The sequence below is a fragment of the Petromyzon marinus genome, unplaced genomic scaffold (genome assembly GCF_048934315.1).
Source record: "Petromyzon marinus isolate PM22_M1 ecotype Great Lakes invasive population unplaced genomic scaffold, UKy_Petmar_22M1.pri1.0 PM_G_Scaffold_14, whole genome shotgun sequence".
In the NCBI taxonomy this organism is placed as follows: Eukaryota; Metazoa; Chordata; class Hyperoartia; order Petromyzontiformes; family Petromyzontidae; genus Petromyzon; species Petromyzon marinus.
In genome coordinates, this window is record NW_027422695.1 from 3,565,055 (window position 1) to 3,853,412 (window position 288,358).

At 50.2% G+C, this 288,358-nt stretch overlaps 10 protein-coding genes, 2 long non-coding RNA genes and 1 pseudogene across 14 annotated transcripts; 9 read left to right on the forward strand and 4 right to left on the reverse strand.

Moving 5' to 3' along the window:
- Positions 1-238: 238 nt before the first annotated feature.
- LOC142910262 (uncharacterized) lies at positions 239-14,337 on the reverse strand. The gene is made up of 4 exons (XM_076059965.1): positions 14,327-14,337; positions 1,551-2,414; positions 722-866; positions 239-459 (listed from the first exon to the last, which is right to left on the reverse strand). Exons 1-2 carry the CDS (start codon positions 14,335-14,337, stop codon positions 1,613-1,615), a joined length of 813 nt encoding a protein of 270 aa, XP_075916080.1. The 3' UTR covers positions 239-459; positions 722-866; positions 1,551-1,612.
- Positions 14,338-15,309: 972 nt separating this feature from the next.
- LOC142910218 (protein LSM14 homolog A-like) lies at positions 15,310-31,527 on the forward strand. 2 transcript variants are annotated; one of them, XM_076059918.1, is made up of 8 exons: positions 15,310-15,549; positions 18,449-18,606; positions 20,165-20,375; positions 23,257-23,409; positions 24,126-24,278; positions 25,734-25,836; positions 27,032-27,272; positions 30,870-31,527. In XM_076059918.1, exons 1-7 carry the CDS (start codon positions 15,414-15,416, stop codon positions 27,237-27,239), a joined length of 1,122 nt encoding a protein of 373 aa, XP_075916033.1. In that variant the 5' UTR covers positions 15,310-15,413; the 3' UTR covers positions 27,240-27,272; positions 30,870-31,527. The 2 variants fall into 2 exon arrangements, with proteins under 2 accessions (XP_075916033.1, XP_075916034.1); XM_076059919.1 differs by having other exon boundaries at positions 15,310-15,534.
- A 25,922-nt stretch (positions 31,528-57,449) lies between these two features.
- On the reverse strand, positions 57,450-63,611 carry LOC142910263 (uncharacterized; annotated as a pseudogene).
- A 17,508-nt stretch (positions 63,612-81,119) lies between these two features.
- LOC142910217 (uncharacterized) lies at positions 81,120-85,111 on the forward strand. Its single transcript, XM_076059917.1, has one exon. It carries the CDS (start codon positions 81,121-81,123, stop codon positions 83,218-83,220), a length of 2,100 nt encoding a protein of 699 aa, XP_075916032.1. The 5' UTR covers position 81,120; the 3' UTR covers positions 83,221-85,111.
- Positions 85,112-86,119: 1,008 nt separating this feature from the next.
- Positions 86,120-93,118, forward strand: LOC142910219 (uncharacterized). The gene is made up of 3 exons (XM_076059920.1): positions 86,120-86,173; positions 88,198-88,274; positions 91,802-93,118. The coding sequence occupies exon 3, from the start codon at positions 91,812-91,814 to the stop codon at positions 92,583-92,585; it is 774 nt and encodes a 257-aa protein (XP_075916035.1). The 5' UTR covers positions 86,120-86,173; positions 88,198-88,274; positions 91,802-91,811; the 3' UTR covers positions 92,586-93,118.
- A 3,621-nt stretch (positions 93,119-96,739) lies between these two features.
- On the forward strand, positions 96,740-146,128 carry LOC142910264 (uncharacterized). Its single transcript, XM_076059966.1, has 2 exons — positions 96,740-97,682; positions 146,026-146,128. The coding sequence occupies exons 1-2, from the start codon at positions 96,850-96,852 to the stop codon at positions 146,126-146,128; spliced, it is 936 nt and encodes a 311-aa protein (XP_075916081.1). The 5' UTR covers positions 96,740-96,849.
- LOC142910216 (protocadherin Fat 1-like) lies at positions 141,265-173,051 on the forward strand. Of its 2 annotated transcripts, XM_076059915.1 has the most exons (19): positions 141,265-141,455; positions 142,050-142,102; positions 144,213-144,346; positions 146,024-149,380; positions 149,523-149,647; positions 153,423-153,636; positions 153,939-154,000; positions 154,915-155,220; positions 155,337-155,553; positions 156,836-156,975; positions 157,647-157,943; positions 162,998-163,208; positions 163,482-167,207; positions 168,059-168,445; positions 168,675-168,877; positions 169,573-169,726; positions 169,854-170,096; positions 170,906-171,298; positions 171,420-173,051. In XM_076059915.1, the coding sequence occupies exons 4-19, from the start codon at positions 146,140-146,142 to the stop codon at positions 171,623-171,625; spliced, it is 10,125 nt and encodes a 3,374-aa protein (XP_075916030.1). In that variant the 5' UTR covers positions 141,265-141,455; positions 142,050-142,102; positions 144,213-144,346; positions 146,024-146,139; the 3' UTR covers positions 171,626-173,051. The 2 variants fall into 2 exon arrangements, with proteins under 2 accessions (XP_075916030.1, XP_075916031.1); XM_076059916.1 differs by lacking the exon at positions 144,213-144,346.
- Positions 173,052-187,022: 13,971 nt separating this feature from the next.
- LOC142910220 (uncharacterized) lies at positions 187,023-194,653 on the reverse strand. The gene is made up of 2 exons (XM_076059921.1): positions 194,499-194,653; positions 187,023-189,352 (listed from the first exon to the last, which is right to left on the reverse strand). Exon 2 carries the CDS (start codon positions 189,322-189,324, stop codon positions 188,110-188,112), a length of 1,215 nt encoding a protein of 404 aa, XP_075916036.1. The 5' UTR covers positions 189,325-189,352; positions 194,499-194,653; the 3' UTR covers positions 187,023-188,109.
- Positions 194,654-201,058: 6,405 nt separating this feature from the next.
- On the forward strand, positions 201,059-204,915 carry LOC142910277 (uncharacterized). The gene is made up of 3 exons (XR_012932813.1): positions 201,059-201,359; positions 202,599-202,666; positions 204,568-204,915. It is a non-coding gene; the product is annotated as an uncharacterized LOC142910277 (long non-coding RNA).
- Positions 204,916-207,537: 2,622 nt separating this feature from the next.
- On the forward strand, positions 207,538-226,160 carry LOC142910221 (gap junction gamma-1 protein-like). Its single transcript, XM_076059922.1, has 4 exons — positions 207,538-207,646; positions 219,397-219,728; positions 220,694-221,152; positions 225,504-226,160. The coding sequence occupies exons 2-4, from the start codon at positions 219,427-219,429 to the stop codon at positions 225,706-225,708; spliced, it is 966 nt and encodes a 321-aa protein (XP_075916037.1). The 5' UTR covers positions 207,538-207,646; positions 219,397-219,426; the 3' UTR covers positions 225,709-226,160.
- A 2,206-nt stretch (positions 226,161-228,366) lies between these two features.
- Positions 228,367-241,138, forward strand: LOC142910222 (gap junction gamma-1 protein-like). Its single transcript, XM_076059923.1, has 4 exons — positions 228,367-229,881; positions 232,832-233,163; positions 234,605-235,069; positions 239,284-241,138. Exons 2-4 carry the CDS (start codon positions 232,862-232,864, stop codon positions 239,462-239,464), a joined length of 948 nt encoding a protein of 315 aa, XP_075916038.1. The 5' UTR covers positions 228,367-229,881; positions 232,832-232,861; the 3' UTR covers positions 239,465-241,138.
- Positions 241,139-243,733: 2,595 nt separating this feature from the next.
- On the reverse strand, positions 243,734-249,895 carry LOC142910223 (uncharacterized). The gene is made up of 3 exons (XM_076059924.1): positions 249,817-249,895; positions 247,901-247,974; positions 243,734-245,791 (listed from the first exon to the last, which is right to left on the reverse strand). The coding sequence occupies exon 3, from the start codon at positions 245,779-245,781 to the stop codon at positions 244,888-244,890; it is 894 nt and encodes a 297-aa protein (XP_075916039.1). The 5' UTR covers positions 245,782-245,791; positions 247,901-247,974; positions 249,817-249,895; the 3' UTR covers positions 243,734-244,887.
- Positions 249,896-266,425: 16,530 nt separating this feature from the next.
- LOC142910278 (uncharacterized) lies at positions 266,426-269,700 on the forward strand. Its single transcript, XR_012932814.1, has 3 exons — positions 266,426-266,623; positions 269,338-269,474; positions 269,617-269,700. It is a non-coding gene; the product is annotated as an uncharacterized LOC142910278 (long non-coding RNA).
- Positions 269,701-288,358: the final 18,658 nt, after the last annotated feature.

Genomic DNA, 288,358 nt, shown 5'->3' on the forward strand with positions numbered 1-288,358 from the left:
TCACCTGAGTCTCGATGTTGTGCCCTTTGAGTGCCGAGCGGATGAAGTGCAGCACGCAGTCCACCAGCCCCTCGCACTGCCGCATGCTCAGCCGCCTGTCCGGGTCTGCCAAGCTCAACTCCCTGCAACGTCACCGCCGTGACGTGAACCCTGACGTCCCCGTCACGTCAACCACGACATTCCCGTCGCGTCCACCGCAACGTCCCCGTCACGTCTGTCTCGGCGCGCCTTACCGCAGGCACGCCAAGGCGTTGCAGAACGCCGCGGAAGGCGAGGCGGGCGAGCTGAGTGAGGAGGGTGAGACGGGCGAGCTGGGTGAGGACGGTGAGGAGGGTTTGTCTCCAACGTTGCTCCTCCAGCCGCTCTCTGGCACCAGCACGAGCTCCACCAGCGCCGGGAGGCAGAGCTCCACCAGCGCAGCCCTCAGAGGCTCGTGGCACGACAGGTTCCACAGCGTGCCTGGGGTAGGGGTGGCGAGGGTGGGTGGGTGGTGAGTGTGAGTGGTGAGTGTGGGTGGTGAGCATGGCGAGAGTGGTGAGCCTGGTGAGAGTAGTGAGCGTGGTGAGAGTGGTGAGCGTGACGAGCGTGGCGAGCATGGGTGGTGAGTGTGGGTGGTGAGTGTGGGTGGTGAGCGTGGGTGGTGAGTGTGGGTGGCGAGAGTGGGTGGTGAGTGGTGAGTGTGGGTGGCGAGAGTGGGTGGTGAGTGTGGGTGGGTTGCTACCGGTGATCTTCTCCAGGGTGTGAGGGTTGTGAGTGCGTCCCAGCAGGCTGGCGAAGGCCGCGATGCCTCCATTGTTGCAGAGGGCCAATGCGCCAATATGGTTGGAGCTGAGGACTTGCAACACCTCACATGCATATGCACGCACCTGTGGGGGCACGGGGAGATGAGGAGATGCACAAACAACAACCGCCATACGCCACCAAGTGGCGGTGATGTCACCACGACGCTTGTGCCAGGCTATGTGCACCTTGAGGCCACGTGAAGTGTCGAACGCCCGCTGGCAGAAGGTCAAGGGACAGACCCAGGTGCCACGGGTCGACTGACTGAGATGACTGGCTGATGCACCGCCTGTGCCCCCTCCTGTGCCAACCTGCTGTGCTTTAGCCACCCGGCGCTCCGCTCGTTGTTCTGAGCGTCGCTCCTCCGCCCTCCGTTGTTGTTGGAGGGCGACTGCCTCCAACTGCCCAGTAGCGTCCTTCACGAGCCTCCTCCACAGAGGCCGATTTTTACACCGCTGGTACCAGTCATCGGGAAGTCGACTCAGCTCCACATCCTCTTGTACCACGTCACTCCATCTCTTCTCTAGCCCGTCCCGCGCACAGACAAAGATACCCCGTATAGCCTTAACAGACTGTAGGGGCAAGTGCTGTTAGCGAGCGCCTTTAAAGGCCGGCACAGCACACGAGGGGGTGGGTGGCCAGCACCATGCCCGGCCGCCTTTGTCTCCCTAGCGGCGATGTTTACACATCCCTCCAGGTACTCATTTGAGGCTGAGTCGACCTACACACACACAGACACATATCCTTGTGCGCCCCACCCGTGGTCTCACCTGGTCGTCGTCCTCACGGTCAGTGAGCAGCGTGAGGAGTGAGCGCGGCGTCCCAGCCGCCCTCACCACTGCCACCGCCCACTCCTCGGGTTGCTCGCAACCACCACTGCCACCACGGCCACCACCCCCACCAACACCACCACCACCGCCACCACCACCAACACCACCACCCCCACCACCACCAACACCACCACCGCCACCAACACCACCACCGACAACACCACCACCACCAACACCACCGCCACCAACACCACCACCAATAACACCACCACCAACACCACCACCAACACCACAGCCAGCGGCGGTGGTGTTGGTGGTGGTGCAGCAGCAGCAGCGTCTGAGAGCGCCCAGGAAGCCGAGCCACCAGCGGCACAGCGGGGAGCCAAGCGGCAGTGCGGCAGTAGCAGCAGGGACAGCAGCAGGAGCAGCAGCAGGGACAGCAGGGGCAGCGGCGGCAGGGGCAGCAGGGGCAGCGGCGGCAGGGGCAGCAGCAGCAGGGACAGCAGCAGCAGGGGCAGCAACAGCAGGGGCAGCAGCAGCAGGGACAGCAGCAGGGACAGCAGGGACAGCAGCAGCAGGGACAGCAACAGCAGGGACAGCGGGGGCAGCAGGGGCAGCAGCAGCAGCAGGGACAGCAGCAGGGGCAGCAGGGACAGCAGGGACAGCAGCAGCAGGGGCAGCAGAAGCAGGGACAGCAGGGGCAGCAACAGGGGCAGCAGGGACAGCGGGGGCAGCAGGGACAGCAGGGGCAGCAGCAGCAGGGACAGCAGGGGCAGCAACAGCAGCAGGGACAGCAGAAGGGTCAGGGCGCAGAGCGTGAGACAGGAAGGCCGCGTTGGCCATGGTGGTGACAAAGTCCTTGTCCTGGGGGGGAGGGAGGGGGAGTGGGGGAGTGGTGAGTGTACTAGTGGTGAGTGTACTAGTGGTGAGTGGTGAGTGTACTAGTGGTGAGTAGTGGTGAGTGTACTAGTGGTGAGTGTACTAGTGGTGAGTGGTGAGTGTACTAGTGGTGAGTAGTGGTGAGTGGTGAGTGTACTAGTGGTCAGTGTACTAGTGGTGAGTGGTGGGTGTACTAGTGGTGAGTAGTGGTGAGTGGTGAGTGTACTAGTGGTGAGTGTACTAGTGGTGAGTGGTGAGTGTACTAGTGGTGAGTGTACTAGTGGTGAGTGGTGAGTGTACTAGTGGTAAGTGTACTAGTGGTGAGTAGTGGTGAGTGGTGAGAGTACTAGTGGTGAGTGTACTAGTGGTGAGTAGTGGTGAGTGGTGAGTGTACTAGTGGTGAGTGTACTAGTGGTGAGTGGTGAGTAGTGGTGAGTGGTGGGTGTACTAGTGGTGAGTATACTAGTGGTGAGTGTACTAGTGGTGAGTAGTGGTGAGTGGTGAGTGTACTAGTGGTGAGTAGTGGTGAGTGTACTAGTGGTGAGTGGTGAGTAGTGGTGAGTGTTGAGTAGTGGTGAGTGTACTAGTGGTGAGTGTACTAGTGGTGAGTGGTGAGTGTACTAGTGGTGAGTGTACTAGTGGTGAGTAGTGGTGAGTGGTGAGTAGTGGTGAGTAGTGGTGAGTGTACTAGTGGTGAGTGTACTAGTGGTGAGTGTACTAGTGGTGAGTAGTGGTGAATGTATTAGTGGTGAGTGTACTAGTGGTGAGTGGTGAGTAGTGGTGAGTAGTGGTGAGTGTACTAGTGGTGAGTGGTGAGTAGTGGTGAGTGTTGAGTGTACTAGTGGTGAGTGTACTAGTGGTGGGTAGTGGTGAGTGGAGAGTAGTGGTGAGTGTACTAGTGGTGAGTGTACTAGTGGTGAGTGGTGAGTAGTGGTGAACTAGTGGTGAGTAGTGGTGAGTGTACTAGTGGTGAGTGGTGAGTGTACTAGTGGTGAGTAGTGGTGAGTGTACTAGTGGTGAGTGTACTAGTGGTGAGTGTACTAGTGGTGAGTGTACTAGTGGTGAGTAGTGGTGAGTGGTGAGTAGTGGTGAGTGGTGAGTGTACTAGTGGTGAGTGGTGAGTGTACTAGTGGTGAGTGTACTAGTGGTGAGTAGTGGTGAGTGGTGAGTGTACTAGTGGTGAGTAGTGGTGAGTGTACTAGTGGTGAGTGGTGAGTAGTGGTGAGTGTACTAGTGGTGAGTGTACTAGTGGTGAGTGTACTAGTGGTGAGTAGTGGTGAGTGTTGAGTGTAAACTCACCAGGCGATGCTGAACCCCCCCAAACCCGGATCCAACTCCACACGACGAACCGGTTCCAAACACAAGTCGACAAGGTATTGATTCAGACTCTAAGTCGATTCCTCATGCAATTCAATGAGCAATCGAATTCTAATACAACTCTTCAATCCGATTCCCCGTGCAAGTCAATAGGAGTCGATTCTTAATGCGTTTAAAAAGGAGTCGACTCCTAACGAAACAATGTTGAGAATCAATTTATACGGTGGCGTCACGGAGGTAAAATAAAACAAAATAAAAGAAAACAATTAAATCACGACGTTTTGGAGGCAACACAAGTCTCCTTCTTCAGGTGGAACAGACACAGCGGTGTACTAGTGGTGAGTGGTGAGTAGTGGTGAGTGGTGAGTGTACTAGTGGTGAGTGTACTAGTGGTGAGTGTTGAGTGTACTAGTGGTGAGTAGTGGTGAGTGGTGAGTAGTGGTGAGTGGTGAGTGTACTAGTGGTGAGTGTACTAGTGGTGAGTAGTGGTGAGTGGTGAGTAGTGGTGAGTGGTGAGTGTACTAGTGGTGAGTAGTGGTGAGTGGTGAGTAGTGGTGAGTGGTGAGTGTACTAATGGTGAGTGGTGAGTGTACTAGTGGTGAGTGTACTAGTGGTGAGTGGTGAGTGTACTAGTGGTGAGTGTACTAGTGGTGAGTAGTGGTGAGTGGTGGGTGTACTAGTGGTGAGTGTACTAGTGGTGTACTAGTGGTGAGTAGTGGTGAGTGTACTAGTGGTGAGTGTACTAGTGGTGAGTAGTGGTGAGTGGTGAGTAGTGGTGAGTGTACTAGTGGTGAGTGTACTAGTGGTGAGTAGTGGTGAGTGGTGAGTAGTGGTGAGTGTACTAGTGGTGAGTGTACTAGTGGTGAGTAGTGGTGAGTGGTGAGTAGTGGTGAGTGGTGAGTGTACTAGTGGTGAGTGGTGAGTGTACTAGTGGTGAGTGTACTAGTGGTGAGTAGTGGTGAGTAGTGAGTGTACTAGTGGTGAGTGGTGAGTGTACTAGTGGTGAGTGTACTAGTGGTGAGTAGTGGTGAGTGGTAGGTGTACTAGTGGTGAGTGTACTAGTGGTGAGTGTACTAGTGGTGAGTAGTGGTGAGTGTACTAGTGGTGGGTGTACTAGTGGTGAGTGTACTAGTGGTGAGTGTACTAGTGGTGAGTGTTGAGTAGTGGTGAGTAGTGGTGAGTGTACTAGTGGTGAGTGTACTAGTGGTGAGTGGTGAGTGTACTAGTGGTGAGTGGTGAGTAGTGGTGAGTGGTGAGTAGTGGTGAGTGTACTAGTGGCGAGTGGTGAGTAGTGGTGAGTTGTGGTGAGTGTACTAGTGGTGAGTATACTAGTGGTGAGTGGTGAGTGTACTAGTGGTGAGTAGTGGTAAGTGTACTAGTGGTGAGTGGTGAGTAGTGGTGAGTGGTGAGTGTACTAGTGGTGAGTGTACTAGTGGTGAGTAGTGGTGAGTGGTGAGTAGTGGTGAGTGGTGAGTGTACTAGTGGTGAGTAGTGGTGAGTGGTGAGTAGTGGTGAGTGGTGAGTGTACTAATGGTGAGTGGTGAGTGTACTAGTGGTGAGTGTACTAGTGGTGAGTGGTGAGTGTACTAGTGGTGAGTGTACTAGTGGTGAGTAGTGGTGAGTGGTGGGTGTACTAGTGGTGAGTGTACTAGTGGTGTACTAGTGGTGAGTAGTGGTGAGTGTACTAGTGGTGAGTGTACTAGTGGTGAGTAGTGGTGAGTGGTGAGTAGTGGTGAGTGTACTAGTGGTGAGTGTACTAGTGGTGAGTAGTGGTGAGTGGTGAGTAGTGGTGAGTGTACTAGTGGTGAGTGTACTAGTGGTGAGTAGTGGTGAGTGGTGAGTAGTGGTGAGTGGTGAGTGTACTAGTGGTGAGTGGTGAGTGTACTAGTGGTGAGTGTACTAGTGGTGAGTAGTGGTGAGTAGTGAGTGTACTAGTGGTGAGTGGTGAGTGTACTAGTGGTGAGTGTACTAGTGGTGAGTAGTGGTGAGTGGTAGGTGTACTAGTGGTGAGTGTACTAGTGGTGAGTGTACTAGTGGTGAGTAGTGGTGAGTGTACTAGTGGTGGGTGTACTAGTGGTGAGTGTACTAGTGGTGAGTGTACTAGTGGTGAGTGTTGAGTAGTGGTGAGTAGTGGTGAGTGTACTAGTGGTGAGTGTACTAGTGGTGAGTGGTGAGTGTACTAGTGGTGAGTGGTGAGTAGTGGTGAGTGGTGAGTAGTGGTGAGTGTACTAGTGGCGAGTGGTGAGTAGTGGTGAGTTGTGGTGAGTGTACTAGTGGTGAGTATACTAGTGGTGAGTGGTGAGTGTACTAGTGGTGAGTAGTGGTAAGTGTACTAGTGGTGAGTGGTGAGTAGTGGTGAGTGGTGAGTAGTGGTGAGTGTACTAGTGGTGAGTGTACTAGTGGTGAGTGGTGAGTGTACTAGTGGTGAGTAGTGGTAAGTGTACTAGTGGTGAGTGGTGAGTGTACTAGTGGTGAGTGTACTAGTGGTGAGTGTACTAGTGGTGAGTGGTGAGTGTACTAGTGGTGCGTGTACTAGTGGTGAGTAGTGGTAAGTGTACTAGTGGTGAGTGGTGAGTGTACTAGTGGTGAGTGTACTAGTGGTGACTGTACTAGTGGTGAGTGTACTAGTGGTGAGTAGTGGTAAGTGTACTAGTGGTGAGTGGTGAGTGTACTAGTGGTGCGTGTACTAGTGGTGAGTGTACTAGTGGTGAGTGTTGAGTGTAAACTCACCAGGCGATGCTGAACCCCCGAGACCCGGATCCAACTCCGCACGACGAACCGGTTCCAAACACAAGTCGACAAGGAATTGATTCAGACGCTAAGTCGATTCCTCATGCAATTCAATGAGCAATCGATTTCTAATACAACTCTACAATCCGATTCCCCGTGCAAGTCAATAGGAGTCGATTCTTAATGCGATTTAAAAAGAGTCGACTCCTCACGAAACAATGAGAATCAATTTGTACGGTGGAGTCACGGAGGTAAAATAAAATAAAACAAAAGAAAACAATTAAATCACGACGTTTCGGAGGCAACACAAGTCTCCTTCTTCAGGTGGAACAGACACAGCGGTGTACTAGTGGTGAGTGGTGAGTAGTGGTGAGTGGTGAGTAGTGGTGAGTGGTGAGTGTACTAGTGGTGAGTGTACTAGTGGTGAGTAGTGGTGAGTAGTGGTGAGTGGTGAGTAGTGGTGAGTGGTGAGTGTACTAATGGTGAGTGGTGAGTGTACTAGTGGTGAGTGTACTAGTGGTGAGTGGTGAGTGTACTAGTGGTGAGTGTACTAGTGGTGAGTAGTGGTGAGTGGTGGGTGTACTAGTGGTGAGTGTACTAGTGGTGTACTAGTGGTGAGTAGTGGTGAGTGTACTAGTGGTGAGTGTACTAGTGGTGAGTAGTGGTGAGTGGTGAGTAGTGGTGAGTGTACTAGTGGTGAGTGTACTAGTGGTGAGTAGTGGTGAGTAGTGGTGAGTGTACTAGTGGTGAGTGTACTAGTGGTGAGTAGTGGTGAGTGGTGAGTAGTGGTGAGTGGTGAGTGTACTAGTGGTGAGTGGTGAGTGTACTAGTGGTGAGTGTACTAGTGGTGAGTGTACTAGTGGTGAGTGTACTAGTGGTGAGTGTACTAGTGGTGAGTGTACTAGTGGTGAGTGTTGAGTGCAAACTCACCAGGCGATGCTGAACCCCCGAGACCCGGATCCAACTCCACACGACGAACCGGTTCCAAACACAAGTCGACAAGGAATTGATTCAGACGCTAAGTCGATTCCTCATGCAATTCAATGAGCAATCGATTTCTAATACAACTCTACAATCCGATTCCCCGTGCAAGTCAATAGGAGTCGATTCTTAATGCGATTTAAAAGGAGTCGACTCCTCACGAAACAATGAGAATCAATTTGTACGGTGGAGTCACGGAGGTAAAATAAAATAAAACAAAAGAAAACAATTAAATCACGACGTTTCGGAGGCAACACAAGTCTCCTTCTTCAGGTGGAACAGACACAGCGGTGTACTAGTGGTGAGTGGTGAGTAGTGGTGAGTGGTGAGTAGTGGTGAGTGGTGAGTGTACTAGTGGTGAGTGTACTAGTGGTGAGTGTACTAGTGGTGAGTAGTGGTGAGTGGTGAGTAGTGGTGAGTGGTGAGTGTACTAATGGTGAGTGGTGAGTGTACTAGTGGTGAGTGTACTAGTGGTGAGTGGTGAGTGTACTAGTGGTGAGTGTACTAGTGGTGAGTAGTGGTGAGTGGTGGGTGTACTAGTGGTGAGTGTACTAGTGGTGTACTAGTGGTGAGTAGTGGTGAGTGTACTAGTGGTGAGTGTACTAGTGGTGAGTAGTGGTGAGTGGTGAGTAGTGGTGAGTGTACTAGTGGTGAGTGTACTAGTGGTGAGTAGTGGTGAGTGGTGAGTAGCGGTGAGTGTACTAGTGGTGAGTGTACTAGTGGTGAGTAGTGGTGAGTGGTGAGTAGTGGTGAGTGGTGAGTGTACTAGTGGTGAGTGGTGAGTGTACTAGTGGTGAGTGTACTAGTGGTGAGTAGTGGTGAGTAGTGAGTGTACTAGTGGTGAGTAGTGGTGAGTGTACTAGTGGTGAGTGTACTAGTGGTGAGTAGTGGTGAGTGGTAGGTGTACTAGTGGTGAGTGTACTAGTGGTGAGTGTACTAGTGGTGAGTAGTGGTGAGTGTACTAGTGGTGGGTGTACTAGTGGTGAGTGTACTAGTGGTGAGTGTACTAGTGGTGAGTGTTGAGTAGTGGTGAGTAGTGGTGAGTGTACTAGTGGTGAGTGTACTAGTGGTGAGTGGTGAGTGTACTAGTGGTGAGTGGTGAGTAGTGGTGAGTGGTGAGTAGTGGTGAGTGTACTAGTGGCGAGTGGTGAGTAGTGGTGAGTAGTGGTGAGTGTACTAGTGGTGAGTATACTAGTGGTGAGTGGTGAGTGTACTAGTGGTGAGTAGTGGTGAGTGTACTAGTGGTGAGTGGTGAGTAGTGGTGAGTGGTGAGTAGTGGTGAGTGTACTAGTGGTGAGTGTACTAGTGGTGAGTGGTGAGTGTACTAGTGGTGAGTAGTGGTAAGTTTACTAGTGGTGAGTGGTGAGTGTACTAGTGGTGAGTGTACTAGTGGTGAGTGTACTAGTGGTGAGTGGTGAGTGTACTAGTGGTGCGTGTACTAGTGGTGAGTAGTGGTAAGTGTACTAGTGGTGAGTGGTGAGTGTACTAGTGGTGAGTGTACTAGTGGTGAGTGTACTAGTGGTGAGTGTACTAGTGGTGAGTGTACTAGTGGTGAGTGTTGAGTGCAAACTCACCAGGCGATGCTGAACCCCCGAGACCCGGATCCAACTCCACACGACGAACCGGTTCCAAACACAAGTCGACAAGGAATTGATTCAGACGCTAAGTCGATTCCTCATGCAATTCAATGAGCAATCGATTTCTAATACAACTCTACAATCCGATTCCCCGTGCAAGTCAATAGGAGTCGATTCTTAATGCGATTTAAAAGGAGTCGACTCCTCACGAAACAATGAGAATCAATTTGTACGGTGGAGTCACGGAGGTAAAATAAAATAAAACAAAAGAAAACAATTAAATCACGACGTTTCGGAGGCAACACAAGTCTCCTTCTTCAGGTGGAACAGACACAGCGGAACATCAGTGTCAAGTGGACAGCTCAGTGACACAGAATTAGTAAAGTTGGACTACATGTTTATTTCTCGAAAGCATTTTGGCTGTAGACCAGTGTAACAAGTCAAAAATTTAACTGGAGGCTTTATTTATTCCAGCACAAGACGCATGATATGGTAGCTGCAGTAAGCCACCCACCGCCGACACACACACACCCACGTGTATTTGTGGATGCACTAAGTCCAACACACACACACCTGTACTTGTGGATGCACTAAGTCCGACACACACACACACCTGTACTTGTGAATGCACTAAGTCCGACACACACACACACCTGTACTTGTGGATGCACTAAGTCCGACACACACACACCTGTACTTGTGGATGCACTAAGCCGACACACACACACCTGTACTTGTGGATGCCCCAAGCCGACACACACACACCTGTACTTGTGGATGCACTAAGCCAACACACACACACCTGTACTTGTGGATGCACTAAGTCCGACACACACACACACCTGTACTTGTGGATGTGTTAAGTCCGACACACACACACCGACCCATCTGTACTGGTGGATGCACTAAGTCCGACACACACACACCTGTAATTGTGGATGCACTAAGTCCGACACACACACACACCCACCTGTACTTGTGGATGCACTAAGTCCGACACACACACACACCGACCCACCTGTACTTGTGGATGCACTAAGTCCGACACACACACACACACCTGTACGTGTGGATGCACTAAGTCCGACACACACACACCTGTACGTGTGGATGCACTAAGTCCGACACACACACACCTGTACTTGTGGATGCACTAAGTCCGACACACACACACACCGACCCACCTGTACTTGTGAATGCACTAAGTCTGACACACACACACACACACCTGTACTTGTGGATGCACTAAGTCCGACACACACACACACCGACCCACCTGTACTTGTGGATGCACTAAGTCTGACACACACACACACACACCTGTACTTGTGGATGCACTAAGTCTGACACACACACACACACACCTGTACTTGTGGATGCACTAAGTCCGACACACACACACCTGTACTTGTGGATGCACTAAGTCCAACACACACACCTGTACTTGTGGATGCACTAAGTCCGACACACACACACCTGTACTGGTGGATTCACTAAGTCCGACACACTCACATACCGACCCACCTGTACTGGTGGATGCGCTAAGTCCGACACACATCCACCTGTACTTGTGGATGCGTTAAGTCCGACACACACACACACCGACCCACCTGTACTGGTGGATGTCCTCGAAGGACTTGGAGTTGTTGATGGCGAAGGCGCAGAGGAAGCGCTGGCGGTCGGAGACTGAAATGGTGGCGGCTGAGGAGCTTGTTCACTAGCTCACTCCTTGTTTAAAAAATGTTGCTTTGAAGGTCTCGCTCTCAAAATAACGCTCCCAAATAATCAACAGATATTGGTAGTGTGCTGCTATCGACCGCCTAGTGGGAAGGATGTTGAAGCTGCGTCTGCACTGAGAGAGCTTTTTGGGCGCCTCCCTAAAGGTGAAATAGTTTTAGTGGGTGATCTAAATTGGAATTGGCTAAACCCGCCGGCCGTGGCCACACATTTTGCAGATGAATTTAATCTGTTTCAATTAATAAATGTCCCCACAAGACCCAACCTAAAATATTCGGGACAGTCAACTCTGCTTGACGTCCTATTGACATATGCCCCTCACAATTTCACACTGACTGGTGTTCTGGGTAATAACCTTAGTGATCACTCCTTCATTTTTGGAGTGAGATCATCAGCCAGACCCAAAGCCCCCCTAAATTGGTTGAGAAGCACTCTATGAGACACTTCAGCACTCAGGCATTTGCTAATGATGTGCTTCACTCGGATATTGACAAGGTCTGTGATATCCCCAACCTGATTACGGCTTGGGAGACTTTCAGGTACACGTTTCTCCAAATTCTTAACAAACATGCTCCGTTGGTTAGATTTAAAACTAAATGCAACCGCCCACCATGGTTTGATCATTTGATTACAAAGCTAATGAAAACTAGGGACAAGGCTTGGGCATGTGCTGAGAAAAGTAATTTGCTCAATGACTGGCTAGAATACAGGATTTTAAGGAATAGATGCGTCAAAAAAATACAGCATGCAAAAAATGCCTACTTTTCCTCCACTCTCCTGGAATCACATGGAAATGCCAGGATTTTCTGAAAACAAATATATCGAAAAGGCATCCAAAACAGACAATCTGCCCGTTGAGCTTAACCGAAATGGGGAATATTTTTCAGATCCCAAAAAAATAGTTGACAATTTTAACCTTCATTTTTCTGAAGCTGGTAATCTTTTTTTATAATGTATTGGGAGTCACCTCTGCTCATGCAAATTCCTACACCCCTGTCCAAACATTAAACGAATTTAGTTTCCAGACAATCCACGAAAGTAATGTTCTGAAACAACTGTCTTACCTCAAAGGGTCTTCCTCTACCGGAGCAGATAGTATTCCTGTCTTTGCTCTACTAACTGTTGGTCACCTAATATACAAACCTATAGCCCATATTTTCAACCTGTCCATCAAAGAAGCATCAGTTCCTCTAGAATGGAAACATTCCTATGTCCGTCCACTTCACAAAGGAGGCCCTAAAGATGATCCAAATAACTACTGACCTATCTCAATTTTGTCCCCGTTGATGAAAATTTTTGAAAAATTATTGACCTACCAAATTAGCAGTTTCCTGTCCACCAACAATCTACTACATCTAAAACAATCTGGGTTCGGAAAAAAATACAGCACCACATCTGCTGCATTCGACTCTCTGAATCACATTTACAGTAGCCTTGATAATAAGCAGTACTGTACCTGTTTTTTTCTAGACCTGTCCAAAGCTTTTGATACAGTAGACCACAACACCCTGCTTAGTAAATTAAGTTGCCTCGGTTTTTCCGAAAACACAGTAAAATGGTTACAAAATTACCTCTTTTCTCGCACCCAAACTGTATTCACAGATGCTTGGAGGTCAAACAGTGTTAAGATAACAAAAGGGGTTCCACAGGGTTCCATCCTCGGCCCCCTTTTCTTCTCTCTTTATGTCAATGACTTGGGCACTGACCTGGATCATTCCAGGGTAAATCTTTTTGCAGATGACACAATACTGATTACTGCTGGCCGCTCTCCGGATGACGTGATTGCTAAGCTACAGGGTGATTTCAACAAACTACAACATCAGCTAGTTGCTCTTAAACTAGTCCTGAATACCTACAAAACCAAGGTACTATGCTTCTCACCAGGACTAAAGCAGGAAGTCATGTTTCACCAATTACATTCCTTAAATAATTATAAAATAGAGCAAGTCAAGATCTATAAGTATCTTGGGGTCATCCTGGATTCAAAACTGAATTTTGAAGATCACATTGATTATATTGGTAAAAAGACAAAAATAAAAATTGGTTTTCTGTATTGACACAAGCACTGCTTCCCCCCAATGTTCCGTTTGGAATTGATAAAAGCTACCATACTGCCTCTACTTGACTACTGTGACATCGTGTATAAATCAGCCCCAAGTACTGTACTGAAGAAGCTTGATTCCATCTATCACTCGGCCTTAAAATTTACATTGAACTGCACATATAGGACTCACTACTGTGATCTCTACATTGGGTCAAACTTAACGTCTCTTAATGTTCGACGGCTTGTGCACCAGATCTTATTTATTCACGATGTACTTACAAAAAAATCCACAGACTACCTGCTGGATCTCCACTCTATTTCAAATAACAAATTTGACCTCAGGTCTTCGCTCATTTACCAGCTTCACATTCCCTATTGCCGTAGGAAGGGCCTTTGCTATTGATGCCCCCAGAGTCTGGAATGCTATTGCCAATAAACTGCAACTTGAATCGCTACCAATGAGATCTTCTCTCAAAACTGCTCTCGAGGAGTTGTACACCCCTAGCTGCCACTGCTATTCATTGGCGTAACATAAAATAAAATGTTTTGCTCCGGATGACGCTGCAAAGTATTATCTGTATTTTGATTTAGCGTGCTGATCTTAAAGGTACATTGAGTAATTTGATACTCAGACCGATGCTTCTGTTGTTGTGGAGTAACTCATGCAGCCAACTATGGCTCTAGGATTTGGTGTTACATGTTATTTATGTAGTTAATTGTAAAAATTCGGTCACAGTCCCTGTGATCACTGTTACGCTGCAATTATGGCTTTATTTTTTGGTGATTTGGAAAACGTTTTTAGGTTTGGACATGTTTGTTTTGTTGTAGTACGGAGTTAAACTGATGGCCTTAATCTAAGTTTTTGTGGTTGTTGTTTGACTTGCATCCCACTGGGATTTTTTGCACACAGCGTTGGTGTACGGCTACTTTTTTCAGGAATATTTTGCTGTTTTTTTCATGGATTTTCTGTTTGCACAGTCACATAGTCACTTTAAGATGTTTTTCTTGTTCGTGTTTTTGTTTTTTTTGTTTGTTGTGGTTGCACCCGATTCAAGAGCCGAATCGCTCACAGGGCTAAAATAAACTGAAAACTGAACTGGGCCTTCAAACCGTCACGGAGAGACGTGGGTGGAGGAGGGGCGGGGTTTGAAGGGGGCGTGGTGGAAGGAGGCGGGGCGGGGTGGAAGAGGGCGGGGCGGTGCAAGGGGGCGGGGTGTAAGGGGGCGGGGGTGTAAGGGGCGGGGTGGACGGGGGGCAGGGTGGGCGGGGTGGGGAAATGCCCCTCGGTTTAAAAAAATGCCGCGTATTTCTATTGGTCGAGAGGCATGCACGTGACCCGCTTTATATTTCATGCAGTTCACATTCCTGGTTCTTTCGGTAAAGTCACGTAGATAGAAAATAAAAATTAAATAAAAAATGACTAAAATGAAACACAAAGCAAAAAACCCACGACGTTGAGCGGAAGAGAAACAAATCCCCATCCCCCCACAATCCCGCCCACTTGGCGCTACCCAGAGTGCATTGCAGTGCCAGTGGCGTGTCCGTGAACACGTGGGGGATACGCCGTGAGTTGTTGCCATCATCACCATCATCATCATCAACATCATCAACAACAACGCCATCATCATCATAAACACCACCATCATTAACACCACCATCATCATCATCGCCATCATCATCATCAACATCATCAACAACAACGCCATCATCATCATAAACACCACCATCATTAACACCACCATCATCATCATCGCCATCATCACCATCAACAACACCACCATCATCATCATCAACACCATCATCATCAACACCATCATCATCATCAACAACACCATCATCATCAACACGATCATCATCAACACCATCAACAACACCACCATCATCATCAACATCACCATCATCAACAACACCATCATCAACATCATCATCAACATCACCATCATCATCAACATCATCATCAACACCATCAACATCATCAACACCACCATCAACATCACCATCAACAACAACACCATCATCATCAACACCACCATCATCATCACCATCATCATCAACACCACCACCATCATCAACACCACCATCATCAACATCATCATCAACACCACCATCATCATCAACACCACCATCATCAACACCATCATCAACAACACCACCATCATCAACATCATCATTAACACCACCACCATCATCATAAACACCATCATCATCAACACCACCATCAACACCACCACCACCATCAACACCACCACCATCAACACCACCATCAACAACACCATCATCATCAACACCACCAACATCAACAACACCACCACCATCAACACCACCACCATCAACAAGACCATCATCAACACCACCAACATCATCAACACCACCACCATCAACAACACCACCACCATCAACACCACCACCATCAACACCACCACCACCATCAACAACACCACCATCATCACCATCATCAACACCACCACCAACACCATCATCATCATCGTCGTCGTCTCACGATCCGGGCCAAGTTCCCCCCCCCCCCCTCCTCCTGCCCGGCCCCACCAAGGCGGCCCCACCAGCCCCTCTCGTCGCCCGTAGCCAGAGCCGGCGACCATGGCCACTTGGGCGGCCTGCATGGGCGTCAGGATGAGCTTGCTCTCCATGGCGGGCATCCGCTACGAGGGCATCCTCTGTGACATCAACACGGACGACTCCACCGTCGTCTTGGCGAAAGGTTACGCACTGGGGGGTGGGTGGTTCACGGGGCGACTGTGGACACCCCGAAGCTGCGGGTTAGGGGTTTAATGAAGCCGCTTGAGTCGTCCTAACAGGCGACTCGCTCGGGCAGCAGCAGCAGCAGGAGGAGGCCTTGGGGCTGGGGAAAGTTTGCCAGGAGGAGGTGAACGTGTCGGCGACGTTGTCGCCTTCTGGACAGATTGGTGTGGGTGTCGTGGGGTCAATGTGTGGGGGGCTATTAAAGAGGGGTTTGACCCTTTTCAGGGCAATCAAACAGGAGGTGTTAAGATGCTCAAACGACAAATAAGATAGTCTTTGTTTTTTTTTCGGTAAAGTCACGTAGGTGAAAAAAATCTATAAAATAAATGAAAAGAACTAAATGAAATCATGATTGTATTGGATTGCTGTATGTACTTTTGTGTTTTCAATTAACCTGGATTTGTAAGAGAGCCCTTAATCTCAGTGGGAATTGCCCAGAAATGTTTAAAATGACAGCCATTGATGCGTCACGTGGGGGTCAGACATTTGTGACGATGTGTGACGAGGGGCGGTGGGGAGTTGAGAAATGTGACGTCACATCAAAATTCGCAACTTTAAATATAGACAACACGTTCTACTTATCTTCTTGGTTCTTTCGGTAAAGTCACGTAGAATGGAAATAAAATAATAAAAATAAAGCAATAACATTTTATTTTTTAAAAATTGTAAAATGCTATTTATTTATTTGATAAAATAAAATGTTTTTTTATTGTTTCATTTTTATTATTTTATTTCCATTCTACGTGACTTTACCGAAAGAGCCAATAAGATGAATCCCTGCAGTCACGAAAGCTTTAAATCGAAACGTTCTACTTAATCAAATAGACTTGTTAATAAATGTTTTCACCTTCAACATCGGAGTGCAGCGCCACATTAAATACGCACTAAAATGATAATAGTTTAAAGAGATTTGAAGCGTGTTTTATATATTTTTTGGGGGGGGGGGGTGGCAAAAATCGTCCAAAATCGCGCGACGTCATTTATGGCCGGCGCCTCTAGCTGTACTGGGGCAAAGTTCTTCAACTCGTCACCCGCTTAATCACGAATGTTCTGAGGTTGTTGTTCTTGCTGATTCTGGGTCGCAGTGGTTTCAAGTATTTTTCAATGAAGGTTATGGGGTGCACAGCCGTTTCAATACGGGCACACATTGTTTCGTCCATCTGTTTGTGTTTCTCCCTTGGCGACGGGACCTCGTTGGCTAAACGTTGATGTTTATAAGGGCAGGGGGTGACCAATAAGGGTTTGAATCGATCTGTAACAATCTAGGGGCACTGATAAGGGGTTGACAGCTATGCCAACACGAACGCGCGATTAACCCCGTTGACCTGAACAAGTTCGTGGTTTCGGTGCGTGCGCGTGTTCAAGTTTCAAGTTTAATTTATTAGGTATACCCCTGTGAGCCATGCGGCTCTTAAGTCGGGTGCAACCGCAACAAACAAAATTTGAACACAGAACATCCTAAAGCGACGACGCGTAACAGAAACATTCTGGAATAAACCAGCAAATATTCCACACAAAAAAAACGTATTAAAACGCTGTGTGCAAAAATCAAGTGTTGAAGTCGGGTCGGTAGTCACGGGGCAATGAGACACGGCTGGTCATAGACGGCGCGTGACCCCGGCCAAAAAGCCCGGCAGGGTGCCGCTTAAGGGGCCGTCCATAAATGACGTCACGCGATTTTGAACGATTTTTTTGACCCCCCCGTCTATTTAATTAAGTAGAACGTGTTTTTATATTTAAAGTTGCGCATTTTGATGTGACGTCACATTTATCAAACTCCCCCCCCCCCCCCCCGTCGTCACACATTGTCACAAATGTCTGACCCCCCCCCCCCCCCAGGTGCGTGACGTCATTTCTGGACGGCCCCAAAACAGTTAATTTGGAAATGTTCCAGATTCATTTTTGCCTTCATTCACAGATTTGGGCCAACGGCACCTGTCGGGATTAAATTGGCACAATGGAGAACTTCTTCTTTGCGACGGTGATGATAGCGATTTGTGATGTTGATACCCATAAACATTCAATACCTGCAGGCATATGGCTAATGGATGACAGGCTATTGGTTTTAATACAGCTAAGACGTAATAAAATAAAATACATATAAAATAAATTTCATTTATATTTTATTTAAATAAAAATAAAATAAATTTCATTTTGAGTTTATGTTTTATTTTTATTATTTTATTATTTCCCTTCTATGTGACTTTACCGAAAGAAACCAGAATATTTAATACAGCTTGTTGCAGGAAATAAATGAATCTCAATTTTTGGCTTGCAGAGTTGAGAAATGTGTGCAGCTCGAAACCCCGCGAGCTAGATTTGATTCCTGGCTACAGACAACGTCGTCGGTGGTGGCCTTGTATCCCAACACATTCTGGTTTTCGCGTAGGTAGACTGCCTTCAAGTGAAGTTACCTGGTGTGGTGTGTAAGCAAAAAAGATGATTAAATCAGCACTGGGGAGGATGAAGGTAGCTGAACCAGCTAGAAACTATTTTAAAGAATTGTTTAAGTTGCGGGTAAGGCCCACTTACTATATCGCTCTTTCAGAAGCGACCTGCCCACAAATGGTAGGTAACGCAACGAAGTGGCTTATCGAAGGACCTGGAGGGGGGGGGGGGGGATCCGCTCGACCCATGGGAAGAGAAAACCTCGCTGACTCCAAATATACAGCAGGTGTTGTCAGGGTTGGGATGAAACGCATGACCTTCGATATATACCAGGCGAGGTAGTTAACTTCTCACCACAGTGGCGCCCAAAACCCACAACCACGCACCTGCTCCGACCTGCATAGGTGCTCTCGACCGTAACAACGCTTGACCAAACGGGTACATGGAGGTCTGTACCGGCGGCGGGCGTCTTTGTGTGCGCGCAGTGTGCTTGCGCGGGACGGAGGGGCGCCCCGCCGACCGTCCCATTGCCCCTCGCGAGGAGGTCTTCGAACACATCGTCTTTCGCATCAGCGAGATCAAGGACTTGACCCCGTGCGAGTACATGCTGTCCGCTCTGCACCACGACGTGGCCATGGTGCAGGTGAGAGGTGCAGCCGCTCTTTACCATTAAACTATTTATTTATTGTACCATGTGAGGCCCACCGAGCTACTTAACTCTCTTTTCAGAAGCGACCCGGCCACAAATGATTTGCTCAACGAAGCGGCTTATCGCGTGGACATTTCGAGCAGCCAAATACTCCAAATGCTCGTCGGTTCTAAAACGTGGAGGTAGAAACTGGATGACCCAGAGAAATCCACGTGACCACGGGGGAGGACGTTGAAAACTCCAAAAATATGCAGGCGTCGGGGGTCTGGATCAAACCCCACGACCTATTGTACTCCAGACGAGGTAGTTAACATCTTGCCACTGCAGCGGTGCCATGGTTTAGGGGAGCGGTGGCACAGTGGTTGATGCGCTCCACCACAAACCCGCCTACGACCCACCGGGGTTTGATTCCCACTTACGGCCAACGCCAGGTGACGATTATCTGAAACGGTCCCGGGCTTTTCCTGAGGTCTATCCAATGAGCACCTGGTGCGATGTATAAACATCGCCACTGGGGAGAAGGCGGTCGGGCGTGGGTCTGGCTTCCCCACCTCCTCCGTGTGCTTTGCCGGCCTCGTAGTTGCTCGCACTGCACTTGCCCCGAACGTCCGTTAAGCCTTTAAGGGACATCTTTGGCAACATGTTGACAAAATGTGGAAAAAAAGTCAACGCTGATCGGCCGCATTTCGGGCAAATTTTCCCTTCACGGCACTGGAATCGAGGAAGCCAGAGATGGTGGAGAATACGAGGTTGGAGACTGCACTTCACACTCGGGGGGCTTGATGAAAGTTGCATTTGAGAGTTACAATAGTTAGCTAACAGTGGTAGCTGTGGAGGGTTTTTACAGGTTGAGGAGGAGGAGATGGAAGAGGCTACCAAGATCCGAGCCCGGGTGCCAGCGTGCCAGTGGCTGAATTGCGCAACCCTTGGCACCTGATTGGCTCTCGGGTGATGACATCGCAATTATCCCTCCTCCTAAGACCGAAACGGGAGAATCTTTCATGGTAGCCTGATGGCTTACAGAGGTTCTCTATAAGCCATCTGGCTACCATGAGAGATTCGTTCATGAGGCTATCCACATATACAAACACAGAGACAATTTCAACCGAGAGGAAGGAATTCTGGCTTAGCAATCATTGGAAGGATTTGATAAACCATTCCGGGTCTTAATTGATTGTTCACGCTTACGGTGGCTTTCAGACCGCATCCATCATTTTCGTCTCCCCCCTCCTCTTTTCCGAACATAGATGGACTCGTCCATCTGAATAACTGCCAAATCGCTCTCCGTGGTGCTAACGTTAAAAAAAAACCCGCCACTTTTTTTCAAAAAAATGTCTTGCTGTGGTTTTTACACCTGATGATGATTGCTTGCGTTGCAGTCGAAACGTCGTGAGAATTTTAAAGTTTTATATTTTTATTATTTTATTGTTTCCCTTCTATGTGGTGACTTTACCGAAAGAACCAAGAAGGTGCATAAGAAGTTTGACATGCGTTCGTCGTCCATCGTGATTTGTTCTAATTGCTGCCTAACCCACCCTCACCCCCCATCCAGTCCTCGCCGGGCACCCCGGGGGGGGGGCGCCGCTCGCTGCCATGCGCGCGCGGTATCGGAGCGGCGGCGAGCTGCCACTCCGCGCCGGGCACGCCGACCGGACCCCCCCGCGGTACCACGGGCGGCCACCCGGGCCACGCGCGGCACGACGCCTGGGCCACAGCGGTCGGGCACCGTCCCTTCGTGCAGCCTGCGTACGGAGGAGCTGTGGGTACGGGAGGGGGGGGGTGCGGTGTGCGGTAAACATCGGCACTGCAGGGCTGCACCTTTGCCCTCTTAATGCCACGTGGTTTCCGTTGCCCAGTGGCCTTGCCTCGGGTCGTTTTCGCCTTTTGCTCGTTTAGAGGCAACTGCGTGATTTCAATGCGATCTTAATTGAACGCAGTTGAGTTGCAGCTATCTTCATGGAATTATTTCCGTAAGCGCATGCAGGAAAATAAAAGGCTCTGTGTATAACAGCTCGATGATGATGATGATAATGCGTAGTGCATGCGGACGAGCATTTTTGTTTTTACTTTGCGCTTGATGGTGATACCCAGTGATTGTATTTTAAATTGTCGCCTTTTCAAAATAACCCGTCATTTAAAGCGTTATTATTTGGTGCCCTGTCAATGAACTGCTCGGCGAAGGCCACGCTGTCTTGTCATGCGGGGTGGGGTGGTTATTTCACCTGCCACGCTTCACTTGTGCGGTTGTGGTGAATGGGAAGGTGGGGAGCCAGCCACCGATTTGGATATAATTCGCTCGTGATGTGGCTGAGAATCGAGTTATTTTTTTGCGTCGTTGGGTTCGTAGTTGTGCGAGAGCCACTCTTCTACCACGAGATAATACAAATGTGGTGCTAAATGGGTTTTGTTGTTTGCAATAACGCCGTTTATCAAGAAAGCCGCTTTATTCAACGATAATTTGCGGTAAAGTGGCTTCTGAAAAAGTGCAAATATAGCTCGGTGTCTTGCCTGATAAAAAATAAAAACGTTTTAAAATTACCCCTCTTCCACCACTTAACCCAATTAAGATTTGCACCAATAAAATTTAATTGCGGCTTCAAGGTCCTGCACAATGCATTTCTCCATGGCGATGATGAACGAAGACTTTCTTTTTTAAAATCTGTGGTTTTGTGAGAAACGAGGTTGCCAGAGTCAACTTGCTATATTGATCTCAACGAGGTGCTATCGTGGTGCTGAGGTTGTGGCCACCCTGTTCACTGGCTGGGTATTGAGAGAAGAGAGGATTTCTGATCGGATCTCCACCTGCATCTTTTACCAAACACCTGATGCCCGATTTTGTAATGTCCAATGAGACGTCGTACGGAAATATGATTGTTTTTTTGGGTTTTTTTCAACATTCTGGTTTGCCGAAACCACATAAATTGGTGTGGTGCTCCAGGTGACAAATTTGATTTGTTGGGTGGCAGACGGTGTAGCAGAACATTGGGCATTGTAGAGCAGTACCCCAATTTACATTGGTGATGCGTTCCTGAAATGTGCGACGTAAATTGAAGCAATTTTTTCCCAAAATACCGTACATCAATAATGTATTTTGTTATCGAAAGCACAGTACATGTCGTCATGTGCGCGACACCACAGGGTAGTTTACAAGGTAGGTGAAGCAAGAGGCGATGGGGATACGAGAAAGGATCGATGCTGTCACCGACGTAAATTGTGTTAGCGGTGTTCATAATAAAGCGACGACGTGAAAGGAGTGTAAGTTGTAAATTGATATTACTGTGTTACCCCACGATCGTCTCGCCCAGTGGTTCTTAACCCAAGGGTGCACGCACCCCTTGGGGGTTGCAAGATCCCCTTTCTGGGGATTTCTTTCGAAGGTATATCATCGAAATATAGATTGGGCGCGGGCACGCGGGCCGAGTGCAACCGCTTTGTTTCATCAAACCCCTTACGTCTGTTGACGTTGCACGTTGTTTGTGAACGATTGGGAACCAAAGGGGTTGCAAGGCTGCGGCAAAGGTTACAACAGCCACCGACTTTAACGGAAGCGTCGTGAATCCTCGTGCCGCCCGTGTTGGTGCAGCCGAGGCCTCCCTCTGCAGGCAGGAGGACGAGTCGTGAAGTCTGCCGTGGCTTGTGGACAAGAGCCCCGGTGACCCTCGTTCCACCGTCTCGTTTATTAATGTTAACACCCCCCCAATGTAATGCTGCCCGACCCATAAAAGTTGCGCGCAAACGCCCCTAACGACAAACGTGTGCTAATATTTTTATATTTTAAACCCGTGCGAAATAATCATTTTTGACAAAATATATGAATGGTGGTGCTATGGCAATTCTAGATTTAAAGCTTTCGTGACTGCTAGGATCCATACTCTTTGGTTCTATTGGGTAAAGTCACGTAGGTAAAAAATAAAATAACAAAAATCACGACGTTTCGGCCACAACACAAGCGGCCTTCCTCAGGTGAAGGGACGAGACTGTCTGGAGGACAGCGCTGGAGTGTCCTCCAGACAGTCTCGTCCCTTCACCTGATGAAGGCCGCTTGTGTTGTGGCCGAAACGTCGTGATTTTTGTTATTTTATTTTTTACCTACGTGGCTATGGCAATTGGTTGCATCAAGAGCAAATGAAAGCGGAGTTTCCGTTTCGAAAATGTTGGAGACGCAAACGGGGTGGTCGGCAAACGCTGCGCTTGGCCGCCGAGTGATCTGTGCGGTTTTGACGGCCTCGCTCGAAGCGACGTAATAATGGCACGCTCGGATACGCTGGGATTTGTGTGCGGTGAGCCCCTCTGCCTGGTGACAACACAAACGTGTGACCTGCAGTCGTGAGGAACGATAGGGGGGGAGGGGTGGTGGTGGTAATGATGATGATGATGACACTGACACCACGATGGGTGATGGAGGGCTATGGCACTTGTGTCTTGCCCACACAGCTGTTGTAGAACGCCCCCCCCCCGCCCCATAATACCAACAGCCGCCTTTCGCCACTAAGTGACGGTGACGTCACCACGGCGCCCGTGCCAGATGAAGTGTCGCCGGTCGTTGCCGGGAGGCACCGGGAGGGTCCCACGTGCCCCCCCCCCGACGGGCTGACGAACCGAGACGACCGGTGGGTGCGCGCCGGCTGTGCCCATCGCCCACAGGTGCGGCAGCGTCCACGGCCGGCGCGGCCGCTGCGCGCGTCAACGCAACGCCGCAGCAGCCGGCGAGGAAGAGCGGCACGGTGGAGCGGGGGGTGCAGACGGTGCCCCGGCGGCGGCGGCGGTGGCGGAGGACCCCCGTGAAGCAGATTGCAGGTACGGCTACGGGTGGTGTGGGTGGTGTTCACCCCCCCCACCCGCCACCCCCCCATGCCGTCATTCATCTTTTCATCAAATTTGTAAGTTCGTTTTGAAGCAACGTGTCCCAATTTACAGTCGGCGTCTCGTACCCACGGAGACTAATTAATGCGTTTGCGTATTGAAGGCTCGCCGTGCACAGCTTCTGTGGACGCATTCGTCGTGGGGCTTTGTACATCGCGGTGGGAAGGCAAAAACCCCTTGCCGCTTTTATCACTGACGTTGCCTCAAAGGCGACGCGGTGCATTAGCCTGGACTTTGGCAATGGCCTTTTGAACATGTGCAGAGGGCGGAGAGAATAACAGATTCTTGGCCGCTGGTGCCGACCTGAATACCGGGCAGCCGGTGCGCTATTTTTTTATGGTCGTGAATATTTACCCAGGAAACCTGGGTCGAAAGTAAGAGACTCACATTTGTCCATGAGGGTCCAGCAAAAGTGTTTTTTTCTTTGCAGCAGGGTGTACTCATTGATGCATTATTCTAATGGAGAAAGTTTGCAGGAAATGTTTCACATTTGGGGAGAACATGCAAACTTCCAAGTATACAGCAGGGGGTCGGGATAGAACCCACGAGCTCTTGCGTACCAGGCTAGGTAGTTAACATCTCACCACCGCCACCACCGCGGCGTTGGTGGATCACAAACCGAGCTGCCGTTTATTTTTCTCTCCCCGCAGGCTCGAGCCGCCATGGGCGCCCCCAGAAGGCACAGGCCCTGAACCTGGGCGATGAGTTTCAGGCGGAGTTTGACTTTGAGAGCAGCAACGCGCAGCTGGACCGCGAGGAGCTGGACAAGGAGTTCCAGAACAACAAGGCCAAGCAAGGAGAAGGTGGTGGACCTTTTTTTTTAAAAGGAGCACTTTGAGGGACCCGGTTTCACACCACCACCACCACTCCTGTGGGATGTCTCCTTTTAGAATCAGAATATTTATTTGTCCACTGGGGGATTTCGATGCGCTACAAAGGTTTTTTTGTCCACAGATGTTCAGTAGGGGCGGGTCAGAATGTAACAACATACAATACAAAAACACGATGGGAGTGCACAGTCTATAGGTCAAGTGAACAAATCGCTTGAAAAAATAAAAATCAACTAATCTTGTCTTACCAGGTAAAGATCACTGAGCTATTCGCTTTTTCAGAAGCGACCTGGGCACAAATGATAGCTCAATGAAGTAGCTTATGTGGACATTTATATTAGGCCCTTTTTTTCATACGAGTTAGAGTAATCGTGAGGAATGATAACTTGAGAAACTCTCCGCATGTGACAGCCTTTAGTAAGCTTGGCTGTCACTGCACTTGTGGGTGAGGGCCTCGCATCACTCTGGTCAGGTGTGGGTTGCAGAAAGAGTGGAGCTTGGATAATGTAAAGCATGGATGTGCAGTGCAACAGTGGATTTGTCTTACACCGCCTCTCTTGTGCCAACAAATTATTAGGCGGCTGTGGGGGGGGGGGGGGCTACCTTGCCTCGTGGGTTTCACCAAAACCCTGACCATTGTATATTTGGAGTTTGCATGCGTCTCTCTCCCCGTGGTAGTGTGGATTTTTCTCTGGGTCGGTTGAACATGTAGGCTTTTGCGACCAATATCATCCATGATAGATTTTTTTTTGGGTTGGATCACGATCTAACCCAAAAAAACCTGTTTTCTCTGAGTCATCCGGTTTTTCCCTCCACATTTTAGAATCAACGTGCACTTATTGGAGTTTACCTGCCAGAAATTTTCATGTAATAAGCCACTTCGTTGAGCTATCATTTGTGGCCAGGTCTCTTCTGAAAAAGAGCCATATAGCTTGATGGGCCTGAAATATAATGCAAAGTTTATGGTCTTATTGTTTTAGCCCTGACTCGCATCGGTGAATGGTTGTATTTTAACAAATGGTAAAAAAATTTGGAGAATCCCCTGTACTAAATGTTGGTCCCTTTAGGACCATGATGCACTTTTGACAATTTTTGTTCACGAGGAGCAATCTCCACGAGCGTCCATCACGGTGGCCTGTTGCCACTGCTGCCACGGCGTCTTCTGTTGAAAAGTTTGGTTCAGCAAATCTGTACCATCGCCCCCCTCTAGTGGCTCACCTCAGCCATCGCCATGAGGGAGACGAAGGTGGCCGGGCATGGTGCTAGGCCCACCCATGCCTTCGTGTGCCGTGCCGGCCTCGGGGTGCCACTCACTAAGAGCACTTGCCCCGATAGTCTGAAGCGAAACGGGGTGGGGATCTTTGTCTTTAATTGTCCAGGCCATCCCTTAATTAGTTTCTGACATTGACGTCTCCCTTTGTGCTGCAGACATGCAGAGGGGTCCCAGCAGGAGCTCTGCCGTGTTTCCTGACAAATGCTTCTACGACAAAACAAGATGCTTCTTTGATAACATTTCCAAAGATGGCGGCAGGTAATGGCATTTCTGCCACTTGTGATTTTTAATTGGGTCTCCTTGCTCATCGCGGGGTTGATGGTCTCGGACGGGCAGTGGTGGCGGCACACCTTTATATACAGCGCCTGGAGGAGGCAACGGGTTGGTGGTTCACAATCTTCTGCCATGTGCACCGACTTGCCAGGAGGTAGCAGTACAGCATGTTGATTCATCTCCATCTGTACGGAGATGGGGTTGCTGTTCCCCCCCCATTCACTCTCCCACCTTTGCACGTGTGGGTTTTCTTTGGTTTCGTCCCTCGTGTAATAAAAACTCACAAATGGAGTTGGCCTAACCATCCTAATATAGGATGACAGATCTCGGGCAATTGTTGGTGCCGTTGCTGGCTGCCTTCTCACTCGTATGCGGTTGACTACGCCTCCTGAATATCTGGAAACTTTGGGGCGTTGCAAATGTGTGACGTTAACTTTAATTACTCTGCGCAGAAAATGCACGCCGCGTGAATTGCGGTGTTGCGCTTGATTCGGGAAAAAATCCTAGCTCGAAAATAAGAGGAAGAACCGTGTAATTATTTGACTGGGCACGAGGCGAACATTTCTCTAAAACGCAGGATGGTGTGGAACCGTGCAGGGAACCTCTAATGTAGGGTTTAGCGTTCACTCGAGCAATTCTGTGGTACCGTGATCTATCGTCATCCACAGGCCACTCTTCAACATGGTGTGGGGTGAGCCACTGCTCGGAGCGTCAGACAGAGTCGTTGTCGCGTAACAACAAAACTATTCGCAGTGCAAATCTAGTGGCTGCTCTGATTTATAATACTGCGGGCGCATTAACCGGGATGTACGCCTGCTGCTTGGCAGGGAACATTCAAAGAATCCCGTGACGTGTTTTACAAGTGGCAGGCATTTTTCGTGTGCCGGTGTAAAAACTGCGATATTTGCCAAAATGAAAATGAGTGACTTACTGTGGCCCTTCTGCCAGTAGTAGTGGCACGAGCAAGAAGTTGTAGCACTGCATCTTTATCTCCTCCCTCCACCTCCAATACCAACACGCGCCATTCACTGCTCGGTGAAGGTACACGTGGAATGTCGAAGGCTCGCTGACAGGAGGTCATGGGACAGACCCCAGGTGGCCATGGATAGACTGAGATGACTGGCAAGATGCACCAGCTGTGCTCACAACCCCCGCCACCCCCTTCCTTCCATCTTGTAAGGAACTGCCGCGTGACGTTGGCGGAGGAGCAGCGCTTGAACATGCAGACGTTCGGGGAGAACCTCCCGGCCGCGCGCAATCGCCGCTTCTGGCACAGTTGGGGCCACGCGTCCTGGCTCAACCGCCGGACCCTGTGGGGTGGGGACGGGCGGCCGGGCATGCCCAAAGCAGGGGTGCGGTCTCCTCTGCCGGCCAAGGTGCAGGCCTAGACAGATGATGATGAGGAGGAGGAGCACGTGCAGGTAAGGGCAGCTCCCGCTCCTGCACTCCCGTTAAGCTGCAAAACAAAAATATCGAGAATCTGCTCGTGCCTCCCTGAGGAAGTCACGTGACTTGTGTGGCCATCCCTGCTGAATCCCTTACCCTCTGCCCCCAAAACCCCCCCCCCTGTGAAAATACCCTGCTCCGTGGAGGATGATAGAGAGACCCTTTTAAGGTATTGTCTCTGATCCCATTTTTCCATTTTTCTGCTCTACCCCTTTCTATTCCTCTTCCCATTCATTACGTCCTTGACTCTACTCGCCTTCTCGTGGTTGTAGCCATGGGTACACTTCTAGATTTAAAGCTTTCGTGACTGCAAGGATCCATACTCTTTGGTTCTATTCGGTAAAGTCACGTAGGTAAAAAATAAAACAACAAAAATCACGACGTTTCGGCCACAACACAAGCGGCCTTCATCGGGTGAAGGGATCAGGCTGTCTCGAGGACAGCGCTGGAGTGAAACACAGCCACGCTCAGACCGCGACCTTTAAGCTGTGTGCGAGGAAACAAGGTGCCTTGACAAAGGAATTAGCATAAAAATTAGCATTTGATTGGCCGACTTAGCATAGAGGTGGTGTACGTGCGGGTGAACATGCCGTTTGGCGGGGGGGGGGGGAGTTTACCTATTGATGGTGTGAATGGGGAATTTTTAAGAGCTGCGAAAGTTTGGGGTACCACTACTTGAAAAATATACTGTACCATTGAAAATTAGTTTAATGTTTAGTTCGATTTAGAACATCTTTCCAATGGTTGCTTAATTTGAAACCATCTTCTCGGTGAAGGGATCAGGCTGTCTCGAGGACAGCGCTGGAGTGACTTTACCGAATAGAACCAAAGAGTATGGGTACACTACCGCATTTGCTCACATAATATAATTTGCATATTATATCGTGAAAAACTTCTCAATCATCATTTATATAAAATCTTAAACATGACTAGATTTTTTTTATCGATCAATCGCATGCCAAATTTAATGCTTTTGTACGATCTGACCTGCTGGAGGGCTACATGTGTAGTGGCCTTATTGACGTCGGAGACTGTTTACTTGAGGCAACACGTATTTATTACAGACACTTCTGTTACAGTTGCGAGTCTTATACTTGAAGAGGTAACGGCCTCTTCACCCGTACTTTATAGAGGGAAACGTTCCCCGAGCTTTAGCCCACGCTAGCTCCCTGGTTCCCTCTATCCTGTTCCTCTCCCGGGAGGCTATCTGACCTGGCCCAGCTTCGGCGCAGGTCCCGATCACCAGCCACACGAGTCCGGCCCTCAGAGGGACATCGGCCCTCGCGGCTCCGGTGTCGCACCTTGGCTTGCTTTGCCCGGCCCTCAGAAGGTCAGCGAATCAAAGGAGTTCCAGGGTCTGGCTAGTCAATCTTCGTTCTTCACTGGCTCTTCATCTTGCTTGAGTTGGACTGCCTCTCAGCTCCCCGGGTCCCACCTTTTATACTGTCTCTCACTGAGGGGCGGGGCTGGGAGTGATCACAGCATCCCCCACAGCCCCCCAGGGTGGTGACCGTAGCGGACGTGTTTGTGGCCACCGTTATACAACCGCGTGTCACCCTCCCGTAACACCTCTACACGTGTTTGGAAGATCAAGAGGTACAAGAATGGTTATGGCCAAGATTGGTACAGGTTTTCTTCAAGTGTCAGAATGTCCTCTTGACGATTCTATTTGGATGCCACGGTGGCTAGGAGATGTTAACTCACTTTGCCTGGTATGCAGCAGGAGGTCTGGGGTTCCATCCCAACCCCGACGCCTGCTGCATATTTGGAGTTTGCAAGTTCTCCCCGTGGTCATGTGGATTTTTCTCCGGGTCCTCTGTTTTTTTTTCCCTCCCACGTTTTTAAAAGCATGCGTTTTAGAGTATTTTGCTGCTATAAATGTCTACACGATAAGCCACTTCGTTGAGCTATCCATTTGTGGTGGCTGTCTCGGCCTCACTACGCTGCGTTGCATCACTGTCCGAGTAGTAAACCTTCAGAGCCAGGGTGACCATCCGACTCCAACGTATTTAACGAATAGAACGACATAAAACTCATGGGAAAACACAGCACAAAATAGAGCATCTGTTAATACTTGCAATATCAATATAATTAATTAACACTGCAACATCATAACATTGTCTTGGACAACATGAATCTCAATCATAGGTCCTGGATGGACCAGGCACCTACATTAGCACTGAATAGCTCTACAACAAGAGAATAAGCTACTATGTTCAATAAGGTCACTTTGTGTAATCACCATACTGCAGCCCAAATGTACAGCGCTGCTGCACATAACACTGAACTGTAGACGAGATACATCTTCATCCTTGCTCTCAAGAATGCATTAAAGTTACATGGGCACAAGTCTGGCTCGACTTATCTAATTACAAACAACTATTCACAATAATGCAAGTGGCAGGCTTCGTTGTTAACCAGGCCTCCATATTTATCGTAACAATTTAACAGCATTATAAAGGCATTTACAGCATTATAACGGCAATCCTAACATAACAGGAGTCCCAGTAATTATAAGAACACGAAGGGGTTTGGTGGCCAGCAGCACGCCCTGCCGCCTTTATCTCCCCAGTGGCGATGTTGACACCCAAGCAGTTACTCGTTTGGTGGCCGTGAGCGGGAATCGAACTCGGGTCGCCGGGTTCGTAGCGCAGCGTAGCGCTAACCACTACACTACAATGCGTTACGCTTACACACACACACACACAGATACACACAGATACACACACACACAGACACACACACAGACACATACACACACAAACAACGCTAACCACTACACTGCAATGCGTTACGCTTCCACATGCGAGGGTCACGTGACAGATTTGACGCCACAGCTCACTTGCCGTGCAAAAAATCTATACATTATTGAGCTCCCCGCCCCCCCCTAAAAAAAAAGTGTATTTTTTATCATTTTTGCGTGGTGTACAGTCTGGTAAGTACCCACATGGCCAATTTCCAGTTGGTTGCAAGTCGGGAAGTACGCTAAACATTTTGAACAGGCACACATTCACAACTTTGCCTTTTATATATGGAGATAAACTAACTTGCAGACAATGATTCTTAAAGTCCCACAATGAGCAGATGCTCCCGTCTTCGCTGAGATGCTAATTGTGCCTCCATTTTGTACTCTTTGTAATGACTGACACCCCTGCCTTGCCTCGTCGCTTCGAGACCCTTAACGCGTCACTTCCAGGTCACGTGACCAAACTCGACACCATCATATCAGGAAGTTCCTGTGTAAACACAGCCCCATATCTGCCGTGGGGCAGAACAGTGGCCATGTCTCTCCGGAAAGAGCGCTGCATAGCTCCGTGGGCCTTACCTGGTAAAATACAAATGTAGAGTAGTTTCTTTCAAATGGAGTTGGTTGGCAACGCTCTCGTGCCCAATTTTAGAGATTGACGAAGGGAATTGGATGGTTTAGAGAGGCACCTTGTCACCAAATCTTGGCCTAAATCGGGACCACGCAAACCAAATTCTCCAAATGAGAATGGAGCCCTTTGTGGGGTCGACGATGATCTGTTGGTTTTGCTTCTTGATGTCGGCAATGCTTGCTTTTGTTGTTGCAGGTTGCAGAGAACTTCCTCCCAGAGTGTACATATATTGGGGGTTTGCTTGATTTAAAAAGTTAAAATTTGTTGGGTCTGAAGAAACGTTACGTAGAGGGGTAGTGCAAGGACTGTATGTGGGTTGTGTTAATTGATATGCGATTATTTTAATGTCTATGGTGTGTAAATAAGATACACACCTCGTTTAGTTGAACACTTTACACATTTATAATTGTAAGTATAGTTTTAAACTTTAGTCTAATGGGTGTGGTAAAACATTTCTGTAAAGTCGTACTTAACTTTAAAGCTTTAATTGTCTCCTAAAATTGGTTATTTTGTGCGACCGGTCTTAAGCTGTAATGAGCATGGACATGACAATTTAATTGAGTTTTGTTTGTATTTCACAAGGCAGCATTAAATGTTGCGGAATTTATATCGGTGCATTCGCTGTGGTGAAATGGCCGGCAAATAATTAAGTTGGCCAACTGTTAGCTTTACAACATTGCTTCGTTGAATTTTTACTGCATTGCTTTAGATTCCTCTAAACTTTGTCCGTAATGTAGTACAATGCATGGCTTTAACAGGATCGGGGATGGTGGGAGGGGGGGGGGGGTTGCTGTATTTGAAAAAAGTAAAGTGCATTTCAATAAATTGAGGCATCTGTTCCAGCTTGAGGGCCGATTTTGAAAATTGAATCTGTGCTTGGTATGTTATGCGGCGTGATGTGGCAGCCCAGCCCCAGCCTGCCAAGGTGCCACCTCGGCCGGCTGGGCAATCTAGGCGAGGCCGGGGGCTCTGCACGAGACTAGGCCTCACCACGGTACTCTGAGTAAGAAGTTAACTGCAATAGAGTCGGTATATACTACTGTTGAGTCGGTAGATACTGCTGCAGAGTAGATGCTACTTTAGAGTAATTCAATACTGTTATAGAGTAAGCAGACACTGCTATAGTCAGCTGATAATACTATAGTCAATAGATATGACTATCGATTCCATAGATACCGTGGTGCCACAGCAACGGAGCAACTCCGCCGGCGCCACCATCCCCTCGCACCCCTCCACACGAACGTACGCACACTCCCACTAAACACACACACACACTCACGTAGGGTCTCGAAGGGGGAGGCCTGGCCCACGGGCTTTCATCCGAAGGGCCCCTAGCAGGGATGTCCCCCGGTTTCCCATTGCCAGGAGATTGGCTGACCCCCCCCACCCCAGGCCGGATTACACGGCGGCCCCCCTAAAATCAGCTTTAAAAAGTCGCAGGGGCGCATAGTGATTTACAGGCTGGCCGCAATGAAGCGCACGCAACACGGGAGATGGGGCCTCGAGGGCAGAACACTCCGCTGGCAGCGCAGACGTGGAGGTGGGAGGGAAGTTCCTAGCCACGCCGCGGGGTGGGGAGGACCGGGTAGGGAGGACCGGGTGGGGAGGAGGGGGTGGGGAGGAGGGGTGCGTAGACAATGGGTCAAGGCGCAACGGAAAGTCACGCTCCAGGTAAGGGCGGGAACATCGGTTTAAAATCGAAATGTAGGCGCTCGATTGGTCTGCGCAGGATAACACCACGTGACCCTGGATCTTCGGATTCCCAGGGCGTCAAAGGGAGGGAGGTGAAAAAACGTTCAGGTGGTTCTCCAGCCATCCAGCCACCCCAGTCTGACTCCCGGCGGCTCGCGGCGTCCGAGGGACGCTGGCGAGCGCCGCTACGACTCTACCCCAGGCGGAGACCTCTTGGATCATCGTCCCTCCGACTCCCGCAGCTTCCGTGCGACACCGTGAGTGCATCTGCGAGTTGAGAAGTAGAGTGTGGGGGGTACACCCAGGGATTGAATAGGGATAGGCTACACGCTGCTCGTGGAATATTTACTACAGGGCCGCACAGGGTTTTCTTTAGACGCGTCATTAATAAACTTCAGTTCAGAAGATCGGTGCGGTGCGATTTCTGTGTGCGCGTGTGGGCGAACTTCGGCGTGGTATCTGTGATTTTTGAGTGGAGCGACTGCGTGCGGGGGGCGGGGTGCGTGAGAGAGCGAGCGCGGGGCTGCAGGGTGTCGGCGCGGGGTTGGTGTGTGAGGTGCGCATCTGTAGTGGATTCGAATTAGGTGCACACACAACTTCTTGGGAGGCAACACTTATTTATTAATGAACACAAACAGTTAGCTCTTACATTACGCATAGGGTGGTGACCACCGACTTACTCTAGCTAACACACACTTCTCAGATACCCTAGGGAGGTACAGCCTCCTGTCTTGGCGGGACTTACAACACGTCTACCGCTATCCTAGAGTCCTCCGGCTGGGACCTACACACGGATCTCTTCTTGGCGTCTTCACGATGCATCTTCATTCTTGATACGGGCAGCCTCGAAGCTCGTGAGGAGGCTGCTTATATGGGCCTCGGCGTGCCCGGGCTCCGCCCCGGCCACGCCTCCCTTCGAGAACCCTCTCGAAGCCCCCCCCCCCCCCCCCCCCCCTGCTGTCCACATGCCCCCCAAGGTGCCCCCTAGGCCCCCGGCCCCCACTGGGGTCCAGTCACGTGTCCAGCCGGGGTCACAGAGAGGGCCACGACCTCACACCACCCTCGTGGCCTCCCGAGTCCAGAACCGGCCCTGACGTCATTCCCGCCTCCAGCCGGGATGACGTCATGTGTGTGTGTGTAGACCGGCGTAGTAGTGACGCTCCCCCGCATAGTGACGTCACACGTGTGCGTGTGTACGCAGTAGTGACGCTACCATCACTACACATCTATTAACGTCTATACGACCGCAACTGGTTACACGGGGTATCGCGCGGTGTGTGTGTGTGTGTGTAGAAGACGCGCGTCTGCAGCGCAGCGTGAGCGATTAAGGTGGGGTTCGGGGTGCGCTAAATCCACTCCACCGCTGTGCGCGTAGATCGCCATCTCTACGACCCGCTACGGTTTACGTGAGGGTTTCGGCGTGGTGTGTGAGACGCGCGTCTGCAGCGCCGTGCGAGTGATTTGAGCGCGGTGCGCGTGAGGCGCTCCGTGTACTGCAGCACACGGAGCGGCCGTGCTCGCGTGCGTGTTGTTGCACAGCGCGCCTAACGCAGCGCGTTCGCACAGTAGCATTCACGTTAACGGTGAGGCGTTGCCCCATAGCCTGGTCCCAGCCGTTCCTTTCCCGCTTGCATTAGCACCTGTGCACAGCGGATTAAGGCTTATCCACGGTGGGGGGGGGGGGGGGTGTGCATATTTGTAGTGTTCGATTTCACTCGGACAACTTTTGTCTTTCTTCGAACACCGCTTTATTTACAACTCTCCACATGCCCTCAATATTTCACAGTATCCATGTCGCCACGGCTCGCTCGCCGTGCTTCACTCGACTCGCTCGCCACCTTTGTCTCTCCACTCCCCACGATTACTGCGCTTACTCCGCCGCTAACTTCTTCGTCTCCGCTCTCCGCTATCACCGTCACTATGCTCTCTCCACTGCTAACTGCTTCGTCTCTGTTCAGCTCCGCTATCGCTACGCTCTCGCCACTGCTGGCTGCTTCTCTTCTTCAGCTCCGCTATCGCTACGCTGTTTCCAAGCTCCGTCTCCAACTCTGTCTCTCCAACTCTGTCCCTCCAACTCTGTCGCCAAGTTCTCTACCCTTCAATTCCCCGCTGCTGACTCCAAGCTCTCCAACTTCAACAACCTCGCTCCAATTCCCGACTTCCCAATTTATCCCCGCTCTCATTACTCCCCAATTAATTAGTCCGTGCCCCAACGACGCTCTGCGTCGTTCGCACCTGTTTCTTACCCAGACCTTTAGGCGCCACTCTAGCCTTAACAACAGCTCCAGCCAATCACAGCCATCCTTGGCTCTCCCAGCTTAATTGCCCTAACATAACCTGCACTGTATTTGCCTTCGCTACAGGCTGACCCAACATAACCCGTATTGTCTGTGTTATCATGTAATCACGCTGTTTGCACTACACACCTTCCTACTCCACTACATATTCATACTGCCGCCAGTTATTTTCAGTTAGCATTGCGGGCACGCAGATTAGGCCTTAATCCCAGGAGGTGCGCGCGTGTTACTGACACAGCAGCAGCCGATTTCTTTGTTTAGCGCTCGGCGTGCGCGGGAGAACGCCGGCGGCGGTGAGCCGGCCGTGTAGAGATGTCCCTTGGAGCTGGTGCGGGGGGGGGGGGTGATCACTCGATCGGCGGGGGCCCGGCGAGAGGTGGCCAACGAGGAGGAGGAGGGGGGAGTTGAGGGGGTGGACGTCACGCCCTGCCTGCTCACGGGGAGTGGGGAGGTGGGCGTCCACCCCCACAAACTATGCTGTGCCAACTCCCTTCACCGTGGGCGTCAATCGACGAGGAGCCACGCGACCCCCCCTGGCTTGCCAGGAGATGACGACATGGCAACGAGGCGTGGACTCCGCCTGTTGCCTCTCCACGGGGAGGCGAATCCCCATCACCTCCCCGATGTTGCACCGCACACTCGGCTTTAGGGTGCGAAAAAAGTTTCCACGTAACATGGGGGACTCACAGACGACCCGTAGACTCATAGACTCACCCATGGGTGTCTGTTGTGTGTGGGTGTCTGTTGTGTGTGGGTGTCTGTTGTGTGTGGGTGTCTGTTGTGTGTGGGTGTCTGTTGTGAGTTTATGGGTGAATCTATGAGTCTACGGGTCGTCTGTGAGTCCCCCATGTTACATTGAATCTTCTTTCGCACCCTACACGCGTAAATATACACATGTAAATAAAATGGTCCGCACCTAGAGAATAAAATGTTTATTGCCAAAATAATCCTGCGGACCCACCCGAAGTGAGACCTGGGCTGGAGGGCCCACCGTGGGCTCCCTGGATGCGCTGAATGGAGCTCTCCTGCGCGTCTCACTTCATTTTGATGAATTCTTGCTCCAAAGGTATCATTGCCTTGTGACGGACGCCTTTTAAGGGACGTACGAAAGGCGTGCCCGTTGTGTAGATCAGGAAGCCGATTCACTGGAGGAGCGGCGCTTGACGCCGCCTTGCGGGTGCCCCTTTCTCTGACGCGGGGCCACGCGGGGCCACGCGTTGCCGTGACGTCGATAACAAACGGCGTGAAATAAGGGAAAGCAACAGCAAAAGGTGGCAAACAAAATAAACGTTCTGATATTATTTTAATGTGACCATCACTAAGGGATTCGTGTACGACGGTGTTTTACCTTACTAGTTGGCTGTGTCGGGCGGTGGTGGGTTTAACGGCACATTTAGATATTTACGCGATCTAACCCACACACCTCTGTTATGGATGAACTGCATCGTTTTGCAAGTCGTCAGAGTGGACGAAACGTTTGCAGCTTGACGTTAATTGCAAGACAATTCACACAGGGTGACTGTAGCAGTGTGACACACAGGGTGACTGTAGCTGTGTGTCACACACAAGGTGACTGTAGCTGTGTCACACAGGGTGACTGTAGCAGTGTGACACACAGGGTGACTGTAGCTGTGTGTCACGTGACTGTAGCTGTGTCACACAGGGTGACTGTAGCTGTGTGTCACGTGACTGTAGCTGTGTCACACACAGTGTGACTGTAGCTGTGTGTCACACAGGGTGACTGTAGCTGTGTGTCACACAGGGTGACTGTAGCAGTGTGACACACAGGGTGACTGTAGCTGTGTGTCACGTGACTGTAGCTGTGTGTCACACAGGGTGACTGTAGCTGTGTGTCACACAGGGTGACTGTAGCTGTGTGTCACACAGGGTTACTGTAGCTGTGTGTCACAGCTACAGTCACCCTGTCAGACTGGACGAAACGCAAACGTTTCGTCCAGTCTGACAACTTGCAAAACGAAGCAGTTCATCCATAACAGAGGTGTGTGGGTTAGATCGCGTAAATATCTAAATGTGTCGTTAAACCCGCCACCACCCGACACAGCCAACTAGTAAGGTGAAACACCGTCGTACACGAATCCCTTAGTGATGGTCACGTTAAAATAATATCAGAACGTTTATTTTGTTTGCCACCTTTGCTGTTGCTTTCCCTTATTTCACGCCGTTTGTGTCATCGACGTCACGGCAACGCGTGGCCCCGCGTGGCCCCGCGTCAGAGAAAGGGGCACCCGCAAGGTGACGGCAAGCGCCGCTCCCCCAGTGAATCGGCTTCCTGATCTACACAACGGGCACGCCTTTCGTACGTCCCTTAAAAGGCGTCCGTCGCAATTCAATGAAACCTTTGGAGCGAGAATTTATCCAATTGGAAGTGAGACGCGCAGGAGAGCTCCATTCAGCGCATCCAGGGAGCCCACGGTGGGCCCTCCAGCCCAGGTCTCACTTCGGGTGGGTCCGCGGGATTCTTTTGGCAAGAAACATTTCATTCTCTAGGTGCGGACCGTTTTATTTCCACGTGCATATTTACACGTGCGTGAATTGCACCTTCAATATTTTTTCGTAAATGCTTTGTATATCTTCTTAGGTTCTTTCGGTAAAGTCACCATGTAGAATGAGAATAAAATAATAAATTGATAAAATAAAATAACACAATAATATTCTCACGACGTTTCGGCCACAACACAAGCGGCCTTCATCAGGTGAAGGGACGAGACTGTGACTTTACCGAAAGAACCAAAGAAGATGAATCATTGCTGTCACGAAAGCTTTAAATCGAAATGCTTTGTATATGTTTACGCATATATATGGTAAGCGGTGCAAAGAACCACCGGACCAATGTGAATTTGGATCGGGTAGATATGTAGCGTTCGATTTCACTCGGACAACTTTTGTCTTTGTTCGAACACCGCTTTATTTACAACTCTCCTCAATATTCCACAGTATCCATGTCGCCACGTACACGATGTGTGCGCGCAAACACAGTACCATGTATACACGGAACACACATGCAGGATGTTTACAATGATTAGGAATGTAATGTCTTACACAGCACAAGCACTACAGTACTGTTGAGTCCTTGTCGTACTTCCCAAAGCCACATTTACTACACCGTCATCAGCAGCTATGATCGATCCACTGCTGGGTGAAGGCCTAAGGTTAGAAAGCAAACATTAACCCCCCCCCCCTCTGCCCCCATCCCAACTCACCAGGCAATTTCAATGAATTGTCACAATTCAGGGTCGCGAATTGATTAAATAATCCATTCTTCTTTTATATATAAAATTGCGGTGAATGTATCGGCCACTAGTGGCTGCTGCGAGGGTTACACGATCCCATGACATGCAACATACGTATACGATTTCACCAGAACAAATATTATTCTTACATGTGCACGTACACACGATGATGCATCGTGAGGTTAATAATTCAACATGAATCAGTGCATCATCTCTAAGAGACCGTTGTTTTAGTCACGTTTGAGGAGCTGAAGAACGTCTATGAAAGCAAATCTCAGCAAGCTCTCCAATGGACTTGGCGGTCCCGCTGTGGTTAGAAATGGAATGTTTACGTCAGCAGTGGCAGGTGGTGTGCTCCTCAACACACTGTGGTGCTCACTTCTGGATTTACTCTGAAAATTTTTTTCCAACACCAACTTCTCTCCCTCTCTCTCTGCCCCCATCATGTTAATCCGCTGTTCTTTTACGTCGATCAACTGCGGGATGAATGCCTCCCCATGCCGAGCGGTCCGTGTGCGTTATTTGAACACATTTCATCGCGCCGGTCAGTGCGGGTTGGTGAGAATGGGGGTGCGTATGAAGTTGGGAGCGTAGAAGAACGCTACAACAATTAACTTTCCTGTACTGCCTTCTACCACAGCCCTCTTGTACACGGTGGTTACTCATCCATGCACTAGCCAGGCTCAAACCTGCTTAGCTTCTGAGTGTTTTGATGACCTGGTGCATTCCGAGAAAATTGGTCACACGCCCTCGAGGCATTCTGTCACCAAGAACACGATTTTTTATGTTGAGCCCCACAAGTCATCACAGTCAGCCAATTTTTGCAGTCCTCTCTTTCTCTCCTTCTTTCCTCCCACTGCTCGACTTTGAAATAAACTAAAAACGAAACTCTGAACTATTTTTCATTTCACCAGGAAAGGCCCCACTGAGCTACACACAGGCAGATATTTTTTTGTCAGAAGCGAGCAACCTGGCCACACATTATAGCTCAGCGAAGTGTGCTTATGTTGTGTGTGGTGGACATTTATAGCAGCCAAATATTCCAAATGCATGTTTCAAAAATGCGGAGGGAAAACCAAACCACGGGGAGAAACTGCAAACACCAAATATAAACATAAAATACCCCTCGTCACTTTTCTTAAGTTCTTATTACCTTGCTTATTGCAGGAAGTGTGTTGACGCTTCTCTTTTTAATCTTCTAGTGCACTGTTTGTTGCTGGCTCATTGACATTTTGAGCACAAGGCAGGATTGTGACCACAGGCTTACCCCTGCCTTGAATGTCACACGTGCACGTACAACAAATGACTCTGGCTCAGATCAAGAACCGCGTTCCACTCCCATCAACCACAGCTCCCATCAGAGTGCTGTTTGTGCCTGGCCGCCTCGTGCGTTGGGCCTCTACTCAGCAACTGTTTGCACGCAAAATGTACAGGCAGAAACCATCGCTTTTATGATTTTATTATTTTTAATGTTCAATTTATTATTTTTATTTGAAAATGTTATTTTATTATTTTTATTTTCTATCTTCCTGACTTTACCGCAAAGAACCAAGAATATTGTAATACATTTACACTGTCAACTTTAGCTGTACATTGTGAATACGAAGTGTATATGGTATATTTATATGTTTTATATAACGTAACACAATCAGCCATAGATCGGCGGGGTCGTGGTTCAAGCGCGGGGTCAGAGGTCGGCAGGAAGTGCGCGGCGGGGTCAGAGGTCAGCAGGAAGCGCGCGGCGGGGGCAGAGGTTAGCAGGAAGCACGTGGTGCTGGCGGCAACGCGGCCCAGTTCAGTTCCATGTATTTGGTATAACCCTGTGAGCCATTCAGCTCTTGAATCGGGTGCGGCCCTTCCCTCTGCTGCTGCTGCCCTCTGCTGCTGCTGCCCTCTGCTGCTGCCCTCTGCTGCTGCTGCCCTCTGCTGCTGCTGCCCTCTGCTGCTACTGCTGCTGCCCTCTGCTGCTGCTACTGCTGCTGCCCTCTGCTGCTGCTGCCCTCTGTGCTGTTGCCCTCTGTTGCTACTGCTGCCCTCTGCTACTGCTGCCCTCTGCTGCTGCTGCCCTCTGTGCTGCTGCTGCCCTCTGCTACTGCTGCCCTCTGCTGCTGCTGCCCTCTGTGCTGCTGCTGCCGCCGGTACCCGCGGGCTGCATTGAGCTTCGCGTGCGAGCCGAAGGGCGACGCGAAGCGGCGCTTCTACGGAGAGGAACAGCAGCAGGAGGAGCACAGCGCCCTCGACTGGCAGGTGCGGTGGTGGCGGCCTGGGGTCGTGTTAGTGCTGGCTATGGTGGTGGTAGTTGTGGTTGCTATGGTGGTGGTTGTGGTGGTGGTGGTAGTGGTTGTGGTGGCTATGGTGGTGGTTGTGGTAGTGGTGGTTGTAGTGGTTGTGGTGGTGGTGGCTATGGTGGTGGTTGTGGTGGTGGTTGTGGTGGCTGTGGTGGTGGTGGTGGTTGTGGCTCTGGTTGTGGTGGTGACTGTGGTGGTGGTTGTGGTGGCTGTGGTGGTGGTGGTGGTTGTGGTGGCTGTGGTGGTGGCTGTGGTGGTTGTGGTGGTGGCTGTGGTTGTGGTGGCTGTGGTGGTGGCTATGGTGGTGGTGGTGGTGGCTGTGGTGGTGGCTGTGGTGGTGGCTGTGGTGGTGGTGGTTGTGGTGGTGGCTGTGGTGGCTGTGGTGGTGGCTGTGGTGGTGGTTGTGGTGGTGGCTGTGGTGACTGGTGGTGGTGGTTGTGGTGGCTGTGGTGGTGGTGGCTCTGGTTGTGGTGGTTGTGGTGGTGGTGGCTGTGGTGGTGGTGGTGGTTGCGGCTCTGGTTGTGGTGGTGGCTGTGTAATTGGTTGACAATATTTTGTATTTCTCTCAATTTCAATAGATTTTATAATTAGTATTGGCCAGTATTAAGACTAAAATAACACCAAAGAAATATGTTGATGTTTGTGTAAAACGAATTATTATTGGCCACGACTATTTAGATAGTCGTGGCCAATAATAATTCTCTGATCAGAAATGTCAACAAGGTCCTCAACAGGGTCTTCTGGAATGAGTAGGCACAACGGGCGGCGGTGGCGGCGGTGGCGTTGATTGTCATCTTGCGTTTTTTGCGGTCTTGCAATTTGAGTTAAACACCGGTGTTTGTGAGTTTTCCGTTTGCGAATGTGGTCAATGTATGGGACATTTATTTGCTAATCTTATGATTGCGTTTACAGTTAAAATTTGTTATCTTAATTTTTTTCTGCATTTTAATCCACCAGGGCACAATAGGGTTTGTATTGGTATGTCTTATGGAAGCTAGGGAAGTTAACATTGGTTTATTTTAAACCAATCCTAATTATTTCTATTGCTTTTGGGAGTACCACTCGAAATGTTTTCAGGTTAAAACATTTAAAATGTGGCACAAATTTATTTAAATAAATGTTCAGTGTGCATGTTCTACCAGTCTCTAATGAGCTTATTGTTTTCACGACTCATGTCCACGGAGGATAGTCAAATCCCAGAGTGTCAGGATTTTAAAAAATAAATCCTGTGGTGATAAAAAAAATGCACATACGATATTAAACTTTGAATTTGAGTGATAATTTGAGTGTTTTGGGCCAAATGAGCTAGTAAAGACTCACATTAAACATTACAATAGATTCAGTAGGAATATATTTATACATCCAAATGTATATAGTTGTATATTTGAATATGTAACAACACCAGCTGTTGATACATACAGCTCATTTTAAATTATAAAGCCGTGTTAATGTATTCCTAAACAATACATGGAGTTGACATTTCTGAATTGTTGCATTAGATAGTTTCACGATGGATTATTCAGCAGAAATCATCATTATCACGTACTATCAATCTTGCAAACCAGTTTTAAACATATACAGCAAAATGCTATTACTCTTCTTTATCTACATATATAATATCACAGATCTGTCCTTCTGTCATTCTGTGACTGTGATTAACGCCTCCGGATTGGTTTAAGTGCGTCACGTGACCCCGAGCAAACAGCCAACCAGAGGTGCGCCCCCCCCAAACATGTATGCCCCCGGATTGGTTTAAGTGTGTCACGTGACCGCGAGCAACCATCCAAGCAGAGATGAGCCCCTCCCAAACATGTACGCCCCCCGATGCTGCCCTGAGGCAGAGCCGTGCTCGGGCCGCTGCTGCCCCGAGGGAGATGGGTGAGGAGACATGTGAGTGACAGGAGAAGGGTGAGTGAGAGTGAGGAGAAGGTGAGTGAGAGTGAGGAGAAGGGTGAGAGTGAGAAGGGTGAGTGAGGAGAAGGGTGACAGTGAGAATGGTGAGAGTGAGGAGAAGGGTGAGTGACAGGAGAAGAGTGACAGGAGAAGAGTGAGTGAGCGTGAGGAGAAGGGTGAGTGACAGGAGGAGGGTGAGGAGAAGAGTGAGTGAGAGTGGAGAATATATGTAATTTGTACGTGTTTATCTTAGGGATGATCCTTCGGTAGAATACTTCAATACAACACTTCCATAAATCGTTAACAAGTTGATATGCTTAACCCAGATATCATGGCACTTATGTATTTGTAACGAGAGTGCGCCACCTACAGGACGACCGGGGGGTTATTGCAGACACGTGCTATGTTGTCTCACATCCAATCAGTAAGGGGGATCCCATCTGGGTGAAAGGTAAATGGGTAGAGCTAGCGGGAAGCCTCGAGAGCCCTCTAGAATGTTCCGAGAGGGGCGTGGCTAGAGGCAGAGCTTAGCACCGCTGAGAGGGATATAAGCAGAAGCAGCAGAGGACTCTGGGTCGTCGGTGTGTGAAGAGCCCGGGTCCGAACGTCGTCACCACCTGTGCTACCACCCATCGTCCACGTGGCGGGCTCCACCAGCTGAGCCTCCCCTCTCTCCGACACGCCGTCAGCCAGCGGCGAGGCGGAGAGAGAGCGAGTGCCACGGCGGCGGGAGGCAAAGCGTGCGCCGCCGTCCAGAGAGCAAGAGAGAAGCCAGCCGCGAAGAGAGACACGTGCTGTACTGCAACTTGAGAATAAATACAACTGAAGTTTAACCCAGGTCGGAGACGCTGATTACATATTGATAAGTGAATGTTAATAAAACATGCAACTAGTATTCAAAACCTTCTGTATTGTCATGTAACAATGTATCCTTTCACAAAAGTTAACATTTAAAATCATGACGTTTAACAATATTCACATGCAGCGGGTTGGCATTTTTACGTTTCAACTTTCCAGGCACTCGGGTTTGTTAATTCAGAGAGTGAAACAGCAAGGGACATTCTCGTCTCTTTGTCCTGTGTTTGCCCTCGGGTGCAGTGAGTTTATGGTGTTTTGCCATGGGTCCTCCCTTGCTCTCTCAGAAATTCCCTGAGTCACTCCTTGCCCATGGAAGAGTTATTCCTTTATGGCCTTTCATTAACGTTTCACCTTTTGCTACATGAGTTAGGTTTATTCCTGAGAAGCGAAAAATTCGACGGCTTTAAGGCCCTCCTCAGCTCTGGTTATTCTCATCATGCCCATCTGATCAATGTCTCTTGTATTATGTTTACCCGTTTCTCATTATAGTGCTGTTTTGGCTTCGTCATCTGGTTTTCCCAAGCTTCAGCATGCAGGGAACGCATATTTGTCTCCAAGGAGCCATGATATAAAAAATATACAATATTACACAATAACATTTTTTTTGGAAGAGGCATATATACAACAGGTGTGGGAGCATGGCGCTGAGGTTTAGGAAACTGTAAGTCCCAGGCTTCTATGGTCTGGCTTTCCCATAAACAAAACGCGAGGAATGGTAATGGTGGTTGCTTACGCCTCAACCGACTATTAACACCAGTGGAGGGATGGTGGCAAGGCTGGTGAGTCAGATGCCTTCTATGACCTGTCACAAGTACTAGCTAAAGTCGCCCCTTGGGATGGAGTCATCCTGTCGGATGACTTTAATACCTGAGTGGGTCATGACATTGGCACCTGGGCCAGAGTGATTGGAAGGCATCGGCCAGAACAGCTCAATAATAACGGTAGGAGGCTGGGTGAGTGAGCGTATGAGTGAGTGGAGTATGAATGTACTCCTTGTTCTGCATAAGGGTGAGTGAGCGTGTCAGTGAGTGGAGTTGGTATGTACTCCCCTTGTTCTGCATGAGGGTGAGCGTGTGAGTGAGTGGAGTTGGAATGTACTCCCCTTGTTCTGCATGAGGGTGAGTGAGCGTGTGAGTGGATTTAGAATGTACCGTGGCGAGGCCCTAATCCGCTGTGTACCAATGCTAATGATAACGAAAAAGGGATGGCTGCGGCAGGACTCTGGGTGCACGCCTCGCCGCTAAGGCTGTTTTTACTATGCACACGCTGTGTAAGTGCGCGCGGTTGCCAGCAAGCGGGCCCCACGCCGAAACCTTGCAGCCCCGCGCACACCTTCTCATGCACACCCTCTCATGCACACCGTCTCCCCACAAAAATCACAGACTCCACGCCGAGGTTCTACCCACACACACAGAAATGAACTAAAGTTTATTAACGGCACAAAAACCCGCTACCTGGAGGGGGAATATTTCGTGAGGAGAACCTAGCCTAACTCTGCCTATGCCCCCAGTTACACAAACGTCCTACCATGTACTCACTCTCCCCTCTCACTCTCCCCTCTCACTCTCCCCTCTCACTCTCACCTTTAACTCTCCCCTTTAACTCTCCCCTTTAACTCTCCCCTTTAACTCTCCCCTCTCACTCTCTCACTCTCACTCTCCCCTTTAACTCTCTCACTCTCACTCTCCCCTCTCACTCTCCCCCTCTCACTCTCACTCTCCCCTTTAACTCTCTCACTCTCCCCTCTCACACTCCCCTCTCACTCTCACCTTTAACTCTCCCCTTTAACTCTCACTCTCCCCTCTCACTCTCCCCTCTCACTCTCCCCTTTAACTCTCCCCTTTAACTCCCACTTTAACTCTCCCCTTTAACTCTCCCCTTTAACTCTCCCCTTTAACGCTCCTCCTTTAACTCTCCCCCTCTCACTCTCCCCTCTCACTCTCCCCTTTAACTCTCCCCTTTAACTCTCCCCTCTCACTCTCTCACTCTCCCCTCTCACTCTCCCCTCTCACTCTCCCCTCTCACTCTCCCCTTTAACTCTCTCACTCTCACTCTCCCCTCTCACTCTCCCCTCTCACTCTCCCCTTTAACTCCCACTTTAACTCTCACTCTCCCCTCTCACTCTCCCCTCTCACTCTCCCCTTTAACTCTCCCCTTTAACTCCCCCCTTTAACTCTCCCCTTTAACTCTCCCCTTTAACTCTCCCCTCTCACTCTCCCCTTTAACTCTCCCCTCTCACTCTCCCCTCTCACTCTCCCCTCTCACTCTCACCTTTAACTCTCCCCTTTAACTCTCCCCTTTAACTCTTCCCTCTCACTCTCCCCTCTCACTCTCCCCTTTAACTCTCTCACTCTCACTCTCCCCTCTCACTCTCCCCTCTCACTCTCACTCTCCCCTTTAACTCTCTCACTCTCACTCTCCCCTCTCACTCTCCCCTCTCACTCTCCCCTTTAACTCTCCCCTTTAACTCTCACTCTCCCCTCTCACTCTCCCCTCTCACTCTCCCCTTTAACTCTCCCCTTTAACTCCCCCCTTTAACTCTCCCCTTTAACTCTCCCCTTTAACTCTCCCCTCTCACTCTCCCCTTTAACTCTCCCCTCTCACTCTCCCCTCTCACTCTCCCCTCTCACTCTCACTCCCCTTTAACTCTCTCACTCTCACTCTCCCCTCTCACTCTCCCCTCTCACTCTCCCCTTTAACTCCCACTTTAACTCTCACTCTCCCCTCTCACTCTCCCCTCTCACTCTCCCCTTTAACTCTCCCCTTTAACTCTCTCACTCTCACTCTCCCCTCTCACTCTCCCCTCTCACTCTCACTCTCCCCTTTAACTCTCTCACTCTCACTCTCCCCTCTCACTCTCCCCTCTCACTCTCCCCTTTAACTCTCCCCTTTAACTCTCACTCTCCCCTCTCACTCTCCCCTCTCACTCTCCCCTTTAACTCTCCCCTTTAACTCCCCCCTTTAACTCTCCCCTTTAACTCTCCCCTTTAACCCTCCCCTCTCACTCTCCCCTTTAACTCTCCCCTCTCACTCTCCCCTCTCACTCTCCCCTCTCACTCTCACTCTCCCCTTTAACTCTCTCACTCTCACTCTCCCCTCTCACTCTCCCCTCTCACTCTCCCCTTTAACTCCCACTTTAACTCTCACTCTCCCCTCTCACTCTCCCCTCTCACTCTCCCCTTTAACTCTCCCCTTTAACTCCCCCCTTTAACTCTCCCCTTTAACTCTCCCCTTTAACTCTCCCCTCTCACTCTCCCCTTTAACTCTCCCCTCTCACTCTCCCCTCTCACTCTCCCCTCTCACTCTCACCTTTAACTCTCCCCTTTAACTCTCCCCTTTAACTCTTCCCTCTCACTCTCCCCTCTCACTCTCCCCTTTAACTCTCTCACTCTCACTCTCCCCTCTCACTCTCCCCTCTCACTCTCACTCTCCCCTTTAACTCTCTCACTCTCACTCTCCCCTCTCACTCTCCCCTCTCACTCTCCCCTTTAACTCTCCCCTTTAACTCTCACTCTCCCCTCTCACTCTCCCCTCTCACTCTCCCCTTTAACTCTCCCTTTAACTCCCCCTTTAACTCTCCCCTTTAACTCTCCCCTTTAACTCTCCCCTCTCACTCTCCCCTTTAACTCTCCCCTCTCACTCTCCCTTCTCACTCTCCCCTCTCACTCTCCCCTCTCACTCTCCCCTCTCACTCTCCCCTTTAACTCTCCCCTTTAACTCTCTCCTCTCACTCTCCCCTCTCAATCTCCCCTCTCACTCTCCCCTCTCACTCTCCCCTTTAACTCTCCCCTCTCACTCTCCCCTCTCACTGGACAGTGTTGAGTCTATGGGGCAGTTCTGAGTCTATGGGCAGTGCTGAGTCTATGGGCAGTGTTGAGTCTATGGTGTAGTGTTGAGTCTATAGTGCAGTGTTGAGTCTATGGTGCAGTGTTGAGTCTATGGTGCAGTGTTGAGTCTATGGTACAGTGCTGAGTCTATGGTGCAGTGTTGAGTTTATAGGCAGTGTTGAGTCTATGGGCAGTGTTGAGTCTATGGGCAGTGCTGAGTCTATGGGCAGTGTTGAGTCTATGGGCAGTGTTGAGTTTATGGGCAGTGCTGAGTCTATGGGCAGTGTTGAGTCTATGGGCAGTGCTGAGTCTATGGGCAGTGTTGAGTCTATGGGCAGTGTTGAGTTTATGGGCAGTGCTGAGTCTATGGGCAGTGTTGAGTCTATGGGCAGTGTTGAGTCCAGCAGATGTTCTTGCTTGGACCCGACATGTATCCATGATGTTGTGTGGATGCGCCGATGCCGGAACAGCGTGTTGGTAATTACAAGCCCATGGGCTGCACAAAAACCTAGCAGCCTCCTACCGTTGTTATTGAGCTGATCTGGCCCATGTCTTCCAATCACTCCAGGCCAGGTGCCAGCATCATGATCAACTCGGGCATTCACCCAACATGATGACTCTATCCCGAGGGTCCACTTTAGCCAGCACCTGTGACAGGAGGTCATAGAAGGCATCTGACTCATCGGCCTTGCCTGCATCCCTCCACGGATGTTCATCTTCGGTGGGGGCATAAGTAACCACGACCACCATTCCTCGCCACCGGTTGATGAGAAGGCGAGCCCAAAGTAGCCTGGGGCTTAGAGCTTCCTACACAGGTTTGGGTTAGAACGCCACTCCCTGTTGGTTGGCAGTCTCATGTCGTCATGGTGCCGGGTAAACCACTCACGCCGTCGCCATGGTGACGGGTAAACCACTCACTCCGTCGTCATGGTGACGGGTAAACCACTCACCCCGTCGTTATGGTGACGGGTAAACCACTCAATCACTCTGTCGTCATGGTGACGGGTAAACCACTCACCCCGTCGTTATGGTGACGGGTAAACCACTCACTCACTCCGTCGTCATGGTGACGGGTAAACCACTCACGCCGTCGTCATGGTGATGGGTAAACCACTCACTCACTCCGTCGTCGTGGTGATGGACGGCTGAACCTAGGGGACGAGGCCCAGAACGAGTGTCTGATGGTGGCGCCATTCTTATGGCGTCATCCCTCGACCGGGGAATCAAACCCAGGCCGGTGAGTTTGCGGCGCTCCCACTTCTTGCATGGGTAAAGATGTAGAGGTGTTAACTACGCACTGTTGCGTAACCTGCATTGCCACCAGGGCAGTGCAGCATTACCCCTGGGTACAACGGTTGGGGTCAGTTGAGGTGAAACGGATCGTGGCCAGGGTTTGGTGCGAACCAATCAGACGGTTCCACGTGGGAATGTATGATTGGTTCTACCTGGCCACGAAGGGGTATAAGACGGGTGACCCAACGGACCTGGGGAAGTTCTCTCCCTGCACGAAGACAGAAGACTGGGCTGAAGCCTAGCTAGGACCCTGGACCAGCCTTTCAGCCCTTCTAAGGGCTAAGGCTCGGCATACCCAGTGGTCAGGACCCACCGGGCCAGCGGTGGGTCAGATAGCCTCCCCTAGGTCCTAGCCGGAGGCCTAGGATAGCGGTAGACGTGTGAGTCCCGCCAAGTCCGGAGGTTGTACCTCCTTAGGTATCAAGGAGGTTAGCGGTAGACGTGTGAGTCCCGCCAAGTCCGGAGGCTGTGTACCTCCTTAGGTATGAAGGAGGTTAGCGGTAGGCGTGTGAGTCCCGCCAGGTCCGGAGGCTGTACCTCCCTAGGGTATCAGGTGAGGGGACCGAATATCCCTCTGTGTGTGTTAAGCGTTGTATAAGGAAATAATACAATAAACAGAGTGTGCCTCCTAAAGAAGTCTGCTCGTCCTTACAACACTACAAAGACAAAGACACCACTCCACCCCCCCCCGACCCCCCCGTATAGCCCCAACAGGGTGTCGGGGTAAGTGCAGTCAGCGAACAGCAGTGCCTGTGAAGGCTACCGGCACTGTGGCACACAAGGGGGTGGGTGGCTAGCACCACGCCCGGCCGCCTTTGTCTCCCCCAATTCGGATTATCGCTAACCGGGCATTGTTAGGAATCAAACTCTGTGTCGTGACCAGGTCCGCAGCGCTGACCGCTTCGCTGATTTCCGCCAACATGCCACATGCACGCACACACACACACACAAAGATCCCCCGTGTAGCCTTAACAGACTGTAGGGGCAAGTGCTGTTAGCGAGCACCTATGAAGGCCGGAACGGTACACGAGGGGGTGGGTGGCCAGCACCACGCCCGGCCACCTTTGTCTCCCAAGTGACGATGTCCACGACACACCGCTACACCGGGTACTCGTTTGAGCCCGGAGTCGACCGAGGGGATGCCCGGGACCGGTTCAGATAATCGTCGCCGATGCTTGCCGTGAGCGCGAATCGAAACCCGAATCGCCAAGTTCGTGGCGCGACGTAGCGCTAACCTCTACACTACGCACACTCGCGTAGTGTAGAGGTTAGTGCAGCGTAGCGCTAACCTCTACACTACACACACTCGCGTGGGGACGCGAGTGTGTGAGGGGACGCGTCGAGGCCGGCGGGCCACTCGCTACCCCGCCGTCTGGCACACCTGCTGGTAGCCGCCTGGCCGCGTGGCCGGGGCCGACAGTGGCGCTCCAGCCAGGCCCCGAGGCGGCGCTGTGCGCAGGCTCGGCACGCTCCACACTGACGATCCACCGCGGGGGGGTTTAAATCGCGGCGCTCGCGACCGTTACTCCGTAGACGACCGCCATCGTAACCCCCCACCCCCTACCCCCACCCCCCATCCCTCCCCGCCACCCCCCCCCCCCCCCCCCACGTGCCTCCTTGGTTGACCCGACTCTGTCAGGAGAGAGCTTCACCTTGCACGGACTGCCAGCTGCCGATGTTGCTACATGCGGCGAGGAGCCGGATGTGTCGGGTGGGGGCGGGTTTAAGGACACACGTTCTAACCCGAACGAACCTGCACCGCGGATGATGTTGGTTGCGAAAGTTTACTAGATTTCGATTTAAAGCTTTCATGACTACAAGGGTTCATCTCCTTTGGTTCTTTCGGTAAAGTCACCACCACGTAGAATGAGAATAAAATAATAAATTGATAAAATAAAATAACACAATAATATTCTCACGACGTTTCGGCCACAACACAAGCGGCCTTCATCAGGTGAAGGGACGAGATTGTCTGGAGGCGCTGTCCTCCAGACAGTCTAATCCCTTCACCTGATGTCCTCCAGAAAGTCTCATCCCTTCACCTGATGAAGGCCGCTTGTGTTGTGGCCGAAACGTCGTGAGAATTTCATTGCTTTATTTTATTATTTTATTCTCATTTTACGTGGTGACTTTACCGAAAGAACCAAAGAATATGTTCGTCACGTAAAAATAATCAAAGTGTCGGCCTACGGGCTGCACTTTTTGTTTTCTTTCAATCCCTTTGTCTCAATTCATTGGTCTTAGCCTGACGCAACTTTATACAAAATGTATAATGGTGTGGCAACTGGAGATGTCACTGTGTGGTGCCGGGCCTGCGAGGCCACGGCGGGATGGACACTGTCGTGGGTACACCCCGGACACACGTGGTGTAGCACCAGCCCTAGTGGGGGGCTTGGGTGAGCGCTGGTTCAGCGCCGTGGCTCCCGTTGAGAGAGCGAGAGAGCGTCAGCCCAGCCAGGGTTACGTTGGGGGCGTGGTACTCTGGCTAACCTGGGGACGTGTGACCGGATGATACTGGAGGGGGGCCACCGGCAGAGGGGGGCCAATAGGTGGTCACGTGGTCCGGGAAGAACTCTTGAGAGCCTTCGGGCAAGGGCGAGAGAGTTCTAGAAGGTGGGCGGGGCGAGAGGCGGCGCCGGCCCCATATAAGGGGGGGGGGCCTGTGAGGGGCTCGGGGTTCTTACTGTTGGAGAGGCGGGAGATCCACGTCAAGCTTGAAGAAGCCTCCAGCCACGTGGTCCAGGACCCAGCTTGTGGTCCGGACCGGGATAGCGGAGCCGTGTCTAGTTCTGCCGTAGCGTGGTTAGTTGGGTGGTCACCATCCCAGAGTTTGTTGTGTTAATAGCCTGGAGTGTGTTGTGTTAATAGCCTGTAGTGTGTTGTGTTAATAGCCTGTAGTGTGTTGTGTTAATAGCCTGGAGTATGTTGTGTTAATAGCCTGGAGTATGTTGTGTCAATAGCCTGGAGTATGTTGTGTTAATAGCCTGCAGTATGTTGTGTTAATAGCCTGGAGTGTGTTGTGTTAATAGCCTACAGTATGTTGTGTCAATAGCCTGGAGTATGTTGTGTTAATAGCCCTGGAGTGTGTTGTGTTAATAACCTGGAGTGTGTTGTGTTAATAGCCTGGAGTGTGTTGTGTTACTAGCCTGGAGTGTGTTGTGTCAATAGCCTGGAGGGTGTTGTGTTAATAGCCTGGAGTGTGTTGTGTTAATAGCCTACAGTATGTTGTGTCAATAGCCTGGAGTATGTTGTGTTAATAGCCCTGGAGTGTGTTGTGTTAATAACCTGGAGTGTGTTGTGTTAATAGCCTGGAGTGTGTTGTGTTACTAGCCTGGAGTGTGTTGTGTCAATAGCCTGGAGGGTGTTGTGTAAATAGCCTGGAATATGTTGTGTTAATATCCTGGAGTATGTTGTGTAAATAGCCTGGAGTGTGTTGTGTAAATGGCCTGGAGTGTTTTGTGTTAATGGCCTAGAGTGTGTTGTGTTAATAGCCCTGGAGTATGTTGTGTTAATATCCTGGAGTATGTTGTGTGAATAGCCTGGAGTGTGCTGTGTTAATAGCCTGGAGTGTGTTGTGTCAATAGCCTGGAGTGTGTTGTGTCAATAGCCTGGAGTGTGTTGTGTTAATAGCCTGGAGTGTGTTGTGTCAATAGCCTGGAGTGTGTTGTGTCAATAGCCTGGAGTGTGTTGTGTTAATAGCCCTGGAGCGTGTTCTGTTAATAGCCCTGGAGTGTGTTGTGTTAATAGCCTGGAGTGTGTTGTGTCAATAGCCTGGAGTGTGTTGTGTCAATAGCCTGGAGTGTGTTCTGTTAATAGCCTGGAGTATGTTGTGTTAATAGCCTGCAGTGTGTTGTGTTAATAGCCTGGAGTATGTTGTGTCAATAGCCTGGAGTATGTTGTGTTAATAGCCTGGAGTGTGTTGTGTTAATAGCCCTGGAGTGTGTTGTGTAAATAGCCTACAGTATGTTGTGTCAATAGCCTGGAGTATGTTGTGTCAATAGCCTGGAGTATGTTGTGTTAATAGCCTGGAGTATGTTGTGTAAATAGCCTGGAGTGTGTTGTGTAAATAGCCTGGAGTGTTTTGTGTTATTAGCCTGGAGTGTGTTGTGTTATTAGCCTGGAGTGTGTTGTGTTAATAGCCTGGAGTGTGTTGTGTTAATAGCCTGGAGTGTGTTGTGTTAATAGCCTGGAGTGTGTTGTGTTAATAGCCTGGAGTGTGTTGTGTTAATAGTCTGGAGTGTGTTGTGTTAATAGCCTGGAGTGTGTTGTGTTAATAGTTAATAATCGTGTTGCTCCTAAGACGTCTGCGACTCAGTTACACCCCACCTGCTGGTCATACACAACAACAACAACCGCTATTCGCCACTTAAGTGTCGGTGACGTCACCACGGCGCTTGTGCCAGGCTAAGTGCACGTTAAGGCAACATGAAGTATCGAACGCCCGTCATTATGTTCGGGCACACGTATCAGCAGCATTTGCAGCGACTGCGGGTCGTGTTTGCCAAAGTGCAGGCAGCCAATCTCAAATTTAAACTTGCAAAAGTGCCACCTCTTGCAAACATCGGTGCAGTATTTGGGCCACATCGTTAGCGAGTCCGAGTTAGCCATGGCTCCCGACAAAACGGCGCGCGTGCACACATGGTCTACCCCCAAGTTGGTGGGTGAAGTTCCCAATTTTGTCGGGGTTTCACATCATATTATCGCCGCTTTTTTCCCCAAGTTCACGACGATCCCAAAACCGCTCCACACGCTCGCTGCCAAGGACCAGAGATTTCGGTGGGCGGGGGGGGAGGAGGCCGCGTTTGTCGCGTCGGGCGATGGCCTCGTCAGCGCGCCGACCCCTCGGCGGCCCCGATTTCTCTCCGCCCCTTTGCGTTGGACACCGACAGCGGCAACGCCGGAATTGATGCTGCGCTGTCCCAGGTCGCGAACGGCACGGAGAACGTCGTGGCCCGCGGGAGCCATGCGTTGTCCCGCGCAGAGCGGCGCCGCTGTGCGACGCGCAGAGATCCGCTGGCCGTAGTTCGTCTTGTGCAGCGATATAGGCTGTATCTTTACGGACGGGACTCTGTCGTGCGCACGGACCACGCGGCCCTCCGATATTCCCTGCATATTGACCAGCCTTCCGGCCAACTGTCCCGCCGGTTGGAAAGTTTGCGGGATAACTCCTTCGCGGTGATCTACGGGAAGGGCGCGCGGCACTGTGATGCAGACGTCGCTGTCCCGTTTACCACCGAGTGACCAGCGTGCGTGCTTAATGGGTGCCGGTTGACGTAAGCCATCGTGCGTGAGGTTGCCACGTGCTGTAGTGGCATCTGTCGACGCGCCGCCACCCGCGGCGGATGCACCGCTCCCTCCTGTCGTTCAATTGTGTTCCAACGCCGTCTGGCGGGTGGTCGCAGCCGTGAGCCGGGCCGTGGCTTCTGGTTGATTCGTCAGAAATTGTTACGCTTCCCTCGCGGTTCGGGGGTTAATCGTTAAAGGGTTTTTGTTTCGAACGTTCGGTAGCCCTCCCTGTTAGGTAAATTGCGTTCGCGCACATTCCTGTAAGTGTTCCCCCTCCTTACGGTGAGGGAAAAAAAGTATTTGATCCCCCTGCTGATTTTGTACGTTTGCCCACTGACAAATAAATGATCAGTCTATAATTGTAATGGTAGGTTTATTTGAACAGTGAGAGACAGCATAACAACAAAATCCAGAAAAACGCATGTCAAAAATGTTATAAATTGATTTGCATGTTAATGAGGGAAATAAGTATTTGACCCCTCTGCAAAACATGACTTAGTACTTGGTGGCAAAACCCTTGTTGGCAATCACAGAGGTCAGACGTTTCTTGTAGTTGGCCACCAGTTTTGCATGTTCGGTCGACCTTTTGAAGACAGAATATTTGAAACTCAAAATTGTTTTTAGCAAGCACCAAATAATTTCCTCTGAACCTTAACCTGAACATCAAGTCGAGCGTTGGGGTTATGCTCCCTCGGTTTTACGTAAAACTCCATATCGGCAAATTCAGTTCTACCCTCCACACATTTTGCACCGCTTTTAATCAACGCGCGCCCAGCGACAATCGGCGCGTTCAGCAAAGGCAACTTCAAACGTGACGTTAAAACAATCGCCGTCAACAAATGATAACCGTCGAACGACGATGAAGGGTGCCAATTCAATCCCCGGTCGGGGGACGACTCAGCCCGCCATCGTCACCGTCGTCGACACCTCCCGGCCGTCGCGAAGCGAGCACCACTTTCTGCGAATGAAGTCAACCAGCCCCACCGTAGGAACGAGGCGGCCTTCGTGTCCACAACGAACACGGCCGCGCGTGTGCACGTCGTTCACCCCTCTCCCGCTCCGGCCCCCTCGCCGGCTCGCAACGGCGGCGACCGCCGACGGCGGCGGCCATGCGACGTCCGAGGCCCCCGGACGCAAAGAGGCGGAAACCTCCTCAGGGTTCCACGCGGAGACCTGGGGACACTTAGAGGCATTCAATCAAGATTCTAGGTTTTCGTGACTGCAAGGGAGCCACACCCTTTGGTTCTTTCGGTAAAAGTCATCACGTAGGTATAAAGTCAGGTAGGTATAAAATAAAGTAAATTAAATCATGTGACGTTTCGGGTGCAACACGACAAGCGTCCGTCATCAGGTGGGACAACCACAGCAAGTGACAATTGCTGAAGTGGGCAAAAGGGTTGCCGTGACAAGAGGCTACGTAGGTAAGAGAGGGGGAGGAGCCAGGGAGGAGAGATAGAGAGGGGGGTGTGGGGGGTAGGGGGAGTGGAGTGCTGCTAGAGGGATTAGGAAACTAGCAAGGAAATGCCGGGGGGGGGTGGGGGGAGGAGTGAGCGGGTCAGGGAGTGGGAGGCTGAAGAAACTGGAGATGCGGATATGAAGGCAACACCATAAAGCAGTTAAGGTTTTACCTGGTTAATAACATCCTTCCAATGAATGCTCAATTTGTATCCATCTTCTCGGTTGAAGTTATGTCTATGTTTAGATATCTGGATCGCTTCATGAACAAACCTTTGATAGTGGTTTGCAGAGTACCTTGGTCTTGGAAAAAAAAACTAAATCATGAGAGCCCACAGCGTTATAGCAATGGTCAGCCACGGCGGAGGTATTGGTTCTGCCGTGTTTCAGATCTGACTTGTGCTCGCGAACACGGTCCGAGATATGTCCTTTCGTTTCCCCAATGTAACAGCCACCACAGGTGCAACTTAGTTTGAAGACTCCAGGATATTGCATGTCAGGAATGACATCCTTCACCGATGGGATTAGATCACGGATTTTGTGTACTGTACTGAATCGGACCTGGATCTTGTGTTTGTTTAAGATTTTGAAAATATTTTTGGTAACACCTGCTATGTATGGTAACGTCATGGTGTTGATCGGCATCTCAGGGGGTTGTTTCTCCATGGTTGGAGAAACAGCTTTGCGAATAATGTGGTCCGAGTACCCATTCCCTCATCAAAACACTACACCATAGGGCCCACTGTATTTCTGACCAACACCACCTAGCCAGTGAACTGGAACACGTACACCAGGCCCTCAAGATGAATGGGTACTCGCAAAGCTGTTTCTCCAACCGTGTTTCTCCAATCATGTTTCTCCAACCATGGAGCAACAACCCCCTGAGACGCCGATCAAAACCATCACGTTACCATACATAGCAGGCGTTACCAAAAAGTTTTCCAAAATCTTAAATAAACACAAGATCCAGGTCCAATTCAGTACAGTACACAAAATCCGTGATCTAATCCCATCAGTAAAGGATGTCATTCCTGACATGCAATATCCTGGAGTCTACAAACGAAGTTGCACCTGTGGTGGCTGTTACATTGTGGAAACGAAACGACATATCTCGGACCGTGTTCGCGAGCACAAGTCAGATCTGAAACACGGCCGTGGCTGACCATTGCTATAACGCTGTGGGCTCTCATGATTTTGTTTTTTCCGAGACCAAGGTACTCTGCAAACCTTCAGGCTACTATATTCTTAGTTTTTTCGGTAAAGGCACGTTGAAAAAAACTAATAATATGAATTACTGCAGTCACGAAAGCTTTAAATCAAAATTTCTTGAGGCTACTATCAAAGGTTTGTTCATGAAGCCGTCCAGATATATAAACTTAGACGTAACTTGAACCGAGAAGATGGATACAAATTGAGCAATCATTGGAAGGATGTTGCCTTCATATCCGCATCTCCAGTTTCTTCAGCCTCCCACTCCCAGCCCCGCCCACTCCCCCCCCCCCCCCGGCATTTCATTGCTAGTTTCTTAATCCCTCTAGCAGCACTCCACTCCCCCTACGCCACACCCCCCTCTCTCTATCTCTCCTCCCTGGCTCCTCCCCCCCTCTCTTACCTACATAGCCTCTTGTCACGGCAACCCTTTTGCCCACTTCAGCAATTGTCTCTTGCTGTGGTTGTCCCACCTGATGACGGACGCTTGTTGTGTTGCGCCCGAAACATCACGTGATTTAATTTATTTTATTTTATACCTACCTACGTGATGACTTTACCGAAAGAACTTGGAGACATCACGACACCAAACAGCACGGTGCGAAGCCGAGACGCTTGAAGCGAGCCGCACACCTACACCCCCTCCCTCCCTCCCCCCCATGGTGAACTGGCCTCACCCATGTCAGAGTGAACCCCCTCCCTCCCCCCCATGGTGAACTGGCCTCTCCCATGTCAGAGTGAACCCCCTCCCTTACCCAGTGCCCGTCCCTCCTGACCCCCCCCTCCCGGAATGACGATTCCATCTCGGCGTCACGACCTGTCTCAGTCGGTCCATCCACTCACCCACCCTCCCACCCCTCTCCCTGCCCCCTCCTCCCTCGGCCCTCCCTCCTCCCCCCGCTCCACCCCCCGCCTCCCTCCCCGATCTTCTCTGCACCTCCCCCGTCGCCCCTCCCCCCCCCGCCTCCCCCCACGATCTTCTCTGCGCCTCCCCCCTCGCCCGTCCCCCCACCCCTCCCTCCGCTCTCCCCGCCCCTCCTCTCGCCGCCTCCTCTCTCACCCCCCCTCCCCCCGCTCTGCTCCTCCCCCCCCCTCTCCCCCCCCGCCCCGCCATGCCCCCCCCGGCGGCCGTCCACGCCTCCTCCGCCGGGTTGAAGTAAACGTTGACCCCCCGGCTCACGAGCTCCCGTCGCCTCTCGGCGAACCTCTGGTTCATCGCATGCTGCTCCCTCAGGAAGGCGTCGTGCTCCCTCGCCTCCCTCGCCCGCTCCGCCGCATCCCTCTGCCTCGCTCGTTCGCTCCTCTCCCGCCTCGATTCCCCGCGGCCCGTGGCTCCGCCGGCGCCCTCCGGGTGCCGGCCCTCCCTGGCCAGCGGCCGCCCCCTGTCGGGGACAATGAGCTGCCTCAGCCTGGCCGAGATGTCGGTGATCCTTCTCGGGTCTCCTCCTCCTCCGCCTCCTCCACCTCCTCCGCCTCCGCCGCCGCCTCGGCCCCTGTCCATGGCCGGCGGTTGTCACCGCTCGGATTCTCGCTCGGCCCTCCTGTGCTGTCACAAGCAGTGGGTCTCTGTGAGTGTGGGTCTCTGTGGGTCTCTGTGAGTGTGGGTCTCGGTGGGTCTCTGTGAGTATGGTTCTCTATGAGGGTGGGTCTCTGTGAGGGTGGGTCTCTGTGGGTCTCTGTGAGTATGGGTCTCTGTGGGTCTCTGTGAGTATGGGTCTCTGTGGGTCTCTGTGAGTGTGGGTCTCTGTGGGTCTCTGTGAGTGTGGGTCTCTGTGGGTCTCTGTGAGTGTGGGTCTCTGTGGGTCTCTGTGAGTGTGTGTCTCTGTGGGTCTCTGTGAGTGTGGGTCTCTGTGGGTCTTTGTGCGTGTGGGTCTCTGTGGGTCTCTGTGAGTGTGGGTCTCTGTGGGTCTCTGTGAGTGTGGGTCTCTGTGGGTCTCTGTGAGTAGGGGTCTCTGTGAGTGTGGTTCTCTGTGAGTATGGGTCTCTGTGGGTCTCTGTGAGTGTGGGTCTCTGTGGGTCTCTGTGAGTATGGGTCTCTGTGCGTGTGGGTCTCTGTGGGTCTCTGTGAGTATGGGTCTCTGTGAGTGTGGGTCTCTGTGAGTATGGGTCTCTGTGGGTCTCTGTGAGTGTGGATCTCTGTGAGTATGGGTCTCTGTGAGCATGGGTCTCTGTGAGTATGGGTCTCTGTGGATCTCTATGAGTATGGGTCTCTGTGAGTATGGGTCTCTGTGAGTGTGGTTCTCTGTGAGTATGGGTCTCTGTGGGTCTCTATGAGTATGGGTCTCTATGAGTGTGGTTCTCTGTGAGTATGGGTCTCTGTGAGTATGGGTCTCTATGAGTATGGGTCTCTATAAGTGTGGGTCTCTGTGAGTATGGGTCTCTGTGAGTGTGGTTTTCTCTGAGTCTCTATGAGTATGGTTCTCTATGAGTATGGGTCTCTGTGAGTATGGGTCTCTGTGAGTATGGGTCTCTGTGGGTCTGTATGAGTATGGGTCTCTGTGAGTATGGGTCTCTGTGAGTATGGGTCTCTGTGGGTCTCTGTGAGTATGGGTCTCTGTGGGTGTGGTTCTCTGTGAGTATGGGTCTCTGTGGGTCTTTATGAGTATGAGTCTCTGTGAGTATAGGTCTCTGTGGGTCTCTATGAGTATGGGTCTCTGTGAGTATGGGTCTCTGTGAGTGTGGTTCTCTGTGAGTATGGGTCTCTGTGGGTCTCTATGAGTATGGGTCTCTATGAGTGTGGTTCTCTGTGAGTATGGGTCTCTGTGAGTATGGGTCTCTATGAGTATGGGTCTCTATAAGTGTGGGTCTCTGTGAGTATGGGTCTCTGTGAGTGTGGTTCTCTGTGAGTCTCTATGAGTATGGGTCTCTATGAGTATGGGTCTCTGTGAGTATGGGTCTCTGTGAATATGGGTCTCTGTGGGTCTCTATGAGTATGGGTCTCTGTGAGTGTGGTTCTCTGTGAGTCTCTATGAGTATGGGTCTCTATGAGTATGGGTCTCTGTGAGTATGGGTCTCTGTGAGTATGGGTCTCTGTGGGTCTCTATGAGTATGGGTCTCTGTGAGTGTGGTTCTCTGTGAGTATGGGTCTCTGTGAGTATGGGTCTCTGTGAGTATGGGTCTCTGTGGGTCTCTATGAGTATGGGTCTCTGTGAGTGTGGTTCTCTGTGAGTATGGGTCTCTGTGAGTGTGGTTCTCTGTGAGTCTCTATGAGTATGGGTCTCTATGAGTATGGGTCTCTGTGAGTATGGGTCTCTGTGAGTATGGATCTCTGTGGGTCTCTATGAGTATGGGTCTCTGTGAGTGTGGTTCTCTGTGAGTATGGGTCTCTGTGAGTATGGGTCTCTGTGAATATGGGTCTCTGTGGGTCTCTGTGAGTATGGGTCTCTGTGGGTGTGGTTCTCTGTGAGTATGGGTCTCTATGGGTCTCACTCAGTGTGGGACCTTACCTGGTCAAATTAAAATGCTTGTGAGGTGATGTGTGATGATGATGGTTGGCTTGGATCACACGGCCTACGCAGAGGGTGGGGGGATGCGTGACATCATCAGGTGACATCACAGATGTGACGTCACCGCTCACTTGCCGTGACTAATATTAATATATACAAAAGTCTATTTTTATACTTGTTGCATTGTGTACAGTCTGGAAGCTACCCAGGTGCCAAATTTCAAGTTTGTTGCATGTTGGAAAGTAAGCTAAACATTTCGAACAGACACACATATTCACAAATTTCCCTTTTATACATCATAAACTGTATATTATGTGTGTATATATAAACTGTATATTACGTGTGTATAAACTGTATATTATGTGTGTGTATATAAACTGTATATTATGTGTATATAAACTGTATATTATGTGTATGTATAAACTGTATATTACGTGTGTATATAAACTGTATACTAAGTGTATATAAACTGTATATTATGTGTGTATATAAACTGTATATTATGTGTGTATATAAACTGCATATTACGTGTGTATATAAACTGTATATTATGTGTGTATATAAACTGTATATTAAGTGTATATAAACTGTATATTATGTGTATATATAAACTGTATATTATGTGTGTATATAAACTGTATATTATGTGTGTGTATGAACTCTATATTATGTGTATATGAACTGTATATTACGTGTGTATATAAACTGTATATTATGTGTATATATAAACTGTACATTATGTGTATGTATAAACTGTATATTATGTGTATATATGAACTGTATATTACGTGTGTATATAAACTGTATATTATGTGTATATATAAACTGTATATTATGTGTATATAAACTGTATATTATGTGTATATAAACTGTATATTACGTGTATATAAACTGCATATTATGTGTGTATATAAACTGTATATTATGTGTGTATATAAACTGTATATTATGTGTATATATAAACTGTATATTACGTGTGTATATAAACTGTATATTGTGTGTATATAAACTGTATATTATGTGTGTATATAAACTGTATATTATGTGTGTATATAAACTGTATATCACGTGTGTATATAAACTGTATATTATGTGTATATATAAACTGTACATTATGTGTATGTATAAACTGTATATTATGTGTATATATGAACTGTATATTACGTGTGTATATAAACTGTATATTATGTGTATATATAAACTGTATATTATGTGTATATAAACTGTATATTACGTGTGTATATAAACTGTATATTATGTATATATAAACTGTATATTATGTGTGTATATAAACTGTATATTATGTGTGTATATAAACTGTATATTATGTGTATATATAAACTGTATATTACGTGTGTATATAAACTGTATATTGTGTGTATATAAACTGTATATTATGTGTGTATATAAACTGTATATTATGTGTGTATATAAACTGTATATCACGTGTGTATATAAACTGTATATTGACGATGACGATGATGACGATGCCACGTGTCTATTGATGACGATGACGACGATGCCACGTGTCTACTGATGACGATGACGATGCCACGTGTCTACTGGTGACGACGATGATGACGATGCCACGTGTCTACTGATGATGACGATGCCACGTGTCTACTGATGACGACAATGATGACGATGATGACGATGCCACGTGTCTACTGATGACGACGATGATGATGCCACGTGTCTACTGATGACGACGATGATGACGATGCCACGTGTCTACTGATGATGACGATGACGACGATGCCACGTGTCTACTGATGACGACGATGATGACGATGCCACGTGTCTACTGATGACAACGATGATGACGATGCCACGTGTCTACTGATGATGACGATGCCACGTGTCTACTGACGATGATGATGACGATGCCACGTGTCTACTGATGATGATGATGACGATGCCACGTGTCTACTGATGACGACGATGATGACGATGCCACGCGTCTACTGATGACGACGATGATGACGATGCCACGTGTCTACTGATGATGACGATGACGACGATGCCACGTGTCTACTGATGACGATGATGACGATGCCACGTGTCTACTGATGATGACGATGATGACGATGCCATGTGTCAACTGATGACGATGATGACAATGCCACGTGTCTACTGACGATGACGATGATGACGATGCCATGTGTCAACTGATGACGATGATGACGATGTCACATGTCTACTGATGATGACGATGACGACGATGCCACGTGTCTACTGATGACGACGATGACGATGCCACGTGTCTACCTGATGACGACGATGATGACGATGCCACGTGTCTACTGATGATGACGATGACGATGCCACGTGTCTACTGACAACGATGATGATGGTGCCACGTGTCTACTGATGACGACGATGATGACGATGCCACGTGTCTACTGATGATGACGATGACGATGCCACGTGTCTACTGACGACGATGATGACGATGCCACGTGTCTACTGATGACGACGATGATGACGAACTCCGACGAACGGCGGCAGTCGCCCGACTCGGCACAGGGACTCACCAAACGTGGCGGCAGTCTTAGCGACGCTTTGCACGCGGCAACCTCTTCACGCAAACAGCCACCCCGTCTACAACACGCGGCAGGGGCAACGATCAAGCGGGCAGCAGCAGTCAGTCAGTCTCCCTCTGTGTGTCTCTCTCTCTGTCTATCCCTGTGTGTCTCTCTGTGTCTCTCTCTCTCTGTCTATCCCTGTGTGTCTCTCTGTGTGTCTCTCTCTGTCTATCCCTCTCTCTGTTTCTATCCCTGTCTCTCTCTCTCTGTCTATCCCCGTCTCTCTCTCTGTGTGTGTCTCTCTCTCTGTCTATCCCTGTGTGTCTCTCTGTCTCTCTCTCTGTCTGTGTCTCTCTCTCTCTGTCTATCCCCGTCTCTCTCTCTCTCTGTCTATCCCTGTGTGTCTCTCTGTGTCTCTCTCTGTCTATCCCTCTCTCTGTCTGTGTCTCTCTCTCTGTCTCTGTTTCTATCCCTGTCTGTCTGTCTCTCTGTCTATCCCTGTGTGTCTCGGTGTCTCTGTCTCTCTCTGTGTCTCTGTCTGTGTCTTTTGTGTTTTCTCTGTGTCTCTCTCTGTGTCTCTCTCTGTCTATCTCTCTCTCCGTCTCTGTCTCTCTCTCTCTGTCTCTCTGTGTGTCTCTCTGTCTATCTCTGTGTTTCTCTCTGTCTGTCTCTCTGTTTCTCTCTGTCAATCTCTCTGTGTCTCTCTCTGTCTCTCTCTGTCTCTCTCCGTCTCTCTGTTTCTCTCTGTCTGTCTCCCTGTGTCTCTGTCTCTCTCTGTTTCTCTCTATCTGTCTCTCTGTGTCTCTCTATCTATCTCTGCTCTGTCTCTCGCTGTTTCTCTCTGTCTCTCTGTGTCTCTCTCTCTTTGTGTCTATCTCTGTGTCTCTGTCTCTCTGTGTCTCTCTCTCTGTGTGTCTCTCTCTCTGTCTCTCTCTGTGTGTCTCTCTCTGTGTCTGTGTGTCTCTGTCTCTCTCTGTGTGTCTCTCTCTGTGTCTGTGTGTCTCTGTCTCTCTCTGTGTGTCTCTCTGTGTGTCTCTCTCTGTCTCTCTCTCTGTGTGTGTCTCTCTGTGTCTCTCTGTGTGTCTCTCTGTGTGTCTCTCTGTGTCTCTCTCTGTGTGTCTCTGTGTCTGTCTGTGTGTCTCTCTGTGTGTCTCTGTCTGTGTGTCTCTCTCTGTGTCTGTCTCTGTCTGTGTCTCTCTCTCTGTGTCTCTGTCTGTGTGTGTCTCTCTGTCTCTGTCTGTGTCTCTCTCTGTCTCTCTGTGTCTCTCTGTGTATCTCTGTGTCTCTCTGTGTGTCTCTGTGTCTCTTTCTGTGTCTCTCTCTCTCTGTGTCTCTCTCTGTCTCTCTCTGTGTCTCTGTGTCTCTCTCTCTGTGTCTCTCTCTCTCTGTGTCTCTCTGTGTGTCTCTGTGTCTCTCTCTGTCTCTCTCTCTGTGTGTCTCTCTCTGTGTCTCTCTGTCTCTCTGTGTCTCTCTCTGTGTGTCTCTCTCTCTCTGTGTCTCTCTCTGTGTGTCTCTCTCTCTGTGTGTCTCTCTGTCTCTCTGTGTTTCTCTCTGTGTCTTTCCCCTTGTGTCTCTCTCTCTGTGTGTCTCTCTGTCTCTCTGTGTCTCTCTCTCTGTGTCTCTCTCTGTCTATCTCTGTGTCTCTCTCTCTGTGTCTGTCTGTGTGTCTGTCTGTGTGTCTCTCTGTCTGTGTCTCTCTCTGTGTGTCTCTCTCTGTGTGTCTCTGTGTCTCTCTGTGTCTGTCTGTGTGTCTCTCTGTGTCTCTCTGTCTCTCTCTGTGTCTCTCTCTGTGTTGAACTTCGCACTCAGATCGTCAGCGAGGCGACTGCGACCCGAGCGGTTAGCTCGGGTCGCATTGGGGCGGGGGGAGGGGCCAACCAGCGAGGCAATGCTGCGATTGTACAGAGGGAGGAGGAGGGGGAGGGGCCTCTATCACTTCCCCAACGAGGCAAAGATTGTGAATATTAATTCACGTTTTGGGGAAATGGCAATTCTTCGTACAGCAGAGAGATCTCTCCGGAATTATTTAAGACAATATTTGGGCATTGAGGCTTTATTCATGGCAGAGAGCAATATCCCTTCTTTATTAGAGATGTATTTGCGGTTAAAGTAAACAATTAAACGAAACTATATATACTTTTTATTTTACCAGGAAAAGCTGTAGTAGTGTACAGGCCCTTTTCACAAGCGACCTGGCCAGAAATGATAGCTCAGCTAAATGTCTTCTTACGCGGAAATTGACAGAAGCCGAATATCTTCTTTGGTTCTTTCGGTAAAGTCACCACGTAGAATGAGAATAAAATTATAAATTGATAAAATAAAATAACACAATACAATTCTCACGACGTTTCGGCCACAACACAAGCGGCCTTCAGGTGAAGGGACGAGACTGTCTGGCTGAAACGTTGTGATAATTTTATTGCGTTATTTTATTTTATCAATTTATTATTTTATTCTCATTCTACGTGGTGACTTTACCGAAAGAACCAAAGAAGATGAATCCTTGCAGTCACGAAAGCTTTAAATCGACAATTTAACCTTAAAAAACCTTCGGCGCAAGCCCTTGAAACTTACCTACAAGCAAGGGGTCCACTGAGCTGATAGCTTCTCTTCTTTTAGGAGCGACCTGTCCACAAATGATCGCCCCTCCAAGCAAGCGGCGTGTTGTCGCGTGGACAACGTCGGCAGCCAAACACCGTGAATGCGCCGTGGTGATGTTGACTTTAAATGTGGGGCGAAAAAACCGGAGGGCCCGGAGAGAAATCCACGCGACCATGGGGAGAGACGCAAACTCTAAATATACAGCAGCAGCAGCAGGCGTCAGGGTCGGGATCGAACCCACTACCTCCTGTAGACCAGGCGACGTAGTTAACATCTCGTGTGTGACACGTGTCTCAACACACACGCGAGTGAGGACACACACACGGAATACACACACACACACTGGGGAACAAACACACACACATAAAACACACACACACGGAACACACACACGGGACACACACGGAACACACACACGGAACACACACACGGGACACACACGTAACACACACACACGGAACACACACACGGAACACACACACGGGACACACACACGACACACACACACAGAACACACACACGGAACACACACACGGGACACACACACGTAACACACACACACGGACCACACACACGGAACCCACACACACGGAACACACACACGGAACACACACACCGAACACACACACACGTAACACACACACGGAACACACACACGGAACACACACAGGGGACACACACACGTAACACACACACACGGAACACACACACAGAACACACACACGTAACACACACACCGAACACACACACGTAACACACACACACGTAACACACACACACGGAACACACACGGAACACACACACGGAACACACACACCGAACACACACACGTAACACACACACACGGAACACACACACGGAACACACACACGGAACACACACACACACGGAACACACACACGGAACATACACACGGAACACACACACGGAACACGACTGGGTGAGTGGGTGAGTGTGTGGGTGGGTGAGTGTGTAGGTGAGTATGTGAGCGACTGGGCGAGTGATTGGGTGAGTGAGTGTATGAGTGGTTGTGTGAGTGGGTGGGTGAGTGTGTTTCTGGGTGAGTGTGTGGGTGGGTGAGTGGGTGGGTGAGCATGTGAGTGAGTGAGCGACTGGGTGAGTGGGTAGTGAGTGTGTGGGTGAGTGTGTGAGCAACTGGGTGAGTATGTGAGCGACTGGGTGAGTGAGTGTGTGTGTGAGTGAGCTACTGGGTGAGTGGGTGGGTGTGTGAGTGTGTGAGGTGAGTGTGTGAGCGACTGGGTGAGTGTGTGAGTGAGTGAGCGACTGGGTGGGTATATGGGTGGGTGAGTGTGTGGGTGGGTGAGTGTGTAGGTGAGTATGTGAGAGACTGGGCGAGGGATTGGGTGAGTGAGTGTATGAGTGGTTGGGTGAGTGGGTGGGTGGGTTAGTGTGTGAGTTTCTGGGTGAGTGTGTGGGTGGGTGAGTGGCTGAGTGAGTGGGCGAGTAAGTGAGCGAGTGGGTGGGTGAGTGGGTGAGAGTGTGGGTGGGTGAGTGTGTGAGCAACTGGGTAAGTGAATGTGTGTGGGTGGGTGAGCGTGTGAGTGAGTGAGCGACTGGGTGAGTGGGTAGTGAGTGTGTGGGTGAGTGTGTGAGCGAGTGTGTGAGCAACTGGGTGAGTATGTGAGCGATTGGGTGAGTGAGTGTGTGAGTGAGCGACTGGGTGAGTGGGTGGGTGTGTGAGTAAGTGTGTGAGGTGAGTGTGTGAGCGACTGGGTAAGTGAGTGTGTGTCTGTGAGTGGGTAGGTGAGCGTGTGAGTGAGTGAGCGACTGGGTGAGTGGGTAGTGAGTGTGAGTGCCGGACGGGTAACTCTGTCGTGGACAGTGCTGTGGGGGGAGGTCCAATTTCGATTGGCTCCTCCCCTCATGGCATCTGTGTCCACCACAGGGGCTAAACGGGGGCTCTGGACGGGTGCGAGGGGCTGGTAACCCCTCCACCTTCAATTAATTACCGCTAAACCACGAGTTAAACTGAAATATGTAACTAATAAGCTTGTGCCGGAGGCCCCGGGGGCCAGGCGTCTATGACGTCTCCTGGCCAAACCCCAATTGGCGGAGCCAGGAGATTGAATATCTACCCTCGGGGCTCCTCCATAAACAACGAAAAACCACTACGGGTGGCCACGTGGAATGTTCGAACGCTCACTGCGGAGGAGAGGCTGCCACTCCTCTGTCGGGAGCTGGACCGGTACCGCCTGGATCTATGTGACATTCAGGAGGTCCGGTGGACCGGTTCTGGTTCCTGCCACCATGAGGGGTGGACAGTCCTCTACTCGGGGCAGCAGACTGCCAAACAACAGGGTGTGGCTCTTTTGAACAAAAGAATGAAGGGGGCGTGGGAGCATGGCGGTGAGGTGTGGGAAGCTGTAAGCCCCAGGCTACTTTGGGCTCGCCTTCCCATCAACTGGAGGCGAGGAATGGTGGTCGTGGTTACTTATGCCCCCACCGAAGATGAACATCCGTGGAGGGATGCAGGCAAAGCCGATGAGTCAGATGCCTTCTATGATCTCCTGTCACAGGTGCTGGCTAAAGTGGCCCCTCGGGATAGAGTCATCATGTTGGGTGACTTCAATGCCCGAGTTGGTCATGATGCTGGCACCTGGTCTGGAGTGATTGGAGGGCATGGACCAGATCAGCTCAATAACAACGGTAGGAGGCTGCTAGATTTTTGTGCAGCCCATGGGCTTGTAATTACCAACACGCTGTTCCGGCATCGGCGCATTCACACAACATCATGGATGCATGCCGGGTCCAAGCAAGAACATCTGCTGGACTACATAGTGACGGACCAGCGGATGCGAGCCCATGTCCTTGACACCAGGACCTACCGTGGAGCTGATCTGCCCTCTGACCATCGACTAGTCATCTGTAAGATGCGCCTGCCATTCTTCTACTCCGGTGGTGGGTGTACACCCAGGACCCCATTCCAACCTAAAGTGGCCTGATCTCAGTTATCTGATGAAAGTTGCAAGCGAGAATTTAATCATTGCTTGTGGCTGGGATTGGCATCGTCCCCGACTCCTCCTGATGTCGAGGGTAAATGGGCGAGGTTTAGGACTGTGACTCATGCAGCTGCAATGGCTGCTTTGGGCACGCGGTCCAGACCTCCCCAGAGACCCTGGCTGACAGAGGAGGTGTTCAGGATGGTTGAGAAAAAGCGACAGGCCCACTGTCATCGGCTACAGAATCCCACGTCAGAGAATGAGGAGGCTTACCGCAGCCTTCGCTCGGAGGTTCGGAGAGCCGTGAGGCGCTGCAAGGATGGGTAGTGGTCGCGGGTTGCTGAGTAGATGGAGTCTGCCTCAGTGGCCCGTGATCACAAATCTCTATTTAACTCTATCAAAAAAGTAACCTGCAGCACCACACCTATTACCATCAGGAGAAAAAACGGTGATCCAATCTCCGACCCCCAGGAACAGGTTTGCAGATTTGCTGAGCATTTCTGTGAGGTCCTGGGGGAGGGAAAATCCCTCAGCCAGGAAAACATCGTGGCACAAAGTGAGGATGACCCTGCTGAGGCTGCGGTGCCTCAAATATTGGAAGAAGTCACCCCCTGTGAGTGGCTGGCTGAGGTGCCATCTGTTGAGGAAGTACTGAGGGCGATCCGGAGTCTGAGACCAGGAAAGGCAGCGGGCAGAGATGATCTCCCAAGCGAAATGCTGAGGGAGGGTGGCGTTTGTGCACTGACTGCCCTATATGACATCATAACAACAGTCTGGACCACTGGACGGGTTCCGCAGGATTGGAAGGATGCCCTGGTGGTCCCCCTTTTTAAGAAGGGGGACCACCGGCGGGCAAGGCTGCAATGGCTGGGTCATGTAGCCCGCATGCCCAGCCACTGCATGCCGAAACAGCTTTTGTTCGGCCGGATCGAGGGAGCTAAACGGGCGCGGCCCGGGCTAGAGAAGAGATGGAGTGATGTGGTACAGGAGGACGTGGAGCTGAGTGGACTTGCCGATGACTGGTACCAGCGGTGTCAAGATCGGCCTCTGTGGAGGAGGCTCGTGAAGGACGCTACTGGGCAGTTGGAGGTAGTCGCCCTCCAACAACAACGGAGGGTGGAGGAATGACGCTCACCACAACGAGCGGAGCGCCGGGTGGCTAAAGCACAGCAGGTTGGCACAGTAGGGGGCACAGGTGGTGCATCAGCCAGTCATCTCAGTCAGTCGACCCATGGCACCTGGGTCTGCCCCGTGACCTGTCAGCGGGCGTTCGACACTTCACGTGGCCTCAGGGTGCACATAGCCTGGCACAAGCGTCGTGGTGACGTCACCGCCACTTAGTGGTGAATGGCGGTTGTTGTTGTTGAGGTGAGTGTGTGAGCGACTGGGTGAGTGTGTAAGTGAGTGAGCGACTGGGTGAGTGTGTGGGTGGGTGAGTGTGTGGGTGAGTGGTTGGGTGAGTGGGTGGGTGAGTGTGTGAGTTTCTGGGTGAGTGTGTGGGTGGGTGAATGTGTGAGCGACTGGGTGAGTGATTGGGTGAGTGGGTGGGTGAGAGAGAGTGAGTGGCTGAGTGAGTGGGCATGTGGGTGAGTGAATGGGTGAGTGGGTAAGTGAGTGGGTGGGTGAGTGTGTGAGCGACTCGGTGAGTGAGTGCGTGGGTGGATCAGTGAGTGGATGAGTGAGGAGGGGCACTGCGGGGTGGGGGAGTGTACAGGGGGTGAGGGGTAATGATTATTATACAGGGCGGTACTAAAGTCAGGACAGTTTCTTGGGTTTATCTTTAAGTTTATTGTGATTTTGCGAGTTTATATAGGTAGCTCTGCTTAAACGCGTCTCTCTCTCCATCCGTCTCCACTCTCTCTCTTCCTCTCTTCACTGCTGGCCTGTAGGTTTGGGCCGAGCGAGTTCCTGCCGGGGATTTGGCTCTTCAGGAGTTGATTCCCCCCGTGGCTTTGTCGGCACGAGGCGACCGCGCGGAGTGTCAAGGACTCCACCGGGCCCCAAGCCGCTGCCCCAGCACCACCGTAGCAGCCAAACCACCGGTGCTCGGCATGGCCTCTATGAAGGTCTTGCTGGACCTCATGTTGAGCACGGGGTACAACATTGTCCAGGAGAACGGACAGAGGAAGTTCGGACCGCCACCCGACTGGCAGGGGCCCCCTCCCGCCCGTGGCTGCGAGGTGTTTCTGGTGAGGATCCCGCGCGACCTCTACGAGGACGAGCTGGTGCCCGTGCTGGAGACGGTGGGGAAGCTCTACCAGCTCCGCCTCATGATGGAGCATAGCGGAGAGACCCGCGGCTATGCGTTCGCTACCTACGCGACGCTCGCCCAAGCCACGGATGCCGTCAAGAAACTCGACAAATTCGAGATCCGTCCCGGACGTCGCATTGCAGTCTGCTTCAGCATGGACAATCGCCGCCTCTTCATTGGGGGGCTGCCAGAGGACAAGAAGCGAGCGGAGGTGATGATGGCGATGAGCGGTGCCACAGAGGGCGTGGCGGATGTCAAGATGAGCGTCTGTCGCTGGGACAAAACCCTCAACCGAGGCTACGCGTTCATCGAGTACGGGAGCCATCGCGCGGCCGCCATGGCCAGGAAGAAGCTCCTTCGAATCAACTTCCGGCCATGGGGCCGGACTATCAAGGTGGGCTGGGCCATCCCGGAGTGGGACACGGTGGCTGCGGCCGCGGCAACGGAAGACGCGGAGGAGGAGGCGGCGGTGCCAGACCTGCCGGAGCCGGAGTGCACGGCCACCGGCAAAGCCGCACACAGCCTGTTTGAGGGCTGGGGGGCACGTACGTGGCTGTGGTGGGTACCTCTCCACCTGCGGCCTATGCCCATTGCTCTCGAGGCGCTGCCGGAGGCGGCCATGCTGTCGTGGGAGGTGCGGCTGTGGATGCTGTGCCGGACCGCCGGCGTCAGCTACCCAATCTTCGAGCTGCACGCTCACTCGGAGCCCGGGATACCCGTGGGCCTCCTCTATAAGGTGTCGATTCCCGGGATGGGAAAAGGCACCGGCATCTTCCCCGCATTTCTGAGCTCCAGCGAGGAGGGAGCACGGGAGGTGGCGTGTCAGCACGCCTACAACATCCTCACCAAGGCGAATCCTCTGAGAATGTGCCCAGCCCCTGCCGCGACACCGCCTCCCAGCCGCCTCTTCCAGGATCCTTGAAGAAAAAACTAATTCATGCGTTTGACATGTCAACGCCATTTCGTTTTGAAAATGTAGCGGAGAAAAATATATTTTGTTCACATCGCATTCTGTTTTGTCAATAATCTCTGTAACGTGCGCCTGCTCTGCAAGGCATGCATTAACCCCTTTCTGTCTCAATTTCATTCCCAGCATGCAATTCTCCAAGCCTCAGATTTTATAACATATTTCGCACAACTTTAATCCTGGTAAATATATTATTTTCTTTAAAAACACGAGCATTATATTTAGTCTATTGCATGGCTAAAGTATTCTAAGTAAAAATATAAATTGTATTAAACCAATATTTGATCATCGCTATGATAAATATATTTCTACCCTACAATATACAAATCTACATTGTGCTAATGTTTCAATTCTACTTTTATTAACTTACAAATATAGTGTCTAGGACACATTTTCAAAGAAATATTTTCATGTACCCAGACAATATTTGCAAGTGCCCACATAAAAAAAACTTGCAGACTGCATACGTAGCTACGACAACAGAATCCTTGAAGAAAAAACGAATTCAGGTGTTTGACATTTCGTTTTATACAGGAGAAAAATATATATTGTGCACATCGCATTCTGATGTCAAAACATTTGATTCTTTATAAAATTGAAAAACCCTTGAACAACTTTGCTGCACACGGAGATGTCCGTGCACCGCCTTGTTTCCACAGCTTCTATCCCGGTGCCATTTGTATTTCATGCACATACCGCTGTTAAGAGATTGATGTTTTATTGATTTTCAATTTAGGTGTTTTTTTCCTGTAATGTTTTTTTGTTATTTTTTTAGTGGAAATAAAGTCCTGAAAAGTCTCTTCCTCTCTCTCTCTCCACTCTCTCGGCCGAGTCTCTGCCACTTCTGGTTCTGAGTGTCGCATGCTTGGGATCCTTCTTTCCCTCCTCTGTGGATTTAATTTGATATGCTGATTTACACGCCAACATATTTCAGACTTCCCTGTTTTGTTAGGGTATTATCCTGATCATTACCAACGTTCCCACGGCCAGGCACTTTCGAGTAACTTATTACCTTTTACCACAGCATCATAACATCACTTTCCTGGATCATCGCCTTCATAGCTTTGATCAATCACCAATGGTTTACTGGTTCGTTTTTGTATTTACTTATGCCACCCTAAACTTGGTTCGAAGCTTTCGTGACTGCAGGAATTAATCTTTGTTTTTTTAGGTAAAGTCACGTATAAATAAGAAATAACAAAACAACATAATTATGTTTTGTTATTTCTTATTTATATGTGACTTTATCGAAAAAACCAAAGATTAATTTATGTCACCCTCTTTCCCCGTGGGACCATGTGGCGTGAAGTTGTGTCGCACATAAACAGAATCTGTTCACATCACGATTTTCCGTATTTGACTGTCAGTTGCCATCCCAGGGGGCAATATGCACATTTGTCGACTCGGCGAATCGACATGATTTCGGGCTCCGTTGGGTCGCCCCTTTTGTGCTTTTGCACGAGCCGGATTTCAACGCAATTCCCGATCCGTTGTGGTGCCACGGTCTCGGAGCAACTCTGCCGGCGCCTCGACTCCCCCGTGGCCCCCCACACCGAGCACGCACCTGCAGCGCCCGCACATAGCGTCCTGGCGGGGGATTGCCCGTCACGACGGGTTTTCATCCGAAGGGTCTCTAGGATGAAAGTCCCGCGGTTTCCCGGTGCCAGGAGAATGGCCGACCCTCGCGGAGCAAGTCACATTGCGGCGCCCCTGAGTTGGCTTCAAATTGTTTGGGCGCGCGAAGGTTCGCCGGGTCGGCGGCGACGAGTCACACGCGACGCTCCCCGCCTTCTCGAGCCGCTCGCGGCATCCGTGCGACGCCGGCGAGCGCTGCTACGAGGCGGCGATAGGCAAAGTTCCCTTTCGTCTTCGTCCCTCCGACTCTCACGGCGTCCGCGCGACGCCGTGAGCACGGCCGCGAGGTGCGTGACGGGGCATGCGAGCATTTGCGGACTTGGGTAGCGGTAGGGCTAGGCTCTGCTCGTAGAATATTCCCTCCGGGCAGTGCGGGGTTTGCGCCACGAATAAAATTTAGCAGAGAGCATCGGTGTGGTGCGCGTGTGATTCCCGTGCGGAGCGGCTCCGTGGGCGGATGCGCGGCGAGAGCGAGGGCGGAGCCGTGGCCGGAGCTCGCGCGTTGAGATCATCGCCCGTCGGCGTGGACGCGAGTGGGCCGCCGCGTGCTGCGTCAGCGTCAGCCGTAGTTGGCGCGCGGCGTGCACGGACGCGCGTTGAGATAATCGCCCGCAGGTGCCAGACCGTTCGGGCCCCGTGTTAACGACGGCTGCGGTGCGCGCGGATGCTCGTGGAGGTAATCGCTCGCCGGTGTAGGCGCTAGCGTGCCGCTGTCCGCTGCGTTAGCGATAGCCGCGGTGCGCGCGGGGGTGCGTGGGTTTACTCCGTGCGGCCGGGAGCCAGCAGCACGAGTCTGTCCCTCGGAGAGGGCGCTAGCGCGGGGGGCCCCGATCGCTCGGTCGGCGGGGGCCCGGCGGGAGCCGACCGACGCGGTGGAGGAGGCGGCGGAAGGGGCGGACGTCGCGCCCCACCTGCCCAGCGAGGGCGGTGGGGTGGACGTCGGCCCCCACACCGCCATGGCCCTGTACACGGTAAAGTATTGAGCACAAACTCAAGGAGCAGGAAAAATGGTAATGTTGCTTGGATTTAATTTTAATATCATTGCAACTGTATAGTTTTGATATGTTTTATTGAAAAACATTCACGTGCATTGGCATGTCCCTCTGTCTCAAACATTAATAATGTATCATCTGCAAATGTCCTTTAGCAATGTAAATTTTTGTGCAACATTGATATGCAGCTTGAAGAATGACGGAGTCTTATAACTGTAGACACTTCGGATTTTCAATCAAAATTTACAAATAAACCACTCTACCATAAACATGCTACATTCCAGCTAAAGTATAGTAGTATATTACTGTAAAGTAGTATGGTGTATAGCACAGATATTTTGTACAAATCCAGTGAGATGGGAGTGCTGCTTTGATGCATTACGCTTGGATCCGATCTCATGGGTTCAATTCAGGCTAACCCCTAAGGGTACAATTTTATTTTTACAGTTTCAATCGGACCAAGTACCTGGGGAGGTTTATTCCAAGTCAACGTGGCTTAAAATCTGCCATGCTGAAATAAAATAGCTGGACGTTATTGCTTCTGACGTGAGTGCAGGACTCGCTTTCCATGCCAAGGTGCGGAGGCTCATTTGGGCGACCAAAGGAATTCCGAATGCATGTTACAATAACGTTAATTTCAGATGACTGGATGCATTGGTAGAGTGCTCCAACTTGGGCAGAGATTTCTGGCTGGAAAGTGATGTGGTTAAAACGTTTGTCTCGCAGTTTTAAAGGTTGCAATTTCAAAATACAGTTTGGGCATCAGAGCTCAATAAATTGAGTACTACTCTGTGTGAGGTTAACAGGAGTCATCCAATGGAGAGACTGGGCTACGCCATATAAATGTGGAATTTATATCAGTTGACAGGTCAAACGTACTCTTTGTCCTTTTTGGTCACTTTATTATTATAGGCTAGTGGTGTTTGTGTGTTTTAATCACAGAGATGGGGGGGGGGCATTGCACCTCGCTACACCCATCCACTGCTGACGGTAGAGGTTGTGTGTGTTTACAGTGTGTCTGTGTGTACACACACAGACACAGTGTAAACACACACAGTGTACACACACACACATTGTACACACACACAGATTGTACACACACAGTGTACACACACAGTGTACACACACACACACAGTGTACACACACTCACACTGTACACAGACAGTGTACACACACACAGTGTAAACACACATAGAGTGTACACACACAGTGTACACACACACAGTGTACACACACAGTGTAAACACACACAGTGTACACACACAGTGTACACACACTGTAAACACACAGTATAAACACACACAGAGTGTACACACACACACACAATGCAAACACACAGAGTGTACACACACAGTGTAAACACACACAGAGTAAACACACACAGTGTAAACACACACAGTGTACACACACAGAGTGTACACACACAGTGTACACACACACGCATTGTGTACACACACACAGTGTACACACACATTGTGTACACACACACATTATGTACACACACACATTGTGTACACACAGTGTACACACAGTGTACACACTGTGCACACACAGTGTACACACATACACACACAGTGTACACACACACAGTGTACACACACACAGATTATACACACAGTGTACACACACACAGTGTACACACAGACACATTGCGTACACACACAGTGTACACACAGACACATTGCATACACACAGTGTATACACACATAGTGTACACACACACAGTGTACACACAGTGTACACACACACATTGTGTACACACACACAGTGTACACACACACACAGTGTACACACACACAGTGTGTACGTGTACACACACAGTGTACACACAGTGTACACACACACAGTGTACACACACACAGTGTACACACACACACAGTGTACACACAGTGTGCACACACACACAGTGTACACACACTGTGTACACACACACAGTGTACACACACACAGTGTATACACACAGTGTACACACACACACAGTGTACACACAATAATGTCCACGTTGTTGTTGTAGCTGAGCCCACGCACCCAAGGGAGGGAGCAATGAAAATGAATCTACATCAACTTAAACTCCAATCCCGCTCTGTGACGCCACCATTCAGTATTACTTCATCGGCGTGAAACGCCAGGGGGAGGTGTACCTCGCTAGTGACGGCATGTCACCAAGGTATTCCGCTGCGCTCTTGAGCGTGATGTCACCTCCGCTTGGGTCACTGCCAATATCGTTCCAGGGCCAATCCTTATTTGGGCAAAGCTACGCCCAGTGACTGGCGGCTCATTAACATAATGTATTCGTTAAAGCCGTCGCGAGTTTATTGCGACGGGTTCAGCACTCACGACATAACGGCCAGCCACATTAACATAATTTATTCACTCTCTAGTTTATTTAGTTACGGAGCCGCTCATTGTGGGAGGAGCGTGTCTCGTACCCCGGACGTGACGTCACGTCACCTGCTGCCGCGAGACGTCACGAGGTAACAGGAAGCGATATGCACTGAAATCCGAGGTGAGAAAGTCTCATTGCGATTGTGGTTGTTGTGGTGGTGGTGATTGTGGTGGTTGTTGTTGTTGTTTACCAAGGTAGAGCCTCGCTCTCTCTCTCGTAGGGATGTCAGTTGAGTAGCAGCGAGCATGGGAATCGATGTCCAGGTTGGAACTTTACAGCGCGGGGCCTAGCCACGCGGGGCCTTGCCTCCTGCCCTCGCCTGATTGCGTTTACTTTAATTATCTCGCTTAAGTTTAATTTGTCTTCACCCGGCTCGCCACTTTGTAACTTTGTTTTATTGTAAATATTCACGCAGTTTTTATTATTTTTCACCAGACCAAGCCCGCTTGAGCTGCTATACCGCTCTTGTTATCAGAAGCAACCTGCCCACAACAACACAAGGTGAGGCTTTGTCAACGTGTGTGAATGTTTTGACTTAAAACTTTGGTGACTGCAGGAATTAATATTCTTGGTTCTTTCGGTAAAGTCACGTAGATAGAAAATTAAATAACAAAATAACAGATAATAATTTTTCTTGTTTAAATGAAGCAAAAAACCCCACAACGTTTCTATGGCAACATTAATGTTGAAGATGCGAGGGCTTACAGGAATATTTATGACATTTGCCCTCTCATTGCGTGCCATGACAGTGCTGTTTGCACAGTCACACATAGTCACTGTAAGATTATTATCTTGGTCGTGTTTTGGTTTTGTTGCTTGTTGTGGTTGCTCCTGATTCAAGAGCCGAATGGCTCATGGGACTATAACCAAAATAAATCAAACTGAAAATCAAAAAACTGAAACCGCGTGATGAATTTTGGGAAAGTTTTTTCACTGCATCTCCAAATGTATATAAAAGTCAAAGTTGTGATTGTGTGTGTTGTCTGTTCAAAATGTTTAGCGTACTTCCCGACATGCAACAAACTGGAAATTTGCCATGTGGGTACTTTCCAGACTGTACACCATACAAACAATATACAAATACACTTTTGTGTGTTTTATTGGGGGGGGGGAGCTCAATAATGTATAGATTTTTTGCACGGCTAGTGAGCTGTGACGTAAAATCTGTCACGTGACCCTCGCATGTGGAAGCGTCACGCATTGTAGTGTAGTGGTTAGCGCTGTCTGTGTATCTGTATGTGTGTGTGTCTGCGTGTTTGTGTCTGTGTGTCAAAACAACCCCCTACCTCCTCGCGGTGCCGGACGGGCAACTCTGTCGTGGGCAGCGCTGTGGGGGGAGATCCAATTTTGATTGGCTCCTCCCCTCATGGCATATGTGTCCACCACAGGGGCTAAACGGGGGCTCTGGACGGGTGCGAGGGGCTGGTAACCCCTCCACCTTCAATTAATTACCACGAAACTGCGAATTAAACTGAAATATGTAACAACTAAGCTTGTGCCGGAGGCCCCGGGGGGCCAGGCGTCTATGACGTCTCCTGGCCAAACCCCAATTGGCGGAGCCAGGAGATTGAATACCTACCCTCGGGGCTACTCCAGAAACAACGAAAAGCCACTACGGTTGGCAACGTGGAATGTTCGAACGCTCACTGCAGAGGAGAGGCTGCCACTCCTCTGTCGGGAGCTGGACCGGTACCGCCTGGATCTATGTGGCATTCAGGAGGTCCGGTGGACCGGCTCTGGCTCCTGCCACCATGAGGGGTGGACAGTCCTCTACTCGGGGCAGCAGACTGCCAAACAACAGGGTGTGGGTCTTCTTTTGAACAAAAGAATGAAGGGGGCGTGGGAGCGTGGCGGTGAGGTGTGGGAAGCTGTAAGCCCCAGGCTACTTTGGGCTCGCCTTCCCATCAACCGGAGGCGAGGAATGGTGGTCGTGGTTACTTATGCCCCCACCGAAGATGAACATCCGTGGAGGGATGCAGGCAAAGCCGATGAGTCAGATGCCTTCTATGACCTCCTGTCACAGGTGCTGGCTAAAGTGGCCCCTCGGGATAGAGTCATCATGTTGGGTGACTTCAATGCCCGAGTTGGTCATGATACTGGCACCTGGTCTGGAGTGATTGGAGGGCATGGGCCAGATCAGCTCAATAACAACGGTAGGAGGCTGCTAGATTTTTGTGCAGCCCATGGGCTTGTAATTACCAACACGCTGTTCCGGCATCGGCGCATCCACACAACATCATGGATGCATGCCGGGTCCAAGCAAGAACATCTGCTGGACTACATAGTGACGGACCAGCGAATGCGAGCCCATGTCCTTGACACCAGGACCTACCGTGGAGCTGATCTGCCCTCTGACCATCGACTAGTCATCTGTAAGATGCGCCTGCCATTCTTCCACTCCGGTGGTGGGTGTACACCCAGGACCCCATTCCAACCTAAAGTGGCCTGGTCTCAGTTATCTGATGAAAGTTGCAAGCGAGAATTTCATCATCGCTTGCGGCTGGGATTGGCATCGTCCCCGACTCCTCCTGATGTCGAGGGTAAATGGGCGAGGTTTAGGACTGTGACTCATGCAGCTGCAATGGCTGCTTTGGGTACGCGGTCCAGACCTCCCCAGACACCCTGGATGACAGAGGAGTTGTTCACGATGGTTGAGAAAAAGCGACAGGCCCACTGTCATCGGCTACAGAATCCCACGTCAGAGAATGAGGAGGCTTACCGCAGCCTTCGCTCGGAGGTTCGGAGAGCCGTGAGGCGCTGCAAGGATGGGTGGTGGTCGCGGGTTGCTGAGGAGATGGAGTCTGCCTCAGTGGCCCGTGATCACAAATCTCTATTTAACTCCATCAAAAAAGTAACCTGCAGCGCCACACCTATTACCATCATTAGGGGAAAAAACGGTGATCCAATTTCCGACCCCCAGGAACAGGTTCGCAGATTTGCTGAGCATTTCTGTGAGGTCCTGGGGGAGGGAAAATCCCTCAGCCAGGAAAACATCGTGGCACAAAGCGAGGATGACCCTGCTGAGGCTGCGGTGCCTCAAATATTGGATGAAGTCACCCCCTGTGAGTGGCTGGCTGAGGTGCCATCTGCTGAGGAAGTATTGAAGGCGATCCGGAGTCTGAGACCAGGAAAGGCAGCGGGCAGAGATGATCTCCCAAGCGAAATGCTGAGGGAGGGTGGCGTTTGTGCACAGACTGCCCTATATGACATCATAACAACAGTCTGGACCACTGGACGGGTTCCGCAGGATTGGAAGGATGCCCTGGTGGTCCCCCTTTTTAAGAAGGGGGACCGCACAGACTGTAACAACTACAGGGGCATCTCACTCCTCAGTGTGCCGGGAAAGGTCCTGGCAAGGATTATTCAGCATCGCCTTGCCAGGCACGCTGAGGAGAGGCTTGCGGAGCCCCAATGTGGTTTCAGGAAAGGGCGGTCCTGCACAGATGCCATATTTTCTGTCCGTCTGCTACAGCAGAGGTGTAGGGAATTCCAACAAGACCTACATCTCTGCTTTATTGACCTGGTCAAGGCCTATGATACCATCAGTAGGCCTGGGCTCTGGGTCGTTCTTCGTGCTTTTGGAGTACCTGACCCTCTGCTCACGATCATTAAGGACCTTCATGATGGTGAGCGGGCCCGGGTAAAACTACGTGGCCGGGAGTCAGAGCCATTCCCTGTACACCTTGGGGTGCGACAGGGATGTCCTCTGGCTCCCACATTATTTAACATCTATTTTGACCACGTAGTTCGTGAAGCCTTCAATAGCTGTACCGGGGGAATCTCCATATGGTACAGATATAATGGGAGGCTAATCGATGCCCGGGTGCGGTCAAGGGATGGCTCCCTATTGCTCAACCAGGGTATGTATGCTGATGACTGGGTAATAGCTGCTCAGTCAGAGGAGGAGTTGGAGACGCTGCTGCTGAGACTGGAGCGTGCCACTAAGAGGTGGGGCCTTACCATCAGCCCCACCAAAACTAAGCACCTGCCTGGGTATTTTGTACCATCGGACACTCCACCCCCACAACTCCCAATCGGTGATGGGGCAGTTGTGGAGAGAGTGGAGAGTTTCCCATACCTGGGCAGTGTGCTTATGACTGGCTCCAGTTTAACAGCAGAGGTCTCACTCCGAATCAGTCGAGCGGCAATATCTTTTCATCGGTTGCGTAACGCTGTGTGGAAGCTACCTGGTCTGTCGCTCCGCACTAAGCTTCAGGTCTTCTCGGCCACGGTCATTCCCTCCCTTCTCTACGCTTGCGAAACGTGGACCCCCCTAATGGAACATCTTCGCCGGTTAGAAACATTTAGGCTGGCCTGCCTACGATCCATCCTGGGTTTAACCAGACTGGATTGTGTGAGGAGCTCACAAATCCTTGAAAGATCTGGGCAGGGTCCCATCGGTGAGCTCCTCCGGCAGGCAAGGCTGCGATGGCTGGGTCATGTAGCCCGCATGCCCAGCCACCGCATGCCGAAACAGCTTTTGTTTGGCCGGATTGAGGGGGCTAAGCGGGCGCGGCACGGGCTAGAGAAGAGATGGAGTGATGTGGTACAGGAGGACGTGGAGCTGAGTGGACTTGCCGATGACTGGTACCAGCGGTGTCAAGATCGGCCTCTGTGGAAGAGGCTCGTGAAGGATGCTACTGGGCAGTTGGAGGCAGTCGCCCTCCAACAACAACGGAGGGCGGAGGAGCGACGCTCACAACAGCGAGCGGAGCGCCGGGTGGCTAAAGCACAGCAGGTTGGCACAGTAGGGGGCACAGGTGGTGCATCAGCCAGTCATCTCAGTCAGTCGACCCGTGGCACCTGGGTCTGCCCCGTGACCTCCTGCCAGCGGGCGTTCGACACTTCACGTGGCCTCAGGGTGCACATAGCCTGGCACAAGCGTCGTGGTGACGTCACCGCCACTTAGTGGCGAATGGCGGTTGTTGTTGTTGTATCTGTGTGTGTCTGTGTGTGTGTGGAAGAGTAACGCATTGTAGTGTAGTGGTTAGCGCTACGCCGCGCTACGAACCCGGCGACCCAAGTTCGATTCCCGCTCACGGCCACCACCGGCAACGATTATTTGAACCGCTTCTGGGCCTCCCCTAGGTCGACTCAGCCTCAAACGAGTAACTGTTGTGGTGTGAACATCGCCACTGGGGAGACAAATGCGGCCGGACGTGGTGGATCCAAGTCCCGGGCGAAGCCGGGTAGTACAGCTAGTCATGAATACATGAATGAATATAGACGTGTAAGTCATGTGTGACTGTATATATTCATTCCTCCATGGCTCGATACTGACGTGTAGATGGTGTGGATATTCTTATTTTCTGTCTGCAGCTGACGCTGGTCTGATGGAGCAAATGCACTCAGCACAGCAGCTCGGTACGACAAGTCAACAATGCGACCAGCGTGCATACAGCACGGATCGGACTGGAAATTTGACACAGCACCAGAGAACTCGCACAGGAGAGAAACCCTTCAAGTGCACTGTGTGTGACAAGGCATTTTCAGATTCATCGACTCTTAAAAAACACCAGAGAACACACACGGGAGAGAAACCCTTCAAGTGCACTGTGTGTGGGAAGGCATTTTCAGATTCATCAACTCTTAAAAAACACCAGAGAACACACACGGGAGAGAAACTGTTCAAGTGCACTGTGTGTGGGAAGACATTTTCAGATTCATCTGCTCTTAAAACACACCAGAGAACACACACGGGAGAGAAACCTTTCAAGTGCAGTGTGTGTGGGAAGGCATTTTCAGATTCATCGACTCTTAAAAAACACCAGAGAACACACACGGGACAGAAACCCTTCAAGTGCACTGTGTGTGGGAAGGCATTTTCAGATTCATCGACTCTTAAAACACACCAGAGAACACACACGGGAGAGAAACCCTTCAAGTGCACTGTGTGTGGGAAGGCATTTTCACAGTCATCTGCTCTTAAAATTCACCAGAGAACACACACGGGAGAGAAACCCTTCAAGTGCAGTGTGTGTGGGAAGACATTTTCAGATTCATCTGCTCTTAAAACACACCAGAGAACACACACGGGAGAGAAACCTTTCAAGTGCAGTGTGTGTGGGAAGGCATTTTCAGATTCATCTACTCTTAAAAAACACCAGAGAACACACACGGGAGAGAAACCCTTCAAGTGCAGTGTGTGTGGGAAGGCATTTTCAGATTCATCTCATCTTCAAAGACACCAGAGAACACACACGGGAGAGAAACCCTTCAAGTGCAGTGTGTGTGGGAAGACATTTTCAGATTCATTTGCTCTTAAAACACACCAGAGAACACACAGGGGACAGAAACCCTTCAAGTGCAGTGTGTGTGGAAAGGCATTTTCACAGTCATTTGCTCTTAAAAAACACCAGAGAACACACACGGGAGAGAAACCCTTCAAATGCACTGTGTGTGGGAAGACTTTTTCAGATTCATCTACTCTTAAAACACACCAGAGAACACACACGGGAGAGAAACCCTTCAAGTGCAGTGTGTGTGGGAGGACATTTTCAGATTCATCTACTCTTAAAAAACACCAGAGAACACACACGGGAGAGAAACCCTTCAGGTGCAGTGTGTGTCGGAAGACATTTTCAGGTTCATTTGCTCTTAAAACACACCAGAGAACACACACGGGAGAGAAACCCTTCAAATGCAGTGTGTGTGGGAAGACATTTTCAGATTCATCTACTCTTAAAACACACCAGAGAACACACACGGGAGAGAAACCCTTCAGGTGCAGTGTGTGTGGGAAGACATTTTCATGGTCATCTGCTCTTAAAACACACCAGAGAACACACACGGGAGAGAAACCCTTCAAATGCAGTGTGTGTGGGAAGACATTTTCAGATTCATCTCTTAAAACACACCAGAGAACACACACGGGAGAGAAACCCTTCAGGTGCAGTGTGTGTGGGAAGACATTTTCATGGTCATCTGCTCTTAAAAGACACCAGAGAACACACACGGGAGAGAAACCCTTCAAGTGCAGTGTGTGTGTGAAGACATTTTCAGATTCATTTGCTCTTAAAACACACCAGAGAACACACACGAGTGAGAAACCCTTCAAGTGCAGTGTGTGTGTGAAGGCATTTTCACGGTCATCTGCTCTTAAAACACACAAGAGAACACACACGGGAGAGAAACCCTTCTTGTGCAGTGTGTGTGGGAAGACATTTTCTGATTCATCTGCTCTTAAAAAACACCAGAGAACACACACGGGAGAGAAACCCTTCAGCTGCAGTGTGTGTGGGAAGACATTTTCAGATTCATCTACTCTTAAAAAACACCAGAGAACACACACGGGAGAGAAACCCTTCAAGTGCAGTGTGTATGGGAAGGCATTTCCAGATTCATGTAATAAAACACCAGAGAACACACACGGGAGAGAAACCCTTCAAGTGCAGTGTTTGTGGGAAGACATTTTCACGGTCATCTGCTCTTAAAAAACACCAGAGAACACACGGGAGAGAAACCCTTCAAGTGCAGTGTGTGTGTGAAGGCATTTTCACAGTCATCTGCTCTTAAAACACCAGAAAACACACACGGGAGAGAAACCCTTCAAGTGCAGTGTGTGTGGGAAGGCATTTTCACAGTCATCTGGTCTTAAATCACACCAGAGAACACACGGGAGAGAAACCCTTCAAGTGCAGTGTTTGTAGGACGGCATTTTCACATTCATCTGCTCTTAATAAACACCAGAGTACACACGGGAGAGAAACCCTTCAAGTGCAGTGTGTGCGGGAAGGCATTTGCACATTCATCAAATCTTCAAGTACACCAGAGAACACACAGGAGAGAAACCCTTGAGGTACACTCTGTGTGGGATGATGTTTGCACAGTCATCACATCTTAAAGTACACCAGAGAACACACACGGGAGAGAGACCCTTCAGGTGCACTCTGCGGGAAGGCGTTTGCACATTCATAAAATCTTCAAGTACACCAGAGAACACGGAAGCATCAGAAGATCTGCAAGGAGTGGAATCTGAAATCAGCTTGTGAAAGTCAAAGTGCCACAATAAGCCCATCCCTCATGAAACAAGAACCGGACAAAAATCCCAGCTTGGACACTTTTAAAGGTATCGAGGTGAAATATGAAGAGGTGATGATGAAGAGGGAAGAAGTGATGGTGAAGAGGGAAGAAGTGAAGGTGAAATGTGAAGATGAAGATTCATCTCCAAAATGGGACCTTCACATCAATGGAGGCAACGTGAAGCAGGAGGAGAATTCTGACTGTGAGGCAGAGCGAGGCAACTCCCAGCAGTTTGTGGAAGTAGAGGTGTGGGTGGACTTCCTCCGAGACAATCCAAAGTCAAGTGGAGACCCGGTAGATGTTTAAGCCAGAGACGATGTCGCTACAATAGATGCACCTTTGTCACAGGCCTTTAATGACAAGAATGTGAAGTTGAACACTTTGTGGGCCTGTGGGTTGGGTAGATCTCTAACCAGGAGCAAGAGCCAATAAGCTCCCAAGCATTCACTATCTTATCATAATTGCTTTTACATGGTGCTTGCTTAATCGCCTCAGCAACTCGGAGTTTTGTGTCTCATCACAAACACTCGAAGAGCATCCCCAAGTAGCAGCTGCCCCTGTGTGGCACAAGGTGGTGGCCCTGCACCGGCCTGCATGTGGACAAGAGCCTGTCAGTAGGGGGCGATGATTGATGTGTCATCTCAGTTGTGTAGTTTGTAGGTAATGCTTAGAATTTGCTACATTTTCACTCAGACGCCAGCATGCAATGGCCTACTCGTTTTGAATGACACAATAGTATGTTTTACATACACTGTGAAGCAGACTGCAATTTTTTTTAAAGCTTCTTGTTAATACGATGTAACGTGATGCAGTATATTTCACTGCAGTAATCCAATTTTGTTAATATGCTTGTCAATAATTTAGAATGAATACTTGTCTGGTTGTGTGCATACTTGTAACATTTGATCTGTAAGGGTCAAACATTGAATAAGTGATGTTAGGACAAAGTGTGCGTGTCTGTTTGGAAGTAACTTGTACAGAGAACTCAGGTGGGACCCGTTGTTCTTGTGATAAAGGTCAAACGGTGTTTTTGTGTTCCACGAAGCATCTGGAGCAACGCATTGTCTTTGAAATAGGTAGCACGCTCGGATCATTCATCAGTTACAAGGCATACCACTTAAAGGTTACACGTATAGGAGGAGGTACATTCTCTACAACACGAATTGCAGTTTTGTGTTACGTGTTGACGTAGATTTTGTCTAACTGGGACTAGAAATGCTCCTTGCTGATTCACGTCTGGATGTTCGTAACCATCGGTTGAAGCAAACCCCACTGCTGTTGTTGAGACGCTGTGCACCAATAAGGGTCCAACACATTGACGGCCTTCAGGCCAGGAAAGTCACAACATTTGCACACGAAGGACGCATTCACGCAAGTACCCCATGCTCCGTTTTGAAGTTTTAAAATGAAACATCTTTGAATTGTGTTTTGAGTTAGATGATTTTATTTCTTCATTAAAAGCTTATATCAATTTACATCTGGAAGACTTCATTGAAAAGGACATTTCGTGTGAATTTTCTCTCGTCATTAAGTAGATGGCCTTGCCGGGGGTTCGGTTCAATGCGGACACAAACAGTGTACACACACAATGTACACACACAGTGTACACACACAGTGCACACACACACAGTGTATACACACAGTGTACACACACACAGTGTACACACACACACAGTGTACACACACACAGTGTACACACACAGCATACACAGTGTATACACACAGTGTACACACACATTGTACACACAGTGTATACACACAGTGTACACACATAGTGTACACACACAGTGTATACACAGTGTACACACACAGTGTACACACAGTGTATACACATAGTGTATATACATACACAGTGTATACACAATAATGTCCACGTTGTTGCTGAGCTCACACACCCAAGGGAGGGAGCAATGGAAAATGAATCTAAATCAACTTAAACTCCAACTCTGTTACGTCACCACTCTTAATTACCTCATCGGCGTGAAACGCCAGGGTGAGGTGTACTTCGCTAGTGACGTCATGTCACCAAGGTATTCACCCCTCCCCCCATCCACCGCGCTCTTGAGCGTGACGTCACCTCCGCTCGGGTTACCGCCGATATCGTTCCAGTGGCAATCCTTATTTGGGCAAAGCTACGCCCAGTGACCGGTGGCTCATTAACATAATGTGACCGTTAAAGCCGTCGCGAGTTTGTTGCGACGGGTTCAGCGCCCACGCCTCCATCCCTCGACGTATGGTCTGGTCTCATTAACATAATTTATTCAGTTACAGAGCCGCTCGTGGGAGGGAAGTGACGTCATACTACTTCCTGCTGTCGCGAGGCAACAGGAAGCTGCCGTGTGCGCGCTTGCACTGAAATCCGAGGTAAGAAATTCTCATCGTTGTGGTGGTGGTTGTTGTTGTTTACCAAGGTAGAGCCTCTCTCTCTCGTAGGGATGTCAGTTGAGTAGCAGCGAGCATGGGAATCGATGTCCAGGTTGGAACTTTACAACGCGGGGCCTAGCCACGCGGGGCCTTGCTTCCTGCCCTCGCCTGATTGCGTTTGCTTCAATTATCTCGCTTAGTTGAGCAATCTTTGTAAGAAAGTAATCTACCAGGCTATGCGTTTATTGTGTGTTGACCGACTCTCTGTGTTGCATTGCATTACATTTGCAAGTTTTACTCAGTTTATTTGATTAAGTGTGCTTTTGATTTAAAGCTTTCTTGACTGCAGGGATTCATATTCTTGTTCTTTTGGTAAAGTCACCACCACGTAGAAGGGAAACAATAAAATAATAAAAATATAAAACAATAAAATTCTCACGACGTTTCGACTGCAAGACGAGCAATCATCATCAGGTGTGAAAACCACAGCAAGAAAATTTTCTTGCTGTGGTTTTTCTTGCAGTGGTTTTCACACCTGACGATGATTGGTTGTGTTGCAGTCGAAACGTCGTGATAATTTTATTGTTTTATATTTTTATTATTTTATTGTTTCCCCTTCTACGTGGTGACTTTACTGAAAGAACCAAGAATATAAGTGTGCTTTCTCTCTCTCTGCGTGTCCTCGTGTTATTATTATTTCCTGCAGTCACCAAAGTTCCAAATCTCTCATTGACACAAGGCCGTAATTATAATATATTATAATAATTATAATATATATTGGTGGGGGACATATCCCCCCACAATAATCAAACATGCTCAAAATGTCTCCCCCAATATATTGCTATAAAAATATATTTTTTAATAATAATTGCTATGCTATGTTAATAAAAACAATTTCGCTAAACCTTGGCCACAAAATGTGGACTTGTCTTCATATAACAATGCGTAGATTTCTGTTTATATGATTGTGTTGTACTTTATGAATCCCTAATCTCTGCCATTACATACTATGAAACAAGAAAAGTAAAAAAATAAACAGAGCAATGTAATACAATACAATATACATTATTGTATCAAATAAAAATACATTCCATCCCATGTGTTGGTGAAATTTTTCAATATTTAGGAAATGTCAGGAAATTAGTTTTCAAATTTAGATTTTTTTTCTGGGGGGGGGGGACCCCAGAGCCCCTGGTAGATTTGGTCCCCCCCAATGTTGACTCCATGGCTACGGCCTTGCATTGACTCGCGGATTTCTCTACACCCCCTCCCCTCTCTCTCTGCCCCCTCTCTCTATTTAAGCCCTCGACACAGAGGCGTTGTTTCTCTGTGTGCCTACAGTGAGGGAAAAAAGTATTTGATCCCCTGCTGATTTTGTACGTTTGCCCACTGACAAGGAAATTATCAGTCTATAATTTTAATGGTAGGTTTATTTGAACAGTGAGAGACAGAATAACAACAAGAAAATCCAGAAAAACGCATGTCAAAAATGTTATACATTGATTCGCATTGAGCAATCTTTGGAAGAACGTTATCAACCTGGTGGGGTGTTGACTGTTATGTTGACCGACTCTCTGTGTTGTACTGCATTACATTTCTAAGTTCACTAGGTTTGTTTTCTCTTGCATTTGTACCTGATGATGATTGCTTGTGTTGCAATTGAAACGTCGCATGCTATGTGCACACAGCGTTGGTGTACGGTGCTTTTTGTTGAATATTTTGCTGTTTTTCCCTGGATTTTATGTTTGCACAGTCACACAAAGTCACTTCAAGATGTTTTCTTGTTCATGTTTTAGTTTTTTGTTTGTTGTGGTTGCACCCGATTCAAGAGCCGAATGGCTCACAGGGCTATACCAAATAAATGAAACTGAAGCTATCAATTTATTTATTTATTTTTTCTACGTGCCTTTGCCGAAAGAACCAAAGAGTATCTTGCTTAAGTTATAATTTCTCTTCACCTGGCTCGCTACTTTGTAACTTTGTTTTGTTTTAAATATTCACAGTTTTTTTTCATTTTTTACCAGGCCACGCCCGCGTTCAGCTGCTGTACCGCTCTTGTTTACAGACGCAACCTGCCCACAACAACAATAACAACAACAAGGTGGGGCTTGTCAACAGCGTGGTGGTGTTCACTCTAGACGCGTGGTGGTGTTCACTCTAGACGCTTGGCGGTGTTCACTCTAGACGTGTAGTGGTGTTCACTCTAGATGTGTGGTGGTGTTCACTCTAGACACGTGGCGGTGTTCACTCTAGACGCGTGGCGGTGTTCACTCTAGACGCGTGGCGGTGTTCACTCTAGACGCATGGCGGTGTTCACTCTAGACGCTTAGTGGTGTTCACTCTAGATGCGTGGTGGTGTTCACTCTTAGACGCGTGTCGGTGTTCATTCTCTACATGTAGAGGGGAGACCGGGGGATCGGGAAGGAAATCCACACGACCACGGGGAGAGAGAGAGACACGCAGCCTCGGCTGTGTTGATTGATCCTCAATTAACTACTTGGTGGAGTGAGGAAGCATTAATACTGAGCAGGTGAAGGTGGCCAGGCGTGGGTCTAGACACACCACCACCTGTGAACCATGCCAGTGTGTGACAGTGGTGGAGCCAGTGAGGGGTGGGGTGGCACGTGCCCCCCCAACGATCCGATAGAAATCCCTAATTTTGATAGGATCATTGGGGTTTATTAGTAACGAGCTTCACTACCCAGCTTCGCCCAGGGGCCGACGGAGCTAGGGGGGGGGGGCGACGGAGCCAGCGGGGGGGCGATGGAGCCAGGGGGGGGGCGACGGAGCTGGGGGGGGGGGGCGACGGAGCCAGCGGTGGGGCGACGGAGCTGGGGGGGGCGACGGAGTCAGGGGGGGGGGGCGGGGCGACGGCGCAAGCAGAGGGAGCCGACACTGACTTTCTCACACATCATACACTGACTCACTCACACATCATACACTGACTCACTCACACATCATACACTGACTCACTCACACATCATACACTGACTCACTCACACATCATACACTGACTCACTCACACATCATGCACTGACTCACTCACACATCATACACTGACTCACTCACACATCATACACTGACTCACTCACACATCATACACTGGCTCACTCACACATCATACACTGACTCACTCACACATCATGCACTGACTCACTCACACATCATGCACTGACTCGCTCATCATGCGCTTACTCACACATCATACACTCGCACAACCACTGACCCATTCACTCATCATACACAGGTTCACTCATTGTTTGCTGGCTCACTTGCACATCATATACTGACTCACTCATCATGCGCTGACTAACACATCGTGCGCTGACTCACACATCATACACTCACTCACACTGCCACTGACTCGCTCACACATCATACACTCACTCACACATCATTCACTAACTCACTCTTCATACGCTGACTCGCACATCATACACTCACTCACGCTGCTGCTGACTCACTCATCATACACTGACTCGCACATCATGCACTCACTCACTCTGCTGCTGACTCACTCACACATCATACACTGGGAGTGTCGTGCTGCCAGCTATGGCTGCAGTTTTTTTGTCGTACGTGTTATGTATATCGTTTATTGTTAAATTTAAATTCACAGTTCCTATGATTATTGTTGTTACATTGTTTTTACAGCTTTATTTTGGAGATTCGAAAACATATGGTTAATATAAATTGTCTTGTGATTGTTGTTGTTGGCTTGCACCACATTGATTTTTGCACACGGCGTTTTAATACGTTTTTTTGCGTGGAATATTTGCTGGTTTATTCCAGAATGCTTCTGTTACGCGTTGTCGCTTTAAGATGTTCCGTGTTCAAATTTTGTTTGTTGCGGTTGCACCCGACTTAAGAGCCGCATGGCTCACAGGGCTATACCTAATAAATTAAACTTGAAACTTGATTTCACTGAAAACCCCTGGAAAAAATTGATGCTTGCAAGAAAGAAAAAAGCCGAAACAAATCAATTTACCTAAATCGGATGTTTTCACTCAAGGAAATTCAACCTTACCCCACTTCTACGTAAGGTCGATTTTGGCCACTCGGGAAGGGAATAATGACATGGCGAGCTGAAAATAGTCACGTTCACTTAGAAATTCCAGACAGCGTTAGCTGTGCAAATTTTCCCGACGCCAGAGCTCAGCATTGGAGAGGTTTTTGCTGCTTCGCACAAACAAACAGATGGAATGTTCTGCTTCATACTTAAGATAGCAGTTCTACCCGTTCTCCGCACGGAGGATATGCATTGAACTCCCGAGAAACCAATGGCTTCATCGGCCAGGAGCGAAGCGCCACCTAAAATCTCCCGGCACGCTGTTAACAGCTCTAAGCATTGCAGAGCGCTTAACTCAGAGGTGTTGCGGGTTGATGCCAGACACTTCATGGTCATTTCCCCCCCCCAAAAAATACAAAAGACTATTTTTATATTTTTTTACATTGTGTACAGTATGGAACATACGCACATGCCAAATTTCAAGTGTGTGGCACGTTGGGAAGTATGCTAAACATTTCGAACAGACACACGTATCCACACATTTCCCTTTCATATATATAGATAAATCAGCATTTTGCGACCCCCACTGCCACCGTGTGGCATATTATTACGTGCCAGGGACTCTATGAGAGGGCAACAGACCTTGTCCATAATTGGCAATAAGTAACGGCAAAGCAGTTGTAAGTGACTCACAGAATTTTGCGCAGTTGCGTATACAGTACACGACTTCCCTGAAGGCAAACACCTTCAGCGAGCGCAATGCCGATCACACGCGTCGAATAAAAATCAAGGGACAAGTCATTACTTACTAACAACTACTTACTAACAACTCCTTACTAACAACTCCTTACTAACTAACAACTCCTTACTAACAACTCCTTACTAACAACTCCTTACGTACTAACAACTCCTTACTAACAACTCCTTACTAACAACTCCTATCATTTTTCATTGCTGGAGGGGTTGCCCCCCCTACCTGAAAATCCTGGCTTCGCCTCTTGAGTGTGTGACAGTGTCAAGTTTGTGTTTGCAGTAAAGTCTATTAACTCTATTGAGCACGGAGGTTATATCAAAACAGGAGTTTAGTTTTGTTTTCCTCTGCAACTCTTTATAAGAATGGAGTCAGGAAGTTAACACAGCACACACGTGCAGCTGAAGTCGAATCTGTTTATCCCAGCATTCAAGGACATCTATGCCTGGCTTCACACCTCTAAGTTGCGATTGAACATTAATTTATGCATTTCTGCCGGACACAAGTAGTATTATTTTCAACACCCTTTGCAATGTCAGCTGAATTTAGCTCTCATAAATATTCCTTTTGAAGCCAGACAGCTGAAATTGTGTGCTCGGAGTTTTTGGTGAACATTCATTTTGAAGATACGAGGGATTTCCAGGCATGTTTATAACCATTTGCCCTCTCATTGTGTGCCATAACAGCCCGTGTGATGAATTTGGGACACTTTTCCACTATATCATGAATATATGAATAAGTATAGACGTGTAAGTCACGTGTTACTGTATATATGGTTTCCTCTGTGCATCGATACTGACGTGTCGATGGTGTGGATATTATTTTTTTCTGTCTGCAGCTGACGCTTCTTCTGACGCTTCCTCTGCAGAATTGGTCTGATGGAGCAAATGCACTCAGCGCAGCTCGGTAGGACAAGGCAACAATGCGACCGGTGTGCATACAGCACGGATCGTACTGGAGATTTCACACGGCACAAGAGAACTCACACAGGAGAGAAACCCTTCAAGTGCAGTGTGTGTGGGATGGCGTTTGCACATTCATCTACTCTAGTAGAACACCAGAGAACACACACGGGAGAAAAACCATTCAGGTGCAGTCTGTGTGAGAAGGCGTTTCCACGTTCATCTGCTCTTGTAATACACCAGAGAACACACACGGGAGAGAAACCCTTCAAGTGCAGTGTGTGTGGGAAGGCGTTTGCACGTTCATCTCTTCTTGTAGTACACCAGAGAACACACACAGGAGAGAAACCCTTCAGGTGCACTCCGTGCGGGATAACGTTTGCACAACAACCACATCTTAAAGTACACCAGAGAACACAGAAGCATCAGAGGATCCACAAGGAGTGGAGTCTGAAATCAGCTTGTGAAAGTCAAAGTGCCACCATGAGCCCATCCCTCATGATACAAGAACCGGAGGAAAATCCCAGCTTTGACACTTTTAAAGGTATCGAGGTGAAATGTGAAGAGGTGAAGCTGAAGAGGGAAGATGAAGATTCAACTCCAAAATGGGACCTTCACATCGTGAAGCAGGAGGAGAATTCTGACTGTGAGGCAGAGCGAGGCAACTCCCAGCAGTTTGTGGAAGTGGAGGTGTGGGTGGACTTGCTCCTAGACAATACAAAGTCAAGTGGAGACCCGGTAGATGTGTAAGCCAGAGACGATGTCGCTACAATAGATGCACCTTTGTCACACACTTTGTGGGCCCGTGGGTTGGGTAGATCTCTAACCAGGAGCAAGAGCCAATAAGCTCCCAAGCATTCACTATGTTATCATAATTGCTTTTACATGGTGCTTGCTTAATCGCCTCAACAACTCGGAGTTTTGTGTCTCATCTCAAACGCTCGAAGAGCATCCCCAAGTAGCAGCTGTCCCTGTGTGGCACAAGATGGTGGCTCTGCACTGGCCTGCGTGTGGACAAGAGCCTGTCAGTAGGGGGCGATGATTGATGCGTCATCTCAGTTGTGTAGTTTGTAGGTAATGTTTAGAATTTGCTACATTTTCACTCAGACGCCAGCATTCAATGGCCTACTCGTTTTGAATGACACAATAGTATGTTTTACATACACTGTGAAGCAGAATGTGCAATTTTTTTTAAAAGCTTCTTGTTAATACGATGTAACGTGATGCAGTATATTTCACTGCAGTAATCCAATTTTGTTAATATGCCTGTCATTAATTTAGAATGTATACTTGTCTGGTTTTGTGCATACTTGTAACATTTGATCTATAAGGGTCAAACATTGAATAGGTGATGTTAGGACAAAGTGTGTGTGTGTTTGAAAGTAACCTGTACAGAAGTCTCAGGTGAGACCCGTTGTTCTTGTGATACAGGTCAAACGGTGTTTTTGTGTTCCACGAAGCATCCGGAGCAACTCATTGTCTTTGAAATAGGTAGCACACTCGGATCATTAATAAGTTACAAGGCATACCACTTAAAAGTTACACGTATAGGAGGAGATACATTCTCTACAACACGAATGATAGTTTTGTCTTACGTGTTGACGTAGATTTTGTCTAACTAGGACTAGAAATGCTCCTTGCTGATTCACGTCTGGATGTTCGTAACCATCGGTTGAAGCAAACCCCACTGCTGTTGTTGAGACGCTGTGCACCAATAAGCGTCCAACACATTGACGGCCTTCAGGCCAGGAAAGTCACAACATTTGCACACGAAGGACGCATTCACGCAAGCACCCCATGCTCCGTTTTGAAGTTTTAAAATGAAACATCTTTGAATTGTGTTGTGTTTTGAATTAGATAATTTGTATTTCTTCATTAAAAGCTCGTATCAATTTACATCTGGAAGACTTCATTGAAAAGGACATTTCGAGTGAATTTTCTCTCGTCATTAAGTAGATGGCCTTGCCGGGGGTTCGGTTCGATGCGGGCACACACAGTGTACACACACAGTGTACACACACACACACAGTGTACACACTGTACACACAGTGTATACACAATGTACACACACACAGTGTACACACATAGTGTACACACACAGTGTACACACACTGTACACACACACAATGTACACACACACAGTGTACACACACAGTGTACACACACACAGTGTACACACACAGTATACACACAGTGTATACACACAGTGTACACACACACAGTCCACGTTGTTGCTGAGCTCACACACCCAAGGGAGGGAGCAATGGAAAATGAATCTAAAACAACTTAAAATCCAACCCCGCTCTGTGACGTCACCACTCTGCATTACCTCATCGGCGTGAAACGCCATGGGGAGGTTTACCTCCATAGTGACGTCATGTCACCAAGGTTTTCACCCGTCCACCACGCTCTTGAGCGTGACGTCACCTCCGCTTGGGTCGCGGCCGATGTTACAGTGGCAATCCTTATTTGGGCAAAACTACGCCCAGTGACTGGTGGCTCATTAACATAATGTATTCGTTAAAGCCGTCGCGAGTTTATTACGAAGGGTTCAGCGCCCACGCCCCCACACCTCGACATATGGGCCGGGTTCATTAACATAATTAATTCAATTTTGATTTAAAGCTTTCGTGACTGCAGTAATTCATATTCTTAGTTTTTTCGGTAAAGTCACGTTGAAGAGAAACAACAAAATAACAAAATATATATAAAACAATAAAAAATTCTCACGACGTTTCGACCATAACTCAAACGGTCATCATCAGGTGTGTCGGTTTGCAAACCGACACATATATATATTTTGTTATTTTGTTGTTTCTCTTCAACGTGACTTTACCGAAAAAACTAAGAATATAATTAATTCAGTTACAGAGCCGCTCGTGGGAGGATGTGATGTCATACTACTCCTTGCTGTCGCGAGGCAACAGGAAGCTGCCGCCTGCGCTCTTGCACTGAAATCCGAGGTGAGAAATTCTCATCGTTGTGGTGGTTGTGGTGGTGGTGGTTGTTGTTGTTTACCAAGGTAGAGCCTCTCTCTCGTAGGGATGTCAGTTGAGTAGCAGCGAGCATAGGAATCGATGTCCAGGTTGGAACTTTACAGCGCGGGGCCTAGCCACGCGGGGCCTTGCCTCCTGCCCTCGCCTGATTGCATTCACTTTAATTATCTCGCTTAAGTTTAATTTGTCTTTACCCGGCTCGCCACTTTGTAACTTTGTTTTATTGTAAATATTCACGCAGTTTTTATTTTTTTCAGCAGGCCAAGCCCGCTTGAGCTGCTATACAGCTCTTGTTATCAGAAGCGACCTGCCCACAACAACACAAGGTGAGGCTTTGTCAACGTGTGTGAATGTTTTGACTTAAAACTTTGGTGACTGCAGGAATTAATATTCTTGGTTCTTTCGGTAAAGTCACGTAGATAGAAAATTAAATAAAAATAACAGATAATAAATTAAATGAAAAATAATTAATAATTGTAAACAAAGCAAAAAACCTACGACGTTTTGATCGCAACACAAGTGGTTATTGAATTTAATCTGTTATTTTTATTTTCTATCTACGTGACTTTACTGAAAGAACCAACAATACGTGTGTCAATGTATCTATCGGTCAAAAACGCTAAGCGCGTGCCGCTGTTGACTCTGAATGTGTGGAGGGGAACACCTTCACCACGGGGAGAGAGAGACAGAGACACGGATAGCCTCGGCTATGTTGATTGATCCTCGATTCATTACTTGGTGGAGTGAGGAAGAATTAATGCTGAGCAGATGAAGGTGGCCAGGCATGGTTCTGGTCACACCACCACCTGTTTACCCATGGCAGTGTGTGACAGTGTCAAGTTTGTGTTTGAAGTAAAGTCTATTAACTCTGTTGAACACGAGGATATATAAAACAATAATTTATTTTTGTTTTCCTCTGGAACTCTTTATACAAATGGAAACAGGAAGTTAACACAGCACACACATTCAGCTGAAGTCGGAACTATTCATCCCCAGCATTCAAGGACATAGCCTGGATTCACACCTGAGTTGCGATTGAACGTTAATTAATGCATTTCTGCACAACAGAAATAGTATTGTTTTCAACACCCTTGGCTATGTCAGCCGAATTTAGCTTTCATAAATATTTCTTTTGTAGTCAGCCGAAATTGTGTGCTTAGAGTTTTGGGTTAACATTCATCTTGAAGATATGAAGGCTTCCAGGCATATTAATGACATTTTCCCTCTCATTGCGTGCCATAACAGCCCGTGGAGAGAAACCCTTCAGGTGCACTCTGTGCGTGAAGGCATTTGCACGTTCATCAAATCTGATTAATTTGGGAATTTTTTTCACTACATCATGAATATATTAATAAGTATAGACGTGTAAGTCACGTGTGCATTCTTCTGTACCTGACGTGTAGATGGTGTGGATATTCTTTTTTTCTGTCTGCAGCTGACGCTTCCTCTGCAGAATTGTTCTGATGGAGCAAAGGCAGTCAGCGCAGCTCGGTACGACAAGTCAACAATGCGACCAGCGTGCATACAGCACGGACCGAACTGGAAATCTGACACGGCACCAGAGAAGTCACACAGGAGAGAAACCCTTCAAATGTACTGTGTGTGGGAAGGCATTTTCATGGTCATCTGCTCTTAAAAATCACCAGAGAACACACACGGGAGAGGAACCCTTCAAGTGCAGTGTGTGTGGGAAGGCATTTTCAGATTTATCTACTCTTAAAAAACACCAGAGAACACACACAGGAGAGAAACCCTTCAGGTGCACGATGTGCGGGATGGCGTTTGCACAGTCATGTAATCTTGTAACACACCAGAGAACACACACAGGAGAGAAACCCTTCAAGTGCAGTGTGTGTGGGAAGACATTTTCAGATTTATCTACTCTTAAAAAACACCAGAGAACACACACAGGAGAGAAACCCTTCAAGTGCAGTGTGTGCGTGAAGGCATTTGCACAGTCATCTGATCTTGTAAAACACCAGAGAACACACACGGGAGAGAAACCCTTCAGTTGCACGATGTGCGGGATGGCGTTTGCACAGTCATGTAATCTTGTAACACACCAGAGAACACACACAGGAGAGAAACCCTTCAATTGCACTGTGTGTGGGAAGACATTTTCATATTCATCTCATCTTCAAAGACACCAGAGAACACACACGGGAGAGAAACCCTTCAAGTGCAGTGTGTGTGGGAAGACATTTTCAGATTTATCTACTCTTAAAAAACACCAGAGAACACACACAGGAGAGAAACCCTTCAAGTGCAGTGTGTGCGTGAAGGCATTTGCACAGTCATCTGATCTTGTAAAACACCAGAGAACACACACGGGAGAGAAACCCTTCAGTTGCACGATGTGCGGGATGGCGTTTGCACAGTCATGTAATCTTGTAACACACCAGAGAACACACACAGGAGAGAAACCCTTCAATTGCACTGTGTGTGGGAAGACATTTTCATATTCATCTCATCTTCAAAGACACCAGAGAACACACACGGGAGAGAAACCCTTCAAGTGCAGTGTGTGTGGGAAGACATTTGCAGATTCATTTGCTCTTAAAACACACCAGAGAACACACACGGGAGAGAAACCCTTCAAGTGCAGTGTGTGTGGGAAGGCATTTTCACATTTATCTACTCTTAAAAATCACCAGAGAACACACACAGGAGAGAAACCCTTCAAGTGCAGTGTGTGTTGGAAGACATTTTCAGATTTATCTACTCTTAAAAAACACCAGAGAACACACACAGGAGAGAAACCCTTCAAGTGCAGTGTGTGCGTGAAGGCATTTGCACAGTCATCTGATCTTGTAAAACACAAGAGAACACACACAGGAGAGAAACCCTTCAGGTGCACGATGTGCGGGATGGCGTTTGCACAGTCATGTAATCTTGTAACACACCAGAGAACACACACAGGAGAGAAACCCTTCAATTGCACTGTGTGTGGGAAGACATTTGCATATTTATCTCATCTTCAAAGACACCAGAGAACACACACGGGAGAGAAACCCTTCAAGTGCACTGTGTGTGGGAAGACATTTGCAGATTCATTTGCTCTTAAAACACACCAGAGAACACACACGGGAGAGAACCCCTTCAAGTGCAGTGTGTGGGAAGGCATTTTCACATTTATCTACTCTTAAAAAAACACCAGAGAACACACACAGGAGAGAAACCCTTCAAGTGCAGTGTGTGCGTGAAGGCATTTGCACAGTCATCTGATCTTGTAACACACCAGAGAACACACACAGGAGAGAAACCCTTTAGGTGCACGATGTGCGGGATGGCGTTTGCACAGTCATCTACTCTTGTAACACACCAGAGAACACACAGAGGAGAGAAACCCTTCAATTGCACTGTGTGTGGGAAGACATTTTCAGATTCATCTACTCTTAAAACACACCAGAGAACACACACTGGAGAGAAACCCTTCAGGTGCAGTGTGTGGGAAGACATTTTCACATTCATCTACTCTTAAAAAGCACCAGAGAACACACACGGGAGAGAAACCCTTCAGGTGCAGTGTGTGGGAAGACATTTTCACATTCATCTCTTAAAAAGCACCAGAGAACACACACGGGAGAGAAGCCCTTCAGGTGCAGTGTGTGTCGGAAGACATTTTCAGGTTCATTTGCTCTTAAAACACACCAAAGAACACACAGGAGAGAAACCCTTCAAGTGCAGTGTGTGTGGAAAAGCATTTTCAGATTCATCTCATCTTCAAAGACACCAGAGAACATGCACGGGAGAGAAACCCTTCAAGTGCAGTGTGTGTGGGAAGACATTTTCAGATTCATTTGCTCTTAAAACACACCAGAGAACACACACAGGAGAGAACCCCTTCAAGTGCAGTGTGTGTGGAAAGGCATTTTCAGATTCATCTGCTCTTTAAAAACACCAGAGAACACACACGGGAGAGAAACCCTTCAAGTGCACTGTGTGTGGGAAGACATTTTCAGATTCATCTGCTCTTTAAACACAACAGAGAACACACACGGGAGAGAACCCCTTCAAGTGTACTGTATGTGGGAAGGCATTTGTACAGTCATTTGCTCTTAAAACACACCAGAGAACACACACGGGAGAGAAACCCTTCAGGTGCAGTGTGTGTGGGAAGACATTTTCACAGCCATCTGCTCTTAATACACACCAGAGTACACACACGGGAGAGAAACCCTTCAAGTGCAGTGTGTGTGGGAAGGCATTTTCACAGTCATCTGCTCTTAAAACACACCAGAGTACACAGAAGCATCAGAAGATCCACAAGGAGTGCAGTCTGAAATCAGCTTGTGAAAGTCAAAGTGCCGCAATGAGCCCATCCCTCATGAAACACGAACCGGAAAAAAATCCCAGCTTGGACACTTTTAAAGGTATCGAGGTGAAATGTGAAGAAGTGATGGTGAAGAGGGAAGAAGTGAAGGTAAAATGTGAAGATGAAGCTTCAACTCCAAAATGGGACCTTCACATCGATGGAGGCAACGTAAAGCAGGAGGAGAATTCTGACTGTGAGGCAGAGCGAGGCAACTCCCAGCAGTTTGTGGAAGTGGAGGTGTGGGTGGACTTCCTCCGAGACAATACAAAGTCAAGTGGAGACCCGATAGATGTGTAAGCTTGAGATGATGTCGCTCCAATAGATGCACCTTTGTCAAAGGCCTTTAATGACAAGAACGTGAAGTTGGACACTCAATGGCTAGGTTCAACCTGCAGAGTAAGAGCGGCCCGTCTTTGTAGACCTGTGGGTTGGGTAGATCTTTTACCAGGAGCGAGAGACAATAAGCCCCCAAGCATTCACTATGTTATCATAATTGCATTTACACGGTGCTTGCCTTATCGCCTCGGCAACTCGGAGTTTTATGTCGTACCTCGTCTGTAACACTTGAAGAGCATCCCCAAGTAGCAGCTGCCCCTGTGTGGCACAAGGTGGTGGCCCTGCACCGGCCTGCATGTGGACAAGAGCCTGTCAGTAGGGGGCGATGATTGATGCGTCATCTCAGTTGTGTAGTTTGTAGGCAATCTTGATTCGAAGCTTTCGTGACTGCAGGAATCCACACTGTTGAGTTATTTCGGTAAAGTCACCACGTGGGTAGAAACATAACAGATCACGGCGTTTAGATCACAACACAAGCAATCGTCATCAGGTGGGACAACCACAGCAAGAGAAACTGCTGAAGTAGTAGGCGCCTACTCCAGCAGTTTCTTCTTCTTGCTGCTGTGCTTGTCCCACCTGATGACGATTGCTTGTGTTGCCATCGAAGTGCCGTGATCTATTATTTGTAGCGTAATGTTTAGAATTTGCTACATTTTGACCCAGACGCCAGCATGCAACGGCCTACTCGTTTTGAATGATGCAACAATAGTACGTTGTACATACACTGTTAAGCAGACGGTGCGTATTTGTAAAATAACTTCTTGTTAATACGATGTAACGTGATGCAGTCAATTTCGCTGCAGTAATTCAATTTTGTTAATATGCCCGTCAATAATTTAGAATTATTACTTGTCTGATTGTGCGCGTACATGTAATATTTTGTCTGAGGGTCAAACATTGAATAAGTGATGTTAGGACAAAGTGTGTGTGTGTGTGTTTGGAAGTAACCTGTACAGAGAACTCAGGTGAGACCCGTTGTTCTTGTGATACAGGTCAAAGGGTACTTTTGTGTTTCACGAAGCGTCTGCCTCTGGAGCAACTCATCGTCTTTGAAATAGGGAGCACGCTCGGATCATTCATCAGTTACAAGGCATACCACTTAAAAGTTACACGTATAGGAGGAGGTACATTCTCTACAACACGAATTGTAGTTTTGTCTTACGTGTTGACCTAGATTTTGTCTAACTGGGACTAGAAATGCACCTTGCTGATTCACGTCTGGATGTCCGTGACCATCGGTTGAAGCAAACCCCACTACTGTTGTTGAGACGCTGTGCACCAATAAGGGTCCAACACATTGACGACCTTCAGGCCAGGAAAGTCACAACATTTGAACACGAAAGACGCATTCACGCAAGTACCCCATGCTCCGTTTTGAAGTTTTAAAATGAAACATCTTGGAATTGTGTTGTGTTTTGAATTAGATGATTTTATTTCCTCATTAAAAGCTTGTATCAATTTACATCTGGAAGACTTCATTGAAAAGGACATTTCGTGTGAATTTTCTCTCGTCATTAAGTAGATGGCCTTGCCGGGGGTTCGGTTCAATGCGGACACAAACAGTGTACACACACACACACACAGTGTACACACACACAGTGTACACACAGAGTCTATACACAGTGTACACACAGAGTCTATACACACAGTGTACACTGTGTGTGTGTACACACACACAGTGTACACACACTGTGCAGGACCGCCCTTTCCTGAAATCGCATTGGGGCTCCGCAAGCCTCTCCTCAGCGTGCCTGGCAAGGCGATGCTGAATAATCCTTGCCAGGACCTTTCCCGGCACACTGAGGAGTGAGATGCCCCTGTAGTTGTTACAGTCTGTGCGGTCCCCCTTCTTAAAAAGGGGGACCACCAGGGCATCCTTCCAATCCTGCGGAACCCGTCCAGTGGTCCAGACTGTTGTTATGATGTCATATAGGGTAGTCTGTGCACAAACGCCACCCTCCCTCAGCATTTCGCTTGGGAGATCATCTCTGCCCGCTGCCTTTCCTGGTCTAAGACTCCGGATTGCCTTCAATACTTCCTCAGCAGATGGCACCTCAGCCAGCCACTCACAGGGGGTGACTTCTTCCAATATTTGAGGCACCGCAGCCTCAGCAGGGTCATCCTCACTTTGTGCCACGATGTTTTCCTGGCTGAGGGATTTTCCCTCCCCCAGGACCTCACAGAAATGCTCAGCAAATCTGCGAACCTGTTCCTGGGGGTTGGAAATTGGATCACCGTTTTTTCCCCTAATGATGGTAATAGGTGTGGCGCTGCAGGTTACTTTTTTGATGGAGTTAAATAGAGATTTGTGATCACGGGCCACTGAGGCAGACTCCATCTCCTCAGCAACCTGCGACCACCACCCATCCTTGCAGCGCCTCACGGCTCTCCGAACCTCCGAGCGAAGGCTGCGGTAAGCCTCCTCATTCTCTGACGTGGGATTCTGTAGCCGATGACAGTGGGCCTGTCGCTTTTTCTCAACCATCCTGAACACCTCCTCTGTCAGCCAGGGTCTCTGGGGAGGTCTGGACCGCGTACCCAAAGCAGCCATTGCAGCTGCATGAGTCACAGTCCTAAACCTCGCCCATTTACCCTCGACATCAGGAGGAGTCGGGGACGATGCCAATCCCAGCCGCAAGCGATGATGAAATTCTCGCTTGCAACTTTCATCAGATAACTGAGACCAGGCCACTTTATGTTGGAATGGGGTCCTGGGTGTACACCCACCACCAAGCTTGTGCCAGGCACAGTGACACACACACAGTGACACACAGTGACACACACAGTGTATACACATAGTGTACATACACACAGTGTACACACAGTTTATACACATAGTGTACACACACACAGTGTACACACACACAGTGTACATACACACACAGCGACACACTGTATACACATAGTGTACACACACACAGTGTACACACACACTGTACACACACAGTGTACACACACACAGTGTACAACAACAACAACCGCCATTCGCCACTAAGTGGCGGTGACATCACCACGACGCTTGTGCCAGGCTATGTGCACCCTGAGGCCACGTGAAGTGTCGAACGCCCGCTGGCAGGAGGTCACGGGGCAGACCCAGGTGCCACGGGTCGACTGACTGAGATGACTGGCTGATGCACCACCTGTGCCCCCTACTGTGCCAACCTGCTGTGCTTTAGCCACCCGGCGCTCCGCTCGCTGTTGTGAGCGTCGCTCCTCCGCCCTCCGTTGTTGTTGGAGGGCGACTGCCTCCAACTGCCCAGTAGCATCCTTCACGAGCCTCCTCCACAGGGGCCGATCTTGACACCGCTGGTACCAGTCATCGGCAAGTCCACTCAGCTCCACGTCCTCCTGTACCACATCACTCCATCTCTTCTCTAGCCCGTGCCGCGCCCGCTTAGCCCCCTCAATCCGGCCAAACAAAAGCTGTTTCGGCATGCGGTGGCTGGGCATGCGGGCTACATGACCCAGCCATCGCAGCCTTGCCTGCCGGAGGAGCTCACCGATGGGACCCTGCCCAGATCTTTCAAGGATTTGTGAGCTCCTCACACAATCCAGTCTGGTTAAACCCAGGATGGATCGTAGGCAGGCCAGCCTAAATGTTTCTAACCGGCGAAGATGTTCCATTAGGGGGGTCCACGTTTCGCAAGCGTAGAGAAGGGAGGGAATGACCGTGGCCGAGAAGACCTGAAGTTTAGTGCGGAGCGACAGACCAGGTAGCTTCCACACAGCGTTACGCAACCGATGAAAAGATATTGCCGCTCGACTGATTCGGAGTGAGACCTCTGCTGTTAAACTGGAGCCAGTCATAAGCACACTGCCCAGGTATGGGAAACTCTCCACTCTCTCCACAACTGCCCCATCACCGATTGGGAGTTGTGGGGGTGGAGTGTCCGATGGTACAAAATACCCAGGCAGGTGTTTAGTTTTGGTGGGGCTGATGGTAAGGCCCCACCTCTTAGTGGCACGCTCCAGTCTCAGCAGCAGCGTCTCCAACTCCTCCTCTGACTGAGCAGCTATTACCAAGTCATCAGCATACATAACGTGGTTGAGTAATAGGGAGCCATCCCTTGACCGCACCCGGGCATCGATTAGCCTCCCATTATATCTGTACCATATGGAGATTCCCCCGGTACAGCTATTGAAGGCTTCACGAACTACGTGGTCAAAATAGATGTTAAATAATGTGGGAGCCAGAGGACATCCCTGTCGCACCCCAAGGTGTACAGGGAATGGCTTTGACTCCCGGCCACGTAGTTTTACCCGGGCCCGCTCACCATCATGAAGGTCCTTAATGATCGTGAGCAGAGGGTCAGGTACTCCAAAAGCACGAAGAACGACCCAGAGCCCAGGCCTACTGATGGTATCATAGGCCTTGACCAGGTCAATAAAGCAGAGATGTAGGTCTTGTTGGAATTCCCTACACCTCTGCTGTAGCAGACGGACAGAAAATATGGCATCTGTGCAGGACCGCCCTTTCCTGAAATCGCATTGGGGCTCCGCAAGCCTCTCCTCAGCGTGCCTGGCAAGGCGATGCTGAATAATCCTTGCCAGGACCTTTCCCGGCACACTGAGGAGTGAGATGCCCCTGTAGTTGTTACAGTCTGTGCGGTCCCCCTTCTTAAAAAGGGGGACCACCAGGGCATCCTTCCAATCCTGCGGAACCCGTCCAGTGGTCCAGACTGTTGTTATGATGTCATATAGGGTAGTCTGTGCACAAACGCCACCCTCCCTCAGCATTTCGCTTGGGAGATCATCTCTGCCCGCTGCCTTTCCTGGTCTAAGACTCCGGATCGCCTTCAATACTTCCTCAGCAGATGGCACCTCAGCCAGCCACTCACAGGGGGTGACTTCTTCCAATATTTGAGGCACCGCAGCCTCAGCAGGGTCATCCTCACTTTGTGCCACGATGTTTTCCTGGCTGAGGGATTTTCCCTCCCCCAGGACCTCACAGAAATGCTCAGCAAATCTGCGAACCTGTTCCTGGGGGTTGGAAATTGGATCACCGTTTTTTCCCCTAATGATGGTAATAGGTGTGGCGCTGCAGGTTACTTTTTTGATGGAGTTAAATAGAGATTTGTGATCACGGGCCACTGAGGCAGACTCCATCTCCTCAGCAACCTGCGACCACCACCCATCCTTGCAGCGCCTCACGGCTCTCCGAACCTCCGAGCGAAGGCTGCGGTAAGCCTCCTCATTCTCTGACGTGGGATTCTGTAGCCGATGACAGTGGGCCTGTCGCTTTTTCTCAACCATCCTGAACACCTCCTCTGTCAGCCAGGGTCTCTGGGGAGGTCTGGACCGCGTACCCAAAGCAGCCATTGCAGCTGCATGAGTCACAGTCCTAAACCTCGCCCATTTACCCTCGACATCAGGAGGAGTCGGGGACGATGCCAATCCCAGCCGCAAGCGATGATGAAATTCTCGCTTGCAACTTTCATCAGATAACTGAGACCAGGCCACTTTATGTTGGAATGGGGTCCTGGATGTACACCCACCACCAAGCTTGTGCCAGGCACAGTGACACACACACAGTGACACACAGTGACACACACAGTGTATACACATAGTGTACATACACACAGTGTACACACACAGTTTATACACATAGTGTACACACACACAGTGTACACACACACAGTGTACATACACACACAGTGACACACTGTATACACATAGTGTACACACACACAGTGTACACACACACTGTACACACACAGTGTACACACACACAGTGTACAACAACAACAACCGCCATTCGCCACTAAGTGGCGGTGACATCACCACGACGCTTGTGCCAGGCTATGTGCACCCTGAGGCCACGTGAAGTGTCGAACGCCTGCTGGCAGGAGGTCACGGGGCAGACCCAGGTGCCACGGGTCGACTGACTGAGATGACTGGCTGATGCACCACCTGTGCCCCCTACTGTGCCAACCTGCTGTGCTTTAGCCACCCGGCGCTCCGCTCGCTGTTGTGAGCGTCGCTCCTCCGCCCTCCGTTGTTGTTGGAGGGCGACTGCCTCCAACTGCCCAGTAGCATCCTTCACGAGCCTCCTCCACAGGGGCCGATCTTGACACCGCTGGTACCAGTCATCGGCAAGTCCACTCAGCTCCACGTCCTCCTGTACCACATCACTCCATCTCTTCTCTAGCCCGTGCCGCGCCCGCTTAGCCCCCTCAATCCGGCCAAACAAAAGCTGTTTCGGCATGCGGTGGCTGGGCATGCGGGCTACATGACCCAGCCATCGCAGCCTTGCCTGCCGGAGGAGCTCACCGATGGGACCCTGCCCAGATCTTTCAAGGATTTGTGAGCTCCTCACACAATCCAGTCTGGTTAAACCCAGGATGGATCGTAGGCAGGCCAGCCTAAATGTTTCTAACCGGCGAAGATGTTCCATTAGGGGGGTCCACGTTTCGCAAGCGTAGAGAAGGGAGGGAATGACCGTGGCCGAGAAGACCTGAAGTTTAGTGTGGAGCGACAGACCAGGTAGCTTCCACACAGCGTTACGCAACCGATGAAAAGATATTGCCGCTCGACTGATTCGGAGTGAGACCTCTGCTGTTAAACTGGAGCCAGTCATAAGCACACTGCCCAGGTATGGGAAACTCTCCACTCTCTCCACAACTGCCCCATCACCGATTGGGAGTTGTGGGGGTGGAGTGTCCGATGGTACAAAATACCCAGGCAGGTGTTTAGTTTTGGTGGGGCTGATGGTAAGGCCCCACCTCTTAGTGGCACGCTCCAGTCTCAGCAGCAGCGTCTCCAACTCCTCCTCTGACTGAGCAGCTATTACCAAGTCATCAGCATACATAACGTGGTTGAGTAATAGGGAGCCATCCCTTGACCGCACCCGGGCATCGATTAGCCTCCCATTATATCTGTACCATATGGAGATTCCCCCGGTACAGCTATTGAAGGCTTCACGAACTACGTGGTCAAAATAGATGTTAAATAATGTGGGAGCCAGAGAACATCCCTGTCGCACCCCAAGGTGTACAGGGAATGGCTTTGACTCCCGGCCACGTAGTTTTACCCGGGCCCGCTCACCATCATGAAGGTCCTTAATGATCGTGAGCAGAGGGTCAGGTACTCCAAAAGCACGAAGAACGACCCAGAGCCCAGGCCTACTGATGGTATCATAGGCCTTGACCAGGTCAATAAAGCAGAGATGTAGGTCTTGTTGGAATTCCCTACACCTCTGCTGTAGCAGACGGACAGAAAATATGGCATCTGTGCAGGACCGCCCTTTCCTGAAATCGCATTGGGGCTCCGCAAGCCTCTCCTCAGCGTGCCTGGCAAGGCGATGCTGAATAATCCTTGCCAGGACCTTTCCCGGCACACTGAGGAGTGAGATGCCCCTGTAGTTGTTACAGTCTGTGCGGTCCCCCTTCTTAAAAAGGGGGACCACCAGGGCATCCTTCCAATCCTGCGGAACCCGTCCAGTGGTCCAGACTGTTGTTATGATGTCATATAGGGCAGTCTGTGCACAAACGCCACCCTCCCTCAGCATTTTGCTTGGGAGATCATCTCTGCCCGCTGCCTTTCCTGGTCTAAGACTCCGGATCGCCTTCAATACTTCCTCAGCAGATGGCACCTCAGCCAGCCACTCACAGGGGGTGACTTCTTCCAATATTTGAGGCACCGCAGCCTCAGCAGGGTCATCCTCACTTTGTGCCACGATGTTTTCCTGGCTGAGGGATTTTCCCTCCCCCAGGACCTCACAGAAATGCTCAGCAAATCTGCGAACCTGTTCCTGGGGGTCGGAAATTGGATCACCGTTTTTTCCCCTAATGATGGTAATAGGTGTGGCGCTGCAGGTTACTTTTTTGATGGAGTTAAATAGAGATTTGTGATCACGGGCCACTGAGGCAGACTCCATCTCCTCAGCAACCTGCGACCACCACCCATCCTTGCAGCGCCTCACGGCTCTCCGAACCTCCGAGCGAAGGCTGCGGTAAGCCTCCTCATTCTCTGACGTGGGATTCTGTAGCCGATGACAGTGGGCCTGTCGCTTTTTCTCAACCATCCTGAACACCTCCTCTGTCAGCCAGGGTCTCTGGGGAAGTCTGGACCGCGTACCCAAAGCAGCCATTGCAGCTGCATGAGTCACAGTCCTAAACCTCGCCCATTTACCCTCGACATCAGGAGGAGTCGGGGACGATGCCAATCCCAGCCGCAAGCGATGATGAAATTCTCGCATGCAACTTTCATCAGATAACTGAGACCAGGCCACTTTATGTTGGAATGGGGTCCTGGGTGTACACCCACCACCAAGCTTGTGCCAGGCACAGTGACACACACACAGTGACACACAGTGACACACACAGTGTATACACATAGTGTACATACACACAGTGTACACACACAGTTTATACACATAGTGTACACACACACAGTGTACACACACACAGTGTACATACACACACAGTGACACACTGTATACACATAGTGTACACACACACAGTGTACACACACACTGTACACACACAGTGTACACACACACAGTGTACAACAACAACAACCGCCATTCGCCACTAAGTGGCGGTGACGTCACCACGACGCTTGTGCCAGGCTATGTGCACCCTGAGGCCACGTGAAGTGTCGAACGCCCGCTGGCAGGAGGTCACTGGGCAGACCCAGGTGCCACGGGTTGACTGACTGAGATGACTGGCTGATGCACCACCTGTGCCCCCTACTGTGCCAACCTGCTGTGCTTTAGCCACCCGGCGCTCCGCTCGCTGTTGTGAGCGTCGCTCCTCCGCCCTCCGTTGTTGTTGGAGGGCGACTGCCTCCAACTGCCCAGTAGCATCCTTCACGAGCCTCCTCCACAGAGGCCGATCTTGACACCGCTGGTACCAGTCATCGGCAAGTCCACTCAGCTCCACGTCCTCCTGTACCACATCACTCCATCTCTTCTCTAGCCCGTGCCGCGCCCGCTTAGCCCCCTCAATCCGGCCAAACAAAAGCTGTTTCGGCATGCGGTGGCTGGGCATGCGGGCTACATGACCCAGCCATCGCAGCCTTGCCTGCCGGAGGAGCTCACCGATGGGACCCTGCCCAGATCTTTCAAGGATTTGTGAGCTCCTCACACAATCCAGTCTGGTTAAACCCAGGATGGATCGTAGGCAGGCCAGCCTAAATGTTTCTAACCGGCGAAGATGTTCCATTAGGGGGGTCCACGTTTCGCAAGCGTAGAGAAGGGAGGGAATGACCGTGGCCGAGAAGACCTGAAGTTTAGTGCGGCGCGACAGACCAGGTAGCTTCCACACAGCGTTACGCAACCGATGAAAAGATATTGCCGCTCGACTGATTCGGAGTGAGACCTCTGCTGTTAAACTAGAGCCAGTCATAAGCACACTGCCCAGGTATGGGAAACTCTCCACTCTCTCCACAACTGCCCCATCACCGATTGGGAGTTGTGGGGGTGGAGTGTCCGATGGTACAAAATACCCAGGCAGGTGTTTAGTTTTGGTGGGGCTGATGGTAAGGCCCCACCTCTTAGTGGCACGCTCCAGTCTCAGCAGCAGCATCTCCAACTCCTCCTCTGACTGAGCAGCTATTACCAAGTCATCAGCATACATAACGTGGTTGAGTAATAGGGAGCCATCCCTTGACCGCACCCGGGCATCGATTAGCCTCCCATTATATCTGTACCATATGGAGATTCCCCCGGTACAGCTATTGAAGGCTTCACGAACTACGTGGTCAAAATAGATGTTAAATAATGTGGGAGCCAGAGGACATCCCTGTCGCACCCCAAGGTGTACAGGGAATGGCTCTGACTCCCGGCCACGTAGTTTTACCCGGGCCCGCTCACCATCATGAAGGTCCTTAATGATCGTGAGCAGAGGGTCAGGTACTCCAAAAGCACGAAGAACGACCCAGAGCCCAGGCCTACTGATGGTATCATAGGCCTTGACCAGGTCAATAAAGCAGAGATGTAGGTCTTGTTGGAATTCCCTACACCTCTGCTGTAGCAGACGGACAGAAAATATGGCATCTGTGCAGGACCGCCCTTTCCTGAAATCGCATTGGGGCTCCGCAAGCCTCTCCTCAGCGTGCCTGGCAAGGCGATGCTGAATAATCCTTGCCAGGACCTTTCCCGGCACACTGAGGAGTGAGATGCCCCTGTAGTTGTTACAGTCTGTGCGGTCCCCCTTCTTAAAAAGGGGGACCACCAGGGCATCCTTCCAATCCTGCGGAACCCGTCCAGTGGTCCAGACTGTTGTTATGATGTCATATAGGGCAGTCTGTGCACAAACGCCACCCTCCCTCAGCATTTCGCTTGGGAGATCATCTCTGCCCGCTGCCTTTCCTGGTCTAAGACTCCGGATCGCCTTCAATACTTCCTCAGCAGATGGCACCTCAGCCAGCCACTCACAGGGGGTGACTTCTTCCAATATTTGAGGCACCGCAGCCTCAGCAGGGTCATCCTCACTTTGTGCCACGATGTTTTCCTGGCTGAGGGATTTTCCCTCCCCCAGGACCTCACAGAAATGCTCAGCAAATCTGCGAACCTGTTCCTGGGGGTTGGAAATTGGATCACCGTTTTTTCCCCTAATGATGGTAATAGGTGTGGCGCTGCAGGTTACTTTTTTGATGGGAGTTAAATAGAGATTTGTGATCACGGGCCACTGAGGCAGACTCCATCTCCTCAGCAACCTGCGACCACCACCCATCCTTGCAGCGCCTCACGGCTCTCCGAACCTCCGAGCGAAGGCTGCGGTAAGCCTCCTCATTCTCTGACGTGGGATTCTGTAGCCGATGACAGTGGGCCTGTCGCTTTTTCTCAACCATCCTGAACACCTCCTCTGTCAGCCAGGGTCTCTGGGGAGGTCTGGACCGCGTACCCAAAGCAGCCATTGCAGCTGCATGAGTCACAGTCCTAAACCTCGCCCATTTACCCTCGACATCAGGAGGAGTCGGGGACGATGCCAATCCCAGCCGCAAGCGATGATGAAATTCTCGCATGCAACTTTCATCAGATAACTGAGACCAGGCCACTTTATGTTGGAATGGGGTCCTGGGTGTACACCCACCACCAAGCTTGTGCCAGGCACAGTGACACACACACAGTGACACACAGTGACACACACAGTGTATACACATAGTGTACATACACACAGTGTACACACACAGTTTATACACATAGTGTACACACACACAGTGTACACACACACAGTGTACATACACACACAGTGACACACTGTATACACATAGTGTACACACACACAGTGTACACACACACTGTACACACACAGTGTACACACACACAGTGTACAACAACAACAACAACCGCCATTCGCCACTAAGTGGCGGTGACGTCACCACGACGCTTGTGCCAGGCTATGTGCACCCTGAGGCCACGTGAAGTGTCAAACGCCTGCTGGCAGGAGGTCACTGGGAAGACCCAGGTGCCACGGGTCGACTGACTGAGATGACTGGCTGATGCACCACCTGTGCCCCCTACTGTGCCAACCTGCTGTGCTTTAGCCACCCGGCGCTCCGCTCGCTGTTGTGAGCATCGCTCCTCCGCCCTCCGTTGTTGTTGGAGGGCGACTGCCTCCAACTGCCCAGTAGCATCCTTCACGAGCCTCCTCCACAGAGGCCGATCTTGACACCGCTGGTACCAGTCATCGGCAAGTCCACTCAGCTCCACGTCCTCCTGTACCACATCACTCCATCTCTTCTCTAGCCCGTGCCGCGCCCGCTTAGCCCCCTCAATCCGGCCAAACAAAAGCTGTTTCGGCATGCGGTGGCTGGGCATGCGGGCTACATGACCCAGCCATCGCAGCCTTGCCTGCCGGAGGAGCTCACCGATGGGACCCTGCCCAGATCTTTCAAGGATTTGTGAGCTCCTCACACAATCCAGTCTGGTTAAACCCAGGATGGATCGGCGAAGATGTTCCATTAGGGGGGTCCACGTTTCGCAAGCGTAGAGAAGGGAGGGAATGACCGTGGCCGAGAAGACCTGAAGTTTAGTGCGGAGCGACAGACCAGGTAGCTTCCACACAGCGTTACGCAACCGATGAAAAGATATTGCCGCTCGACTGATTCGGAGTGAGACCTCTGCTGTTAAACTGGAGCCAGTCATAAGCACACTGCCCAGGTATGGGAAACTCTCCACTCTCTCCACAACTGCCCCATCACCGATTGGGAGTTGTGGGGGTGGAGTGTCCGATGGTACAAAATACCCAGGCAGGTGTTTAGTTTTGGTGGGGCTGATGGTAAGGCCCCACCTCTTAGTGGCACGCTCCAGTCTCAGCAGCAGCGTCTCCAACTCCTCCTCTGACTGAGCAGCTATTACCAAGTCATCAGCATACATAACATGGTTGAGTAATAGGGAGCCATCCCATGACCGCACCCGGGCATCGATTAGCCTCCCATTATATCTGTACAATATGGAGATTCCCCCGGTACAGCTATTGAAGGCTTCACGAACTACGTGGTCAAAATAGATGTTAAATAATGTGTGAGCCAGAGGACATCCCTGTCGCACCCCAAGGTGTACAGGGAATGGCTCTGACTCCCGGCCACGTAGTTTTACCCGGGCCCGCTCACCATCATGAAGGTCCTTAATGATCGTGAGCAGAGGGTCAGGTACTCCAAAAGCACGAAGAACGACCCAGAGCCCAGGCCTACTGATGGTATCATAGGCCTTGACCAGGTCAATAAAGCAGAGATGTAGGTCTTGTTGGAATTCCCTACACCTCTGCTGTAGCAGACGGACAGAAAATATGGCATCTGTGCAGGACCGCCCTTTCCTGAAATCGCATTGGGGCTCCGCAAGCCTCTCCTCAGCGTGCCTGGCAAGGCGATGCTGAATAATCCTTGCCAGGACCTTTCCCGGCACACTGAGGAGTGAGATGCCCCTGTAGTTGTTACAGTCTGTGCGGTCCCCCTTCTTAAAAAGGGGGACCACCAGGGCATCCTTCCAATCCTGCGGAACCCGTCCAGTGGTCCAGACTGTTGTTATGATGTCATATAGGGCAGTCTGTGCACAAACGCCACCCTCCCTCAGCATTTCGCTTGGGAGATCATCTCTGCCCGCTGCCTTTCCTGGTCTAAGACTCCGGATCGCCTTCAATACTTCCTCAGCAGATGGCACCTCAGCCAGCCACTCACAGGGGGTGACTTCTTCCAATATTTGAGGCACCGCAGCCTCAGCAGGGTCATCCTCACTTTGTGCCACGATGTTTTCCTGGCTGAGGGATTTTCCCTCCCCCAGGACCTCACAGAAATGCTCAGCAAATCTGCGAACCTGTTCCTGGGGGTCGGAAATTGGATCACCGTTTTTTCCCCTAATGATGGTAATAGGTGTGGCGCTGCAGGTTACTTTTTTGATGGAGTTAAATAGAGATTTGTGATCACGGGCCACTGAGGCAGACTCCATCTCCTCAGCAACCTGCGACCACCACCCATCCTTGCAGCGCCTCACGGCTCTCCGAACCTCCGAGCGAAGGCTGCGGTAAGCCTCCTCATTCTCTGACGTGGGATTCTGTAGCCGATGACAGTGGGCCTGTCGCTTTTTCTCAACCATCCTGAACACCTCCTCTGTCAGCCAGGGTCTCTGGGGAGGTCTGGACCGCGTACCCAAAGCAGCCATTGCAGCTGCATGAGTCACAGTCCTAAACCTCGCCCATTTACCCTCGACATCAGGAGGAGTCGGGGACGATGCCAATCCCAGCTGCAAGCGATGATGAAATTCTCGCATGCAACTTTCATCAGATAACTGAGACCAGGCCACTTTATGTTGGAATGGGGTCCTGGGTGTACACCCACCACCAAGCTTGTGCCAGGCACAGTGACACACACACAGTGACACACAGTGACACACACAGTGGATACACATAGTGTACATACACACAGTGTACGCACACAGTTTATACACATAGTGTACACACACACAGTGTACACACACACAGTGTACATACACACACAGTGACACACTGTATACACATAGTGTACACACACACAGTGTACACACACACTGTACACACACAGTGTACACACACACAGTGTACAACAACAACAACAACCGCCATTCGCCACTAAGTGGCGGTGACGTCACCACGACGCTTGTGCCAGGCTATGTGCACCCTGAGGCCACGTGAAGTGTCGAACGCCCGCTGGCAGGAGGTCACTGGGCAGACCCAGGTGCCACGGGTCGACTGACTGAGATGACTGGCTGATGCACCACCTGTGCCCCCTACTGTGCCAACCTGCTGTGCTTTAGCCACCCGGCGCTCCGCTCGCTGTTGTGAGCGTCGCTCCTCCGCCCTCCGTTGTTGTTGGAGGGCGACTGCCTCCAACTGCCCAGTAGCATCCTTCACGAGCCTCCTCCACAGAGGCCGATCTTGACACCGCTGGTACCAGTCATCGGAAAGTCCACTCAGCTCCACGTCCTCCTGTACCACATCACTCCATCTCTTCTCTAGCCCGTGCCGCGCCCGCTTAGCCCCCTCAATCCGGCCAAACAAAAGCTGTTTCGGCATGCGGTGGCTGGGCATGCGGGCTACATGACCCAGCCATCGCAGCCTTGCCTGCCGGAGGAGCTCACCGATGGGACCCTGCCCAGATCTTTCAAGGATTTGTGAGCTCCTCACACAATCCAGTCTGGTTAAACCCAGGATGGATCGGCGAAGATGTTCCATTAGGGGGGTCCACGTTTCGCAAGCGTAGAGAAGGGAGGGAATGACCGTGGCCGAGAAGACCTGAAGTTTAGTGCGGAGCGACAGACCAGGTAGCTTCCACACAGCGTTACGCAACCGATGAAAAGATATTGCCGCTCGACTGATTCGGAGTGAGACCTCTGCTGTTAAACTGGAGCCAGTCATAAGCACACTGCCCAGGTATGGGAAACTCTCCACTCTCTCCACAACTGCCCCATCACCGATTGGGAGTTGTGGGGGTGGAGTGTCCGATGGTACAAAATACCCAGGCAGGTGTTTAGTTTTGGTGGGGCTGATGGTAAGGCCCCACCTCTTAGTGGCACGCTCCAGTCTCAGCAGCAGCGTCTCCAACTCCTCCTCTGACTGAGCAGCTATTACCAAGTCATCAGCATACATAACATGGTTGAGTAATAGGGAGCCATCCCATGACCGCACCCGGGCATCGATTAGCCTCCCATTATATCTGTACAATATGGAGATTCCCCCGGTACAGCTATTGAAGGCTTCACGAACTACGTGGTCAAAATAGATGTTAAATAATGTGTGAGCCAGAGGACATCCCTGTCGCACCCCAAGGTGTACAGGGAATGGCTCTGACTCCCGGCCACGTAGTTTTACCCGGGCCCGCTCACCATCATGAAGGTCCTTAATGATCGTGAGCAGAGGGTCAGGTACTCCAAAAGCACGAAGAACGACCCAGAGCCCAGGCCTACTGATGGTATCATAGGCCTTGACCAGGTCAATAAAGCAGAGATGTAGGTCTTGTTGGAATTCCCTACACCTCTGCTGTAGCAGACGGACAGAAAATATGGCATCTGTGCAGGACCGCCCTTTCCTGAAATCGCATTGGGGCTCCGCAAGCCTCTCCTCAGCGTGCCTGGCAAGGCGATGCTGAATAATCCTTGCCAGGACCTTTCCCGGCACACTGAGGAGTGAGATGCCCCTGTAGTTGTTACAGTCTGTGCGGTCCCCCTTCTTAAAAAGGGGGACCACCAGGGCATCCTTCCAATCCTGCGGAACCCGTCCAGTGGTCCAGACTGTTGTTATGATGTCATATAGGGCAGTCTGTGCACAAACGCCACCCTCCCTCAGCATTTCGCTTGGGAGATCATCTCTGCCCGCTGCCTTTCCTGGTCTAAGACTCCGGATCGCCTTCAATACTTCCTCAGCAGATGGCACCTCAGCCAGCCACTCACAGGGGGTGACTTCTTCCAATATTTGAGGCACCGCAGCCTCAGCAGGGTCATCCTCACTTTGTGCCACGATGTTTTCCTGGCTGAGGGATTTTCCCTCCCCCAGGACCTCACAGAAATGCTCAGCAAATCTGCGAACCTGTTCCTGGGGGTCGGAAATTGGATCACCGTTTTTTCCCCTAATGATGGTAATAGGTGTGGCGCTGCAGGTTACTTTTTTGATGGAGTTAAATAGAGATTTGTGATCACGGGCCACTGAGGCAGACTCCATCTCCTCAGCAACCTGCGACCACCACCCATCCTTGCAGCGCCTCACGGCTCTCCGAACCTCCGAGCGAAGGCTGCGGTAAGCCTCCTCATTCTCTGACGTGGGATTCTGTAGCCGATGACAGTGGGCCTGTCGCTTTTTCTCAACCATCCTGAACACCTCCTCTGTCAGCCAGGGTCTCTGGGGAGGTCTGGACCGCGTACCCAAAGCAGCCATTGCAGCTGCATGAGTCACAGTCCTAAACCTCGCCCATTTACCCTCGACATCAGGAGGAGTCGGGGACGATGCCAATCCCAGCTGCAAGCGATGATGAAATTCTCGCATGCAACTTTCATCAGATAACTGAGACCAGGCCACTTTATGTTGGAATGGGGTCCTGGGTGTACACCCACCACCAAGCTTGTGCCAGGCACAGTGACACACACACAGTGACACACAGTGACACACACAGTGGATACACATAGTGTACATACACACAGTGTCCGCACACAGTTTATACACATAGTGTACACACACACAGTGTACACACACACAGTGTACATACACACACAGTGACACACTGTATACACATAGTGTACACACACACAGTGTACACACACACTGTACACACACAGTGTACACACACACAGTGTACAACAACAACAACAACCGCCATTCGCCACTAAGTGGCGGTGACGTCACCACGACGCTTGTGCCAGGCTATGTGCACCCTGAGGCCACGTGAAGTGTCGAACGCCCGCTGGCAGGAGGTCACTGGGCAGACCCAGGTGCCACGGGTCGACTGACTGAGATGACTGGCTGATGCACCACCTGTGCCCCCTACTGTGCCAACCTGCTGTGCTTTAGCCACCCGGCGCTCCGCTCGCTGTTGTGAGCGTCGCTCCTCCGCCCTCCGTTGTTGTTGGAGGGCGACTGCCTCCAACTGCCCAGTAGCATCCTTCACGAGCCTCCTCCACAGAGGCCGATCTTGACACCGCTGGTACCAGTCATCGGAAAGTCCACTCAGCTCCACGTCCTCCTGTACCACATCACTCCATCTCTTCTCTAGCCCGTGCCGCGCCCGCTTAGCCCCCTCAATCCGGCCAAACAAAAGCTGTTTCGGCATGCGGTGGCTGGGCATGCGGGCTACATGACCCAGCCATCGCAGCCTTGCCTGCCGGAGGAGCTCACCGATGGGACCCTGCCCAGATCTTTCAAGGATTTGTGAGCTCCTCACACAATCCAGTCTGGTTAAACCCAGGATGGATCGGCGAAGATGTTCCATTAGGGGGGTCCACGTTTCGCAAGCGTAGAGAAGGGAGGGAATGACCGTGGCCGAGAAGACCTGAAGTTTAGTGCGGAGCGACAGACCAGGTAGCTTCCACACAGCGTTACGCAACCGATGAAAAGATATTGCCGCTCGACTGATTCGGAGTGAGACCTCTGCTGTTAAACTGGAGCCAGTCATAAGCACACTGCCCAGGTATGGGAAACTCTCCACTCTCTCCACAACTGCCCCATCACCGATTGGGAGTTGTGGGGGTGGAGTGTCCGATGGTACAAAATACCCAGGCAGGTGTTTAGTTTTGGTGGGGCTGATGGTAAGGCCCCACCTCTTAGTGGCACGCTCCAGTCTCAGCAGCAGCGTCTCCAACTCCTCCTCTGACTGAGCAGCTATTACCAAGTCATCAGCATACATAACATGGTTGAGTAATAGGGAGCCATCCCATGACCGCACCCGGGCATCGATTAGCCTCCCATTATATCTGTACAATATGGAGATTCCCCCGGTACAGCTATTGAAGGCTTCACGAACTACGTGGTCAAAATAGATGTTAAATAATGTGTGAGCCAGAGGACATCCCTGTCGCACCCCAAGGTGTACAGGGAATGGCTCTGACTCCCGGCCACGTAGTTTTACCCGGGCCCGCTCACCATCATGAAGGTCCTTAATGATCGTGAGCAGAGGGTCAGGTACTCCAAAAGCACGAAGAACGACCCAGAGCCCAGGCCTACTGATGGTATCATAGGCCTTGACCAGGTCAATAAAGCAGAGATGTAGGTCTTGTTGGAATTCCCTACACCTCTGCTGTAGCAGACGGACAGAAAATATGGCATCTGTGCAGGACCGCCCTTTCCTGAAATCGCATTGGGGCTCCGCAAGCCTCTCCTCAGCGTGCCTGGCAAGGCGATGCTGAATAATCCTTGCCAGGACCTTTCCCGGCACACTGAGGAGTGAGATGCCCCTGTAGTTGTTACAGTCTGTGCGGTCCCCCTTCTTAAAAAGGGGGACCACCAGGGCATCCTTCCAATCCTGCGGAACCCGTCCAGTGGTCCAGACTGTTGTTATGATGTCATATAGGGCAGTCTGTGCACAAACGCCACCCTCCCTCAGCATTTCGCTTGGGAGATCATCTCTGCCCGCTGCCTTTCCTGGTCTAAGACTCCGGATCGCCTTCAATACTTCCTCAGCAGATGGCACCTCAGCCAGCCACTCACAGGGGGTGACTTCTTCCAATATTTGAGGCACCGCAGCCTCAGCAGGGTCATCCTCACTTTGTGCCACGATGTTTTCCTGGCTGAGGGATTTTCCCTCCCCCAGGACCTCACAGAAATGCTCAGCAAATCTGCGAACCTGTTCCTGGGGGTCGGAAATTGGATCACCGTTTTTTCCCCTAATGATGGTAATAGGTGTGGCGCTGCAGGTTACTTTTTTGATGGAGTTAAATAGAGATTTGTGATCACGGGCCACTGAGGCAGACTCCATCTCCTCAGCAACCTGCGACCACCACCCATCCTTGCAGCGCCTCACGGCTCTCCGAACCTCCGAGCGAAGGCTGCGGTAAGCCTCCTCATTCTCTGACGTGGGATTCTGTAGCCGATGACAGTGGGCCTGTCGCTTTTTCTCAACCATCCTGAACACCTCCTCTGTCAGCCAGGGTCTCTGGGGAGGTCTGGACCGCGTACCCAAAGCAGCCATTGCAGCTGCATGAGTCACAGTCCTAAACCTCGCCCATTTACCCTCGACATCAGGAGGAGTCGGGGACGATGCCAATCCCAGCTGCAAGCGATGATGAAATTCTCGCATGCAACTTTCATCAGATAACTGAGACCAGGCCACTTTATGTTGGAATGGGGTCCTGGGTGTACACCCACCACCAAGCTTGTGCCAGGCACAGTGACACACACACAGTGACACACAGTGACACACACAGTGGATACACATAGTGTACATACACACAGTGTACGCACACAGTTTATACACATAGTGTACACACACACAGTGTACACACACACAGTGTACATACACACACAGTGACACACTGTATACACATAGTGTACACACACACAGTGTACACACACACTGTACACACACAGTGTACACACACACAGTGTACAACAACAACAACAACAACCGCCATTCGCCACTAAGTGGCGGTGACGTCACCACGACGCTTGTGCCAGGCTATGTGCACCCTGAGGCCACGTGAAGTGTCGAACGCCCGCTGGCAGGAGGTCACTGGGCAGACCCAGGTGCCACGGGTCGACTGACTGAGATGACTGGCTGATGCACCACCTGTGCCCCCTACTGTGCCAACCTGCTGTGCTTTAGCCACCCGGCGCTCCGCTCGCTGTTGTGAGCGTCGCTCCTCCGCCCTCCGTTGTTGTTGGAGGGCGACTGCCTCCAACTGCCCAGTAGCATCCTTCACGAGCCTCCTCCACAGAGGCCGATCTTGACACCGCTGGTACCAGTCATCGGAAAGTCCACTCAGCTCCACGTCCTCCTGTACCACATCACTCCATCTCTTCTCTAGCCCGTGCCGCGCCCGCTTAGCCCCCTCAATCCGGCCAAACAAAAGCTGTTTCGGCATGCGGTGGCTGGGCATGCGGGCTACATGACCCAGCCATCGCAGCCTTGCCTGCCGGAGGAGCTCACCGATGGGACCCTGCCCAGATCTTTCAAGGATTTGTGAGCTCCTCACACAATCCAGTCTGGTTAAACCCAGGATGGATCGGCGAAGATGTTCCATTAGGGGGGTCCACGTTTCGCAAGCGTAGAGAAGGGAGGGAATGACCGTGGCCGAGAAGACCTGAAGTTTAGTGCGGAGCGACAGACCAGGTAGCTTCCACACAGCGTTACGCAACCGATGAAAAGATATTGCCGCTCGACTGATTCGGAGTGAGACCTCTGCTGTTAAACTGGAGCCAGTCATAAGCACACTGCCCAGGTATGGGAAACTCTCCACTCTCTCCACAACTGCCCCATCACCGATTGGGAGTTGTGGGGGTGGAGTGTCCGATGGTACAAAATACCCAGGCAGGTGTTTAGTTTTGGTGGGGCTGATGGTAAGGCCCCACCTCTTAGTGGCACGCTCCAGTCTCAGCAGCAGCGTCTCCAACTCCTCCTCTGACTGAGCAGCTATTACCAAGTCATCAGCATACATAACATGGTTGAGTAATAGGGAGCCATCCCATGACCGCACCCGGGCATCGATTAGCCTCCCATTATATCTGTACAATATGGAGATTCCCCCGGTACAGCTATTGAAGGCTTCACGAACTACGTGGTCAAAATAGATGTTAAATAATGTGTGAGCCAGAGGACATCCCTGTCGCACCCCAAGGTGTACAGGGAATGGCTCTGACTCCCGGCCACGTAGTTTTACCCGGGCCCGCTCACCATCATGAAGGTCCTTAATGATCGTGAGCAGAGGGTCAGGTACTCCAAAAGCACGAAGAACGACCCAGAGCCCAGGCCTACTGATGGTATCATAGGCCTTGACCAGGTCAATAAAGCAGAGATGTAGGTCTTGTTGGAATTCCCTACACCTCTGCTGTAGCAGACGGACAGAAAATATGGCATCTGTGCAGGACCGCCCTTTCCTGAAATCGCATTGGGGCTCCGCAAGCCTCTCCTCAGCGTGCCTGGCAAGGCGATGCTGAATAATCCTTGCCAGGACCTTTCCCGGCACACTGAGGAGTGAGATGCCCCTGTAGTTGTTACAGTCTGTGCGGTCCCCCTTCTTAAAAAGGGGGACCACCAGGGCATCCTTCCAATCCTGCGGAACCCGTCCAGTGGTCCAGACTGTTGTTATGATGTCATATAGGGCAGTCTGTGCACAAACGCCACCCTCCCTCAGCATTTCGCTTGGGAGATCATCTCTGCCCGCTGCCTTTCCTGGTCTAAGACTCCGGATCGCCTTCAATACTTCCTCAGCAGATGGCACCTCAGCCAGCCACTCACAGGGGGTGACTTCTTCCAATATTTGAGGCACCGCAGCCTCAGCAGGGTCATCCTCACTTTGTGCCACGATGTTTTCCTGGCTGAGGGATTTTCCCTCCCCCAGGACCTCACAGAAATGCTCAGCAAATCTGCGAACCTGTTCCTGGGGGTCGGAAATTGGATCACCGTTTTTTCCCCTAATGATGGTAATAGGTGTGGCGCTGCAGGTTACTTTTTTGATGGAGTTAAATAGAGATTTGTGATCACGGGCCACTGAGGCAGACTCCATCTCCTCAGCAACCTGCGACCACCACCCATCCTTGCAGCGCCTCACGGCTCTCCGAACCTCCGAGCGAAGGCTGCGGTAAGCCTCCTCATTCTCTGACGTGGGATTCTGTAGCCGATGACAGTGGGCCTGTCGCTTTTTCTCAACCATCCTGAACACCTCCTCTGTCAGCCAGGGTCTCTGGGGAGGTCTGGACCGCGTACCCAAAGCAGCCATTGCAGCTGCATGAGTCACAGTCCTAAACCTCGCCCATTTACCCTCGACATCAGGAGGAGTCGGGGACGATGCCAATCCCAGCTGCAAGCGATGATGAAATTCTCGCATGCAACTTTCATCAGATAACTGAGACCAGGCCACTTTATGTTGGAATGGGGTCCTGGGTGTACACCCACCACCAAGCTTGTGCCAGGCACAGTGACACACACACAGTGACACACAGTGACACACACAGTGGATACACATAGTGTACATACACACAGTGTACGCACACAGTTTATACACATAGTGTACACACACACAGTGTACACACACACAGTGTACATACACACACAGTGACACACTGTATACACATAGTGTACACACACACAGTGTACACACACACTGTACACACACAGTGTACACACACACAGTGTACAACAACAACAACAACCGCCATTCGCCACTAAGTGGCGGTGACGTCACCACGACGCTTGTGCCAGGCTATGTGCACCCTGAGGCCACGTGAAGTGTCGAACGCCCGCTGGCAGGAGGTCACTGGGCAGACCCAGGTGCCACGGGTCGACTGACTGAGATGACTGGCTGATGCACCACCTGTGCCCCCTACTGTGCCAACCTGCTGTGCTTTAGCCACCCGGCGCTCCGCTCGCTGTTGTGAGCGTCGCTCCTCCGCCCTCCGTTGTTGTTGGAGGGCGACTGCCTCCAACTGCCCAGTAGCATCCTTCACGAGCCTCCTCCACAGAGGCCGATCTTGACACCGCTGGTACCAGTCATCGGAAAGTCCACTCAGCTCCACGTCCTCCTGTACCACATCACTCCATCTCTTCTCTAGCCCGTGCCGCGCCCGCTTAGCCCCCTCAATCCGGCCAAACAAAAGCTGTTTCGGCATGCGGTGGCTGGGTATGCGGGCTACATGACCCAGCCATCGCAGCCTTGCCTGCCGGAGGAGCTCACCGATGGGACCCTGCCCAGATCTTTCAAGGATTTGTGAGCTCCTCACACAATCCAGTCTGGTTAAACCCAGGATGGATCGTAGGCAGGCCAGCCTAAATGTTTCTAACCGGCGAAGATGTTCCATTAGGGGGGTCCACGTTTCGCAAGCGTAGAGAAGGGAGGGAATGACCGTGGCCGAGAAGACCTGAAGTTTATTGCGGAGCGACAGACCAGGTAGCTTCCACACAGCGTTACGCAACCGATGAAAAGATATTGCCGCTCGACTGATTCGGAGTGAGACCTCTGCTGTTAAACTGGAGCCAGTCATAAGCACACTGCCCAGGTATGGGAAACTCTCCACTCTCTCCACAACTGCCCCATCACCGATTGGGAGTTGTGGGGGTGGAGTGTCCGATGGTACAAAATACCCAGGCAGGTGTTTAGTTTTGGTGGGGCTGATGGTAAGGCCCCACCTCTTAGTGGCACGCTCCAGTCTCAGCAGCAGCGTCTCCAACTCCTCCTCTGACTGAGCAGCTATTACCAAGTCATCAGCATACATAACGTGGTTGAGTAATAGGGAGCCATCCCTTGACCGCACCCGGGCATCGATTAGCCTCCCATTATATCTGTACCATATGGAGATTCCCCCGGTACAGCTATTGAAGGCTTCACGAACTACGTGGTCAAAATAGATGTTAAATAATGTGGGAGCCAGAGGACATCCCTGTCGCACCCCAAGGTGTACAGGGAATGGCTCTGACTCCCGGCCACGTAGTTTTACCCGGGCCCGCTCACCATCATGAAGGTCCTTAATGATCGTGAGCAGAGGGTCAGGTACTCCAAAAGCACGAAGAACGACCCAGAGCCCAGGCCTACTGATGGTATCATAGGCCTTGACCAGGTCAATAAAGCAGAGATGTAGGTCTTGTTGGAATTCCCTACACCTCTGCTGTAGCAGACGGACAGAAAATATGGCATCTGTGCAGGACCGCCCTTTCCTGAAATCGCATTGGGGCTCCGCAAGCCTCTCCTCAGCGTGCCTGGCAAGGCGATGCTGAATAATCCTTGCCAGGACCTTTCCCGGCACACTGAGGAGTGAGATGCCCCTGTAGTTGTTACAGTCTGTGCGGTCCCCCTTCTTAAAAAGGGGGACCACCAGGGCATCCTTCCAATCCTGCGGAACCCGTCCAGTGGTCCAGACTGTTGTTATGATGTCATATAGGGCAGACTGTGCACAAACGCCACCCTCCCTCAGCATTTCGCTTGGGAGATCATCTCTGCCCGCTGCCTTTCCTGGTCTAAGACTCCGGATCGCCTTCAATACTTCCTCAGCAGATGGCACCTCAGCCAGCCACTCACAGGGGGTGACTTCTTCCAATATTTGAGGCACCGCAGCCTCAGCAGGGTCATCCTCACTTTGTGCCACGATGTTTTCCTGGCTGAGGGATTTTCCCTCCCCCAGGACCTCACAGAAATGCTCAGCAAATCTGCGAACCTGTTCCTGGGGGTCGGAAATTGGATCACCGTTTTTTCCCCTAATGATGGTAATAGGTGTGGCGCTGCAGGTTACTTTTTTGATGGAGTTAAATAGAGATTTGTGATCACGGGCCACTGAGGCAGACTCCATCTCCTCAGCAACCTGCGACCACCACCCATCCTTGCAGCGCCTCACGGCTCTCCGAACCTCCGAGCGAAGGCTGCGGTAAGCCTCCTCATTCTCTGACGTGGGATTCTGTAGCCGATGACAGTGGGCCTGTCGCTTTTTCTCAACCATCCTGAACACCTCCTCTGTCAGCCAGGGTCTCTGGGGAGGTCTGGACCGCGTACCCAAAGCAGCCATTGCAGCTGCATGAGTCACAGTCCTAAACCTCGCCCATTTACCCTCGACATCAGGAGGAGTCGGGGACGATGCCAATCCCAGCTGCAAGCGATGATGAAATTCTCGCATGCAACTTTCATCAGATAACTGAGACCAGGCCACTTTATGTTGGAATGGGGTCCTGGGTGTACACCCACCACCAAGCTTGTGCCAGGCACAGTGACACACACACAGTGACACACAGTGACACACACAGTGGATACACATAGTGTACATACACACAGTGTACACACACAGTTTATACACATAGTGTACACACACACAGTGTACACACACACAGTGTACATACACACACAGTGACACACTGTATACACATAGTGTACACACACACAGTGTACACACACACTGTACACACACAGTGTACACACACACAGTGTACAACAACAACAACCGCCATTCGCCACTAAGTGGCGGTGACGTCACCACGACGCTTGTGCCAGGCTATGTGCACCCTGAGGCCACGTGAAGTGTCGAACGCCCGCTGGCAGGAGGTCACTGGGCAGACCCAGGTGCCACGGGTCGACTGACTGAGATGACTGGCTGATGCACCACCTGTGCCCCCTACTGTGCCAACCTGCTGTGCTTTAGCCACCCGGCGCTCCGCTCGCTGTTGTGAGCGTCGCTCCTCCGCCCTCCGTTGTTGTTGGAGGGCGACTGCCTCCAACTGCCCAGTAGCATCCTTCACGAGCCTCCTCCACAGAGGCCGATCTTGACACCGCTGGTACCAGTCATCGGAAAGTCCACTCAGCTCCACGTCCTCCTGTACCACATCACTCCATCTCTTCTCTAGCCCGTGCCGCGCCCGCTTAGCCCCCTCAATCCGGCCAAACAAAAGCTGTTTCGGCATGCGGTGGCTGGGCATGCGGGCTACATGACCCAGCCATCGCAGCCTTGCCTGCCGGAGGAGCTCACCGATGGGACCCTGCCCAGATCTTTCAAGGATTTGTGAGCTCCTCACACAATCCAGTCTGGTTAAACCCAGGATGGATCGTAGGCAGGCCAGCCTAAATGTTTCTAACCGGCGAAGATGTTCCATTAGGGGGGTCCACGTTTCGCAAGCGTAGAGAAGGGAGGGAATGACCGTGGCCGAGAAGACCTGAAGTTTATTGCGGAGCGACAGACCAGGTAGCTTCCACACAGCGTTACGCAACCGATGAAAAGATATTGCCGCTCGACTGATTCGGAGTGAGACCTCTGCTGTTAAACTGGAGCCAGTCATAAGCACACTGCCCAGGTATGGGAAACTCTCCACTCTCTCCACAACTGCCCCATCACCGATTGGGAGTTGTGGGGGTGGAGTGTCCGATGGTACAAAATACCCAGGCAGGTGTTTAGTTTTGGTGGGGCTGATGGTAAGGCCCCACCTCTTAGTGGCACGCTCCAGTCTCAGCAGCAGCGTCTCCAACTCCTCCTCTGACTGAGCAGCTATTACCAAGTCATCAGCATACATAACGTGGTTGAGTAATAGGGAGCCATCCCTTGACCGCACCCGGGCATCGATTAGCCTCCCATTATATCTGTACCATATGGAGATTCCCCCGGTACAGCTATTGAAGGCTTCACGAACTACGTGGTCAAAATAGATGTTAAATAATGTGGGAGCCAGAGGACATCCCTGTCGCACCCCAAGGTGTACAGGGAATGGCTCTGACTCCCGGCCACGTAGTTTTACCCGGGCCCGCTCACCATCATGAAGGTCCTTAATGATCGTGAGCAGAGGGTCAGGTACTCCAAAAGCACGAAGAACGACCCAGAGCCCAGGCCTACTGATGGTATCATAGGCCTTGACCAGGTCAATAAAGCAGAGATGTAGGTCTTGTTGGAATTCCCTACACCTCTGCTGTAGCAGACGGACAGAAAATATGGCATCTGTGCAGGACCGCCCTTTCCTGAAATCGCATTGGGGCTCCGCAAGCCTCTCCTCAGCGTGCCTGGCAAGGCGATGCTGAATAATCCTTGCCAGGACCTTTCCCGGCACACTGAGGAGTGAGATGCCCCTGTAGTTGTTACAGTCTGTGCGGTCCCCCTTCTTAAAAAGGGGGACCACCAGGGCATCCTTCCAATCCTGCGGAACCCGTCCAGTGGTCCAGACTGTTGTTATGATGTCATATAGGGCAGTCTGTGCACAAACGCCACCCTCCCTCAGCATTTCGCTTGGGAGATCATCTCTGCCCGCTGCCTTTCCTGGTCTAAGACTCCGGATCGCCTTCAATACTTCCTCAGCAGATGGCACCTCAGCCAGCCACTCACAGGGGGTGACTTCTTCCAATATTTGAGGCACCGCAGCCTCAGCAGGGTCATCCTCACTTTGTGCCACGATGTTTTCCTGGCTGAGGGATTTTCCCTCCCCCAGGACCTCACAGAAATGCTCAGCAAATCTGCGAACCTGTTCCTGGGGGTCGGAAATTGGATCACCGTTTTTTCCCCTAATGATGGTAATAGGTGTGGCGCTGCAGGTTACTTTTTTGATGGAGTTAAATAGAGATTTGTGATCACGGGCCACTGAGGCAGACTCCATCTCCTCAGCAACCTGCGACCACCACCCATCCTTGCAGCGCCTCACGGCTCTCCGAACCTCCGAGCGAAGGCTGCGGTAAGCCTCCTCATTCTCTGACGTGGGATTCTGTAGCCGATGACAGTGGGCCTGTCGCTTTTTCTCAACCATCCTGAACACCTCCTCTGTCAGCCAGGGTCTCTGGGGAGGTCTGGACCGCGTACCCAAAGCAGCCATTGCAGCTGCATGAGTCACAGTCCTAAACCTCGCCCATTTACCCTCGACATCAGGAGGAGTCGGGGACGATGCCAATCCCAGCTGCAAGCGATGATGAAATTCTCGCATGCAACTTTCATCAGATAACTGAGACCAGGCCACTTTATGTTGGAATGGGGTCCTGGGTGTACACCCACCACCAAGCTTGTGCCAGGCACAGTGACACACACACAGTGACACACAGTGACACACACAGTGGATACACATAGTGTACATACACACAGTGTACACACACAGTTTATACACATAGTGTACACACACACAGTGTACACACACACAGTGTACATACACACACAGTGACACACTGTATACACATAGTGTACACACACACAGTGTACACACACACTGTACACACACAGTGTACACACACACAGTGTACAACAACAACAACAACCGCCATTCGCCACTAAGTGGCGGTGACGTCACCACGACGCTTGTGCCAGGCTATGTGCACCCTGAGGCCACGTGAAGTGTCGAACGCCCGCTGGCAGGAGGTCACTGGGCAGACCCAGGTGCCACGGGTCGACTGACTGAGATGACTGGCTGATGCACCACCTGTGCCCCCTACTGTGCCAACCTGCTGTGCTTTAGCCACCCGGCGCTCCGCTCGCTGTTGTGAGCGTCGCTCCTCCGCCCTCCGTTGTTGTTGGAGGGCGACTGCCTCCAACTGCCCAGTAGCATCCTTCACGAGCCTCCTCCACAGAGGCCGATCTTGACACCGCTGGTACCAGTCATCGGCAAGTCCACTCAGCTCCACGTCCTCCTGTACCACATCACTCCATCTCTTCTCTAGCCCGTGCCGCGCCCGCTTAGCCCCCTCAATCCGGCCAAACAAAAGCTGTTTCGGCATGCGGTGGCTGGGCATGCGGGCTACATGACCCAGCCATCGCAGCCTTGCCTGCCGGAGGAGCTCACCGATGGGACCCTGCCCAGATCTTTCAAGGATTTGTGAGCTCCTCACACAATCCAGTCTGGTTAAACCCAGGATGGATCGTAGGCAGGCCAGCCTAAATGTTTCTAACCGGCGAAGATGTTCCATTAGGGGGGTCCACGTTTCGCAAGCGTAGAGAAGGGAGGGAATGACCGTGGCCGAGAAGACCTGAAGTTTAGTGCGGAGCGACAGACCAGGTAGCTTCCACACAGCGTTACGCAACCGATGAAAAGATATTGCCGCTCGACTGATTCGGAGTGAGACCTCTGCTGTTAAACTGGAGCCAGTCATAAGCACACTGCCCAGGTATGGGAAACTCTCCACAACTGCCCCATCACCGATTGGGAGTTGTGGGGGTGGAGTGTCCGATGGTACAAAATACCCAGGCAGGTGTTTAGTTTTGGTGGGGCTGATGGTAAGGCCCCACCTCTTAGTGGCACGCTCCAGTCTCAGCAGCAGCGTCTCCAACTCCTCCTCTGACTGAGCAGCTATTACCAAGTCATCAGCATACATAACGTGGTTGAGTAATAGGGAGCCATCCCTTGACCGCACCCGGGCATCGATTAGCCTCCCATTATATCTGTACCATATGGAGATTCCCCCGGTACAGCTATTGAAGGCTTCACGAACTACGTGGTCAAAATAGATGTTAAATAATGTGGGAGCCAGAGGACATCCCTGTCGCACCCCAAGGTGTACAGGGAATGGCTCTGACTCCCGGCCACGTAGTTTTACCCGGGCCCGCTCACCATCATGAAGGTCCTTAATGATCGTGAGCAGAGGGTCAGGTACTCCAAAAGCACGAAGAACGACCCAGAGCCCAGGCCTACTGATGGTATCATAGGCCTTGACCAGGTCAATAAAGCAGAGATGTAGGTCTTGTTAGAATTCCCTACACCTCTGCTGTAGCAGACGGACAGAAAATATGGCATCTGTGCAGGACCGCCCTTTCCTGAAATCGCATTGGGGCTCCGCAAGCCTCTCCTCAGCGTGCCTGGCAAGGCGATGCTGAATAATCCTTGCCAGGACCTTTCCCGGCACACTGAGGAGTGAGATGCCCCTGTAGTTGTTACAGTCTGTGCGGTCCCCCTTCTTAAAAAGGGGGACCACCAGGGCATCCTTCCAATCCTGCGGAACCCGTCCAGTGGTCCAGACTGTTGTTATGATGTCATATAGGGCAGTCTGTGCACAAACGCCACCCTCCCTCAGCATTTCGCTTGGGAGATCATCTCTGCCCGCTGCCTTTCCTGGTCTAAGACTCCGGATCGCCTTCAATACTTCCTCAGCAGATGGCACCTCAGCCAGCCACTCACAGGGGGTGACTTCTTCCAATATTTGAGGCACCGCAGCCTCAGCAGGGTCATCCTCACTTTGTGCCACGATGTTTTCCTGGCTGAGGGATTTTCCCTCCCCCAGGACCTCACAGAAATGCTCAGCAAATCTGCGAACCTGTTCCTGGGGGTCGGAAATTGGATCACCGTTTTTTCCCCTAATGATGGTAATAGGTGTGGCGCTGCAGGTTACTTTTTTGATGGAGTTAAATAGAGATTTGTGATCACGGGCCACTGAGGCAGACTCCATCTCCTCAGCAACCTGCGACCACCACCCATCCTTGCAGCGCCTCACGGCTCTCCGAACCTCCGAGCGAAGGCTGCGGTAAGCCTCCTCATTCTCTGACGTGGGATTCTGTAGCCGATGACAGTGGGCCTGTCGCTTTTTCTCAACCATCCTGAACACCTCCTCTGTCAGCCAGGGTCTCTGGGGAGGTCTGGACCGCGTACCCAAAGCAGCCATTGCAGCTGCATGAGTCACAGTCCTAAACCTCGCCCATTTACCCTCGACATCAGGAGGAGTCGGGGACGATGCCAATCCCAGCTGCAAGCGATGATGAAATTCTCGCATGCAACTTTCATCAGATAACTGAGACCAGGCCACTTTATGTTGGAATGGGGTCCTGGGTGTACACCCACCACCAAGCTTGTGCCAGGCACAGTGACACACACACAGTGACACACAGTGACACACACAGTGGATACACATAGTGTACATACACACAGTGTACACACACAGTTTATACACATAGTGTACACACACACAGTGTACACACACACAGTGTACATACACACACAGTGACACACTGTATACACATAGTGTACACACACACAGTGTACACACACACTGTACACACACAGTGTACACACACACAGTGTACAACAACAACAACAACCGCCATTCGCCACTAAGTGGCGGTGACGTCACCACGACGCTTGTGCCAGGCTATGTGCACCCTGAGGCCACGTGAAGTGTCGAACGCCCGCTGGCAGGAGGTCACTGGGCAGACCCAGGTGCCACGGGTCGACTGACTGAGATGACTGGCTGATGCACCACCTGTGCCCCCTACTGTGCCAACCTGCTGTGCTTTAGCCACCCGGCGCTCCGCTCGCTGTTGTGAGCGTCGCTCCTCCGCCCTCCGTTGTTGTTGGAGGGCGACTGCCTCCAACTGCCCAGTAGCATCCTTCACGAGCCTCCTCCACAGAGGCCGATCTTGACACCGCTGGTACCAGTCATCGGCAAGTCCACTCAGCTCCACGTCCTCCTGTACCACATCACTCCATCTCTTCTCTAGCCCGTGCCGCGCCCGCTTAGCCCCCTCAATCCGGCCAAACAAAAGCTGTTTCGGCATGCGGTGGCTGGGCATGCGGGCTACATGACCCAGCCATCGCAGCCTTGCCTGCCGGAGGAGCTCACCGATGGGACCCTGCCCAGATCTTTCAAGGATTTGTGAGCTCCTCACACAATCCAGTCTGGTTAAACCCAGGATGGATCGTAGGCAGGCCAGCCTAAATGTTTCTAACCGGCGAAGATGTTCCATTAGGGGGGTCCACGTTTCGCAAGCGTAGAGAAGGGAGGGAATGACCGTGGCCGAGAAGACCTGAAGTTTAGTGCGGAGCGACAGACCAGGTAGCTTCCACACAGCGTTACGCAACCGATGAAAAGATATTGCCGCTCGACTGATTCGGAGTGAGACCTCTGCTGTTAAACTGGAGCCAGTCATAAGCACACTGCCCAGGTATGGGAAACTCTCCACAACTGCCCCATCACCGATTGGGAGTTGTGGGGGTGGAGTGTCCGATGGTACAAAATACCCAGGCAGGTGTTTAGTTTTGGTGGGGCTGATGGTAAGGCCCCACCTCTTAGTGGCACGCTCCAGTCTCAGCAGCAGCGTCTCCAACTCCTCCTCTGACTGAGCAGCTATTACCAAGTCATCAGCATACATAACGTGGTTGAGTAATAGGGAGCCATCCCTTGACCGCACCCGGGCATCGATTAGCCTCCCATTATATCTGTACCATATGGAGATTCCCCCGGTACAGCTATTGAAGGCTTCACGAACTACGTGGTCAAAATAGATGTTAAATAATGTGGGAGCCAGAGGACATCCCTGTCGCACCCCAAGGTGTACAGGGAATGGCTCTGACTCCCGGCCACGTAGTTTTACCCGGGCCCGCTCACCATCATGAAGGTCCTTAATGATCGTGAGCAGAGGGTCAGGTACTCCAAAAGCACGAAGAACGACCCAGAGCCCAGGCCTACTGATGGTATCATAGGCCTTGACCAGGTCAATAAAGCAGAGATGTAGGTCTTGTTGGAATTCCCTACACCTCTGCTGTAGCAGACGGACAGAAAATATGGCATCTGTGCAGGACCACCCTTTCCTGAAATCGCATTGGGGCTCCGCAAGCCTCTCCTCAGCGTGCCTGGCAAGGCGATGCTGAATAATCCTTGCCAGGACCTTTCCCGGCACACTGAGGAGTGAGATGCCCCTGTAGTTGTTACAGTCTGTGCGGTCCCCCTTCTTAAAAAGGGGGACCACCAGGGCATCCTTCCAATCCTGCGGAACCCGTCCAGTGGTCCAGACTGTTGTTATGATGTCATATAGGGCAGTCTGTGCACAAACGCCACCCTCCCTCAGCATTTCGCTTGGGAGATCATCTCTGCCCGCTGCCTTTCCTGGTCTAAGACTCCGGATCGCCTTCAATACTTCCTCAGCAGATGGCACCTAAGCCAGCCACTCACAGGGGGTGACTTCTTCCAATATTTGAGGCACCGCAGCCTCAGCAGGGTCATCCTCACTTTGTGCCACGATGTTTTCCTGGCTGAGGGATTTTCCCTCCCCCAGGACCTCACAGAAATGCTCAGCAAATCTGCGAACCTGTTCCTGGGGGTTGGAAATTGGATCACCGTTTTTTCCCCTAATGATGGTAATAGGTGTGGCGCTGCAGGTTACTTTTTTGATGGAGTTAAATAGAGATTTGTGATCACGGGCCACTGAGGCAGACTCCATCTCCTCAGCAACCTGCGACCACCACCCATCCTTGCAGCGCCTCACGGCTCTCCGAACCTCCGAGCGAAGGCTGCGGTAAGCCTCCTCATTCTCTGACGTGGGATTCTGTAGCCGATGACAGTGGGCCTGTCGCTTTTTCTCAACCATCCTGAACACCTCCTCTGTCAGCCAGGGTCTCTGGGGAGGTCTGGACCGCGTACCCAAAGCAGCCATTGCAGCTGCATGAGTCACAGTCCTAAACCTCGCCCATTTACCCTCGACATCAGGAGGAGTCGGGGACGATGCCAATCCCAGCCGCAAGCGATGATGAAATTCTCGCATGCAACTTTCATCAGATAACTGAGACCAGGCCACTTTATGTTGGAATGGGGTCCTGGGTGTACACCCACCACCAAGCTTGTGCCAGGCACAGTGACACACACACAGTGACACACAGTAACACACACAGTGTATACACATAGTGTACATACACACAGTGTACACACACAGTTTATACACATAGTGTACACACACACAGTGTACACACACACAGTGTACATACACACACAGTGACACACTGTATACACATAGTGTACACACACACAGTGTACACACACACTGTACACACACAGTGTACACACACACAGTGTACAACAACAACAACAACCGCCATTCGCCGCTAAGTGGCGGTGACGTCACCACGACGCTTGTGCCAGGCTATGTGCACCCTGAGGCCACGTGAAGTGTCAAACGCCCGCTGGCAGGAGGTCACTGGGCAGACCCAGGTGCCACGGGTCGACTGACTGAGATGACTGGCTGATGCACCACCTGTGCCCCCTACTGTGCCAACCTGCTGTGCTTTAGCCACCCGGCGCTCCGCTCGCTGTTGTGAGCGTCGCTCCTCCGCCCTCCGTTGTTGTTGGAGGGCGACTGCCTCCAACTGCCCAGTAGCATCCTTCACGAGCCTCCTCCACAGAGGCCGATCTTGACACCGCTGGTACCAGTCATCGGCAAGTCCACTCAGCTCCACGTCCTCCTGTACCACATCACTCCATCTCTTCTCTAGCCCGTGCCGCGCCCGCTTAGCCCCCTCAATCCGGCCAAACAAAAGCTGTTTCGGCATGCGGTGGCTGGGCATGCGGGCTACATGACCCAGCCATCGCAGCCTTGCCTGCCGGAGGAGCTCACCGATGGGACCCTGCCCAGATCTTTCAAGGATTTGTGAGCTCCTCACACAATCCAGTCTGGTTAAACCCAGGATGGATCGTAGGCAGGCCAGCCTAAATGTTTCTAACCGGCGAAGATGTTCCATTAGGGGGGTCCACGTTTCGCAAGCGTAGAGAAGGGAGGGAATGACCGTGGCCGAGAAGACCTGAAGTTTAGTGCGGAGCGACAGACAAGGTAGCTTCCACACAGCGTTACGCAACCGATGAAAAGATATTGCCGCTCGACTGATTCGGAGTGAGACCTCTGCTGTTAAACTGGAGCCAGTCATAAGCACACTGCCCAGGTATGGGAAACTCTCCACTCTCTCCACAACTGCCCCATCACCGATTGGGAGTTGTGGGGGTGGAGTGTCCGATGGTACAAAATACCCAGGCAGGTGTTTAGTTTTGGTGGGGCTGATGGTAAGGCCCCACCTCTTAGTGGCACGCTCCAGTCTCAGCAGCAGCGTCTCCAACTCCTCCTCTGACTGAGCAGCTATTACCAAGTCATCAGCATACATAACGTGGTTGAGTAATAGGGAGCCATCCCTTGACCGCACCCGGGCATCGATTAGCCTCCCATTATATCTGTACCATATGGAGATTCCCCCGGTACAGCTATTGAAGGCTTCACGAACTACGTGGTCAAAATAGATGCTAAATAATGTGTGAGCCAGAGGACATCCCTGTCGCACCCCAAGGTGTACAGGGAATGGCTCTGACTCCCGGCCACGTAGTTTTACCCGGGCCCGCTCACCATCATGAAGGTCCTTAATGATCGTGAGCAGAGGGTCAGGTACTCCAAAAGCACGAAGAACGACCCAGAGCCCAGGCCTACTGATAGTATCATAGGCCTTGACCAGGTCAATAAAGCAGAGATGTAGGTCTTGTTGGAATTCCCTACACCTCTGCTGTAGCAGACGGACAGAAAATATGGCATCTGTGCAGGACCGCCCTTTCCTGAAATCGCATTGGGGCTCCGCAAGCCTCTCCTCAGCGTGCCTGGCAAGGCGATGCTGAATAATCCTTGCCAGGACCTTTCCCGGCACACTGAGGAGTGAGATGCCCCTGTAGTTGTTACAGTCTGTGCGGTCCCCCTTCTTAAAAAGGGGGACCACCAGGGCATCCTTCCAATCCTGCGGAACCCGTCCAGTGGTCCAGACTGTTGTTATGATGTCATATAGGGCAGTCTGTGCACAAACGCCACCCTCCCTCAGCATTTCGCTTGGGAGATCATCTCTGCCCGCTGCCTTTCCTGGTCTCAGACTCCGGATCGCCTTCAATACTTCCTCAGCAGATGGCACCTCAGCCAGCCACTCACAGGGGGTGACTTCATCCAATATTTGAGGCACCGCAGCCTCAGCAGGGTCATCCTCACTTTGTGCCACGATGTTTTCCTGGCTGAGGGATTTTCCCTCCCCCAGGACCTCACAGAAATGCTCAGCGAATCTGCGAACCTGTTCCTGGGGGTCGGAAATTGGATCACCGTTTTTTCCCCTAATGATGGTAATAGGTGTGGCGCTGTAGGTTACTTTTTTGATGGAGTTAAATAGAGATTTGTGATCACGGGCCACTGAGGCAGACTCCAACTCCTCAGCAACCCGCGACCACCACCCATCCTTGCAGCGCCTCACGGCTCTCCGAACCTCCGAGCGAAGGCTGCGGTAAGCCTCCTCATTCTCTGACGTGGGATTCTGTAGCCGATGACAGTGGGCCTGTCGCTTTTTCTCAACCATCCTGACAACTCCTCTGTCATCCAGGGTGGCTGGGGAGGTCTGGAGCGCGTACCCAAAGCAGCCATTGCAGCTGCATGAGTCACAGTCCTAAACCTCGCCCATTTACCCTCGACATCAGGAGGAGTCGGGGACGATGCCAATCCCAGCCGCAAGCGATGATGAAATTCTCGCTTGCAACTTTCATCAGATAACTGAGACCAGGCCACTTTAGGTTGGAATGGGGTCCTGGGTGTACACCCACCACCGGAGTGGAAGAATGGCAGGCGCATCTTACAGATGACTAGTCGATGGTCAGAGGGCAGATCAGCTCCACGGTAGGTCCTGGTGTCAAGGACATGGGCTCGCATTCGCTGGTCCGTCACTATGTAGTCCAGCAGATGTTCTTGCTTGGACCCGGCATGCATCCATGATGTTGTGTGGATGCGCCGATGCCGGAACAGCGTGTTGGTAATTACAAGCCCATGGGCTGCACAAAAATCTAGCAGCCTCCTACCGTTGTTATTGAGCTGATCTGGCCCATGCCCTCCAATCACTCCAGACCAGGTGCCAGTATCATGACCAACTCGGGCATTGAAGTCACCCAACATGATGACTCTATCCCGAGGGGCCACTTTAGCCAGCACCTGTGACAGGAGGTCATAGAAGGACACACAGTGTATACACAGTGTACACACACATTGTACACACACACACAGTGTATACACAATAATGTCCACGTTGTTGCTGAGCTCACACACCCAAGGGAGAGAGCAATGGAAAATGAATCTAAATCAACTTAAACTTCAACTCTGTGACGTCACCGCTCTGCATTACCTCATTGGCGTGAAACGCTAGGGTGACGTTTACCTCGCTAGTGACGTCATGTCAGCAAAGTATTCATCCCTCCCCCGTCCACCGCGCTCTTGAGCGTGACGTCACCTCCGCTCGGGTCACTGCCTATATCGTTCCAGTGGCAATCCTTATTTGGGCAAAGCTACGCCCAATGACTGGCGGCTCATTAACATAATGTGTTCGTTAAAGCCGTCGCGAGTTTATTGCGACGGGTTCAGCGCCCACGCCCCAATCCCTCCACATATGGAGGGATTGGGGCGTGGGCGCTGACCGTTTGAGTCATCATCATGGATGATGATGACCGTTTGAGTTATGGTCGAAACGTCGTGAGAATTTTTTTATTGTTTTATATATATTTTGTTATTTTGTTGTTTCTCTTCAACGTGACTTTACCGAAAAAACTAAGAATATGAATTACTGCAGTCACGAAAGCTTTAAATCAAAATATAATTTATTCAGTTACAGAGCCGCTCGTGGGAGGGAAGTGACGTCATACTACTTCCTGCTGTCGCGAGGTAACAGGAAGCTGCCGTGTGCGCGCTTGCACTGAAATCCGAGGTGAGAAATTCTCATCGTTGTGGTGGTGGTGGTGGTGGTCGTTGTGGTGGTGGTTGTTGTTGTTTACCAAGGTAGAGCCTCTCTCTCGTAGGGATGTCAGTTGAGTAGCAGCGAGCATTGGAATCGATGTCCAGGTTGGAACTTTACAACGCGGGGCCTAGCCACGCGGGGCCTTGCCTCCTGCCCTCGCCTGATTGCATTCACTTTAATTATCTCGCTTAAGTTTAATTTGTCTTCACCCGGCTCGCCACTTTGTAACTTTGTTTTATTGTAAATATTCACGCAGTTTTTATTTTCGTTCTTTTGTTAGCAGGCCAAGCCCGCTTGAGCTGCTATACCGCTCTTGTTATCAGAAGCGACCTGCCCACAACAACACAAGGTGGGGCTTTGTCAACGTGTGTGAATTTTTTGACTTAAAACTTTGGTGACTGCAGGAATTAATATTCTTGGTTCTTTCGGTAAAGTGACGTAGATAGAAAATAAAAATAACTATAAAAAATAGTAAAAGCAAAAAAAACCCACGTTTTGATCGCGACAAAAGTAGTCTTTATTTAATGTAATTGTATTATCTGTTATTGTTATCTTCTGTCTACGTAACTTTACTGAAAGAACCAAGAATACGTGTGTCAATGTCTATCGGTCAAAGACGCTAAACGGAGAGACGCGCAAACTCCAAATATACAGCAGGCGTCAGGGTCGGGATCGAACCCACGACTTCCTGTATACCAGGTGAGGTAGTTAACATCTCACCATGGAGAGAGACACGCAAACTACAGTTAGCCTCGGCTATGTTCATTGATCCTCGATTAATTACTTGGTGGAGTGAGAAAGCATTAATGCTGAGCAGATGAAGGTGGCCAGGCATGATTCTAGACACGCCACCGCCAGTGTGTGACAGTGTCAAGTTTGTATTTGCAGTCAAGTCTATCAACTCTATTGAACACGGAGATTATATCAAAACAATAGTTTATTTTTATATTCCTCTGGAACTCTTACTAAGGATGGAAACAGGAGGTGAACACAGCACACACATGCAGCTGAAGTCGGGACTGTTCATCCCAGCATTCAAGGACATCTGAGTTGCGATTGAACATTAATTCATGCATTTCAGCATAACACAAATAGTATTGTTTTCAACACCCTTTGCTATGTCAGCTGAATTTAGCTCTTATAAATATTCATTTTGTAGCCAGACAGCCGAAATTGTGTGCTTAGAGTTTTGGGTTAACATTCATTTTGAAGATACGAGGGCTTCCAGGCATGTTTATAACCATTTGCCCTCTCATTGTGTGCCATCACAGCCCGTGTGATGAATTTGGGACACTTTTTCACTACATCATGAATATATGAATAAGTATCGACGTGTAAGTCACATGTGACTATATATGCATTCCTCTGTGCCTCGATACTGACGTGTAGATGGTGTGGATATTCTTATTTTCTGTCTGCAGCTGACGCTGGTCTGATGGAGCAAAGGCAGTCAGCACAGCAGCTCGGTACGACAAGTCAACATTGCGACCAGCGTGCATACAGCACGGATCGGACTGGAAATTTGACACAGCACCAGAGAACTCGCACAGGAGAGAAACCCTTCAAGTGCAGTGTGTGTGGGAAGGCTTTTGCATGGCCATCTGCTCTTAAAGTACACCAGAGAACACACACGGGAGAGAAACCTTTCAAGTGCAGTGTGTGTGTGAAGGCATTTTCACAGTCATCTGCTCTTGTAGAACACCTGAGAACACACACGGGAGAGAAACCCTTCAAGTGCAGTGTGTGTGGGAAGGCATTTGCACGGTCATCTACTCTTGTAGAACACCAGAGAATACACACGGGAGAGAAACCCTTCAAGTGCAGTGTGTGTGGGAAGGCATTTGCGCAGTCATCTGCTCTTGTAGCACACCAGAGAACACACACGGGAGAGAAACCCTTCAAGTGTACTCTGTGTGGGAAGGCGTTTACACTTTCATCTACTCTTGTAATACACCAGAGAACACACACGGGAGAGAAACCCTTCAGGTGCACGATGTGTGGGATAGCGTTTACACAGTCATATAATCTCGTATTACACCAGAGAACACACACGGGAGAGAAACCCTTCAAGTGTACTCTGTGTGGGAAGGCGTTTACACTTTCATCTACTCTTGTAATACACCAGAGAACACACACGGGAGAGAAACCCTTCAGGTGCACTCCGTGCGGGAAGGCGTTTGCACAGCAACCACATCTTATAGATCACCGGAAAACACAGAAGCATCAGAAGATCCACAAGGAGTGGAGTCTGAAATCAGCTTGTGAAAGTCAAAGTGCCACAATAAGCCCATCCCTCTTGAAACAAGAACCAGAAGAAAATCCCAGCTTGGACACTTTTAAAGGTATCGAGGTGAAATATGAAGAGGTAATGGTGAAGAGGGAAGAAGTGATGGTGAAGAGGGAAGAAGTGATGGTGAAGAGGGAAGAGGTGATGGTGAAGAAGTGAAGGTGAAATGTGAAGATGAAGATGAAACTCCAAAATGGGACCTTCACATCGATGGAGGCAACGTGAAGCAGGAGGAGAATTCTGACTGTGAGGCAGAGCGAGGCAACTCCCAGCAGTTTGTGGAAGTGGAGGTGTGGGTGGACTTGCTCCTAGACAATACAAAGTCAAGTGGAGACCCGGTAGATGTGTAAGCCAGAGACGATGTCGCTCCAATAGATGCACCTTTGTCACAGGCCTTTATTGACAAGAATGTGAAGTTGAACACTCAATTCCTAGGTTCAACCTGCAGAGTAAGAACGAGTGGCCAGTCTTTGTGGACCTGTGGGTTGGGGAGATCTCTGACCAGGAGCGAGAGCCAATACACCCCCAAACATTCACTATGTTATCATAATAATTGCTTTTACACGGTGGTTGCTTAACCGCCTCGGCAACTCGGAGTTTTGTATCTCGTCTGAAACACTCGAAGAGCATCCCCAAGTAGCAGCTGCCCCTGTGTGGCACAGGGTGGTGGCCCTGCACCGGCCTGCATTTATTATTTTTTCCGCCTGAGGACAACCGCTTGTGTTACGATCGAAACGTCGTGATCTATTATTATTTTGTCTACCGACGTGACTTTACTGAAAGAACCAAAGAGTATGTGAACAAGAGGCTGTCAGTAGGGGGCGATGATTGATATTTCATCTCAGTTATGTAATTTGTCGCTAATGTTTAGAATTCGCCAGCATGCAATGGCCTCGTTTTGAATGTCACAATAGTATGTTTTACATCCACTGTTAAGCAGACGGTGCATATTTCCTTTTTCAAATAGCTTCTTAATCAGATGTTATCTGATGCAGTATATTTCACTGCAGTAATTACATTTTGTTAAAATGCCTGTCAATAATTCAGAATGAACACTTGTCTTATTTTGTGTGTACATGCATCACTTTATTTTTTATAAGGGTCAAACATTGAATAAGTGATGTTAGGACAAAGTGTGTGTGTGTTTTGGAAGTAACCTGTACAGAGAACTCAGGTGAGACCCATTGTTCTTGTGATACAGGTCAAAGGGTACTTTTGTGTTTCAGGAAGCATCTGGAGCAACTCATTGTCTTTGACATAGGAAGCACACTCAGATCATTCATCAGTTACAAGGCATACCACCTTAAAGTTACACGTAGAGGAGATACATTCTCTGCAACACGAATGATAATTTTGTCTTACGTGTTGACGTAGATTTTGTCGAACTTGGACTAGAAATGCTCCTTGCTGATTAACGTCTGGATGTTCACAACCATGGCTTGAAGCAAGCCCCTCTGCTGTTGAGACATTGTCCACCAAAACCGGTCCACAGTTGGCTTTCACACACAGTGTACACACACACAGTGTACACACACAGTGTACCCACAGTGTACACACACAGTGTACACACACAGTGTACACAGTGTACACACACAGTCTACACACACACACAGTGTACACACACACACAGTGTACACACACACAGTGTACACAAAGTGTACACACACAGTGTATACACAGTATGTACATACAGTGTATATACGTACACACAGTGTACACACACAGTTTACACACACACAGTGTACACACACACAGTGTATACACAATAATGTCCACGTTGTTGTAGCTGGGCCCACGCACCCAAGGGAGGGAGCAATGTAAAATGAATCTAAATCAACTTAAACTCCAATCCCGCTCTGTGACGTCACCACTCAGCATTACTTCATCGGCGTGAAACGCCAGGGGGAGGTGTACCTCGCTAGTGACGTCATGTCACCAAGGTATTCACACTCCCCCAACCCCGTCCACGGCGCTCTTGAGCGTGACGTCACCTTCGCTTGGGTCACTGTCGATATCAATCCAGTGGCAATCCTAATTTGGGCAAAGGTACGCCCAGTGACTGGCGGTTCATTAACATAATGTATCCGTTGAAGCCGTCGAGAGTTTATTGCGATGGGTTTAGCAGCCACGCCCCCATCCCTCCACATATGGGCCGGCATCATTAACATAATTTATTCAGTTACAGAGCCGCTCATTGTGGGAGGGGCGTGTCTCTTACCCCAGAAGTGACGTCATGTTACCTACTTACCCACGTGATGTCGAGAGGTAACAGGAGGCTGCCGATCCGCGCTTGCACTGAAATCCGACGTGAGAAATTCTCATGCTGGTGGTGGTTGTTGTTGTTGTTTACCAAGGTAGAGCCTCTCTCTCTCGTAGGGATGTCAGTTGAGTAGCAGCGAGCATGGGAATCGATGTCCAGGTTGGAACTTTACAACGCGGGGCCTAGCCACGCGGGGCCTTGCCTCCTGATTGCGTTCGCTTTAATTATCTCGCTTAAGTTTAATTTGTCTTCACCCGGCTCGCAACTTTGTAACTTTGTTTTATTGTAAATATTCACGCAGTTTTTATTTTCGTTCTTTTTTCACCAGGCCATGCCCGCTTGAGCTGCTATACCGCTCTTGTTATCAGAAGCGACCTGCCCACAACAACACAAGGTGAGGCTTTGTTAACGTGTGTGAATGTTTTGACTTAAAACTTTTGTGACTGCAGGAATTAATATTCTTGGTTTATTCGGTAAAGTCACGTAGATAGAAAATAAAATTAAAATAACAATAAAATAAAAAATTGAAAATAAAGCAAAAAACCCACGACGTTTCGATCGCAACACAAGTGGTCTTTATCTTATTGAATTTAATCTGTTTTTATTTTCTATCTACGTGACTTTACTGAAAGAACCAACAATACGTGCGTCAATGTATCTTATCGGTCAAAGATGCTAAGCTTGTGCCGCTGCTGACTCTGAATGTGTGGAGGGGAACACCTTCACCACGGGGAGAGAGAGACAGAGACACGGATAGCCTCGGCTATGTTGATTGATTATCGATTCATTACTTGGTGGAGTGAGGAAGAATTAATGCTGAGCAGATGAAGGTGGCCAGGCATGGTGCTGGTCACACCACCACCTGTTTACTCATGGCAGTGTGTGACAGTGTCAAGTTTGTGTTTGCAGTAAAGTCTGTTAACTCTATTGCACACGGAGGTTATATCAAAACAATAGTTTATTTTTGTTTTCCTCTGGAACTCTCCAGATATACAGCAGGCGTCAGTGTCGGGATCGAACCCACGACTTCCTGTATACCAGGTGAGGTAGTTAACATCTCACCACAGAGAGAGACACGCAAACTCCAGTTAGCCTCGGCTATGCTAATTGATCCTCGATTAATTACTTGGTGGAGTGAGGAAGCATTCATGCCAAGCAGATTAAGATGGCCAGGCGTGATTCTAGACACGCCACCGCCTGTTTACCCAGTGACAGTGTACAGTTTGTGTTTGCAGTAACATCTATTAACTCTGTTGAACACGGAGGTTATAGCATAACAGTAGTTTACTTTTGTTTTCCTCTGGAACTCTTTATACAAATGGAAACAGGAGGTGAACACAGCACACACATTCAGCTGAAGTCGGATCTGTTCATCCCCAGCGTTTGTGGGGGCTCATGCCCCCCCCACTCCCCATTACGTGGGGGCTGATCTCCCTCTCACTCACCACGAGCGGTGGGGGGGGGGCGCCACGTCTAATGGGTGGGGGCTGATGCCCCCCCCACCCACCCACTCGTGTGTGTCTCACCGTTAACACTGCGGTGCACACACAGACACTAGTGACACTCGCGTGTGTCTCACCGTTAACACTGTGGTGCACGCACAGACACTAGTGACACTCGTGCGTGTCTCACCGTTAACACTGTGGTGCACACACAGACACTAGTGACACTCTCACGTGTCTCACCGTTAACACTGTGGTGCACGCACAGACACTAGTGACACTCTCACGTGTCTCACCGTTAACACTGCGGTGCACACACAGACACTAGTGACACTCGTGCGTGTCTCACCGTTAACACTGTGGTGCACACACAGACACTAGTGACACTCGCGCGTGTCTCACCGTTAACACTGCGGTGCACGCACAGACACTAGTGACACTCGTGTGTGTCTCACCGTTAACACTGCGGTGCACACACAGACACTAGTTACACTCTCACGTGTCTCACCGTTAACACTGCGGTGCACACACAGACACTAGTTACACTCGCGCGTGTCTCACCGTTAACGCCGTGGTGCACGCACAGACACGCGCCGGCACGGGCCACCGTTGGTATTTTAATATGCGCGCGCGTCACACCCACACTGATTTATAGTCACCCACACACCGTCGTACGCTGATCGCTGTCCCACCGCTCTTCACACACACACATGCACCACGCGTCACAACGTCAGTCTGTGCTAAGATTTATGTCCCGGAGCGAATAGGGACCCCCGTTTATGGCCCCCTCCAGCCAGCACCCTTCGGACAGCGCCTAACCTCCTGTCACCTGGCCGTCGCAGAGTGCGTCTATCCCCAAAGCTCGAGCTGACTCAATTGGCCCCCCTTCCCGTACCCACTCACCTATTCAGCTGCCCCATGGGGGCTGGGGAAGATGCTCGCCTCGGGGACTTTTTCTGTCCGACCGTTTCCAGCTCCACCCTGCATTGGTCGCACGGACGCTAAGGACGGCTGGTCTCCTCCGCCGCTCCAGAAGGACTCTGATTCAATCCGCCCCTCCGGCCCCCTTATGTCTCCAAAGCCCCTTAACCCCCGGGGCACATGACGTCATCCTGCGCATCCAATCGAATTCTCTTTGCGGCTGCTTTGAGCGCTCTGGCCGTTGGGGGGGAGGTGGGGGTCGCGTCATCCCCCCCTTCCCATTGTCTCTGTGCCTGCGTTCCTCGCCGTTGACTCATCGATAATCCCCTCGCTCCCTCCAACTTGAGTAAACTCTTATCTGCCTAGGGGCTTTTCCCTCCCACCCCACTGTTTACCCTGCTGCTGGGTACTGGCTGAAGGTCCCACCCCCCCGTGCTGTGTATGCTTCATCGCGGCCGGCCTGTAAAGCTCTATGCCCCCTTCTTGGGGGGGGGCGCCATGTAATCCGGTCTGGGGGGCTCGGCCAATTTCCTGGTCCGGGGAAACCGTGGAACGTCCCTGCTAGTGGGGTCCTCGGGTGAAAACCCATCGCACCAGGTGATCCCTCCTCGCGACCCTACGGGGGTGCATGCGGGTGTTTAGTGGGGCGTGCGTGCGTTCGTGGGATGGGGAGGGGGGTGCGAGGAGAGGGTAGAGCCGGCGGAGTTGCTCCGCTGTGGTGGCGCCACAGTTACGATGGCGATAGCAATATTACAAAATAGCAAAATATTTTTAATTTTGCGCGGCAGGCAAACGCAGCAGCGTGCTACGAGGTACGAGACTGTAACTTGATCATCGCCATCCTCCTCTTCCAACAACTAAGTTAATGTGGCCATCAACAACCTAACATCATTCAAGTGTGCAGACGACGGACAGAATCTTGGTGAGTCCAGTACAATATGATACGTTACGATACGTTCAATGCGTGTATGATAACATAGCTTTAGCGATTTCATTTTAGGGTTACTACGATACATACGTTTAATGCATGTTAAAAGTTTTTCATAGCAGAGGATTGTTTCCTGAAAACACTTTCTATGAAATTGCAGTTCACATAGGTAGGCTAAGAATTTACCTTGTTTTTTACTTTGAATTTTACTGTGCAATACAGTATTGTAATTAATAAATACATACAGTATATAGTTTATACAGTACGATCCTGTAAATTGCTCTGTTTTGCTAAACTATCACCATTCTTTAAGACTCCTGGGTAGGCTAGGCCATTTTCGCCTTACGATATTTTCGACTTACGATGGGGTCGTGGTAACGCATCTCCATCGTAAGTCGGGGACTATCTGTATATATAATAATGTGGTGTGTGTGGTCTATATGGGGAGCGGTAGTGTAGCGGTTGGCGCGCTGCGCTATGAACCCAGCGACCCGAGTTCGATTCCCGCTCACGGCCAACACAATCAGTGACGATTATCTAAACCGATCCTGGGCCTCCCCTAGGTCGACTCAGCCTCAAATGAGTACCTGTTGCGGTGTGTAAACATCGCCACTGGGGAGACAAAGGCGGTTGGGCGTGGTTGCTGGCCACCCACCCCCTCGTGTACCGTTACCGGCCTTCATAGGCGCTCGCAAACAGCACTTGCCCCTACTGTCTGTTAAGGCTACATGGGGGGGTCTTTGTCTCTCTAACCTATACAATTAATTTTATCGTCTGTCTGTGTCCGTCTGCGCACGCGTGCTTGCGAGGGATTTGGCTACCAAACCGTGGGGTTCACGTGAGAAATGTTTCTGCCAGGAAGCACGCCGTGGGCAAGCGCTGTGCCGTCTTCCCGTCGCTCGCATTCAAAAGAGTTAAAGTTGAGTTGTGTTGGCGATTTCCCTTCAAATATTTAGCTAGGTTTGCGGCTATTTATTTATTTATTTCCCCACGCGCCTCGGCCCGGAGACAACGTCATCAGCTGCGCGCACGTGCACAACGCTCACACGGTTGGCCCCTGCAAACTCTCACGCACCATCGACGGAGGCGTGCGTCCTTTTTTATTCGCCTGCACACTCTACAAGGCAAGTCGCACACATTGGTATCGTAAGCATTTATATAATTACACTTTGCACCGCTGGCAGGGGTTGCCCCTAGCAATGCACACACGATCGGCACACATTTTCATTCGCGTTAAAACTGCAACAAAAACGCACACAACACGCTGAGGTTGAATGTCCTCTTCTCCCCACTCCACACCAATGCGTCCTGTTACTACTATAGAGCCCCTAGATATTATTATTACTGCGCTTAGATAGTATTATTGTAGCGTGGCCGGGGGAGCGGCCCAGCCCACACCCTACCAAGGTGAGTGGGTCTCTCTGGTCTCGCAGTGGGTGGGTTTCTGTGGATCTCTGTGCCTGTAGAAACGTGCCTTTTCAAGTATTTGGCTGCTGCTGTAATTATAAATGTCCACGAGGTGACGACGACGATGATGAGCCACTTTGTTGAGCTATCGTTCACGACAGCCAATTCGGTTCTCAAAAAGCACTACCCGGTAGCTCAGCGGGGCGCCTTACCTGGCAAAATAAAATAGTTTGGTTTGTGTTTGGTCTTGATCTGACATGTTAGAGGAGGAGGAGGACCGACACCCCATTGGGAGCGCCAGACTTTGGCGTCGCCCACCTCTCCGACCGCGGCTCCGTGTCGTCGGCGGCTCTCGGGCGCAGAGCCTGACGCCCAACACGATGGCCTCGGCGCTCCTCCCGCTGCTGCTCCTGCTGCTGCTGCCGCCGTGCAGGAAATGCCTCGATGGGCAACGGGGCCGGCCGAAGCCCGCCCTGCGCTTCACCAGCTTGTCCTACAAAGCCACCGTCTACGAAAACTCCGCGCCCGGGACGTACGTGGAGAGCCACGACAAGATGGGGATCCACGTCGGCCGCTCGGCCCCCGGGGCCCGGTACGCCGTCGTGTCCGGGGACGAGGGGGCCGCGTTCGAGGCAGAGGGGCTCGTCGTGGGCGACTTTTGGTTCCTGCGCGTCCGCACGAGGGGCGTGCCGTTGGACCGCGAGGAGCGCCGCGGCTACGCGCTGGGGGTGAAGGCGTTCTCCGAGAACGGCCGCGGGGCGGCGTCCGCCACGGTCTTCGTCCAGGTGCTGGACCGCAACGACCTGAATCCGCTGTTTTCGGCTTTGTCGTACGCCGCGAGCGTCGCCAACGACGCGCCGGCGGGCACCACGGTCCTACGTGTCGCCGCCACGGACGCCGACGAGGGCCCCAACGGGCGCTTCAGTTACGCCCTGGCGCGGCACTCGGACGCGTTCGCCGTGCACCCGACGAGCGGCGCGGTGACGCTCGCCAGGAGGCTGACGGAGCCCGGTGACGCGGGGCTGCACGAGTTCAAGGTGATGGCCGTCGACGGCGGCGGGCTGAGCGGCTCGGCGCGCGTCGCGGTGAACGTGAGCCGGGCGAACGCCCACGCCCCGCGCGTCACGGTCGTCGCGACCCGCGGGCAAGGGGCGCCGTTCGCCGACCCCGCCGCCGCGTACGCGGAGCTCGTCGCGGTGGACCGCGACGCCGGCCCCGAGGGGGAGATCGTCGCCGTGGAGATCGTCGCCGGCGACCCCCTCCGGGCGTTCTCCGTCGCCCCGACGGACGGCGCCGGCCCCGCCTCGGCCTACGCGGTGAGGCTCTCGGGGCGGCTGGACTGGGCGGACTTCCCCTTCGGGGTGAACCTCACCGTGCAGGCTCGCGACGGGGGGAGGCCACCCAGGCACTCGCGGCCCGTCACGGTCACGCTCCGGGGGGGCGGCGCCGCCGGCGCGTTCGAGCGGAGCGTCTACGCGTGCGCCGTCGAGCGGCGGTCTCCGCCCCGCGCCGTCGTGCTCGCGGTCCGAGCCTCTTGCGGCGCGCGGGGCTGCCGGTACGTCGTCCGAGGCGGCGCCGACGGCGACTTCTTCGCCGTGAACCCCGCCACCGGGGTCGTCTCCGTCCGCGAGTCCCTGGCGGCGGTCGACAGACGCCGCTTCGAGTTCAACGTTGGCACCGACGCCGGCCCGGGCGTCGCCGGGGTCGCGATCGACGTCGCGGACTACAACGCCCACGCCCCGGTCTTCGAGCGGCCCAACTACTCCGCCTCGTTGAGCGAGGACGTCCCGGCGGGCACGTTCGTGCTCATCCTGCACGCCGCCGACGACGACGAGGGGGACGACGGCCGCGTGACGTACGGCCTGGCGGAGGACGAGCCTGGCCCCTTCGCCGTCGACCCTCGCACGGGCATCGTCGTCACGACGGGGCCGCTGGACCACGAGGAGATGGCGGGGGCCTACCGGCTGCGCGTGCGAGCCTCGGACTGGGGGACTCCGTTCCGCCGGGAGGCCGAGGCGACCGTGACGGTGAACGTCACCAACATGAACGACAACGCGCCCGTCTTCAAGTCCGTAGACTGCGTGGGCGAGATCCCCCGGGACCTCCGGCCGGGCGAGCCGATCTTCACCGCGTCGGCCATCGACGCCGACGAGCTCCGGCCGGTGCTCTACGGCATCGCGTCCGGGAACGAGGGCGGCTTCTTCGCGCTGGACGGCGCCCTCGGTGTCGTGACGCTCGCGCGCTCCCTCGCCGACGTCGCCGCCGGGCCGGCGGGGGCCTTCCGCCTCGGCCTCACGGCCACCGACGGGGAGCTCTCGGCGGAGACGGCGTTCCTGAACGTCTCGGTCGTGGACGCCGCTCCCGGACGGGCGCCGTCATGGCGGTGCGTGGAGACGGGGATCGCCCGGAGGATGGTCGCGTGGCTCCACCGGGCAAACCAATGGCGAGACCGCCCGCGCCCCCTCGCCGCCGGCGCCGTCAATCGGCACGCGCCGGCGTTCGCCGCCCCGGCGGTCGCCGTGGAAGTCCGCGAAGATTTGCCAGTCGGGGCCGAGGTCACCCGAATGGAGGCCACGGATCCGGACGACGGCTTCGAGGGGAAGCTGCTGTACGCCCTGACGGACGACGGCGGGGCGAGCGGCCTCGCCGTGGACGCGGAGACCGGCGTCGTGAGGGTCCTGGTGCCGCTGGACCGCGAGGCCGCCGCCTCCTACCTCGTGAACATCGTCGTCCGCGACCTGGGCACGCCGCGGCGCTCCGCGAGCGCCGCCCTCCGCGTCGTCGTCTCGGACGTCAACGACAACCGGCCGGAGTTCTCGCGGCGCGCCTACGAGGCCCGGGTGCCGGAGAGCGCGCGGCCGGGCCGCGAGGTGCTCCGGCTGGAGGCCGCCGACGGCGACGCGGGCGCCGCGGGCGTCGTGCGCTACCGCCTGCTGTCCGACACCGACCTCTTCCGCGTGGACGCCGAGACGGGCGCCCTGGAGGTGGCGGCGCCGCTGGACCGCGAGCGGCGCGCCGAGCACGCGCTGCTGGTGGAGGCGTCGGACCTGGCGCCGGAGGAGAGCCGCCTCTCCTCCGTCGCCGCGGTGACCGTGACGGTGGAGGACGTGGACGACCACGCGCCCGCGTGCGCGCCGGCGCCCCTCCGCCTCCGCGTGCCCGAGGACTTCCCGGTGGGGGCCGTCCTCGGCTGGCTGGACGCTCGCGACCCCGACGCGGGGCCGGCCGGGGAGGTGCGCTACTCCCTGCCGGGCGAGGACGAGGACGGCGGCACGTTCGGGGTGCACGAGACGAGCGGGGCCCTGCGTCTGGCGCGGCCGCTCGACTTCGAGAGGCGGCGCCGCCACGACCTGACGGTGGCCGCGCGCGACGGCGACCCCGGGGGGCCGCCGCCGGCCGCCTGCCGGGCGACGGTGGAGGTGGTGGACGTGGACGAGAACGACCACGCCCCGCGGTTCGCGGAGTTCGCGGCGGCTGCCGCCGTGCGGGAGGACGCCCCCGTGGGCGCCGTCGTCGTCACCGTCACGGCCACGGATGAAGACCGGGGGATCGACGGGGAGGTGCGGTACTCCCTCGTGGACGAATCCGGCCTGGGCGTCTTCAGCATTCATCCAGAGAATGGTAAACCGCACCTACTCCCCCCCCTCCTTCCTCCCTTCCCCCCCCCCCCCCATCCTCCTCCTCACGGCTCACGACGCCGACTGACGGCTCACGCCGGCGCCCGTCTCTGCCGCGTGTCGTGCACGGCGCTCCGTGCCGGCAGGGATGATCGTCACGGTGCAGCCGCTGGATCGGGAGACTGCTGACAGCTACTGGCTCACGGTGCGCGCGACGGATCGCGGAGTCGTCCCTCGCTTCTCCACACTGCACGTCTACGTGGACGTGCAGGTACGGAAACTCACACACACGTACACACACACACACGTATATACACACACACGTATACACACACACGTATACACACACACACACACGTATTCACACACATATACACATGTATATACACACACACGTACACACACACACGTACACACACACACACACGTATACACACAACAACAACAACCGCCATTCGCCACTAAGTGGCAGTGACGTCACCACGACGCTTGTGCCAGGCTATGTGCACCCTGAGGCCACGTGAAGTGTCGAACGCCCGCTGGCAGGAGGTCACGGGGCAGACCCAGGTGCCACGGGTCGACTGACTGAGATGACTGGCTGATGCACCACCTGTACCCCCTACTGTGCCAACCTGCTGTGCTTGAGCCACTCGGCGCTCCGCTCGTTGTTGTGAGCGTCGCTCCTACCTCCAACTGCCCAGTAGCGTCCTTCACGAGCCTCCTCCACAGAGGCCGATCTTGACACCGCTGGTACCAGTCATCGGCAAGTCCACTCAGCTCCACGTCCTCCTGTACCACATCACTCTATCTCTTCTCTAGCCCGTGCCGCGCCCGCTTAGCCCCCTCAATCCGGCCGAACAAAAGCTGTTTCGGCATGCGGTGGCTGGGCATGTGGGCTACATGACCCAGCCATCGCAGCCTTCCCCGCCGGAGGAGCTCACCGATTGGACCTTGCCCAGATCTTTCAAGTATTTGTGAGCTCCTCACACAATCCAGTCTGGTTAAACCCAGGATGGATCGTAGGCAGGCCAGCCTAAATGTTTCTAACCGGCGAAGATGTTTCATTAGGGGGGTCAACGTTTCGCAAGCGTAGAGAAGGGAGGGAATGACCGTGGCCGAGAAGACCTGAAGCTTAGTGCGGAGCGACAGACCAGGTAGCTTCCACACAGCGTTACGCAACCGATGAGTCCTCTGCTGTTAAACTGGAGCCAGTCATAAGCACACTGCCCAGGTATGGGAAACTCTCCACTCTCTCCACAACTGCCCCATCACCGATTGGGAGTTGTGGGGGTGGAGTGTCCGATGGTACAAAATACCCAGGCAGGTGCTTAGTTTTGGTGGGGCTGATGGTAAGGCCCCACCTCTTAGTGGCACGCTCCAGTCTCAGCAGCAGCGTCTTCAACTCCTCCTCTGAATGAGCAGCTATTACCAAATCATCAGCATACATAACGTGGTTGAGCAATAGGGAGCCATCCCTTGACCGCACCCGGGCATCGATCAGCCTCTCATTATATCTGTACCATATGGAAATTCCCCCGGTACAGCTATTGAAGGCTTCACGAACTACCTGGTCAAAATAGATGTTAAATAATGTGGGAGTCAGAGGACATCCCTGTCGCACCCCAAGGTGTACAGGGAATGGCTCGGACTCCCGGCCACGTAATTTTACCCGGGCCCACTCACCATCATGAAGGTCCTTAATGATCGTGAGCAGAGGGTCAGGTACTCCAAAAGCACGAAGAACAACCCAGAGCCCAGGCCTACTGATGGTATCATAGGCCTTGACCAGGTCAATAAAGCAGATATGTAGGTCTTGTTGGAATTCCCTACACCTCTGCTGTAGCAGACGGACAGAAAATATGGCATTTGTGCAGGACCGCCCTTTCCTGAAACCGCATTGGGGCTCCGCAAGCCTCTCCTCAGCGTGCCTGGCAAGGCGATGCTGAATAATCCTTGCCAGGACCTTTCCCGGCACACTGAGGAGTGAGATGCCCCTGTAGTTGTTACAGTCTGTGCGGTCTCCCTTCTTAAAAAGGGGGACCACCATGGCATCCTTCCAATCCTGCAGAACCCGTCCAGTGGTCCAGACCGTTGTTATGATGTCATATAGGGCAGTCTGTGCACAAACGCCACCCTCCCTCAGCATTTCGCTTGGGAGATCATCTCTGCCCGCTGCCTTTCCTGGTCTCAGACTCCGGATTGCCTTCAGGACTTCCTCAACAGATGGCACCTCAGCCAGCCACTCACAGGGGGTGACTTCTTCCAATATTTGAGGTACCGCAGCCTCAGCAGGGTCATCCTCACTTTGTGCCACGATGTTTTTCTGTCTGAGGGATTTTCCCTCCCCCAGGACCTCACAGAAATGCTCAGCAAATCTGAAAACCTGTTCCTGGGGGTTGGAGATTGGATCACTGTTTTTTCCCCTAATGATGGTAATAGGTGTGGCGCTGCAGGTTACTTTTTTGATGGAGTTAAATAGAGATTTGTGATCACGGGCCACTGAGGCAGACTCCATCTCCTCAGCAACCCGCGACCACCACCCATCCTTGCAGCGCCTCACGGCTCTCCGAACCTCCGAGCGAAGGCTGCGGTAAGTCTCCTCATTCTCTGACGTGGGATTCTGTAGCCGATGACAGTGGGCCTGTCGCTTTTTCTCAATCATCCTGAACACCTCCTCTGTCAGCCAGGGTCTCTGGGGAGGTCTGGACCGTGTACCCAAAGCAGCCATTGCAGCTGCATGTCACAGTCCTAAACCTCGCCCATTTACCCTCGACATCAGGAGTCAGGGACGATGCCAATCCCAGCCGCAAGCGATGATGAAATTCTCGCTTGCAACTTTCATCAGATAACTGAGACCAGGCCACTTTAGGTTGGAATGGGGTCCTGGGTGTACACCTACCACCGGAGTGGAAGAATGGCAGGCGCATCTTACAGATGACTAGTCGATGGTCAGAGGGCAGATCAGCTCCACGGTAGGTCCTGGTGTCAAGGACGAGGGCTCGCATCCGCTGGTCCGTCACTATGTAGTCCAGCAGATGTTCTTGCTTGGACCCGGCATGCAACCATGATGTTGTGTGGATGCGCCGATGCCGGAACAGCGTGTTGGTAATTACAAGCCCATGGGCTGCACAAAAATCTAGCAGCCTCCTACCGTTGTTATTGAGCTGATCTGGCCCATGCCCTCCAATCACTCCATACCAGGTGCCAGTATCATGACCAACTCAGGCATTGAAGTCACCCAACATGATGACTCTATCCCGAGGGGCCACTTTAGCCAGCACCTGTGACAGGAGGTCATAGAAGGCATCTGACTCATCGGCTTTGCCTGCATCCCTCCACGGATGTTCATCTTCGGTGGGGGCATAAGTAACCACGACCACCATGCCTTGCCTCCGGTTGATGGGAAGGCGAGCCCAAAGTAGCCTGGGGCTTACAGCTTCCCACACCTCACCGCCACGCTCCCACACCCCCTTCATTCTTTTGTTCAAAAGAAGAGGCACACCCTGTTGTTTGGCAGTCTGCTGCCACGAGTAGAGGACTGTCCACCCCTCATGGTGGCAGGAGCCAGAGCCAGTCCACCGGACCTCCTGAATGCCACATAGATCCAGGCGGTACCGGTCCAGCTCCCGACAGAGGAGTGGCAGCCTCTCCTCCGCTGTGAGCATTCAAACATTCCACATGGCCACCCGTAGTGGCTTTTCGTTGTTTCTGGAGGACACACACACACACACGTATACACACACACACACGTACACACACACACGTATACACACACACACGTATACACACACGTATACACACACGTATATACACACACACACACGTATATACACACACACGTACACACACACACACATATACACACACACACACGTACACACACACACACGTATACACACACACAAACACACGTACACACACACACGTATATACACACGTACACACACACAAGTACACACACACATACACACACATGCGTATGCACCCCTGCATTTTAAAACGACACACAATGCGAGTACCGTGTGTCTCTCCCCCCCCCCCCCCAGGACGTTAACGACAACCCCCCGCGGGCATCGCGTCCGTGGTACCAGGCCGCGGTGGCGGAGAACTCCCGTGGGGGCGTCAGGGCAGTGCAGGTGGACGCCTGGGACCTGGACAACGCCGCCGCCATGTCCTCCAACGATGCCCGGGGCAGGGGCCTCACGTTCAACATCGTCAGCGGAGACCCACAGGGATTCTTCACCATAAACAACGCGACAGGTGGGGGTTGGTGGTGGTGGAGAGCAAATCCAGAACATTTACAATTATAGTGTAGTGTAGAAAGCAAATCTATAACATTTACAATTATAATGTAGTGTATAGTGTACACTACATTATGCACGACACAAATATATACTACAGAATGTGCCAATTCGTTACTAGTACAGCACTAACCGGTGTGTTGGTGAGCAAATCCAGCAACATTTACTATCCACGTTGGCCCCCACCCCACCCCACTGCGTGCGTGTGCCGGCCGGCGTGGGATGGTTGTTGTTGACCTCCGGTGAACGGACTCGTTGCAGGCGTCATCCACACCACCAGCAGGCGGCTGGACAGAGAGAGGCAGGCGGAGCACGAGCTGGAGGTGAGAGTCACCGTGATGGTGGTGGTGGTGGTGGTAGTGGCCTTCAATAGCTGTACCGGAGGAATTTCCATCTGGTACAGATATAATGGGAGGCTCATCGATGCCCAGGTGCGGTCAAGTGATGGCTCCCTATTGCTCAACCTTGCCGATGATCTGGTAATTGCTGCTCACTCAGAGGAGGAGTTGGAGGCGCTGCTGCTAAACGTGGAGCTTGCCACTAAGAGGTTGGGACTTACCATCAGCCCCACCAAAGCTAAGCACCTGCCTGGGTATTTTGTACCATCGGACAATCCACCCCCACAACTCACAATTGGTGATAGGGCAGTTGTGGAGAGAGTGGAGAGTTTCCCATACCCTGGCAGTGTGCTCATGACTGGCTTCAGTTTGACAGCGGAGGTCTCACTCCGAATCAGTCGAGCGGCATTATCTTTTCATCGGTTGCATAACGCTGTGTGGAAGCTACCTGGTCTGTCGCTCCGCACTAAGCTTCGGGTCTTCTCGGCAAATCATTCCCACCCTTCTCTACGCTTGCGAAACGTGGACCCCCCCTAATTGAACATCTTTGGCTGGTTAGAAACATTTAGGCTCACCTGCCTACGATCCATCCTGGGTTTAACCAGGGTGGATTGTGTGAGGAGCTCACAAATCATTAAAACATCTGGACAAAGACCCATCGGAGCGCCGGGTGGCTAAAGCACAGTAGGGGGCACAGGTGGTGCATCGGCTACTCATCTCAGTCAGTCGACCCGTGGCACCTGGGTGTGCCCCGTGACCTCCTGCCAGCGGACGTTCGACACGTGGCCTCGACGTGCCCATGGCTTGGCACAAGCGTCGTGGTGCCGTCACGGCCACTTAGTGGAGGTCGTTGTTGTTGTTGCGCGTGTGTCTGCGTGCGTCCCGCCCGCCGGCGCCAGGTGTCCATCGTGGACGGCGGCGTGCCCCCGCGTGAAGCGAGGGTGGCGGTGACGCTGAGCGTCTCCGACGAGAACGACAACGCCCCGCGCTTCCGCAGGAACCTCACGCGCGTTTACGCGGTGGCGGCGAAGGAGCCGACGGTGGTGGCCATCGCCCGCGTCTACGCCGCCGACGCCGACTGGGGCAACAACGGCATGCTGTTGTACACCGTCCGCGGGTGGCAACACAATTACTATTCCGATGAGCACGGAGTCGTCTACAGCCGGAGCGACTTGCACCGTGCGGGGACATCCCACTCCATCCTGGTACTGGGCACACTCCCCTCGCGGTCCTCCCCCCTCATCCTCACGGACACGCTTGACAATGTTGACCCCCCACCGTGAAGCAGAACTCGCCGATCTTGCCGTTGCCTGCCCCGCAGATCGAAGCCAGGGACTCGGGGCAACCGCCAACCTTGCCGTCGACGGCCGTCATCCACGTGGAGTGGATCGCCGCTCCCCGGCCACCGGAGACGCCCGCCGCCTTCGGCCTGAGCCGGCACGCGGTCACCGTGTCGGAGACGGCCGCCGTGGGCTCCGTGGTGATCGCGCTGCCCACGCAGAGCACGGCGGGGAGCCTCCTCTGGTTCAGCATCACAGGTCACGTGGTGCCACCACACACATTCCACATCCCACCCCACATCATGATGGTGTGTTAATGGTGACATCATGATGATGGATTAACGGTGACATCATGATGATGGTGCGTTAATGGTGACATCATGACGAAGTGTTAATGGTGACATCATGATGATGTGTTAATGGTGACCTCATGAAGATGGGTTAACGGTGACCTCATGATGGTGTGTTAACGGTGACCTCATGATGGTGTGTTAATGGTGACGATGATAGTGTGTTAATGGTGACCTCATGATGATGGGTTAATGGTGACCTCATGATGATGTGTTAACGGTGACCTCATGATGGTGTGTTAATGGTGACGATGATGATGTGTTAATGGTGACCTCATGATGATGGGTTAATGGTGACATCATGATGGTGTGTTAACGGTGACGATGATGATGTGTTAACGGTGACATGATGGTGTGTTAATGGTGACGATGATGATGGGTTAATGGTGACGATGATGTGTTAACGGTGACCTCACGATGGTGTGTTAACGGTGACATCATGATGGTGTGTTAATGGTGACCTCATGATGATGTGTTAATGGTGACCTCACGATGATGGGTTAACGGTGACATGATGATGGGTTAACGGTGACATGATGATGGTGTGTTAATGGTGACGATGATGATGTGTTAACGGTGACGATGATGGTGTGTTAATGGTGACAATGATGATGTGTTAACGGTGACGATGATGGTGTGTTAATGGTGACGATGATGATGGGTTAACGGTGACGATGATGTGTTAACGGTGACGATGATGATGATGTGTTAACGGTGACATCATGATGGTGTGTTAATGGTGACACCACGATGATGGGTTAATGGTGACCTCACGATGATGGGTTAACGGTGACCTCACGATGATGGGTTAACGGTGATATCATGATGGTGTGTTAATGGTGACGATGATGATGTGTTAATGGTGACCTCACGATGATGGGTTAACAGTGACATGATGATGGGTTAATGGTGACATCATGATGGTGTGTTAACAGTGACATGATGATGGGTTAACGGTGACATCATGATGGTGTGTTAACGGTGACATCATGATGGTGTGTTAATGGTGACGATGATGGGTTAACGGTGACATGATGATGGTGTGTTAACGGTGACGATGATGGTGTGTTAACGGTGACATCATGATGGTGTGTTAATGGTGACGATGATGGTGTGTTAACGGTGACATGATGATGGTGTGTTAACGGTGACGATGATGATGACGTTAGGGGGGCGCCGCTTGTGGACAGGCGGTGACGTGGAGCGCAGCTTCCACGTGACGGAGCACAGCGGCGTTGTGGAGGTGGCCAAGCCGCTGGATGCCGAGCGGTGCTCCTCCTACCGGCTCACCGTGACGCTCACCGACGGGACCAACGCTTCAACCACCCTGGTGGGCGGGCACGCGTGTCTGTGTGTGTGTCTGTGTGCGTGTCTGTGTGTGTCTGTGTGTGTCTGTGTGTGTGTCTGTGTGCGTGTCTGTGTGTGTGTCTGTGTGTGTGTGTCTGTGTATGTGTGTCTGTGTGTGTGTCTGTGTGTGTCTGTGTGTGTGTCTGTGTGTGTGTGTCTGTGTGTCTGTGTGTGCGTGTCTGTGTGTGTGTCTGTGTGTGTGTCTGTGTGTGTGTGTCTGTGTGTGTGTGTCTGTGTGTGTGTGTCTGTGTCTGTGTGTGTCTGTGTGTGTGTCTGTGTGTGTGTCTGTGTGTGTCTGTGTGTGTCTGTGTCTGTCTCTATGTGTCTGTGTGTGTGTCTGTGTGTGTGTCTGTGCGTGTCTGTGTGTGTCTGTGTGTGTCTGTGTGCGTGTCTGTGCGTGTCTGTGTGTGTGTCTGTGTGTGTCTGTGTGTGTCTGTGTGTGTGTGTCTGTGTGCGTGTCTGTCTGTCTGTCGCACAAGGTGGGCGTGACGAGGCCGTCAGGGCGACGCGGTGACGTCACGAGGCCGGGGGTTGCCGCGGTGGCCGCGTGAGACGTGCCGGGTGCATCGGCACCTCTTGCCAATTCCTCCTCACCACCACCACCACCGCCACCCGCATCACCACTTTACTCACCCCCCCCCCCCCCCCCGCTAGGTGGTGGTGACGGTGCAGGACGTGAACGACCACCGGCCCCGCTTCTCCCGTGACCTCTATGAGGCGACCGTCACCGAGGACGCCTCTCCCGGCGCCTCCCGGATCCTGCGGCTGGAGGCGACCGACGCCGACGCCGGCGCCGCCGCCGCCCGGCTCTCCTTCTTCCTCGTCGGCGTGGGCGGCGGCGACGCCGTGGAGGGCCGGCGTCTGTTCCGCGTAGACCCCGTCACCGGCGAGGTCACCGTCGCCGAGAGGCTGGACCGAGAGGCCAAGTGGAGCCACGTACTCACCGTCATGGTGAGTACGTGACTCCACGCCGGGTGTGCGCGTGTGTACGTGTGTGTGTACGTGTGTGTACGTGTGTACGTGTGTGTGTACGTGTGTGTACGTGCGCACATGTGTGTGTGTACGTGTGTGTGTGTGTACGTGTGTGTACGTGTGTGTGTACGTGTGTGTGTGTGCGTGTGTGTACATGTGCACGTGTGTGTACGTGTGTGTGTGTACGTGTGTGTACGTGTGTGTGTGCACGTGTGTACGTGTGTGTACGTGTGTGTGTGTACGTGTGTGTACGTGTGTGTGTGTCCGTTGAACTTCGTCCGCAACTGTACGTAGCCGACTGCTGATCGAAGGCGACGATGATGACGACGACGACGATGACGACGACGACGCCGTGACCACCGTCTTGCGTGGTGACCACAGTGTGCGGTGTACTGCATAGTAATGCGTATAGTGTAGTTTGTCACGTAAACAAGCCGTGTAACTAAATCGCCACATTTTGTTTGGGTGACACAAAACCTTGCCGACCGGCCATGTCAGGCGGCGGTGGCACAGTCGGACGACGACACGTTGCACGCAACCAGCACGTCCCTCCACCGAGAATGGCGTCTGCCGCGAAAGCCTCCTGTCCGGGGGCGTTCGGAGCGAGCGCTCCGCTCAGCCCTCTCTCTCTTCACTCTCTCACTCTCTCTCACTCTCACTCTCTCACTCTCTCACTCTTTCCCTCACTCTCTCACTCTCTCTCTCACTCTCTCACTCTCTCTCTCACTCTCTCACTCTCTCTCTCTCATTCTCACTCTCTCACTCTCTCTCTCACTCTCACTCTCTCTCTCTCTCACTCTCTCACTCTCTCCCTCACTCTCTCACTCTCTCGCTCTCTCGCTCTCTCACTCTCTCTCACTCTCTCGCTCTCTCACTCTCTCACTCACTCTCACTATCACTCACTCACTCTCACACTCTCTCACTCTCACACTCTCTCTCTCTCTGCGCATGCGCGGAGGAGGCTGCGTCCAGGTGAAGTTCCGCGCTGCTCACCTGGATCAATGGGGGCCTGATTTTCCATAAATTAGGCCAAGCCTGAGAGAGGTTACGATGGGGAGTTTAAACATCGCTCTTCCCCTCGTTTTGTAATGGTTTATTCCCTTTGATTTTTTCTTTATTTTTGCTCACTGAGTCGTCCCGGAAAATTTATTCCGAGCGGCTCGTGGGCTGAACAGAGAACAGCAACAACGACGACAACTACAACGACAACAACAACGACGACAACTACAGCGAACACGTGCGCAGGTGTGGCTGCTGCCGACCACCACCATGGTGCAGCGCACCGTGCTGGAGACTCTCACGAGGAGGAACAGTTTCGCCACCTTTCCGCCGTCCGGGATCGCCGTCGTCGCCGCCGCGGTGGCCGCGACGACGTCGGCTATGCCGGCGTCGTCGCGGCCCAGCGGCAGAGCGGAGGGGTCACGGTGTACGTGGCGGAGGAGGCGATGGCGGCGCGCCTGGTGGAGACGGGGCTCACCGTGGGTGAGCTTCACCTGCGGTGCGCCCCGCTCGCCACGCCCGCCGTCAGGGTGGCGCTCTCGGGCACGCCGCCCTTTCTGAGCGGCGCCGACCTGCTGCGGGACCTCCAACGCTACGGGACGGCGGTGTCGAAAGTCACGCTGCTGCCTCTACGAACGAGGGACCCCGGGTCGGCGCACGTATTGTCGCTTCAGCGCCAGGTTTTTATGGTCCTGAAGGACAGCAACACGGACTTAGACATTAACTTAAAGTACACGGTGCAGGGCCACGTGTACACAGTACACGCATCCACGGCGGGGATGCGTTGTTCCGGGTGCGGAGGCAGCGGCCACGCCCGGAGGAACTGCCCGAACAGGGCGAGCGAGTCCGCCGCGCCTGCTGCTCCGCCCGCAACGGGGCGGGCGGAGCAGCAGCAGACACAGCAGCAGCGGCCGCAGCAACAGCACCGCCATCAACTACAACAAGAAGAACACCAAAATCAACAACAGCAGCAGCAGGGAGGGCAGCGGGGTGATCTCGCCGTCCTGGCAGCTGACTGCGGGGCACGGACGACCGAGGACGAGGGAGACGTTTTCGTCCGCCCGTCCGCCCCTCCCTAGCGGAGGAAGCGGAGGGCAAGGAGCGACCCCGCGTCAGCGGGACGCGTCGGGGCCCCAGCGATGCGGACGGTGGTCGCCGGCGACAACAGCGAGCCGGAGGACCGCACGGAAGCGGCGACGGGGAGCGACGGCGAACCCGGGCCGCGGGACGGGATGAGCAACGACGGCGGACTCCACCTGCCGGACGACGTCGCGGTAGCAGAGCGACCGTCGGAGCCGGACCCAGCCTTGGCCGCTCCGGAATTGCAGACCAACAACAACAACAACAACCGCCATTCACCACTAAGTGGCGGTGATGTCACCACGATGCTTGTGCCAGGCTATGTGCACACTGAGGCCACGTGAAGTGTCGAACGCCCGCTGGCAGAAGGTCACGGGGCAGACCCAGGTGCCACGGGTCGACTGACTGAGATGACTGGCTGATGCACCACCTGTGCCCCCTACTGTGCCAACCTGCTGTGCTTTAGCCACCCGGCGCTCCGCTCGTTGTTGTGAGCGTCGTTCCTCCGCCCTCCGTAGTTGTTGGAGGGCGACTGCCTCCAACTGCCCAGTAGCGTCCTTCATGAGCCTCCTCCACAGAGGCCGATCTTGACACCGCTGGTACCAGTCATCGGCAAGTCCACTCAGCTCCACGTCCTCCTGTAACACATCACTCCATCTCTTCTCTAGCCCGTGCCGCGCCCGTTTAGCCCCCTCAATCCGGCCGAACAAAATCTGTTTCGGCATGCGGTGGCTGGGCATGCGGGCTACATGACCCAGCCATCGCAGCCTTGCCCGCAGGAGGAGCTCACCGATGGGACCTTTCCTAGATCTTTCAAGGATTTGTGAGCTCCTCACACAATCCAGTCTGGTTAAACCCAGGATGGATCGTAGGCAGGCCAGCCTAAATGTTTCCAACCGGCGAAGATGTTCCATTAGGGGGGTCCACGTTTCGCAAGCGTAGAGAAGGGTGGGAATGACCGTGGCCAAGAAGACCTGAGGCTTAGTGCGGAGCGACAGACCAGGTAGCTTCCACACAGCGTTACGCAACTGATGAAAAGATATTGCCACTCGACTGATGTGGAGTGAGACCTCTGCTGTTAAACTGGAGCCGGTCATAAGCACACTGCCCAGGTATGAGAAACTCTCCACTCTCTCCACAACTGCCCCATCACCGATTGGGAGTTGTGGGGGTGTAGTGTCCGATGGTACAAAATACGAAGGCAGGTGCTTAGTTTTGGTGGGGCTGATGGTAAGGCCCCACCTCTTAGTGGCACGCTCCAGTCTCAGCAGCAGCGTCTCCAACTCCTCCTCTGAATGAGCAGCTATTACCAAATCATCAGCATACATAACGTGGTTGAGCAATAGGGAGCCATCCCTTGACCGCGCCCGGGCATCGATCAGCCTCCCTTTATATCTGTACCATATGGAGATTCCCCCGGTACAGCTATTGAAGGCTTCACGACCACTACCACCATCACTTTCATCGGCGCCGCCGCGCCTGACGGTGCCGCGGCGCTCAAGGGTGCCGTGACACCTGACGGTGCCGCGGCGCACGCGAGAGACGAGCAGCCCGCCTCCCCGTCTGACGGGGCGATGGCTGCTAGACCCGCGGAGGTACACCACCCCAAGCCCAAGAAAAACCCGGCTCGGGGTGGCCTGACACGAGAGGCGGCCGCCAAGCCCCAAGAGAACATACAAGGCGACTGTAAAAACAACAGCAACGAAAATAACGACAACAACAACAACAACACCTCCAGGGTCGACGGGTGGTTAAGGTCCAACGTTGTTGAGAACACAAGTGAAACGAGCCGCCCGCGAGTCCGGAGGGGGATAGAGTACAACCCAGGGGCCATCATTGACTATGTACGACACCCCTTCAAGGGGCGCGCGGGCACCTTCAGAGAGCAATTCCCCGACGCGCTGGCCTTCATGCAGGCCGCGTGACCACTTTGCAAGGATCCGCAAAGGTAAGTCTGCAGCCGGAAGGAAGCCGACAAGGTGGAGGCTCTAGTACGGAAGGCAGAGAGGAGGTATTCCTCCCAGCTAAAGGGCCCCCCACCTGCGGCCACCGCCAACACCAACACCTAGCGTTGTGGCCTCGGGATTTAAAAGGGCAAGGTGCGCGATGACGCGCGCGGACTCGAAACGGTTTCCTCTGCGCACGCGATCACTAGAGGCTGGCGGTGGACCGTGAGCCACCTAAGCTGGCGGTGGCCACGCCAGGAGGTGTGCTGTGCGTGCCTCGTGTGCAGCACGTCCACTGAGGCGGTCTGTATACCTACCTGCATTGGCGGCGATCAGCTGCGTCATTTGGATGTGCACGCGGTGACACGTGCGGACCGATTTTGATTTGGTTTTGGTGGTTGGGTTCACCCGTACCGTGGGGGGGCGGCGCGTGGTTCGCACTTTGGACCCGGTTTTTTTCCCGCTTCTGTGTCATTGCAGAACGGTGTTGTTTTTCGATATGTGCGCTTGTGTTGACGGTGACGAGGTTGTTGCCTGTGGCTGGTGTCGATGGTCTTGCGCGCGATGACGCGCACGGACATTGTTGGCTTTTTTATTGGCGACTCTCGCAATGGAGCACCGGAACCGTCCAGGGCATTTGCTGCTGGACAATAAAGTTTATTTAAAAGTCAAAGTCTCTCACTCTCTCACTCTCACTCTCTCTCTCTCACTCTCTCTCACTCTCTCACTCTCTCACTCTCTCGCTCACTCTCTCACTCACTCACTCTCTCTCACTCTTTCTCTCACTCTCTCACTTTCTCTCACTCTCTCTCTCACTCACTTTCTCTCTCTCTCACACTCTCTCTCTCTCACTCTCTCTCACTCTCTCTCTCTCACTCACTCTCTCTCTCTCACTCTCTCTCACTCTCTCTCTCACTCTCTCTCTCACTCTCTCTCACTCTCTCACTCACTCTCTCACTCTCTCACTCGCTCACTCTCTCACTCTCTTTCTCTCACCCGCGCGAGCAGGTGCAGGACGGCGGGGTCCCCGTGAGGCGAGCGTACGCCACGCTGGCGGTGAGCGTCGACGATGCCAACGACCACGCGCCCCGCTTCACCGGCGGCCCCTACGAGGCCCGCGTGGCCGAGTCGGCGGCCGTGGGCTCCGCCGTGGTGCGCGTCACGGCGACGGACCGCGACGACGGCCCCAACGCCGACGTCAGATATAGCATCAGATACGGTGACCGCCGCTTCCGCTGCCACTCCCGCCGCCCCTCCCAACCGCCCCGGGGGGGGGGGGGGGGGAGTTTCTGCACAGGGGCACGTTTCCAGCGTCATGGTTTCTCCGTCGCGTCCCTCTCCCCGAGCGAGTCGCGAGCCGCGGGCCCAACTCGGATCGCTCGGGAGCCGACGGGCGCCGCGGTTTCCCCCGCGTTGTTTGCCCTCGGCGTCTCCCTCCGGATTCGGTGACGTGAACTCGCGCCCGTCCCGCTCCTCCGAATTCTCCCGGCAGGAAACGTGGGGAATTCCTTCGCCGTCCACCGCGCGCTGGGCGTCGTCTTCGTGGCGAGGAAGCTGAACGGCTCCGCGGTGGAGGCCTACGAGCTGACGGTGAGGGCGGTGGACCGGGGGCGCCCGCGCCGCGTCACGAATGCCGCCGTCCGCGTCGTCGTCGTCGCCGCCGACGCCGACGTCCCCCCCGAATTCGCCTCCGGAGGCGGCGGCGGCGGCTACTCGGCGGAGGTCGCCGAAGGGGCCGCGCCCGGGAGCTTCGTGCTCGCGGTGAGCGCCTCTGGCCGGTCGACGGTCGCCTACGAAATACGGGAGGGCGATCCCGAAGGCGCCTTCGACATCCACCCGACGTCCGGGGTCGTCGCCGCCAAACGGCCGCTGGACCGCGAGCGGACGCCGTCGTACCGGCTGACGGTGCGGGCCACAGACGCGGCGGGCCTCTCGACGGACGCGTCGGTGACGATCCGCGTGCTCGACGAGAACGACAACGGGCCCGTCTTCGACCGCCCTCGCTACCACGGGGCCGTCGGCGAGGAGGCGGCGGCGGGGACCCCGGTGCTGGACCCGGACGGCATCCCGCTCGTCGTCAGGGCCGCCGACGCGGACGACGGCGAGGGGCGCGCGACGGTCGCCTACGGGATCGTCGAGTTCGGAGCCAGGAAGTACTTCTCCGTCGACCCGCGCACGGGGGCCATCAGGGTCGCCAGGGCCCTCGACCGCGAGACGACGGCCGAGTTCCGCTTCCGGGTGACCGCCTCGGACGGCGGCAGCCCGAGGATGTCCGCCGAAGCGCCGGCCGAGGTGACGGTCGCCGTGCTGGACGCCAACGACTGCCCGCCGGCGTTCTCGACGGCCGCGTACAAGACGACGCTGACCGTGCCGACCCGCGCCGGCGTCCGCCTGCTGACCCTGGCGGCCTCCGACCCGGACGTCGGTGCCGCGCTGACCTACCGCGTCGCCTCGGGAAACGTCGGCGGCGCGTTCGCCATGGACGCGCGCACCGGGGACGTCGAGGTGCGAAACGCCTCCCTCCTCGCCGCCGGCTACGACCTCGGGGTTGAGGTGTCCGACGGGAAATTTCGGAGCGCCGCGCGGGTGAAGGTCTCCGTGCGGGCGGTCGGCGGCAGGCTGCGGGTTCCGCCAAAGATCTCGGCGCGCATCCCCGAGAACGGCGCGGCGGGCGCCGTCGTGGCCGCGGTCGTCGCGACGGGGGGGGACCTCAACGAGCCGCTCGTCTTCGACCTGCTCGACCCGAGCGGCGCGTTCCGGATGAGGCCGACGGCGGGCGTCCTGGAGACGGCCGGCGTCACATTCGACAGGGAGGAGCGCGATCGCTACGAGCTGCTGGTGGAGGTGAGGGGCGGCTCGCGGGCGCGCCCGAGCGTCGCTCGCACCGTGGTCGAGGTGGCCGTCGAAGACGTCAACGACAACGCCCCGGCGTTCGTTGGCCTGCCGTACCGCGCCGTTGTCGGGGCGGCGGCGGCGCCGGGGAGCGCCGTGCTCACTGTGGCGGCCCTCGACCGGGACGTCGGCGAGAACGCCAGGGTGAGGTACTCGTTGAGGGACGACCGCGACGGCCGATTTCGCGTCCGCCCTTCCGGCGGCGAGATCTTGCTGAGGACGAGCTTCGCCCCGGGCGCGTCGGGCAAGGATTTCGTCGTGACCGTGGTGGCGACAGACTGCGGGACTCCTCCGCTGTCGTCTGCGGTCGGCGTCACGGTCACGGTGCTCGACGAGGACGCGCCGGCATTCAAGAGTCTCTCCCACGTCGCGTGGGTGCCCGAGGACGTCGGGCCGCCCGCGCCGATCGCTCACGTCCGCGCGGCGGGTCCCGAGGGCCTGCCGCTCGTTTTCTCCATCGTCGACGGCGACCCCTTCGACCAGTTCTCCGTCGACTTTGGCACGGGCGTCGTGAGCGTCGTCGGCTCACTGGACCGCGAGACGCGGGCCAACTACCGCCTCGCGGTGCGGGCCGCCTCCCCGACGACGGGCCTGCACGCCGACGCGAGCCTGGACGTCGTCGTCGGGGACGTCAACGACAACCGACCGCTCTTCGCGCGGGGCGCCTACGCCGCCAGACTGTCCGAATCCGCGCCCCCGGGGACCTCCGTCGTCCGGGTGAGCGCCGTCGACACCGACGCCGGCCCCAACGGGGCGCTCCGCTACGAGATCGTGGACGACGGGGAGAAGGGCGGCGAGGGATTCTACGTGGACCCGGACGGCGGGCTGGTCGTGACCACGGCGCCCCTGGACCACGAGCGGAGCCGGCTCCGTCGTTTCTCGGTGCGGGCGACGGACGGCGGCTCCCCTCCCCTCGCCTCCGACGTCACGGTGACCGTCGCCGTCGAGGACGCGAACGACAACGCGCCGGTGTTCGAGCGGCCGCTGTACGAGGCGTCCGTGAGCCGGCTGTCTTGGCCCGGGCACTTCGTGGCCGCGCCGAGGGTGTTGGACGCCGACGCGTCGGACGCCTACCGGCTGCGGTACGCCATCGTCTCAGGCGACGACGACCCAGCGAGCTTCGCCATCGACGCCGAGACGGGCGTCGTCTCCGTCGCCGTCCCACTTGAGCGGAAGAAGCTGGCCGCCTGCTACCACCTCCGAGTCTCGGCCACGGACGGCGCGTTCGTCGGCGACGCCACGCTGGCGGTCGACGTGCGGCCCACCAACCGGCACGCCCCCGCCTTCGAGCGGGCCGAGTACGCGGCGGAGATTCCCGAAAACTCCGTGGCGGGGACCCCGGTGGCCTCGGTGCGGGCCACGGACGCCGACGCGGGCGCGTTCGGGCGAGCGTCGTACTCCATCGCAAACCGGTTCGCCCGCGAGCGCTTCACCGTCGACGGGAGCGGGCGGATCTTCGCGAGGGCGCCCCTCGACAGGGAGGACCCCTCGCAGAGGGCCGTGGACGTCCGCGTCGTGGCCCGGGACGGCGGAGGCAGGGCGGCCTTCGCCACGGTCAGGGTCGTCGCCACGGACGAGAACGACAACGCGCCCCGGTTCGTCGCCGCCGAGTACTCCGGCGGAGTGCCGGCGAGCGCCGCGAAGGGGACCGCGGTCCTGCGGGTCGCCGCCACGGACCGCGACGAGGGGAGGAACGCGGCCGTCATCTACTCGCTCCGGAAGGGGCGGGAGCCGGACGCCTCCGAGGACGTCCTGGAGGTGGAGCCCCTGACGGGCCGCGTCATCACCAAGGGCGGCCTCGCCGGCCTGGAGGGCTCGCGGCTGTCGTTCTTCGTCGTGGCGGAGGACGGCGGCGGGCGTGTCGCCGCCGTCCCCACGTCCGTCGCCGTGCTGCCCGCCGGCCCGGCGGCACCGGCCTTCGCCCAGGCGGCCTACGAGCTGACGGTCACGGAGGACGCGCGGGCGGGGAGTGTGGTCGGCGCTGTGGCGGCCGCGCTCGCGGGCGACGAGGCGGCCGCGTATGCCGCGGTGCCCGGCGGCGGCAGCGGGGTGGCGGATGACGGCGCCGGGGGCGGCGCGTTCGCGGTGGTCGCCGGCGACGGGCGGATCGTGGTGGCGAGGGCGCTCGACCGCGAGGCCGCGGGGAGCCACCGCTTCGAGGTGAGGGCCACGTGGCGGCGGGGCGGAGCCGACGTTACGGCGCAGGTCCCGGTGACGGTGCGTGTGGAGGACGTGGAGGACGAAGCGCCCGTGTTCGAGTCGAGCGTCTACGAGGCCACCGTGTTGGAGAACCTGCCAGGCGGAGTGCTGCTCGTGCAAGTGAGAGGTAACGCAACCGTGTGCGGCGCTGGGCTGACTCGGTCAACAAACGCGTCTTTGTGTGGGTGTCTGTGTGGTGTGTCTATGGGTTTCTGAGCGAGTAGTCTATGGGTCACACAGATAGCTCCAAATGGTAGGGGCTGCCACTCTTCGGTAACCAATTTAACCAATTTACTGGGAAAATATCACGGCGGGAGGAAGTGTCCGCAGGGACGAGGCCTGGAAACAGCAGGGCAGGTGGGGGACCCCGCCTGACGCTGTTGACGCAGCGGCGTGCTCTCCCCTGGCGGTGTCGATTGCGCGTGCCGCTGGTTCTCTGCGATGCTGGCTCGGTCGATGCTTGGCGCTTTCCGCCCTTTCTCGACGTTGATGGCTTGACATTGCAGAACTCTTTGGTGACTGATCGACCTCGGTGGCTGGCTGTCGTCTTCGCTAGTTGGTCGCCGTCTTCTGCCGCCGGTAGCTGTGATGACGATGTATGGCTCGTGTCTCTCTTCTTATGCCAAATTTCTTCCTCTGCCGCCTTCTCACCAAGGATCGGAACTTCCTTTGATTTCGCTCTGTGCTGTGGGGGGGGGGGGGGTTGGTTGTACGTGTGTCCGTGTGTTCTGATTTATTAAGCCATCTGTTCAGTCTCACCCTGGTTTGATTCTTTTATGGCTTATCTCCGTCCCTCGGTTGTGTGTGAGAGGCTGTTGCTGTGAGGGGAGGGAGGGTGTTCACCTCACCCCATCTGGCCTCCAAGCGACACCATGATTGATAAAACAAATATTGGCAAAATCATTCTTAATATCAATTTGGAAAAAGGGCCTACATACAACACCCCCCCCCCCATCCTCCCCCCGACCCGTCCCTCAGCGACGGACCGAGACGGAGGTGCTCAGCCGGTACACAACCTGGTCGAGCTGCGCGAGAGCGGCGACGCCGGAGAAGCGGAGCCGCTCTTCATGGTGGACGCCCGCAGCGGCTGGGTGAGCACGCTGAGCCGGCTGGACTGCGAGGCCCGTGACCGGCACCACCTCCTCGTCGAGGCTTTCGACCCGGCACGCCCCGAGCGCCCGCCGGCCGTCGCCAAGGTGCTCGTCATCGTGAGCGATGCCAACGACCACCCCCCGCGGTTCTCGGCCTCGGTGATCGACGTCCGAGTGCCGGAGGACGCCGCGCCCGGCCTGGCGTTGGCTGTCGTCCAGGCGGACGACGCGGACGCCGCGCCGGAAAACCGGGATCTTACGTACCACCTGACAGGTAGTGTGCAGTAGTGTATAGTGTAGTCTACTAGTACGCCACTACACCTGTTGTGTTGGAGTGAACCCACTACCGCATTCACAGTTGTTCGCGGAAGCCTCTGCATTAAACCGACTCTCGTCATCATACTCTCGCCATCATACTCTCTTCATCACACTCTCTTCGTCACACTCTCCGTCTCGACGGCGAGCGACGTCCGCGTCCCACCCCCCGTCCACGCTGGCCACAGGCGGCGACCCGCTGGGCCACTTCTCCCTCGGCCCCGTCAAGAGGGGGGGCGAGTGGACGCTGCGCCTGGAGCGGCCGCTCGACCGGGAGGAGCAGGAACGCCACCACGTGCTGGTGATGGCCACCGACGGCACCTTGGTGAGGACGGTCGTCGTGGCCGTCACCGTGCTGGACGTCAACGACAACGGCCCCGTGTGTGACAAGGTGCCCGTAACCGTAGACTCGCCACACAGGCTCACAGACTCGTCATACCCTACCACACCACCGTACTGCTGTAACGCCATGAACACACGGTATACTTACCTGCACTGGCGGACAGACGCCAGTAGGGGGTGGTATGTGGGCCACCGGGGTTCCCAAGACCCCAATAAGGGGGCTGTGGGAATATTCTAGGATCCCCTGGAACACTCTGGAAGGAAGGCGTGGCCAGGGGCGGAGAGGGCGTGGCCAGGGGTGGAGAGGGCGTGGCCAGGGGCGGAGAGGGCGTGGCCAGGGGCGGAGTATAAAAGCCGGACCCCTGAATGGGTTCCGCAGTTCTCAAGTTGAAGACTGGAGACCGGGCTTAGAGTAGGACCCTGGGAACCCCCAGACCCACTGTCCTTGTAAGGGCCGGGGCTGTGAGGGAAAGTGGTCGGACCCAAGGACTTTGGCCGGGTTGGGTCAAAGTAGCCTCCCCCTAGGGCCCCTAGCCGCAGGGCTGAGAGTGTACGTGGTCCCAGTCGATAGGACACGATAGCCCAGAGGCCACACCTCCCCAGATGGCGGGCGTAAGGGGCCGTCACCCCCTTCGTGTTAGAGACCCTGTGCTATAGTTACTGTTAAATAAGTGTCGCCTCGACTACCGGCTCTCCCTCACCTTTGGGCTCACTGCACTACCGCTGTGCCCCACGGTGCCCCAGCTGTGGTACAACGTCACCGTGCGGGAGGACGTCGCCCCACAAGTCTTCCTGCTGAGGGTTTCAGCCCGTGACTCCGATTCCGGCTCTAACGGAACCATCGGGTACTCGCTACACGGTGCCGGAGCGAATCTCTTCCGCTTGGACTCCGTCAGCGGTAACGCTCATCGCGCTCTCTCCATCGCGCTCTCGCAGCCGTCGGGGTTGTGATCAAATTTCACGTCCACCTCCTGTGTAGCGGGCGAGGTGGTTAACGTCTCTCTCGTCGGCGTGGCCCCGCGTAGGGGAGCTCTTCACGCTGGCGCCGCTGGACCGCGAGGCCGCCCCGGCCCACGCGCTCGCCGTGGCCGCGACCGACGGCGGCGGCCGCTCCTGCCGGGCGGAGGTCCTCGTGAGGGTGGAGGACGTGGACGATTCGGCCCCGCGCTTCCTCACGGGGTCGCCCCCCCGCGCCGTCGCCCTGCGCCTGAGCCACGCCGGTGTAGGGACGGCGGTGACGAGCGCGCGCGCCGTCGACGCCGACCTGGGTACGACGGTGGCGACGGTGACGACGTACACACGCGCCCACGCGTGACTTTGAGTGTGTATGTGCGCGTGTGTGTGTACATTATGGGTAGCGGTTAGCGCGCAGCGCTACGAACCTGGCGAACATCGCCACTCGAGAGACAAAGGCGGCCGGGCATGGTGCTGGCCACCCACCCCCTCGTGTGCCACGGTGCCGGCCTTCATAGGTGCTGCTCTCTTACAGCACTTGCCCCTACAGCCTGAGGCTACACATGGGATCTTTGGCAATCTAGACATGTTCTTATCGGTGAGTTCCGGCAGGCAAGACTGCGTTGGCTCGGTCGTGTAGCCCACATGGCCCAGCCACCGCAAGCCCAAGCAGCTCCTGTTTGGCCGGATATAGGGGGCTGAACGGGCGCGAAGAGATGAAGTGATGTGGTACAGGAGGATGTGGAGCTGAGTGGACTTGCCGATGACCGGTACCAGCGGTGTCAAGATCGGCCTCTGTGGAGGAGGCTCGTGAAGGACGCTACTGGGCAGTTGGAGGCAGTCGCCCTCCAACAACAATGGAGGGCGGAGGAGCGACACTCACAACAACGAGCGGAGCGCCGGGTGGCTGAAGCAAAGTAGGGGGCACAGGTGGTGCATCGGCCACTTGTCTCGGTCAGTGAACCCGTGGCACCTGCTGGGTCTGCCCCGTGACCTCCTGCCGGCGGGCATTCGACACTCCACGTGTCCCCAACGTGCACCTGGCCTGGCACAAGCGCCGTGGTGACGTCGCCGCCACTCGGTGGCGAACGGCCGTTGTTGTTGTTGTCGCCGTGTATTGTAGGCCCCCACCGCAGGGTGACTCACTCTCTGCTGAACTCTGCCGGCGACCGCTTCGCTATCGACGGCCGCTCGGGTGTCATCACCGTCAAGCGTCCGCTGGAGAGCCGCGACGTCTACAACCTCACGGTGCTCGCCCACAGCGGCGGCGGAGCCTCGGCGACGGCGTCCTCCACTGCGGTGATTTCCGTGTCCCTGCACGACGACGACGACGAGCGCGGCGTCGCCGCCGCCCCGGCGTTCCGGCAGCTGGCCTACCGCGCCGCCGTGCCGGAAGACGCAGCGCCGGGCAACGTGGTCGTCGCCGTGGCGGCCGTCCTCGGCGGGGGGGGCGCGGTGAGCTACGGCATCGCCGGCGGCAACGAGCTCGGGGCCTTCGACGTCGACCGGAGGCTCGGTGAGAGACGCGGCGCGGGGCGCAGGCGGCGGTCCCCTCGGGCCGTGGGGGGGTTCCCCCGTCCGTGTGTCTCCGTCTCTCCGTCTCACAGACGTGCGTCGCGTGTGCCGCGTGTGCCCAGGCGTAATACGCGTCGCGGCGAAGGCCCTGGACTACGAGAAGCGCCGCCACCACTACCTGACGGTGTGGGCGGCCGCCGCCAGCGACGACGACAACGACGACGCCGCCGGAGGGGCGGCGACTTCGCCGAGCGCCGTCACCGTGGTGACCGTGGACGTCACCGACGTCGACGACGACGCGTCCGCGGTTCCCCCAATGGGCTCGTGAAGCGCCGTCGTCGGGGAGGACGCCCTGCCTGGCGACGCTGTCGTCGGGGAGGTGGTGGCGTTGACCCGTAACGACGCGGTTACGTTGTCGCTAGACCGTCGGCAAATTTACATTTCAACGGGATCATTTGGCCAAACGGTCATCGTCCCTCGTGGTCGTCATCGGCAGCTGGCAGCTAGCAGCAGCAGCAGCTCAGCGAGCGGGGGGGGGGTCTTCACCTGCTGACCGTCAAAATGCACCGTTGCTTTTGTTTTGCACGAGCAGGATTTAAATTCGCGAACTCTTCCCGTTGCCGAGCCGCTCACCGTCACGCCCAGCCGCCTGCGGGGCTACCGTGGGGTGCCAGGACGCGGCGATATCATGGTGACCATGGTGGCTGGTAGTGTTCGTTGTTCAGTTGAAGAAGCCGTCTCCCTGCTGTGTTTGTGCTGCGCCGTTGAAGCCGCCTCCTTCGCCGTTTCGGCATCCGTTGAGTGGAGCGGCAACGACAGCAGGGAGGAGATGCTGCGTCCTCGCCACAGCCGGCGTGTGGGCGGCGAGTCCACGTTCGACTGATGGTGCCCCCCTCTCTCCTGTTTGTTTGGTTTAGACCCTCGCCCCCTTCAAAGTTGCGTTCACCACCACCACCACCCACTCGCAGCAGCAGCCACCAACACCCACTATCAGCAGTAGCAGCCCTCACCACCACCACCACCCACTATCAGCAGTAGCCACCACCACCACCCGCTATCAGCAGCCCTCACCACCACCACCACCACCCGCTATCAGCAGCCTTCACCACCACCACCATCACCCGCTATCAGCAGCCCTCACCACCACCCGCTATCAGCAGCCCTCACCACCACCACCATCACCCGCTATCAGCAGCCTTCACCACCACCACCCACTAGCAGCAGCCCTCACCACCACCATCACCTGCTATCAGCAGCCTTCACCACCACCACCCGCTAGCAGCAGCCCTCACCACCACCACCACCACCCGCTAGCAGCAGCCACCACCACCACCACCCACTATCAGTAGTAGCAGCCCTCACCACCACCACCACCTATTATCAGCAGCAGCCACCACCACCACCCGCTAGCAGCAGCAGCCACCTCCACCACCCGCTATCAGCAGTAGCAGCAGCCACCACCACCCACTATCAGCAGCCACCACCACCCGCTATCAGCAGTAGCAGCAGCCCCAGGTTAATGTCGCTCTATGTAGCTTGAGTCGGCCACACCCCTTGTCAGCATGCGAGCTCGCATGCTGACACGGGGTGTGTATGCGTCTGCGGGTTATATGCGGGAAAATACGGTGCTCATATTACGGGAATACACACGCTTCTCTTTTTACGCATTTAGACCTGAGGGCTAAGGTAGTTTACCTCACTTAATTTTTTTATTAAATATCATGAGTTTAATAAAAAATAAACGTTGTAATTACTGTCCGGATCTGCGCACCTTCTTCATACGTAAATGGAATTGTAAATCACGAGGCGGGTAGAACTCGTAACAGCCTTTATTATAAATCACTGTGGAACGTCAATCTCAGTGGAGTGCTAATACAACTCACATGATAACCACCACCACCATCATAACCACCACCATGACCACCACCATCATAACCACCACCACCATTATAACCACCACCACCATCATAACCACCACCATAACCACCACCACCATAACCACCACCACCACCATCATGACCACCACCACCATCATAACCACCACCACCACCATCATAACCACCACCACCATAACCACCACCATCATCATAACCACCACCACCATCATAACCACCACCATAACCACCACCACCATGATAACCACCACCACCATCATCATAACCACCACCATCATAACCACCACCATCATAACCACCACCACCATAACCACCACCACCATCATAACCACCATCATAACCACCACCACCATCATGACCACCACCACCATCATAACCACCACCACCATCATAACCACCACCACCACCACCATCATAACCACCATCACCACCATAACCACCACCACCATCATGACCACCACCACCATCATAACCACCACCACCATAACCACCACCACCATCATAACCACCACCACCATCATAACCACCACCACCATCATAACCACCACCACCATCATCACTACCATCATAACCACCACCACCATCATAACTACCACCACCACCATCATAACCACCACCACCATCATCACCACCACCGCCATCATAACCACCACCACCATCATAACCACCACCACCATAACCACCACCATAACCACCACCATCATAACCACCACCACCATAACCACCACCACCATCATAACCACCATCACCATAACCACCACCACCACCATAACCACCACCACCATCATCACCACCACCACCATCATCACCACCATCATCACCACCACCACAGAGCTGTGCCGAGCGGTTCACTTGTGCGGCGATGTTGAAGGAGCGGTCGAGTGCGGCGACGTCGTTACAGACGAGGGCGTATTTCAGGACGGCTCGTAGAAGCAGCAGCGGCGGCGGCGGCCGTGGTCGTCCCCGTCGCCACAATCACCAACACCGTCGTCACCGTCGCCGCCGCCGCCGCCACCGCCACCAGGGATGCGTGGGCACCGACGGTGCGAGCGGCGGCGCTTGAGAGCACCGCAACCGGCGGGATGCCGGCGGGGGGTGGCCGGGCGACGGCGCAAACCGGCGGGGAACCACCAGGAGCCCCCCCTCCGCACGTTTGAGGCCGGGTCGACCTAGGGGAGGCCCGGGTGCCGTTCAGATAATCCCCGTCACTGTTACAGCGACGGATAAACTTCGACCTTTGAATTGATGCCGTGGTGCAGGAACGGTGCAGGAGGGGGGAGGAACATTGGGAAGGAGGAGGGTGGGGGTGGTGGTGCAGGTGATGGGGGTTGGACGAGGTGGAGTAGATGGAGGTGCAGGAGGTGGGGTGGATGGAGGTGGAGTAGATGGAGGTGGAGTGGATGGAGGTGCAGGAGGTGGAGTGGATGGAGGTGGAGTGGATGGAGGTGGAGTAGATGGAGGTGGAGTGGATGGAGGTGCAGGAGGTGGAGTGGATGAAGGTGGAGTGGATGGAGGTGAAGTAGATGGAGGTGGAGTGGATGGAGGTGGAGTCGATAGAGGTGCAGGAGGTGGAGTAGATGGAGGTAGAGTAGATGGAGGTGGAGTGGATGGAGGTGGAGTGGATGCAGGTGGAGTAGATGCAGGTGGAGTAGATGGAGGTGGAGTAGATGGAGTAGATGGAGGTGCAGTAGATGGAGCTGGAGTAGATGGAGGTGGAGTGGATGGAGGTGGAGTGGATGGAGGTGGAGTGGATGGAGGTGGAGTAGATGGAGGTGGAGTAGATGGAGGTGCAGGAGGTGGAGTAGATGGAGGTGGAGTAGATGCAGGTGGAGTAGATGCAGGTGGAGTAGATGGAGGTGGAGCGGATGGAGGTGGAGCGGATGGAGGTGGAGTAGATGGAGGTGGAGTAGATGGAGGTGGAGTGGATGGAGGTGGAGTAGATGCAGGTGGAGTAGATGCAGGTGGAGCGGATGGAGGTGGAGTAGATGGAGGTGGAGTAGATGCAGGTGGAGTAGATGCAGGTGGAGTAGATGGAGGTGGAGTGGATGGAGGTGGAGTAGATGGAGATGGAGTAGATGCAGGTGGAGTAGATGGAGGTGGAGTAGATGGAGGTGGAGTAGATGCAGGTGGAGCGGATGGAGGTGGAGTAGATGGAGGTGGAGTAGATGCAGGTGGAGTAGATGCAGGTGGAGTAGATGGAGGTGGAGTGGATGGAGGTGGAGTAGATGGAGATGGAGTAGACGTAGGTGGAGTAGATGGAGGTGGAGTAGATGGAGGTGGAGTAGATGGAGGTGGAGCGGATGGAGGTGGAGTGGATGGAGGTGGAGTAGATGGAGGTGCAGGAGGTGGAGTAGATGCAGGTGGAGTAGATGCAGGTGGAGTATATGCAGGTGGAGTAGATGCAGGTGGAGTGGATGCAGGTGGAGTAGATGGAGGTGGAGTAGATGGAGGTGGAGTAGATGCAGGTGGAGTAGATGGAGGTGGAGTAGATGGAGGTGGAGTAGATGCAGGTGGAGTAGATGCAGGTGGAGTAGATGGAGGTGGAGTGGATGGAGGTGGAGTAGATGGAGATGGAGTAGACGCAGGTGGAGTAGATGGAGGTGGAGTAGATGGAGGTGGAGTAGATGGAGGTGGAGCGGATGGAGGTGGAGTGGATGGAGGTGGAGTAGATGGAGGTGCAGGAGGTGGAGTAGATGCAGGTGGAGTAGATGCAGGTGGAGTATATGCAGGTGGAGTAGATGCAGGTGGAGTGGATGCAGGTGGAGTAGATGGAGGTGGAGTAGATGGAGGTGGAGTAGATGCAGGTGGAGTAGATGGAGGTGGAGCGGATGGAGGTTCTGGTGTCTGTACGCCGGTCACCTTGGCGGTGCTGGCTCCCACGTGGGGGTTGGCGGAGCGCGTGTGGATCTCGCGCTTCACCTGCTGCTGCTGCTGCCTCTGCCTGTAAATGTGGAGGCGGAGGTTTGGCCGCTGCTCTAACGACGGCACTACACGCACCTCTATGAGTCTCCGTGAGTCTCTATGCGTCTCTATGTATCTCTATGTATCTCTATGAGTCTCTCTGTATCTCTAAGTCTCTATGTATCTCTACGAGTCTCTATGTATCTCTATGAGTATGTATCTCTATGCATCTCTATGTATCTCCATGAGTCTGTAAGTATATCTATGAGTATATGTGTCTCTATGCGTCTCTATGTATCTCCATGAGTCTATGTGTCTCTATGAGTCTCTATGCATCTCTAGGTACCATAGAGACTCATAGATACCTAGAGACTCAAGGAGATACATAGAGACTCATGGAGATACAGAGACTCCACGCGATCACGGCGATTATCTATGCAACCTCCTGTAGACCAAGTGAGGTAGTCAACATCTCATAGCCACCGTGATGAGACACGCAGACTCCACATATGCAGCAGCAGACATCGTCAGGATTGGTATCAAACCCACGACCTCCTGTACACCAGGCGAGGTAGTCAACATCTCATAGCCACCGTGATGATGATGACAGACGCAGACTCTAAATATACAGCAGCAGGCATCGTCAGGATTGGTATCAAACCCACGACCTCCTGTACACCAGGCGAGGTAGTCAACATCTCATAGCCACCGTGATGATGATGACAGACGCAGACTCTAAATATACAGCAGCAGACATCGTCAGGGTTGGTATTAAACCCACGACCGCCTGTACACCAGGCGAGGTAGTCAACATCTCATAGCCACCGTGATGATGATGACAGACGCAGACTCCAAATATACAGCAGCAGGCATCGTCAGGGTTGGTATCAAACCCACGACCTCCTGTACACCAGGCGAGGTAGTCAACATCTCATAGCCACCGTGGGTCCCATGAGTGTGAGGCGAGTCAAGAGCTGCAAGGCTGAACTTGTCCGTTCATCGACGTGGGATGGATGACGCCTCGCTTGGACGCTCTGTGGACGCTCACCATTCACCGCTCGATGCTCACCGCTCTCCGCAGACTCGCAGAGCGAGCCGATGCCAATTACCGGTTCATTGCGGCCGTGGTGGTGGTGACGGTGGTGGTGGTGGCCGTGGCGACGGTGACGCTGGTGGCCGTGGCGGGGGTGATGGCGTCCGTGGCGACGGCGTTCCTGGCTTCGGTGACGTGCGTCGTCCACGCCGCTTCCTGCTCCAGCCATCGCCACTTGGCTCGTCGGTTTTGGAACCAACCCTTGACCAGGACCGCAATAACAAAATCATCCAGCGGTGTGCGTGGTGTCTGTGTGTGTCTACATGTGTCTGTGTGTGTCTGTGTGTCTACGTGTGTGTCTACGTGTGTCTGTGTGTCTACGTGTGTCTGTGTGTGTCTGTCTGTGTGTGTCTGTGTGTCTACGTGTCTGTGTGTGTCTGTGTGTCTGTGTGTCTACGTGTGTCTGTTTCTACGTGTCTGTCTACGTGTGTCTGTGTGTGTCTACGTGTGTCTGTGTGTCTACGTGTTTGTCTACGTGTGTCTGTGTGTGCCTACGTGTGTCTGTGTGTCTACGTGTTTGTCTACGTGTGTCTGTGTGTGTCTACGTGTGTCTCCGTGTGTCTGTGTGTCTACGTGTGTGTCTGTGTGTCTACGTGTGTGTCTGTGTGTCTACGTGTCTGTGTGTTTGTGTGTCTACGTATCTCCGTGTCTGTGTGTCTACGTGTGTCTGTGTGTGTCTACGTGTGTCTGTGTGTGTCTGCGTGTGTCTGTCTGTGTCTGTGTGTCTACATGTGTCTACGTGTGTCTGTGTGTGTCTATATATGTCTGTGTCTACGTGTGTCTGTGTGTGTCTGTGTGTCTGTGTGTGTCTACGTGTGTCTGTGTGTCTACGTGTCTCCGTGTGTCTGTGTTTCTACGTGTTTGTCTACGTGTGTCTGTGTGTGTCTACGTGTGTCTGTGTGTATCTACGTGTGTCTGTGTGTGCGATAGTCTAGCAACCAGACATGACCACCGTCTCCGGTAAGATCGGTCACTAAAGCCAACGACTACTTCTGCTCCTCCCACCCTAGCTTTGAGATTACCACCACGTGGTTGGTGGGGGGGGGGGGGACTTACCTTGACCTTCCTCACCGAGATGTTGGTGGCAAGAGCGAGCATGAGCTGTCGATGTGGGTCCGGGTAGGGCTCGTCCACGAATGCCTCCTCCAGCCGGGCAAGCTGAGCTGCGCTCCGTCGGGGGTTTAGACCGTTAAAATCTCGTCCCGTCCGGGACATCCTAAAAAAAAATCACACGGGAGATTTGGTTTAGAGCGCAGGGGCGAGAGTCTCGGTCGCCCGTCGAGTTTGTCAGTGGCCGACGACGAGCAAGATGGGGGGGGGACGCGGGGTGCGGAGGTTGGGAAGGGGTGGTGGGGGAGGGTGGTGATAGGGAGAGGGGTGAGGCGAGGTGGATGGTGGGGGAGGGTGGTGAGGGTGGGTGGTGGAATCAACTGAATCAATTGTGAATTGTCCTCGCCAATTCAGCATCAGAATATCCATACTTCAGCAGCGGGAGGAGGAATCCGAAGAGCTGTGAAGCTCTTAGTGCATCACAGATGTCCAGTAGTAGGGGCCATGGGGTAAGAACGTTACAACAGAGACAAATATCCCCCGCCGTGTCGCCTGTGGCAGACTTAGGGGCGAGTGCTGGTAGTGGCGAGTAGCAGCACCCATGAAGGGCGGCACGACACAGCAGAGGGTGGATGGCTCACACCACCACGCCTTAGTCTCCCCGGCGGCAACGTTCACTACATACCGCCGCACCAGGTACTCATTTGAGGCTGAATCGACCTAGGGGATGCCCGTTGACCGGTTCAGACAATCGTCACCCGGTGGCGTTGGTGGCCGTGAGCGGGAATCAAAACCCCGGCTCGCCGGGTCGCTAGTGCAGCGAAGCGCCGAACCGTTACCATGCCACAACAACTACGGCGACGAGGCAGCGACACGCAAACAGGACGGGAGTGCAGCGTGTGTGGCACGGGTGGCCACGTCGCTCAGCGGTAGCAACATCGCGCCAACGACGGGGTCGGGGAATCGGAATCTTTAAGCCGCGGCGGGAGGAATCCAAAGGGCCGCAAAGTGCTTCGCGCGTCACGGATGTCCAGCTTTTTAAGTGATGAAATTAAATATTTTTTTTGCATTTATATATATACCGGGGACTACCTCTACTTACGAATGAGTCAGGTTCCAGAGATCTGTGTTCGTAAGTCGATTTATCCAACTTTACTCCTCTAGATTTGTACGGCATGTACATCTACATCTGCGGAACGTGAAGAACCAGTGGCATCTACATCTGCAGAACGTGAAGAACCAACATATTTAATTTCATCACAGTACTACTATACATGACACTACTATACACACTACGCTACTATATACTACATTACTATATACACTACACTACGATACACACTACACTACTATATACAACACTACTATACATATTACAATACTATATACACTACTATACACACTACACTACCATAGACACTATACTACTATACACACGACGCTACTATGTACATTACTATTTACACTACACTACTATATACACAACATTACTATACATATTACAATATTATAAACACTACTATTCACACTACACGACTATACACACTACACTATACAGGGACTTACCTCTACTTACGAACGAGTTAGGTTTGTTGTATATATAGGTGTTATGAAAATTGATGAAAATAATGAAAATTAAATGAAATTTAAAATTTGCATAATGTATCCGAAATTATGTTAATTAGTGTAATTATGCGCATAAATTATGCTGATCCGAGAGATAATCGTATTAATTTATGCGAGTGGGCGTGGTTATGATAATGCCGGTCGTTATGGATTATCAGGTCGAGCCTCGGTGACGAGGATTGTGTTATGAATTGGAATAACGCAATTAATCGTATGCAGTGACGCAGGCGTTGTGAGCGTGAATGAGAGAGAGTCGATTCGACTCTGCTCTTTAATTCCGTATTATCGATAAGAATACGATTACTCTCGATTGAACATTACGGATTATGTGTGTTATGGATTATGTGTGGTGATAGTGTGCTTATGATAGGTCCCCAGGATTCAGATCTCATACGCAGAACAATATTATGCAGAATTTCAGGAAGAATCACACACAAACCTTCTGCTTTAATCAATTTTATTTCTAGCTAACTTTAATTTTTGGATAATATGAAAACTCAATCTCGGGATTTTGGAATTTCAACACAGCGTTAACATGATACCATCACGATTGCGTTGATTCACCTCGATAGCGGCACCTGTGGTTAATTCCCGACGCGTAACACAATCAATCGGTTGTTGAGAGAGATATTAAAACATGCAACTATTCTATCAAAACCTTAACCTTATAATATGTAAATTCGTGTTTAAACATTGCCCACACAGAACCACATACATTCATAGACCTTCAAGTCAATTCGTATCACGTTGTTAACAGGACGATTGGTTATTATGCAACTCAATGACAGCAGTATTTTCCTTTATGAATTGATTTTTAACGCACCACCTTGGAGTGGCACCCTTCTTGATTATCCCGATATGCGTATCGTGTGTCTTCTTTTATCACTGGTTCAATTCTTTGCGTAAAGCAGACGCCGAGGTTAGCATCTCTTGTGTCCAAAATGTGTTTCCTGTGTGTTGCGGCGCGGTGGTTAATTCCCGACGCGTAACACAATCAATCGGTTGTTGAGAGAGAGATTAAAAACATGCAACTATTCTATCAAAACCTTAACCTTATAATATGTAAATTCGTGTTTAAACATTGCCCACACAGTACCACATCCATTCATAGACCTTCAAGTCAATTCTTATCACGTTGTTAACAGGACGATTGGTTATTATGCAACTCAATGACAGCAGTATTTTCCTTTATGAATTGATTTTTAATGCACCACCTTGGAGTGGCACCCTTCTTGATTATCCCGATATGCGTATCGTGTGTCTTCTTTATCACTGGTTCAATTCTTTGCGTAAAGCAGACGCCGAGGTTAGCATCTCTTGTGTCCAAAATGTGTTTCCTGTGTGTTGCGGCGCGGTGGGGGAGTGAGGGGGAGAGTGTGGAGGAGGGGTTGCATACGACCGGCTGCCAGTTTCTGTCCACCGCTGGCTGGATGAGTCAGCACGACGCTCGCCGTCGTCGCGCCGATGGGTGTTGAGTGCGGGGCCGCTGCCCTCTCAGCGCTGGTGACGCGAAGTTGCGCGCTGTAGCACGCTGGTGGCACGCTGTTGGAACGCGCTGGTGCTGGTGGCACGCTGGTGGCGCGCGCTCCCTCTCCTTGAAGATGCACGAACGCGCCCGTGCTGGTTCGCTGACAGCAGTTTCTCTCCACTGCTGGCTGAGCTGCTGCACGCTCTTGCTTGGCGTTGCTGGCCGCGCTCTTTCTCCTTGAAGGTGCGCGAACGCGCCCGTGCCGGTTCGCTGGCAGCAGTTTCTCTCCACTGCTGGTTGAGCTGCTGCACGCTCTTGCTTGGCGTTGCTGGCCGCGCTCTTTCTTCTTGAAGATGCGCGAACGCGCCCGTGCTGATTCGCTGACAGCAGGTTTCCTCCACTGCTGTATGACTCAAGTCGCACGCGCTTGGTCACTGGTTTGCTGAAGTTGTTGGCGGCTGCCCAAGCTTTTCCGCTGCTGGTTGAGCCACGTTGCACGTGCTTGCTTTGTGGAGATGCTCGAGCACTCTCAGCGCTGATTCGCTGATACTTTGTTGGCGGCTGGCCAAGCTTTTTCTTCAGTTGAGTGAGTTGAGTCGCACGTGCTCTCTCTGTTGAAGTGCGCGAACGCGCCCGTGCTGGTTCGCTGACAGCAGGTTTCCTCCACTGCTGTATGACTCACTTTTGTTGATACATCGCTACTCAGCGATCCTCGCTACTCAGCGAGGCTCGGAGCCAGCCGCTCCATGCGACTGCTCGTCCTGTGGACGTCTTGACTCGCTGATCTGTCTTGACTCTTGACTTAACTTCACTGACTTTTGAAAAATGCGGCTGACCGTTATATTCAAAGACAATTCTCTCTGCGCACGGAAAAGGGGGGGGCGGGGTATGTGTGTGTGAGTTCGTGTGTGTGTGTACAGATGGCTCCTGCGATAACGATCTGTTTGCCCTGGCGTGAAATTCCTCTCTCGCGCTCTTCGGGAGAGACAAAGGTGGTTGGGAGCACCTATCTCTTTATACTTTCGACTTATATTTCTCAAATACCATTTGGTCCCATGTTCGCCACGACTCGTGTTTGTAGCTACGTCCTCCCGACACCTCTCGGTTTACCGAGGTTTGAAATGTTATGATGGAATTATTAAAAAGAAAAATAATTTTCATCCTGAGTTTAAGAGGTCCGTTTCCAGATTGTTGGAATCCATATCCCTTGGTTCTGTAAGGTTCTATAATGGAATATCGTTTAAGGTTAACACATTATTGTTAATGTTATTTTGCAATTTCTTTAAAACTTGTTTGTCTGGTTGCCGTGTGTGGGGTGGGGTGTGTCTCCTCATCAAACCCGGCTGGCTTTTCCAGATGGCCCCTTGTGATAAGGTGTAATTCCTGCTTCTCCGCGCTGTGAGAGAAACAAAGATGGTCGGGGTTGCTTGGGATATTGTTTAAACTCTTTCGTAAGTTTGCCCGTTCGCCTCATTCCTTCTCGATAACCTTTGATGTGACTCGGTATTTTGTCTCCAAGCTTTGTTTTAACAGTAAAAGTATTAAAGGTGAAAATCATTTGATAGCGAATTAATTATTGGATAATAATTCACTGATGTATCTGGTGGCCTGGTCTTGATTGGAGTGAGCGCGAGGACCGCTAACTTTAGCTCATTCTTGTTATTGCATTTTAAATTTGAACCGTTGTTTAAAAAAAAAAAATAGTTTAACCCGTGGGCATCCTCATTTCTGGCTTAAGGGAGGGCTTCCCTCTGCTTGACCTCCCTTAGGGCACATCAAACTCTTGTTCATCTGGAGATCTTCGCAGATAGCTGCTAACATCCTCGCCTCGAGAGTTTTATTATTTCTTTATTTATTAATGGCCTGTTTATGACCGACACCTGGTTTTTGTGTGCCTGGCTTACGGGTTTTATTAATTATTTTGTTTCGTTTGTTAAAAAAAAAATATGATATATATAACGGCAAATATTATTGTTAATATCAATTTTGGAAAAAGGCTCATATACAACAGGTTCCAGAGGGTCTGTGTTCGTAGATGTAGATGCCACTGGTTGTTCACGTTATGCAGCTGTAGATGTCACTGGTTCTTCACGTTCTGCAGATGTAGATGCCACTGGTTGTAGGAAACATGATGCCTTGAATAAAGGTGTCAGTTTTTGTGCCAGTTAAAAGGGTAAAACCTATTTCTATATCTTGTTACTGGCAAAGGAGGTCTCATGCCACTGGTTGTTCACATTCTGCAGATGAAGATGTCATTGGTTCTTCGCGTTCTGCAGATGTAGATACCACTGGTTCTTAACGTTCTGCAGATGTAGATGCCACTGGTTCTTCGTGTTCTGCAGATGTAGATGCGAATGGTTCTTCATATTCTACATATGTAGATGCCAATGGTTCTTCATATTCTAAAGATGTAGATGTCACTGGTTCTTCACGTTCTGCAGATGTAGATGCCATTGGTTCTTCGCGTTCTGCAGATGTAGATACCACTGGTTCTTAACGTTCTGCAGATGTAGATGCCACTGGTTCTTCGTGTTCTGCAGATGTAGATGCGAATGGTTCTTCATATTCTACATATGTAGATGCCAATGGTTCTTCATATTCTAAAGATGTAGATGCCACTGGTTCTTCACGTTCTGCAGATGTAGATGCCACTGGTTCTTCACGTTCTGCAGATGTAGATGCCACTGATTCTTCACGTTCTGCAGATGTAGATGCCACTGGTTCTTCATGTTCTACAGATGTAGATGCCACTGGTTCTTCATGTTCTGCAGATGTAGATGCCATTGGTTCTTCACGTTCTGCAGATGTAGATGCTACTGGTTCTTCACGTTCTAGAGATGTAGATGCCACTGTTTCTTCACGTTCTGCAGATGTAGATGCCACTGGTTCTTCACGTTCTGCAGATGTAGATGCCAATGGTTCTTCACGTTCTGCAGATGTAGATGCCACTGGTTCTTCACGTTCTGCAGATGTACATGCCACTGGTTCTTCATGTTCTGTAGATGCCACTGGTTCTTCACGTTCTACAGATTAGATGCCACTCGTTCTACATTTTCTGTAGATGTAGATCCCACTGGTTCTACATGTTCTGTAGATGTAGATGCCACTGATTCTTCACGTTCTACAGATATAGATGCCACTGGATCTTCACGTTTTGTAGATGTAGATGCCACTGGTCTTCTTGTTCTACAGATGTAGATGCCACTGGTTCATCACGTTCTGCAGATGTAGATGCCACTGGTTTTTCATGTTCTGCAGCTGTAGATGCCACTGCTTATTCACGTTCTACTGATGTGGATGCCACTGGTTCTTTACGTTCGGCAGATGTAGATGCCAATGGTTCTTCACGTTCTGCAGATGTAGATGCCACTGGTTCTTCATATTCTATAGATGTAGATGCCACTGGTTCTTCACGTTCTGCAGTTGTAGATGCCACTGGTTCTTCATGTTCTGCAGATGTAGATGACACTGGTTCTTCACGTTCTGCAGATGTAGATGCCACTGGTTCTTAATGTTCTGCAGATGTAGATGACACTGGTTCTTCACGTTTTGCAGATGTAGATGCCACTGGTTCTTTATATTCTACAGATGTAGATGCCACTGGTTCTTCACATTCTGCAGATGTAGATGCCACTGGTTCTTCACGTTCTGCAGATGTAGATGCCACTGGTTCTACATGTTCTGCAGATGTAGATGCCACTGGTTTTTCATGTTCTGCAGCTGTAGATGCCACTGCTTATTCACGTTCTATTGATGTGGATGCCACTGGTTCTTTACGTTCGGCAGATGTAGATGCCAATGGTTCTTCACGTTCTGCAGATGTAGATGCCACTGGTTCTTCATATTCTATAGATGTAGATGCCACTGGTTCTTCACGTTCTGCAGATGTAGATGCCACTGGTTCTTCATGTTCTGCAAATGTAGATGACACTGGTTCTTCACGTTCTGCAGATGTAGATGCCACTGATTCTTCATGTTCTGCAGATGTAGATGACACTGGTTCTTCACGTTTTGCAGATGTAGATGCCACTGGTTCTTTATATTCTACAGATGTAGATGCCACTGGTTCTTCACATTCTGCAGATGTAGATGCCACTGGTTCTTCACGTTCTGCAGATGTAGATGCCACTGGTTCTACATGTTCTGCAGATGTAGATGCCACTGGTTCTTCATGTTCTGCAGATGTAGATGCCACTGGTTCTTCACGTTCTGCAGATGTAGATGCCACTGGTTCTTCACGTTCTGCAGATGTAGATGCCACTGGTTCTTCACGTTCTGCAGATGTAGATGCCACTGGTTCTTCATATTCTACAGATGTAGATGCCACTGGTTCTTCACGTTCTGCAGATGTAGATGCCACTGCTTCTTCATAGTCTACAGATGTAGATGCCACTGGTTCTTCACGTTCTGCAGATGTAGATGCCACTGATCCTACATGTTCTGCAGCTGTAGATGCCACTGGTTCTTCACGTTCTGCAGATGTAGATGCCACTGGTTCATCACGTTCTGCAGATGTAGATGCCACTGGTTCACGTTCCTCATATGTAGATGCCACTGGTTCTTCACGTTCTGCAGATGTAGATGCCACTGGTTTTTCATGTTCTGCAGCTGTAGATGCCACTGGTTATTCACGTTCTACTGATGTGGATGCCACTGGTTCTTAACGTTCAGCAGATGTAGATTCCAATGGTTCTTCACGTTCTGCAGATGTAGATACCAATGGTTCTTCATGTTCTGCAAATGTAGATGCCACTGGTTCTTCATTTTCTATATATGTAGATGCCACTGGTTTTACATGTTCTACAGATGTAGATGTCACTGGTTATTCACGTTCAACAGATGTACAGTGAGGGAAAAAAGTATTTGATCCCCTGCTGATTTTGTACCTTTGCCCACTAACAAAGAAATGATCAGTCTATAATTTTAATGGTAGGTTTATTTGAACAGTGAGAGACAGAATAACAAAAAACTCCGAAAAACGCATGTCAAAAATGTTATAAATTGATTTGTATTTTAATGAGGGAAATAAGTATTTGACCCCTCTGCAAAACATGATTTAGTACTTGGTGGCAAAACCCTTGTTGGCAATCACAGAGGTCAGACGTTTCTTGTAGTTGGCCACCACGTTTGCACACATCTCAGGAGGGATTTTGTCCCACTCCTCTTTGCAGATCTTCTCCAAGTCATTAAGGTTTCGAGGCTGACGTTTGGAAACTCGAACCTTCAGCTCCCTCCACAGATTTCCTATGGGATTAAGGTCTGGAGACTGGCTAGGCCACTCCAGGACCTTAATGTGCTTCTTCTTGAGCCACTCCTTTGTTGCCTTGGCCGTGTGTTTTGGGTCATTGTCATGCTGGAATACCAATCCACGACCCATTTTCAATGCCCTGGCTGAGGGAACGAGGTTCTCACCCAAGATTTGACGGTACATGGCCCCGTCCATCGTTCCTTTGATGTGGTGAAGTTGTCCTGTCCCCTTAGCAGAAAAACACCCCCAAAGCATAATGTTTCCACCTCCATGTTTGACGGTGGGGATGGTGTTCTTGGGGTCATAGGCAGCATTCCTCCTCCTCCAAACACGGCGAGTTGAGTTGATGCCAAAGAGCTCCATTTTGGTCTCATCTGACCACAACACTTTCACCCAGTTGTCCTCTGAATGATTCAAATGTTCATTGGCAAACTTTCTTGAGCAGGGGGACCTTGCGGGTGCTGCAGGATTTCAGTCCTTCATGACATAGTGTGTTACCAATTGTTTTCTTAGTGACTATGGTCCCAGCTGCCTTGAGATCATTGACAATATCCTCCTGTGTAGTTCTGGGATGATTCCTCACCGTTCTCATGATCATTGCAACTCCACGAGGTGAGATCTTGCATGGAGCCCCAGGCCGAGGGAGATTGACAGATCTTTTGTGTTTCTTCCATTTGCGAATAATCACACCAACTGTTGTCACCTTCTCACCAAGCTGCTTGGCAATGGTCTTGTAGCCCATTCCAGCCTTGTGTAGGTCTGCAATCGTGTCCCTGACATCCTTGGAGAGCTCTTTGGTCTTGGCCATGGTGGAGAGTTTGGAATCTGATTGATTGATTGCTTCTGTGGACAGGTGTGCTCCTAATCTCAGCTCGTTACCTGTATAAAAGACACCTGGGAGCCAGAAATCTTTCTGCTTGAGAGGGGGTCAAATACTTATTTCCCTCATTAAAATGCAAATCAATTTATAACATTTTTGACATGCGTTTTTCTGCATTTTGTTGTTGTTATTCTGTCTCTCACTGTTCAAATAAACCTAGCATTAAAATTATAGACTGATCATTTCTTTGTCAGTGGGCAAACGTACAAAATCAGCAGGGGATCAAATACTTTTTTTCCCTCGCTGTAGATGCCACCACCACCATCTGTTGCGCGCCGGTTGAACTTACGACTCTCGGTACGAGCAGCTGCAAGTGGACATACGGACCAGGTTTGTTCGCATCTCTGAAAGTTCGTAAGTCGAATGTTCATAAGTAAGGAAGTCCCTGTAGTAATGTTCGTACATAGAGTACATGCTGTGATGTCCGTAGGTAGGGGAATCCACGTCGTAGCGCTCTTAAGTATGGGAATCTCTGAAGTAATGTTCGTAAGTAGGGGCGTCTCTATAGTAATGCTTGTAAACAGGGGCGTCTTGCGGTAATGTAAGGGAATCCCTGCAGCAGTGATAGTAAATAGAAGAATCCCTCTGGCGATGCTCATAAGGGAGTATCTGCGGTAATGATTGTAAGTAGGGAAGTCCTCGCAGTAACGTTCATAAGTAGGGGATTATCTGAAGTGATGTTTGTAAGTAGAGGAGTTCCCTGCCTTGGTGATTGGCTTCACTTCTCCTCCATCTTGCACCCCGAGTCAAACGGGGAGACGCGGCCGCGACCTCCACGAGGCTATCGTCGTCGTCCCCGCCGCCGCCGCCACGCCAGGCGTTTTCTATCAGCTTGAAAATAACGAGATCCGACTCTGTCCAGGAGGAGCCCCCTCGGGTCGCGTCGTCGATGGCCTCCGAGGGGAGACCTCCGAGAGTCGACGACGTCGAAGTGGAGGCGGTGGAGGAGGTCACGGCGGAGGCGACGTCAAAGATCCGTTCCCAGGGGTCCCCTCCGTCGGAACACGGCAAAGCCTCGTCTCCAATCGACTCCATGGGAGAGCACTTGTAGCCTACGTCCTCCACCTCGTCTAACTCATCACACGGGACACGCTCCCCCACCTCGTCTAACTCATCACACGGGACACGCTCCCCCACCTCGTCTAACTCATCACACGGGACACACTCCCCCACCTTGTCAAACTCATCCCACAGGACACGCTCCCCCACCTTGTCAAACTCATCCCACAGGATACGCTGCACTTCATCTTCCACCTCGTCTAACTCATCCCACGGGACACGCTCCCCCACCTCGTCTAATTCATCACATGGGACACGCTCCCCCACCTCGTCTAACTCATCACACGGGACACGCTCCCCCACCTTGTCTAACTCATCACGCGGGACACGCTCCTCCACCTTGTCAAACTCATCCCACGGGACACGCTCCCCCACCTTGTCAAACTCATCCCACAGGATACGCTGCACTTCATCTTCCACCTCGTCTAACTCATCCCACGGGACACGCTCCCCCACCTCGTCTAACTCATCACATGGGACACGCTCCCCCACCTTGTCAAACGCATCCCACAGGACACGCTCCCCCACCTCGTCTAACTCATCACACAGGACACGCTGCACCTCATCGTCCAGCTTGTCGAACTCATCCCACGAGGCACACTCCAGCTTGTCTAACTCATCCCACGGGTCACGTTCCACCTGCTGTCCCTCCTCCTTTTCCTCCGCCTCTTCCTCCTCCACCTCCTCCTCTTTCTCCTCCACCACCACACAAAGCCCTTCCAAGGTAACGCTCCGCTGGGCTAAGTGGAGCTGGGTGTGAGCGCCGCCGCCGACGTGGTGAGTCTCCACGTCGTCTGGAAGATCCATTGCTTCAACATTCACGGCATTCTCTTTCCTGGGGGGCGGGGGGTTTGTTTAAAATAAAATATAAGAGTTATTATCATGCTCTTGGTAAAGTCATGTAGGTAAAAAATAAAACAACAAAAATCACGACGTTTCGGCCACAACACAAGCAGCCTTCATCAGGTGAAGGGACCAGACTTTCTCGAGGACAGCGCTGGAGTGAAACACAGCCACGCTCAGACCGTGACCTTTAAGCTGCGTGAGAGTAATTAAGGTGCCTTGTCATTATCTGTATCGTTATAATATCTTTATCACGATTATCCGTATTATCAGTATCTGTATCATTGTCATTATCTGTATCATTATAATATCTTTATCACAATTATCCGTATTATCAGTATCCGTATCAGTCATTATCTGTATCGTTATAATATTTTTATCACGATTGTCTGTATTATCAGTATCCGTATCATTGTCATTATCTATATCGTTATATCTTTATCACGATTGTCCGTATTATCAGTATCCGTATCATTGTCATTATCTGTATCGTTATAATATCTTTATCACGATTATCCGTATTATCAGTATCCGTATCATTGTCATTATCTGTTTTGTTATAATATATTTATCACGATCATCCGTATTATCAGTATCCGTATCATTGCTATCATCATTACGATTATCATAAATTGATAAAATTATCCTTGTTATCCTTATTGTTCATTATTGTTAATGTTATCATTGTTACCATTATTGTTCTTAATCTGTCATGATAATTATCATTATTAAACGAGGTCATTTAATATTCTTGGGTCTTTCGGTAAAGTCACTTAGATAGGTTCAAAGAAAATAACAAAAAAATGTTTTGTGTTAAAAAAATATTTTTGTTATTTCAAAATCAGTGAAGTTGTTAACAACACTTTATGTGGGTAAACAAATTAAAGATTAAAGATGAATCTTGGAAAACATAAACCAAATAATGATTATTAGAGTTAAGCCAAGGGTCACCCAGAGGAGATGGAGCGAGATGGGTTGATCACGGGACCGAGAGAAAAGGATTCCATAGAGGAAGCCTATCGGCCGCCTTTTTTCCCAGCCACATGCGGTAGCAATAAAACGGCAAAGGGAGAGAACACGACTCCCACCGAGATAGACAAAGGCGACACCCGACCGCGAAGGAAGGAGCCAGGCCTTGATGAGACATCTCATCACCACAATAAAATAGAACAAACACACATACATCAGACAAAATAGGACAAAACTCAGCAACAAGAATAAGTCTTCTTTGGTTCTTTCGGTAAAGTCACGTAGAATGAGAATAAAACAATAAATTAATAAAATAAAATAACACAATAAAATTCTCACGACGTTTCGGCCACAACACAAGTGGCCTTCATCAGGTGAAGGGACGAGACTGTCTCGAGGACAGCGCTGGAGCGAACACAGCCAAGCTCAGCTCAGACCGCGACCTTTAAGCTGTGTGAGAAGAAACAGAGCGCCTTGACAAAGGAATTAGCATTTGGTATTACCTTAGAGTCGCGGCATCTCTTCAGAAAGGTGAGAGACTCGATTAGTTGAGCCTTCTTATCCCGGAGTCTGTTGAATGATCTTAAGGTTATGTGGAATCCCTCCCCGTAGAGGCGGTTAAATTTCGATTTAAAGCCGCGACTCTAAGGTAATACCAAATGCTAATTCCTTTGTCAAGGCGCTCTGTTTCTTCTCACACAGCTTAAAGGTCGCGGTCTGAGCTTGGCTGTGTTCGCTCCAGCGCTGTCCTCGAGACAGTCTCGTCCCTTCACCTGATCAAGGCCACTTGTGTTGTGGCCGAAACGTCGTGAGAATTTTATTGTGTTATTTTATTTTATTATTTTATTATTTTATTCTCATTCTACGTGACTTTACCGAAAGAACCAAAGAAGATGAATCCTTGCAGTCACGAAAGCTTTAAAGAATAAGTTGACATTATAGGAATCTATACACTCGCTACGATAAAAAAACAGACTACAATCTACATAGTGGGTATTACTTCTCGTACATAATACTGATACTAACGTTATTCACCTTAAATTACACTACATCTTGCCATTTACGTGACTTTACAAAAACCATAGAAATTAATTCCAGCAGTCAAGAAGCTTAACCGAAACTAAGTTATACCTCTAAAACTGAGGACACCAATAAATTACTCTAGTATAACAGCACGGGTCCGCGGATACTGACAGGGGGACGAAATAAAAAAACCCCTAAGAAATACGTGGTGATTACAATGTTAAATCACAAATCTTGGGAAACATTAACCAAATAATAATTATGCATTATTAAACCGAGGGTTATCCAGAAAAGATGAGGCGAAATAGGTCACACACAACCAAGATAAACTGTATCCCATAGGAAAAGACCCTCCCAACCGTCTTTGTCTTCCCGCAGCACGGCATAGCAAAGAATGTAACGCCCAGAGCGAGGGAAATTACTCTTGTATTGCAGGGGGGCATCTGTGTTCCACAGATGAAAAGATGGCTTGGGGAGAGACACAGATGGCTTAATAAATGACACACACACAGACACACATACAACTCCCCCCCCCCCCCCCCCACAACACAGAGCGAGATCATAGAAAGTTCCGGTCCTTTGTGAGAAGGCGAGTAGAGAAAGAAATTTTGGCATAAAAAGAGAGACACGGGCCATACATTGCAACACAGCTACCAGCGGCAGAAGACGGCGATCATCAGCTACCGAAGATGACCAGCTACCGAAGATAACAGCCAGCCACCGACGCAGGAGATCACCGCCGACGCAGAAGAAGACTCCGCAACTCATCCAGGATGGTGAGGCTCGCCGAGTAGCGACATGCTACGCCGTGCGAATTCAGCGCCGTCCGAAGAAGTATCGCTCGAAAATCATTCTGCTCTGGGCGTCGACTCACAAGAGCCACTGCAGTTCGAGCTAAGCTGACCAGAATTCCAGCGTCATCCATCGACGAATGAAAGCATCGTTCGTCGCCAGAGAGCCGGAGCCGGCGCGCACCAAGCAAGGGTGTCAGCTGCCAGCGGAAGAGCTGTGGGTGCTACCTGAAGACGGGATCATCGCGTCGTCCCGACTCTTCGGACTGGCTGCGGACCGAACTCCGGCCGCCCGTGTGAGAGGAGAACCCAGCTATCCGTATGACATGCACGCCGCCACACATTGCAACGCATCACCTGGCATCTGCTTGACGCAAATAATTGATCAACAACACATCCCCACTCAACCCATACCATGCCCACTCAACACATATACACGAATCATTACTAAGAAGACTCATGATAAGTGCGTCAAGTATCAACTGATAACGAAGAACACGGTTGCCATTGGGTTACGGGGAAACGGTCGTGTAGAAGTATTTTTAGTAGTTATGTTTCTTTTTGATTTGCATAAATATTATCAACGAATTCATTGATGAAAGCTAAACGTTTAAAAACATAAGTTACGAATTCACACACTCACAGGGAGAACACTGCGTTGAAATCTTCCTTTGATCACAGAATCTGGCCCGTGAATGTATTGAAACCTCAGCCAATTAATGAGTATTTGCTGAAGCAGGCCTACTGCTGCACACCATGGTTTCAACATTTCGTTAACTTACGTAATCTTGCCCATGGATTCATTGCCGTATACGTTTTGCCTTCGGGATAAGTTTCTTTATTGCCTTCGTGTGAATGTCGTTGCATGAATTTTTTAAGGACTTTTATTCCTTTTGATTTAAAGCTTTCGTGACTACAGTAATTCATATTCTTAGCTCTTTCGGTAAAGTCACGTTGAAGGGAAACAATAAAATAATAAAATATATATAAAACAATAAAAATTCTCACGACGTTTGTGTTATGGTGGAAACGTCGTGAGAATTTTTATTGTTTTATATATGTTTTATTGTTGCCCTTCAACGTGACTTTACCGAAAGAGCTAAGAAGGACTTTTATTCCTATTTGCCGTATATGCTCATGTTACTCTGATGAAGCAATCGTTTGTTCCGGTACCCAGTAAACAAACGTGATCATTGAGGGTTAAATGTATGAATCCATGAAGCCTTAGCCAATTGATGAGTATTTGCTGAAGCAGGCGTACTGCCACACACCCTTGTTCCAAGACATTTCGCAATTACGTAATCTTGCTCATGAATTAATTACCGTGTACTTTGCCTTCAGGACATGTTTCTTTATTGCCTTTGTATGAATATCGTTGCACGAATTTTTAAGGAGTTTTGTTCCCTATCGCCGTATATGATCGTGTTACTCTGAGGAAGTAATCAATTGTTCTGGTACCCAGTTAACAAACGTGATTATTGAGGGTTAAATGTATGGATCAATGAGGGGAACATCTCCTGGAATACTGTGTTGACAATTTCAAGCATAAGAATTCGCATATTAGAGTGTTAAAGTTTTGTTTAGAAATTAAAATTGCTTAACACAGCAGTGTTTGAGTGTTTATTTCCTAAGTTAATTCTTAATTACAAGAACTGTATCCTGCAGTGAGATTTGAATTTGGAGACCTGAGATAACACACTAATACATAATCAGTAAATGTTAAAGCGAGAATAATTGTATCATAGCGATCGATAATACGAACCTAGACAACAAAGCCGAGCTCAATCTGGCATACTTACAGCACACCTGCATAACTTCATACAATTAATTGTATGATGCCGATTGATGATACGACCCTGGGCAACGAAGCTAAGCCTAATTATCATAACTGTATACATTAGCATAATAGCATGCGTTCGCATAAATTAATACGTCATATCTCCACTTAGCATAATTTATGCACATAATTGAAACATTAACATAACTTTGGATAATTACGCATAAAATTAAATTAAATTTTATTATTTACATCAACATTTTCATACAATAATCCTCAAATTAGTAAAAAAAAATGCACTTACAGTTTAAGGGGTGACTGAAGATTTGCCATCTCACGATCTCTGTATAATTAAATTATTAAACACCTTAGGTGGGTGAACAAATTAAAGATTAAACCTTTAGGCCTAAGGCTTGAGGCCTACTAACCTGTTACTAGGCGAAGCCTGAATCCTCAATTACGTTTAACTTATAGGTTAAGGATGTTTCATGAGAACATTTATTACCGGAAGAAATCCGATTATCTATGAAGCTCTTCACCGCCGCACATACACAAAGACACATTTAAACGATTCTTACTTTTTTGGGTGACGATATTCCCCCACGTGCTAAGAGACTCTCTCGCTCCTCCCAAGGCTCTCAGCTCAACATCGCCTTTCCCAAGACGCCGATTCTGCCGAGTCGAGCAGAGAACTTTAAACTCCTTCACCACGTCCGAGGAATCCAATAACCAACAACCCCCTCAACGTTAAACTTGTTTACAAAACATCGGGCGGTCACCCGTGGGTCAACCCATGTTAAATTGAGGTGGTGGGGGAGTGGGAGTGTAACCCCGTTTACAATCATCCTTGTCGGTAATATTATGATTGTCATTGCTATTTTCATTGTTGTTACAATTATTATAACTATTTTTTATTGCACTTAAAGGTGACTGCCAACCTACCATGGAAGATATCTGACCGTGTCTGTCGTTTGTGAGGGGGACGAGGGAGCCGACGGAGGGGGCCGACGGAGCCGAGGGGGCCGACGGAGCTGGGGGGGCCGGGGGGGGGCAACGGAGCCAGGGGGGGCCGACGGAGTCGGGGGGGGGCCGACGGAGCTGGGTGGGGGCCGACGGAGCCGGGGGGGGCCGACGGAACCAGGGGGGGCGACGGAGTCGGGGGGGGGCCGACGGAGCTGGGGGGGGCTGACGGAGCCAGGGGGGGGCCAACGGAGCTGGGGGGGGGGCGACAGAGCCAGGGGGGGGCCGACGGAGGTGGGGGCGGGGCCGACGGTGTCGGGGGGGGGCGACGGAGCCGGGGGGGCTGACGGAGCTGGGGGGGGGGGCCGACAGAGCCGGGGAGGGGCGACCAAGCCAGGGGGGGCCGACGGAGCTGGGGGGGGGGGGCAATGGAGCCGGGGGGGGCGACGGAGCCAGCGGGGGAGCGATGGAGCCGGGGGGGGGCGACGGAGCTGGGGGGGGGCCGACGGAGTCAAGGGGGGGGGGGCGGGGAGACGGCGCAAGCAGAGGGAGCCGACACTGACTTTCTCACACATCATACACTGACTCACTCACACATCATACACTGACTCACTCACACATCATACACTGACTTGCTCACACATCATACACTGACTCGCTCACACATCATGCACTGACTAACTCACACCATGCACTGACTCACTCACACATCATGCACTGACTCACTCACACATCATACACTGACTCACTCACACCATGCACTGACTCACTCACACATCATACACTGACTCGCTCACACATCATACACTGACTCACTCACATCATACACTGACTCGCTCACACATCATGCACTGACTAACTCACACCATGCACTGACTCACTCACACATCATACACTGACTTTCTCACACATCATACACTGACTCGCTCACACATCATACACTGACTCACTCACACATCATACACTGACTCACTCACACATCATACACTGACTCACTCACACATCATATACTGACTCACTCGCACATTATGCTCTGACTCACTCACACACCATGCACTGACTCACTCGCACATTATGCACTGACTCGCTCACACATCATACACTGACTCACTCACACATCATACACTGACTCACTCACACATCATACACTGACTCACTCACACATCATATACTGACTCACTCGCACATTATGCTCTGACTCACTCACACACCATGCACTGACTCACTCGCACATTATGCACTGACTCACTCACACATCATACACTGACTCACTCACACATCATACACTGACTCACTCACACATCATACACTGACTCACTCACACCATGCACTGACTCACTCACACATCATACACAGACTCACTCACACATCATACACTGACTCACTCACACCATGCACTGACTCACTCACACATCATACACTGACTCACTCACACCATGCACTGACTCACTCACACATCATACACTGACTCACTCACACATCATACACTGACTCACTCTCACATCATACACAGACTCACTCACACATCATACACTGACTCACTCACACATCATGCACTGACTCACTCACACATTCTACACTGACTCACTCACACATCATACACTGACTCACCCTCACATCATACACTGACTCACTCACACATCATACACTGACTCACGCTCACATCATACACTGACTCACTCACACCATGCACTGACTCACTCACACATCATACACTGACTTTCTCACACATACACTGACTCACTCACTCCATGCACTGACTTACTCACACATTATGCACTGACTCACTCACACATCATACACTGACTCACTCACACCATGCACTGACTCACTCACACATCATACACTGACTCACTCACACCATGCACTGACTCACTCACACCATGCACTGACTCACTCACACATCATGCACTGACTCGCTCATCATGCGCTTACTCACTCACACATCATACACTCGCACAACCACTGACCCATTCACTCATCATACACAGGTTCACTCATTGTTTGCTGGCTCACTTGCACATCATACACTGACTCACTCATCATGCGCTGACTAACACATCGTGCGCTGACTCACACATCATACACTCACACTGCCACTGACTCGCTCACACAGCATACACTCGCTCACACATCATTCACTAACTCACTCTTCATACGCTGACTCGCACATCACTCACTCACGCTGCTGCTGACTCACTCATCATACGCTGACTCGCACATCATACACTCACTCACTCTGCTGCTGACTCACTCACACATCATACACTGGGAGTGTCGTGCTGCCAGCTATGGCTGCAGTTTTTTTGTCGTACGAATTATGTATATCGTTTATTGTTAAATTTAAATTCACAGTTCCTATGATTACTGTTGTTACATTGTTTTTACAGCTTTATTTTGGTGATTAGAAAACATGGTTAATCTAAATTGTCTTATGGTTGTTGTTGTTGGCTTGCACCACATTGATTTTAACACACAGCGTTTTAACATGTTTTTTTGTGTGGAATATTTGCTGGTTTATTCCAGAATGTTTCTGTTACGCATTGTCGCTTTAAGATGTTCTGTGTTCAAATTTTGTTTGTTGCGGTTGCACCCGACTTAAGAGCCGCATGGCTCACAGGGCTACACCTAATAAATGAAACTTGAAAACTTGAAACTCTCTCTCTCTCACGCAAATGCGACACAACGCAGATGATCGCCACTGAACGCTGCCACCGCCCGATGTCGACCACCACCCCCGGGTTGAAGTCTTCAAGTGGTTGTGCCCGTGGCCATGGCAACGGGGGCTGCTGGAGGCTCCACGAGGCTTGGAGGTCGTCGTCATGGAGATTTACAAACTCGTCATCATCATCGTCGTCGTCGTCATGGAGATTAACACTCGTCATCATCATCGTCGTCATGGAGATTTACAAACTCATCATCATCGTCGTCATCATGGAGATTGACAAACTCATCGTCATCGTCATGGAGATTGACAGACTCATCATCATCATCGTCTTCATGGAGATTTACAAACTCGTCATCATCATCGTCGTCATGGAGATTGACAAACTCGTCATCATCATCGTCGTCATGGAGATTGACAACCTCATCATCATCATCGTCGTCGTCATGTAGATTGATAAACTCATATTCTTAGCTCTTTCGGTAAAGTCACGTTGAAGGGAAACAAAAAAATAATAAGGTATATATATATTATATATATTTTATTATTGAAGGGAAACAATAAAATAATAAAAAATATATAAAACAATACAAATTATCACGTTTCGACCATAACACAAACGGTCGTCATCAGGTGTGTCGGTTTGCATTAATTTATTTATTTTAACGGTGCATTTATTTATTTATATTTAAAAAAACACCAGCGCCACGCGCAGCGATTTGGCAGTTTATTTAGAAGGACTAGTCCATCTATGTTCTGAAAAGAGGAGGGGGGAGACGAAAAATTAATGTATGCTGTCTGAAAGCCACTGTAAGCGTGAACAATCAATTAAGACCTGAAATAGTTTATCAAATCTTTCCAATGATTGCTAAGCCAGAATCCATCTTCTCGGTTGAAATTGTCTCTGTGCTTGTATATGTGGATAGCCTCATGAACGAATATCTTATGGTAGCCAGATGGCTTACAAAGAACCTGTCTTGGAAAAGTCAATGTCATGTGAGCCTACTGAATTATAACAATGATCTGCCACGGCCGAGGTGTTGGTCCTACCGTGTTTAAGGTCTGCTTTGTGTTCACGAATGCGGTCCGAGACATGACGTTTGGTTTCTCCAATGTAACTACTACCACAGAAGCAACTTAGTTTGTAGACACCAGGGTACTGTATGTCCGGAATCACATCTTTTACAGACGGAACCAGATCACGGATTTTATGTAATGTGTTGAAACGGACCTGGATCTTGTGTTTATTCAAGATTTTGGAGATCTTTTTTGTGATCCCCGCAATGTAGGGTAAAGTGATGGTTTTGAAAGGCTCCTCAAGAGGGTCCTTCTTCATGGTTTGAGTGATAGCTTTGCGGATTGTATAGTCGGAGTAACCATTAGCCTTAAGAGCTTGGTGTACGTGCTTGAGTTCACTGCCTATGTGTTCCTGGTCGGATATGCATTGGGCTCTATGATACTCTTGATGAGAGAATTCTTCTGTGATGGATGGTGGTAGGAATCCGGTTTCAGATAAGCATCCGTATGGGTAGCTTTCCTGTAGACAGAGTGGCTCATTGAACCATCAGGTCTCTTTTTAATTAGGACATCCAAAAAAGGTAGCTTGCCATCTTTTTCGACTTCCATGGTAAATCTGATGGCTGGGTGTATGGAATTGATGTGGTCGAAGAATTGGTCTAGAGCAGGCCGGCCATGTGGCCAGATGATAAAGGTGTCATCCATGTACCTTTTCCATAAGGTTGGGTGCAGAGTGGCAGTCTGGATGGCGTCAGTCTCAAATTTCTCCATGAAAATGTTAGCTATAACCGGAGATAGGGGGGAGCCCATTGGGGCGCCCTCAGTTTGTAGAAAGTTCCATTCCAAGTGAAGTATGTATTGGTTAAACAGTCTCACCAGGGTGGGTACCTCAGTGTTTAGTCCTTGATGAACCAAGTCTTCAATGATTGCGATGGTGTCAGGTACAGGAACCTTGGTGAATAAGGAAACTACATCAAAACTGACAAGCAGGTCGTCTGGGGACAGGGAAATACCCTTGATTGTCGATACCAGGTGAGTAGAATTTTGTACCGCAGAGGTGGTTTTTCCAGTGAAAGGACGCAGGATATGAGACATCGTGATAATTTTTATTGTTTTATATATATTTTATTATTTTATTGTTTCCCTTAAACGTGACTTTACCGAAAGAGCTAAGAATATAAACATGTAGCTGTGATAACCAAACACATCTCCTGCAAAGAACTTGAAATTATGCTCGTGACAGATTCTATTAATCTTAATCATGGCATCCTGAGGGCACCCGGTCAGGCATATCTGCACGGTCAGAAACAAAAACCAAGACAAATGTTCAATTACAGTACATCTAGCATATGATACAAGAACCATCTTGGTTGGGTAAGTCATACAAAATGTAATTTCTATATTCTTTGGGTCTTTCGGTAAAGCCACGTAGATAGAAAAAATAATGAAAATAAGAACAATATCACGTTTCCATCGCAACACAAGCGACCGTCTTGTGTTGCGAGTAAATTCCTTTTATTATACATGTAACATTTAGGAATTAGTTGTATAATAAAAAAAAATGTTAAAAAAGAGATGTTAAAAACATATTATACGCACGTTTACTATAACATTATCTTCAAGTCTGCTTATAAAACAGCTTTCGTTATAAAAGTGGAAGGTTTCAATCAAGTGTATACATGCTGCTGCCATCCTGTGGCTTACATTAACATGGATGGCGACTGCACTGCATGTTCTATACTAAACACACTTCTTATTCCTCCTATTCTTACCTGAAATTATATTTGGAAAATGAAATTGGCCTCCGAGGCATTTACAGCGCTAATTATCTGAATATTTCTCAATTTATTGATGCAATGCACACGTAACAAGAGGATTACAGCTGTAAACATTAAGATAGCATGGCTAGCGATAAAGCATCTCCCCAGCAATATTCCCCATCAATAAAACAAATTACGAGTTTGGTTGTTTAAACATTGCTTTTCAAGTTTATTAGGCTAATGGGGATTTAATCTTACCTTTTTGGGGAGCAAATCAGACCGTTGTCTTATATTTGTACATCACTTTATTAATTCACCACTGGATGAGGGCTTTCCACCATGTGAGTTGTGAGGATTATGGTGAGAGCAGGAGCATTAAGATGATAGAGCTGCCCACCATGAAGCATAACAGCAGCCTGCACTAAGCCGGTTTGTATGGTGGTCACCGATCGACGCACGATCCAGACTCAACCGTGCTGAGCTTCCGAGATCGCGTGAGATCGGACACATTCCTGGTGACTTGGTTAATTAACATTTAACCCAGTTGCACTCGATTTTTTGGGGGGATTTTTTAATGCTTTGTTTTACGTAACCCCCCACCCCCCCCTTCTCTACTTTTCTAGAAGGATTTTTTTTTCAATTTTTTTGTTTTTTCTTCACGGCGCGCTCGTCAGTAAGGCCCCCCCCGTGCCTTGAGGCCCCCCCGTGCCTTGAGCCCCCCCCCCCGTGCCGCGAGGCCCCCCCGTGCCTCGAGGCCCCCTCGTGCCTCAGGGCCCCCCCGTGCCTCGAGGCCCCCCCGTGCCTCGAGGCCCCCCCGTGCCTTGAACCGCAGCGCCTCCATCAGCTCGGAGCCGCGGAGCGTCCTGGCCGAGCGGGGATCGCACCGCAGCGTGGCGCGCAGCGCCAGCCACGCCGGGGCCTGGACGAGGCGGTGCGGACGCGGCCGGCGGCTTGAGTGGAGGAGGCTCATGGCGATGGGGGAGCGGTGCCGCCCCTGCTTGCCGCTGCTGCTTGCTGCCGCCGTGATCGCCGTGAGGGTAAGAACGGCGAAGCATAGTTCATAGTTCATAGTTTTATTTATGTTGGTATTGTCCTGTGAGCCATTCGGCTCTTGAATCGGGTGCAACCGCAACAAACAAAAAACATGAACAAGAAAACATCTTAAAGTGACTTTGTGACTGTGCAAACAGAAAAATCCAGGAAAAAAAACATCAAAATATTCCTGAAATTGCACCGTACACCAACGCTGTGTGCAAAAATCCCAGTGGGATGCAAGTCAAATAACAACAACAACCACAAGACAACTAAGATTAAGGCCATCAGTCTAACTCCGTACTACAATAAACAAAAACATGGCCAAAACAAAAAAAACGTTTTCGAAATCACCAAAATAAAAGCCATGAATGCAATGTGGCTCCCTCCACTTGCCGGATTTCAGCCCCCTCACGCCTCGCTCCTCGCCTCACCTCCTCTCTCTCCTTGCCTCACCTCCTCTCTCTCGCCTCACCTCCTCTCTCTCGCCTCACCTCCTCTCTCGCTTCACCTCCTCTCTATCGCCTCACCTCCTCTTTCTCGCGTCACCTCCTCTTCCTCGCCTCACCTCCTCTCCCTCGCCTCACCTCCTCTCGCTCGCCTCACCTCCTCTCTCTCGCCTCACCTCCTCTCTCTCGCCTCACCTCCTCTCTCTCGCCTCAACTCCGCACCTCAAATCACTTTCTTCTCGTCACCTCACATCACCAAACTCCCCACCCCCACACAAGTAGGCACGTGACTGCCCCTCCCCCCCATCACGAGACCCGCCCACCCCCACCCGTAGGCACGTGACTGCCCCTCCCCCCATCACGAGACCCGCCGTCCCTTGGTGTGGACCAATCAGTTTCAAGGACAATGCATATATTATCATAGTATGTTTTTTGTTTGCATTTTGTCTGCAGGTATTGTGGTTAATGCAGACATGAATCCTTGTAAAAAGGTTTCAGTTTTGTTGCCAGAAAAAAGGGGAAAAACCCTATTATTATATTTTGGTACTGGCAAAGGAGGTCTAAGGATGTAGATGCTCTACACACATGTTGAGCGCTCGGTTTACCGAACTGTTTAATCTCATCCACGCTCTGCATGCGCTAACCACAACAACTCCCTCTTTGCTTCTTTCTTCTTCCCTCGCTTGGAGAAGTCTCGTGGTATCAACGGCTGCCGCCACGATGACATCTTGTGTTTTGACACGATTGTGATTGGAGGGCGATGTTTAAGTGCTTACTCTTTTTTTTACATCTCAGGTGGCATGCGGTGAGAAATCCTACGGTGATTCCAAAAGTCGCATGTTTTTTTCTCCAAGCTCCACTAGGTGAGACAAATCGGTGCTTTAAACAACGGGCCCCAAACATCAGTGCAGTATTATCGTATTTAACGTTCTTATACAGTACCTGCCCCAGCGGTAGTGGGTTTTTTCCCTCGCTTGTTGTAAAGGTCCCGGGGTTAGAATCTAGCGGACTGCCCTGGATATTACTGCCGGGCAATGAACTGCTAAGTACGACACGCCGTCTGCTTCGAAGAGGATGCTAAAAGAGCCCGTGGCATTGTTTTAAGATGAGTTGGCCATTGCTTGCCGGAGTCAAATTTGCAAATGACAGTCCTGCACTATTGTACGCCGTATATTGAAAGGTTGAATTTCCTACGGGGGTAAGAAGTGAAACACTTTGTGACGGTGCTGTCGTACGAGTGCGTAACAGGGAGTTCATTGAGTCTTCAAACAGTGATTGTACTCGGTTGTCAAGAAATTGCCATCCGCCACAGTCGGTTCGTGACCTTGTGCAATGTGTGTCAATAGTGAGGAAGGGAATCAAGGCATAGTTTATACATTCCAAATGTTAGGATTTATCGTATTCTAGATCGGGTTATTGTCCTTCTTTCTATCGTCGTGAAGCATGTTTAAAGAATCCGTCCGCGTTGGTGTCCTATAAAAAAAATATTTAGGAAATTGCACGTGAGAGAAAATGGATCAGAACAACCCGCCCTCCCATATTAAACATGAGCAACCCTCACAAGTCCAGTCATGAAGCTGGGTGTAATTACCAGCAAAGCATCACAGTATGCAATTTGTAAATGTTGAGCATTTATCAATGGTATGGGTTTCTTGGGTTAGATCGCAAAAATGTAAATGTGTCGTTAAACCCGCCACCACCCGACACAGCCAACTAGTAAGGTTTGTCACGTAAACAGAACGTGCCAATTCGTTACTAGTACAGCACGCCGGTGTGTTGCAGAGCAAATCCACAACATTAACAATCTGAGTACGACGTTTCGCCAGTGTTCGCGACCAGCATCATCAGGCGACAGCCAGATTTGTTCTGTCCTCCTGTCTCCACAAATCTGGCTATCGCCTGATGATGCTGGTTGTAATTACTGGCGAAACGTCGTACTCAGTTTGTAAATGTTATGGGTTTACTCCACAACACACCCGGTGTGCTGTGCAGGTAACGAGTTGGCATGTTCTGTTCAGATGTCATAGTTTTCATAGTTTCATAATTTCATTATTTGGTATAGCCCTGTGAGCCATTCGGCTCTTGAATCGGGTGCAACCGCAACAAACAAAAAACATGAACAAGAAAACATCTTGAAGTGACTTTGTGCATGTGCAAACAGAAAATCCAGGAAAAAACATCAAAATATTCCTGAAATAGCACTGCACACCAACGCTGTGTGCAAAAATCCCAGTGGGATGCAAGTCAAACAAAAACAAGAAAACTTAGATTAGGGCATCAGTCTAACTCCGTACTACAATAAACAAAAACATTACCAAACCCAAAAACTTTTAGAAATCACCAAAATAAAGCCATAAATGCAATGTAACAGTGATCATAGGAACTGTGACCGAATTTTTAACAATAAACTACATAAATAACATGTAACACCAAACCCTAGAGCCACAGCTATGTCGGGTGGTGGCGGGTTTAACCACACATTTATATTTGCGCGATATAACCCCCCCTCCAAAAAAACCTTACTAGTACAGCACGTTGATGTAACGGAGAGCAAATCCACAACATTTTTAATCTGAGCACGACGTTTCGCCAGTGATTACAACCAGCATCATCAGGCGGACGGCCAGATTTTTTGACCGATGTTTTCCTGGGTTAATAAGTATAGTGACTATAGTCTATATGGTGAATAATATGGCCTACTGTGAGGGTTTTTTAAAATTGACGCACTAATTGTAATGCTGGTCGTTGTTGTTCGACATTTTAGCGTACAACAAACGGAGGACGCTGAGGATGCTATGAAGAACTTTCTGAAAATATTTAGAGGGATTTTCTGAGTTGGTAAATTGATTTTGAAACGTCTGACCGAGGTGTTCTAGCAAAATTGCGTCACTTATATTCTTTACGGATGGTCTTCATCATAACAGCAATTTCCTTGCCTGCAACACAACTTGTATAAGTTAATGTTTTTTTTTTTATAATGTAGTTTATCTAATAAAAACATTTCACGGTTGGTGTTGCATATCTAATCCTCTGATCGTATTACCAGTTTCAGTAAATGGTCAAGAGATGTAATGTTCCACAGTTGTGAAAATAAAGTCAAAGTTTCAAAATACTTTTGAGCGCCGAACGACGCCTCTGAAAGGTTTTTAGCCAGCGGAAGGACAAAGAAAATCCTTCTGTGATAGCGGAGGCGGCGGGGAGGGGGGACTGTGGACACAGCTCCTGTATGGGATGGAGAGTTTCTCCAGCGACCTAGGGCAGGGGTAGGGAACCTTTTTGGCTGAGAGAGCCATGAAAGCCACATATTTTAAAATAAATTTCCGTGAGAGCCATATAATATTTTTTTAACACTGAATACAACTAAAGAAATGTCAGCTAAGATTTATTTGCGAGCCAGATGCAGTCATCAAAAGAGCCACATCTGGCTCGCGAGCCATAGGTTGCCGACCCCTGACCTAGGGGAAGAGGAGACGAGGCCACATGGTGGGAGACTGTGACGCAGATCTGAGAGAGGTCGCTGTTGTGCAGCAGCAGCGGTAGCAGCTGCGGGGATTGACGGGAGGGTAGAACGCGTTGGAACCTGTGCCAGGCTAGGTGCAGGAGGTCACGGGACAGACCCAGCAGGTGACATTAGTTGACTCACCGAGATGACTGGCAGATGCACCACTGTGCCAGGCTAGGTGCAGGAGGTCATGGGACAGGGCCAGCAAGTCACATTAGTTGACTCACCGAGATGACTGGCAGATGCACCACTGTGCCAGGCTAGGTGCAGGAGGTCACGGGACAGGCCCAGCAGGTGGCATTAGTTGACTGACCGAGATGACTGGCAGATGCACCACTGTGCCAGGCTAGGTGCAGGAGGTCACGGGATAGACCCAGCAGGTGACATTAGTTGACTCACCGAGATGACTGGCAGATGCACCACTGTGCCAGACTAGGTGCAGGAGGTCACGGGACAGACCCAGCAGGTGACATTAGTTGATTCTTTAGCACCCATGCAGAACTGCCATAAAGTGGCGGTGACGTGACCACAGCGCTTGTGCCAGGTTAGGTGCACTTAAAGTGCACACTTTGAGGCCACGTGAAGTATCGAAGGCTCTCTGCGAGCCGGTCACGGGACAGACTGACCGAGATGACTGGCTGTTTCACCACCTGTGCTCCCCATTGTGCCAACTCGCTGTATTTTATCCGCCCAGTGCAACGCTCGTTGTTGTGAGCGTCGCTTCTCCAACCACTGCTGTTGTTGGGAGGGCGACTGCCTCTACTGCCCAGTAGCGTTCTTCAGGAAACTCCTCCACAGAGGCCAAGCTTGGCACCGCTAGTCGGTAAGTCCACTCAGCTCCAAATACTCCTGTGCCGCATCAGTCCATTCCTTCTCATAGTTTCATAGTTTCATTTATATGGTATAGCCCTGTGAGCCATTCGGCTCTTGAATCGGGTGCAATGCAAACAAACAAAAAAACATGAACAAGAAAACATCTTAAAGTGACTTTGTGCATGTGCAAACAGAAAATCCAGGAAAAAAACATCAAAATATTCCTGAAATAGCACCGTACACCAACGCTGTATGCAAAAATCCCATTGGGATGCAAGTCAAACAACAACAAGAAAACTAAGATTAAGGCCATCAATTCTAGATTTAAAGCTTTCGTGACTGCAAGGATCCATACTCTTTGGTTCTATTCGGTAAAGTCACGTAGGTAAATTGTTGTTTTATTATTTACCTACGTGACTTTACCGAATAGAACCAAAGAGTATTAAGGCCATCAGTCTAACTCCGTACTACAATAAACAAAAACATGGTCAAACCAAAAAACTTTTAGAAATCACCAAAATAAAGCCATAAATGCAATGTAACAGTGATCATAGGAACTGTGACCGAATTTTTAACAATAAACTACATAAACAACCATGTAACACCAAACCCTAGAGCCACAGCTGGCTGCATGAGTTACTCCACAAACAACAGGAGCATCGGTCGGAGTATCAAATTTTTCAATGCACCTTTAAGATCAGCATGCTAAATCACAAAACAGATAATACTTTGCAGCGGTCATCCGGAGCGAAACATTTTATTTTATTTTAGGCCACTGAATAGCAGTGGCAAGCTAGGGGTGTACAACTCCTCTAGAGCAGTTTTGAGTGAATATCTCATAGGTAGCGATTCAAGTTGCAGTTTATTGGCAATAGCATTCCAGACCCTGGGGGCATCAATAGCAAAGGCCCTTCCTCCGGGTTTTTGTACGGGCAATAGGGAATGTGAAGCCGGTAGATGAGCAAAGACCCGAGGTCAACATTTGTTCAAATGTGTTCTTTGAAACAGAGAGGAGATCCAGCAGCAGGCAGTCTGCGGGTTGTTTGGTTCTCCAGCTCATGGTGCGAACCCCTCGCCCACAACAGGGGGGGAAGAGAGGGGAATGAGAAGGGAGGAACCGGAAGTGAGGGGGGGCGGGGTCTGAAGTGAGGGGCGAGGGGGGGGCGGAGGTGAGGGAGGTGACGGGGGAGAGGAGGGCCGGAAGCGAGGGGGGGAGGGTGGGAAGGGCGGAAGCGAGGGGGGAGGGGCATAAGTGAGGGGAGGGCCCGGGGGGAGGGTCCAAAGAGAGGACGAAAGAGGGGCCGGATGTGGAGGGGGGCCGGATGTGGGGGAGGGGCGGATGTGGAGGGGGGCCGGATGTGGGGGAGGGGCGGATGTGGAGGGGGTGAAGTGAGGGGGAAGGGCTGGAAGTGAGGGGGAGGGGCTGGAAGGTGGCGTCCTAGCCAGGTGCTGTCCCTGTCTCTCATCTCTCTGTGTCATCTCCCAGCTGCTCGGGACGTCTCCTGGGCTCCCGGGCGCTCCAACAGAGGTCTGACTCCACCACTCCACCACCCTCCTCCTCCTTCCCTCTCTCTCTGCGCTGTCTCCCACGCAGCCGCTGCCGTCTTTGTCTCCCCTTGCTGCTGTGGCCACGGCCCCGAGATCTGTGTCAGTGTGTGTCTGTGTGTGTGTGTCTGTGTTTGTGTGTGTGTCTGTGTCTGTCTGTGTGTCTGTGTGTGTGTGTCTGTGTGTGTGTCTGTGTGTGTGTCTGTGTTTGTGTCAGTGTGTGTGTCTGTGTGTCTGTGTGTGTGTCTGTGTGTGTCTGTCTGTGTGTGTCTGTGTGTGTGTGTCTGTGTGTGTATCTGTGTGTGTGTGTCTGTGTGTGTGTCTGTGTGTGTGTCTGTGTTTGTGTCAGTGTGTGTGTCTGTGTGTCTGTGTGTGTCTGTGTGTGTGTCTGTGTGTGTGTCTGTCTGTGTGTGTCTGTGTGTGTGTCTGTGTGTGTATCTGTGTGTGTGTGTGTCTGTGTGTGTGTCTGTGTGTGTGTCTGTGTTTGTGTCAGTGTGTGTGTCTGTGTGTCTGTGTGTGTCTGTGTGTGTCTGTGTGTGTCTGTGTGTGTGTGTCTGTGTGTGTGTCTGTGTGTGTCTGTCTGTGTGTGTCTGTGTGTGTGTGTCTGTGTGTGTATCTGTGTGTGTGTGTCTGTGTGTGTGTCTGTGTGTGTGTCTGTGTTTGTGTCAGTGTGTGTGTCTGTGTGTCTGTGTGTGTCTGTCTGTGTGTGTCTGTGTGTGTGTGTCTGTGTGTGTATCTGTGTGTGTGTGTCTGTGTGTGTGTCTGTGTGTGTGTCTGTGTTTGTGTCAGTGTGTGTGTCTGTGTGTCTGTGTGTGTGTCTGTGTGTGTCTGTGTGTGTGTGTCTGTGTGTGTGTCTGTGTTTGTGTCAGTGTGTGTGTCTGTGTGTCTGTGTGTGTCTGTGTGTGTGTCTGTGTGTGTCTGTCTGTGTGTGTCTGTGTGTGTGTGTCTGTGTGTGTATCTGTGTGTGTGTGTCTGTGTGTGTGTCTGTGTGTGTGTCTGTGTTTGTGTCAGTGTGTGTGTGTCTGTGTGTCTGTGTGTGTCTGTGTGTGTGTCTGTGTGTGTCTGTCTGTGTGTGTCTGTGTGTGTTTGTGTCAGTGTGTGTGTCTGTGTGTGTGTCTGTGTGTGTGTCTGTGTGTGTCTGTCTGTGTGTGTCTGTGTGTGTGTGTGTCTGTGTGTGTATCTGTGTGTGTGTGTCTGTGTGTGTCTGTGTGTGTGTCTGTGTTTGTGTCAGTGTGTGTGTCTGTGTGTCTGTGTGTGTCTATGTGTGTGTCTGTGTGTGTCTGTCTGTGTGTGTCTGTGTGTGTGTGTGTTTGTGTCAGTGTGTGTGTCTGTGTGTGTGTCTGTGTGTGTGTCTGTGTGTGTGTGTCTGTGTGTGTCTGTCTGTGTGTGTCTGTGTGTGTGTGTGTCTGTGTGTGTTTGTGTCAGTGTGTGTCTGTGTGTGTGTCTGTGTGTTTGTGTCTGTGTGTGTGTCTGTGTGTGTGTTTGTGTCAGTGTGTGTGTGTGTGTCTGTGTGTGTGTCTGTGTATGTCTGTGTGTGTGTGTCTGTGTGTTTGTGTCTGTGTGTGTGTTTGTGTCAGTGTGTGTGTCTGTCTGTGTCTGTGTGTGTGTGTCTGTGTGTGTGTCTGTGTGTGTCTGTGTGTGTGTGTCTGTGTGTGTGTCTGTGTGTGTGTCTGTGTGTGTGTCTGTGTGTGTGTGTCTGTGTGTGTGTCTGTGTGTGTGTCTGTGTGTGTGTCTGTGTGTGTGTGTCTGTGTGTGTCTGTCTGTGTGTGTCTGTGTGTGTGTGTGTCTGTGTGTGTTTGTGTCAGTGTGTGTCTGTGTGTGTGTCTGTGTGTTTGTGTCTGTGTGTGTGTCTGTGTGTGTGTTTGTGTCAGTGTGTGTGTGTGTCTGTGTGTGTGTCTGTGTATGTCTGTGTGTGTGTGTCTGTGTGTTTGTGTCTGTGTGTGTGTTTGTGTCAGTGTGTGTGTCTGTGTGTGTCTGTGTGTGTGTGTCTGTGTGTGTGTCTGTGTGTGTGTCTGTGTGTGTGTCTGTGTGTGTGTGTCTGTGTGTGTCTGTCTGTGTGTGTCTGTGTGTGTGTGTGTCTGTGTGTGTTTGTGTCAGTGTGTGTCTGTGTGTGTGTCTGTGTGTTTGTGTCTGTGTGTGTGTCTGTGTGTGTGTTTGTGTCAGTGTGTGTGTGTGTGTCTGTGTGTGTGTCTGTGTATGTCTGTGTGTGTGTCTGTGTGTTTGTGTCTGTGTGTGTGTTTGTGTCAGTGTGTGTGTCTGTCTGTGTCTGTGTGTGTGTGTCTGTGTGTGTGTCTGTGTGTGTCTGTGTGTGTGTGTCTGTGTGTGTGTGTGTCTGTCTCTGTGTGTGTCTGTGTGTGTATGTGTGTGTGTGTCTGTGTGTGTGTCTGTGTGTGTGTCTGTGTTTGTCAGTGTGTGTGTCTGTGTGTGTGTGTATGTGTGTCTGTGTGTGTGTCTGTGTGTGTGTGTGTATGTGTGTGTGTCTGTGTGTGTCTGTCTGTGTGTGTCTGTGTGTGTGTGTGTCTGTGTGTGTTTGTGTCAGTGTGTGTCTGTGTGTGTGTCTGTGTGTTTGTGTCTGTGTGTGTGTCTGTGTGTGTGTGTTTGTGTCAGTGTGTGTGTGTGTGTCTGTGTGTGTGTCTGTGTATGTCTGTGTGTGTGTGTCTGTGTGTTTGTGTCTGTGTGTGTGTTTGTGTCAGTGTGTGTGTCTGTCTGTGTCTGTGTGTGTGTGTCTGTGTGTGTGTCTGTGTGTGTCTGTGTGTGTGTGTCTGTGTGTGTGTCTGTGTGTGTGTCTGTGTGTGTGTCTGTGTGTGTGTGTCTGTGTGTGTGTCTGTGTGTGTGTCTGTGTGTGTGTCTGTGTGTGTGTGTCTGTGTGTGTCTGTCTGTGTGTGTCTGTGTGTGTGTGTGTCTGTGTGTGTTTGTGTCAGTGTGTGTCTGTGTGTGTGTCTGTGTGTTTGTGTCTGTGTGTGTGTCTGTGTGTGTGTTTGTGTCAGTGTGTGTGTGTGTGTCTGTGTGTGTGTCTGTGTATGTCTGTGTGTGTGTGTCTGTGTGTTTGTGTCTGTGTGTGTGTTTGTGTCAGTGTGTGTGTCTGTGTGTGTCTGTGTGTGTGTGTCTGTGTGTGTGTCTGTGTGTGTGTCTGTGTGTGTGTCTGTGTGTGTGTGTCTGTGTGTGTCTGTCTGTGTGTGTCTGTGTGTGTGTGTGTCTGTGTGTGTTTGTGTCAGTGTGTGTCTGTGTGTGTGTCTGTGTGTTTGTGTCTGTGTGTGTGTCTGTGTGTGTGTTTGTGTCAGTGTGTGTGTGTGTGTCTGTGTGTGTGTCTGTGTATGTCTGTGTGTGTGTGTCTGTGTGTTTGTGTCTGTGTGTGTGTTTGTGTCAGTGTGTGTGTCTGTCTGTGTCTGTGTGTGTGTGTCTGTGTGTGTGTCTGTGTGTGTCTGTGTGTGTGTGTCTGTGTGTGTGTGTGTCTGTCTCTGTGTGTGTCTGTGTGTGTATGTGTGTGTGTGTCTGTGTGTGTGTCTGTGTGTGTGTCTGTGTTTGTCAGTGTGTGTGTCTGTGTGTGTGTGTATGTGTGTCTGTGTGTGTGTCTGTGTGTGTGTGTGTGTGTATGTGTGTGTGTCTGTGTGTGTGCTGTGTGTGTGTCTGTGTGTGTGTCTGTGTGTCTGTGTGTGTGTCTGTGTGTGTGTGTGTCTGTGTGTGTGTGTCTGTCAAAACAACCCCCTACCTCCTCACGGGGCCGGACGGGCAACTCTGTCGTGGACAGTGCTGTGGGGGGAGATCCAATTTTGATTGGCTCCTCCCCTCATGGCATATGTGTCCACCACAGGGGCTAAACGGGGGCTCTGGACGGGTGCGAGGGGCTGGTAAGCCCTCCATCTTCAATTAATTACCACGAAACCACGAATTAAACTGAAATATGTAACTAATAAGCTTGTGCCGGAGGCCCCGGGGGGCCAGGCGTCTATGACGTCTCCTGGCCAAACCCCATTTGGCGGAGCCAGGAGATTGAATACCTACCCTCGGGGCTACTCCAGAAACAACGAAAAGCCACTACGGGTGGCCACGTGGAATGTTCGAACGCTCACTGCAGAGGAGAGGCTGCCACTCCTCTGTCGGGAGCTGGACCGGTACCGGCTGGATCTATGCGGCATTCAGGAGGTCCGGTGGTGGGTGTACACCCAGGACCCCATTCCAACATAAAGTGGCCTGGTCTCAGTTATCTGATGAAAGTTGCAAGCAAGAATTTCATCATCGCTTGCGGCTGGGATTGGCATCGTCCCCGACTCCTCCTGATGTCGAGGGTAAATGGGCGAGGTTTAGGACTGTGACTCATGCAGCTGCAATGGCTGCTTTGGGTACGCGGTCCAGACCTCCCCAGAGACCCTGGCTGACAGAGGAGGTGTTCAGGATGGTTCAGAAAAAGCGACAGGCCCACTGTCATCGGCTACAGAATCCCACGTCAGAGAATGAGGAGGCTTACCGCAGCCTTCGCTCGGAGGTTCGGAGAGCCGTGAGGCGCTGCAAGGATGGGTGGTGGTCGCGGGTTGCTGAGGAGATGGAGTCTGCCTCAGTGGCCCGTGATCACAAATCTCTATTTAACTCCATCAAAAAAGTAACCTGCAGCGCCACACCTATTACCATCATTAGGGGAAAAAACGGTGATCCAATCTCCGACCCCCAGGAACAGGTTCGCAGATTTGCTGAGCATTTCTGTGAGGTCCTGGGGGAGGGAAAATCCCTCAGCCAGGAAAACATCGTGGCACAAAGTGAGGATGACCCTGCTGAGGCTGCGGTGCCTCAAATATTGGAAGAAGTCACCCCCTGTGAGTGGCTGGCTGAGGTGCCATCTGCTGAGGAAGTATTGAAGGCGATCCAGAGTCTGAGACCAGGAAAAGCAGCGGGAAGAGATGATCTCCCAAGCGAAATGCTGAGGGAGGGTGGCGTTTGTGCACAGACTGCCCTATATGACATCATAACAACAGTCTGGACCACTGGACGGGTTCCGCAGGATTGGAAGGATGCCCTGGTGGTCCCCCTTTTTAAGAAGGGGGACCGCACTGACTGTAACAACTACAGGGGCATCTCACTCCTCAGTGTGCCGGGAAAGGTCCTGGCAAGGATTATTCAGCATCGCCTTGCCAGGCACGCTGAGGAGAGGCTTGCGGAGCCCCAATGCGGTTTCAGGAAAGGGCGGTCCTGCACAGATGCCATATTTTCTGTCCGTCTGCTACAGCAGAGGTGTAGGGAATTCCAACAAGACCTACATCTCTGCTTTATTGACCTGGTCAAGGCCTATGATACCATCAGTAGGCCTGGGCTCTGGGTCGTTCTTCGTGCTTTTGGAGTACCTGACCCTCTGCTCACGATCATTAAGGACCTTCATGATGGTGAGCGGGCCCGGGTAAAACTACGTGGCCGGGAGTCAGAGCCATTCCCTGTACACCTTGGGGTGCGACAGGGATGTCCTCTGGCTCCCACATTATTTAACATCTATTTTGACCACGTAGTTCGTGAAGCCTTCAATAGCTGTACCGGGGGAATCTCCATATGGTACAGATATAATGGGAGGCTGATCGATGCCCGGGTGCGGTCAAGGGATGGCTCCCTATTGCTCAACCACGTTATGTATGCTGATGATTTGGTAATAGCTGCTCAGTCAGAGGAGGAGTTGGAGACGCTGCAGCTGAGACTGGAGCGTGCCACTAAGAGGTGGGGCCTTACCATCAGCCCCACCAAAACTAAGCACCTGCCTGGGTATTTTGTACCATCGGACACTCCACCCCCACAACTCCCAATCGGTGATGGGGCAGTTGTGGAGAGAGTGGAGAGTTTCCCATACCTGGGCAGTGTGCTTATGACTGGCTCCAGTTTAACAGCAGAGGTCTCACTCCGAATCAGTCGAGCGGCAATTTCTTTTCATCGGTTGCGTAACGCTGTGTGGAAGCTACCTGGTCTGTCGCTCCGCACTAAGCTTCAGGTCTTCTCGGCCATGGTCATTCCCTCCCTTCTCTACGCTTGCGAAACGTGGACCCCCCTAATGGAACATCTTCGCCGGTTAGAAACATTTAGGCTGGCCTGCCTACGATCCATCCTGGGTTTAACCAGACTGGATTGTGTGAGGAGCTCACAAATCCTTGAAAGATCTGGGCAGGGTCCCATCGGTGAGCTCCTCCGGCAGGCAAGGCTGCGATGGCTGGGTCATGTAGCCCGCATGCCCAGCCACCGCATGCCGAAACAGCTTTTGTTTGGCCGGATTGAGGGGGCTAAGCGGGCGCGGCACGGGCTAGAGAAGAGATGGAGTGATGTGGTACGGGAGGACGTGGAGCTGAGTGGACTTGCCAATGACTGGTACCAGCGGTGTCAAGATCGGCCTCTGTGGAGGAGGCTCGTGAAGGATGCTACTGGGCAGTTGGAGGCAGTCGCCCTCCAACAACAACGGAGGGCGGAGGAGCGACGCTCACAACAACGAGCGGAGCGCCGGGTGGCTAAAGCACAGCAGGTTGGCACAGTAGGGGGCACAGGTGGTGCATCAGCCAGTCATCTCAGTCAGTCGACCCGTGGCACCTGGGTCTGCCCAGTGACCTCCTGCCAGTGGGCGTACGACACTTCACGTGGCCTCACGGTGCACATAGTCTGGCACAAGCGTCGTGGTGATGTCACCGCCACTTAGTGGCGAATGGCGGTTGTTGTTGTCTGTGTGTGTGTCTGTGTGTGTCTGTGTGTGTGTCTGTCTCTGTGTGTGTCTGTGTGTGTCTGTGTGTGTGTGTCTGTGTGTGTGTCTGTGTGTGTGTCTGTGTGTGTGTCTGTGTGTGTGTCTGTGTGTGTGTCCGGTGGACCGGTTCTGGCTCCTGCCACCATGAGGGGTGGACAGTCCTCTACTCGGGGCAGCAGACTGCCAAACAACAGGGTGTGGCTCTTCTTTTGAACAAAAGAATGAAGGGGGCGTGGGAGCGTGGCGGTGAGGTGTGGGAAGCTGTAAGCCCCAGGCTACTTTGGGCTCACCTTCCCATCAACCGGAGGCGAGGAATGGTGGTCGTGGTTACTTATGCCCCCACCGAAGATGAACATCCATGGAGGGATGCAGGCAAAGCCGATGAGTCAGATACCTTCTATGACCTCCTGTCACAGGTGCTGGCTAAATTGGCCCCTCGGAAAAGAGTCATCATGTTGGGTGACTTCAATGCCCGAGTTGGTCATGATGCTGGCACCTGGTCTGGAGTGATTGGAGGGCATGGGCCAGATCAGCTCAATAACAACAATAGGAGGCTGCTAGATTTTGTGCAGCCCATGGGCTTGTAATTACCAACACGCTGTTCTGGCATCGGCACATCCACACAACATCATGGATGCATGCCGGGTCCACGCAAGAACATCTGCTGGACTACATAGTGACGGACCAGCGGATGCGAGCCCATGTCCTTGACACCAGGACCTACCGTGGAGCTGATCTGCCCTCTGACCAGCGACTTGTCATCTGTAAGATGCGCCTGCCATTCTTCCACTCCGGTGGTGGGTGTACACCCAGGACCCCATTCCAACCTAAAGTTTCCTGGTCTCAGTTATCTGATGAAAGTTGCAAGCGAGAATTTCATCATCGCTTGCGGCTAGGATTGGCATCGTCCCCGACTCCTCCTGATGTCGAGGGTAAATGGGCGAGGTTTAGGACTGTGACTCATGCAGCTGCAATGGCTGCTTTGGGTACGCGGTCCAGACCTCCCCAGAGACCCTGGCTGACAGAGGAGGTGTTCAGGATGGTTGAGAAAAAGCGACAGGCCCACTGTCATCGGCTACAGAATCCCACGTCAGAGAATGAGGAGGCTTACCGCAGCCTTCGCTCGGAGGTTCGGAGGGCCGTGAGGCGCTGCAAGGATGGGTGGTGGTCGCGGGTTGCTGAGGAGATAGATGCTGCCTCAGTGGCCCGTGATCACAAATCTCTATTTAACTCCATCAAAAAGTAACCTGCAGCGCCACACCTATTACAATCATTAGGGGAAAAAACGGTGATCCAATCTCCGACCCCCAGGAACAGGTTTGCAGATTTGCTGAGCATTTCTGTGAGGTCCTGGGGGAGGGAAAATCCCTCAGCCAGGAAAACATTGTGGCACAAAGTGAGGATGACCCTGCTGAGGCTGCGGTGCCTCAAATATTGGAAGAAGTCACCCCCTGTGAGTGGCTGGCTGAGGTGCCATCTGTTGAGGAAGTATTGAAGGCGATCAGGAGTCTGAGACCAGGAAAGGCAGCGGGCAGAGATGATCTCCCAAGCGAAATGCTGAGGGAGGGTGGCGTTTGTGCACAGACTGCCCTATATGACATCATAACAACAGTCTGGACCACTGGACGGGTTCCGCAGGATTGGAAGGATGCCCTGGTGGTCCCCCTTTTTATGAAGGGGGACCGCACAGACTGTAACAACTACAGGGGCATCTCACTCCTCAGTGTGCCGGGAAAGGTCCTGGCAAGGATTATTCAGCATCGCCTTGCCAGGCACGCTGAGGAGAGGCTTGCGGAGCCCCAATGCGTTTTCAGGAAAGGGCGGTCCTGCACAGATGCCATATTTTCTGTCCGTCTGCTACAGCAGAGGTGTAGGGAATTCCCACAAGACCTACATCTCTGCTTTATTGACCTGGTCAAGGCATATGATACCATCAATAGGCCAGGGCTCTGGGTTGTTCTTCGTGCTTTTGGAGTACCTGACCCTCTGCTCACGATCATTAAGGACCTTCATGATGGTGAGCGGGCCCAGGTAAAACTATGTGGTCGGGAGTCAGAGCCATTCCCTGTACACCTTGGGGTGCGACAGGGATGTCCTCTGGCTCCCACATTATTTAACATCTATTTTGACCACGTAGTTCGTGAAGCCTTCAATAGCTGTACCGGGGGAATCTCCATATGGTACAGATATAATGGGAGGCTGATCGATGCCCGGGTGCGGTCAACGGATGGCTCCCTATTGCTCAACCACATTATGTATGCTGATGATTTGGTAATAGCTGCTCATTCAGAGGAGGAGTTGTCGAAGCTGCTGCTGAGACTGGAGCGTGCCACTAAGAGGTGGGGCCTTACCATCAGCCCCACCAAAACTAAGCACCTGCCTGGGTATTTTGTACCGTCGGACACTACACCCCCACAACTCCCAATCGGTGATGGGGCAGTTGTGGAGCGAGTGGAGAGTTTCCCATGCCTGGGCAGTGTGCTTATGACCAGCTCCAGTTTAACAGCAGAGGTCTCACTCCGAATCAGTCGAGCGGCAATATCTTTTCATCGGTTGCGTAACGCTGTGTGGAAGCTACCTGGTCTGTGGCTCCGCACTAAGCTTCAGGTCTTCTCGACCACAGTCATTCCCTCACTTCTCTACGCTTGCGAAACGTGGACCCCCCTAATGGAACATCTTCACCGGTTAGAAACATTTAGGCTGGCCTGCCTACGATCCATCCTGGGTTTAACCAGACTGGATTGTGTGAGGAGCTCACAAATCCTTGAAAGATCTGGGCAAGGTCCCATCGGTGAGCTCCTCCGGCAGGCACGGCTGCATTGGCTGGGTCATGTAGCCCGCATGCCCAGCCACCGCATGCCGAAACAGCTTTTGTTCGGCCGGATCGAGGGGGCTAAACGGGCGCGGCATGGGCTAGAGAAGAGATGGAGTGATGTGGTACAGGAGGACGTGGAGCTGAGTGGACTTGCCGATGACTGGTACCAGCGGTGTCAAGATCGGCCTCTGTGGAGGAGGCTCGTGAAGGACGCTACTGGGCAGTTGGAGGCAGTCGCCCTCCAACAACAACGGAGGGCGGAGGAGCGACGCTCACAACAACGAGCGGAGCGCCGGGTGGCTAAAGCACAGCAGGTTGGCACAGTAGGGGGCACAGGTGGTGCATCAGCCAGTCATCTCAGTCAGTCGACCCGTGGCACCTGGGTCTGCCCCGTGACCTCCTGCTAGCGGGCGTTCGACACTTCACGTGGCCTCAGGGTGCACATAGCCTGGTACAAGCGTCGTGGTGACATCACCGCCACTTAGTGGCGAATGGCGGTTGTTGTTGTGTGCAAGCGGATGCCTAAACAGCTAGAGAAGAGATGGAGTACACAGCAGGCGTCAGGTTCGGGATCGAATCCACGACCTCCTGTATACCAGGCGAGGGAGTCAACATTTTATTGATTGGCTGTGTCGGGTGGAGGAGGGCCCGAACGCACACACACGCGCGCGTCCACAAGAGATCTTGATCCCAAAAAAAACAAATTACGAATCGTCTTCTCGGGCGGCATCTTTGCTCCCTTATACACCGCAATCGATTAGGGCGGCATCTTTGCTCCCTTATACACCGCAATTGATGATGCTATCCAGGAGGGCACGGGACGGATGCGCGTTTGTTTTTTCTCGAGTGCCACCGACAACTCGTCTCTCGGCAGCGCGCGAGGAACCAACGCAACTGCCGTGGCCTTCTTAGGAAATGCGTCCTCATGGACATGACCTCCGAACAAGTGACCGATTGACATTTTACAACGAAAATAGATGAACGCTGTTCGAACAGAGGGCAGTAGTGATAATAACGATGTGATTCAGTTCACCCGGGGGGGAATTCCTCGCCGAGTCTCAAGGCTCTTATTCAAGAAGGGGTTTGTGAGATTTTTGCACACAGAGTTGTAATAAGTTTTTTTCTTTTCTGGAAGATTTGCTGTTTTATCACAGGATGTTTCCGTTACGCGTCGTCGCTTTAAGATGTTTCTCTGTTCATATTTTGTTTGTTGCGGTTGCACCCGAACTCAAGAGCCGCATGACTCACAGGGCTATACACCTAATAAATGAAACTTGAAACTTGATTGGACTTGCCGATGGCCGCTACCAGCGCTGTAGATGTAGATGCCACTGGTTCTTCACGTTCTGCAGATGCAGATGCCATTGGTTCTTCACGTTCTGTAGACGTAGATGCCACTGGTTCTTCACGTTCTGTAGATGTAGATGCCACTGGTTCTTCACGTTCTGTCGATGTAGATGCCACAGGTTCTTCACTTTCTGTAGATGTAGATGCCACTGGTTCTTCACGTTCTGGAGATGTAGATGCCATTGGTTCTTCACGTTCTGTAGACGTAGATGCCACTCGTTCTTCACGTTCTGTAGATGTAGATGCCACTGGTTCTTCACGTTCTCTCGATGTAGATGCCACTGGTTCTTCACTTTCTGTAGATGTAGATGCCACTGGTTCTTCACGTTCTGCAGATGTAGATGCCATTGGTTCTTCACGTTCTGTCGATGTAGATGCCACTGGTTCTTCACGTTCTGCAGATGTAGATGCCACTGGTTCTTCATGTTCTGTCGATGTAGATGCCACTGGTTCTTCACGTTCTGCAGATGTAGATGCCACTGGTTCTTCACGTTCTGTAGATGTAGATGCCACTGGTTCTTCACGTTCTGCAGATGTAGATGCCACTGGTTCTTCACGTTCTACAGATGTAGATGCCACTGGTTCTTCACATTCTGCAGATGTAGATGCCACTGGTTCTTCACGTTTTGCAGATGTAGATGCCACCGGTTGTTCATGTTCTGCAGATGTAGATGCCACTGGTTCTTCACATTCTGCCAATGTAGATGCCACCACTGCCATTTATTGTGCGTGGAGGTTGAACTTACGACTCTCATTCCAAACGGGCAACTGGACAAACGGGATAGGTTTTTTTTATTATCTCTAAAAGTCCTGAAGTTGAATGTTTGTAAGTAGAGTAGTGCCTGTACAAACACGGGTGAACGTTTCCCCGCAGCGGCGTCGCTGAATTAGACCGGCGGCCACGATGAGCTGGGGCTACCTCACGCATCTGCTGGAGGAGGTTCATCGGCACTCCACCTTCCTGAGCAAGCTGTGGATCACCACCTTCGTCATCTTTCGCGTCGTTCTCACGACGGTCGCCGGCGAGTCCATCTACTACGACGAGCAGGGCCGCTTCTCGTGCAACACGGCGCAGCCCGGTTGCGAGAACGTCTGCTACGACAGCTTCGCCCCGCTCTCCCACGTCCGCTTCTGGGTGTTCCAGATCATCGCGGTCGCCACGCCCACCATCCTGTACCTCGGCTTCGCAGTGCATCGCATCACCAGGTACCGAGGTTCTCGGAGGGAGTTTTCACAGTGGGGGGGGGGGGGGGGGGGCTACGGTGGAAATTTGAATGGCTGCCCGGAGTTGGAAATGTTTTAATTTGTTTTTTAATTAGGTTGCGCCGTCGTTTTGGTCACGAGTTTGAACGGTGAAAGTGCCGGCAAGGTTTCCCCTTGACTTAGGAACGGAGTTCCGTTCCCGAGCCCCCCCGTCGGTACGTCCGAACGGCTAGTTCAGTTCGGGAGGGCGAATGTGCGCTGTGTTTAAACACACACACGGTCAGCGTCGTAAAATATTCTGCGATTCAACAGCAAAAAGGAAGCATTGTTAAACTCTTCAACAATAAGAAATATAATACATTTGCATGCGATATTATAATTGCACATGTATAAAAGGCAAAGTTGTGAGTATGTGTCTGTTCAAAATGTTTAGCGTACTTCCCGACATGCAACAAACTTGAAATTTGCCATGTGGGTACTTTCCATACTGTACACCATGCAAACATAAAAATACACTTATTTTTTGGGGGGGGGGGGGGGTGGGGAAATGACGATGAAGTGTGGCGAGAATCGATATCTGGTGAGCTTTGTGGTATCAATTAAACGGGAATAGGCCGATTCTAAAGAAATCTACAACCTTCGATTCCTTTGCGCGATCTAAAGAGTCGAATCTTGGCGCGCGAGCGTACGTTTTTTTACGCCGCGTGTTGGGTTTCATTTTAGTTTTTACGAATGAGGCAATGATCAAAGTTTTTTTTTCCACTTGTATATGTTATGTTTTTAAGTTTTGAGAAGTGTTTCAATATATGTTTTCCCCCGGGCAACGCCGGGTGCTTCCCGCTTAGTAGTAAATAAAGCGTCAAATTTTAAAGGAAGGTAAATATTTTCACTTACCTCGAGTCCCGACGGTGGCTCGCTCGTAGCGAGGGGTGAAACTTCGACGCCGCCGCCGCTCTCTGTCGTGGTAGGATCGAGTACAAGCGAGACGAACAAACCAAGCGAGCCAAGCGAACCGGCGGCCCCGACCGCGTGATTGAATGCACGGAGAAAGAGGAGGAGGTGGAGGAGGAGGGTGAAGAAGACGGCGAGGGGAAGCAGCACAACGAGCGGTGGAGGATCAAGACGGACGGCCTGATGGTGGCCTACACCCTCCAGCTGCTGGCCCGCACGCTGGCCGAGGTTGGCTTCCTGGTGGGGCAGTACCTGATGTACGGCGTGGAGGTGGCCCCGCGCTTCAAGTGCGTCCGTGACCCCTGCCCGAATAGCGTCGACTGCTTTGTGTCGCGCCCCACAGAGAAGACCGTCTTCCTTCTGGTCATGTACGCAGTCGCCGGTCTCAGCCTCCTGCTCGAACTGTCCGAAATTGCCTACCTGGGGCTGGGCACCATCCACGACTCGCTGAGCGGGAGGCACCGGCCACGGAGCAGGTGGGGGGCCTCGCCGGCGCGGTTGGCATTGCGTCACGTAAACTAAACGTGCCGGGTCGCTACCGGCTCGACACTCGCCAGCTGTGTGTCAGAGAGCGACCCCCAACTACGCCGACAATTCGAGTTTCCGTGATGTTTCGCCGATGATGACAACAGCAAAAAAACATCATGGGGCCTCCCTTGCCAGTAACAAAATATAAGAATTGGTTTTACCCTTTCTAGTAATAAAACAGCTGTGTGAACATGATAACACCAAACGTAAACCTCTTGCAAGGAATCATCTCACTGCATTGGCCACGCACACGGTACTTGTAATGAACATGCAAACAGAAAAAAAACATGCTCTGGTAGTCTACGAGATGATGATGATGCATTGTCTTTGAAACTGATTGTTCGACACCAGAGACAGCTTTCTTTAGAGCCTCGTGTGTCTCACCCCGAGCTGTCAATGTCTTCGTAGTGGCATTGTCCTCTCATCTAACACTGTTTGAGACTAGGCTCTAAACAAAGCTGTCTCTTATTCTTGGTTCTTTCGGTAAAGTCACGTGGAAGGGAAATAATAACGGTTCCGTCAGCTTCCCAACCGCTATATATAGATGTTGTGTATAGTTTATAGTGTAGTGTATAATGTAGTGTATGTGTTGATATCTATGTATATAGATGTTGTGTATAGTTTATAGTGTAGTGTATAATGTAGTGTATGTGTTGATAGCTATGTATATAGATGTTGTGTGTAGTGTATAGTGTATAATGTAGTGTATGTTTTGATAGCTATGTATATAGATGTTGTGTGTATTGTATAGTGTAGTGTATAATGTAGTGTATGTGTTGATAGCTATGTATATAGATGTTGTGTATAGTTTATAGTGTAGTGTATAATGTAGTGTATGTGTTGATAGCTATGTATATAGATGGTGTGTATAGTTTATAGTGTAGTGTATAATGTAGTGTATGTGTTGATAGCTATATATATGCTGTGTGTAGTGTATAGTGTATGTGTTGATAGCTATGTATATAGATGTTGTGTGTGTAGTGTATACTGTATAGTGTAGTGTATGTGTTGATAGCTATGTATATAGCTGTTGTGGGTAGTTTATAGTGTAGTGTACAATGTAGTGTATGTGTTTATAGCTATGTATATAGATGTTGTGTTTGTAGTGTATAGTGTAGTGTATGTGTTGATAGCTATGTATATAGATGTTGTGTTTGTAATGTATAGTGTAGTGTATGTGTTGATAGCGATGTATATAGATGTGTGTAGTTTATAGTGTAGTGTATGTGTTGATAGCTATGTATATAGATGTTTGTAGTTTATAGTGTAGTGTATAGTGTAGTGTATGTGTTGATAGCTATGTATAGATGTTGTGTGTAGTGTATAGTGTAGTGTATGTGTTGATAGCTATGTATATAGATGTTGTGTATAGTTTATAGTGTAGTGTATAATGTAGTGTATGTGTTGATAGCTATATATATATAGATGTTGTGTGTAGTGTATAGTGTAGTGTATGTGTTGATAGCTATGTATATAGATGTGTGTGTAGTGTAGTGTATGTGTTGATAGCTATGTATATAGCTGTTGTGTGTGTAGTGTATACTGTATAGTGTAGTGTATGTGTTGATAGCTATGTATATAGATGTTGTGTGTAGTTTATAGTGTAGTGTACAATGTAGTGTATGTGTTGATAGCTATGGATATAGATGTTGTGTTTGTAATGTATAGTGTAGTGTATGTGTTGATAGCGATGTATATAGATGTGTGTAGTTTATAGTGTAGTGTATGTGTTGATAGCTATGTATATAGATGTTTGTAGTTTATAGTGTAGTGTATGTGTTGATAGCTATGTATAGATGTTGTGTGTAGTGTATAGTGTAGTGTATGTGTTGATAGCTATGTATATAGATGTTGTGTATAGTTTATAGTGTAGTGTATAATGTAGTGTATGTGTTGATAGCTATATATATAGATGTTGTGTGTAGTGTAGTGTATGTGTTGATAGCTATGTATATAGATGTGTGTGTAGTGTAGTGTATGTATTGATAGCTATGTATATAGCTGTTGTGTGTGTAGTGTATACTGTATAGTGTAGTGTATGTGTTGATAGCTATGTATATAGATGTGTGTAGTTTATAGTGTAGTGTACAATGTAGTCTATGTGTTGATAGCTATGGATATAGATGTTGTGTTTGTAGTGTATAGTGTAGTGTACGTGTTGATAGCTATATATATATGTTGTGTATATTTTATAGTGTAGTATATGTGTTGATAGCAATGTATATCGATGTTGTGTGTGTAGTGTATAGTGTAGTGTATGTGTTGATAGCTATGTATATAGATTTTGATTTAAAGCTTTCGTGACTGCAGTAATTCATATTCTTAGCTCTTTCGGTAAAGTCACGTTGAAGGGAAACAATAAAATAATAAAATATATATAAAACAATAAAAATTCTCACGACGTTTCGACCATAACACAAACGGTCGTCATCAGGTGTGTCGGTTTGCATTATTTTTTTTATTTTTTTACAGTGTCTTTATTTATTTTAAGAAAAACGTCAGCGCCACGCGCAGCGATTTGGCAGTTTATTTAGAAGGACGAGTCCATCTATGTTCTGAAAAGAGGAGGGGGGAGACGAAAAATTAATGTATGCTGTCTGAAAGCCACTGTAAGCGTGAACAATCAATTAAGACCTGAAATGGTTAATCAAATCTTTCCAATGATTGCTAAGCCAGAATCCATCTTCTCGGTTGGAATTGTCTCTGTGCTTGTATATGTGGATAGCCTCATGAACGAATCTCTCATGGTAGCCAGATGGCTTACAAAGAACCTCTGTCTTGGAAAAGTCAATGTCATGTGAGCCTACTGAATTATAACAATGATCTGCCACGGCCGAGGTGTTGGTCGTACGGTGTTTAAGGTCTGCTTTGTGTTCACGGATGCGGTCCGAGACGTGGCGTTTGGTTTCTCCAATGTAACTACTACCACAGAGGCAACTTAGTTTGTAGACACCAGGGTACTGTATGTCCGGAATCACTTCTTTTACAGACGGAACCAGATCACGGATTTTATGTAATGTGTTGAAACGGACCTGGATCTTGTGTTTATTCAAGATTTTAGAGATCTTTTTTGTGATCGCCGCAATGTAGGGTAAAGTGATGGTTTTGAAAGGCTCCTCAAGAGGGTCCTTCATGGTTTGAGTGATAGCTTTGCGGATTGTATAGTCGGAGTAACCATTAGCCTTAAGAACTTGGTGTACGTGCTTGAGTTCACTGACTATGTGTTCCTGGTCGGATATGCATTGGGCTCTATGGTACAGAGTCTTGATGAGAGAATTCTTCTGTGATGGATGGTGGTGGGAATCTGGTTTTATTGTTTTATATATATTTTATTATTTTATTGTTTCCCTTCAACGTGACTTTACCGAAAGAGCTAAGAATATGTATATAGATGTTGTGTGCACTATACACTGCACTATACACTGCACTATACACTACACTATACACTGCACTATACACTGCACTATACACTACACTATACACTACAATACACTGCACTATACACTGCACTATACACTGCACTATCCACTGCACTATGCACTGCACTATACACTACACTATACACTGCACTATACACTACACTATACACTGCACTATTCACTACACTATACACTATACACTGCACTATACACTGCGCTATACACTACACTATACACTACACTATACACTACACTACACACTACAGTACACTATAAACTACACTATACACTACTATCCACTGCACTATACACTACACTATGCACTGCACTATACACTACACTATACACTACACTATACACTACACTACACACTACAGTACACTATACACTACACTATACACTACTATCCACTGCACTATACACTACATTATGCACTGCACTATACACTACACTATACACTACACTATACACTGCACTATACACTACACTATACACTATACACTGCACTATACACTACTATACACTACGCTATACACTACACTATACACTGCACTATACACTACATTATGCACTGCACTATACACTACACTATACACTACACTATACACTGCACTATACACTACACTATACACTATACACTGCACTATACACTACTATACACTTCGCTATACACTACACTATACACTACACTATACACTACTATACACTACACTATACACTGCACTTTATACTACTATACATTACACTATACACTGCACTTTATACTACACTATACACTGCACTATACATGCGATATAACCAAAAAACCCTCTATCATGGAGAGTGTATATATATTTTTTGTTAATGAAAATACTCTTATTGAAATTCGACTCGTTTCTAGGGTGGCAGATGCTGTCGAGCCGGAGTCCACGGCGGGTCTCAGAGCGACGTCACCATCGGAATTGTGGCAGCTCCGTGACGAGTTGAAGGAGCTTCAGACGGAGCTGGGGGCGACGCCGTGGGCCCACCAGGAGCCCCCCGAGCAGGCCGCTGGCGGCGCCTCCCACGGCGTGGACGCGCCCCACGACCTGCACGTCTTGATTTAGCGGGATAGTTTTACTCTCGGGCGTAGGTTATCGCTCAAATCGCTTTTGCCATCCCACGTTCCATTTACTCGGCCCCCCAATGCCCCGCTGCCGTTTTGATCGTCTCGACTTTGGAGGTTTTCTTGACATTCTTCAGTCAAGATTCAATCGGAGGCGACCGTTTGCGCTTTTAAGATTCGAGCGGCAGAGCGCGGGCACCCCGCTAACGCGCTCGCGACAGCACGGGGGGCACGCCAGCACCCAGCCTCGTGGCTCGGGTGATACGGCGCTAGGTTTGTAACCCAGAGCATTTAGAGTTCAAATCTCCTTAGAACGCGTTTTGTGTGACATCGTGGCTTTCGCATTCGGCCAACGTATAAACGCACGAGTTGGGGGGAATGTTTGCGTGAGGGTTTGTAATCAATATGGAGGTGTGTTTTGATTAAAGAAACCCAAATATTTTTGTTACTTTAGCTTACTTCTTAATTTGCGTGAGTTTCTGTTGTCATTTTTTATTAAACTTCCTCACTCATCAGTGGACAAGAGGGCCCGAGTTTAGCGGGCACGTCGTTATTATACCGCAACAGCCTGCTCCGATTTATATTGACAAAACAAAAGGCGTTTAAGGTGTTGGCTATGCCAACAGTGGATAACCTGGAGTTCTGCATTAATTTTGTGCAGTGTTTGAAAGCTATTATTAATCATTAGACCTCCTTTGCCAGTACCAAAATGTAATGATAGAGTTTTTCCCCTTTTTTCTGGCAACAAAACTGAAACCTTTTTACGAGGATTCATGTCTGCATTAACCGCAATACCTGCAGTCAAAATGCAAACAAAAAACCTACTATGATAATATATGCATTGTCCTTGAAACTGATTGGTCCACACCAAGGGACGGCTTTCTTTTGAGCCTCGACCCAATTGGTGCTCGACCAGATGATGCCAAAAGGCGTACAGCTCAAAGACAATGCACTCATTATTTTGATAGTGCATTGTCTTTAGCAATCAGGTTAACTTTACATTTGGTTGACATTGTCGCGGCAGAAAAAAAAAACAGTCATGTTATCTACAAGGTCCCAATCAGATGTGGACATTTTATCTGTTAATGCTAAGTGTGATTGTAAGAGACATTTGTCTAAATTATCAAGTTCAAAACGGAGCAGTCTTATCCTCTCTGATATTAGCGATAGGCTAGCTTACGAGAAGTGACAGCGGCAGATGCGAGTCTAAATGTGATCGGTATTACCTTAGTTGATACATTCGTAATGAACTGCACAAGAGGTCAGAGATGAGCACGATGGTCAGAGCTACTTTAACTACAGCAGCTGCTGGACCTTACGATGTGCTCTGATGAGGATTCGTGTGAACATCGTGACCGCAGGAGGCGAATGATGACTGACCAGCACTCGGTTTGACCCCGTGGTAGACACAGTGCACCACGGGTGGATGACATAAGTGGTGGGGAACCACAAATAGCGTGGAGTGCTGACCATAGCTGCGTTGCACGTTGCTCGATGGACATTTTCGGAAAGGCGATGACAGATGAATCAATCTCTGTCCAATTTGCCGGTAATGGCACATGCTGCTAATCGTTTGCCCAGACAATTCTGTTGTGGGAGAACAGATGCAATATTAGATTTACGGTGACAAAAAAAGACGCACACATCGCCTATGTTTTGAAAACTAAGAAGTTAAACTTTTTTCAGTGCAAGCAGCAGTCATATTAAGACTTGCCATCATACTTATTGACAGCGACCAAGTCAACACTGGTGTCAGGGCAATGGTCTGATGAACCTGAATGCGTTTGGCAGCAGCTCACTGCGCAGCTCCTCTGTTGACTGAATAAATAGCCTTGGTGTGTGGACTCAAAAATAAAATTGGCATATTTCACCAAATCTGGAGTTCGCCTGATGAAGCTAATTGTAATTACTGGCGAAACGTCACGGTACTCAGACTGTAAATGTTGTGGCTTGGCTCTCCAACACACCGGTGTGCTGTACTAGTATACTACACTATACACTACACTATACACTGCACTATACACTACACTATACACTACATTATACACTATACATTACTATACACTACACTATACACTACTATACACTACACTATGCACTATACTACTATGCATTACATTATACACTACTATGCAATACACTATACACTACACTAGACACTACACTATACACTACACTATACACTACTATACACTACACTATACACTACACTATACACTACTATACACTACACTATACACTACTATACACTACAATATACACTACACTATACACTACACTATACACTACTACACACTACACACTAGTGCTGTACTATACACGAATTGGCCACGTTCTGTTTACGTGACCACCCTTACTGGTTGGCTGTGTCGGGTGGTGGCGGGTTTAACGACACATTTGTATATTTACGCGTTCTAACCCCCAAAAACTACATTCTTATTATTTGGTTCTTTCGGTAAAGTCACGTAGATAGAAAAAAAAATAAAGTGAAGAAAAAAAACTTTAATAGTTTCTATCTACGTGAATTTACCGAAAGAAACAAAAGAATGTGAATGTTTCTGCGGTCACAAAAGTTTCGAGTCAAAGGTTTACATTCTGTGTATATAATTGCAACGGACTGTTCTGTTCTGCAGGTAAATTGCCCGGCTGCGTTGAGGGCTCCGACAACATCGCCCAGAATGCAGCTTGAGCGCTGCTCTGCTCAGAGTGACCTCAGCACGCGGCTCGTGGCTGTTGGGGAAGCTGCCGCCGGGGACTGCCGGTGCGAGGGAATTCACGCGCGATACTCAGGCCGTCCACGAGGCGGCAGCCACGTAGCCCTGCGTCGGGATTCCCTCGTTCAGTTTCAGTTCCATTAATTTGGTGTATAACCCCCTGTGAGCCATTCGGCTCTTGAATCGGGTGCAACCGCAACAAACTAAAAAAACTAAAACACGAACGAGAAAAACATCTTAAAGTGACTTTGTGTGACTGTGCAAACAGAAAATCCAGGAAAAAAAACATCAAAATGTTCCTTGAAAAAACACCGTACACCAACGCTGTGTGCAAAAATCCCAGTGGGATGCAAGTCACACTCGTCAAAATAAAGATCCCCCCCTGTACAGCCTTATAGGGATGTTGGAGAAAATGCCCTTAGCTATAGCCGCATTGTTAACATACATTTCAATTGGCCTCACTTCTCAAAAAAATGTTGATCAGTGCCCATCTCTGTCACCAGCCCTGAGCTCGTGATGGAAATTCAACATTCACATTGTGTGAACAAGTCTGCCCGTAGGACAGACATTTAAAATTAATTTGGTTGAATGCAGATCTTGTACAGACAATATAACGTAGTGCCTTCTTACTCTGCCAATTATTTAACACAACATAGATAACTTTTTCGGTTTATTTAATTTTTTTGGCAATTATTTTTTTCTTTTCATTTGTATGGGCTTCAGAGTTCTACTGTCAACAACTTGTTTCTTGTGATTTTCTGTTTGTACTGGGGAATTTGTCATTTTATAGGAGCATTTAATTGGAAGTTACACTGGTACACACAGGCACATTGCGGGTTGATAGAGAGGAGCCTGTATCGGTTCAGATGTCACTCGCCACTGACGTTAAGCCGTCGCCGGGAATCGAGCTCATGTCCTCTGGAGTCGTAGCCACAGCTCTACTCAAAGCAGTGTAGTATACAGAAATCAACATTGTCACAATTCTAAATAAACTAATTGAGAGAAATGCAACACGACAGAGAAACACCACACCGATATATCGATGTTTTGTTGCCAGATTAAAGGGTAAAAAAAAAACAACTATCATATTGTGTTACTGGCAAATGAGGTTTCCAATGGTGTAAACACCACGCTGTTTAATTTAAAATTGTTAAATATTGCCCTTTCGAATTCAAATCGTCACACAAGTGTCTGACCCCTCCCCCCCTCCTCCCCTTGGGTGTGTGACGTCATTTAAGTTTTGCCCGGCGGTGACGGCGCTGGGACGCGGCTCCCGAGGCGGCTTCAGACTCCGCCGAGAGGCCGCGCGCCCGCACGGCCGACGCGGGCCCACGCTCTTGACGACGATGCCTACGCAGCCGGGAAGGCAGCAAAATCGGCAGCAGCCGTGTGCCGGCTCGGCCGTGCTCACCCCGCACGAGAATGAGATCATCTTCAACGTGCTGGGCCGCAGGTGTCCGGTGAGTTGGTGATTAGGCCGGAGGCTTTACCCCTCTTTCCTAGCCCCTGCCGGCCGGCCGCCCTGGGACGAACCCCGGGCCGGGGACAGCGCCGGTCCGTGCTTAGTTGGTGCGTGGTTTGATTTGAACGATTTTAACTGAAAGGTGGCTTGTGTATTTAGTAATTGTTATGCTTTACATCGGCGTTGGTTGTGTGTCATTAAAAACGTCCGCTGGTTCTCTTTGCTAAGTATATATCAAATGTGAATACTAATTGTCTAACTATACATTTTCTCTGTGATAAGTCTGTTTTTGGTACTTCAACATTGTCATGCTTGTTGTCAAAGATACTATATAGTTTTTTTTTAATTCCTGGTGTAACTTTGCTTGGCTTGAGACTGCCAATATTTAAATGTGAGGCATAGTTGCTTTGCATGCAAATAACCACGCTAAAAAGTTGTAAAATACCAGCCACATAATCTTTATTCCAATATACAGTGAACAGGTTTGTTTATATCGGTGTTGACTCATTTGTTGTTGATCAGATGAGCCGTATGCTTGAACAGTAACTAAAATAACACTTTATGCTTGAAATTAAACTCGCCTAGAGGCACCATATAATGCAGGTGTCAGAAGGTACTGGATGAACTTTGAAACACAGCAATACATATATATTGTTTTCTATAGTATTGTGATAATGTAACCAAGTGGCATTCTTATGATTAAATGTCAAGATGAAAATACGGTGGGACAGGTAAAGGCTGTTATGTAATGATAGGATAAACGTGTACAACCCTAATTTAATACACTGCTGGATGAGGACCTTCTGAAACTGCGGGTCACTGAGTTTTTGTTTAACCTTTCACCTTGTTGCTCAGTGTTGGTTGGTGGAAGCATGGAGCAAAGATGGAAGAGCATAGACATTACAACATTGGGTTTTGCCAAAACTGCTAACTGCTGCCCACGCTGTCATTACTACAGCCTATAACAACATGTGAGGGGGGGGTTGACTGTTGTTATACTTTCTCTAAGTTATTGTCTTCTTTGGTTCTTTCGGTAAAGTCACGTAGAATGAGAATAAAATAATAAATTGATAAAATAAAATAACACAATAATATTCTCACGACGTTTCGGCCACAACACAAGCGGCCTTCATCAGGTGAACGGACAAGACTGTCTGGTAGGAGAGCGCTGGAGTGAAAGAGCCACGTTCAGATCACGACCTTTAAGCTGTGTGAGAAGAAACAAAGCGCCTTGACAAAGGAATTAGCATATAATTTAGCATTGAAATGGCTGAGTGATTAGCTTGTGACTGGTCACAGAAATAGCTAGGTTAAAAGTTAAAGCATACACATCCGCAGAGGCACCCCTTGACAAAGGAATTAGCATAGAATTTAGCATTGAAATAGCTAAGTTAAAGCATACACATCCGCAGAGGCACCCCTTGACAAAGGAATTAGCATAGAATTTAGCATTGAAATAGCTGAGTGATTAGCTTGTAACTGGTCACAGAAATAGCTATGTTAAAGTCAGAGCATACACATTCACCGAGGCACTTAGTACAAATCAAACAGGAGAATTTAGCATTGAAATAACTAGGCGAATTTAGCATTGAAATAACTGAGTGATTAGCTAGTGACTGGTCACAGAAATGGCTATGTTGAAGTCAAGGCCTACACATCTGAGCTATTCACAGTACTATATAGTGAACCAATAAAAAACTAAAATATAAATTACCTTAATGTTATCAATAAACTCTATATTCTCCAATCAGCTAAGCTACCAACAATAAGTCGTTATATATCACAATGCTATATGGCGAAAAAATGGGTGGATTCTTACCCTCAACTTTAGCAACACGGTTAGCTACGGGCCCCGTTCAGACGGACGAGTTCATCCATGGTCGGAACAGAGGAGGGGGAGAGAGACAGCTGCGAGGCGCTATTATACTCCATGTTGTAAACCATACCATTAACCGTGATGTGAAAGGTATTAAGAGTCAATGCTGGCGAAAGAGCTGCGGTCTGAAGGTCATCGTAAAATACAATTAATTAAGAACAGAAATGGTTTAAAACATCTTTCCAAAGGTTACTAAGCCAGAATCCATCTTCTCGGTTGAAATTGTCTCTATGCTTGTATATGTCAATGGCCTCATGAACGAATCTCTCATCGTAGCCGGTTGGTTTGCAAAGAACCTCCGTCTTGGAGAAGTCAATGTCATGTGAGCCCACTGAATTATAACAGTGATCTGCCATGGCAGAGGAGTTCGTTCTACCGTGTTTCAAGTCTGCTTTATGTTCGCGGATGCGGTCCGAGATATGTCGTTTGGTTTCTCCAATGTAGCTACTACCACAGAGGAACTTTAGTTTGTAAACGCCCGGGTACTGTATGTCTGGAACAGCATCTTTTACAGATGGAACTAAATCACGGATTTTATGTACTGTCTTGAATCGGACCTGGATCTTGTGTTTATTCAGGATTTTGGAGATCTTTTTAGTGACCCCTGCAATGTAGGGTAAGGTGATGGTTTTGAGTGGCTCCACAAGAGGATCCTTCTTCATGACTGGAGTGATGGCTTTGCGGATTGTGTAGTCGGAGTAGCCATTAGCCCTGAGAGCCTGGTGTACGTGTTTGAGTTCACTGGTAATGTGTTCCTGGTCGGAAATGCATTGGGCTCTATGGTATAGAGTCTTGATGAGGCAGTTCTTCTGGGATGGATGGTGGTGGGAATCCGGTTTCAAGTAAGCATCTGTATGGGTAGCTTTCCTGTAGACAGAGTGGCTCATTGAACCATCATGTCTCCTTTTAATTAAGACATCCAGAAAGGGTAGTTTGCCATCTTTTTCGACCTCCATGGTAAATCTGATGGGCAAACGGGATAGGTTTTTTTTATTATCTCTAAAAGTCTTTAAGTTGAAGGTTTGTAAGTAGAGTAGTGCCTGTACAAACTCGGGTGAACGTTTCCCCGCAGCGGCATCGCTGCATCTGACTGGCGGCCACGATGAGCTGGGGCTACCTCACGCAGCTGCTGGAGGAGGTTCATCGGCACTCCACCTTCCTGAGCAAGCTGTGGATCACCACCTTCCTCATCTTTCGCATCATTCTCACGACGGTCGCCGGCGAGTCCATCTACTACGACGAGCAGGGCAGCTTCTCGTGCAACACGGAGCAGCCCGGCTGCGAGAACGTCTGCTACGACAGCTTCGCCCCACTCTCCCAAGTCCGCTTCTGGGTGTTCCAGATCATCGCGGTCGCCACGCCCACCATCATGTACCTCGGCTTCGCCGTGCATCTCATCACCAGGTGCGGAGGTTCCCGGAGGGAGTTTTCACAGCGGGGGAGCTACGGTGGAAATTTGAATGGCTGCCCGCAGTTGGAAATGTTTTAATTTGTTTTTTAATTAGGCTGCGCCGTCGATTTGGTCACGAGTTTGAACGGTGAAAGGGCCGGCAAGGTTTCCCCTTGACTTAGGAACGGAGTTCCGTTCCCGAGCCCCCTGTCAGTATGTCCGAACGGCTAGTTCAGTTCAGGAGGGCGAATGTGCGCTGTGTTTAAACACGCATATGGTCAGCGTCGTAAAATATATTCTGCGGTTCAACAGCAAAAAGGGAAGCATTGTTAAACTCTTCAACAATAAGAAATATAATACATTTGCATGCGATATTATAATTGCATAGTGTATCTATATGTATAAAAGGGAAATTTGTGAATGTGTTCAAAATGTTTAGCGTACTTCCTGACATTTAACAAACTTGAGATTTGCCATGTGGGTACTTTCCATACTGTGCACCATGCAAACATTATAAAAATAGACTTGTTTTTTTTTGGGGGGGGGTGGGGGGGGAATGATGATGAAGTGTGGCGAGAATCGATATCTGGTGAGCTTTTGTGGTATCAATTAAACGGGAATAGGCCGATTCTAAAGAAATCTACAAACTTCAATTCCTTTGCGCGATCTAAAGAATCGAATCTTGGCGCACGAGCGTACGTTTTTTTTCCGCTGCGCTAATTTTTATGAATGAGGTAATGATCATCGTTTTTTTTTTCATTTGTATATGTTATGTTTTTAAGTTTTGAGAAGTTTTTCAATATATTTTCCCCCGGGCAACGCCGGGTGCTTCCCGCTAGTAGTAAATAAAGCGTAAAATAAAGGAAGGTAAATATTTTCACTTACCTCGAGTCCCGATGCTGGCTTGCTTGTAGCGCACAGACATCTACACCAACAACCGCCGTTTGCCACTAAGCGGTGGTGACGTCACCACGGTGCTTGTGCCAGGCTACGTGCACGGTAAGGCCACGCACACACAGACACACGCGGACGCACACGGGGCCACACGCGCACAAAGACAAAAATCCCCCATGTAGCCTTCACAGGCTGTCGGGATAAGCGCTGCTCGTGAGCGGCGCCTCAAAGCACACGAGGGGGGTCTATGGCCAAAGCCACGCCGGGCTGCATTTTTCTCCCCAGTTGGCAAAGTTTTTACAAATCGCATCAGCTACTCATTCGAGGCTGAGTCGACCTAGGGTAGGCACAGGACCGATTCAGATCATTGCCACCGGCACGGACACTTTAAGTGGTCTCTCAGAGGCGACGATCAGAAGTGAAAGTGGAATCCCGGACAGCCTCGTAGCTGTCGCTGTTCGTCGTAATGTCGCGTTTCATAGCGAGTGCATATTTCCATTTGCTCGCGACGTTTCACACCGAGGGGTGAAACTTAAACGCCGCCGCTCTCTGTCGTGGTAGGATCGAGTACAAGCGAGACGAACAAACCAAGCGAGCCAAGCGAGCCGGCGGCCCCGACCGCGTGGTTGAATGCACGGAGAAAGAGGAGGAGAAGGTGGAGGAGGTGGAGGGTGAAGAAGATGGCAAGGGGAAGCAGCACAACGAGCGGTGGTGGATCAAGACGGACGGCCTGATGGTGGCCTACACCCTCCAGCTGCTGGCCCGCACGCTGGCCGAGGTTGGCTTCCTGGTGGGGCAGTACCTGATGTATGGCTTGGAGGTGGCCCCGCGCTTCAAGTGCGTCCGTGACCCCTGCCCGAATAGCGTCGACTGCTTTGTGTCGCGCCCCACAGAGAAGACCGTCTTCCTTCTGGTCATGTACGCAGTCGCCAGTCTCAGCCTCCTGCTCGAACTGTCCGAGATTGCCTACCTGGGGCTGGGCACCATCCACGACTCGCTGAGCGGGAGGCACCGGCTACGGAGCAGGTGGGGGGCCTCGCTGGCGCGGTTGGCCACGGTGGGGGGGGGGGGGGTGCGGAAGAAGTTCGGCGTGCGTGCGACCGACTGTGTCGGAGGTTGTCGGCTTCGGTGTTGGATCGCGAGAAACTAAAGCGTCGTCTCGTCAAAGCCGTCAACTTGTAGTAGCGGCGTTGCGTCACGTAAACGAAACGTGCCGGGTCGCTACCGGCTCGACACTCGCCGGCTGCGTGTCAGAGAGTGACCCCCAACTACGCCGACGATTCGAGTTTCCGTGACGTTTCGCCGATGATGACAACAGCAAAAAACATCATGGGACCTCCCTTGCCAGTAACAAAATATAAGAATTGGTTTTACCCTTTCTAGTAATAAAACAGCTGTGTGAACGTGATAACACCAAACGTAAACCTCTTGCAAGGAATCATCTCACTGCATTGGCCACGCACACGGTACTTGTAATGAACATGCAAACAGAAAAAAACATGCTCTGGTAGTCTACGAGATGATGATGCATTGTCTTTGAAACTGATTGTTCCACACCAGAGACAGCTTTCTTTAGAGCCTCGTGTGTCTCACCCCGAGCTGTCAATGTCTTCGTAGTGGCATTGTCCTCTCATCTAACACTGTTTGAGACTAGGCTCTAAACAAAGCTGTCTCTTATTCTTGGTTCTTTCGGTAAAGTCACGTGGAAGGGAAATAATAACGGTTCCGTCAGCTTCCCAACCGCTATATATAGATGTTGTGTATAGTTTATAGTGTAGTGTATAATGTAGTGTATGTGTTGATAGCTATATATATAGATGTTGTGTATAGTTTATAGTGTAGTGTATAATGTAGTGTATGTGTTGATAGCTATGTATATAGATGTGTGTAGTTTATAGTGTAGTATGTAGTGTATGTGTTGATAGCTATGTATATAGATGTTGTGTGTAGTGTATAGTGTAGTGTATAATGTAGTGTATGTGTTGATAGCTATATATATAGATGTTGTGTATAGTTTATAGTGTAGTGTATAATGTAGTGTATGTGTTGATAGCTATGTATATAGATGTGTGTAGTTTATAGTGTAGTATGTAGTGTATGTGTTGATAGCTATGTATATAGATGTTGTGTGTAGTATATAGTGTAGTGTATAATGTAGTGTATGTGTTGATAGCTATGTATATATATGTTGTGTGCATTGTATAGTGTAGTGTATAATGTAGTGTATGTGTTTATAGCTATGCATATAGATGTTGTGTATAGTTTATAGTGTAGTGTATAATGTAGTGTATGTGTTGATAGCTATGTATATAGATGTTGTGTATAGTTTATAGTGTAGTGTATAATGTAGTGTATGTGTTGATAGCTATATATGTTGTGTGTAGTGTATAGTGTATGTGTTGATAGCTATGTATATAGATGTTGTGTGTGTAGTGTATACTGTATAGTGTAGTGTATGTGTTGATAGCTATGTATATAGCTGTTGTGGGTAGTTTATAGTGTAGTGTACAATGTAGTGTATGTGTTTATAGCTATGTATATAGATGTTGTGTTTGTAGTGTATAGTGTAGTGTATGTGTTGATAGCTATGTATATAGATGTTGTGTTTGTAATGTATAGTGTAGTGTATGTGTTGATAGCGATGTATATAGATGTGTGTAGTTTATAGTGTAGTGTATGTGTTGATAGCTATGTATATAGATGTTTGTAGTTTATAGTGTAGTGTATAGTGTAGTGTATGTGTTGATAACTATGTATAGATGTTGTGTGTAGTGTATAGTGTAGTGTATGTGTTGATAGCTATGTATATAGATGTGTGTAGTGTATAGTGTAGTGTATGTGTTGATAGCTATGTATATAGATGTTGTGTATAGTTTATAGTGTAGTGTATAATGTAGTGTATGTGTTGATAGCTATATATATAGATGTTGTGTGTAGTGTATAGTGTAGTGTACGTGTTGATAGCTATGTATATAGATGTGTGTGTAGTGTAGTGTATGTGTTGATAGCTATGTATATAGCTGTTGTGTGTGTAGTGTATACTGTATAGTGTAGTGTATGTGTTGATAGCTATGTATATAGATGTTGTGTGTAGTTTATAGTGTAGTGTACAATGTAGTGTATGTGTTGATAGCTATGTATATAGATGTTGTGTTTGTAGTGTATAGTGTAGTGTACGTGTTGATAGCTATATATATGTTGTGTATATTTTATAGTGTAGTGTATGTGTTGATAGCTATGTATATCGATGTTGTGTGTGTAGTGTATAGTGTAGTGTATGTGTTGATAGCTATGTATATAGATTTTGATTTAAAGCTTTCGTGACTGCAGTAATTCATATTCTTAGCTCTTTCGGTAAAGTCACGTTGAAGGGAAACAATAAAATAATACAATATATATAAAACAATAAAAATTCTCATGACGTTTCGACCATAACACAAACGGTCATCATCAGGTGTGTCGGTTCGCATTAATTAATTTATTTTTTTGCAGTGTTTTTTATTTATTTAAAAAAAACGTTAGCGCCACGCGCAGCGATTTGGCAGTTTATTTAGAAGGACGAGTCCATCTATGTTCTGAAAAGAGGAGGGGGGAGACGAAAAATTAATGTATGCTGTCTGAAAGCCACTGTAAGCGTGAACAATCAATTAAGACCTGAAATGGTTAATCAAATCTTTCCAATGATTGCTAAGCCAGAATCCATCTTCTCGGTTGGAATTGTCTCTGTGCTTGTATATGTGGATAGCCTCATGAACGAATCTCTCATGGTAGCCAGATGGCTTACAAAGAACCTCTGTCTTGGAAAAGTCAATGTCATGTGAGCCTACTGAATTATAACAATGATCTGCCACGGCCGAGGTGTAAGTCCTACCATGTTTAAGGTCTGCTTTGTGTTCACGGATGCGGTCCGAACCATGGCGTTTGGTTTCTCCAATGTAACTACTACCACAGAGGCAACTTAGTTTGTAGACACCAGGGTACTGTATGTCCGGAATCACATCTTTTACAGACGGAACCAGATCAGGGATTTTATGTAATGTGTTGAAACGGACCTGGATCTTGTGTTTATTCAAGATTTTAGAGATCTTTTTTGTGATCTCCGCAATGTAGGGTAAAGTGATGGTTTTGAAAGGCTCCTCAAGAGGGTCCTTCATGGTTTGAGTGATAGCTTTGCGGATTGTATAGTCGGAGTAACCATTAGCCTTAAGAGCTTGGTGTACGTGCTTGAGTTCACTGCCTATGTGTTCCTGGTCGGATATGCATTGGGCTCTATGGTGCAGAGTCTTGATGAGAGAATTTTTCTGTGATGGATGGTGGTGGGAATCCGGTTTTATTGTTTTATATATTTTTTATTATTTTATTGTTTCCCTTCAACGTGACTTTACCGAAAGAGCTAAGAATATGTATATAGATGTTGTGTGCACTATACACTGCACTATACACTGTACTATACACTACACTATACACTGCACTATACACTGCACTATACACTACATTACAATACACTGCACTATACACTGCACTATACACTGCACTATCCACTGCACTATACACTACACTATACACTGCACTATACACTACACTATACACTGCACTATTCACTACACTATACACTATACACTGCACTATACACTGCGCTATACACTACACTATACACTACACTATACACTACACTATACACTACAGTACACTATAAACTACACTATACACTACTATCCACTGCACTATACACTACACTATGCACTGCACTATACACTACACTATACACTACACTATACACTACACTGTACACTACACTACACACTATAGTACACTATACACTACACTATACACTACTATCCACTGCACTATACACTACACTATGCACTGCACTATACACTACACTATACACTACACTGTACACTACACTACACACTACAGTACACTATACACTACACTATACACTACTATCCACTGCACTATACACTACACTATGCACTGCACTATACACTACACTATACTATACACTGCACTATACACTACACTATACACTGCACTATACACTACTATACACTACGCTATACACTACACTATACACTACACTATACACTACTATACACTACACTATACACTGCACTTTATACTACACTATACACTGCACTATACATGCGATATAACCAAAAAAACCCTCTATCATGGAGAGTGTATATATATTTTTTTGTTAATGAAAATACTCTTCTTGAAATTCGACTCGTTTCTAGGGTCGCAGATGCCGTCGAGCCGGAATCGACGACGGGTCCCAGAGCGATGTCACCGTCAGAATTGTGGCAGCTCCTTGACGAGGTGCAGCAACTTCAGACGGAGCTGGGAGTGACGTCGAGGCCCCACCAGGAGCCCCCCGAGCAAGACGCTGGCGACGCCTCCCGCAAGTCTTGGGTTTAGCGTGCTAGTATTACTCTCGGGCGTCGTTATCGCTCAATCGCTTTTTGCCATCCCACGTTCCATTTACTCGGCCCCCCCAATGCGCCGCCGCCATTTGGATCGTCTCGACTTTGAAGGTCTTCTTGACATTCTTCCGTCGAGATTCAATCGGAGGCGACCGTCTGCGCTTTTACGATTCGAGCGGCAGAGCGCGGGCACCCCGCTAACCCGCTCGCGACGGCACGGGGGGCACGCCGGCACCCAGCCTCGTGGCTCGGGGGATTCGGCGCTGGGTTTGTAACCCAGAGCGTTGAGAGTTCAAATCTCCTTAGAACGCGTTTTGTGTGGCATTGTGGCTTTCGCATTCGGCCAACGTATAAATGCACGAGTCGGGGGGGGGGGGGAATGTTTGCGTGAGTTTTTAATCAATATGGAGGTGTGTTTTGATTAAAGCAACCCAAATATTTTTGTTACTTTAGCTTACTTCTTAATTTGCGTGAGTTTCTGTTTTCGTTGTTTTGTTAAACTTCCTCGTTCATCGGTGGATAAGAGGGCCTGAGTTTAGCGGGCACGTCGTTATTATACCGTAACAGCCTGCTCCGATTTATATTTTGTCAAACCAAAAGGCGTTTAAGATGCTGGCTATGCGGTTTGTGAACAGCTGTGGCCAAATCTGAACGGCAGGTGACACAGTGTTGTATGTATTGTTTTTCTGAAAAATATTCAATAATTTGGGAAATGTAAATTATTATTGTGTATTTCATGTTAATTGATGCTAATTGAGTAAGTTTAATGTGATCAATCGCACACACCCACTAAACACACGCACACCCCCACTAAACACAGACACGTAGGTAAAATAAAATAAATGAAAACTAAATTAAATCACGACGTTTTGGAGGCAACACAAGCTTCCGTTTTCAGATGGAAACCGTCAGCAATATTGCTTTGATACCAGACTACAGTCTACATTAGTGGTTTATTATTTTATTTTATGATAGACAACAACCGCCATTGGTCACTAAGTGGTGGTGACGTCACCACGACGCTTGTGCCAGGCTATGTGCACCTTGAGGCCAAGTGAAGTGTCGAACGCCCGCTGGCATGTCACGGGGCAGACCCAGGTGCCACTGGTCGACTGACTGAGATGACTGAGATGACTGGCTGATGCACCACCTGTGCCCCCTACTGTGCCAACTTGCTGTGCTTTAGACAGACACACAGACAGACAGGACAGGCAGACAGACACAGACAAGAGGAACACAGAGACAGAGAAAGAAAGACAGAGAGACACAGGCAGAGAGAGACACAGAGGCAAACAGAGATACAGACGTACAGAGAGATGTTGAATCGAACACACTTAACTCGCTCCATTGAAAGAGATTCCTCGATCTTTGCCCATCCCCGAAAGTCTTCTAGTTTCTATTTATTTCATTGTGTGTGGTGTGTACATGTAAGCAATGTGGGATATCGATGTACACGGATATGAACAAGATCAGCAGACAAGACGTCTTTCATACTCTTTGGTTCTTTCAGTAAAGTCACGTAGGTAGAAAAAATAATAATAATAATAAAAAGAAATCACGATGTTTCGATCACAACACGAGCAGTCATCCTCAGGCGAAACATCCCGACATTGTCGCGGCAGAAGTCACGTGAGTTACAGAACGTGACAAAGGTGCTCCCCCCCCCCCCCCCCCCCCGTGGCTCGCCCCGCTCAGCTGAGCATTGTTTTAATGCGGTGGGCTCACGTGAAATGTATTCTGTAAAAGGAAGGTACTTTGAAAACCCACTGGCTTTACTCTTTTACAGTGAGGGAAAAAAGTATTTGATCCCCTGCTCATTTTGTACGTTTGCCCACTGACAAAGAAATTATCAGTATATAATTTTAATGGTAGGTTTATTTGAACAGTGAGAGACAGAATAACAACAACAAAATCCGGAAAAAGGCATGTCAAAAATGTTATAATTTGATTTGCATTTTAATGAGGGAAATAAGTATTTGACCCCTCTGCAAAACATGACTTAGTACTTGGTGGCAAAACCGTTGTTGGCAATTACAGAGGTCAGACGTTTATTGTAGTTGGCCACCAGGTTTGCACACATCTCAGGAGGGATTTTGTCCCACTCCTCTTTGCAGATCTCCAAGTCCTTAAGGTTTCAAGGCTGACGTTTGGCAACTCAATCTTCAGCTCCCTCCACAGATTTTCTATGGGATGAAGGTCTGGAGACTGGCTAGGCCACTCCAGAACCTTAATGTGCTTCTTCTTGAGCCACTCCTTTGTTGCCTTGGCCGTGTTTTTTGGGTCATTGTCATGCTGGAATACCCATCCACGACCCATTTTCAATGCCCTGGCTGAGGGAAGGAGGCTCTCACCCAAGATTTGACGGTACATGGTCCCGTCCATCGTCCTTTTGATGCGGTGAAGTTGTCCGGTCCCCTTATCAGAAAAACACCCCCAAAGAATAATGTTTCCACCTCCATGTTTGACGGTGGGGATGGTGTTCTTGGGGTCATAGGCAGCATTCCTCCTCCAAACACGGCGAGTTGAGTTGATGCCAAAGAGCTCCATTTTGGTCTCATCTGACCACAACACTTTCACCCAGTTGTCCTCTGAATCATTCAGATGTTCATTGCCAAACTTCAGACGGGCATGTATATGTGCTTTCTTGAGCAGGGGGACCTTGCGGGCGCTGCAGGATTTCAGTCCTTCACGGCATAGTGTGTTACCAATTGTTTCCTTGGTGACTATGGTCCCAGCTGCTTTGAGATCATTGACAAGATCCTTCCGTGTAGTTCTGGGCTGATTCCTCAGCGTTCTAATGATCATTGCAACTCCACGAGGTGAGATCTTGCATGGAGCCCCAGGTCGAGGGAGATTGACAGTTCTTTTGTGTTTCTTCCATTTGCGAATAATCGCACCAACTGTTGTCACCTTCTCACCAAGCTGCTTGGCAATGGTCTTGTAGCCCATTACAGCCTTGTGTAGGTCTACAATCTTGTCCCTGACATCCTTGGAGAGCTCTTTGGTCTTGGCTATGGTGGAGAGTTTGGAATCTGATTGATTGATTACTTCTGTGGACAGATGTCTTTTATGTATACAGGTAACAAGCTGAGATTAGGAGCACCCCCTTTAAGAGTGTGCTCCTAATCTCAGCTCGTTACCTGTATAAAAGACACCTGTTGTTATTCTGTCTCTCACTGTTCAAATAAACCTACCATTAAAATTATAGACTGATCATTTCTTTGTCAGTGGGCAAACGTACAAAATCAGCAGGGGATCAAATACTTTTTTCCCTCACTGTATATAAGTGTTGTGTCCTTAACTAACCACACGGAGACATCTGGTTGAGGCAACGCATTTATTATAACTCTTTCGAACTCGGCTCTACACACTACTGAAACACGAAGGGGTACGTCCCCTTCCTCCCGATCGCCTACGGGAGTGACAGCCTACCTTCTATCGCAGCCTGCACACTCCGGGCTCTGCTACCCACAGGTCCCTTAGCCCGGCGTTAAGGGAAGACTGGATGAACCGTCATAGCCAGGGTATGGGAGCTCACCTCTGGTCTGCTACAACCCGGCTCTGGCTAGAGCCTGGGGAGGGTCCCAGGGTGTCCGAGCCACCTAGGTCCGCTACAACCCGACTCTAACAAGAGCCTCGGTTGAGGGTCCCCGGGTGCCGGTCCAGTCTTCAGGTCTTCGGATGTCTTCAGGCTTGAGTTAGCGAACACTGCCTCGGCCCGTCCAGAGGGCCGGCCTTTTATCCCCAGGTCGGGGTCACCCCTCCCCTCCTGACCCCCCCCCCCCTCCCAGAACCTTCTGAAAGGTCTTAAGGGGCCTTAGGGACGGGTGGGGGGTCAGGGGTGTCAGTCTCCGTTCACAGGGGGGGGGGGGGGTTAACCTTTGGTCGACCCCTACGCACCGCGCTCTCTCTCGGCTGCCCCGTTGACCCGTGAACGTGGTGGCAGGTCAGCTTACAGTGCCTTGTTATGGCGCTTACGCACAACTTCGTGACGAACACTGCACGTTCCGTCATTTTCATGCATGGGGTGCTGCAAACCTACGCGCCCCCTGCATGAACGACGGAGGCGCAGGAACAGACGTTCAATCGTGTTGAAATCGATCTGCAGACGACGGTCTTCTCGCAAGCTTTGTGTCGCCTCATCTCGATCCCGCGATCCCAACCAGGTGAAAGTCCGCATCGAACCGAACCCCTGGCAAAGCCATCTACTTAACGACGATAGAAAATTCACACGAAATATCGTTTTCAATGAATAAGCTGTTAATGAAGAAATACAATTATTTAATTCAAAACATAATACAATTCAAAGTTGTTTCATTTTCAAACTTCAAAACGGAGCATTGAGAGCTTGCGTGGATGCGTCGTTCTTGTGCAATTTATTTCGTGATTTTCCTGGCCCAAGGCCGCAAATGGTTGTGAGGGGCGCCGCAGGCGGTCAGCCTTGCTTCAACCCTTGGTTGTGAACATCCAGACGTTAATCAGCAAGGAGCATTTCTAGTCCTAGTTCGACAAAATCTACGTCAACACGTAATACAAAACTACAATTTGTGTTGTAGAGAATGAATCTCCTCTACGTGTAACCTTTGAGAGGTATGCCATGTAACTGATTAATGATCCGAGTGTGCTCCCTATTTCAAAGACAATGAGTTGCTCCAGAGGGAGAAGCTTCCTGAAAACACAAAATACCCTTTGACCTGTATGACAAGAACAATGAGTCTCACCTGAGTTATCTGTACAGGTTACTTCCAAAACACACACTTTGTCCTAACATCACTTATTCAATGTTTAACCCTCATAGACAAAATGGTACATGTATGCACACAATCAGACAAGTATTATTGACAGGCATATTAACAAAATTCAATTACTACACTGAAATATACTGCATCAGGTTACATCGCATTAACAAGAAGCTATTTTAGTATGTACAACATACTATTGCGCCATTCAAAACGAGTAGGCCATTGCATACTGGCGTCTGGGTCAAAATTGATCAAATTCTAAATATTACCTACAAACTCCACAACTAAGATGCCACATCAACCATCGCCTCCTACTGACAGGCTCTTGTGCACATGCAGGCCGGAGCAGGGCCACCACCTTGTGCCACACAGGGGCAGCTGCTACTTGGGGATGCTCTTCGAGTGTTTGAGACGAGATACGACACAAAACTCCGAATTGCCGAGGCGATTAAGCAAGCACCATATAAATGGAATTATTAGAACCTAGTGAATGCTTGGGAGCTTATTCGACTCTCGCTCCTGGTTAGAGATCTACCCAACCCACAGGTCCACAAAGACTGGCCGCTCTTACCCTGCAGGTTGAACCTAGGAATTGAGTGTTCAACTTCATTCTTGTCATTAAAGGCCTGTGATAAAGGTGCATCTATTGGAGCGACATCGTTTCAAGCTTACACATCTACCGGGTCTCCATTTGAGTTGTATTGTCTCGGAGGAAGTCCACCCACACCTCCACTTCCACAAACTGCTGGGAGTTGCCTCGCTCTGCCTCACAGTCAGAATTCACCTCCTGCTTCACGTTGCCTCCATCGATGTGAAGGTCCCATTTTGGAGCTGAATCTTCATCTTCACATTTTACCCTCACTTCTTCGCTCTTCACTTCTTCACATTTCACCTTGACCTCTTCAGATTTCACCTCGATACCTTTAAAAGTGTCCAAGCTGGGATTTTCTTCCGGTTGTTTCATGAGGGATGGGCTCATTGCGTCACTTTGACTTTCACAAGCTGATTTCAGACTCCACTCCTTGTGGATCTTCTGATGCTTTTGTGTTCTCTGGTGTACTTTAAGATTTGATGAACGTGCAAACGCCTTCCCACACACACTGCACTTGAAGGGTTTCTCTCCCGTGTGTGTTCTCTGGTGTTCTACAAGAAGAGATGAACGTGCAAACGCCTTCCCACACACACTGCACTTGAAGGGTTTCTCTCCCGTGTGTGTTCTCTGGTGTTCTACAAGAAGAGATGAACGTGCAAACGCCTTCCCACACACACTGCACTTGAAGGGTTTCTCTCCCGTGTGTGTTCTCTGGTGTATTACAAGAACAGATAACTGTGCAAACGCCTTCCCACACACACTGCACTTGAAGGGTTTCTCTCCCGTGTGTGTTCTCTGGTGTTCTACAAGAGTAGATGAACGTGCAAACGCCTTCCCACACACATTGCACTTGAAGGGTTTCTCTCCTGTGTGAGTTCTCTCGTGCCGTGTCAAATTTCCAGTACGATCCGTGCTGTATGCACACCAGTCACAATGTTGCCTTGTAGTAACGAGCTGCGCCGAGCGCCTTTGCTCCATCAGACCAATTCTGCAGAGGAAGCGTCAGAGGAAGCGTCAGCTGCAGACATAAAAATATAATATCTACACCATCTACACGTCAGTATCGATACACAGAGGAAAGCATATATACACAGTAAAACGTGACTTACACGTCTATACTTATTCATATAGTCATGATATAGTGGAAAAGTGTCCCAAATTCAACACACGGGCTGTTATGGCACACAATACAGAGGGAAAATGGTTACAAACATGCCTGGAAGCCCTCGTATCTTCAAAATGAATGTTAACCAAAAACTCCGAGCACACAATTTCAGCTGTCTGGCTTCAAAAGGAATATTTATGAAAGCTAACTTCAGCTGACATAGCAAAGGGTGTTTAAAATAATACTATTTGTGTTATGCAGAAATGCATAAATTAATGTTCAATCGCAACTTAGAGGTGTGAAGACAGGCACAGATGTCCTTGAATGCTGGGGATGAACAGATCCGACTTCAGCTGCACGTGTGTGCTGTGTTAACTTCCTGACTCCATTCTTACAAAGAGTTGCAGAGGAAAACAAAACTAAACTACTGTTTTGATATAACCTCCGTGCTCAATAGAGTTAATAGACTTTACTGCAAACACAAACTTGACACTGTCACACACTCAAGAGGCGGAGCCAGGATTTTCAGGTAGGGGGGGCAACCCCTCCAGCAATGAAAAATGATAATTGTTAGTAAGTAAGGAGTTGTTAGTAAGGAGTTGTTAGTAAGTAATGACTTGTCCCTTACTTTTTATTCGACGCGTGTGATCGGCATTGCGCTCGCTGAAGGTGTTTGCCTTCAGGGAAGTCGTGTACTCTGTATACTCAACTGCGCAAAATTCTGTGAGTCGCTTACAATTGTTTTGCCGTTACTTATTGCCAATTATGGACTCGGACTGTTGTACTCTCATAGAGTCCCTGGCACGTAATAATATGCCACACGGTGGCAGTGGGGGTCACAAAATGCTGATTTATCTATATATATGAAAGGGAAATGTGTGGATACGTGTGTCTGTTTGAAATGTTTAGCATACTTCCCAACGTGCCACACACTTGAAATTTGGCATGTGGGTATGTTTCATACCGTACACAATGTAAAAAAATATAAAAATGGTCTTTTGTATTTTGGGGGGGGAATGACCATGAAGTGTCTGGCGTCAACCCGCAACACCTCTGAGTTAAGCGCTCTGCAATGCTTAGAGCTGTTAACAGCGTGCCGGGAGATTTTAGTTGGCGCTTCGCTCCTGGCCGATGAAGCCATTGGCTTCTCGGAGTTCAACACACATCCTCCGTGCGAAGAACGGGTAGAACTGCTATCTAAAATATGAAGCAGAACATTCCATCTGTTTGTTTGTGTGAAGCAGGAAAAACCTCTCCAATGCTGAGCTCTGGCGTCATGAAAATTTGCACAGCTAACACGGTCTGGAATTTCTAAGTGAACGTGACTATTTTCAGCTCGCCACGTCATTATTCCCTTCCCAAGTGGCCAAAATCGACCTAACGTAGAAGTCGGGTAAGGTTGAATTTCCTTGAGTGAAAACATCCGATTTAGGTAAATTTATTTGTTTCGGCTTTTTTCTTTCTATTTCAGTGAAATAGAAGAGAATGTGAAGTTAATCCAAGACAAGAATCCAAGTCCCGGGCGAAGCTGGGTAGTAAAGCTCGTTACTAATAAACCCCAATGATCCTATCAAAATTAGGGATTTCGATCGAATCGTTGGGGGGGCACGTGCCACCCCACCCCCACTGCCTCCACCACTGTCACACACTGGTATGATTCACAGGTGGTGGTTTGTCCAGACCCATGCCTGGCCACCTTCACCTGCTCAGTATTAATGCTTCCTCACTCCACCAAGTAGTTAATTGAGGATCAATCAACACAGCCGAGGCTGCGTGTCTCTCTTTCTCCCCGTGGTCGTGTGGATTTCCTTCCCGATCTCCCGGTCTCCCCTCTACATGTAGAGAATGAACACCGCCATGCATCTAGAGTGAACACCGCCATGCGTCTAGAGTGAACACCACCAAGCGTCTAGAGTGAATACCACCCCGTGTCTAGAGTGAACACCGCTACGTGTCTATAGTGAACACCACCACGCTGTTGACAAGCCCCACCTTGTTGTTATTGTTGTTGTGGGCAGGTTGCTTCTGAAAACAAGAGCGGTACAGCAGCTCAACGCGGGCGTGGCCTGGTAAAAAAATAAAAAAACTGTGAATATTAAAAAAAAACAAAGTTACAAAGTAGCGAGCCAGGTGAAGAGAAATTAAAACTTAAGCAAGATACTCTTTGGTTCTTTTGGTAAATTCACGTAGAAAAAATAATCTAATTAAAAGTTTCAGTTTCATTTATTTGGTATAGCCCTGTGAGCCATTCGGCTCTTGAATCGGGTGCAACCGCAACAAACAAAAAACATGAACAAGAAAACATCTTGAAGTGACTATGTGACTGTGCAAACAGAAAATCCAGGGAAAAACAGCAAAATATTCCACAAAAAGCACCGTACACCAACGCTGTGTGCAAATAGCATACGACGTTTCGATTGCAACACAAGCAATCATCATCAGGTACAAATGAAAGAGAAAACAAACCTAGTAAACTTAGAAATGTAATGCAATACAACACAGAGAGTCGGCTAACATAACAGTCAACACCCCACCTGGTTGATAACATTCTTCCAAAGATTGCTCAATTTGAGAGACAAAACACAGACACAGAGACTCATAGAGAGAGATAACAGAGACACACAGAGAGAGATACACACATAGGCACAGAGAAACAACGCCTCTGTGTTGAGGCCTTAAATAGAGAGAGAGGGGGGCAGAGAGGGGAGGGGGTGTAGAGATATTAGCATGTCAATGCAAGGCCGTAGCCATGGAGTCAACATTGGGGGGGACCAAATCTTCCAGGGGGTCTGGGGTCCCCCGCAGAAAAAAAAATCTAAATTTGAAAACTAATTTCCTGACATTTCATAAAATATTGAAAAATTTCACTAACACATGGGATGGATTTTTTTATTTGATACAATAATGTATAATGTTGTATTACATTGCTCTGTTTTTTCTTTTTTACCTTTTCTTGTTTCATAGTATGTAATGGCAGAGATTAGGGTTCATAAAGTACACTGCAATCATATAAACAGAAATCTATGCATTGTTATATGAAGACAAGTCCACATTTTGTGGCCAAGGTTTAGCAAATTGTTTTTATTAACATAGCATCGCAATTATTCTTTTAAAAAATATTTTTATAGCAATATATTGGGTGGACATTTTGAGCATATTTGATTATTGGGGGGGGATATGTCCCCCCCCCATATAATATAATTATTATAACATATTATAATTACAGCCTTGTGTCAATGAGAGATTTGGAACTTTGGTGACTGCAGGAATAATAACACGAGGACACAGAGAGAGAGAGAGAAAGCACACTTATGTTCTTGGTTCTTTCGGTAAAGTCACGTAGAAGGGAAACAATAAAATAATAAAAATATTAAACAATACAATTCTCACGACGTTTCGACAACACAAGCAATCATCATCAGGTGCAAAAACCATAGCAAGAAAATGTTCTTGCTGTGGTTTCCTGCTGTGGTTTCTTATTTTATTGTTTCCCTTCTACGTGGTGACTTTACCGAAAGAACCAAGAATATGAATCCCTGCAGTCACGAAAGCTTTAAATCAAAACCACACTTAATCAAATAAACTGAGTAAAATTTGGAAATGTAATGCAATCCAACACAGAAAGTCGGTCAACACACAATGAACGCATAGCCTGGTAGATTACTTTCTTACAAAGATTGCTCAACTAAGCGAGATAATTGAAGCAAACGCGATCAGGCGAGGGCAGGAGGCAAGGCCCCGCGTGGCTAGGCCCTGCGTTGTAAAGTTCCAACCTGGACATCGATTCCCATGCTCGCTGCTACTCAACTGACATCCCTATGAGAGAGAGAGAGGCTCTACCTTGGTAAACAACAACAACAACCACCACAACCACCACCACAACGACAATCGCAATGAGAATTTCTCACCTCGGATTTCAGTTCACGCGCAGAGCGGCAGATTCCTGTTACCTCGTGACGTCACGCAGCAGCAGGAGATGACGTCACTTGCGTGGTACAAGAACACTCCCCTCCCGCAACGAGCGGGTCTTAATTTAAATAAATTATGTTAATGAGCCCGGCCCATACGTGGAGGGATGGGGCGTGGGTGCTGAACCCGTCGCAATAAACTCGCGACGGTCGACACGAACACATTATGTTAATGAGCCGCCAGTCACCGGGCGTAGCTTTGCCCAAATAAGGATTGTACTTGAACAGATAACGCAAGTTGACCCAGGCAGAGGTGACGTCACGCTCAAGGGCGCGGTAGACGGGGTGGGGTGAATACCTTGGTGACATGACGTCACTGGCGAGGTACACCTCCCCCTGGCGTTTCACGCCGATGAGGTAATGCTGAGTAGTGACGTCACAGAGCGGGATTGGAGTTTAAGTTGATTTAGATTAATTTTCCATTGCTCCCTCCCTTGAACTCAGCAACAACAACGTGGACATTGCATCCCACTGGGATTTTTAGCACACAGCGTTGGTGTACGGTGCTTTTTTCAGGAACATTTTGCTGTTTTTCATGGATTTTCTGTTTGCAGAGTCACACAAAGTAGTAACTTTAAGATGTGTTTCTTGTTCTTGTTTGTTGTGGTTGCACTTGATTCAAGAGCCGAATGGCTCACAGGGGTATACCAGATATATATCAACTGAAACTATTGTGTACACACTGTGTGTGTATGTAAACTGTGTGTGTACACTGTGTGTGCGTACACTGTGTGTGTACACTGTGTGTGTGTACACTGTGTGTACACGTATACAGTGTGCACTGTGTGTGTACACTGTGTGTGTACAGTGCGTGTACACACTGTGTGTGTACACTGTGTGTGTGTACACACTGTGTGTGTGTGTACACTGTGTCACTGTGCCTGGCACAAGCGTCGTGGTGACGTCACCACCACTTAGTGGCGAATGGCGGTTGTTGTGTCACTGTGTGTGTGTACACTCTGTGTGTACACTATGTGTCACTGTGTGTGTCACTGTGTGTGTATATACACTGTGTGTGTACCCTGTGTGTGTACACTGTGTATACACTGTGTGTACACTGTGGGTGTGTACAGTGTATACCCTGTGTATGTGTACAGTGTATACACTGTGTGCGTGTACAGTGTGCGTGTACACTGTGTGTGTGTGTACACTGTGTATACACTGTGTGTGTATGCTATGTGTGTATACACTGTGTGTGTACACTGTGTGTGTGTACACTGTGTGTACACTGTTTGTGTCCGAACCCCCGGCAAGGCCATCTACTTAATGACGAGAGAAAATTCACACGAAATGTCCTTTTCAATGAAGTCTTCCAGATGTAAATTGATACAAGCTTTTAATGAAGAAATAAAATCATCTAATTCAAAACACAACACAATTCAAAGATGTTTCATTTTAAAACTTCAAAACGGAGCATGGGGTACTTGCGTGAATGCGTCCTTCGTGTGCCGTAAATGTTGTGACTTTCCTGGCCTGAAGGCCGTCAATCTGTTGGACCATTATTGGTGCACAGCGTCTCAACAACAGCAGTGGGGTTTGCTTCAACCGATAGGTAACGAACATCCAGACGTGAATCAGCAAGGAGCATTTCTAGTCCTAGTTAGACAAAATCTACGTCAACACGTAAGACAAAACTACAATTCGTGTTGTAGAGAATGTACCTCCTCCTATACGTGTAACTTTCAAGTGGTATGCCTTGTAACTGATTAATGATCCGAGCGTGCTCCCTATTTCAAAGACGATGAGTTGCTCCAGAGGCAGACGCTTCGTGAAACACAAGAGTTCTCTGTACAGGTTACTTCCAAAACACACACACACTTTGTCCTAACATCACTTATTCAATGTGTGACCCTCAGACAAAATATTACATGTACGCGCACAATCAGACAAGTATTAATTCTAAATTATTGACGGGCATATCAACAACATTGAATTACTGCAGCGAAATTGACTGCATCACGTTACATCGTATTAACAAGAAGTTATTTTACAAATACGCACCGTCTGCTTAACAGTGTATGTACAACATACTATTGTTGTGTCATTCAAAACGGGTAGGCCGTTGCATGCTGGCGTCTGGGTCAAAATGTAGCAAACTCTAAACATTACGCTACAAATAATAGATCACGGAGTTTCGATGGCAACACAAGCAATCGTCATCAGGTGGGACAAGCACAGCAGCAATAAGAGGAAACTGCTGGAGTAGGCGCCTACTACTTCAGCAGTTTCTCTTGCTGTGGTTGTCCCACCTGATGACGATTGCTTGTGTTGTGATCTAAACGCCGTGATCTGTTATGTTTCTACTACGTGGTGACTTTACCGAAAGAACTCAAGAGTGTGGATTCCTGCAGTCACGACAGCTTCGAATCAAGATTGCCTACAAACTACACAACTGAGATGACACATCAATCATCGTCCCCTGCTGACAAGCTCTTGTCCACATGCAGGCCGGTGCAGGGCCACCACCTTGTGCCACACAGGGGCAGCTGCTACTTGGGGATGCTCTTTGAGCATTTCAGACGAGGTACGACACAAAACTCCGAGTTGCCGAGGCGATTAAGCGAGCAAAGCGTAAAAGAAATAATCATGAGAACATCGTGAATGCTTGGGAGCTTATTGGCTCTCGCTCCTGGTGAGAGATTGACCCAACCCACAGGTCCACAAAGACTGGCCGCTCTTACTCTGCAGGTTGAACCTAGGAAATGAGTGTTCAACTTCACATTCTAGTCATTAAAGGCCTGTGACAAAGGTGCATCTATTGTAGCGACATCGTCTCTGGCTTACACATCTACCGGGTCTCCACTTGACTTTGGATTGTCTAGGAAGTCCACCCACATCTCTACTTCCACAAACTGCTGGGAGTTGCCTCGCTCTGCCTCACAGTCAGAATTCTCCTCCTGCTTCACGTTGCCTCCATCAATGTGAAGGTCCCATTTTGGAGTTGAATCTTTATCTTCACATTTCACCATCACTTCTTCCCTCTTAACCATCACTTCTTCCCTCTTCACCATCACCTCTTCATATTTCACCTCGATAACTTTAAAAGTGTCCAAGCTGGGATTTTCTTCCGGTTCGTGTTTCATGCGGGATGGGCTCATTGCGGCACTTTGACTTTCACAAGCTGATTTCAGACTCCACTCCATGTGGATCTTCTGATGCTTCTGTGTTCTCTGGTGTACTTGAAGATGTGGTTGCTGTGCAAACGTTATCCCGCAGGGAATGCACCTGAAGGGTTTCTCTCCCGTGTGTGTTCTCTGGTGTACTTGAAGATTTGATGAATCTGCAAACGCCTTCCCACACACACTGCACTTGAAGGGTTTCTCTCCTGTGTGTTCTCTGGTGTTCTACAAGAAGAGATGAACGTGCAAACGCCTTCACGCACACACTGCACTTGAAGGGTTTCTCTCCCGTGTGTGTTCTCTGGTGTATTACAAGAGTAGATGAATATGCAAACACCTTTCCACACACACTGCACTTGAAGGGTTTCTCTCCCGTGTGTGTTCTCTGGTGTTCTACAAGATTAGATGACTGTGCAAACGCATTCCCACACACACTGCACTTGAAGGGTTTCTCTCCCGTGTGTGTTCTCTGGTGTATTACAAGAGCAGATGAATGTGCAAACGCCTTCCCACACACACTGCACTTGAAGGGTTTATCTCCCGTGTGTGTTCTCTGGTGTATTACAAGAGTAGATGAATGTGCAAACGCCTTCCCACACACACTGCACTTGAAGGGTTTCTCTCCCGTGTGTGTTCTCTGGTGTTCTACAAGATTAGATGACTGTGCAAACGCCTTCCCACACACACTGCACTTGAAGGGTTTCTCTCCCGTGTGTGTTCTCTGGTGTATTACAAGAGCAGATGAATGTGCAAGCACCTTCCCACACACACTGCACTTGAAGGGTTTCTCTCCCGTGTGTGTTCTCTGGTGTTCTACAAGATTAGATGACTGTACAAACGCCTTCCCACACACACTGCACTTGAAGGGTTTGTCTCCCGTGTGTGTTCTCTGGTGTATTACAAGAGCAGATGAATGTGCAAATGCCTTCCCACACACACTGCACTTGAAGGGTTTATCTCCCGTGTGTGTTCTCTGGTGTATTACAAGAGTAGATGAATGTGCAAACGCCTTCCCACACACACTGCACTTGAAGGGTTTCTCTCCCGTGTGTGTTCTCTGGTGTTCTACAAGAGCAGATGAACGTGCAAACGCCTTGTCACACACACTGCACTTGAAGGGTTTCTCTCCTGTGTGAGTTCTCTCGTGCCGTGTGAAATCTCCAGTCCGATCCGTGCTGTATGCACACCGGTCGCATTGGAGCCTTGTCATACCGAGCTGCGCTGAGTGCATTTGCTCCATGAGACCAATTCTGCAGAGGAAGCATCAGAGGAAGCGTCAGCTGCTGACAGAAAAAAATAATATCCACACTATCTACACGTCAGTATCGATGCACAGAGGAAAGCATATATACACAGTAACACGTCACTTACACGTCTATACTTATTCACATATTCATGATATAGTGGAAAAATGTCCCAAATTCATCACACGGGCTGTTATGGCACACAATGAGAGGGCAAATGGTCATGAACATGCCTGGAAGCCCTCGTATCTTCAAAATGAATGTTCACCCAAAACTCTGAGTACACAATTTCAGCTGTCTGGCTACAAAAGGAATATTTATGAGAGCTAAATTCAGCTGACGTAGCAAAGGGTGTTGAAAACAATACTATTTGTGTTAGGCAGAAATTCATAAATTAATGTTCAATCGCAACTTAGAGGTGTGAATCCAGGCTCAGATGTCCTTAAATGCTGGGATGAACAGTTCCGACTTCAGCTGAATGTGTGTGCTGTGTTAACTTCCTGTTTCCATTCTTATAAAGAGTTCCAGAGGAAAAGAAAAGTAAACTACTGTTATGATATAACCTCCGTGTTCAACAGAGTTAATAGACTTTACTGCAAACACAAACTGTACACTGTCACTGGGCAAACAGGCGGTGGCGTGTCTAGAATCATGCCTGGCCACCTTCATCTGCTGAGCATTAATGCTTCCTCACTCCACCAAGTAATTAATTGAGGATCAACGAACATATCCGAGGCTAACTGGAGTTTGCGTGTCTCTCTCCGTGGTGAGATGTTAACTACCTCACCTGGTATACAGGAGGTCGTGGGTTCGATCCCGACCCTGACGCCTGCTGTATATTTGGAGTTTGTGTGTCACTCCGTTTAGCGTCTTTGACCGATAGACATTGACACACGTATTCTTGTTTCTTTCGGTAAAGTTACGTAGACAGAAAATAACAATAACAGATAATACAATTACATTAAATACAGACCACTTGTGTTGCGATCAAAACGACGTGAGTTTTTTTGCTTTATTTACATTTTTTTTGTTATTTTCATTTAATTTTCTATCTACGTGACTTTACCGAAAGAACCAAGAATATTAATTCCTGCAGTCACCAAAGTTTTAAGTCAAAACATTCACACACGTTGACAAAGCCTCACCTTGTGTTGTTGTGGGCAGGTCGCTTCTGATAACAAGAGCGGTATAGCAGCTCAAGCGGGCTTGGCCTGGTGAAAAAGAAAATAAAAACTGCGTGAATATTTATAATAAAACAAAGTTACAAAGTGGCGAGCCGGGTGAAGACAAATTAAACTTAAGCGAGATAATTAAAGTGAATGCAATCAGGCGAGGGCAGGAGGCAAGGCCCCGCATGGCTAGGCCCCGCGTTGTAAAGTTCCAACCTGGACATCGATTCCCATGCTCGCTGCTACTCAACTGACATCCCTACGAGAGAGAGAGGCTCTACCTTGGTAAACAACAACAACAACCACCACCACAACAACCACCACCACAACAACCACAATCGCAATGAGAATTTATCACCTCGGGTTTCAGTGCAGGAAGCGATAACTTCCTGTTACCTCGTGACGCCACGCGGCAGCAGGTGACATGACGTCACTTCCGGAGTACGAGACACGCTCCTAAATTAGAGAATGAATAAATTATGCTAATGTCGACATCCGTTAACGTCGTGAGTGCTGAACCCGTCGCAATAAACTCGCGACGGCTTTAACGGACACATTATGTTAATGAGCCGCCATTCACTGGGCGTAGCTTTGCCCAAATAAGGATTGGCACTGGAACGATATCGGCAGTGACCCAAGCGGAGGTGACGTCACGCTCAAGAGCGCGGTGGACGGGGAGGGGTGAATACCTTGGTGACATGACGTCACTAGCGAGGTACACCTCCCCCTGGCGTTTCACGCCAATGAAGTAATGCTGAGAGGTGACGTCACAGAGCGCGATTGGCGTTTAAGTTGATTTAGATTCATTTTCCATTGCTCCCTCCCTTGGGTGTGTGGGCTCAGCTACAACAACAAAGTGGACATTGTTGTGTATACACTGTGTGTGTGTACACTGTGTGTTTGTGTACACTGTGTGTGTGTACACTGTGTGTGTGTACACTGTGTGTGTGTGTGTACACTGTGTGTGTGTACACCGTGTGTGTGTACAGTGTGTGTGTGTACACTGTGTGTGTGTACACTGTGTGTATACACTGTGTGTGTGTACACTGTGTGTCCACTCTGTGTGTATACACTGTGTGTGTGTACAATGTGTGTGTGTACACTGTGTGTGTGTACACAATGTGTGGGTGTACACTGTGTGTGTATACACTGTGTGTGTTTGCACTGTGTGTGTGTACACTGTGTGTATGCACTGCGTGTGTGTACACTGTGTTTACACTTTGTGTGTGTACACTGTGTGTGTGTGTGTACACTGTATGTGTTTACACTGTGTGTGTACACAATGTGTGTGTTTACACTGTGTGTACACTGTGTGTGTGTGTGTACACTGTGTGTGTACATTGTGTTTACAGTATGTGTGTGTACACTGTGTATGCACTGTGTGTGTGTACACTGTGTATGCACTGTGTGTGTGTGTACACTGTGTGTTTACACTCTGTGTGTGCACTGTTTACACTCTGTGTGTACACTGTGTGTGTGCACTGTTTACACTGTGTGTGTGTGTGTACACTGTGTGTATGCACTGTGTGTGTGTGTACACTGTGTGTGTACACTGTGTGTGTTTACACTCTGTGTGTGTACATTGTGTGTGTATATACACTGTGTGTGTGTGTGTGTGTACACTGTGTGTGTGTGTGTACACTGTGTGTGTGGACAGTGTGTGTGTACACTGTGTGTACACTGTATGTGTGTGTGTACACTGTGTGTGTGTACACTGTGTGTCCACTCTGTGTGTATACACTGTGTGTGTGTACAATGTGTGTGTGTACACTGTGTGTGTGTGTACACAATGTGTGGGTGTACACTGTGTGTGTGTACACTGTGTGTGTTTGCACTGTGTGTGTGTGTACACTGTGTGTATGCACTGTGTGTGTGTACACTGTGTGTACACTCTGTGTGTGTACACTGTGTGTATGCACTGTGTTTACACTGTGTGTGTACACTGTGTGTGTACACTGTGTGTATGCACTGTGTTTACACTGTGTGTGTTCATCTTTTTTGGTTCTTTCGGTAAAGTCACGTAGAATGAGAATAAAATAATAAATTAATAAAATAACACAATTAAATTCTCACGACATGTGTGTTTACACTCTGTATGTGTACACTGTGTGTGTACACTGTGTGTTTACACTCTGTATGTGTACACTGTCTGTGTGTACACATACAGACACAGGCCACCACTTGGCAGTCCCGGGGAGTCCTCCACCCCCCCCCACCACCCTCCACCACTACCCCCACCACCACCCCCACCACCCTTCACCACCACCCTCCATCACCCTGGTGGTGGTGGTTGTTGTTGTTGTTGTTGTGATGTTCTGACACCAGTCAGATCAACACCTTCACAGCCACTGCTGCTGCTGCTGTTTGTTTATAGGCAGAAGGTGTTCACGCCACGTCCCTTTCTCTGTGTGTGTACACTCTGTGTGTGTGTACACTGAGTGTGTGTAGGTGTTCAAGCCACGTCCCTTTCTGTGTGTGTACACTCTGTGTGTGTGTACACTGAGTGTGTGTAGGTGTTCACGCCACGTCCCTTTCTCTGTGTGTGTACACTCTGTGTGTACACTGAGTGTGTGTAGGTGTTCACGCCACGTCCCTTTCTCTGTCACCATTTTAATTCTGGGCCAAAGAGGTCCCGCAAACATAAACATTTTCTGTTTAAAATGTAACACGACCATAACAAACAATGAATTATATTCTTGGTTCTTTCGGTAAAGTCACGTTGAAAGGAAACAATAAAAAATATATAAAACAATAAAACTCTCACGACGTTTCGACTGTAACACAAGCAGTCATCATCAGGTGTGAAAACCAACGGCAAGAAACATTTGAAAGAAGTGGCGGTTTGTATCTATTTATTTATAAACGTTAGCACCATGGAGAGCGATTTGGCAGTCATTCAGAAAGACGAGTCCATCTATGTACTGAAAAGAGGAGGGGGGAGACGAAAAATTAATGTATGCTGTCTGAAAGCCACCGTAAGCGTGAACAATCAAAAGACCCGAAATGGTTTATCAATACCTTCCAATGATTGCTAAGCCAGAATTCCTTCCTCTCGGTTGAAATTGTCTCTGTGCTTGTATATGTGGAGAGCCTCATGAACGAATCTCTCATGGTAGCCAGATGGATTGCAAAGAACCTCCGTCTTGGAGAAGTCAATGTCATGTGAGCCTACTGAATTGTAACAGTGATCTGCCACGGCCGAGGTGTTGGTCCTACCGTGTTTAAGGTCTGCTTTGTGTTCACGAATGCGGTCCGAGACATGGCGTTTGGTTTCTCCAATGTAACTACTACCACAGAGGCAACTTAGTTTGTAGACACCAGGGTACTGTATGTCTGGAATCACATCTTTTACAGACGGAACCAGATCACGGATTTTATGTAATGTGTTGAAACGGACCTGGATCTTGTGTTTATTCAAGATTTTGGAGATCTTTTTTGTGATCCCCGCAATGTAGGGCAAAGTGATGGTTTTGAAAGCCTCAAGAGGGTCCTTCTTCATGGTTTGAGTGATAGCTTTGTGGATTGTAGTCGGAGTAACCATTAGCCTTAAGAGCGTGGTGTACGTGCTTGAGTTCACTGCCTATGTGTTCCTGGTCAGATATGCATTGGGCTCTATGGTGCAGAGTCTTGATGAGGGAATTCTTCTGGGATGGATGGTGGTGGGAATCCGGTTTCAGGTAAGCATCCGTATGGGTAGCTTTCCCGTAGACAGAGTGGCTCATTGAACCATCAATTTTTTTTACCAATTCCACTTTACAGTAAAATTGTAGACACGGCACAATATATATTTCTGAATCTTTATTTTTACCAACATTTAAAAAAATATTCTCCGTTAAGGCAAAATTCTGAAATATTGGATTTTTGACAAAGCCTTGTGAATTCACCTTGTATCTGAACAAGTTCAATTTGTGCAAATATTTTTTTTCAAACGTATAAATAACAAAGACATTGCTTACAAATATCAGCTCTATGTTTTCAAGTCAATACAGTTTGGGTAGTGAATAAATTATAGTCTAAATAAGCTACACATGATGAATTGTAGGCAATTATAGTTATAATCAAAGACATTTTTAAACAATCACGTGGTCCCTGTAGTCGCCGTTAGAGACAATCTGCTTGAAAACAGTTTATCAAGATATATGAATACATTGATTCGAATAAGCAGAGTTGATTTCCTATTCATGGCATGCCAGTTATGTGTCAGTTTTCGATATCAACATCACCTTATAAAAGAATAACATTTAAAATACGCACAGACAAGTATTCATTCGTAATTATTGACAGGCATATTAACAAAATGTAATTACTGCAGTGAAATATACTGCATCAGGTTACATCGTATTAAGAAGAAGCTATTTTTAAAATACGCACCGCCTGCTTAACAGTGTATGTACAACAAATTATTGTAGTGTCATTCAAAACGAGTAGGCCGTTGCATGCTGGCGTCTGGGTCAAAACGTAGAAAATTCTAAACATTAGCTACAAATATCGCAACACAAGCAATCGTCATCAGGTGGGACAATCGCAGCAGCAAGAAGACAAAACTGCTGAAGAAGGCGCCTACTTCAGCGTCTTCTTCTTGCTGTGGTTGCCCCACCTGATGACGAGTGCTTGTGTTGTGATCTAAACGCCGTGGTCTGTTATGTTTCTACCCACGTGATGACTTTACCGAAATAACTAGACAGTGTGGATTCCTGCAATCACAAAAGCGTCGAATCAAGATTGCCTACAAACTACACAACCGAGATGACGCATCAATCATCGCCCCCTACTGACAGGCTCTTTTCCACATGCAGGCCGGTGCAGGGCCACCACCTTGTGCCACACAGGGGCAGCTGCTACTTGGGGATGCTCTTCGAGCGTCTCAGACGAGATAGACATGAAACTCCGAGTTGCCGAGGCGATTAAGCGAGCAAAGCGTAAAAGCAATTATCATGAGAACATCGTGAATGCTTGGGAGCTTATTAGCTCTCGTTCATGGTGAGAGATTAACCCAACCCACAGGTCCACAAAGACTGGCCGCTCTTACTCTGCAGGATGAACCTAAGAAATTAGTCTTCAACTTCACATTCTTGTCATTAAAGGCCTGTGACAAAGGTGCATCTATTGGAGCGACATCGTCTCTGGCTTACACATCTACCGGGTCTCCACTTGACTTTGGATTGTCTAGGAAGTCCACCCACACCTCCACTTCACACAAACTGCTGGGAGTTGCCTCGCTCTGCCTCATAGTCAGAATTCTCCTCCTGCTTCACGTTGCCTCCGTCGATGTGAAGATCCCATTTTTGAGTTGAATATTCATCTTCACATTTCACCTTCACTTCTTCGCTATTCACCATCACTTCTTCACATTTCACTATCACTTCGCTCTTCACCATCACTTCTTCCCTCTTCACCATCACCTCTTCATATTTCACCCTGATACCTTTAAAAGTGTCCAAGCTGGGATTTTCTTCCGGTTCCTGTTTCATGAGGGATGGGCTCATGGTGGCACTTTGACTTTCACAAGCCGATTTCAGACTCCACTCCTTGTGGATCTTCTGATGCTTGTGTTCTCTGGTGTACTTGAAGATTTGATGAATTTGCAAACAACTGCCTGCACAGAGTACACTTGAAAGGTTTCTCTCCCGTGTGTTCTCTGGTGTACTACAAGAGCAGATGAATGTGCAAACGCCTTCCAACACACACTGCACTTGAAGGGTTTCTCTCCCGTGTGTGTTCTCTGGTGTACTTTAAGATGTGGCAACTGTGCAAACGCCATCCCGCACAGAATGCACCTGAAGGGTTTCTCTCCCGTGTGTTCTCCGGTGTCTTTGAAGATGTGACACATGCACAAACGCCATCCTGCACAGAATGCACCTGAAGGGTTTCTCTCCTGTGTGTGTTCTCTGGTGTACTTGAAGATGTGGGGACTGTGCAAATGCCTCCCCACACACTGCACTTGAAGGGTTTCTCTCCCGTGTGTGTTCTCTGGTGTTTTTTAAGAGCAGATGACCGTGAAAATGCCTTCCCACAAACACTGCACTTGAAGGGTTTCTCTCCCGTGTGTGTTCTCTGGTGTCTTTTAAGATTAGATGAATCTGGAAATGCCTTCCCACACACACTGCACTTGAAGAGTTTCTCTCCCGTGTGTTCTCTGGTGTGTTTTAAGAGCAAATGAACCTGAAAATGTCTTCCGACACACACTGCACTTGAAGGGTTTCTCTCCCGTGTGTGTTCTCTGGTGTTTTTTAAGAGTAGATGAATCTGAAAATGTCTTCCCACACACAGTGCATTTGAAGGGTTTCTCTCCCGTGTGTGTTCTGTGGTGTTTTTTAAGAGCAAATGACTGTGAAAATGCCTTTCCACACACACTGCACTTGAAGGGTTTCTCTCCGGTGTGTGTTCTCTGGTGTGTTTTAAGAGCAAATGAATCTGAAAATGTCTTCCCACACACACTGCACTTGAAGGGTTTCTCTCCCGTGTGTGTTCTCTGGTGTCTTTGAAGATGAGATGAATCTGAAAATGCCTTCCCACACACACTGCACTTGAAGGGTTTCTCTCCCGTGTGTGTTCTCTGGTGTGTTTTAAGAGCAAATGAATCTGAAAACGCCTTCCTACACACACTGCACTTGAAGGGTTTCTCTCCCGTGTGTGTTCTCTGGTGCTGTGTCAAATTTCCAGTCCGATCCGTGCTGTATGCACGCCGGTCGCATTGTTGACTTGTCGTACCGAGCTGCTGTGCTGAGGGCCTTTGCTCCATCAGACCAGCCTCAGCTGCAGACAGAAAATAAGAATATCCACACCATCTACACGTCAGTATCGAGCCATGGAGGAATTAATATATACAGTCACACGTGACTTACACGTCTATATTCATTCATATATTCATGAATAGCTGTACTACCCGGCTTCGCCCGGGACTTGGATCCACCACGTCCGGCCGCCTTTGTCTCCCCAGTGGCGATGTTCACACCACCACAACAGTTACTCGTTTAAGGCTGAGTCGACCTAGGGGAGGCCCAGAAGCGGTTCAAATAATCATCACCGGTGGTGGCCGTGAACGGGAATCAAACTCGGGTTGCCGGGTTCGTAGCGTAGCGCTAACCGCTACACTACAATGTGTTACTCTTCCACACACACAGACACACACACAGACAACGCTAACCGGTACACTTCAATGCGTGACGCTTCCACGTGCGAGGGTCACGTGACAGATTTGACGTCACAGCTCACTTGCCGTGGAAAAATCTATACATTATTGAGCTCCCCTCTACCCCCCAAAAAGAACCTAAAAGTGTATTTGTATAATGTTTGCACGGTGTACAGTCTGGAAAGTACCCACATGGCAAATTTCCAGTTTGTTGCATGTCAGGAAGTACGCTAAACATTTTGAACAGACAACACACACAATCACAACTTTGCCTTTATATATTTGGAGATGCAGTGAAAAACTTTCCCAAAATTCATCACGCGGTTTCAGTTTTTTTATTTTCAGTTTGATTTATTTTGCTTAGAGTCCCGTGAGCCATTCGGCTCTTGAATCGGGTGAAACCACAACAAGCAACAAAACAAAAACACGACCAAGAAAAACATCTTACAGTGAATATGTGTGACTGTGCAAACAGCACTGTCATGGCACGCAATGAGAGGGCAAATGTCATAAATATTCCTGTAAGCCCTCGCATCTTCAACATTAATGTTGCCATAGAAACGTTGTGGGGTTTTAGGCTTCATTGTAAAAAAGAAAAATTATTATCTGTTATTTTAATTTAATTTTCTATCTACGTGACTTTACCGAAAGAACCAAGAATATTAATTCCTGCAGTCACCAAAGTTTTAAGTCAAAACATTCACACACGTTGACAAAGCCTCACCTTGTGTTGTTGTGGGCAGGTCGCTTCTGATAACAAGAGCGGTATAGCAGCTCAAGCGGGCTTGGCCTGCTAACAAAAGAAAATAAAAACTGCGTGAATATTTACAATAAAACAAATTTACAAAGTGGCAGCGTCAGCTGCAGACAGAAAAAAATAATATACACACCATCTACACGTCAGTATTGAGGCACAGAGGAATGCATATATAGTCACACGTGACTTACACGTCTATACTAATTAATATATTCATGATGCAATGAAAAGTTTCTCAAATTCATCAGATTTGATGAACGTGCAAACGCCTTCCCGCACAGAGTGCACCTGAAGGGTTTCTCTCCACGGGCTGTTATGGCACACAATGAGAGGGGAAATGTCATTAATATGCCTGGAAGCCTTCATATCTTCAAGATGAATGGTAACCCAAATCTCTAAGCACACAATTTCGGCTGACTACAAAAGGAATATTTATGAAAGCTAAATTCAGCTGACATAGCAAAGGGTGTTGAAAACAATACTATTTCTGTTATGCAGAAATGCATTAATTAACGTTCAATCGCAACTCAGGTGTGAATCCAGGCTATGTCCTTGAATGCTGGGGATGAACAGTTCCGACTTCAGCTGCATGTGTGTGCTGTGTTCACCTCCTGTTTCCATTCTTACAAAGAGTTCCAGAGGAAAACTAAAAGAAACTATTGTTTTATATATCCTCATGTTCAACAGAGTTAATAGACTTTACTGCAAACACAAACTTGACACTGTCACACACTGCCATGAGTAAACAGGTGGTGGTGTGACCAGAACCATGCCTGGCCACCTTCATCTGCTCAGCATTAATTCTTCCTCACTCCACCAAGTAATGAATCGAGGATCATCAACATAGCCGAGGCTATCCGTGTCTCTGTCTCTCTCTCTCCCCGTGAAGGTGTTCCCCTCCACACATTCAGAGTCAACAGCGGCACGCGCTTAGCGTCTTTGACCGATAGATACATTGACACACGTATTGTTGGTTCTTTCAGTAAAGTCACATAGATAGAAAATAAAAATAACAGATTAAATTTAATAAGATAAAGACCACTTGTGTTGCGATCGAAACGTCGTGGGTTTTTTGCTTCATTTTCCATTTTTTTATTTTTCATTAAATTTATTATCTTTTATTTTATTTTCTATCTACGTGACTTTACCGAAAGAACCAAGAACATTAATTCCTGCAGTCGCCAAAGTTTTAAGTCAAAACATTCACACACGTTGACAAAGCCTCACCTTGTGTTGTTGTGGGCAGGTCGCTTCTGATAACAAGAGCGGTATAGCAGCTCAAGCGGGCTTGGCCTGCAAACAAAAGAACGAAAATAAAAACTGCGTGAATATTCACGATAAAACAAAGTTACAAAGTGGCGAGCCGGGTGAAGACAAATTAAACTTAAGCGAGATAATTAAAGTGAATGCAATCAGGCGAGGGCAGGAGGCAAGGCCCCGCGTGGCTAGGCCCCGCGTTGTAAAGTTCCAACCTGGACATCGATTCCCATGCTCGCTGCTACTCAACTGACATCCCTACGAGAGAGAGAGAGGCTCTACCTTGGTAAACAACCACAACCACAATCGCAATGAGAATTTCTCACCTCGGGACGTCGCGCGGTAGCAGGTGACGTGACGTCACTTCCTGGGAACGAGACACGCTCCTCCCACAATGAGCTGCTCCGTAACTAATTAAATTAGAGAATGAATAAATTATGTTAATGTTGCCGTCCGTTATGTCGTGAGTGCTGAACCCGTCGCAATAAACTCGCGACGGCTTTAACGAACACATTATGTTAATGAGCCGCCAGTCACTGGGCGTAGCTTTGCCCAAATAAGGATTGGCACTGGAACGATATTGGCAGTGACCCAAGCGGAGGTGACCTCATGTTCAAGAGCGCGGGGGAGGGGTGAATACCTTGATGACATGACGTCACTAGCGAGGTACACCTCCCCTTGGCGTTTCACGCCAATGAGGTAAAGCTGAGTGGTGACGTCACAGCGGGATTGGAGTTTAAGTTGATTTAGATTCATTTTCATTGCTCCCTCCCTTGGGTGCGTGGGCTCAGCTACAACAACAACGTGGACATTATTGTGTATACACTGTGTGTGTGTACACTGTGCATGTATACTGTGTGTGTGTACACTGTGTATGTGTGTACACTGTGTGTGTGTACACTGTGTGTGTGTACACTGTGTGTACATTGTGTGTGTACACTGTGTGTGTACACTGTGTGTATACACTATGTGTGTGTACACTGTGCATGTATACTGTGTGTGTGTTCACTGTGTGTGTGTACACTGTGTGTATACACTGTGTGTGTGTACACTGTGTGTATACTGTGTGTTTACACACTGTGTGTGTACACTGTGTGTGTATATACACTGTGTGTATACACTGTATGTGTGTGTGTGTACACTGTGTATGTGTGTACACTGTCTGTGTGTACACTGTGTGTACATTGTGTGTGTGTACACTGTGTGTGTGTACACTGTGTGTATACACTATGTGTATACACACTGTGTGTACACTGTGTGTGTGTACACTGTGTGTATACAATATGTGTATACACACTGTGTGTACACTGTGTGTGTGTACACTGTGTGAGTACACTGTGTGTATGTGTACACTGTGTGTGTGTACACTGTGCGTGTAGACTGTGTGTGTGTGTTCACTATGTGTGTATGTACACTGTGTGTATACACTGTGTGTGTGTACACTGTGTGTGTGTACACCGTGTGTGTACACAATGTGTGTACACTGTGTGTAACAGTGATCATAGGGACTGTGACCGAATTTTTAACAATAAACTACATAAATTATAACACCAAAATCTAGAGCCATATTTTAGGCCACTGTCCATAGACAGTGTTGAGTCTATGGACAGTGTTGAGTCCATGGGCAGTGTTGAGTCTATGGTGCAGTTCTGAGTCTATGGTGCAGTCTTGAGTCTATGGGCAGTGTTGAGTCTATGGTGCAGTGTTGAGTCTATGGGCAGTGCTGAGTCTATGGGCAGTGTTGAGTCTATGGGCAGTGCTGAGTCTATGGGCAGTGTTGAGTCTATGGGCAGTGCTGAGTCTATGGGCAGTGTTTATCAGTTCTACAGAATCTGAGCCTCGCTCGCACTGCGTGTTCGCCTATCCGCACTACGATTTATAAAAGCGCCCTGCTAAGGCCTCACGTGATAACAGCCCCACCGAGTCGCCTGCCTGTGATTCGAGGCACGGAACGTCGAATCTCCTCCTCCACCACGACCACACGAGGACATTGTTTTGTTTATAACCTCACCACGAAGGAGGATATAGCTTAAGACCCCCTCCCCAGACACCTACGCAGCGTTGCGCTGGTGAGTGCCGCGTTGAGGCCTATTCCGGGAGTGTCACCGGTCTCGGCTAGATTGCCCAGCCGGCCGAGGCGGCACTTTGGCCGGCTACAGATGCCGCTGTCATGCGATGGTCTCCATAGAGACCTGGAAGATGGTCTCTAGGTTATGTTGTGGGTTAGCAAGCTTCCAAAGGATGCGTGAAGGCTGCCGCTAGGCCTTTGTAACGAATCTTTGCTGCGTGTTTTAAACTTGAATTATTTGCAATGCACGCGTGTCAATGTGCTCTAGAGGAGTTGTAGAACCCTAGCTGCCACTGCTATTCAGTGGCCTAAATTATGGCTCTAGATTTTGGTGTTATAATTTATTTATGTAGTTTATTGTTAAAAATTCGGTCACACTCCCTATGATCACTGTTACATTGCATTTATGGCTTTTATTTTGGTGATTTCGAAAAAAATTGTTTTGGCCATGTTTTTGTTTATTGTAGTATGGAGTTAGACTGATGGCTTTAATCTTAGTTGTCTTGTGGTTGTTGTTGTTATTTGACTTGCATCCCACTGGGATTTTTGCACACAGCGTTGGTGTACGGTGCTATTTCAGGAATATTTTGATATTTTTTTCCTGTATTTTCTGTTTGCACAGTCACGTAATCACTTTAAGATGTTTTCTTGTTCATGTTTTTTGTTTGTTGCGGTTGCACCCGATTCAAGAGCCGAATGGCTCACAGGGCTATACCAAATAAATGAACTATGAACTATGCGTCGCTCAAAGACTTCACTCGAGCGCGTCGTGTTCAAGCTCGCTTTGTCTACCTTAGGAGCTTACAAAGTTCCGCCCAATAATTTACCGTGCGTCTGCCTCTTAGACCGAGTGAATCGATTGAACAAGTGCACATTCAGAAGCGTAAACTCTGCGAGTATCTCGTTTTAAATTTTGATTTAAAGCTTTCGTGACTGCAGTAATTCATATCCTTAGCTCTTTCGGTAAAGTCACGTTGAAGGGAAACAATAAAATAATAAAATGTATATAAAACAATAAAAATTCTCACGACGTTTCGACCTGATGACGACCGTTTGTGTTATGGTCGAAACGTCGTGATAATTTTTATTGTTTTATATATTTTATTATTTTATTGTTTCCCTTCAACGTGACTTTACCGAAAGAGCTAAGAATATCTCGTTTTATTCATAGTCCGTGTTTCCAAGGACAAAAAAAATTGCACATTCTCATTACCAATACATCGACCTGGCTGGCGGTCACACTTGCCAGGAGCCCCTTTCCCTGTCGGCTTGACATTTTTTTCAACTCAATTGTTTTTTTACACAGCTATTGGACAGACGTGCGGCAGTGTTGGTTTCTATCCTGGAAGGTGCTCTCACTTCAGGGACTGTTTCATTGATGGGAAAAAAAACCTGAGCTGGGGCTGTAATCAATGTTGTTTTATTGATCTAGTTTAAAACAATCAGCACGAACATTGGTGCCAAACTAACACGATGTGAGGCGCTAGATTTGAAGCTTTTGTGATGTGCAAGGATTCATACTCTTTGGCTTATTTTCGGTAAAGTCGTGGACGTAAAAAAAATAAAGTTAAACCTAAGTAAAAAAAAATAAAGTTAAACCTAAGGTAAACTTTAGCAGCCTTATAGTTTACAGCAGTATACTCCGCAAGGCAACCAGTTTGTCAGCTTAAATATTGCCTCCTGCCTCTGGTTCATGTGTGTAACGCTCTTCAACCTGCACACGGCCATCTCTCCGTCCCCCCTCAACCCCCTGCAGCATAACAGAAGGCGGCTTAACTTAGCCCCCCCCCCCCACGGCCCTTCTTATCTCTCCCCCCCCCCCTTAACCTGTATACAATCTCGGGTGTCTTAGAGTTCTCTTCACCTGATGCAGCAATTTTTACCATGACGGTTTCCACCTCAAGACGGAAGCTTGTGCTGCTGCCTCCGAAACGTCGTGATTTTAATTGAGTTGTTTTTCTATTTATTTATTTTATTGATATATTTTTACCTACGTGACTTTAGCGAACAAAAATCAAAGAGTCCGATGCAAGGAGGCGTTTCCCCCAACATTCGTTTTCTGCTGTGGCAAAAAATGCAGCCTCTGCGAAACGATGAGAACCTAAACATTTTGCTCAACGCAGGAGGAACGTGTCCATCAATGAAGGAGCCTTAGGCATGCATCCAATTGTCCCTTGTGAAGGAGGAGGTCTTTAACCCAGCATGGTTGTCACCTGGTGCACAGGAGGTCGTGGGGTTTGATACCGACTCTGACACTCCCTGCTCTATCTTTGGAGTTGACGTTTCTCTCGCCCCGCGGCCGCGTGGATTTTTCTCCCCGAGTCCTCCGGTTTTTTCCCCTCCACATTCCGAAACGCCACGCGTTTAGAGTATTTTGCCCTGAATGTCCACTTGATATCAGCCCACCATTTATGGGCCAAGGTCTCTTCTTAAAAAGAGCTATGTAGCACGGTGGTGTGCTTCACGTGGAAAGATTAAACATTGGTTACTTTTATTAGTATATATATTTTTTAAAGTGATTTGTTTTACTCTTCCTGTAACTCTACACTCACGCCGTGTTTTTGTTTTGTGTTTGTTGTCATGTTTCTGACCCAGTGCCCCAGCTGGACGTCTGTGAAATAAAGAGCTTCATAGCGCTTTGGATTCCTCCTCTTGCAGTCTAAATAAATATCATTCCCACTGCTCCTCCTACTCCCTCCCCTTCACCCCTCCTAGCCAAGTGAAGGAAGCCGCCAGGCCGACCATCTGCCACCCCCCCCCAATGGAGGCTTTCCCCACCACCACCCGTTTAGTGGCCTTGCTGGCCGTTGTGCTGGGCGACCGTCACAACCCCTTCGCCCTGCCCCTTGACCGTGAGTAGCAAACAGCGCCGCTACCCCACTTGAGACGATGCCCCCCCTCAACGCTACTCCCACTAAAGGCCATCGACTAAACTCGACTCTTTTGACTACACCAGGCAATGCCCACTGAGCTTCGTGGCTCTTTTTTTTTCAGAAGCGCCCCGGCTCCTGCAAATGATGGCTTCAACGAAGCACTTCGACGTTCAAGCGGGGCCGAGTACTCGAAACACTTGTGGGTATCTGTGTGAGTAGTGTGTGGGTCTCTGTGTGAGACCCACACACTACTCACACAGAGACCCACAGACTACTCACACAGAGACCCACACACTACTCACAGAGAGACCCACAGACTACTCACAGAGAGACCCACAGACTACTCACAGAGAGACCCACGCACTACTAACACAGAGACCCACAGACTACTGACACACAGAGACCCACACACTACGCACAGAGAGACCCACAGACTACTCACAGAGAGACCCACACACTACTCACACAGAGAGACCCACACACTACTCACAAAGAGACCCACACACTACTCACACAGAGACCCACAGACTACTCACACAGAAACCCACACACTACTAACAGAGAGACCCACACACTACTCACACAGATACCCACAGACTACTCACACAGAGACCCACACACTACTCACACAGAGACCCACAGACTACTCACACAGAGACCCACGGACTACTCACACAGAAACCCACACACTACTAACAGAGAGACCCACACACTACTCACATAGAGACCCACAGACTACTCACAGAGAGACCCACACACTACTCACAGAGAGACCCACAGACTACTCACAGAGAGACCCACACACTACTCACACAGAGAGACCCACACACTACTCACACAGAGACCCACACACTACTCACACAGAGAGACCCACACACTACTCACACAGAGACCCACACACTACTCACACAGAGACCCAGACACTACTCACACAGAGACCCACACACTACTCACACAGAGACCCACAGACTACTCACACAGAGACCCACACACTACTCACACAGAGACCCACAGACTACTCACACAGAGACCCACAGACTACTCACACAGAAACCCACACACTACTAACAGAGAGACCCACACACTACTCACATAGAGACCCACAGACTACTCACAGAGAGACCCACACACTACTCGCAGGAAGACCCATACACTACTCACACAGAAACCCACACACTACTCACAGAGATACCCACAGACTACTCACACAGAGACCCACACACTACTCACAGAGAGACCCACAGACTACTCACACAGAGACCCACACACTGCTCACAGAGAGACCCATAGACTAGTCACACAGAGACCCACACACTACTCACAGAGAGACCCACAGACTACTCACAGAGAGACCCACACACTACTCACACAGAGAGACCCACACACTACTCACACAGAGACCCACACACTACTCACACAGAGACCCACACACTACTCACACAGAGACCCACAGACTACTCACACAGAGACCCACACACTACTCACACAGAGACCCACAGACTACTCACACAGAGACCCACAGACTACTCACACAGAAACCCACACACTACTCACACAGAGACCCACGCACTACTCACACAGAGACCCACGCACTACTCACACAGAGACCCACACACTACTCACAGGAAGACCCATACACTACTCACACAGAAACCCACACACTACTCACAGAGAGACCCACACACTACTCACACAGAGACCCACAGACTAATCACAGAGAGACCCACACACTACTCGCACAGAGACCCACAGACTACTCACAGAGAGACCCACACACTACTCACACAGAGACCCACAGACTACTCACAGAGAGACTCACACACTACTCACACAGAGACCCACGCAGTACTCACACAGAGACCCACACACTACTCACAGGAAGAGCCATACACTACTCACACAGAAACCCACACACTACTCACAGAGAGACCCACACACTACTCACACAGAGACCCACAGACTACTCACAGAGAGACCCACACACTACTCACACAGAGACCCACAGACTACTAACACAGTAGACCCACAGACTACTCACACAGAGATCCACACACTACTCACACAGAGACCCACACACTACTCACACAGAGACCCACAGACTACTCACAGAGAGACCCACACACTACTCACACAGAGACCCACACACTACTCACACAGAGACCCACACACTACTCACACAGAGACCCACACACTACTCACACAGAGACCCACACACTACTCACAGAGAGACCCACAGACTACTCACACAGAGACCCACACACTGCTCACAGAGAGACCCACAGACTAGTCACACAGAGACCCACACACTACTCACAGAGAGACCCACAGACTACTCACAGAGAGACCCACACACTACTCACACAGAGAGACCCACACACTACTCACACAGAGACCCACACACTACTCACACAGAGACCCACACACTACTCACACAGAGACCCACAGACTACTCACACAGAGACCCACACACTACTCACACAGAGACCCACAGACTACTCACACAGAGACCCACAGACTACTCACACAGAAACCCACACACTACTCACACAGAGACCCACGCACTACTCACACAGAGACCCACGCACTACTCACACAGAGACCCACACACTACTCACAGGAAGACCCATACACTACTCACACAGAAACCCACACACTACTCACAGAGAGACCCACACACTACTCACACAGAGACCCACAGACTAATCACAGAGAGACCCACACACTACTCGCACAGACCCCCACAGACTACTCACAGAGAGACCCACACACTACTCACACAGAGACCCACAGACTACTCACACAGTAGACCCACAGACTACTCACACAGAGACCCACACACTACTCACACAGAGACCCACACACTACTCACACAGAGACCCACAGACTACTCACAGAGAGACTCACACACTACTCACACAGAGACCCACGCAGTACTCACACAGAGACCCACACACTACTCACAGGAAGAGCCATACACTACTCACACAGAAACCCACACACTACTCACAGAGAGACCCACACACTACTCACACAGAGACCCACAGACTACTCACAGAGAGACCCACACACTACTCACACAGAGACCCACAGACTACTCACAGAGAGACCCACACACTACTCACACAGAGACCCACAGACTACTCACACAGTAGACCCACAGACTACTCACACAGAGACCCACACACTACTCACACAGAGACCCACACACTACTCACACAGAGACCCACAGACTACTCACAGAGAGACCCACACACTACTCACACAGAGACCCACGCAGTACTCACACAGAGACCCACACACTACTCACAGGAAGACCCATACACTACTCACACAGAAACCCACACACTACTCACAGAGAGACCCACACACTACTCACAGAGATACCCACACACTACTCACACAGAGATCCACACACTACTCACAGAGAGACCAACAGACTACTCACACAGAGACCTACACACTACTCACACAGAGACCCACAGACTACTCACAGAGAGACCCACACACTACTCACACAGAGACCCACACACTACTCACACAGAGACCCACACACTACTCACACAGAGACCCACACACTACTCACACAGAGACCCACACACTACTCACACAGAGACCCACACACTACTCACACAGAGACCCACACACTACTCACACAGAGACCCACAGACTACTCACAGAGAGACCCACACACTACTCACACAGAGACCCACGCACTACTCACACAGAGACACACACACTACTCACAGGAAGACCCATACACTACTCACACAGAAACCCACACACTACTCACAGAGAGACCCACACACTACTCACAGAGATACCCACACACTACTCACACAGAGATCCACACACTACTCACAGAGAGACCAACAGACTACTCACACAGAGACCTACACACTACTCACAGAGAGACCCACACACTACTCACACAGAGACCCACAGACTACTCACACAGTAGACCCACAGACTACTCACACAGAGACCCACACACTACTCACACAGAGACCCACACACTACTCACACAGAGACCCACGCACTACTCACACAGAGACCCACACACTACTCACAGGAAGACCCATACACTACTCACACAGAGACCCACACACTACTCACACAGAGACCCACACACTACTCACAGAGAGACCCACACACTACTCACACAGAGACCCACACACTACTCACACAGAGACCACACACTACTCACAGAGAGACCAACAGACTACTCACACAGAGACCTACACACTACTCACACAGAGACCCACAGACTACTCACACAGAGACCCACACACTACTCACACAGAGACCCACACACTACTCACACAGAGACACACACACTACTCACACAGAGACCCACGCACTACTCACCCAGAGACCCACACACTACTCACAGATATACCCACACACTACTCACACAGAGACCCACACACTACTCACACAGAGACCCACACACTACTCACAGAGAGACCCACACACTACTCACACAGAGAGACCCACACACTACTCACACAGAGACCCACACACTACTCACACAGAGACCCACACACTACTCACACAGAGACCCACAGACTACTCACACAGAAACCCACACACTACTCACACAGAGACCCACAGACTACTCACACAGAGACCCACAGACTACTCACACAGAAACCCACACACTACTCACACAGAGACCCACGCACTACTCACACAGAGACCCACGCACTACTCACACAGAGACCCACACACTACTCACAGGAAGACCCATACACTACTCACACAGAAACCCACACACTACTCACAGAGAGACCCACACACTACTCACACAGAGACCCACAGACTACTCACAGAGAGACCCACACACTACTCACACAGAGACCCACAGACTACTCACACAGTAGACCCACAGACTACTCACACAGAGACCCACACACTACTCACACAGAGACCCACAGACTACTCACACAGAGACCCACAGACTACTCACAGAGAGACTCACACACTACTCACACAGAGACCCACGCAGTACTCACACAGAGACCCACACACTACTCACAGGAAGAGCCATACACTACTCACACAGAAACCCACACACTACTCACAGAGAGACCCACACACTACTCACACAGAGACCCACAGACTACTCACAGAGAGACCCACACACTACTCGCACAGAGACCCACAGACTACTCACAGAGAGACCCACACACTACTCACACAGAGACCCACAGACTACTAACACAGTAGACCCACAGACTACTCACACAGAGACCCACGCAGTACTCACACAGAGACCCACACACTACTCACAGGAAGAGCCATACACTACTCACACAGAAACCCACACACTACTCACAGAGAGACCCACACACTACTCACACAGAGACCCACAGACTACTCACAGAGAGACCCACACACTACTCGCACAGAGACCCACAGACTACTCACAGAGAGACCCACACACTACTCACACAGAGACCCACAGACTACTAACACAGTAGACCCACAGACTACTCACATAGAGATCCACACACTACTCACACAGAGACCCACACACTACTCACACAGAGACCCACAGACTACTCACAGAGAGACCCACAGACTACTCACACAGAAACCCACACACTACTCACACAGAGACCCACGCACTACTCACACAGAGACCCACGCACTACTCACACAGAGACCCACACACTACTCACAGGAAGACCCATACACTACTCACACAGAAACCCACACACTACTCACAGAGAGACCCACACACTACTCACACAGAGACCCACAGACTAATCACAGAGAGACCCACACACTACTCGCACAGAGACCCACAGACTACTCACAGAGAGACCCACACACTACTCACACAGAGACCCACAGACTACTCACACAGTAGACCCACAGACTACTCACACAGAGACCCACACACTACTCACACAGAGACCCACACACTACTCACACAGAGACCCACAGACTACTCACAGAGAGACTCACACACTACTCACACAGAGACCCACGCAGTACTCACACAGAGACCCACACACTACTCACAGGAAGAGCCATACACTACTCACACAGAAACCCACACACTACTCACAGAGAGACCCACACACTACTCACACAGAGACCCACAGACTACTCACAGAGAGACCCACACACTACTCGCACAGAGACCCACAGACTACTCACAGAGAGACCCACACACTACTCACACAGAGACCCACAGACTACTCACACAGTAGACCCACAGACTACTCACACAGAGACCCACACACTACTCACACAGAGACCCACACACTACTCACACAGAGACCCACAGACTACTCACAGAGAGACCCACACACTACTCACACAGAGACCCACGCAGTACTCACACAGAGACCCACACACTACTCACAGGAAGACCCATACACTACTCACACAGAAACCCACACACTACTCACAGAGAGACCCACACACTACTCACAGAGATACCCACACACTACTCACACAGAGATCCACACACTACTCACAGAGAGACCCACAGACTACTAACACAGTAGACCCACAGACTACTCACACAGAGATCCACACACTACTCACACAGAGACCCACACACTACTCACACAGAGACCCACACACTACTCACACAGAGACCCACACACTACTCACACAGAGACCCACACACTACTCACACAGAGACCCACAGACTACTCACAGAGAGACCCACACACTACTCACACAGAGACCCACGCACTACTCACACAGAGACACACACACTACTCACAGGAAGACCCATACACTACTCACACAGAAACCCACACACTACTCACAGAGAGACCCACACACTACTCACAGAGATACCCACACACTACTCACACAGAGATCCACACACTACTCACAGAGAGACCAACAGACTACTCACACAGAGACCTACACACTACTCACAGAGAGACCCACACACTACTCACACAGAGACCCACAGACTACTCACACAGTAGACCCACAGACTACTCACACAGAGACCCACACATTACTCACACAGAGACCCACACACTACTCACACAGAGACCCACGCACTACTCACACAGAGACCCACACACTACTCACAGGAAGACCCATACACTACTCACACAGAGACCCACACACTACTCACACAGAGACCCACACACTACTCACAGAGAGACCCACACACTACTCACACAGAGACCCACACACTACTCACACAGAGACCACACACTACTCACAGAGAGACCAACAGACTACTCACACAGAGACCTACACACTACTCACACAGAGACCCACAGACTACTCACACAGAGACCCACACACTACTCACACAGAGACCCACACACTACTCACACAGAGACACACACACTACTCACACAGAGACCCACGCACTACTCACCCAGAGACCCACACACTACTCACAGATATACCCACACACTACTCACACAGAGACCCACACACTACTCACACAGAGACCCACACACTACTCACAGAGAGACCCACACACTACTCACACAGAGAGACCCACACACTACTCACACAGAGACCCACACACTACTCACACAGAGACCCACACACTACTCACACAGAGACCCACAGACTACTCACACAGAGACCCACACACTACTCACACAGAGACCCACAGACTACTCACACAGAGACCCACAGACTACTCACACAGAAACCCACACACTACTCACACAGAGACCCACGCACTACTCACACAGAGACCCACGCACTACTCACACAGAGACCCACACACTACTCACAGGAAGACCCATACACTACTCACACAGAAACCCACACACTACTCACAGAGAGACCCACACACTACTCACACAGAGACCCACAGACTACTCACAGAGAGACCCACACACTACTCACACAGAGACCCACAGACTACTCACACAGTAGACCCACAGACTACTCACACAGAGACCCACACACTACTCACACAGAGACCCACAGACTACTCACACAGAGACCCACAGACTACTCACAGAGAGACTCACACACTACTCACACAGAGACCCACGCAGTACTCACACAGAAACCCACACACTACTCACAGGAAGAGCCATACACTACTCACACAGAAACCCACACACTACTCACAGAGAGACCCACACACTACTCACACAGAGACCCACAGACTACTCACAGAGAGACCCACACACTACTCGCACAGAGACCCACAGACTACTCACAGAGAGACCCACACACTACTCACACAGAGACCCACAGACTACTAACACAGTAGACCCACAGACTACTCACACAGAGACCCACGCAGTACTCACACAGAGACCCACACACTACTCACAGGAAGAGCCATACACTACTCACACAGAAACCCACACACTACTCACAGAGAGACCCACACACTACTCACACAGAGACCCACAGACTACTCACAGAGAGACCCACACACTACTCGCACAGAGACCCACAGACTACTCACAGAGAGACCCACACACTACTCACACAGAGACCCACAGACTACTAACACAGTAGACCCACAGACTACTCACACAGAGATCCACACACTACTCACACAGAGACCCACACACTACTCACACAGAGACCCACAGACTACTCACAGAGAGACCCACACACTACTCACACAGAGACCCACACACTACTCACACAGAGACCCACACACTACTCACACAGAGACCCACACACTACTCACACAGAGACCCACACACTACTCACAGAGAGACCCACAGACTACTCACACAGAGACCCACACACTGCTCACAGAGAGACCCACAGACTAGTCACACAGAGACCCACACACTACTCACAGAGAGACCCACAGACTACTCACAGAGAGACCCACACACTACTCACACAGAGAGACCCACACACTACTCACACAGAGACCCACACACTACTCACACAGAGACCCACACACTACTCACACAGAGACCCACAGACTACTCACACAGAGACCTACACACTACTCACAGAGAGACCCACACACTACTCACACAGAGACCCACAGACTACTCACACAGTAGACCCACAGACTACTCACACAGAGACCCACACACTACTCACACAGAGACCCACACACTACTCACACAGAGACCCACGCACTACTCACACAGAGACCCACACACTACTCACAGGAAGACCCATACACTACTCACACAGAGACCCACACACTACTCACACAGAGACCCACACACTACTCACAGAGAGACCCACACACTACTCACACAGAGACCCACACACTACTCACACAGAGACCACACACTACTCACAGAGAGACCAACAGACTACTCACACAGAGACCTACACACTACTCACACAGAGACCCACAGACTACTCACACAGAGACCCACACACTACTCACACAGAGACACACACACTACTCACACAGAGACCCACGCACTACTCACCCAGAGACCCACACACTACTCACAGATATACCCACACACTACTCACACAGAGACCCACACACTACTCACACAGAGACCCACACACTACTCACAGAGAGACCCACACACTACTCACACAGAGACCCACACACTACTCACATAGAGACCCACACACTACTCACACAGAGACCCACACACTACTCACACAGAGACCCAGACACTACTCACACAGAGACCCACACACTACTCACACAGAGACCCACACACTGCTCACACAGAGAGACCCACACACTACTCACACAGAGACCCACGCACTACTCACACAGAGACCCACACACTACTCACAGGAAGACCCATACACTACTCACACAGAGACCCACACACTACTCACACAGAGACCCACACACTACTCACAGAGAGACCCACACACTACTCACACAGAGACCCACACACTACTCACACAGAGACCCACACACTACTCACAGAGAGACCCACAGACTACTCACACAGAGACCCACAGACTACTCACAGAGAGACTCACACACTACTCACACAGAGACCCACGCAGTACTCACACAGAGACCCACACACTACTCACAGGAAGAGCCATACACTACTCACACAGAAACCCACACACTACTCACAGAGAGACCCACACACTACTCACACAGAGACCCACAGACTACTCACAGAGAGACCCACACACTACTCGCACAGAGACCCACAGACTACTCACAGAGAGACCCACACACTACTCACACAGAGACCCACAGACTACTAACACAGTAGACCCACAGACTACTCACACAGAGACCCACGCAGTACTCACACAGAGACCCACACACTACTCACAGGAAGAGCCATACACTACTCACACAGAAACCCACACACTACTCACAGAGAGACCCACACACTACTCACACAGAGACCCACAGACTACTCACAGAGAGACCCACACACTACTCGCACAGAGACCCACAGACTACTCACAGAGAGACCCACACACTACTCACACAGAGACCCACAGACTACTAACACAGTAGACCCACAGACTACTCACACAGAGATCCACACACTACTCACACAGAGACCCACACACTACTCACACAGAGACCCACAGACTACTCACAGAGAGACCCACAGACTACTCACACAGAAACCCACACACTACTCACACAGAGACCCACGCACTACTCACACAGAGACCCACGCACTACTCACACAGAGACCCACACACTACTCACAGGAAGACCCATACACTACTCACACAGAAACCCACACACTACTCACAGAGAGACCCACACACTACTCACACAGAGACCCACAGACTAATCACAGAGAGACCCACACACTACTCGCACAGAGACCCACAGACTACTCACAGAGAGACCCACACACTACTCACACAGAGACCCACAGACTACTCACACAGTAGACCCACAGACTACTCACACAGAGACCCACACACTACTCACACAGAGACCCACACACTACTCACACAGAGACCCACAGACTACTCACAGAGAGACTCACACACTACTCACACAGAGACCCACGCAGTACTCACACAGAGACCCACACACTACTCACAGGAAGAGCCATACACTACTCACACAGAAACCCACACACTACTCACAGAGAGACCCACACACTACTCACACAGAGACCCACAGACTACTCACAGAGAGACCCACACACTACTCGCACAGAGACCCACAGACTACTCACAGAGAGACCCACACACTACTCACACAGAGACCCACAGACTACTCACACAGTAGACCCACAGACTACTCACACAGAGACCCACACACTACTCACACAGAGACCCACACACTACTCACACAGAGACCCACAGACTACTCACAGAGAGACCCACACACTACTCACACAGAGACCCACGCAGTACTCACACAGAGACCCACACACTACTCACAGGAAGACCCATACACTACTCACACAGAAACCCACACACTACTCACAGAGAGACCCACACACTACTCACAGAGATACCCACACACTACTCACACAGAGATCCACACACTACTCACAGAGAGACCAACAGACTACTCACACAGAGACCTACACACTACTCACACAGAGACCCACAGACTACTCACAGAGAGACCCACACACTACTCACACAGAGACCCACACACTACTCACACAGAGACCCACACACTACTCACACAGAGACCCACACACTACTCACACAGAGACCCACACACTACTCACACAGAGACCCACACACTACTCACACAGAGACCCACACACTACTCACACAGAGACCCACAGACTACTCACAGAGAGACCCACACACTACTCACACAGAGACCCACGCACTACTCACACAGAGACACACACACTACTCACAGGAAGACCCATACACTACTCACACAGAAACCCACACACTACTCACAGAGAGACCCACACACTACTCACAGAGATACCCACACACTACTCACACAGAGATCCACACACTACTCACAGAGAGACCAACAGACTACTCACACAGAGACCTACACACTACTCACAGAGAGACCCACACACTACTCACACAGAGACCCACAGACTACTCACACAGTAGACCCACAGACTACTCACACAGAGACCCACACATTACTCACACAGAGACCCACACACTACTCACACAGAGACCCACGCACTACTCACACAGAGACCCACACACTACTCACAGGAAGACCCATACACTACTCACACAGAGACCCACACACTACTCACACAGAGACCCACACACTACTCACAGCGAGACCCACACACTACTCACACAGAGACCCACACACTACTCACACAGAGACCACACACTACTCACAGAGAGACCAACAGACTACTCACACAGAGACCTACACACTACTCACACAGAGACCCACAGACTACTCACACAGAGACCCACACACTACTCACACAGAGACCCACACACTACTCACACAGAGACACACACACTACTCACACAGAGACCCACGCACTACTCACCCAGAGACCCACACACTACTCACAGATATACCCACACACTACTCACACAGAGACCCACACACTACTCACACAGAGACCCACACACTACTCACAGAGAGACCCACACACTACTCACACAGAGAGACCCACACACTACTCACACAGAGACCCACACACTACTCACACAGAGACCCACACACTACTCACACAGAGACCCACAGACTACTCACACAGAGACCCACACACTACTCACACAGAGACCCACAGACTACTCACACAGAGACCCACAGACTACTCACACAGAAACCCACACACTACTCACACAGAGACCCACGCACTACTCACACAGAGACCCACGCACTACTCACACAGAGACCCACACACTACTCACAGGAAGACCCATACACTACTCACACAGAAACCCACACACTACTCACAGAGAGACCCACACACTACTCACACAGAGACCCACAGACTACTCACAGAGAGACCCACACACTACTCACACAGAGACCCACAGACTACTCACACAGTAGACCCACAGACTACTCACACAGAGACCCACACACTACTCACACAGAGACCCACAGACTACTCACACAGAGACCCACAGACTACTCACAGAGAGACTCACACACTACTCACACAGAGACCCACGCAGTACTCACACAGAAACCCACACACTACTCACAGGAAGAGCCATACACTACTCACACAGAAACCCACACACTACTCACAGAGAGACCCACACACTACTCACACAGAGACCCACAGACTACTCACAGAGAGACCCACACACTACTCGCACAGAGACCCACAGACTACTCACAGAGAGACCCACACACTACTCACACAGAGACCCACAGACTACTAACACAGTAGACCCACAGACTACTCACACAGAGACCCACGCAGTACTCACACAGAGACCCACACACTACTCACAGGAAGAGCCATACACTACTCACACAGAAACCCACACACTACTCACAGAGAGACCCACACACTACTCACACAGAGACCCACAGACTACTCACAGAGAGACCCACACACTACTCGCACAGAGACCCACAGACTACTCACAGAGAGACCCACACACTACTCACACAGAGACCCACAGACTACTAACACAGTAGACCCACAGACTACTCACACAGAGATCCACACACTACTCACACAGAGACCCACACACTACTCACACAGAGACCCACAGACTACTCACAGAGAGACCCACACACTACTCACACAGAGACCCACACACTACTCACACAGAGACCCACACACTACTCACACAGAGACCCACACACTACTCACACAGAGACCCACACACTACTCACAGAGAGACCCACAGACTACTCACACAGAGACCCACACACTGCTCACAGAGAGACCCACAGACTAGTCACACAGAGACCCACACACTACTCACAGAGAGACCCACAGACTACTCACAGAGAGACCCACACACTACTCACACAGAGAGACCCACACACTACTCACACAGAGACCCACACACTACTCACACAGAGACCCACACACTACTCACACAGAGACCCACAGACTACTCACACAGAGACCTACACACTACTCACAGAGAGACCCACACACTACTCACACAGAGACCCACAGACTACTCACACAGTAGACCCACAGACTACTCACACAGAGACCCACACACTACTCACACAGAGACCCACACACTACTCACACAGAGACCCACGCACTACTCACACAGAGACCCACACACTACTCACAGGAAGACCCATACACTACTCACACAGAGACCCACACACTACTCACACAGAGACCCACACACTACTCACAGAGAGACCCACACACTACTCACACAGAGACCCACACACTACTCACACAGAGACCACACACTACTCACAGAGAGACCAACAGACTACTCACACAGAGACCTACACACTACTCACACAGAGACCCACAGACTACTCACACAGAGACCCACACACTACTCACACAGAGACACACACACTACTCACACAGAGACCCACGCACTACTCACCCAGAGACCCACACACTACTCACAGATATACCCACACACTACTCACACAGAGACCCACACACTACTCACACAGAGACCCACACACTACTCACAGAGAGACCCACACACTACTCACACAGAGACCCACACACTACTCACATAGAGACCCACACACTACTCACACAGAGACCCACACACTACTCACACAGAGACCCAGACACTACTCACACAGAGACCCACACACTACTCACACAGAGACCCACACACTGCTCACACAGAGAGACCCACACACTACTCACACAGAGACCCACGCACTACTCACACAGAGACCCACACACTACTCACAGGAAGACCCATACACTACTCACACAGAGACCCACACACTACTCACACAGAGACCCACACACTACTCACAGAGAGACCCACACACTACTCACACAGAGACCCACACACTACTCACACAGAGACCCACACACTACTCACAGAGAGACCAACAGACTACTCACACAGAGACCTACACACTACTCACACAGAGACCCACAGACTACTCACACAGAGACCCACACACTACTCACACAGAGACACACACACTACTCACACAGAGACCCACGCACTACTCACAGATATACCCACACACTACTCACACAGAGACCCACACACTACTCACACAGAGACCCACACACTACTCACAGAGAGACCCACACACTACTCACACAGAGACCCACACACTACTCACATAGAGACCCACACACTACTCACACAGAGACCCACACACTACTCACACAGAGACCCAGACACTACTCACACAGAGACCCACACACTACTCACACAGAGACCCACACACTGCTCACACAGAGAGACCCACACACTACTCACACAGAGACCCACGCACTACTCACACAGAGACCCACACACTACTCACAGGAAGACCCATACACTACTCACACAGAGACCCACACACTACTCACACAGAGACCCACACACTACTCACAGAGAGACCCACACACTACTCACACAGAGACCCACACACTACTCACACAGAGACCCACACACTACTCACAGAGAGACCAACAGACTACTCACACAGAGACCTACACACTACTCACACAGAGACCCACAGACTACTCACACAGAGACCCACACACTACTCACACAGAGACCCACACACTACTCACACAGAGACACACACACTACTCACACAGAGACCCACGCACTACTCACACAGAGACCCACACACTACTCACAGATATACCCACACACTACTCACACAGAGACCCACACACTACTCACACAGAGACCCACACACTACTCACAGAGAGACCCACACACTACTCACACAGAGACCCACACACTACTCACACAGAGACCCACACACTACTCACACAGAGACCCACACACTACTCACACAGAGACCCACACACTACTCACACAGAGACCCACACACTACTCACACAGAGACCTACACACTACTCACAGAGAGACCCACACACTACTCACACAGAGACCCACAGACTACTCACACAGTAGACCCACAGACTACTCACACAGAGACCCACACACTACTCACACAGAGACCCACACACTACTCACACAGAGACCCACGCACTACTCACACAGAGACCCACACACTACTCACAGGAAGACCCATACACTACTCACACAGAGACCCACACACTACTCACACAGAGACCCACACACTACTCACAGAGAGACCCACACACTACTCACACAGAGACCCACACACTACTCACACAGAGACCACACACTACTCACAGAGAGACCAACAGACTACTCACACAGAGACCTACACACTACTCACACAGAGACCCACAGACTACTCACACAGAGACCCACACACTACTCACACAGAGACCCACACACTACTCACACAGAGACACACACACTACTCACACAGAGACCCACGCACTACTCACCCAGAGACCCACACACTACTCACAGATATACCCACACACTACTCACACAGAGACCCACACACTACTCACACAGAGACCCACACACTACTCACAGAGAGACCCACACACTACTCACACAGAGACCCACACACTACTCACATAGAGACCCACACACTACTCACACAGAGACCCACACACTACTCACACAGAGACCCAGACACTACTCACACAGAGACCCACACACTACTCACAGGACGACCCATACACTACTCACACAGAGAGACCCACACACTACTCACACAGAGAGACCCACACACTACTCACACAGAGACCCACACACTACTCACACAGAGACGCACACACTACTCACACAGAGACCCACACACTACTCACACAGAGACCCACACACTACTCACACAGAGACCCACAGACTACTCACACAGAGACCCACAGACTACTCACAGAGAGACTCACACACTACTCACACAGAGACCCACGCAGTACTCACACAGAAACCCACACACTACTCACAGGAAGAGCCATACACTACTCACACAGAAACCCACACACTACTCACAGAGAGACCCACACACTACTCACACAGAGACCCACAGACTACTCACAGAGAGACCCACACACTACTCGCACAGAGACCCACAGACTACTCACAGAGAGACCCACACACTACTCACACAGAGACCCACAGACTACTAACACAGTAGACCCACAGACTACTCACACAGAGACCCACGCAGTACTCACACAGAGACCCACACACTACTCACAGGAAGAGCCATGCACTACTCACACAGAAACCCACACACTACTCACAGAGAGACCCACACACTACTCACACAGAGACCCACAGACTACTCACAGAGAGACCCACACACTACTCGCACAGAGACCCACAGACTACTCACAGAGAGACCCACACACTACTCACACAGAGACCCACAGACTACTAACACAGTAGACCCACAGACTACTCACACAGAGATCCACACACTACTCACACAGAGACCCACACACTACTCACACAGAGACCCACAGACTACTCACAGAGAGACCCACACACTACTCACACAGAGACCCACACACTACTCACACAGAGACCCACACACTACTCACACAGAGACCCACACACTACTCACACAGAGACCCACACACTACTCACAGAGAGACCCACAGACTACTCACACAGAGACCCACACACTGCTCACAGAGAGACCCACAGACTAGTCACACAGAGACCCACACACTACTCACAGAGAGACCCACAGACTACTCACAGAGAGACCCACACACTACTCACACAGAGAGACCCACACACTACTCACACAGAGACCCACACACTACTCACACAGAGACCCACACACTACTCACACAGAGACCCACAGACTACTCACACAGAGACCTACACACTACTCACAGAGAGACCCACACACTACTCACACAGAGACCCACAGACTACTCACACAGTAGACCCACAGACTACTCACACAGAGACCCACACACTACTCACACAGAGACCCACACACTACTCACACAGAGACCCACGCACTACTCACACAGAGACCCACACACTACTCACAGGAAGACCCATACACTACTCACACAGAGACCCACACACTACTCACACAGAGACCCACACACTACTCACAGAGAGACCCACACACTACTCACACAGAGACCCACACACTACTCACACAGAGACCACACACTACTCACAGAGAGACCAACAGACTACTCACACAGAGACCTACACACTACTCACACAGAGACCCACAGACTACTCACACAGAGACCCACACACTACTCACACAGAGACACACACACTACTCACACAGAGACCCACGCACTACTCACCCAGAGACCCACACACTACTCACAGATATACCCACACACTACTCACACAGAGACCCACACACTACTCACACAGAGACCCACACACTACTCACAGAGAGACCCACACACTACTCACACAGAGACCCACACACTACTCACATAGAGACCCACACACTACTCACACAGAGACCCACACACTACTCACACAGAGACCCAGACACTACTCACACAGAGACCCACACACTACTCACACAGAGACCCACACACTGCTCACACAGAGAGACCCACACACTACTCACACAGAGACCCACGCACTACTCACACAGAGACCCACACACTACTCACAGGAAGACCCATACACTACTCACACAGAGACCCACACACTACTCACACAGAGACCCACACACTACTCACAGAGAGACCCACACACTACTCACACAGAGACCCACACACTACTCACACAGAGACCCACACACTACTCACAGAGAGACCAACAGACTACTCACACAGAGACCTACACACTACTCACACAGAGACCCACAGACTACTCACACAGAGACCCACACACTACTCACACAGAGACACACACACTACTCACACAGAGACCCACGCACTACTCACCCAGAGACCCACACACTACTCACAGATATACCCACACACTACTCACACAGAGACCCACACACTACTCACACAGAGACCCACACACTACTCACAGAGAGACCCACACACTACTCACACAGAGACCCACACACTACTCACATAGAGACCCAC

Excerpts from the sequence above, each read along its gene's own strand:
- LOC142910221 (XM_076059922.1), top strand. The coding sequence starts at position 219,427 with ATGAGCTGGGGCTACCTCACGCATCTGCTGGAGGAGGTTCATCGGCAC. Across the intron at positions 219,729-220,693 it reads GCAGTGCATCGCATCACCAG|GATCGAGTACAAGCGAGACG; the intron begins GTACCGAGGTTC and ends CTGTCGTGGTAG. Across the intron at positions 221,153-225,503 it reads AGGCACCGGCCACGGAGCAG|GGTGGCAGATGCTGTCGAGC; the intron begins GTGGGGGGCCTC and ends ACTCGTTTCTAG.
- LOC142910223 (XM_076059924.1), bottom strand. The coding sequence starts at position 245,781 with ATGGAGCAAAGGCGCTCGGCGCAGCTCGTTACTACAAGGCAACATTGT.
- LOC142910216 (XM_076059915.1), top strand. The coding sequence starts at position 146,140 with ATGGCCTCGGCGCTCCTCCCGCTGCTGCTCCTGCTGCTGCTGCCGCCG. Across the intron at positions 155,554-156,835 it reads CCTCTGGTTCAGCATCACAG|GCGGTGACGTGGAGCGCAGC; the intron begins GTCACGTGGTGC and ends GCTTGTGGACAG. Across the intron at positions 156,976-157,646 it reads CCAACGCTTCAACCACCCTG|GTGGTGGTGACGGTGCAGGA; the intron begins GTGGGCGGGCAC and ends CCCCCCCGCTAG.
- LOC142910222 (XM_076059923.1), top strand. The coding sequence starts at position 232,862 with ATGAGCTGGGGCTACCTCACGCAGCTGCTGGAGGAGGTTCATCGGCAC. Across the intron at positions 233,164-234,604 it reads GCCGTGCATCTCATCACCAG|GATCGAGTACAAGCGAGACG; the intron begins GTGCGGAGGTTC and ends CTGTCGTGGTAG. Across the intron at positions 235,070-239,283 it reads AGGCACCGGCTACGGAGCAG|GGTCGCAGATGCCGTCGAGC; the intron begins GTGGGGGGCCTC and ends ACTCGTTTCTAG.
- LOC142910218 (XM_076059918.1), top strand. The coding sequence starts at position 15,414 with ATGGCCACTTGGGCGGCCTGCATGGGCGTCAGGATGAGCTTGCTCTCC. Across the intron at positions 15,550-18,448 it reads GAAAGGTTACGCACTGGGGG|TGTGCTTGCGCGGGACGGAG; the intron begins GTGGGTGGTTCA and ends GTGTGCGCGCAG. Across the intron at positions 25,837-27,031 it reads ATTTCCAAAGATGGCGGCAG|GAACTGCCGCGTGACGTTGG; the intron begins GTAATGGCATTT and ends CCATCTTGTAAG.
- LOC142910219 (XM_076059920.1), top strand. The coding sequence starts at position 91,812 with ATGGAGCAAATGCACTCAGCGCAGCTCGGTAGGACAAGGCAACAATGC.
- LOC142910264 (XM_076059966.1), top strand. The coding sequence starts at position 96,850 with ATGTGCGGGATGGCGTTTGCACAGTCATGTAATCTTGTAACACACCAG. Across the intron at positions 97,683-146,025 it reads ACAGGAGAGAAACCCTTCAG|GAGGAGGAGGACCGACACCC; the intron begins GTGCACGATGTG and ends GACATGTTAGAG.
- LOC142910220 (XM_076059921.1), bottom strand. The coding sequence starts at position 189,324 with ATGGATCTTCCAGACGACGTGGAGACTCACCACGTCGGCGGCGGCGCT.
- LOC142910217 (XM_076059917.1), top strand. The coding sequence starts at position 81,121 with ATGGAGCAAATGCACTCAGCACAGCAGCTCGGTACGACAAGTCAACAA.